This window comes from Pseudophryne corroboree, chromosome 1 (assembly GCF_028390025.1).
Source record: "Pseudophryne corroboree isolate aPseCor3 chromosome 1, aPseCor3.hap2, whole genome shotgun sequence".
NCBI classification, from domain to species: Eukaryota; Metazoa; Chordata; class Amphibia; order Anura; family Myobatrachidae; genus Pseudophryne; species Pseudophryne corroboree.
The window spans coordinates 1,117,596,710-1,117,885,067 of record NC_086444.1 but is presented as its reverse complement, the minus strand read 5'-3'; the positions used below and the strand labels follow the sequence as shown (position 1 = coordinate 1,117,885,067).

Genomic DNA, 288,358 nt, shown 5'->3' with positions numbered 1-288,358 from the left:
GAGAAGGAATTACACAGATAGTGTCGAGATTCATACCAGCCCATACAAACAAGCGTATCCGGCCAACATGCCGGAACAACTCAGCAACAGCTGAAACACAAATAATGCAGAACTTACCTAGGAACCAGGTAACACTGAACCATAAACCCAAGGCAGGAAAACGAAGCGCTGGGCGGGCGGGCGCCCAGCATCCTCTACGGACTACGAGAAAAGGATTTACCGGCAGGCAATTAAAATCCTATTTTCTCTTACATCCTAGAGGATGCTGGGGTCCATATTAGTACCATGGGGATGTACCAAAGCTCCCAGTACGGTAGGGAGAGCGCGGAGGCTCCTGCAATACTGCTTGACCAAACTTGAGGTCATCAGAGGCCAGAGTAGCAAACTTGTAAAACTTGGCAAACGTGTTCGAACCAGATCAAGCAGCAGCTCGACACAGCTGTAAGGCCGAGACACCGCGGGCAGCCACCCAGGAATAACCCACTTTACGAGTAGAGTGGGCCTTAACCGATTTCGGACATGGCAATCCTGCCGTAGAATACGCATGCTGGATAGTGAACCTGATCCAGCGCGAAATCGACTGCTTAGAAGCAGGACACACAATTTTCTTGGGATCATAGAGGACATATAGAGAGTCAGATTTCCTATGATGAGCGGTCCTCTTCACATAGATCTTCAAAGCCCGTACAACATCCAAGGCCTTTGAAGCAATTGAGGAGTCAGTAGCCACTGGCACCACAATAGGTTGGTTGATATGGAAAGCCAATACAACCTTAGGCAGGAACTGTGGACGATTCCTAAGCTCCGCCCTGTCTTCATGGAAGATCAGATAAGGACTTTTGCAAGATAAAGCCCCCAATTCAGACACGCGTCGAGCAGAAGCCAAGGCCAACAGAGTGACTGCCTTCCACGTGAGAAACTTGATGTCAGCCTCCAGGAGAGGCTCAAACCATGCTGATTGTAGGAACTGCAACACCACATCTAGGTCCCAGGGTGCCGTGGGCGCCACAAAGGGAGGCTGGATGTGCAGAACCCCTTTCAAAAAGGTCTGAACCTCAGGGAGGACAGCCAATTGTTTTGAAAGAAGATGGACAAAGCAGAGATCTGGACCTTGATGGATCCCAATCTCAGGCCCATATCCACACCTGCCCGCAGGAAAAGGAGAAAACGTCCAAGTTGAAACTCCACCACAGGAAACTTCCTGGCTTCACACCAAGAAACATATTACTTCCAAATACGGTGGTAATGTTTAGACGTCACCCCCTTCCTAGCCTGAATCAGGGTAGGAATGACCTCACTCGGAATACCTTTCCGAGCTAAGATCTGGCGTTCAACTGCCATGCCGTCAAACGTAGCCGTGGTAAGTCTTGATAGGCGAACGGCCCCTGCAGCAGCAGATCCTCCCGAAGAGGTAAGGGATTTGGATCTTCCAGCAGACGATCCAGCAAATCCGCATACCAAGCCCTCCGTGGCCAGTCCGGAGCAATGAGGATTGACAGAACCTTTGTTCTTCTTACCAGCTGAAGGACCTTTGGAATCAGAGGAAGTGGAGGGAACACATACACTGACGGGAACACCCACAGTTTTACCAGTGCGTTCACCGCCACTGCTTGCGGGTCCCTCGACCTGGAACAGTACCTCCCCAGCTTCTTGCTGAGGCGGGAAGCCATCATGTCTATGTGAGGAACCCCCCACCAACCGGTTACCTCCTCGAACACCTCCGGATGGAGGCCCCACTACCCTGGATGGAGATCGTGTCTGCTGAGGAAGTCTGCTTCCCAGTTGTCTACTCCCAGAATGAAGATCACCGTCATCGCTACAGCGTGCCTTTCTGCCCAGAGGAGGATTCTTGACACCTCTGACATGGCAGCCCTGCTCTTCGTTCCGCCTTGTCGGTTTATGTAGGCCACTGTGGTCATGTTGTCCGACTGCACCTGAACAGCCAGATCCTGTAGAAGGTGTGCTGCTTGCAGAAGGGCGTTGGGAGAAGCGATTCTTGATTGGATTTCAGTGTAGCATCCACCTTGCGATCTGCCGGGTCCTTTAACGCGGTAGATCCCAGGACCGGTAATACCACCTGTATGGACAACCTGGAGACAGAGGCGTCGACTATCGGCGGGGACTCCCATCTCTTCCTATCTTCCTGAGGGAAGGGAAAAGCCACCAAGACCCTCTTGGGAATCTGGAATTTCTTTTCCGGAGCTTCCCATGCCTTTTCAAAGATAGCATTCAATTCTTTGGATGACAGGAAGGTGAGGGGGGGCATCTTATGATCTGTAAAGAAGGCCTCCTCCACCTGTTCCGGAGCGGTGTCTGAAATGTGTAAAACATCCCTAACAGCCTCGATTATCAACTGCACCCCCTTGGCAAGTGATGCCGTCCCCCTCAACACATCCCCGTCACCGTCTGCAGCGTGAGAGTCGGTGTCCGTGTCGTCCTGCATAATTGCAAGTGCACGTTTTTGAGAATGTACCGCAGGGGACCCCGAGGAGGCAGGATCAGACCATACCACCATAGAGGACTGGAGGACCTGAGTGGCATACTCAGTCCTAGCAACTCTATCAGAAATCTGAGAAATAGTCCCTCAGAGAGACTAACCATTCTGGCTCTCTAGCTGGGATCTGCGCTAAAACAGTGCAATCCTGATTACATGGAATGGAGTCTTCCTGGGAAGATAAATCCTCTGCAGCATATGAAACAGTGTCCCTAGACATGTTGTCACACACTATCAAACACCCCACAAACACACAGGGTATTATGTAGACAGAGTTTCCCCCCCAAGACTGGCAGAGAGAGACAGAGATTGGAGCCAACCCACACAAAGCGCTATTAAAAGGTATAGGGAGTCCCCAACCAGAGCTGAGTGTGTCCCTTAATAGGTGACACAGCCTGTTTACAGCCTCCCCCCCCCCCCCCCCCCCCCCTTCTACAACTCCCTTGGTACCGTAGAGATAGCTTGAGATTGCTCTGGAGGGACCTGGATCCACTTGGTAGTGAGTGCAGGCAGGAAAAATGGCACTGAACGCTGCTGGGTCCGCTCTGAGGAGAAGCCCCGCCCCCTCAATGGCGCTGTCTTCCCACTCACTGAAAGATTATACTGGCCGGAGGAGTTGTGCTGGCCTGGATCCGCAGACCCCGACAGACTTGCAGTGGACAGTGTAGGGTCCGGCGCTGGCCCAGGGCACCACTCCCAGCGCCGCACCGCAGTACCGCTGAGCCATCCAGGAGCGCAGTTAAGACCGCGCTCCTTACCCTCTGGCCACCTTCTTCACACTGTCTCCCCGCTTGCAAGGGGGGACAGTGACTCACTCGCCACATCTTCAGCTCCCTGAGGGGGTGGCGGCCGGCTGCCGGGGCGAGCGTTCCCCTGCAGCGGGGTGCGATCAGACCCCTCTGGAGCTTAATGTCCAGTCAGCGGGAGCAGTGGCTCAAGACCCCGCAGGGCGGACACTGCCCCCCCCCCCCCTCAGTCCCTAACTGCATGCCTCCCTGTAAAATAAAACACTTTTTTCCTAAGAGAACTCTGTAGAGCTCCCCTAGCTGTGACCGCCTCCTCCAAGCACATTTTCTAAACAGAGTGTGGTAGGAGGGGCATAGAGGGAGGATCCAGCCCATACTCTTAAACTCTTAAAGTGCCAATGGCTCCTGGTGGACCCGTCTATACTCCATGGTACTAATATGGACCCCAGCATCCTCTATGACGTAAGAGAAAGAGGGATGAAAACATGTTAGTGACATGGTGTGTGAGTGAAAATAAAATAAAGAAGTGTGGTCTATTAGTGATAGTGTGACTATTATTAGTTAATGTAGATAATATTATTGTGTGCTTAATGTGAGGTTTGTAATGGAATTGGATTATTGGAAATGAGGAATTAATAAAGTATCGGGGAAAGATAAGTGTATGAATTAATGTAGAAATGTCTAAAATCTTGTGTATTGTTGTGCGTAAGAATAAATTGGTGAGGGTATCTAGGGGGAAAAGGAAGAGGAAATAAAGGGAAATTATTTTATTTATATATATATATATATATATATATATATATATATATATATAAAGTGAGTGCATTAACAAATAAAATAAATTAGAGGTGATAAGATCATGTACAAATTGGTACATGAAAAGTGATCTTCGTTGCAGGCGCAGCTGAGGGCAGAAAAGGTGACTTACCCACTGTAGCCATAGAGATCCATGCATCCAACGCTTCCCCAAAGAGAGCCTGACCTGTGTAGGGTAGGGTCTCCACACCTCTCCTGGATTCCGCGTCGGCAGACCACTGGCGCAGCCACAGTCCCCTACGAACTGAGACAGACATGGAAGATATCCCTGCAGCCATGGAACCCAGGTCTTTCATGGATTCCATGGATTCAGAATCCTGAATGTTACGTAAAAACAATTCAACATCACTTTTATCCATTGTATCCAAATCCACAAGTAACGTGCCTGACAACTTTACTATAGCTTTGGAAATCCATTCACAGGCAATAGTGAGACGTAGAATCGCCCCTGAAGCCGTATATATGGATTTGAGCGTAGTATCAATTTTGCGATCAGCCGACCCCTTTAAGGCGGTAGATCCTGGAACAGGTAAAACCACCTTTTTTGAGAGTCTGGATACAGACGCGTCCACTATGGGTGGATTTTTAAATTTTTCCTATCCTCCTCGGGGAAGGGGAAAGCAACCAGAACCCTTCTAGGGATCTGGAATTTTTTCTCCGGGTTTTCCCATGCTTTCTCAAAAATAGCATTTCATTCTTTGGACGCAGGGAAGGTTAGCGAGGCTTTCTTATTGTCAGTGAAGTAAGCCTCCTCAACCTGCTCAGGTGTTGTATCAGCAATATTCAAAACATCCATAATAGCTTCTATCATCAACTGCACCCCTTTAGCAAGAGATGCGGCCCCCCTGAGCACATCCACATCACCGTCTGCCGTGTCAGGATCAGTATCATCTTGCATAATCTGTGCAAGAGCACGTTTGTGGGAACCTACAGAGGGGGGCCCTGAGGTAAAGGAACCGGACCAAACTGCCATAGAGTTCTGTGAAACTTGAGTTGCAGATTCATTCTGTGCAACCCTAGTAGAAATCATTTGATAGAGGATAACCATTCAGGCTCCCTTGTTGGTATAAACAGAGTATGAAAAGATTGTCTGCTAAAGAAGCGCCTCTATAAATAAAATACCACAAGAGGTATGTGTATATAATTAATAATAAATAATAAATACATTTCTGAGTTACTGCGCTTGCCGACCAACTATGTGTAGTTGAGAAACAGAAAGAAAAAAATACATAAAAAACGGCTGCGATGTATGTCAGAAATGAAATATAAGAGAGAGAGCCAACATATAAAGATAAAATGTTTAATAACAATGATGAGGCCTTTCCACACACCTTGCACAGGTGTCTCTACTAGTGCATCTCCCACACACCCTGATGGTTACACCTCTGATACCTTTATGCCAGTAGCAGCCGCTACGGATCACAGCGCTTCAGCCAGCTATACAGTATACGGCGCGGCATCTCCTCTCCGCTGCACAGTTTACGTTGGCAACGCAGGACACCTGACCGGGGACGCCCGGTCTGCTAACCAGCCCATCGGAGAGGTATTAACTACTGCATTGTACGGGTGGTGCACAGACATTCAGCTTTGGAACTCCATCTGTTTTACTGATTTCCCAGTGTTTGATTAGCAGCCAGCATCGGCAGCTGTGGATAGAGACTGCAGTTTTCATCTCAGTCATTACCTATTGGAAGGTTTCAAGTTTTATCTGACACCCTGCGACAAGTGTTGTGTGGTATTTTATTGACGTTGTTTATTGGTATTACCTTATTGGAATAACCTCATTATCATTGTTATTAAACATTTTATCTTTATATGTTGGCTCTCTCTCTTATATTTCATTTCTGGCATACAGCGCAGCCGTTTTTTATGTATTTTTCCCTTGTTGGTATCTGCGCTTAAACAGTGCAATCCTGATTACATGGAATGAGATCATCCTGAGAGGACATATCCTCTGCAGCATATGACACAGAGTCCCTGGACATAGCTAAATGGAGACCACAGACACTCCACATACACACACAGGGGAGGACAGACAGTTTCACCATACCTCCCAACATGACCCTCTCCAGGAGGGACAGAATGCTCTGCTCCTGGACTTCTCTTAATTTATGATTGCCATCACCTGTGCTGAAACACCTTCCTTTCACATTAACCTGTTCAAAACAGGTGACAACAATCCTAAATTAAGATGAAAGTCGAGAAGCAGAGCATTTTGTCCCTCCTGGAGAGGGTCATGTTGGGAGGTATGGTTTCACCCCCAAGAATGGCAAGAGAGACACAGATATTGGAGCCAACCCACACACAGCGCTTTCCAGGTATAGGGAGACCCTAAACCAGCGCTGACTGTGCACCTTAATAGGTTACACAGCCTGTATACAGCCTCTTCCCCCTTCTACAACCCCCTGGTACCGTATAAGATAGCTGGAGTTGATATGGAGGGACTGCACATCACTGACAGCGTTTCTGCAGGCGGGAAAATGGCGCTGAATGCTGCTGGGTCCGCTCTTAATGGCGCTGTCTTCCCGCTCTTCAGATGATTATACTGGCCTGAGGATTCATGCTGGCAGCGATCCATATTGGCCTGCATGCACAGCCGACGGGGCACCAGCCATGAACGAGCGCGGGTCCGCGCATCGTTCATCGCTGGTGGGCACGATATGAAAATGATCTCGTTCATATCTTGCAGTCAAATCGCCCAGTGTGTAGGGCCTATTAGTTTACTGAGGATTGGAAACATATATTACATTAAACTTCAGAAATAAAAAAAATTAGTGCACCAACAAAAGATAACATAATGAGACTATGGGATAAATTTACTTAAGCTTCTAAAATTAAAAATGATGATGTTGCCCACCAATCAGATTCTGTCTATCATTTTCTAGGCTGGAATAGAGAAATTATAGATAGAATCTGATTGGTTGCTATGAGCAACATCACTACTTTTCATTTTAAGAGACTTTAGTAAATTTACACCTATGACTCTGCAACATTCACAACCTACAGAGGGACTGGAATTAGAAGGCAATCATATGGGGCATTTATCTTTAATTGATGGTTAACTGTTTAAGTGAGACGGGATTTGGACTATAAGTCGACAGTCATTAGGTCGACCCCATATGATCAACAGGCACAAGGTCAACATAAACAAAAGGTTGACATGGTCAAAAGGTCGACACATGAAAGGTCGATGCTGGAAAAGGTCATCAGGATCAAAAGGTCGACAGGTTCATATGGTCGACGTGACAATGGTCGATACACATATGGTCGACACGTCCCCCCCCCCACACACACACACACACACACATGTTTTTGGACTTTTTCCATCCTTGACTATCCATGTCATAAATCATAATCTTTAGTAACCTTGTTGCGAGCTGAGCGAGGTGACTGAAGCGAGCCCGTGGAGGGATGCGTTTCTACAAATGGTAGACCCAGGTGAAAAAACTATCCACACTAACCCCAATAATGCAAAAAAGTGTGTTGACCATTATTGTGTCGACCTTTGTCACGTCGACCTTTTGACCCTGTCAACCTTGTTTAGTGTCAACCTTTTATATGTTGACCATATGGGGTCGGCCTAATGAATGTAGAGCCTGTATACCACACCCAAGGGAGACATACAGCACAGAGCCTGGAAGATTACTGGAGAACGTAAAGAAGAACCATTAATCATACTCTCCAGGCCACATATCTGGTTTACAACCACACCAGCAATTTTATCTAACACACAAATCATTTATATATCCAATTATTTCAAATATGTATGAGATGAGGATCTGCTCACATCTCAGATATATGGAGAGTTTGCCTTTAACATATGTAAGCAAAACTTAAAATACAAGTTGGCCAATATAAAAGAGCGGGTGTAGTATGGCATGCTGCTGGCCAGGCTCCCGGCGGCCAGCATACCAGCAACGGGATCCCGACCGCCGGCATACCAACAGCTGGGCGAGCGCAAATGAGCCCCTTGCGTGCTTTCTGCGCTCGCCACGCTACGGGCACGGTGGCGCGCTACGTGCGCCATGCTGTTTATTCTCCCTCCAGGGGGGTCGTGGACCCTCAAGAAAGAGAAAAGTTGTTGGTATGCCAGGTGTAGGGATTCCGGCACTGGTATACTGTGCGCCGGGATCCCAACAGCCGGCAAACTGAAGACCACCCTAAAAGAGCTGCTACTAGTAACATTGGGAAATTAATGATACATTTATGAATGTTGTTGAGACAAGCCCAATACTTTTTAAATGCAAGTACCGCCACAATACTTTTTAAATAGTGGCCCCCATACGCAGGTACCGGAGAGTCGTACTGCGATCAGAGGTTACTACTGGCGCCCTCGATGTTTAGGGCGATATGAAAAGCAAAAACAGCTGTTTTACCGTTAAATATTTTAGAATTTCTATAGGAGGTGTGGTGTTTTTTATAATTTTTTATTGATAAAATAAAAACTGTGGACTAATCGATGCGACCATAATAACCCCATTGGCGGCGCTAGTGCACACGCGCAGGTCCGGTCCTGCGCATGAGCTAGCAGCCAATGTGATCTACAAATATGAATCAGGGCCTATGTACAATGACATGATATATGAGCAGGGGCTGGCTGGCAACTTTTAACCTGGGGGGCACTGGCCCATAAGTAATGGCGCCATCTTAAATGGAGGTTTTTTTTTTGTTAAAAAAACGAGTTTTATGGTAAGAACTTACCTTTGTTAAAACTCTTTCTGCGAGGTACACTGAGCTTCACAAGGAATGGACAATGGGGTATAGAGTAGGATCTTGATCCGAGGCACCAACAGGCTCAAAGCTTTGACTGTTCCCAGAATGCATAGCGCCGCCTCCTATATCACCCTGCCTCCCTGCACAGGATCTCAGTTTTTAGTTAACCAGTCCAATGCAGTAGCAGGAAAAGAGACGACAACGGTTAGTAGCCACAACACCGCATTCTCACGACAGGAGACGTGTCAGCGGTTAATGCCATACCAACCCAAAGGAGCTAAGTGCGTCAGGGTGGGCGCCTTATGGAGCCCAGTGTACCTCGCAGAAAGAGTTTTAACAAAGGTAAGTTCTTACCATAAAGCTCGTTTTCTGCTGCGGGGTACACTGGGCTCCACAAGGAATGGACAATGGGGATGTCCTAAAGCAGTTCCTTATGGGAGGGGACGCACTGTAGCGGGCACAAGAACCCGGCGTCCAAAGGAAGCATCCTGGGAAGCAGCAGTATCGAAGGCATAGAACCTTATGAACGTGTTCACAGAGGACCACGTAGCCGCCTTGCACAATTGTTCAAGGGTCGCACCACGTTGGGCCGCCCAAGAAGGTCCAACAGACCGAGTAGAATGGGCCTTAATGTGATCAGGAGCAGAAAGACCAGCCTTCACATAAGCATGTGCAATCACCATTCTAAACCATCTGGCCAGAGTTTGCTTGTGAGCAGGCCAGCCACGTTTGTGAAACCCAAAAACAACAAAAAGAGAATCAGATTTCCTAATAGGAGCAGTTCTCTTCACATAGATATGGAGAGCCCGTACCACATCCAAGGCAGATATTTGAACCTGGAGGGAGGCCAGACGCAGGCCTAAGTCCAGGCCCTGCTGAAGAAAAGCCAACAACTTGGCTATACTAAACTTGGAAGCGTCATAATCGTTAGATGCACACCAAACAAAGTAAGAATGCCAGACCCTATAGTAAATCCTAGCCGAAGCCGTTTTCCGGGCCCGCAACATAGTTTGAATGACCGCCTCAGAAAACCCTTTAGCCCTTAAGACGGAAGCTTCAAGAGCCACGCCGTCAAAGACAGCCGGGCTAAGTCCTGGTAGACACAGGGTCCCTGAACGAGGAGGTCTGGGCATTGTGGAAGTAGAATTGGACGCTCTGACGATAGGCCTTGCAGGTCTGAGAACCAGTGCCGTCTGGGCCACGCTGGAGCTATGAGAAGCTGAATTCCTTTTTCTTGCTTGAACTTCCGTATTACCCTGGGCAGGAGTGACATCGGAGGGAACACGTACGGCAGCCGAAACCTCCAAGGAACCGCCAGCGCATCCACGAATGCTGCTTGAGGATCCCTTGTCCTTGCTCCGAAGACCGGAACCTTGTGATTGTGTCGAGACGCCATCAGATCTACGTCTGGAAGGCCCCACCTTTCCACTAGGAGTTGAAACACTTCTGGATGGAGGCCCCACTCGCCGGCATGCACGTCCTGACGACTGAGAAAGTCCGCTTCCCAATTCAGGACTCCCAGAATGAATATTGACGATATGGCCGGTAGATGGCGTTCTGCCCACTGTAGAATCCGTGAGACTTCCTTCATTGCTAGGAGGCTTCGAATGCCGCCTTAATGATTTATGTAAGCCACTGTGGTGGCGTTGTCCGACTGTACTTGAACAGGACGGTTCTGAATTAAATGCTGGGCTAGGTTCAAGGCATTGAAGACCGCCCGCAACTCCAGAATATTGATCGAGAGGAGGGAGTCCTCCTTGGTCCACCGCCCCTGAAGGGAGTGTTGCTCCAGCACCGCACCCCAACCTCTTAGACTGGCATCTGTCGTCAACAGGACCCAGTCGGATATCCAGAACGGACGGCCCCTGCACAGTTTTTGGTCCCGGAGCCACCAGAGCAGCGACAGACGTACCTCCAGAGTCAATGAGATCATTTGAGACCTGATTCGGTGAGGCAGGCCGTCCTATTTGGCTAGAATCAGCCTCTGGAGAGGGCGAGAGTGAAATTGAGCGTACTCCACTATGTCGAATGCTGACACCATGAGGCCCAGCACCTGCATCGCCGAATGTATCGACACTTGCGGACGAGATAGGAAGCAACGAATCCTGTCCTGAAGTTTCAGGACTTTCTCCTTAGACAGGAACAACCGCTGGTTGTGAGTGTCCAATAGTGCTCCCAGATGCACCATGCTCTGAGCAGGGATCAGGGATGACTTCTTCCAGTTGATGAGCCACCCGTGGGCTTGCAGAAACCGGACTGTCACATCTAGATGACGCTGGAGAAGTTCTGGGGAATTTGCCAGGATTAACAAGTCATCCAAATACGGCAGTATCCTGACCCCTTGATGGCGGAGTACCACCGTCATCACCACCATCACTTTTGTAAAGACTTGCGGAGCCGTTGTTAAACCAAAAGGTAACGCCCAAAACTGGTAATGGCAGTTGCCAATCGCAAATCTCAGGTATTGCTGATGAGACACTGCTATAGGAATATGTAGGTAAGCATCCTGTATATCCAGGGAGACCATGAAGTCCCCAGGTTCCAAGGCCAGAACTATAGAGCAAAGGGTTTCCATCCGGAACTTGGAAACCTTCACAAACCTGTTCAATGCCTTGAGGTAGAGAATGGGCCGGGAGGACCCATTCGGTTTCGGGACTAGAAACAGCGGAGAATAGTACCCCCGGCCCCTCTGCGCAAGAGGCACCTGTACTACGACTCCTGTAACCAGGAGGGTCTGTACCACCGAATGTAGAGTGTTTGCCTTTGTCTTGTCCAACGGGACATCTGTCTGGCAAAATCGATGAGGGGGTCGGTTTTTGAAGGCTATGGCGTAACCTTGAGTGACGACTTCCCGTACCCAGGCATCTGAAGTGGTCTTCAACCATTCCTGGGTATACCCTAGAAGCCGGCCCCCCACCCTGGGATCCCCCAGAGGGGGGCCCGCCCCGTCATGCGGCAGGCTTATCTGTCTTGGAAGCTGGCTGACGGGCCGCCCAGGCTCTTTTGGGCTTATGCTTACCAGGTTTGGAAGTGCGGGCCTGCTTGTTGTACGCCTGACCTTTTGCTTTACCTGAAGGACGAAAGGGGCGAAAGGAAGTACTTTTAGCCTTCGACACAGAAGGAGCAGTACTTGGCAGACAGGCAGTTTTGGCAGTAGCCAAGTCAGCCACAATCTTATTTAAGTCCTCCCCAAACAGAATATCCCCTTAAAAGGGAGTACCTCCAGAGTTTTTCTAGAGTCCAGATCCACAGACCAGGATCTCAGCCACAATATCCGGCGAGCCAGGACTGATGTAGTAGAGGCCTTGGCTGCCAGGATACCGGCATCAGAAGCCGCCTCTTTAATATAACGAGAAGATGTGACAATATAAGACAAGCATTGTCTAGCATGGTCAGAGGAGATTTCAGCATCTAACTCCAAGGCTCATGCGTCAATGGCCTCTGCAGCCCAAGTAGCTGCAATAGTGGGTGTGACAGGACGATACCGTACGGAAGCACTCGCCGCTTGCCGCGTCCCGTCGACTGCGCACAGTATGGAAGGTCAAGCCGCACGAGGCCTGACCACATAGGGGATTCCCGCTTACCGTCAGTAACCGCCTGTTACTGACTCCACCCACTGCGTTGTGGGCGGGTTCTTGCTGCCACCACCAAACTCCTAACCTGCCGTGGCGTTTGGAACCACGGTTCTGTTCTGTATGTGCCGACGCACTGCTTTACCACACCTGTGTGGTGTCGACGAATCCCCACTAGCCACTTGCTAGGCCTCTACCGGTAGCTGGCGGAAGGCGGAGCTTGGAGACGTCAGGTGCTTCCCTGGACAGCCGGAGAACGGGGCTAGGTTTGGCCTAACCCTGTTGGTCACAAGATGAAGCAGTCTTCTTGAGGCAAAGGTGTTTATTGCTCAAATAACCTTTAAAAAGGCTCCTCCCTATTGCTAGGGGCAACAGCATACAATCAAGATCTTTTCAGCAGAAGAAGATGTTACAATACACACTCCTATGGGCCAACTGCCCTTCTTTTATCCCTCTCCAAGACCCCTTACCACAGGGGGTAAGCCCGCCCTGTGGTGTACAACCAATCAATGTTTACCCATGAGCTGTGCATGCTCTGGTCTCATGCACACCTTTACATTGTTCCCTATGGACAGTGGGGAGTGGTCGGTCTCCTTTGACCCTCCTATCTTGGAGATTCAGGATACTCCCACGGTGCCGTTCAGTCTGGCTGGGGGGAAGTTTTTCCCTCCTAAACTGACTTCCAGAAACCTGCCCGGGACCCCTCTCACTGCCTGCAGCCTGGATTTGGGCTCCAGAGCTGGGCAGCCTGGCTCCCCGGCCCAGGTTTCTTGGCACTACGGCTGATCTCCATGGAGCTCCAAGAAACCACTCAGCTTGTTTTATAGCTAAGCTGCTTCTCTTTCTCCCTGTACCCTTTGGAACTGTGAGGCTGGATGGGAAAACATTCCGTTTTTAGGGAAAAGGTCTGGGAGAATCCATCAGCCTGCACAGCTATGGATTCCCCCCTCCTGGGACACACAATCAAGTAAGTGCATTTTATCTTTAAATACATTACATTTTAAATCACACTGTACATTTCCCTGTAACTATACACTGAGCCTGTGCCCTGCACAGACTCTACATACTCAGGCACTGCAGTGCCTTCCCTAGCCCTGCAGCCTGGCTGCTAGGGCTCTCTGTGTGCTGGAGGTGTGGGGCTGGCTTCCCCCACCCTCCAGCCTGTCTGCCTGCCACTGGGGTCCAGGGAGCTGGCTCTCCCTGTCCCCCCAGTGTGGCACTACCTTTGTGGCCTCGCCGCACGCAGCGGCGCACCCCCCTGTACCTAAGCCCGGTGGCCAGGGACACTTGTCCCGGCCGCCGTGACTCTGGCTTTGTTGTAGCGCTGGGGCGCCGGGAGCGTAGCTCCCGGTCCCCAGCGCTCATCAGCCTGCTTGCCCGCCTAATTCACCCACGCCGCTAGGGAGCCGGCTAGCCCGGTCTCCCATGAGCGGCGCTGACTGTCTTGTGGCCTCGCTGCAGCGTCCGGCGGGGAGCCGGGCTGCAGCGCACCCCCCTCGCCGGCTAGCAGCCCGGGACGTCCGTCCCGGCTGCTGCGGCTGGCCACCTGTGCTGGGCTGAGGCGCTGGGAGCAGAGCTCCCGGCCCCCAGCGGCGGCTCTCACAGAGAGCACTGCAGCGGGAGCCGAGCTCCCAGCCGCAGCGCTCACCCTTCTCCCCGGCGCGCACACTCCAGTGCACCCGGGGCTACACTGACCGCTGCCGGGAGCGGAGCTCCCGGACTCCGGCGGTCAGCGGCTGCCTCCTCTCCCCCGGCGTGCACACTCTGCTGAGCGCGCCGGGGGGCTGTCCTCCCTGCCGTGGTCTCCGGAGAGGTCCGGGACCACGGCACAGTTTAAAATTACAATTTAAACATATTTTTACAAACACGGCGCCTAGCGCCCAACACAATTCAAATTTGGCGCCAAGCGCCCCTTTGTCTTTAAAAATGGCGCCGGGCACTAGGGGTTAACCCCTTCAGTGCCGCAGGCGGCCATTTGCCTCGTGGCTGGGGCTCTCCGGCCACAGTGGGCCTTTGTGCAGCACCCGTGAGGGTGTAAAACGCTTTCAGACAACCCTCCACGCGTTTATCCGTAGGCTCTTTTAGAGACGTGACGGTGGTGACCGGTAGAGCTGAGGAAACCACCATCCTAGCCACATGTGAGTCCACTGGAGGAGGCGTTTGCCAGTTCTTAGACAGCTCCGGCGCAAGGGGATAGCGAGCCAGCATCTTCTTTTGAGGCACAAACTTCTTACCCGGGTTTTCCCAGGGTTCCTGACGTATATCAATTAGGTGGTCAGCGTGAGGTAAAACTTGTTTAATCACCTTCTGACGCTTGAACCTATCTGGTTTCTTAGGCTGAACGGATGGCTCGGGATCATCCGTAATCTGTAAAAATAAGAATTTACTTACCGATAATTCTATTTCTCGTAGTCCGTAGTGGATGCTGGGGACTCCGTCAGGACCATGGGGTTTAGCGGCTCCGCAGGAGACAGGGCACAAAAGTAAAAGCTTTAGGATCAGGTGGTGTGCACTGGCTTCTCCCCCTATGACCCTCCTCCAAGCCTCAGTTAGGATACTGTGCCCGGACGAGCGTACACAATAAGGAAGGATTTTGAATCCCGGGTAAGACTCATACCAGCCACACCAATCACACTGTACAACCTGTGATCTGAACCCAGTTAACAGCATGATAACAGCGGAGCATCTGAAAAGATGGCTCATAACAATAATAACCCGATTTTTGTAACAATAACTATGTACAAGTATTGCAGACAATCCGCACTTGGGATGGGCGCCCAGCATCCACTACGGACTACGAGAAATAGAATTATCGGTAAGTAAATTCTTATTTTCTCTGACGTCCTAAGTGGATGCTGGGGACTCCGTCAGGACCATGGGGATTATACCAAAGCTCCCAAACGGGCGGGAGAGTGCGGATGACTCTGCAGCACCGAATGAGAGAACTCCAGGTCCTCCTCAGTCAGGGTGTGCCCCTGACCAAGTATCAGCTCGGCAAAGTTGTAAAGCCGAGACCCCTCGGGCAGCCGCCCAAGATGAGCCCACCTTCCTTGTGGAATGGGCATTTACATATTTTGGCTGTGGCAGGCCTGCCACAGAATGTGCAAGCTGAATTGTACTACACATCCAACTAGCAATCGTCTGCTTAGAAGCAAGAGCACCCAGTTTGTTGGGTGCATACAGGATAACAGCAAGTCAGTTTTCCTGACTCCAGCCGTCCTGGAAACTATATTTTCAGGGCCCTGACAACATCTAGCAACTTGGAGTCCTCCAAGTCCCTAGTAGCCGCAGGTACCACAATAAGCTGGTTCGGGTGAAACACTGACACCACCTTAGGGAGAAACTGGGGATGAGTCCGCAGCTCTGCCCTGTCCGAATGGACAATCAGATATGGGCTTTTTTGAGACAAACGCCGCCAATTCTGACACTCGCCTGGCCGAGGCCAGGGCCAACAGCATGGTCACTTTCCCTGTGAGATATTTCAAATCCACAGATTTGAGCGGTTTAAACCAATGTGATTTTAGGAATCCCAGAACTACGTTGAGATCCCACAGTGCCACTGGAGGCACAAAAGGGGGTTGTATATGCAGTACTCCCTTGACAAACTTCTGGACTTCAGGAACTGAAGCCAATTCTTTCTGGAAGAAAATCGACAGGGCCGAAATTTGAACCTTAATGGACCCCAATTTGAGGCCCATAGACACTCCTGTTTGCAGGAAATGCAGGAAACGACCGAGTTGAAATTTCTTCATGGGGCCTTCCTGGCCTCACACCACGCAACATATTTTCGCCACATGTGGTGATAATGTTGTGCGGTCACCTCCTTCCTGGCTTTGACCAGGGTAGGAATGACCTCTTCCGGAATGCCTTTTTCCCTTAGGATCCGGCGTTCAACCGCCATGCCGTCAAACGCAGCCGCGGTAAGTCTTGGAACAGACATGGTACTTGCTGAAGCAAGTCCCTTCTTAGCGGCAGAGGCCATGAGTCCTCTGTGAGCATCTCTTGAAGTTCCGGGTACCAAGTCCTTCTTGGCCAATCCGGAGCCACGAGTATAGTTCTTACTCCTCTACGTCTTATAATTCTCAATACCTTGGGTATGAGAAGCAGAGGAGGGAAGACATACACCGACTGGTACACCCACGGTGTTACCAGAACGTCCACAGCTATTGCCTGAGGGTCTTTTGACCTGGCGCAATACTTGTCCAGTTTTTTGTTCAGGCGGGACGCCATCATGTCCACCTTTGGTCTTTTCCAACGGTTCACAATCATGTGGAAGACTTCCCGATGAAGTCCCCACTCTCCCGGGTGGAGGTTGTGCCTGCTGAGGAAGTCTGCTTCCCAGTTGTCCACTCCCGGAATGAACACTGCTGACAGTGCTATCACATGATTTTCCGCCCAGCGAAAAATCCTTGCAGTTTCTGCCATTGCCCTCCTGCTTCTTGTGCCGCCCTGTCTGTTTACGTGGGCGACTGCCGTGATGTTGTCCCACTGGATCAATACCGGCTGACCTTGAAGCAGAGGTCTTGCTAAGCTTAGAGCATTGTAAATTGCCCTTAGCTCCAGTATATTTATGTGGAGAAAAATCTCCAGACTTGATCACACTCCCTGGAAATTTTTTCCCTGTGTGACTGCTCCCCAGCCTCTCAGGCTGGCCTCCGTGGTCACCAGCATCCAATCCTGAATGCCGAATCTGCGGCCCTCTAGAAGATGAGCACTCTGTAACCACCACAGGAGAAACACCCTTGTCCTTGGAGATAGGGTTATCCGCTGATGCATCTGAAAATGCGATCCGGACCATTTGTCCAGCAGATCCCACTGAAAAGTTCTTGCATGGAATCTGCCGAATGGAATCGCTTCGTAATAAGCCACCATTTTTCCCAGGACTCTTGTGCAATGATGCACTGACACTTTTCCTGGTTTTAGGAGGTTCCTGACAAGCTCGGATAACTCCCTGGCTTTCTCCTCCGGGAGAAACACCTTTTTCTGGACTGTGTCCAGAACCATCTCTAGGAACAGCAGACGTGTCGTCGGAAACGGCTGCGATTTTGGATATTTAGAATCCACCCGTGCTGTCGTAGAACTACTTGAGATAGTGCTACTCCGACTTCCAACTGTTCTCTGGACCTTGCCCTTATCAGGAGATCGTCCAAGTAAGGGATAATTAAGACGCCTTTTCTTTGAAGAAGAATCATCATTTCGGCCATTACTTTGGTAAAGACCCGGGGTGCCGTGGACAATCCAAACGGCAGCGTCTGAAACTGATAGTGACAGTTCCGTACCACGAACCTGAGGTACCCTTGGTGAGAAGGGCAATTTGGGACATGGAGGTAAGCATCCTTGATGTCCAGGGACACCATATAGTCCCCTTCTTCCTGGTTCGCTATCACTGCTCTGAGTGACTCCATCTTGATTTGAACCTTTGTATGTAAGTGTTCAAAGATTTCCCATTTAGAATAGGTCTCACCGAGCCGTCTGGCTTCAGTACCACAATATAGTGTGGAATAATACCCCTTTCCTTGTTGTAGGAGGGGTACTTTGATTATCACCTGCTGGGAATACAGCTTGTGAATTGTTTCCAATACTGCCTCCCTGTCGGAGGAAGACGTTGGTAAAGCAGACATCAGGAGCCTGCGAGGGGGAGACGTCTCGAATCTCCAGTCTGTACCCCTGGGATACTACTTGTAGGATCCAGGGGTCCACTTGCGAGTGAGCCCACTACGCGCTGAAACTCTTGAGACGACCCCCCACCGCACTTGAGTCCGCTTGTACGGCCCCAGCGTCATGCTGAGGACTTGGCAGAAGCTGTGGAGGGCTTCTGTTCCTGGGAATGGGCTGCCTGCTGCAGTCTTCTTCCCTTTCCTCTATCCCTGGGCAGATATGACTGGCCTTTTGCCCGCTTGCCCTTATGGGGACGAAAGGACTGAGGCTGAAAAGACGGTGTCTTTTTCTGCTGAGATGTGATTTGGGGTAAAAAAGGTGGATTTTCCAGCTGTTGCCGAGGCCACCAGGTCCGATGGACCGACCCCAAATAACTCCTCCCCTTTATACGGCAATACTTCCATGTGCCGTTTGGAATCTGCATCACCTGACCACTGTCATGTCCATAAACATCTTCTGGCAGATATGGACATCGCACTTACTCTTGATGCCAGAGTGCAAATATCCCTCTGTGCATCTCGCATATATAGAAATGCATCCTTTAAATGCTCTATAGTCAATAAAATACTGTCCCTGTCAAGGGTATCAATATTTTCAGTCAGGGAATCCGACCAAGCCACCCCAGCGCTGCACATCCAGGCTGAGGCGATCGCTGGTCGCAGTATAACACCAGTATGTGTGTATATACCTTTTTAGGATATTTTCCAGCCTCTCAGCTGGCTCCTTGAGGGCGGCCCTATCTGGGGACGGTACCGCCACTTGTTTTGATAAGCGTGTGAGCGCCTTATCCACCCTAAAGGGTGTTTCCCAACGCGCCCTAACTTCTGGCGGGAAAGGGTATACCGCCAATAATTTTCTATCGGGGGAAACCCACGCATCATCACACACTTCATTTAATTTATCTGATTCAGGAAAAACTACAGTTAGTTTTTTCACACCCCACATAATACCCTTCTTGTGGTACTTGTAGTATCAGAAATATGTAACACCTCCTTCATTGCCCTTAACATGTAACGTGTGGCCCTAAAGGAAAATACGTTTGTTTCTTCACCGTCGACACTGGAGTCAGTGTCCGTGTCTGTGTCGACCGACTGAGGTAAATGAGCGTTTTACAGCCCCTGACGGTGTTTGAGACGCCTGGACAGGTACTAATTTGTTTGCCGGCCGTCTCATGTCGTCAACCGACCTTGCAGCGTGTTGACATTATCACGTAATTCCTTAAATAAGCCATCCATTCCGGTGTCGACTCCCTAGAGAGTGACATCACCATTTCAGGCAATTGCTCCGCCTCCTCACCAACATCGTCCTCATACATGTCGACACACACGTACCGACACACAGCACACACACAGGGAATGCTCTGATATAGGACAGGACCCCACTAGCCCTTTGGGGAGACAGAGGGAGAGTTTGCCAGCACACACCAAAAACGCTATAATTATACAGGGACAACCTTTATATAAGTGTTTTTCCCTTATAGCATTTTAATATATATATACATATCGCCAAATAAGTGCCCCCCCTCTCTGTTTTAACCCTGTTTCTGTAGTGCAGTGCAGGGGAGAGCCTAGGAGCCTTCCCACCAGCATTTCTGTGAGGGAAAATGGCGCTGTGTGCTGAGGAGAATAGGCCCCGCCCCCTTTTCGGCGGGCTTCTTCTCCCGTTTTTCTGAGACCTGGCAGGGGTTAAATACATCCATATAGCCCCCAGGGGCTATATGTGATGTATTTTTAGCCAGAATAAGGTACTATCATTGCTGCCCAGGGCGCCCCCCCCCAGCGCCCTGCACCCTCAGTGACCGCTGCTATGAAGTGTGCTGACAACAATGGCGCATAGCTGCAGTGCTGTGCGCTACCTTATGAAGACTGAAGAGTCTTCTGCCGCCGTTTCTGGACCTTCACTTTTCGGCATCTGCAAGGGGGGTCGGCGGCACGGCTCCGGGACGAACCCCAGGGTGAGACCTGTGTTCCGACTCCCTCTGGAGCTAATGGTGTCCAGTAGCCTAAGAAGCCAATCCATCCTGCACGCAGGTGAGTTCACTTCTCTCCCCTAAGTCCCTCGTAGCAGTGAGCCTGTTGCCAGCAGGACTCACTGAAAATAAAAAACCTAACAAACTTTTACTCTAAGCAGCTCTTTAGGAGAGCCACCTAGATTGCACCCTTCTCGGCCGGGCACAAAAATCTAACTGAGGCTTGGAGGAGGGTCATAGGGGGAGGAGCCAGTGCACACCACCTGATCCTAAAGCTTTTACTTTTGTGCCCTGTCTCCTGCGGAGCCGCTAAACCCCATGGTCCTGACGGAGTCCCCAGCATCCACTTAGGACGTCAGAGAAATTAACTTAATAGCCTCCAAAAGATCAGGAACATCCACATGTGAACCACCCTCCCCATCAGCCGTATCTGAGTCAGAACCTGTGGTGACCCCACAGGTGTAAGTGCCGTCTTCATCCGACGAGGTGTCAGTGACAGCAGTGGATTGCGAGGAGACAAGCGCTCGCTTAGAGGACCCCTTGGACGTAGGCGAGCGACGGTCAGAATTTTTAATAGTCAGGGACTGGTTCAACTTCTTTATTTGAGCAGATAAATCATCCGCCCACGGCGGGTTAGCGGCAGGGACCACAAACTGTTGCACCGGCATTGGGGGTCGCATAGGGGGTGTTAGTTTATGAACCAGCGTATGCAGAAGCGTGGAAAAAGCGGCCCACGGCGGGTCATTATTTGCCCCCGTTGCCACCGTCCCACTGGGGGGCAAGGAGCCCCCAGAACCAGTGCCCAAAGCTGCTATATTCTCCTCATAGGTATCTGCGGCTTCAGCAACACCGGCAGTGTGTTCAGCCCCAGAACCGTTACCCTCAGAAGCAGACATGATATAACTTGCAGTATCAGGTAACACAGTACAATTTGTCAGCAGCACAATACCTCTAGCCCAAACCCCTGCGCAGTGTCATCAGCACCAGCAGAGATAAAGGAGAGATATGGTGACTAAATCACAGAGAAAAATACGTAATCTCCTATATAATAGCCCAGATCTGTGATTTTGTGATTCATTTGCTAACGCTGGGCGGAGTCACAACAGTGGGCGGAGTTAGTCAAATGAGTCACAGATCTGGCCAAATCTATAGGACACTAGGAGCAGCTGCAGAAGCAGATAGTATGGACATGGCACAGGCAGGGGGGTGCATACCTCCCAGCTTTCTGCAGGAGCTTTCTTCAGGCAGAAGGAGGGAAACACACACACACAAACACACACACACACTGCGAAAAGGGGTGTGGCTTCACGGAGGGTCCCCGTTTTCGTCAGTGAGGGGGCATGCCCAGCGCTCTGTGAGCTGCTGGCATGCCCCCAGGGGCTGATTATGAGTCCGGGGGGCACAGGGTACTTGAGACAGGGAAGCCCTATCTCATTGCTGTGCCTGCTGTGGGGTTGGGGGCGTGGCCTAATCGCGCCCCGCGGAGCCACGCCCCTTATGCAAATTCCGTTTTTTTTTTTTTTTTTTTTTTTTTGAATTTTGGCCCCTCAGCTAGGGCTAAATCCAGAGGAGGTGGTCGCTCCCCCTACACACCCGTACAGGCAGAAGAAAGCAGGGAGACTGCTGCCTCCTTCCAACACCACAGACCTGCCAACACGCAGCAGCGTGTGCTGACTGTAGCACAATGCTGCCGTTGTTGCTGGGGGAGCTTCTGAGCTGGGACAGAGCTACTCGAGCCGGGAGGACCCCTAAAACTGTGGGGCCAACGGTACGTACCGCCTGCCCCCCCCCCTTAATCCGGCTCTGCTGCTGGAACCCCCCCTTAATCCGTACCCCCTGATGCCCCCTCTCCCTCTGTCTCCACTATTCACCGCTGCTCTGCTAAGCAGAACAGCGAGTACAGGAGCTTTCCAACTGCCCTCCCCCCCACCGCAGGACACTGCGACCCGCGGGTAGGACAGCGGGACAGACCCCAAAAAATGGGACTGTCCCGCGAAAATTGGGACATTTGGGAGGTATGGGGGTGTGTGAGGGGGTATGCCATACTTGACCCCCACATCAGCATACTCAGCAGGGTCTCTCTGGTGGGGAGGAGCGTCACTTTCTGGCACACTCCACGCTTCTTAGCTGTAGTTTTGTGGGTCACCAGCCGCTGTGCACTTTCCGTACTGCCTCTGTTATCTCCAGCCCCGGCAACCCCACCGCTAGCTGCAGCGCTGCCACCCACAGTGAGGTGCGCCCAGGTCCTTCACACACTTTAGCCGGCGGGTAGCGCTGCAGAAGTCCGCGCTGCTTGCAGGCTCTGACCCCCTCCTCCCTCCAGCAGCAGCGTCTCCTGGGAGCTAACCAGTCACTCCCAGTCTCCCCTTACCACAGTGCCCAGCAGCCGTGAGGTCCGCGCCACGTGCATGCTATGACCCCCTCCTCCCTCCAGCCGCAGCATCTCCTGGGGGCTAACCAGTCACTCCCAGTCTCACCTTACCACAGTGCCCGGCAGCTGCGCGAGGTCTGCGGTGTGTGACTGAGGAGGGGGGGAGTGATGCGGACGGGCAGAGGAAGCAGGACTACAGCCTAAGAGAGTCAGCCATGCCAAGTCTCCACCAGCAGCAGATCCCAACAGGTTGGAGTGGAACAGCAGCAGCCAGCAGCAGTGACTCCGGTAAGACACATCTGTCTGTCACCACTGTTCTGTCCCTAATACCAATCTCTCCCGTGCCCTGTGTTCTGTCATGTCCCTGTCACCCCTGGCCTTGACCTGCCACCCTTATCCTGGCCCTTTCACCCTTATCCTGGCCCTTTCACCCTTATCCTGGCCCTGTCACCCTTATGCTGGCCCTGCTACCCCTATCCTGGCCCTGTCACCCCTGTGCTTGCCCTGTCAACCCTATACTGGCCCTGTCACCCCTGTCCTGGTCCTGCCGCCCCTACACTGACCCTGTCACCCCTATCCTGTCCCTGTCATTTCTGTCCTGGCCCCGTCGCCCGTGTCCTGGCCCCGTCACCCCTGTCCTGGCCCCGTCACCCCTGTTCTGACCCTGTCACCCCTGTCCTGGCCCAGTCAACCCTGTTCTGACCCTGTCACCCCTGTCCTGGCCCTGTTACTGCATACCCTCCAACTACCTTTTTGGCAGGTACAGTACCCGCAGCACCTCCAGACCTCTCCCCAATGCACCACACCTCCGCACCTTCCCCTCCACCACATGCGGCACTCCACCCCTCCCCCACATGCTGTGCCTCCAGACCCCCTACACCACCCGCGGCTCCCACTCCTCCGCCCCTTCACCACCCCCAGCAATCTCCAGGCCCCCTCCACCATTCACCCCCCTTATATGTCTCCCCCACACCTGCCCCCCTCCACCCGCAGCATCTGCAGACACCCTCCTCCATCCGCGGTCCCCCCCTCACCCACCCCTCCCCCACCAATGGCACCCCCGCACCTGCCCCTCCACCACCTGCAGCACCTCCGGACCTCCTTCCCCATCCGCCGCAACACCCGTACCTGCCCCTCCCCTACCCATGGCGCCTGCAGACCCCTAACCCACCAGCGGCACTCCCGCCCCTTCCCATCCCACAGCACCTCCGGAACCCTTCACCCATCTGCAACATCCCCACACCTGCCCCTCCCCCACCCATGGCACCCCTGCCCCTCCCCCACCTGCAGTGCCTCCGGACCCCTCCCCCATCTGCATCCCCCACTCCTCTGCCCCTCCCCCACCCGCAGCACCTCCCAACCCTTCCCCATCCGGGCCCCACCCCCACTTCCGCCCCCCCTCCATCCGCAGCATCTACAGACACCATCCGCAGTACCCCCCGCACCCGCTACATTCTGTACATTGTGGCCTGCAGGTGCTGTTCACGCCGTCGCAAGGGGCTGCGCCTCCTTCACCATCGCACACCCTTTCATTGTGCAATATTTAACCACTAACAAAGGAATGCAGGTGATACTCCATATAACACAAATATTGAACCCCAGAAAGGCATGCAAGGGTTAAGGGGGCGTAGCCCCTTGCGACGGTGTGAAGAGCGCCCGTAGGGCGCGATGAAGCTCCTAGTACAGTATATCTTTGTGAAAATCCTATATTAGATAAAACCTGACGCACCAAGCCCCCTCAGGTTATAGAATATAGGGATAGCAGGTTGAGTGAAAGACACGAAATGGACACCACTCAGTTATCAAATGCACACACAAATAGTCACAGTCTGTACAATACAGAGGTTATTACTAGCAATAATACTGCACTGGACTAGCTTACACAGCTATATAACAACAGATATAACAGTACACAGTAAGAACTGGATGTATATCACAGGGTAATTGTACTAGGAAACCCTGACTAAGTGCACTCTTTCTTAACTAACACTGACTAAAAAAGGCAGGTAGAATACTTAAGTGTCTTGTAAAGTCACAGCACTGACAACCAGGCGGCTTTACATAGGAGGATTTGCCCAAGCATTCCCAGGAACACTGAGCTGAGGGATAATGGCGCCGCAGACACTGCCAGGGAGTGAGGGAGAGACAGATATGCAGCTCCAGGGCGGGAACATTTGCAGAAAATGGCGCCCTGGGGCTGGGGGAGGGGCTTTAGGTCCAAGCTCTATCCTCCTGCTGGCAAAACCACCGGGTACTGCGGGCTCTAATAAAATGGTTTATAGAGGAAACCTGACCTGTCCCATGCCCTGGTGATCTAGTGGGATCGCCTATACTGCCACAGTGTCCACCGCCAGCGCGCGCGGCCCTCCTCCCACTGACTGCGCCGGATTGCAATAAAGACCGAGACCCACTTACCACCTCCTGAAGTGCAGCCACGCGATCCCGGAGAGCCCCCGTCGTGTGCCTGACAAGAAGAAAACTGGAGCCTCCTACTGTAGTTACCCGGCAACCAGGGCTCGGGAGTGTACAGCGCCGCTGGGGAGAGCCGGAGCTGCAGCCGTGAATGTCCACTGACATGTAACACTGCTGCTGCTGACTTCCGGTTCCGGCTCCCATGTGATCGGGAGCCTGGCGTGAGAGCTCTGTTGCTACCCCGGCCAGCACAGCAAGCAGCGCCGCGCTCGCGGATGCAAACCCGGCGGTTCCCGCAGCCTCGGTGAGGGGAAGGTCTCCTCCACCATATGGAGAAGTTTCTCACCTCTTCCATGCCAGCAAAGCAGCAAAGATCCCGCTCTGAGCGGCGCCGGGCAGAATCCAATATGGCCGCCACACCGGACACACGGGAGGGTTCGCAGCTGGATGATGGGTCTCGGCCTGCCTCTCCTGACCCTGCAGCCCCAGTCTCATATGAGGATGTCGTGAAAGCTATCAAGGTAACGATGGGGCCCCTCATGGACACACACGCTGCTAAGTTAACGCAGGTGGCACAGGACATTAAGTCTCAGATGAAACAGCTGTCCCAGAGGGTATTAGCCACGGAGCAGAGATTGGGGGAAGTGTTCCAAGATGTAGCAGAATTGAAAACAAACGCTGACACTATGCAGAAATCTTATTACCAAGTTATGAATAAATTAGACGACCCGGAGAACAGATCGAGGAGGAATAACCTCAGGGTCATGGGCCTAGCAGAATCTCTTAAAGGGCCAGACCTATACCGTTTTCTACAGGAGTCTCTTCCGGAGTTGCTGGAAATAAAGGATACATGTGCAGACATGGTAGTGGAGAGGGCCCATCGTCTCGGACCGCCCAGGACGGGTCAGAACGCGAGGCTACGTGTGGTGATTTTTCGCTGTTTAAACTTTCTGCATAAAGAGGCTATTTGGTCTGCTTCCAGGAGACACAGAGCTCTGGCATGGGATGGTAGGGACATTCGTCTCTTTCAGGATTACTCTGCAGAAGTCTCCCGAGCCCGCAAGGATTTTTCCCAGATTTGTTCCCGCTTGGTCCAGGAGGGCAAGAAATTTGCACTGTTGTACCCTGCACGATTACGGCTCTTTGAAGGTTGACTCATTTCGTGACTTTTCTAATGCGGCTGACGCAGATGGCAACCTGTCTGAAGGAAGAAAGTCGAGAAATTCATCCTCTCCTGCTTCTCCACGCTCCACATCATAGGCCCTGAGCTGAGAGATTCACGCGTTACTTGATGGGAGGCCTGGAGGTTCCGGATGGGACAGCTTGCATGCCTGCTATGTGTATGGTATCCATATGCGGGGAAAAAACTGCTTAAGTGATTCTCATCCAGTTTACAAGTTCTAAACACCCTCTTTTCCTTAATCTCAGTTTAGTTTGCTCAGTTGGGCTGGGGGGAAGCTGGGATCTTCTTTTTTTTCATTGAAAGTAGCTATTGACCGGGGTGTGCTAGGGGTAAGCACGCCATGTTCGAAGTTAACATTACGGATTTCTAAATGGCTGGAAGTCCTTATTTCTTGGATGATGGAGGCGAGTTGCAGCCTCCTGTCCTGTTCTGCTTTTTTGTTTCTATATGTTGTTACCCTCTCTGTGTCTTGTCTAGTTTCCCCTGTATGTTTGCTCAAGTAGGGTGGTGGGTAGAGCAGCGGTGGCTGGACCACCATTGCATTTATGTGCTCGTCATTACCTCTCTGGGTTTATTTAGATTGGCTGCATGTCGTCTTTAACGATTAGCACATGGAATGTGGGGGGTATTAACTCCCCGGCTAAGAGGAAACAAATTCTTATGTATCTGAACAAGCTCCGTATGGATATAGCTTTCTTGCAGGAAACGCATCTCCTTCCTCCAGAGATAGCCAAACTTAACACACTTCGGTGGTCAGTGTTGGCCTCGGCCCCATACTCCTCTAAGGCACGGGGGGTAGCCATATTGATTAGACAGTCTCTTTCTTATACTGTTCATTCTGTAAAGGTTGAGCCGCAGGGTCGGTATATTATTGCAGACGTCACAGTAGACTGCACACGCCTATTGCTATGTAACATATATGCTCCGAATAATCGCCCCAAAGTGTTTTTTTCTAGAAATGCTGAATAAACTGTATGGTCATATAAATTCCAACATTGTGTTAGGGGGGGGATTTCAATGTGGTTTCGTCTCATGTTATGGATAGGAATGTGGCTTCCAGTCGGGGGCATAGTGACCCTAAAGTGGGTGTTAAATATATAACCCGCCGGCTGCGGGTGGTGGATGTGTGGAGGGCATGCTATCCGCTAGAACGGGATTATACTTGCCTATCAGCTGCATATGATACGCTCTCCCGCATTGATTACTTGCTGTTGTCAGAACATATGTTCCCTAAGGTTATGGATGCTGGGATCGAAGCTATAAGTATTTCGGATCATGCCTTATGTTGGATTAAGCTGGCGGTGCAGGTGGATAAGGGTCCGGTGCGGCAGTGGCGGTTCCCGGCACATCTGGCTAATTCATTGAAATTTCGTAACATGTTGGAGGCGGCGTGGCTACATTATAAGAGTAATAACGCAAGTTATGAGACCGAGAAGCCTCTGACATTCTGGCAGGCATCTAAACCCGTCGTGAGAGGGGTAATTATGTCTTACTGTGCACACAGGGATAGGCAATTAGACGGCTCATACTTGGAAGCCCAGGCAAACTTAACGACTTCCTTTCAGAAGTTTATGCATTCACCTACTCCAACTAATAGGGCTGATTATAATAACAAAAAGGGCGTTTTTGATAATATTCTGAATCACTTTGAAGCCAAGCACACTTTCTATAGGAATGCTTCTTTTCACAGATATGGTAATAAACCGGGTAAATTAATGTCCTTCTTATTGAAAGGGCGCCATTCTTCCTCAGTAATTAAATCCCTCCGCACTAGTGACGGTACTAGGGTCAGGTCTAATGCCAAAATAACGGAGGTGCTGAGCTCTTTTTATGCCCAACTGTACTCTCAGCCTCCTAGCAATCTGCCCAATAAAGAGGCCTTTTGGGCTAATATGAGTTTACCTCAGATGTCTGACAGCCAGGCCTCATCCCTTATGACACCCATCTCGGGGGAGGAGGTGGAGAGGGTGATTAAGGCACTGAAAACGGGAAAGGCGCCGGGACCGGACGGTCTCTCCAATGATTATTATAAAATCCTAATGCCCCATATCCGGGACACATTACAGGTATCTTTTAATTAATTACTTTCCGGTCGGGCTCTGCCTGGCTTCTTTAACTCAGCGTTCCTCAGGGTGTTGCCGAAGCCTGGCAGGGATCCGGAACTCCCGGAATCTTATAGGCCTATTTCCCTGCTTAATACGGACTATAAGCTGTTTACCAAGATTTTGGCCGACAGGTTAAAACTTGTATTGCCCTCCATTGTCCACCCAGATCAGTCGGGATTCATTTGGGGCCGCCAGGCGGTTGTTAATATAAGAAAAGTCTTAACAGTAATGCAGAGGTTACAGTCTTCCTCAGATACGGGGCACCAATGTAATCTTATCACTTGACGCCGAAAAAGGCATTTGATATGGTGACTTGGGACCATTTATTTGATACCCTACATAGGTTCGGGGCCCCGTCAGCCTTTGTAGAAATGTTGGTCCGCCTATACACAGACCCGGCCACGCAGGTATTAGGCAATGGCTATATTTCTTCCCCCTTCTACATCCAGAGAGGAACCCGTCAGGGCTGCCCTCTATCCCCCCTGCTATTCGCACTGGAGCCACTGGCGATAGCCCTCCGTGGCGCGTCTTCCTTTAGAGGCATTTTGGTGGGCAGGCTGGAGGTTAAGATAGCGTTGTTTGCTGATGATATTTTGCTAATTATCGCTGACCCCAGCAGGTCGATAGGACCTATAGTCCCCATCATTGATGGCTTTGGATCCTTTGCGGGTTACAAGGTTAATCTTTCCAAATCGGAACTCATGCCTCTATCGGGAGATGCGTCCTTCTTTAATAGGCACCCGATATTGTCCCAGTTCCCTAGGACCCAGAGGGCCCTTAAGTATTTGGGGATAATGATACCCACGTCACTGGAACTGTTGTATACAGTTAACGTTGCCCTGGTCCTGACGGCTGTCCGGGCTCTCCTAGACGGGTGGGTTAATTTGCCCTTGTCCTTGCTGGGAAGGGCCACGGTCCTTAAAAGTGTAGTGTTCCCGAAACTCTCATATATTTTGCAGATGCTGCCATTACGCCTTACAAAAAAAGACTGTAGGTCTGTAAATTCCATGTTCTCTAAATTCTTATGGGGGGGGGGGGGGGAAACCATGGATTTCTTATGCTAAACTTCAGATGCCAAGGGCGGAGGGGGGGCTGGGAATTCCAGACTTGGAAGCGTTTAGTAGAGCGGTGATGTTCCGCTATGTCACAGACTGGTTATGGCAGCGTTCTTGTTTTACCAATTATACATTAGAGGAGGAACTGTTTGCCCCCTTCTCTCCCAGCGCCCTCCTTCACACCCCAAGGAACAAGCTGCCGGCATCACTTAAGACGAATGTTATCCTTTCAGATACTCATGGAGCCTGGCACTATTCCAATTCTAAATTACATAGAAACCCGGCCTCCTCCCGTTACACAACTTTCTGGGGGAATCCCTGCTTCAGTCCTGGGCTGGAAAATGCTAACTTTAAGCAGTGGCGGGAGCGGGGAATTTCGTCTATTAGAGACGTATTTGACCCTGGGGGAAGTATGCCTTCCCCCAGGGTCAAATACATCTCTAATAGACGAAATTCCCCGCTCTCCTTTGAGGAATTAAAGTCCAAGTATGGTATAGCAAACTCAAATTTTTATATGTACCTGCAAGCCCGACATTTTGTCATTACTAGGCTGTCCCTATGACCTCGCCAGACAAACAGGATCCGATAACCACTCTCCTCACTCTCACGAATGCCTCTGCTTATCGTTTATCTTATTATTATGATCATGTACGGGTGATACAGACGGAAAAGCTATGGAAACGTACGGTTTCTAATTGGGAGGGGGATGTACTGGACTTCCCGGCGCACCCAATTCTACTGAAATCCTGTCAGTATACATTTAAATATCTACACTCGGCTCAGCTTCAGGAAGTGTACTTTAAGTTATTACACAGGGCTTACATATCCCCGGCCCAAAGAGTGCATATGATCCCGGATGGGAATAGTGAATGTTTAAAGTGCCACATGTCAAGGGCCTCCTTTTTTCATTGTTTTTGGACATGTAGGAAGATTGCTACGTTTTGGAACAAAGTTATTGTATTTATTAATAGAACTTTCTCATTGGGGGTCACAGAGACCCCATAGCTTGTTTATGCAACTGTTTTGAGGGTTGGCCTCTTGGCCCGGATAGGAAGCGAGTTACGCCCATTCTCACGGTCATCCTCACGGTGGCTAACAAGGTTATTTTGAACCATTGGACGAAGAAGTCATCTCCCTCTTTGGGGGAATTAAAAAATGTTCTTTTACGGGTTCTCTACTTCGAGCGCCAAGCCACCTTGCCAGACATTGAGAGGGGTGTCGCTCGCTTTTACTCGAAATGGGAGCCTTACATCGACAGTCTAGACATAGATACACAGGGCCATATTGAAAGGCTCTTTGAAAATACCTCCTGGGTTCTTCACAAACATGTAGATGCTAATAGATATGAGTTAATACTCTGCTGTATTGAGGTTGATGGGCACATGGAATGAGGTAATGTATGTATGCCACGCGACTAAGGAGTGAATTGTCTTGTTTTGTCTCCCCGCTTCCCTTCTCCCTTCTTGTGTTCTCCCTTATTATTTTATGATGTTTATAAGTGGGTGGTGAAAGTTTACAGTGTATAAGTATAGGATATGCGAAATTAAGTGGTACGAGTTGCAAGGCACAGAGACACTCGCAGTTCTGTTAATGCTGAAATGTATGTATGTATCTTTGCCATTCCTATATTTTTCCATTTTTGACTCACCACTGTATGTAAAATTTTATATCATAAAAATGAGAAAATAAAAACAGTTTAAAAAAAAAAAAAAAAAAACAATGCTGCTGACCGCGAAGTCTTCACTTTTTTTCCTCAGAAAAAAAGCTCTTATTAGGGCTGCCTGGAGCAGCCCCTCTGTTATGTGCCTGCTACTGCAGAACCAACTACAAAACTGAGATCCTGTGCAGGGAGGCGGGGTGATATAGGAGGCGGCGCTATGCATTCTGGGAACAGCCTGTTGGTGCCTCGGATCAAGAGCCTACTCTACACCCCATTGTCCATTCCTTGTGGAGCCCAGTGTACCCCGCAGCAGAAATATTTATTAATTAAAAAAAATTAGGCCTGGTGTAAATTATCCCGAAGATACTTTATTATAAATTTGTCAGTGCGGCCGCGGCTTCAGCAGAGCTGTGTAGTGCAGGGGTGGCCAACCAGTCAGTGGCAAAGAGCCAGAAAAGATCTGTAGTCAAGAGTAAGAGCCATATCATGCAAAAATGGGGGCGTGGCATAGTTGTCGCAAAGCCACACCCCATTTTTATGTGCACACCTTTCGGTATGACGTTTGTAGGAGTATGACCTTGTGTCATAACCCCATTTTTAGTTAAGTTGTACAGTGCCACATACAAATAAAGCCCCTGTACATTGCTACATACATATAAAAACACCAAAAAATGGGTGCCTCCACAGTGCCAAATACATATATGCCCCCATAGTGCCAGATACATATATGTCCCCCATAGTGCCAGATACATATATGTACCCACAGTGCCAGATACACATATTCCTCCACAGTGCCAGATACATATACAAGTGGGGCAAAAAAGTATTTGGACAGCCACCGATTGTGCAAGTTGACCCGTTTAAAAAGATGAGCGAGGTCTGTAATTTCCATCATAGGTACACTTCAACTGTGAGAGAATCTGAAAAAAAATAAATAGGAAATCACATTGTATGATTTTTAAACACTTTACTTGTAACACTGCTCAAAAAAATAAAGGGAACACTTAAACAACACAATGTAACTCCAAGTCAATCACACTTCTGTGAAATCAAACTATCCACTTAGGAAGCAACACTGATTGACAATCAATTTCACATGCTGTTGTGCAAATGGAATAGACAACAGGTGGAAATTATAGGCAATTAGCAAGACACCCCCAATAAAGGAGTTGTTCTGCAGGTGGTGACCACAGACCACTTCTCAGCTCCTATGCTTTCTGGCTGATGTTTTGGTCACTTTTGAAAGCTGGCGGTGCTTTCGCTCTAGTGGTAGCATGACACGGAGTCTACAACCAACACAAGTGGCTCAGGTAGTGCAGCTCATCCAGGATGGCACATCAATGCGAGCTGTGGCAAGAAGATTTGCTGTGTCTGTCAGCGTAGTGTCCAGAGCATGGAGGCGCTACCAGGAGACAGGCCAGTACATCAGGAGATGTGGAGGAAGCCGTAGGAGGGCAACAACCCAGCAGCAGGACCGCTACCTCCGCCTTTGTGCATGGAGGAACAGGAGGAGCACTGCCAGAGCCCTGCAAAATGATCTCCAGCAAGCCACAAATGTGCATGTGTCTACTCAAACGATCAGAAACAGACTCCATGAGGGTGGTATGAGGGCCCAACGTCCACAGGTGGGGGTTGTGCTTACAGCCCAACACCGTGCAGGATGTTTGGCATTTGCCAGAGAACACCAAGATTGGCAAATTCGCCACTGGCTCCCTATGCTCTTCACAGATCAAAGCAGGTTTTCACTGAGCACATGTGACAGACGTGACAGAGTCTGGAGACTCCAAGAAGAACGTTCTGCTGCCTGCAACAACCTCCAGCATGACCGGTTTGGCAGTGGGTCAGTAATGGTGTGGGGTGGCATTTCTTTTGGGGGCCGCACAGCCCTCCATGTGCTCGCCAGAGGAAGCCTGACTGCCATTAGGTACCAAGATTAGATCCTCAGACCCCTTGTGAGACCATATGCTGGTGCGGTTGGCCCTGGGTTGCTCCTAATGCAAGACAATGCTAGACCTCATGTGGCTGGAGTGTGTCAGCAGTTCCTGCAAGACGAAGGCATTGATGCTATGGACTAGCTCGCCCGTTCCCCAGACCTGAATCCAATTAAGCACATCTGGGACATCATGTCTCGCTCCATCCACCAACGCCACGTTGCACCACAGACTGTCCAGGAGTTGGCGGATGCTTTAGTCCAGGTCTGGGAGGAGATCCCTCAGGAGACCATCCGCCCAGGCATTGTAGGGAGGTCATACAGGCACGTGGAGGCCACACACTCTACTGAGCCTCATTTTGACTTGTTTTAAGGACATTACATCAAAGTTGGATCAGCCTGTAGTGTGTTTTTCCACTTTAATTTTGAGTGTGACTCCAAATCCAGACCTCCATGGGTTAATACATTTGATTTCCATTGATAATTTTTGTGTGATTTTGTTGAAAGCACATTCAACTATGTAAAGAACAAAGTATTTAATAAGAATATTTCATTCATTCAGATCTAGGATGTGTTATTTTAGTGTTCCCTTTATTTTTTTGAGCAGTGTATAGTCTTGTGGAAAATAAATATTTGGACACCTACCAAGCAGCAAGATTTCTGGCTCTCACAGACCTGTTACTTCTTCTTTAAGAAGCTCTTCTATCCTCCACTTGTTACCTGTATTAATGGCACCTGTTTGAACTGGTTATCTGTATAAAAGACACCTGTCCACACCCTCAAACAGTCAAACTGCTACCTATCCACCATGGCCAAGACCAGAGAGCTGTCTAAGGACACCAGGGACAAAATAGTAGAGCTTCACAAGGTTGGGATGAGCTACTCGACAATAGGCAAGCAGCTTGGTGAGAAGAGATCAACTGTTAGTGCAATTATTAAAAAAATTGAAGAAATACAAGATCACTGACAATCTCCCTCGACCTGGGGCTCCATGCAAGATCTCACCTCGTGGGGTATCAATGATCTTGAGAATGGTTAGGAATCGGCCCAGAACTACATGGGGGTACCTGGTCAATGACCTCAAGAGAGCTGGGACCACCGTCACAAAGGTTACCATTAGTAACACACTACGTCGTCATGGATTGAAATCCTGCAGTGCCCGAAAGGTCCCCCTGCTTAAGCTAGCACATGTCCAGGCCCATCTAATGTTTTCCAGTGACCATCTGGATGATCCAGAGGATTGGAAAAATGTAATGTGGTCAGATAAGAGCAAAATCGAACGTTTTGGTATAAACTCCACTCGCCGTGTTTGGAGGGAGAAGAATAATGAATGGCATCCCAAGAACACCATACCCACTGTGAAGCATGGGGGTGGAAACATCATGGTTTGGGGCTGCTTTTCTGCAAAGGAGACAGGACAACTGATCCATATTAAGGAGAGGATGAATGGGGCCATGTATCGTGAGATTTTGGGCAAAAACCTCCTTCCCTCAGTAAGAGCATTGAAGATGGAACGTGGCTGGGTCTTCCAGCATGACAATGACCCCAAACACACCGCCTGGGCAACTAAGGAGTGGCTCCGTAAGAAGCATTTCAAGGTCCTGGAGTGGCCTAGCCAGTCTCCAGACCTCAACCCAATAGAAAATCTGTGGAGGGAGTTGAAAGTCCGTGTTGCCCGGCGACAACCCCAAAACATGACAGATCTAGAGAAGATCTGCATGGAAGAGTGGGCCAAAATACCTGCTACAGTGTGTGCAAACCTGGTCAACAACTACAGGAAACTTTGACCTCTGTAATTGCCAACCGAGGTTATTACAAAGTATTCAGTTAAACTTTTTGATTGTCCAAATATTTATTTTCCGCAAGAATATACAAGTAAATTGTTTAAAAATCATACAATGTGATTTCCTAGTTTTTTTCCCCTTCAGATTCTGTCTCTCACAGCTGCAGTGTACCTATGATGGAAATTACAGACCTCTCTCATCTTTTTAAGTGTGTCAACTTGCACAATATGTGGCTGTCCAAATACTTTTTTGCCCCACTGTATGCCCCCACAGATACATATATATTCCCAGAGTGCCAGATATGCCCCCACTGCCAGATACACATATCCCCAGTGCCAGATATGCCCTCACTGCCAGATATACATCTCCCCAGTACCTGATATTCCCCCAGTGTAAGATACACATGTCCCCCCAGTGCCATATATGCCCCCAGTGCTAGATACACGTCCCCCCAGTGCCAGATATGCCCACAGTGCCAGCTATGCCCACAGTGCCAGATACACATGTCCCCCCAGTGCCAGATATGCCCCTAGTGCCAAATATACCCCCACTGTCAGCTACATGTCTCCCCAGCGCCAGATATGCCCCCACTGCCAGCTACGCATCTCCCCAGTGCCAGATATAAACCCCAGTGCCAGATACACGTCCCTCCAGTGCCAGATATGCCCCCAGTGCCAGAAACACGTCCCCCCAGTGCCAGATATGTCCCCAGTGCCAGATACACGTCCCCCCAGTGCTAGATATGCCCCCAGTGCCAGATACACGTCCCCCCAATGCCAGATATGCCCCCAGTGTAAGATACACATGTCCCCACACTGCACCACCCCAAGTGCTGCTCACCGTCGCACTGCTGCTCTGTCCAGTCTGCTGCTTGTGAGGAGAGCGCAGCGTGCGCCTTTCCTGCCCCTCAGTCTCCACTCTCCGACGGTGTTGATTCTCTTTAATTAGGTGCCGGTCCATGAGCCAATCAGAGTTCGTGGACCGGCAGCTAAGACTCCTGATTGGCTGCCGGTCTATGAGCTCTGATTGGCTCACGGGCCGGCACAGACTAGGGCAGCAGTAGGTGCCACGGGAGCTTACGAGCCGCATGCGGCTCGAGAGCCGTGGGTTGGCCACCGCTGGTGTAGTGGAAGGTGGCGGCCGGCCCGTGACCCTTGGCAATAGCATGGCCCGGGGGGCACCCTGCATCCCGGGCCAGCCCGCCTCTGTATATGAGGTTGTGCAATAAGTTTCTGGATGCACAAAAAGTATTCTATTTACAAAGTGAACATTACATTTTTTCATAGTATTCGCCTGTGCATAAACCACATGGTGAAACAGCTGGACCAGTTCACAGCAGGTATGTCTGCTACATGCTGAATGTAGGTCTCCACTACAGCTTCCAGTGTCTCAAAATGAATGCCACGTATCTTGCGCTTTATTTGTAGGAACACAAAGAAGTTGTAGGGCGCCAGGTGTGGACTGTACGACGGATGACCAATATCCTGGATGCATTCATGGGCGAGAAAATCCACCACTTTCCTGGACTTGTGGGCAGGTGCATTGTTGTGATAGATAAGGGCACCACAAGTGTGAGTTCTTGGAAGGTGCCTGGAAATGGCTTCCAGCACTTGTGGCAGGTATTGGTTGGTGTACCAGTCCCCAGTGAATTTGGGCTGCTGCACGAGTGGTACGGTAGCTACATGACCAGTCTTGGCCACAAAAACAGCTACAACCTGCTTGGCCAAGCTATGCTCATATAGGAACTTCTAGGTGGTGCACCTCCAACTGGTGTCCACTGGGCCGACTGTTGTTTGGTCTCAGGGGTTGAAACTGTAGATCCAGGATTCATAGCCACTGACGATCTCCTATAAATAATATGAGCGACCAGCATGTTGCGGCACCAAATCACCCAAGCCTCCATTTGCTATCGAGTCAGCTGATGGGGCACTCAGCATGCAGAAACCTTGCTCAGGCCAAGCTTTTTGAGGAGTATCAAGCGGATGGAAACCAATGAGATGCCTATCTCATTCTCTAACTGGGCTATGGTGACCCTGGTTTCCACTTCAACTATGGCCCGCACAGCAGCAACGTTGTCCTCGGTGATTGCTGACACAATCACCGTTGTCCTCGGTGATTGTGAACACAGTGGTTTGGGACTGTGTAGAGACAAAGGACGTCTGTTTCTGACTGATCTCTTGCACCCAGAATGGGGCACTTGTAAGTACCAAGACTAATGGTGATAGTAGGCTGCTGATGGAAAAGCAATAGCTGATGCGGCTTTCTTGTTGAAGGCATACAGGTACTCCCAATGGCATAATAAAGTGAATCTGGCTGCTGCAGCTGTCTACACTTCCAGTTGGTTTGCGTGCGACTCAGAACTTATTGGGCAAGATTCTAATTTTTTTTTACTGCCGGCAGCCACTAGACGGCGTCGAACAGAGCTATTCTAATGTAGCTCCATTCGAGCGCGATTAGCTGCCAACGTCTACATTTCAGGTCGCACCTGCCGAGGGGTGGCGAGCTGAAATGTGTGAAACATGATCTGTTTGGGCGTCCAAATGGCACTTTTCCCGATCGCGCCCATTAGTTTAGTCAGGTGGCTAAACCCAACACTAATCAGCGCGATAGGAGACCTAATTTGTATATCACCCCCTGCGATCTGCCGTTACTTTAAACGGGAGATCTGGGCGATAATATTTGAATTCCCCCCTTTGAGTGTTATCTGCACTTTGACCAGTAATGAAGAACCTGTCTTCAGAATGAGATTCATATTGTAGAGTATAATAAGTGCAATGCAGAGGATGTGGTGATTGCCAGGTGTTCTCTGGGGGTTTGAGTGAAATGTTTACAACAGAAAACAACATACAATTCTTCCTATTTCCTTTTTCAGAAGTTGTTTTTTTTTTTTCTTATTGTTTGGTAATGTGAAAACATACAGTAGATACGAGAATAGATGGGGATACCATACATTACATAACCATGAGAAAGAAAACAAATGGTTCACATTACTTTTTTAGGCTTATGTAAAGATACATTATTATTTATTTATTACCAGTTATTTATATAGCGCACACATATTCCGCAGCGCTTTACAGAGAATATTTGGTCATTCACATCAGTCCCTACCCCAGTGGAGCTTACAAACTATATTCCCTACCACATGTACACGCATTCGCGCTAGGGATCATTTTTTTGTTGGGGCTAATTAACCTACCAGTATATTTTTGGATTGTGGTAGGAAACCAGAGAACCTGGAGGAAACCCACGCAAGTATGGGGAGAATATACAAACTCCACACAGTTAAGGCCATGGTAGCACTCGACCCCATGACCTCAGTGCTGTGAGGCAGTAATGGTAACCAGTACACCATCCGTACATGCTTGCTTGTACTCCATCAATGTATTTCCTATTCTAAATACATTTTCTTACTTTAAGTTTATAGTGTGTTGTATTCTTGGGATGGGATGCAGTCAATTTACCTACAATCAAAATCCTGACGGTCAAAATCCCGACAAGGGCAAAATCCCGACATGGTCAAAATACCGGCATATATAATACTGACAAGGTCAAAACACTGACATTTAAAATGTCGATAGGTCAAAAATTCGACATGACTTTTTCATATTTTTTTCATTGAAACCAACTTGTTCATACTTTACCATCCCAGAGGACCTTGATGGGGAATATAAGTGTGCCAAGCGCAGCGAAGCACCGTGCCCGAAGCATGGCGGGCGCAGCGAGCAATGTGAGGGGACGCGGTACACTTATACAGTGTCCATGTCGACCTCTGTCGACATACACACAAAAACAATAAAAAAACTTGTGTTGACTTTTTGACCTGTCGACATTTTAAATGTCAGTATTTTGACCTTGTCAGTATTTTAAATGTCTATATTATCACCTTGTCAGGACTTTGACCGTCGGTCAATGGTTGTCGGTATTTTGACCGTTGAGATTTTGATTGTAGGGATTTCATACTAAACCCCTTGGAACAATAAATGAGGAAATGTACCAGGAATGACAGGATTTTGATACCTACCGGTAAATCCTTTTCTCCTAGTGCGTAGATGATGCTGGGGACGACATCAAGACCATGGGGTATAGGCGGGATCTGCAGGAGACATGGGCACTCTAAAGACTTTTCATTGGGTGTGAACTGGCTCCTCCCTCTATGCTCCTCCTCCAGACCTCAGTTGTAGGAACTGTGCCCAGGGAGACTGGCATTTCGAGGAAAAGATTTACTTAAACTAGTGGTGAGATATCTACCAACTCACACCCTCAACCATGCCGCACACATGGCATTCAACAAAACACACGCCAACAGGCATGAACCATTTGCAGCAACATGCTGAAAACTAAGATAACACAACTTGTGTAACTCTAATAACTAAACTGCAGGTAAAGTACGCACTGGGACAGACGCCCAGCATCCTCTACGGACTAGGAGAAAAGGATTTACCGGTAGGTATCAAAATCCCGTTTTCTCATACGTCCTAGAGGATGCTGGGGACGACATCAAGACCATGGGGTCTATACCAAAGCTCCAGTACGGGCGGGAGAGAGCGGATGACCCTGCAGCACCGATTGACCGAACTTTAGGTCTTCATCGGCCAAGGTGTCAAATTTGTAGAACTTAGCAAATGTGTTTGACCCCGACCAAGTAGCTGCTCGACACAGTTGTAATGCCGAGACCCCCCGGGCAGCTGCCCATGATGAGCCCACCATCCTAGTGGAATGGTCCTTCATCGACGTCGGTAACGGCAAACCAGCCGTAGTATGAGCTTGCTGAATCGTATTTCTGATCCACCGTGCAATAGTCTGCTTGGAAGCAGGACACCCAATCTTGTTGTGAGCATACAGGACAAACAGGGCCTCTGTTTTCCGTATACGAGCCGTTCTAGCAACATAGGTTTTCAAAGCTCTAACCACATCTAGAGATTTTGATTCAGTGAATGTGTCAGTAACTACTGGCACTACAATACGTTGGTTTATGTGAAAAGATGAAACCACCTTAGGAAGAAAATGTTGTCGAGTTCTCAACTCTGCCCTATCTTCATGGAAGATCAGGTAAGGGCTCTTGTGAGACAAGGCCCCCAATTCAGACACCCGTCTTGCAGATGCCAAAGCCAAAAGCATCACCACTTTCCAAGTGAGAAACTTCAACTCTTTCTTTTGTAGAGGCTCAAACCAATCCGATTGAAGGAACTGCAATACCACGTTAAGGTCCCATGGTACCACTGGAGGCACGAATGGAGGCTGGATGTGCAGAACCCCTTTCACGAAGGTCTGAACTTCTGGAAGAGAGGCCAATTGTTTTTGGAAGAACACAGAAAAGGCCGAAATCTGGACCTTGATTGATCCCAATCGGAGGCCCGCCTCCACACCATCGTGCAAAAAATGGAGGAAACGCCCTAAGTGAAACTCTTCCGTAGGAGCTTTCTTGGATTCACACCAAGACACAAATTTTCTCCAAATACGGTGGTAATGTTTCGACATTACTCCTTTTCTGGCCTGAATAAGGGTGGGGATGACTTCCTTGGGAATACCCTTCCTGGCTAGGATACGGCGCTCAACAACCATGCCGTCAAACGTAGCCGCGGTAAGTCCTGGTACACGCACGGCCCCTGCTGCAGCAGGTCCTCTCGAGGAGGAAGAGGCCGAGGATCTTCTATTAGCAACTGCTGAAGATCTGGGTACCAAGCCCTCCTTGGCCAATCTGGGGCAATGAAGATTGCTCTAACCCTTGTTTTCCTTATCATCCTGAGTACTTTTGAGATCAGCGGAAGTGGAGGGAAGACATATACTGACGGGAAAACCCACTGGGTCACCAGTGCATCCACTGCTACTGCTTGAGGGTCTCTCGACCTGGAACAGTATCTCTGAAGCTTCTTGTTGAGACGAGACGCCATCATGTCTATTTGAGGAACTCCCCAAAGACTTGTCACCTCTGCGAAGACTTCTTGGTGGAGGCCCCACTCTCCTGGACGGAGATCGTGTCTGCTGAGGAAGTCTGCTTCCCAGTTGTCTACTCCCGGAATGAATATTGCCGACAGAGCTTGTAGATGTTTTTCTGCCCAGCGGAGGATTTTTGTCGCCTCTGCCATTGCCGCTCTGCTTTTCGTTCCACCCTGCCTGTTTATGTACGCGACTGCTGACACATTGTCCGCCTGGATCTGCACGGGACGGTCTTGAAGAAGATGTACCGCTTGTTGAAGGCCGTTGTAAATGGCTCTTAGCTCCAGCACGTTTATGTGAAGGCAGGCTTCCTGATGTGACCAACGTCCCTGGAAGTTTTCTCCCTGAGAGACTGCTCCCCAGCCTCGGAGACTTGCATCCGTGGTTACCAGGACCCAGTCCTGAATCCCGAACCTGCGTCCCTCTAGCAGGTGAGAGCTGTGCAACCACCACAGGAGCGAAATCCTGGTTTTTGACGATAGGATTATCTTCCTGTGCATGTTTAGGTGTGACCCCGACCACTTGTCCAACAGGTCCCACTGGAATATTCTGGCATGGAACCTGCCAAACTGTATGGCCTCGTAGGCCGCCACCATCTTCCCCAACAACCGAATGCACTGATGGATCGACACAGTTGATGGTTTCAATATCTGTTTTACCATTTTCTGGATTTCCAGAGCCATTTCCAGCGGAAGAAATACTCTCTGAATGTCTGTGTCCAGAATCATCCCGAGGAAAGACAACCTTGTCGTCGGTTCCAACTGTGACTTTGGGTAATTTATGATCCACCCGTGTTGTTGGAGTATTGACAGAGAGAGCGATATGTTTTGTAACAACTGCTCCCTGGACCTCGCCTTTATCAGGAGGTCGTCCAGATAAGGAATTATATTGACTCCTTTCTGACGAAGGAGAACCATCATCTCCGCCATCACCTTGGTGAATACCCTCAGCGCTGTGGAGAGACCGAAAGGTAACATCTGGAATTGGTAATGGCAATCCTGAACCGCGAATCTCAGATAAGCCTGGTGAGAAGGATAAATGGAAACATGCAGGTAAGCATCCTTTATGTCCACCGACACCAAGTAGTCCCCCTCCTCCAGACTGGCAATCACTGCCCGAAGTGATTCCATCTTGAACTTGAACCTTTTTAGGTAACAATTCAGATCCTTTAGATTTAGTATCGGTCTGACCGAGCCGTCCGGCTTCGGAACCACAACGAGGCTTGAATAAAAACCCCTCCCTTGTTGTGACAACGATACCAGGACTATGACTGGTCTTGACATAATTTTTAGATTGCCGCTGTTACTGCTTCTCTTTCTGACGGAGAAACTGGCATGGTCGATTTGAAAAATCGGCATGGCGGAACGTCTTGAAACTCCAGCTTATACCCCTGGGATACTATTTGCAACACCAAGGGATCCAGGCCAGACAGAATCCAATCCTGGCTGAAGAGTCTGAGACGTGCCCCCACCCGAGCGCCCTCCCGCAAGGGAGCTCCAGCATCATGCTGGGGACTTGGCAGAAGTAGGGGTAGACTTCTGCTCTTGGGAACCTGGAGCCGCTGTGGGCTTCTTTCCCCTACCTTGTATTTATTGGGCCGAAAGGACTGCATTTGCGGGTGATAGGTCTTTTTTGCCGGTGCAGGCTCAGAGGGCAAAAATGTCGACTTACCTGCGGTAGCCGCCGAGGCTAACGCATCTAGGCCATCGCCAAATAAGGCCTCACCTTTATATGGGAGAGCCTCCATGTTTCTTTAGGAATCTGCATCCGCGTTCCACTGGCGAATCCACAACGCCCGCCTAGCCGATACTGCCATGGTAGCGGCCTGTGAACTCAAGAGTCCAATATCCTTCGTTGCTTCCAGCATGTAGGCGGCAGCGTCCTTGATATTCCCTAACTTAAGGAGTACAGTATCTCATCTTTATCAATCGTGTCAATTTCTGATGACACGCTTTCTGACCATTTTTCAATAGCGCGACTCATCCCTGAACAAGCAATAGTGGGCCTAATCAGTGTACCATTGGTAACATAAATGGATTTAAATGTCGTTTCCATTTTTCGGTCTGCCGGCTCTTTAAGAGAAGCCGTGCCAGGAGCAGGGAGAATTACCTTCTTTGTCAAACTGGAAAGTGCACTGTCTAACACAGGGGGCGACTCTCACTTTTTCCTGTCCTCAGCCGGGAAAGGGTAAGCTATGTGAATCCTTTTGGGAATCCGAAATCTTTTATCAGGATTCACCCACATCCCTTCAAACAGAGCATTTAGTTTGTGTGAAGGAGGGAACGTGACTTTGGACTTCTTTTCCTTACATAAATATGCCTTCTCCTGAGGTACAGGAGTGGTTTCTGTAACCTCCAACACGTCCCTTATAGCCACAATCATATATTGTATATTTCTTGCCAATTTATGATCTATCTTTCTGGATTCACTATCGTCGACACAAGAGTCAGAATCCGTGTCGGTATCAGTGTTTACAACATTTGCAAATAGTCTCTTATGTTACCCAGAGGGGCCGCCCGCAGAAGGAATAACAGCATCCTGAAAAATCACATCTTCCACAGATTTTCTCCAGCATGCAGCCTTAGATTCAGACTTATCTAATCTACAGTTAATCAGATGCATACTGTCACGTAGCTCTTTCACCCATGCAGGCTCTTGGTGTGCCGGTAGCGCCACCACATTACAACTCTGTGTCCCTAAAATGGCTTCCTCCGGGGAGAAACTCCCTGCCTCAGACATGCCTCACACGTGTACAGCACACCAACAGACACACTGGGACTTATTTTGGGGACAGACCCACAGTAAAATCTGTCAGAGGGACACAGGATAGAAGCAGCCAGTTCACAACCCCAGCGCCAGTATTCCCTGTGAACACAGAATGTCCACAGCCAAATAGCGCCTTTAAACAGTAATTCACACTATTAAATGCACCACAATCGCTTTGTGCCCCCCCTTAATAGCACCCTGTACTTGTCAGAAGTGGAGGAGAGGACCAGCGTGTTCTCTGCAGTTTGAGAGAAAATGGCGCTGAGTAGTGTGCTGGCTGCCTGAGGAAGAAGCTCCGCCCCCGCAATGGCGCGTCCTTACACTCATATAAACACTGTAATATTTATACTGGCGGGGGTAGGGCCGTGCCAGCGGCAACTTATGCCCCCTTTTAGCCAGTTTTGAGGTATTTCTATTGCTGCCCAGGGCGCCACCCCCCCCGCGCCCTGCACCCTGCAGTGCCTGTGTGTGTGGGCAGCAATGGCGCGCTGCGCTCCCGCCAGCCGCGCCGCACCTCAGCCGTCACTTACTTGATAGATCATTCTTCTTATACTCACCTGTCTTCTGGCTCTGTGAGGGGGGTGACGGCATGCCGTGGGAGTGAGCATCTAGACACGGCTAGCGTTCAGTTCTCTTCAGGAGCTAATGGTGTCCTGTCAGCTAGAAGCACAGCCATGAAACTCTGAGGAAGTTGGTTCTGCTTCTGCCCCCTCAGTCCCACGAAGCAGGGAGTCTGATGCCAGCAGTTCTCCCTGAAAATAAAAAACCTAACATAAGCCTTTTCAGAGAAACTCAGTAGAGCTCCTCAGAGTGCATCCAGTCGACCTGGGCACATTTCTAAAACTGAGGTCTGGAGGAGGGGCATAGAGGGAGGAGCCAGTTCACACCCAATGAAAAGTCTTTAGAGTGCCCATGTCTCCTGCGGAACAGTCTATACCCTATGGTCTTGATGTCGTCCCCAGCATCCTCTAGGACGTATGAGAAATAGCTGTTATGTTATAGATTTAATGCGCAGTAATATTGAGCTGTCAAACTCATACTGCTTTTCCACCAAAATCCTGGGTCTGACCCGGATTTTTTACCAGCCATATTGCCGGGTCTCACTCGCCAGTAAAAATAAGAATTTACTCACCGGTAATTCTATTTCTCGTAGTCCGTAGTGGATGCTGGGGACTCCGTAAGGACCATGGGGAATTAGCGGCTCCGCAGGAGACTGGGCACAACTATAAAGAAAGCTTTAGACTACTGGTGTGCACTGGCTCCTCCCACTAAGACCCTCCTCCAGACTTCAGTTAGGATACTGTGCCCGGAAGAGCTGACACAATAAGGAAGGATTTTGAATCCCGGGTAAGACTCATACCAGCCACACCAATCACACCGTATAACTCGTGATACAATACCCAGTTAACAGCATGATAACAACTGAGCCTCTCAACAGATGGCTCAACAATAACCCTTTAGTTAAGCAATAACTATATACAAGTATTGCAGACAATCCGCACTTGGGATGGGCGCCCAGCATCCACTACGGACTACGAGAAATAGAATTACCGGTGAGTAAATTCTTATTTTCTCTAACGTCCTAGTGGATGCTGGGGACTCCGTAAGGACCATGGGGATTATGCCAAAGCTCCCAAACGGGCGGGAGAGTGCGGATGACTCTGCAGCACCGAATGGGCAAACTCTAGGTCCTCCTCAGCCAGGGTGTCAAACTTGTAGAATTTAGCAAACGTGTTTGACCCCGACCAAGTAGCTGCTCGGCAAAGTTGAAGAGCCGAGACCCCTCGGGCAGCCGCCCAAGAAGAGCCCACCTTCCTCGTGGAATGGGCTTTTACTGATTTAGGATGCGGCAGTCAAGCCGCAGAATGTGCAAGCTGAATCGTACTACAGATCCAGCGAGCAATAGTCTGCTTTGAAGCAGGTGCACCCAACTTGTTGGGCGCATACAGGATAAAGAGCGAGTCAGTCTTTCTGACTCCAGCTGTCCTGGAAACATAGATTTTCATGGCCCTGACTACGTCCAACAACTTGGAAGCCTCCAAGTCATTTGTAGCCGCAGGCACCACGATAGGTTGGTTCAGATGAAAAGCTGATACCACTTTGGGGAGAAACTGGGGACGAGTCCTCAATTCTGCCCTATCCATATGGAAAATCAGATAAGGGCTTTTACATGACAAAGCCGCCAATTCTGATACACGCCTGGCCGAAGCCAAGGCCAACAACATGACCACTTTCCACGTGAGATATTTCAAATCCACGGTTTTCAGTGGCTCAAACCAATGTGACTTTAGGAAATCCAACACCACGTTGAGATCCCAAGGTGTCACTGGAGGCACAAAAGGGGGCTGAATATGCAGCACTACCTTAACAAAAGTCTGAACTTCAGGTAGTGAAGCCAGTTCTCTCTGGAAGAAAATCGATAGAGCCGAAATCTGGACCTTAATCGAACCCAATTTAAGGCCCATAGTCACCCCTGACTGTAGGAAGTGCAGGAAACGGCCCAGCTGAAATTCCTCCGTTGGGGCCTTCCTGGCCTCACACCACGCAACATATTTTCGCCATATGCGGTGATAATGGTTTGCGGTAACTTCTTTCCTAGCTTTAATCAGCGTAGGAATGACTTCCTCCGGAATGCCCTTTTCCTTCAGGATCCAGTGTTCAACCGCCATGCCGTCAAACGCAGCTGCGGTAAGTCTTGGAACAGACAGGGCCCCTGCTGCAGCAGGTCTTGTCTGAGCGGTAGAGGCCATGGGTCCTCTGACATCATTTCTTGAAGTTCCGGGTACCAAGCTCTTCTTGGCCAATCCGGAACAATGAGTATAGTTCTTACTCCTCTTCTCCTTATTATCCTCAGTACCTTTGGTATGAGAGGAAGAGGAGGGAACACATAAACCGACCGGTACACCCACGGTGTCACTAGAGCGTCCACAGCTATCGCCTGCGGGTCTCTCGACCTGGCGCAATATTTTTCTAGCTTTTTGTTTAGGCGGGACGCCATCATGTCCACCTGTGGCCTTTTCCAACGGTTTACAATCATTTGAAAGACTTCTGGATGAAGTCCCCACTCTCCCAGGTGGAGGTCGTGCCTGCTGAGGAAGTCTGCTTCCCAGTTGTCCACTCCCGGAATGAACACTGCTGACAGTGCTAACACATGATTTTCCGCCCATCGGAGAATCCTTGTGGCTTCTGCCATTGCTGTCCTGCTTCTCGTGCCGCCCTGTCGATTTACATGGGCGACCGCCGTGATGTTGTCTGACTGGATCAGTACCGGCTGGTTTTGAAGCAGGGGTTTTGCCTGACTTAGGGCATTGTAAATGGCCCTCAGTTCCAGAATATTTATGTGCAGGGAAGTCTCCTGACTTGACCATAGTCCTTGGAAGTTTCTTCCCTGTGTGACTGCGCCCCAGCCTCGAAGGCTGGCATCCGTGGTCACCAGGACCCAGTCCTGTATGCCGAATCTGCGGCCCTCTTGAAGATGAGCACTCTGCAGCCACCACAGCAGAGACACCCTTGTCCTTGGAGACAGGGTTATCAGCCGATGCATCTGAAGATGCGATCCGGACCACTTGTCCAGCAGGTCCCACTGAAAGGTTCTTGCATGAAACCTGCCGAATGGAATCGCTTCGTAGGAAGCTACCATCTTTCGCAGGATCCGCGTGCAGTGATGCACCGACACCTGTTTTGGTTTTAGGAGGCCTCTGACTAGAGATGACAGCTCCTTGGCCTTCTCCTCCGGGAGAAACACTTTTTTCTGTTCTGTGTCCAGAACCATCCCCAGGAACAGTAGACGTGTCGTAGGGACCAGCTGTGACTTTGGAATGTTTAGAATCCAGCCGTGCTGTAGTAGCACCTCCCGAGATAGTGCTACCCCGACCAACAACTGCTCTCTGGACCTCGCCTTTATCAGGAGATCGTCCAAGTACGGGATAATTAAAACACCCTTCTTTCGAAGGAGTATCATCATTTCGGCCATTACCTTGGTAAAGACCCTCGGAGCCGTGGATAGACCGAACGGCAACGTCTGGAATTGGTAATGACAATCCTGTACCACAAATCTGAGGTACTCCTGGTGAGGATGGTAAATGGGGACATATGCAGGTAAGCATCCTTGATGTCCAGTGATACCATGTAATCCCCCTCGTCCAGGCTTGCAATAACCGCCCTGAGCGATTCCATCTTGAACTTGAATTTTTTTATATATGTGTTCAAGGATTTCAAATTTAAAATGGGTCTCACCGAACCGTCCGGTTTCGGTACCACAAACATTGTGGAATAGTAACCCCGTCCTTGTTGAAGTAGGGGTACCTTTACTATCACCTGTTGTGAATACAGCTTGTGAATTGCCTGTAACACTGCCTCCCTGCCTGAGGGAGTGGTTGGCAAGGTAGATTTGAGGAAACGGCGGGGGGGAGACGTCTCGAATTCCAGCTTGTACCCCTGAGATACTATCTGAAAAATCCAGGGATCCACCCGTGAGCGAGCCCACTGATTGCTGAAAAATTTGAGACGGGCCCCCACCGTACCTGGCTACGCCTGTGAAGCCCCAGCGTCATGCTGTGGACTTAGAGGAAGCGGGGGAGGACTTTTGCTCCTGGGAACTGGCTGTATGCTGCAGCTTCTTTCCCCTATCTCTGCCTCTGGGCAGAAAGGACGCGCCTTTAACCCGCTTGCCCCTATTGGGCCGAAAGGACTGTACCTGATAATACGGTGCTTTCTTTGGTTGTGAGGGAACATGGGGTAAAAATGTAGACTTCCCAGCTGTTGCTGTGGAAACGAGGTCCGAGAGACCATCCCCGAACAACTCCTCACCCTTATAAGGCAGAACTTCCATGTGTCGTTTGGAATCTGCATCTGCTGTCCACTGCCGAGTCCATAACCCTCTCCTGGCAGAAATGGACATTGCACTAATTTTGGATGCCAGCCGGCAAATATCCCTCTGTGCATCCCTCATGTATAAAAGTGCGTCTTTTATATGCTCTACGTTTAGCAATATAGTGTCCCTGTCTAGGGTATCTATATTTTCTGACAGGGAATCTGACCACGCAGCAGCAGCACTGCACATCCAGGCTGACGCAATAGCTGGTCTCAGTATAACACCTGTGTGTGTATATATAGATTTCAGGATAGCCTCCTGCTTTCTATCAGCAGATTCCTTCAGGGCGGCCGTATTCGGAGACGGTAGTGCCACCTTCTTTGACAAGCGTGTGAGCACTCTATCCACCCTAGGGGATGTTTCCCAGCGTGACCTATCCTCTGGCGGGAAAGGGTACGCCATTAGTAACCTCTTAGAAATTACCAGCTTTTTATCAGGGAAAGCCCACGCTTCTTCACACACTTCATTTAACTCTTCAGATGGAGGAAAAGCTACTGGTATTTTTTCTCTCCAAACATAATACCCTTTTTTGTGGTACCGGGGGTAACATCAGAAATGTGCAACACATTTTTCATTGCCTCAATCATGTAACGTGTGGCCCTACTGGAAGTTACATTAGTCTCATCGTCGTCGACACTGGAGTCAGTATCCGTGTCGACATCTGTATCTGTCATCTGAGGTAGCGGGCGTTTTAGAGCCCCTGATGACTTTTGAGACGCCTGGGCAGGCACAGGCTGAGAAGCCGGCTGTCCCACATTAGGTATGTCGTCAAACCTTTTATGCAAGGAGTCGACACTGTTGCGTAATTCCTTCCACAGCACCATCCACTCAGGTGTCGACCCCGCAGGGGGTGACATCACGTTTACAGGCATTTGCTCCGCCTCCACATAAGCCTCCTCATCAAACATGTCGACACAGCCGTACCGACACACCGCAAACACACAGGGAATGCTCTGACAGAGGACAGGACCCCACAAAGCCCTTTGGGGAGACAGAGAGAGAGTATGCCAGCACACACCAGAGCGCTATATAACACAGGGATCCCACTATAAATGAGTGTTTTCCCTTATAGCTGCTTTTTTATATATCAAACATATATATCTATACTGCGCCTAAATTTAGTGCCCCCCCCCCCCCCCCTCTCTTTTTTACCCTTCTGTAGTGTTCAGACTGCAGGGGAGAGCCAGGGAGCTTCCTTCCAGCGGAACTGTGAGGGAAAAATGGCGCCAGTGTGCTGAGGGAGATAGCCCCGCCCCTTTTCGGCGGACTTTCTCTTGCTTTTTCTGGAATACTGGCAGGGGTAATTTTACATCTATATAGCCTCTAGGACTATATATGATGTAGATTTGCCAGCCAAGGTGTCATATATTGCCCTCAGGGCGCCCCCCCCCCCAGCGCCCTGCACCCATCAGTGACCGGAGTGTGAGGTGTACATGAGGAGCAATGGCGCACAGCTGCAGTGCTGTGCGCTACCTTGGTGAAGACCGAAGTCTTCTGCCGCCGATTTTCCGGACCTCTTCATGCTTCTGGCTCTGTAAGGGGGACGGCGGCGCGGCTCCGGGAACGAACACCAAGGTCGGGTCCTGCGGTCGATTCCTCTGGAGCTAATGGTGTCCAGTAGCCTAAGAAGCCCAAACTACCACCTGTTAGGTAGGTTCGCTTCTTCTCCCCTTAGTCCCTCGCTGCAGTGAGTCTGTGTTGCCAGCAGATCTCACTGTAAAATAAAAAACCTAAATATACTTTCTTTCTAGGAGCTCAGGAGAGCCCCTAGTGTGCATCCAGCTCAGCCGGGCACAAGAATCTAACTGAAGTCTGGAGGAGGGTCTTAGTGGGAGGAGCCAGTGCACACCAGTAGTCTAAAGCTTTCTTTATAGTTGTGCCCAGTCTACTGTGGAGCCGCTAATTCCCCATGGTCCTTACGGAGTCCCCAGCATCCACTAGGACGTTAGAGAAAATCCCAGGTTTTTGTACTACTCCTTTTCCACTGCCGTACATCACCCCGGGATTTTTGACAGCGGAAAGGGGTTTGACCCTGCTCTTTACCCGGGTCAGGCTGGGGACCCGGAATTTCCCAGGTCGCAATGGCAAAGGGGTACACAGAGCCGGCCATAACCATTATGATGCCCTAGGCAAGATTTTGGCTGGTGCCCCCTAGCACCGCCGCTAGTTCTGCAAGAGATGCCTAGCATGATTCAGCTGGCAGCTCTGCTAACATCGGGCGCCTTTTGTTTATGAAAATGCATCTTATTTGCATTACTATGTGGCTAGGATGCACAAGCAGCTTCTGCTGATTAAAATAATATGCAGCATGCCTATATTCTTTGTGTGACAGCGGCTGTATCTGCATACGAAATGCTACATTACAGTGATTTCCAGGAATACACACAGAATATAGGCATGCCGCATATCATTTTAATCAGCAGAAGCTGCTGGTGCCCCTAAGCAAACCAAATGCCCTAGGCATTTGCCTAGTTTGCCTATGCCTAAGGCCGGCTCTGGGGGTACACTTGCATCACCGCTGACCATGCACTGGCTGCCCATCCCACTAGCTGCAGGTATCACATAATATCTAGTATAATATGTTAGGCACAATGTGACAGCCCACTGCCTGTCCTGGTGCTGTCACGGTGGCTGCTGACATACAGGAGGGTAGGTAACCCTACATGTCAGTGTGAAGCGGTGCGTGCACTGACACTGTGCAGAACAAGGGGTGATGATCACAAGTGACCCGCTCCCCATGCGCATGTCTTGTCACGCGTGGGGCGGAGAAGGTGGGAGGGCCCGGGTTGTCTGCCTGAGCTTACAGCATTGGCGCCAAGTGCGGGATGTTGCTGCTGCTGAAGGCGGTGGACGCGTGATTAGAAGCCCACCCGCCGCCGGCCATGGTAAGTACGTGCCCGGGCTCTGCGTGTGCCACACGGGAGTGCGGCGGATCGGGTCACGCACCCACGCTGCGTGAGTGGGCCTGATACACGCACGCCTTATATTACTCCCGTGTAATGCATGCATGGCCGGGGGGTGGGGGGGGGGCTACAGCTACCCGTATTGGCTCATGCGCTGCCATGATCCTCCTCCAGGAAAAGTGCTGAGACTTGTAGTACCACACCAGCATAGATATAGTGGTATGCAGCAGACATGGGCCTGCATGTTAGAGGACGGGGTAATAACGTGTGTGACGGGCTGGCGGAGCTGCATGGCGCCCCCATCACAAGGAGGGATGCTGCATTAATATGTGCATGGCCAAGGTGGGCTACATCCCGGGAGTGGGAACATTGCGCCGCTCTCATTGGCTGCCGCGCTGCCATCACGTGACGTCAGATGTAAACATGAGCTGCCTTTACGTTTGGAATATTTTTTTTTCCATTTGTTCCACAAAGCTTTATTAAACTGCCATCGTGACAGTTACTGTAGCCAGTACAAGGAATTGTGCACATAGTACATACAGTATTATTGTATAGCAGTATGGGCACATACTGCAGCCTGCCAAGCCAATTTTAGGCACCACTGGTGCTGTTACAAGTTATGGTAAATGGCTACTTGCTGTGGGTTACAGTACCTTGTTGCATATGCAAATAAACACAGATTTTTATACTGCTAATAGGATGTGTTGGCGCCATGGAACCGGATTCTAACCCGCCTACAAAGTGTCCGCAAGCCTGGATGGTCGCTGCAGCCAGATTTGGAACCATTCGTTGATGCGAGTATCCGCACTGCTTTTCCATCCGTAGCCACTATTATAAGTATTAGTGCTTACGCCTACCCCATACTGGGTGCAAGAGGGCGTCTCTTCGCCATTCGCATCTGCTCAAAATAGAGCAAAACTGGCTGCACGCCCATGACACGCACACAAAATGTTTCTGTAGTGTACGCCCGCAAAGTAGCCACCGTGTCAACACCCAGAAATTACCATTTTACTGACACAGATACGGCTGTGATCCGTCCTACGCAGAATCGCACAGAGATATGCAAAGCTGCGTATATTCGCTACTGCGCTGTTTGCATCCACAGACAGCAGCGCATGACTCAGGATCGGGTATCGTTCTCTAGAGAAACCACTGTGACACTGGCACACGTCTACTTTGGCATCTGTACAACTAGTAGAATCGGGCACGGTTATCCGAAACTTCCCACCAGTATCGTTTTCCCATAATAATAATTTTTAATTGTTGTTTTTCTTTCTGTTTCAGGATATTCGAAAATTTTTCAATGCCACCGCGGTTGGCAAGAAAGCCGTTAGTGAGAAAGATGTTAAAAAAGAGAAAATCAAAAGCCCTGACCGAGTCACTGGACATAAAAATTCAAAAGACAACAAGGTAATTTATTTCTTCAGTGTTAATAATAGAACCACGTAGAAACAAAGAATTTGAGGGCATATAAAAACCACTTGGCCCATCTAGAATGCCCACGTACACGCACGCACTTACACACTAGGGTCAATTTATATTGGGAGCCAATTGACCTACCAGTATATTTTTGGATTCTAGGATGAAATGCACCCAAGCGCGGGAAAATATACAAACTCTGCACAGTTAGGGCCATGATGAGAATCAACCCCACAAACTCAGTGCTATGAGGCAGTAATACTAACCATTACACCATCCAGTAATAATGAGGCACTTTACATGGTAATGTTACTGCTGGTTAAATTGATGGTTACATTTAATTTCTCCTTAAACCAAGGTTGAGAGACATTAGTCAGGCGTGATGTACCACCCTCAGATCTTTAGCAGCAGATTCAGTGAAGCTTGATAGCTACCATAACAGGTACTGGTGGCTACATGCATTAACTCCCAATAGCTGATTTCTCCTCATAGCCTATAGTAGTATAAGCAGAAATCCACTACTGCAATTGGCTGGAATATGCATGCCCACCCCTGGAACCTCGATTGGCAAAATCTCTCACCACCTTCATGGTTTAGATCTGAGATGTTTTATTTTTGCACTAATTAACTCCCAAGCTCACAACTTCTGTAACAACTGCACAATTTGACTCTGTGGGCTGTTTATTCCCCCTTTCTCTAGCATCCATAAGGGATATTGGGGGAATCTAGTACAATGGGGTATAGATGGGGTGTAAAGGAGCCGGTGCACTTTAAATTTCTTCACTGGGTGTTCTGGCTCCTCCCCTCTATGCCCCCTCCCACATACAGTTTAGAAAAAAGTGCCCTCGGCAGAGGATGCACACTCTGATGCACCAGAGAGTTTTCTTCAGTTTATTTTAAATCTTTATTATTTTCAGTATTCTCGTTGGGCAACAGCATACCTGCACCGTGGGAGTTAGGGGGGAAACTGTCACCAGCCTTGCAAGGTGTCAGAGCCGCTTCCGCGCTGCAGGACCACCATACTGAGAGGTTGTTGTACAGCGGGGCACTGCGCCTTTGTGGTCACAATCACCGCACACCCCTAACAATAGCTTGAAGGTGACATCAGTGGTGATTACAAACCGGGGGCCCCGCTAGGGGGATCCCCCGGTTCATGGTGCGGCAGAACGTGGGGGCGGCATATGGGACTCTCCTGGGGGGACCCGCTATAGCCCCCCTGTGTACACTGGCAGCGGTGGGTAAAACTAGCACTTGTGTGATGCTTTATACTCATGGGGAGACTTTTGCCAGTATAAATATAGCTGAAACTCTGGTGCCGTTACAGGGGGCGGAGCTTCCTCATAGCGGGACCAGCAACGTTTTGGCTCCTTCCTCTGCGTGCAGCTGCAGCAGCAGGCACACATAGCTCCTCCAGACACTCAGGATACGCAGGAAAACTGGTACAGGGGTGTAGCAAAGGGTGAGAGCTGCTATTGTACACTAATCTGTGTCCTGAAAAGGACAAAACACTGGTGTTTCACCGTGGTATATTAGCTTGCAGCCTCACTGGAGCTGTTTAGCTTGGGTGTGCTGGTCCCTTGCTCTGTCTCCCTCTCACATACAGTAAGGACAGGCATGCTATCATATTAATTGTCTGTGTGTATGTACGTGTTGTATACCGTAAACATGGTAAAACGCCAATTATGCAGTGTATGTCACATCAGATTCTCTCCTCCTAAGTCTGGTTCATTATCATGTGAACAATGTAGTCAGTCCTCACAGCTCAGTGAGGGGACTGTGGGTCAAGAGCCTTCCTGGCTAGGTGCCATAAAAAAAAACAGGATGTCAGATATGTCCTCTTCGCTCGCTGCTAATGCTCAAAAAATTCAACAATTGCAGTAGGCTGTTGCAGACCTGGCTGCAAGGGCAGAGCAGCCCCCCCTCTCTAATTCAGGACCACATAAACGTGGATTCCATGCTTTACTCTCAGATTCAGATGAGGAAATACTGGAGGAGGGGGAAGAATTGGAACCTATTACTGGGGATTTCCCTTCTGCACAGGTTATTGAACTCCTTATTTTAGCTATACGGGACGTGTTAAAACTCCCTCTAGAGGATGCTGCGACACACCAGTCGTTTTTCTTCACACAGAACAAGCCCAGTGTCACTTTCCCTGATTCTGCAGAGTTAGATGACCTATTTAAGTTCGCCTGGAAAAATCCAGATAAAAAATACCAAGTGTCAAAGCGGTTTTTGCACACTTTCCAATTTGCTTCTGAAGGCAGAAAATTCTGGGAAGAACCCCTGGCTGTGGACGTATCAGTCTCGCGCCTATCCAAGAAGACTGTACTGCTGGCCCCGGGCTCTTTCTCCATGAAGGGCCCTGGGGATAGGAAGATAATGATTACACTAAAGTCTATCTAAACAGCAGCGGGTATGTCTCAAAGACCGTCATAGCAGGTTGCTGGATGACTCATGCTATTCATACCTTGGCTACTCAGATTCAGGAGGGCCTCTCGGAAGATATGCCCCTGATCACTACAGTGACTCTCCTGAAACACATTCAGGACACTGCACATGTCTTGTGACTCTCTCAAGGAGATAGGCAATATTAATGCTAGGACCACTGCTATGGCAGTGTCATCGCGCAAGGCTTTGTGGTTGCGTCAGTGGATAGCGGACGCAGAATCTAAGCGCAGTGTTGAGTCTCTTCCCTTTTCGGGGGAATGGCTCTTTGGGGTAGAGCTGGATACGTAGATTTCTAAAGTTACTGCGGTGAAATACACGTTTCACCCATCTGGGGCCCCTCCGGCTAGGCGTTCCTACCCGGGGCCGTCTACCCAGTCCTTTTGGTCCAACAGGTTTAACTCTAGGGCCAGAGGTGCCTCCAACGCGGCTAGAGGCACCAGATGTAAGACAAGAAAACACATTGATTGCCAGTTCTCAGGAGAGTACCGGTACAGCTTCCACTAAGGCCTCAGCATGATGGTGCCCACCCACCCTGAGGGGATCTCGAGGTGGGAACTCTGCTGCGTCACTTCAGCCGCATCTGGGAAAGTTCCTGCCAGGATGCCTGGGTCAAGGACCTCATCTCTCAGGGCTACACGCTGGAATTCGACAGTGCTCCTCCCCAACGATTTTTCAAATCCAGTTTACCAGCTTTGGGGGATACGCGTGTTACGCTGCAACAGGCCATCCTAAATTTGTTGCAATCCCAAGTCATTATTCCAGTGCCGCTGCAACAACAGGGAAAGGGTTACTACTCCAACCTGTTTGTGGTACCGAAACCGGACGGTTCGGTTAGACCCATTTTGAATCTAAAATCCTTGAACCCTTACCTAAATGTTTTCAAGATCAAGATGGAATCCTTGCAAGCAGGGATTGCGGGCCTGGAAGAACCGGAGTTCATGGTCTCCCTGGATATCAAAGACGCCTATCGCCATATCCCAATTTGGCCACCTCATCAGGCTTACCTGAGGTTTGCCCTGCTGAACAATCACTAACAGTTCCAGGCGCTACTGTTCAGTCTGTCCACAACTCCAAGGGTGTTCACGAAGGTGATGGCGGAGATGATCCAATTCCGGGGGGAAAGGGGCAATGTTGTCCCTTACCTGGACGATCTCCTGATAAAAGCAAGATCCAGTGAGCTTTTATTGCTCCATATAGACCGCAATATCCAGCTTCTGTCACACCATGGGTGGAACCTCACTTTACTGAGAATGTTGCTGGATACTGTGTCCCAAAAAGTGTTCCTCCCAGAGGACAAGGCGAAAAACACTTCAGGAGATGGTCCGCATGGTTGTTCGGCCTACTCTGGTATCCATCCATCTTTGCATAAGATTGTTGTTAAAAATGGTTTGCCTCGTACAAGGCAATCCAGTATGGAAGGTTCCATGCCAGGACTTTTCAATTGGATCTCCTGAGCAAGTGGTCCAGATCACATCTTCAGATGCACCGGATAATTTGGCTGTCACTTCAGACCAGGATTTCTCTCCTGTGGTGGCTGCAGTCCTCCAACCTACTGGAAGGCTGACGTTTCGGGATTCAGGTTTGGATCCTCCTTACGACGGATGCGAGTCTGAGAGGATGGGGAGCTGTCACCCAGAGGGGGGCTCATTCCAGGTCAGGTGGAGCTCTCCTTTCGATCAACATTCTGGAACTACGGGCGATCTACAATGCTCTGCTTCAGGCCTCTCCCCTGCTCAGGGATCACGCGATCCAGGTACAGTCGGACAACGCCACAGCAGTGAAGTACATCAATCGACAAGGAGGGACATAAGCAGGGCCTGCGTGCAAGAGGAGTCAAGGATACTCCTCTGGGCAGAAAGAAATGCAAGTGCAATGTCCGCAATCTTCAATCCGGGAGTAGACAACTGGGAAGTGGACTTCCTGAATCGTCACAATCTCCACCCGGGAGAGTAGGGGCTTCACTATCTGGTATTTCAGCAGATCATCGACTGGTGGGGCTGCCCACAAATAGACATGATGGCTTCTCGACTCAACAAGAAGCTTCGTTGGTATTGCTCACGAACCAGGGATCCTCAGGCGAGGGCAGTATATGAACAGACGTCGCCTTGGCCTTACCGGCTGTTCTACCTGTTTCCTCCGATTCCATTGATCCTAAGGGTGCTCAAGCGCATCAGGAATCAAGGAGTCCAGGCAATTCTGATTGCCCCGGATTGGCCTGTGAGGACTTGGTACGTGGATCTTCTGGATCTTTTGGACATGTCCGTCGAAGACCCTTGTCCTCTGCCACTGAGAAGAGATCTTCAACAAGGACCATTCGTCGACCCGGACTTACGGCGGCTTCGTTTGACGGCATGGAGGTTGAGCGGAACATCCTAGCTCACAAGGGCCTTTCCAAAAAGGTTATTGCTACCATGGTGCAGGCCAGGAAACCTGTAACATCAAAACACTATCATATCTGGAGGAGATATCTCTCTTGGTGCGAGGACCGCACGTATCCGCCTGCAGAGTTTCACTTGGGACGGTTCCTCCGTTTCCTACAGGCTGGTGTGGATAAAGGCTTACGTCTGGGTTCCATTAAGGTCCAGATTTCCGCTCTCTCTATTTTCTTCCAGAAGAAATTAGCAGTATTCCCAGAAGTTCAGATCTTCTTGCAAGGGGTACTTCCCATTCAACCTCCTTTTGTGCCGCCCACGGCACCCTGGGACTTGAATGTAGTGTTGGAATATCTACAGTTCTCCTGGTTTGAACCTCTGACGACTGTAGAAGACAAGTACCTCACGTGGAAGACAGTGATGTTATTGGCCCTGGCTTCTGCTAAGCGTGTCTCAGAATTGGGCGCCTTATCGTGTAAAAGCCCCTACTTGGTCTTTTATGAGGACAGAGCGGAGCTCAAGACTAGGCAGCAGTTCCTGCTGAAGGTTGTCTCTGCGTTCCACTTGAATCAACCTATTGTGGTTCCATCAAGGCACTTCTGCTCCTCCGGAGGCATTGGATGCTGTGTGAGCCTTGAGAATCTGTGGCAAGAGAACGGCTGGGATCAGGAATACGGATTACTTGTTCGTGCTATATGATGCGCAGAAAAAGGGTTGCCCTGCTTCTAAGCAGTCCATTGCTCGTTGGCTTAGGTTTACTATCCAACAGGCCTATGTGTCGGCAGCCTTACCTGTTCCACAGTCTCTGAAGGACCACTCTACAAGATCAGTGGGCTCTTCCTGGGCGGCTGCCCGTGGAGTCTCGTCCTTGCAACTATGCCGAGATGCTAACTGGTCGGGGGAAGAACACCTTTGTGAAGTTCTACAGGTTTGATACCCTGGCCAAAGAGGATTCCCAATTTGGGCAGGCGGTGCTGCAGATGTCTCTGCACATTCCCGCACATTCTGGAAGCTTTGGGACGTCCTCATCATACTAGATTCCCCCAATATCCCTTATGGATGCTAGAGAAAATAGGATTTTAATTACCTAGAAATCCTTTTTTCGTAGTCCATAAGAGATATTGGGCGCCCGCCTCAGTGTGTTGACTTTTCTGCAGGTTCTCTTTTATGGTTACCTGTTCAGCTATTGCTGTTTTGTTACCAGCTGTTGCTGGTCGTTTTATGGTAGTGGTGTGTAAATCTCACCACTCGTTGTTTGTTCCTTCTCTCAAGTATGTCCTTTCTCCTTTGGGCACTATTTTACCTATAACTGCCTGTGGGAGGGAGCATAGAGGGGAGGAGCCAGCACACACAGTTGAAGAAATTTAAAGTGCACCGGCTCCTTTGGACCACGTCTATAACCCATCGTATTAGATTCCCTCAATATCCCTTATGGACTACGAGCAAAGGATTTACCGGTAGATAATTAAAGTCCTATTTTTTAGGTTTGGATTGAAGGGGAAAAATGAGATCCTCTTATTGGCTCTATCTGAGGTTCCAGGGGATCACTTCCTTACTGACCACTGCTCCTCCTTATAATCTCCCCGTTTCAGTGCTCGTCCTCTCTCTCTTTCCATTGTCATGGCCTCTACTGCATCACCAGAGAGTCATACTCATAAACTTCCATTCTGTAAGAGAAAACATGAATTTTTCACATGCGCTTCATTTTTTTTCTCTTATAGTCTGTTGGACTACACACTTTGCCAAGTTCAAAAAACAAAATAATATTGCGTTACAATATGAACACAGCCCCAGGGGGGCTATTCAAATGTTTGTTCTTTAGCGATAATTAAAAGGCACCCATTGTTGCTATTCAATTGTTCTGGGCACCCTTTTAATTATCCTTCCCGGTTAGACAAGGTTTAGCTGTGTAAAGTGGCAAACTAATGTGCGCGCTGGGGAAAAGTCCTGTTTGGTCACCCAAACAGCAGACTTTTCACACATTTCAGCTTGCAGCCTTCGGAGGTGCGAGCTGAAATGTGTCTGCTGCAGGTAATGGGAATCTGATCAGAGCAACATTTGAATAGCTCCGATAGGCACCCATTAGTTAAAGCAATCTCTCCAACAATTGAATATCTCCTCTATTGTCTTAGTGTGAGTTTGTTTCACAGTGTATTTTCCCTTGTCACAGGTAAAAAGTCCAGACAGTGATGTAAAGAAAAAGCAGCAAATTAGCAAGAAGAAGAGAACAATTTATGATTCAGGTGATAACTTAACTTAAATGTTTTTATTGTATTTATCGTAGAGATAGTATAAATCCTGGTTTCAGTTTGGTTATCTGACCAAATCCAGATGTTTGTCAAAGACTTTGGCTGAATCCTTTGCCGATAGCAAACGGGATCCATCAGCACTTCTTTTGCTGTCCCTGTTAATCCAAACATGGATCTAAGAGATCTGCACAGTTGGGCTGCCTTCTCATGGTTAGATGCCAGCTGTGTCTTCCAGTGTCACATCAGGTCTCATTTAAGACCGGAATAGTTAGGGAGAGAAAAAAAGTTTTGTTGAAAAGAAAAAATGTTTTGTTTTTTTTGTTGCTTTAAAACTATATATATATATATATATATATATATATATATATATATATATATATATATATATTTTTTTTTATCCTGATTATATTAATAATGTGTAACATTGCTATGTATTACAAACCTCAATCAACCATGTTTTAATTATTTCTAACATTACCAATCCAAAGTTATGAGGCTTTGATATGATTTATTTGACGTCTTTCAATAAAACCAATTTGTTAGTGCTTATCTCTATTAACCTAAATATATGTAGTCAAGCTAAAGATATTAATAAATAAAACGTACACTCAGATAGATGAGACCAAAAACAAGTTAATGTTAAGCATTACTCCTACTTATTACTTTCAATTAAATAAATCTGAATAGTAATACAAAATGGAAAATGCAAAAGCACTTTTAGAGAAAACCCCCAATAAAAAAATAGATATAAAAAATATGTAAAATTATTTATATATATATATATATATATATATATATATATATATATATATATATATATATATATATAAATAGAGTTGAGTATCAGCACTGGTCATGCCACTGACATTGAAAATACTTTGAATAAAACACTAGTTTTCTAGTATATAAGGCTTTTTTCAGACGTCACAACATCGTGCCTGTAGTCACAGCATAATAAAAAAAAAAAACGAGGCAACCCTGGGGACTAGTGAGTGTTCTTAGTTTTGAATGGCTCCTGATCAGTGAGAGGGCAACATAGAGGTGCCAGGAGACACAGAGAATTGCTGTTGGCAGAATTTGAGTTTTGTTACAGTATTGATCTTTTTGTTTGGAACATTTTGTTCTTCGGCTCTGATAGTAAATGGGACAGAGCAGTATTCCCTCAATTTTTATGCACATACACGATACCTGCATTTATTGAACATTGCTTTTCTGCAGATTCTGAAGAGGACACACCACCAGTAAAAAAATCTAAAAGGCCTCCAAAAGCTTCACCACCACTTACAAAGCCACTGAAAATCAAAAAGCCAGATCCTGTTGACTATGTCTCTGATACAGGTACATGGCAGCCATCGTTTGCAGTAATGTGTGTAATGGTCTGTTCTCTGCCCTTCAGTCTAAGTATTATAGTTGAGTATCATACAGTTTTGTTTTGTTTTTTCTAAAAGAAAGCTCTCCCCAATTGTTTAAAAAAAAAAAAATGTTCAAGCTGGGGATATGAGCCTACTCCGCCCCACGTGGTCATTTTTACTTGTACATAACGTATACCATTCTAACTCCTGGATCACTGCAAAGTCTCCTACTGCCCCTTAGCAAATTTGAACTGGGTATGTGCAAGTACGGATGCAACTGGGAGAGGGAATATAAAGAAACATGTCTGAATGGGGAAGTTTCAAGAGGAAAGGGAACAGTGTAAAAGAAGAGGGCAAAAAGGGGTAGAAGTAAGAGGCAGGGACGAGTAGGAACTAATGCAAGTCAGCAGAGGTCCAAGGGAAAACAGAATGGGAGGTGGGGAGAATAGGAGCAGATCAGCATCCTGCTCTGGCTGGTTGTGTACCCTGTGGGATGTATTCTGTAAGAGTCGGAAGCTGCTGTCTTGTCGGAAAGTCGGCAGCTTCCGACTAATTTAGGTCGGAAGGGGTTCCGACCTATTCAGTAGGGGCTGATTTTTCCCAACAAAACACGTAGATCGGCGGAATAGCCGCCGATCCGCATGCTTCTGTCGGAAACGGGGCCAAATCCAACAGGATTTGGCCCCATTTCCGACAACCTCAAATCCGACTTTTAAAAATATCGTATTGAGGTGAGGAGATGGGGGGGGGGGCAAGGGAGCATGTCCCTCCAGCGGCTCCCTGTTAAATCACACACGGGGAGCTGCTGGCAGCAGCAGGGACAGGGAACGGCCAAATCCGACAGTCTGATTTGGCGTCTCATTGAATAGGGCATGTCGGATCCACTTGGAATGGATCCAACTCTTATTGAATACACCCCTAAGCCTGAGTATCCTGCCCTGGGTTGACAGGAAAGGCTCTCTGCCTTTTCAGGCATGAGCTCAACTACACTGACAGCAGCAGATCAATTGTGGGGTTTCAGAATAGCTATTATCTACTGGAAGGTGCTAGATGAATGATAAGTACAACCTGATTGGTTGCTATCGGCAACATCTCCACTTCTGAAAACCTGCACTTTAATAAATATACCCCTAAATGTCTTGCTAATTGCTGGAGACAGGTTAGCCACCAAAAAAAACCCTAAAACTGGGTACAGACCCTGAAAAGTTGAGCATGACAGACCAGGGAACTTGGCTCTCACTTCCTTATACATGGTGTGTCCCGTCAGCTCTCTATATACCCGGGAACCGGTCAGGAGGTGTTACACAGCCAGCCAGTCAGGTATATATATTGAAATATATTTCATAACACGTGTGTCATATACTGTCTTTGTAATGAGTTTTTACGTATAAGGATAAATGAATAGATATGCACTATGGGTAGAGCATGACACCCTTCTGTCTTCCCACCTCGCGTGTTACTATTTGTGGTTATCCGGACTATAGATCAACGCTAAAAAGGTCTACAGTCAGTAGGTCTACCACTAATGGTAGACATGCATTAGGTCGACAGTGTCAAAAGGTAGACAGTTCAAAAGGTCGCCGTGACAATGGTCGACACACATGGTAGACGCAAATTTTTAAAAACATTTTTTCCAATTTTTTTTTATACTTTACTATCCACGTGGACTACGATTGGGAATAGTAATCTGTGCCGAGTGCAGCTGTAGTGGACAGAGGCACCTTCGCTTGCAATGCGAGGGAACGTGGCACACTAATGAGGCTTGTTTGTGGCAGAAAAGTGATGAAACACCTCCCCAACAAAAATAAAAAAATTGTCGACCATTTACATGTCTACCCTTTGACCCTGTCGACCTAATGCATGTCTACCATTAGTGGTCGACCTATTGACTGTAGACCTTGTTTAGTGTAGATCTAATAATCCAATACTCTAACAAACCCCTTGAAATTTGTTTTCGAAAGCAGGCAACTAAGGAGTGTGGTGGATGTGTGTTTTTTTTTTTTTTACCATTTGTTTTATTATTTATTGTCAATTTTCCAGTGAAGTTGGAATAGATGCTTTTACATTTTTCTAATATTGGGTAGGTGTACCTTTCTGTGAGGCTTCTGTCCTATAGACTTGTTTACTGAATAATAATAATAATAGTCTGAATCTTTCAATCCTCCATTATTAACAGCTGTTGCAGTATGTGGCCTCATACACCAAGCCTCAATACGCCTTGCAGAACGGTGCAGCATAGCAACTTTTTCATTACATTTGTGTCTTATTGGCACCACAGATGCAGTGAAACACCACTCGGTCTGTACCAGAGACACAGGGCTGCCACTGCAGCTTAGGAACAATGGACCTTGGCTTGAACAAAAGCAGCAACTGCTGCATTGTAGCACTTTCTATACAGATTCAAACTCATGCAGCCGCAGAATGTACAAGTGTCGCATATGAAATGAATCACTGCAGTCTAGTTAAGCAGTTTTGTTGCATGTGTTTGTTTAATTTGTGCGACCAAGATGCAGACTGACGTTCAGCACAAGCGGAGTCGCGCGGAGTAGGGCTGTTTGGCACAACTGCGGCAATAGTGAATGAAGGCACATCTGTACTACTGTGTTTTTATTTGTTACAATATCTAATTTCTAATCTCTTAAGCAATCTTGTTGTGCTCTGTGACATAGATAACCCATTAGTGCTGCGGAGATGTTGGTAATAGCAAATGTTGCATTTTCAACCGTAAAGTATTGGGGGAGGGGCCTGGACTGCACACCCTAGCTACTTGTAATGGGATGTGCTACCTTGCTAGGACAATGTTTTTCTATGTTATAATAGAGTAAAATAAAAAAATGTTGCCATTTGAATTTTGGTGAAAGTATTGAACATTAAAATATTGATCTTGTTCCACATTAAAACATTAAAATATTGATAATGTCCATGAACAAAAAATGTATATTGTATGTAGCTCAGGGATACCAAATATGTGCACTTTACTGTAAGTTTGGTGTATGTTTTGTGCAATACCATAGTCTGGATATCCTCAATATCAAAGCCTATGTAAATACATGCTGTACCACTAGGGGTACTGTAACAGAGATGTGCGTTTTCCTAGCCCCACACAATTTCCTTCATGCAGGAAGCTGATGTTTCCTACCTGTCACTGAGATGCGTTGTGACGCATGGGATTAGTAATCCTTAGGAAATATCTTTTCCCCCTAATTAGCTAATAAGGGGTCTGTCCGCTGCAGCATTGAATGGTATATGATGAATGCTTATTGACTTTCTGACAATGGTACCCAGTGTGGGTGAATTTTTGACCATGAAAGCACTGGTGTCAATCCTGTAAATTACAGCACAATATTAACACATACACCGATCAGCCAGAACGTTAAAACCAGCTGCCTAATATTGTGTAGATACCCCTCATGCCACAAAAACAGCTCTGACCCATCGAGGCATGGACTCGCAAGACCTTTGAAGGTTTCCTGTGGTATCTGGCACCAAGATATTAGCAGCAGGTCCTGTAAGTTGCAAGGTAGGGCCTCCATCTGTAGGATGTGCTAGAAAAACAGGTTGGAGCGACTTGTTTTTCTAGCACATCCCAGAGATGCTTGATCGGATTGAGATTTGGGGAATTTGGAGGCCAAGTTAATACCTTGAATTCCTGTTCATCAAACCATTTCTGCTTCAATTTTGGCAGTATGGCAGGTCACATTATCCTACTGCAAGAAGCTACTGTCATCAGGGAATATTGTTGACATGAAGGGGTGTGCAACAATGTTTAGGTAGGAGGTACATGTCAAAGTAAAGGCAGGGGAAGTGAATAACACTGATCATCTCATTACGATGGCACACAACAACGGTGATTGACTGCTGAACTGTGCGGGCGTGTGTACACGCCTGCCCAGTTCATGACGTGAGACCCCGATGGATCGGGCAGTGTGTATGCACAGCACACTGCCCGATCCGTCCATAGATATATCTGCCGATCAATTGATCGGCAGATATATCTTCCAGTGTGTACCCACCTTGAGATCCACATGAATGCCAGGACCCAAGGTTTCCCAGCAGAACATTGCCTAGAGCATCACACTGCCTACACCGGCTGGGATATGGCCGTTAGGTCGGAACAACATAGGTCGACATGCACTAGGTCGACAGGTCAAAAGGTCGACATGAGTTTTTTTTTTTTTTAAAAATTTAAATTTTTTTTGGATTTTTTCATACTTTACGATCCACGTGGACTACAATTAGGAACGGTAACCTGTGCCGAGCGCAGCGGTAGCGGAGGGAGGCACCTTGCCCGAAGCATGCGAGGGGACATGGTGCACTAATTGGGGTTCCCCATCACTTTACGAAGAAAACAACACCCCAAAAAATCCAAAAACATGTCGACCATTTCACCTGTCGACCTAGTGCATGTCGACCTTCAGTGGTCGACCTAATGACTGTCGACCTAAGTTGTGTCGGCCCATACCCCGCCGACTTGCCGTCTTCCTATAGTACATCCTGGTGCTATCTCTTCCCCAGTAAACAATGCACAGCACGCGGCTGTCCGTAGGAGGTAAAAGAAAACTTTCAGACCAGGTCACTACTTTCCATGGTCCATTTCTGATGATCATGTGCCCAATGTAGGGGCTTTCAAGGGTGGTCAGGGGTCAACATGTGCACTGTGACCGGTCTGCTGCTACACAGTCCCATACGCAGCAAGCTGTGATGCACTGTGGGTTCTGACACCTTTCTATCATAACCAGCATTAACTTTTTTGATGCCCTTCTATGGGATCAAGCCAGACGGGATAGCCTTCACTTCCCACAAGCATCAGTGAGCCTTGGGCATCCATGATCCTGTCACCGATTCATGGGTTGTCCTTCCTTGTACCACTTTTGGTATATATAGGGTGATTCAAAAGTCGCAGTACACCCTTTCGTTTCAAATCTGTACCGGAAATGGGAAAACTGAATACTCCAGTAAGGTATGGGTGAGGTGGGCTATCCTTTTAGGGTATGTACCGAACATGGGCGCAATCTTGAAATCGGCCATCTTGAAGCTGTCAGTTTTCCCATTTCCTGCACAGTTTTTGAAACAAAAGGGTGTACTGCAACTTTTGAATCACCCTGTACTACTATCTGCTGTATACTGGGAACACTCCATGAGACCTGCTGCTTTGGAGATGCTCTGACCTACCCATCACAATTTGGCCCTTGTCAAAGTCAATCCGATCCTTACGCTTGTCCAGTTTTCTTGCTTCCCACACTTAAAGAACTGAGTGTTCACTTCCTGCCTAATATATCCCACCCCCTTGTTGTGTGCCATCGTAATGAGATGATCAGTGTTATTCACTTCCCCTCTGTGTCTTTAATGTTATGGCTGATCGGTGTATGTACATATGGTGGAATGAATCCTCCGTTCTACATGCCTTCCATTTTTATTTAACATTTTCTTAGATTGTGCCTCAGAGAACCGCACATCTGTTACTTCATTATTGACTTTGTCACCAAAATACCTTTAATGCCAAGCAACCAGTCCCTTCAGCTTTGTGCCTATACTCCCCTGGTAGCTGTGGTGACGGTGGTGGGGTTGAGCCACGTCTATTTGTTACTGTTATCTAGATTGCATGGTCTTAATTACTCTTGTGTCACTTTGCCGTGTATCGCTTGAAGCCAGAAGCATTAAGCAGATTGTATATGTTCTCTCACTGTTTTTCAGATGATAGAGAAGCCTGTAACATGGTGAATATATTGAATTTTGTGTGTGTGTGTTTTGTGAAGATTATAACCCTATAAAATCGTCTGGATGTGCATGGAGAAAACACGCCAGCCATGTGCTGAGTGCTCTGTGTTATAAGCAGCTAGCAGTAACTGTTTGAGCTATTGCAAATTAAAAGTGCAGCATATGTCCTCCTAATGGGTGATTTTAATGATCATAATATATTGAGACAATTAAGCTTCACATTCTGGGAAATTAATGTTCTTGAAATGAATGTACTATTTGTCCAGCAGTGTGTGGACACCTCTATGTGCTTGTTGAACATCACTTTCTAAGACCATGGACATTAATGTGGTGATGTCCCGTTTTCTGCTAGTGCCACCTCTACTCCTCTGGGAGGGCTGTCCTCTAGATCTTGGAACATGGCTGTAGGGATTCTCAACCCTTCAGCCACGAGCAGTAAAGAGGTCAGACACGGTTGTTGGGCGATGAGGCCTGACTCGGAATCAGTGTGCCAATTCCTCCCTAATGTGTGTGATGAGGTCAGAGCTCTGCAAAGGCTTCTGCTCCGGAGTCCAGTGGCGGTGAAGTTATCCCACTACAGCCAACATTGTGATTGGAGACTTGTGTGCGGCTGCTCTGCCATTTAAATCTAATCCATGAAACTCCCAATGAACAGTTGTTATGCTAACATTGCTTCTGGTGTCAGAATGGAGCTATATAGTGAGTGTTGCTACCAGTGACGAGTTCTTTGTGTACGCGCTTCATCACTCAGAGTTCCCATTCTGTGAGCTTGTGTGGCCTGCCGCTTCGTGGCTGAGCTGGTGACCCTTGGCGCTTCCATGTCACAATATCAGCACTTGCAGTTGATCAGGGCTGCTCTGCCGTGGCATAAATTTGATGACCTGACTTATTGGAAACAGAATGTCGACACTCAGACCACGTCAGTATGGTCATTAGTCCCTAACATTAACGTGAACTGTTGGCATTGTGCCTGATGACATCCACATTGTCGTTGTTTCTTCCACTAACGTTATACTTGTGTAAAGACCTACAGCAAAAAGGGAGAGAGACACCCTCTGCACCAGAGAGTAGTCCTGCTGCAGACACAGGGCAGCAGATGTCCGATCAGCAGGGTCAGATATGTCCGGAGGTGGAGCACTTGCTGAAAGCAGACCTTGGAGCTCTCTGCAAAGTCTCCTGTGTTGTGGGGTACTTACTAGTGTGGTGCAGTGGGCCTGGTGGAGTATGAGGGTATCGGCTGTTGTCTGGGGGAGTGTCCAGATCGGTGCTGATCATTATGGAGCCCCCCTAAAAGGACAGTGTGCAATCATTAAATCTAACCTTTTTCCAAGATTATGGGGTTTATTTACTAAGCTAACCTGGGGCTTCTGATTGTGTTTATGCACAAAGTTTAAATGGGTGATGCTTTTACTAGCCATGTTTTGCTAGCAAAATTATTGCCTTTTTAAATTCTGGGCATAAACCTGATCCAAAGCCCTGGGTTTTACGACCCGACCCTTGCTAAATAAACCCCTAAGACTTATTAACCATTGGTCATAGATAGCATAAACAAACGAATGCCGAAATTTGATCGACCGCTATTTCATATACTCATGGGTCAGTGCCACGGGATTGGCAGAAATCGGGACTGGGAAATTACAAATCTGAGAGGCTGACCTCTGTTTGTGCAAATGATTTGAAGTCTTTCTGAAATATAATGTAGAAAATAATTTGATAAAGCCGTGTTCGCACAGGTTCCTGAAGGATGCTGGTCATCCCAAACACACAACAGAGTCTATTGGGAGATAAGTTATGGATCTTGGTAGTGGATGTCATGTATATGAAATCTGCAGTAGGGGTTGTATGATACTGTTTCCACCTTACAGCCCAGTACAAAATGTGACCATACTAGGGGGGTCGTTCAGACCTGATCGCACGTTAGGTTTCGTTGCGCTGCGATCCGGTCAGAACTGCGCATGCACCTTAAAGCACAGATGAGTTGTACGGGTACAAAGCGGATCGTTGCTGTGCAATGGATTTTTTTTTTTAAATCAAGTACTTTTTTTATTTGGTTTTTTGACATTTATACATAACTCAAAACAAACATCAGCATTCTATTGACTGTAACAATTGCCATCAATAAAATTATATATGTTAAAGTTCAACATGTAGTGTGCGTCAATTATATTCACTTAGGGTTTCTTATCAAACGATATCTGTGTAAAGAAGGACTAGGTGTCCAGTGTCGGTCTGGCCAGCCTTGTGCTGCACCAGCGGTCCCACTTCTCTGTAAATTGAGAGGAGGAACCCCTTATCTTATACATATATCTCTCGTGTCGTATTACTGAATTTACTAACGCCCTCCACTGCTCCACCCTAGGCATGTCAGCTGAGAACCAAACCCTGGCAATGACAACCCTCGCCAGCGTAGCAAGACACAGGACATACCTGTACATTACCACAGAGTGTGTTTCCTCAAGATCTAATCCAAACAGGCATAGGCCGGGGTCTAACACGGGGAGGGATGGGGCAGTCATGGTTATATCACCCCATACCTTACACCAGAAAAGGGAAATTGCAGGGCAGTCCCATAACAAATGCCAGAATCCGGCATCGGTCTCCCGGCATCTGGGGCAGCAAGCGTTATCTCTAAGACCAGCCTTCTGCATAGTGACAGGAGTTCGATACACCCTGTGCAGAATGTAAAAAAAGACTTGTTTATATCGTATACATGGCGTAGTATATTTAATGGAGCCCAGGATCTGGATCCACTGCTCCTGGGATAGAGGTCCCAAATCAGTCTCCCATTTGATGCGAAGTGTATTCAAATGATCATGACCATATTTGTTATTCAAAGCAGTATATATGACAGATATTTTTCCCCTTCGACTAAGAGAAGTGAGCAACGACTTAACGGGTGAATCTGCAATTGGAGGTGGGCCGTGAGGAAACTGGGTCTGCACAGCATGTCTAAGTTGAAAGTACCGAAACAAGGCAGTATTAGGTATATCAAATTCGAGTTTCAATTGCTGAAAAGACTTGAGCACTCCATCTTGGTAGAGTTGTTTTAGAGATATTACACCCTTAGTTATCCAAATATTATCTGGAGATATCTTGTACAGCTCTGAATAGGTACTATTAAACCATAGCGGAGTATTGGCATCTTGCCCCTCCCAATCATATAGAGTATGTGCATAGCGCCAGATTAGCAAGGCTTGGCGTAACAAGGGAGGCAAATCAGAAGCCGCACGGCCAGAAAGAAGGAGTTGAAGAGGAGAAAAGGAGAAAGCAGGAGAGCACCTCGCCCGCTCAGCCAGAAGACCCCCCATTGTTGGATCCAAGGAATCTCCAGTCCATTCACCAAGCTGGGACATTTGTGCTGCTACGTAATATAGTCTCAAATTGGGAAGACTCGCACCCCCCGAGAGTTGTGGTCTACTCAGCGTTTTAATAGAGACTCTTGCTGGTTTATTACCCCATATAAATGAGGACATAACGCCCTCAATTACAGTGAAGACTTTTTTCGGGAGGTAGACCGGAGAGTTATGTAGGGCATATAGGAACTTTGGCTGCATTATCATTTTGAATAAATTAACCCGACCCAGGATAGACAGTGGTAGCTTTTTCCAGCTATGAGCCCTTTCTTTAAATAACATCGTAATGGGGTCGATATTTTGGGCCACATAGCTACGTGCCATAGGGGTGATCCAGATACCCAAGTATTTAAACCGCAGCGTCCACTGCAAGGGGTACGCCCCCCGGGTATTTTCAGGGAGAAAACCAGACAAGGGAAAAATATGCGATTTATCCCAGTTGATCAGTAAACCAGAAAATACTCCAAATTCCTCCACTACCCGCAGCAAAGCCTGCAAGGAGTCCTCAGAGTCCTGCAAGAAAAGGAGCATATCGTCTGCATACAGGGCCACAACATCCACATGATCCCCAACCTTAATACCCCTAATCTCGTCATTAGATCGCAGCAAGGCGGCCAACGGTTCCACGGCAATAGCGAACAGCGCAGGGGATAGGGGGCAACCCTGTCGAGTGCCCCTCTCCAACGCAAACATCTCCGACGTGAAACCATTGGCCGTCACACGGGCCACAGGCAAAAAATACAATAACTGGAGAAATTTAATAAAACGAGGGCCAAAAGCAAACTTCTCCAGTACCCCCCACAAATATGTCCACTCCACTGAGTCGAATGCTTTGGCTGCATCTAGAGACACCACCACCGCATCCAACTCCCCCAGATCACGCCTCTGCAGATGACAAAACAGTCTACGTAAATTTTGGGCAGTTGATTTACCTGGCATAAATCCCGTCTGGTCCGGGTGAATGATTGTTGTAATAACTAAGTTCAATCTAGATGCCAAGATCTTTGCTAGTATCTTGACATCCGTATTGAGGAGGGAAATAGGTCTGTAAGATTCGGGGCGTAGGGGGTCTTTCCCCGGTTTCAGCAAGACAATTATATTTGCCTCAGCCATAGAGCGAGGGAGAGTCCCGCCCTCCAACAATAGGTCAAATAATTGTAAAAGATAGGGGGCAAAAAAGCTGCTAAATTTCTTATAGACTTCACCCGGAAGTCCATCACAACCCGGTGCCTTAGACGCTGGGAGGGACAGGATCGCAGCGTTCACCTCCTCCAGAGTAATTGGTGCATCTAGAGCCCCAGAGTCTTCCCGGGACAGACAGGGCAAATCCAACCGAGCCAAATAGTCCCTCAATTGATCATTGGAGTAAGTGGCTCGGGATGTATATAGCGAGGAATAGTAACTACGAAATGTCTCAGACACCGCCGAGCCAGAGTAACACATTTGGTTGTCAGAGTTCCTCACGCATTGAATCATTGTTCTAGTAGATTCTGACCGAGCCAGAAAAGCTAAATAACTGCCATTCATCTCCGCCTGAAAATAGTGTGCATGTCCCGCAAAAAGGAGTCTACGCCTGGACTTCTCAAATAAGCAATCGGACCACTCTCCTTGCGCGTCTCGCCACAACCGTTCATCAGAACGTAAATGGGTAGCTATATATTGGGATTCCAATTGCTGACATAGGGCCTCCAGTCTTATTTCCTCCTTTTTACTAGATAATTTAACCTCAGATATTCGTTTTATAAAGGAGCCCCGCTGGAACGCTTTGAAAGCGTCATGTTTGACCGCCAGTTCGGTGCAAGACAGATTACAAACCTGGAACCCCTCCCAGGCATCCACCAAATCCGCACCCTCCCCTATTAAGGTTAACCAGAAGGGATTAAGTTTCCACATTTTTGCACCGCGCTCCCAACCAACACTAACTGTAAGTGATACAGGAGAGTGATCCGATATACCCCTAGGAAGATAGTCCACCGCCAACACATCAGGGGACAAGTCAGGAGAAATCAAGATCAAATCAATGCGAGAGAAGGCACGGTAGGTAGCGGAGTGGCAGGAGAACTGAGTAGCCGTGGGATTGCGACTCCTCCATACATCCACCAACCCCAGTTCCCCCACCAGTCGTGCAAATGGAGTAGGGGATACAGAAGGGGAGGGAGAAGCAACCGACTCTCTCCATCTGTCCAGGGCATGATCCATCACATTGTTAAAATCCCCCAAGCATATCACTGGGGTAGCAGGGGATTGGGCTAGAAATCGGGCAGCATGACGCAGAACCTCATTGTTATATGGCGGGGGAACATAGACAGCCAAAATGTGGAATAGTCTACGATTAATATGTGCGCGCAAGAAGACGTATCTGCCATATTGATCTGTTTCACAGACGTCTAGGTGAAATTGTATAGATTTTCTAATTAGTACAGAGACACCCCTAGCGCTACCTGAGAAAGTGGAGTGGTAAACATGACTAATCCAGGGTTTCTTAAGTGCCAACACCCTACTTCCAAACAAATGGGTTTCAGAAAGACAAATTATGTCTGCCTGGTATTTTTTAACCTGAGTCAAGATCAACGATCTCTTAATCTTTTCGTTCAAACCCCTGATGTTCCAGCTGAGCAGACGAAGCCCCTTAGAAACAGCAGACATAGAAAGTAGGTGAGAAAAGGGTGGCAGGATATAAAAGAGAGACAAATATCAGAGCCCGGGTCGCAGAGCAGTGCAGGCCGTGAATAGGGACACCCAGTCCCCCCATGTCCCTGGAAACAGAGGAAATCAAAGCAATATCGTTCGCAAACATCGCAGCATAACAGAGCGCACACATAAGCAAAAATTGATGGCATGAAAAAAAACAAACTAACCCCCCCCACACCCACCCTGTATCACCTTGGAAACTTAAGGTATACCTGGATCCCATAACTCCCACCAAATTAACTAAACTAAGGGATAGGGGCCTAACCAAGAACCCAAAGTAAAGCCCCTACACTATCTTCGGCATAGGCTCTCCACAGAATACCGATAGAAGTAGTGCCCTAACCCTGAAAAAACATATCTAGCAGCGTACCCCAACATAAAAAAATAAAAAAAATAAATAAAAAAAGGGGGAAAACACGAGAACCAACATCGATATTAGGCTGCCCGACATTGCCCCATCAAAGCATTGCATATGAACCACAGTGTGACTATCATAATAAGAAAAATATGAGACAATTAGGCTTAGCATTAAGAGAGCAATAAATCAACAATTGTGCAGTAACACGTCATCAAGGAGGGTGAGGCTGTCGTTCCAGCCATGCAGCAGCATCTTGAGGAGTTGAAAAAAAGTGAGTGGTGTTAGCGGACACCACTCGCAGCCTGGCCGGAAACAGCATAGAGTACTGTATATTACGATCACGGAGCTGACGTTTGATATGCAGAAACTGTGATCTACTCTTTTGCACCTCCAGAGCAAAATCGGGGAAAACGGATATATTATGTCCATCCAGTTGGAGAGGGCCCTGCGTCCGGGCCAGACGGAGTATAGCGTCACGGTCCTTAAAATGTAGGAAACGGGCAATAAATGTTCTAGACGGAGCCCCGGGTAGCGGCATCCTAGGCGGGAGTCTGTGTGCTCTTTCCACTGCAAATTGAGAGGTAAATGCTTCCCTGCCCAATACACCAATAAGCCAAGTTTCCAGAAATAATTCCGGGGAGGTGCCTTCCGCTCTTTCAGGGAGCCCAACAAAACGAATGTTGTTGCGCCGCAGTCTCCCCTCTATATCGGAAATTTTAGCCTGCATAGATACCATCTGGGTAGACAGGTCGGCCACTTTCGTCTGTAGGGGTGACGTATTATCTTCCAGAGTCGATATCCGATGTTCAGTTTCACCCACTCTTTCCCGGATTTTCTGTAGATCTTGTCTAAGCAGAGAGACGTCCGCCTGCACCTGCCCAATTCTGTCTGTGACCCTCTGTTCAGACGCAGAGATGGCCTGTAGTATTTGCTGGGTAGAGTGAACTTGCTCAGCGGGATCGGAGGCGGCAACCTCTGTCGCAGGCGAGGATGGGTCAGTGTCACCCTGCTTTGTCGAATGAGAGGGCTGCGACCTAGCATATTTCTCTAGTTTCGCAGCGGCGTTAGCCGCGTTATGACCTCCTTTCACCATTGCAGCACTGGGCGCGGAGTCAGGATATTACAGCAAAAAAGTTTCCAATCAGTATGGGGTCAGCACAGGGGGCCGCCTGGGTCAGGCAGATATGATAAACAATAATATAGCAGAGCAGAGTATGCTTATGGGCACACTGCAGAGTATTCTGTGTACAAGGAGTATTCCTGCATGGAAGCTGATTTATGGGCACAAGTGTGGCTATTGCAGAGATGCAGGAAGCGTTCACAGAGAGTATTCTCCCTTTCTCCTTTTTTCACCTCTCCCTTCTCTGCAGCTATATGTATTTCTTAGTATATGTGGGGAGGAACCACACACAGGGAATCTCTCTGTATATATCTATTAAGCCCAGGAGGGAGAGAGAGGGGCAGCCCCAGCCGCAGCTCACTCCGCCGCACGGCACCTCAGGACGGAGAGGATATCAGGTGCAGGGAGAAGAATGTGAGCCTGCAAGATGGCGGTTTTCGCGGGCTTTCCTGCCCGCACTCACCCGTCCGCAGCACCTCCGCGGGATTCCAGGCAAGTGCTGCCGCGATATGCCCGCCAGTCAGAGCCTCCCCTGTCTCGGTCCCCCGGCCGGAGGATCAAAGCAAGTCCGCCGCTACAAGCGCCGTCACGCGCCGTCTCGCAGAGAAGCAGGGAGCCAGGGCGGCACGCCGGAGGTGTTAGATGCAGGGAGCCGCGCTGCACACCGGACCAGTGCGGGTATGTAGAGGGGCAGTACAACTTCTTGTGCCAGCTGGCAGGTCACAGGAGCCACGGGTTAGGGGATAAACGGATTGTTAGACAGGATTTTTATGGAGAGCTAAATCTTCCCACTGCTACTCCATGCCTGTCCAAGCCACGCCCATCCTGTGCAATGGATTTAACGAAGAATCCATTAGCACAGCTGATTGCAAGGAGATTAACAGGAAGAGGGCGTTTATGGGTGTCAACTGACCGTTTTCTGGGAGTGGCTGGAAAAACGCAGGCGTGTCCAAGCGTTTGCAGGGCGGGTGTCTGACGTCAATTCTGGGACCTGACAGGCTGAAGTGATTGCAGCAGCTGAGTAAGTTCTGGGCTACTCAGAAACTGCACAAATCTTTTTTGTACCGCTCGGCTGCAAATGCGATCACACACTTGCAAAGCAAAAATACACTCCCCTATAGGCGGCGACTATCTGCTCGCAGCGCTGCAAAAAATAACTAGCGAGCGATCAGGTCTGAATTAGGCCGAAGGTCTAGGGGAAAAAAGGCAATTACGTGGGTAGAACTGGTTGTAGATGGAAGAAAAATAGTACATCTAAATCATACTTGCCTACTTTTGAAAAGTAGTTTCAGGGAGATTGAAGGAGTGCCAATGAGGGGGCGTGTCATGTTCTGATTAAAGGGGCGTGTCTAGCTTCACCCATGGGCGTATCCAATTCCACTCATGGGTGTATCCTGCAGTGGCAGGTGAAAAGTATAGTATGAAGAGCAGCACACCACAGAGGGTAATATAATATGCACACAGTGACACAGTGAGTAGGGTACAGAGGTGATATAGGACCTTATTCAGCATGAGTTGCAGTTTTCCTAAAAAAAACAAAACTGCAAATGCTGACGATCGCATGCTGGGGGCCACCAGCACAGGACAAGGCTGCCGAGCATGCAAATGTCTGCCAGCGATACGATCACAATTAACTGCGACCACATCGCTGTTCACGCAATTTTAAGGGTTGCCCCCTGCCTGCGCAGCATAGCTGCAAAGACAGGTCCACCGACGCCATTTTTCTTTGTAGTAGCGGCTGCGTGTGACGTCACACAATCGCCCTGAAAACGCTCCTGCCCTGCCCGCATTTGCACCATCATGCCCCTGCAGTACTCCCAAAAGTAATAACAGTGAGAGAAAAGAGATCTATTGGCAGAGCACTCAAGATGTTTTTAAAACTTAATTTTATTATTAGCTTGACTCACAAATCCAATAGACAACATGTATATATTATGTCTCACTGCAGAGCTTCTTATTATACTATTAGCACCAAGACTGAATGAAATTTCTTCTTAATATTATTATAGTTAGGAAAAAGAACTACAGATTCTCTGGCAACAGTTTCTAACAAATAAAGAACACTTAATCTGGCAACAGTTTCTAAATAAATTGAAACAATTTGTGAAACTACAGTATAGCATCTAGATCTCAGTAAAATGTTTGCCATACAAATTTATATTATATTACTTTAGTCATATTGGGCGCAATTCAATTGTTATATTGCGCCTGTTTTCCCATCCAAAGTGACAAGAGATCTGCGTAAAGCAGCTAAACCCAACTAAACTGGGCACCCAAACGGGGATGATTGTAATCCGCAGAGTCTGCTTGTGCCACTTGTACGCAGAGCGATGTGAATTAGACACATTTCTTTGGGAAAAAGATGCTTGACATTAGCACAGGAACTGCTGGCTCACTCACGCCAGGCATCTCACACAAGACACATGGGATGTACTCATTATTCTGGCGGCCAGTCAGGATGCCGACGCTGGAATCATGACAGCCGCTGAAATGCCGGCAGTCAGAATCCCGACCGCTGCCTCAAATTCCCACCCAGGTGGTGGTCCACGCCACCACCTGATGGGGAATAAAATATTGTGGTGTGTGAAGCTTGACACCAGGCCTGAAGCATGGCGAGCACAGCGAACATGCGAGGAGACACGCTGCGCTCGCCGCCGGCATTCTGGCTGTCAGGATTCCGGCATCAGTCTCCTGACTGCTGGGATATCAGACCTAACCCGGATACATCTGTAAATGAAATATGGACAGCCTAGCAATGTGTTTACCCTCTAAGCCTCCATTCCACCAGCCAGTCCTAACGTTACATTCGTAATGCCCCATTTAATAATTAGGAATCCCTACCTGAAACCAATCCCAACATTAAATGGATAGCACTCGCATTTAATAGAACTATTTCCCTATCCCCCCCAGCCAAACCAGATTGTTATTTGGGAATCATGCAGTCCTGTGCAGTTCCTGCTACTTGCAAGGATAGACAATTTAAAAGTTGTTGTTGTTGTTATTAATAATAAATTATTATTATTATTATTTATTATTATTTATTATTACATTTTATTTATAGGGCGCCACAATTGGTTCGCAGCGCTGTACAAAGGACAGTACAGGGAGACAAAACATAGCATTACAGTAAATAAATAACAGAAATAGAGTGCAGGTAACAAGGAGCACCACACATTCTCAAGACATAATACATCTAAGATGTAAGTATTGGGGGAGTGATCATCGTACTACTAGGGGCTGGTGGCCACAGATGGAGATGAGCCTTTACCAGCAGGAGAGAAAGCGGTAAAGATGGTCGCTGAGTAGGAGAGAGCTGCGAGTGAAATGTGTAGAGAAGAGGGCTTAGATAATACCCCTTTTACACTCGCACTCCCGGGTCACTCCCGGGTTGCTTCCCGGGATGCGTCCCAGGATGCCTTCCCGGGACTGACCCCTTTCACACTGCACTAAGACCTGGGATCGACCCGGGACAGCCCCATTTACACTGATCCCGGGATATCCCAGCAAATGCACATGTATGTCATTAGAAATGGCCTTTTCTGGCTCACATTGATGAGGTCACACTAGTCAACAAAGGGAGGGGTGGTGCCTGCTCACACCATTGCTGCAGTCATGGCCGACGGAGTACCAGTGTGTATGCCTGAGCTTATGATTCTTTCTGCTTTGCAGATGTTTCATACAGCCACTGACAGCATGATGCAGCTTGTCACACTGTGCAGTATACTGCACATATATTTTATGAGGAGGGCGCAATTTATGCTGGATAGGGCTGCTAGTCGCCGCCAATATTTGCGCAGGAGGAGAGCCCTCATATCATCCAGGATGAGTACCATACTGAGCGTGAGTATGGGCCCTAACCGCTCATTTTGGTCCAGAGATCGCCGGCACGGAGAAGCCTTTATGAGGACCGTGGAAGCTTACCAGGATGAGGAGTGGATGGCTAACTTCCGTGTGTCTCGTGCAACCTTTAACTACATCCTGGAATTACTTACCCCAGCACTTGACATGCAGACCACCAGGCTTAGGAGACCCATCGAGGCACGCAGGAGATTAGCTATTGCATTGTGGTGGTATGCTACCCCAGGAGAGTACCGCTCAGTCTCATGCTTGTTCGGTGTTGCGATCTCCACCTGCTGTGTGATAGTCCACCAGGTGACTAAAGCAATTGTATCTACCTTATACAAGCGCTTCATATCTCTACCACAAGGACAGCGCTTACAGGATACCATCATTGGATTTGTGAAGCGAGGCTATCCGCAGTGTGGAGGAGCGATTGATGGGACACACATCCCCATTATTGCCCCATGTGACAACCATGCTGACTATTTTAATAGGAAGGGCTGGCACTCCATCATATTACAGGCTGTTGTGGACCACAAATATTGGTAAGTGTTTATTTTTGGGGTGGTGGGATGAGTTGCATGTGTGAGTTTTACATTCTAACTTTTTTCAATTTTACTGTTCTTTAGTTTCCTAGATGTGTTTATTGGCTGGCCAGGCCGATCTCATGACTCCTGAGTTCTTGCCAATTCTAACCTGTACAACATCGTAGAGGAGAAGCAGGGAGGCTGGCTGTACCCCAAAGAGTGTGCAAAGATTGTGCATGGGGTGGAGATCCCTGTCCACATCATCGGGGATGCTGCATACCCTTTACGCCCCTGGATTATGAAAGGCTACACCCAACAGGTCCAGTTAACCCCAGAGCAACAAACCTATACTCACACCCTGAGTTCAGCAAGGATGGTGGTTGAGAACGCCTTTGGCAGGTTAAAAGGAAGATGGCGTTGTTTGATGAAGCGCAATGATGTGGACCTAAAGAATATGCCTAATGTAGTAGCTGCGTGCTGTATACTGCACAACATCTGTGAACTGAAAAATGAGCTATTCCTTCCTGAGTGGACTGTGCAGGACCCTGAGGTTATAAACCCACATGTGGAAGGTGCTTTGTTTGGGACTGCCTCAAACTCCGCTGCAGAACAAATACGCCACACTATTACGTCCAACCTTGCAGCACTGGTACAATAGTGTTTAAGAATCAGCACAACATGTTTGGTGAATTACATTTTTTTTATTTTGTATTCCACCTTTGATCTTTGGTTTCAATATTTATGTTTTTCCAAAAAAACCACATTGCCACAAACTTTGTATATATGCAGAAACAATGTAGAAAACACTGCAAACATGGTCTACTGTTACGCACAAATGGGAATATTATGCATAGATTTGCAAACAAGTTTTGTTTGGCATAAAAAAAAAAAAAACAACACTGGTAGGCTTGTAGATACAACACCATAAACCACAGTGTCCCTGCAGTATATTATTACTGTGTAAAAAATAAATAAAAAGTGCTTTAATGTAGACACTATACAAAACAGAACATAAAAAAAAATGAAAGAAGGCACAAACAGTTGTGCATAAACAGTGACCACACTATGGTTATTTAACAACAAATAACAACAAAAAAAAGAAATTCACTGTGTTTCACGGCAAATTGCGCAATACAGTAAACTCTGGGCTTTGCGCACTAGATGGTGCAGTATTTGGGGCATAGTATGGACCAGGAGTAAATGATGAAAAACCCTGCTCAGGGGGGTATTGTGAGTTGTGGTGTTGGATTGGTGCTCTTGAGGTATTGGTCATACGCTCATAGAACGCCATGTTCATTTGGTGCAATTCCCTGTGGCGGTCATACTGCTCTCTACTCATGCGTTCCTGCATTGTCATGACTTGGGAAAGGAATGCATCATGCATTTGGCCTTCTGCCTCTAGAAACCTGTCGAGCCTTGCATCCTCCTGTGCGGACATTGTAGCGTCCATCTCTCGGAGTTGGTCGACAAGGACATTTGACATGGCTTTAGCCACTTGCTCCGCTCTGTTCAATTTCTTCCTTCTAGGCGGTACGGTGTAAACTGTGAAGAGAAGAAATACAAAATGAGTGTATATAAAAATAGCAGCGTTAGCAAACATGTGTTTGTGGCATTACAATCCACCTACACACTAGCTACTCTGCAACATTGAACTATTTATAAAAATGCAAAGCCCCCCTGGGTGGGGGCAGAAATTGCAAAGCGTGCCACCGTGCCAGCAGCGTGCTGAGCGCAGTGATCCTGCAATGGGCTCATTTGCGCTCGCCACACTGGCCACTCATACTACACACATAACCGGATGATTAACAATTGTGGATTTGTGCTATGAGTAAACCTGTACTTACTGTTTTTCTGTAAAGTTGGGGTGACGGTGACGGCACTTTATACAGTCCCACTGTCACTGGTCTGAGCTTCCACGACGTCTTCAATGGTTGCAGTTATGCTGTCGTCGTTTCTGGATGTGTTTATGGATGGCTGGGAGGATGTGTCGCTGTCCTCAGGTGTGTCGTCAATTAACAACGGGGATGACGGACAGACGTCACTGCTTGTCTGTGTCTCTTCTGGAGTGCCTTCTGTAGCAGTGTACTGTGAACTGGAAGACAGACTCACCGGACTGCATATAGCTGTGTTTCCAAAAATATTGGCGCACATGTCATAGTACTGCCAGTCGATACGGCCAACACCGCTCTTTTTCCTGTTGTTGTCATGCACCTTAAGGAACTGCTTTTTAAGAGTTTTCATTTTGTTTAACACTTGCTGCTGTGTGCGGATGATTCCCCTGGCTTCCAGCATCTTGGAGATGTTTTTATAAATCACTGCATCTTTAACTGTGCCAGTGATCTGCCTCATTATTTCCTCCTCTCCCCTAATGCTCAGCAACTCTCTAACCTCCTGGTCTGTCCAGGTCGCCATGCTGCCTTCCTCACACGCATCAAGGACGCTCCCCAGGGCTCTGAAAGATGACATCATCTTTTCTGAGCCCATGAAAGCTCCAATCGGAGGCCTTTTAACAGTCCCGGGTAGTGAATCCCGGGACGGGCCCTTTCACACTACCCAGCTTTCCGGGACGGTCCCGGGTTCAACCCTGCTTTAGACCTGGGATGAAATCCCGGGATGCTCGACCCGGGAAATTGTCCCTGTACCCTTTCACACTGACAGAAATCCCGGGATGATGCGCGTTCACGTGCAATATCCCGGGATTTTCATGCGAGTGTAAAAGGGGTATAACAAGAGGAGAGAGGGCCCTGCTCTGAAGAGCTAACAATCTAGTGGGGAGGGGCGACAGACATATGACATGAGGTGCAAGTAGGTAGACTGATGGCAGTATGTAAGCAAAGTAAATCTTTTAACTTTATACAGTTTTATAGTTTTCACATTTTTCTTAAACTTTTGCTGAATTTTATTTACAGGAATATGATACAGTATAAAATATATAATGGAGAACCTATAAATTGTTGTGCGGAGAACAGGTTTAACATGCAATAAAGTATATGGGAAGTAGTATACAGTACAGGAGACAGAGGATGGAGTAATGGGATGCGGTCGGGATGCCAGCAGTCGGAATCCCAACACGTGGCTACAATGTTGACGCCAGAACTCCGTCATCAGCCAAAATGCCCCCTACTGTAGCGTTTCTTGCAGGGGTGGGGGGGGGGGGGGCTAGGTTTAGGCTCCCCCTGGAAGGATTAGGGCTAGGTTGTGGGGGAGGGAGGTTTAGGCTGTAGGATGGAGGGGTTAGGTTAAGGCACCCCTGGGGAGAGTTAGGGTTAGGCTGTGGGGAGAGAGAGGTTTAGTTTGATGGAAGGGGGGTTTAGCTTTAAGCACCCCTGGGGAGAGTTAAGCTGCGGGGAGGGGGCTTAGGTTTAGGTTGTGGAGGGTCAGGTTTAGGCACGCCTGGGAAAGGAAAGGCTGTGTGGGTGGGGGAGGAGGGTTAGGATTAGGCTGAAGGGAAGGGGTGGTTAGGTTTATGCTGTGGGAAGGGAGGATTGGGGGAAGGTATGCATACACACTGAGCCCCTGTCAGGATTCTCTCCATCGGGATGCTACGGTCGGTTTTCTGACTGACAGCATCCGACCGCTGGAAAATCATACCCAACCCAGATCAATGGTTATGTCTAAATCCAAGTTGGAAATAGGTGTTTAATAGGGTACAGGGAAACACAGTGTGACTTTGCATGTGCCCTGAATGGTATAGGATGATTCATTATGGGTTCTATATAATACAGAACAGTGCAGCACCAGATGGGCTCTATACAATCTAGAAATACATAACATGATATATGGGCCCTATAGAGTATGGGGATAAACACATAGCCTCATGGAAGGTGGGTGTGCAGTCTGCCATACTGCAGAAGTGAGAGCTCCTGGGCATTTCCTTCACCTACTCACCAGCTCAGTGCTCCTCATCCCTTGGCTCCTCGGGTTGCTGTCTGTATCTGCCCCATTGTCTCTCTCTGCTGGGTGCTCTGGAGAGATGTACTCAGCAGCAGCATGCCCCGCAGCAGCAGGCACACACTTGTGGAGACTGGGAAGTGGAGCTGCTGTCATGTGACGTCAAGCACAAGCAGGGGTCAGAGGAGCATCTCCAGTCAGCTCAGCACGGGCTCCTCTGACCTCTATTGCTCAGCCATTAACCCCTAATGTGCTGGACAATGTCAGGAAGGGAAAGGTTATCCACAGCCAGCTCCAATCAGGTGGGTGAGTAGTGCGGAAGCATGCAGGCACTGCCTGAGTCCCAGGGGCTGTCTCTAACCGCTGTCACCCGTCCCTCTCTAGCAGCCGGGAGCCGCTCTGTCATTCCACACTCTGCTTTCCCGCCCCGCGGTCTCCTTCTCCCGCCTCTCTCTGTCACTCCGGCACCCACACACAGTGACAGCTACAGCAAGCCACGCCCCCTCACGTACTAAACAGTGCCCCTCCATCCCACTATCACCTGTGCAGGCTCTGGCACCCGGCGCTTTTGAAGTTGGACTGGCGCATGCGCAGTCCACGTTTAACATACCGCTCGTGAAAAACCGGGAGGACCACCAATATTTGCGGGGCAGCGGGAGGCTCAATTAAAAAACGGGAGCCTCCCGCTGAATGCGGGAGGGTAGGCATGTATGATCTAAATGGGACATGATCAGCCTGGGTTATGGCCAGTACTGGGTCCTGTTCATTCTTTTCATCTTTGTTGATGACCTCCTAGATTGCCTACAATGTAAGGTGTCCATATGTTTTGATAATTGTACTGAAGAAAGTTCTGTGACAAAAGGAAGGTGTTTGTGTCCATACAAAGGGGTCAACCAATGTGACCCTCTATATAGATGACTGTTCCATAAAGCATTGTATTTGGGCTGTTTATCATGCATATAACATGTAATGCTTTCTCCGCATGCTATGTGCCAAATGACACGTTGCCGTGCTGGAATTGAGGGAGACTTAGCTGCTACCATAAGGTGCTGTGTAACATGAAAAGCTCCTGTGTATTGCTGTGTAACGCCCCAAGCTCCTGTGTATTGCTGTGTAACGCCCCAAGCTCCTGTGTATTGCTGTGTAACATGCCAAGCTCCTGTGTATTGCTGTGTAACGCCCCAAGCTCCTGTGTATTGAACGCACTGGGCTCCTGTGTGTGGCTGTGTAACGCACCGGGCTCCTGTGTGTGTGTGGCTGTGTAACGCGCCGGGCTCCTGTGTGTGTGTGGCTGTGTAACGCTCCTGGCTCCTATATGTGTGTGTGTGGCTATATAACGCACCGGGCTCCTGTGTATTGCTGTGTAACGCGCCGGGCTCCTGTGTGTGGCTGTGTAACGCGCCAGGCTCCTGTGTATTGCTGTGTAACGCCCCAAGCTCCTGTGTATTGAACGCACTGGGCTCCTGTGTGTGGCTGTGTAACGCGCCGGGCTCCTGTGTGTGTGTGGCTGTGTAACGCTCCTGGCTCCTATATGTGTGTGTGTGGCTATATAACGCACCGGGCTCCTGTGTATTGCTGTATAACGCGCCGGGCACCTGTGTGTGGCTGTGTAACGCGCCAGGCTCCTGTGTATTGCTGTATAACGCGCCAGGCTCCTGTGTATTGCTGTGTAACGCGCCAGACTCCTGTGTAACGCGCCAGGCTCCTGTGTATTGCTGTGTAACGCGCCAGGCTCCTGTGTATTGCTGTGTAACGCGCCAGGCTCCTGTGTAACGCGCCAGGCTCCTGTGTATTGCTGTGTAACGCGCCAGGCTCCTGTGTATTGCTGTGTAACGCGCCAGGCTCCTGTGTATTGCTGTGTAACGCGCCAGGCTCCTGTGTATTGCTGTGTAACGCGCCAGGCTCCTGTGTATTGCTGTGTAACGCGCCAGGCTCCTGTGTATTGCTGTGTAACGCGCCAGGCTCCTGTGTATTGCTGTGTAACGCGCCAGGCTCCTGTGTATTACTAAAGTGTTGCTCAGAATATCGGATTGTTATTTTGTCTCCTTAGGGATGTGCTAAAAGCAATCAATAGAACCAGCACAATATTCCTAACCTGCAAAATCCATTTCTCTCTGCTGCTTAGTGATCTGTAAATCTTTTACTAGAAAACAGACACTCCAGGAAAACACCTAGTGATTGGACAGGTTGAGGTGATGTGTCAATGCTGTTACAATGGCAACTCACCCCCCTCGCAGCAAATTGAATTGACCCCTAATTGTTCTTGATTCCCATTCCCTACACTAAAAATACATGAGTAGGTTATTTTGTGTAACACGGCCCGTGTTCCTATGGTGACTAGACACTACTAAATGGGTTAGTAAAAGGATTAGACTGGTTTATTACCACTTTCCGCTTTGCCTCTCTGCTCCCCTGTTATCAGCCTCCTCATTTGTCTGCTGCCACTGCTAATCCTCCATCACCATTTACCTCTGAGGCCGTTACCCCAGCCAGCTGATAGTTCAGGCATCAATAGCTCATCTATGATGGTCTGTAATCCACCATTTGTGTGTTCTGTGGGGAGTTGCTTTAAGATTTGTTTGCTCCAATTGTTCATTCTAGACATGTTAAGATCCCACTTCCATCTTTCCATTGTAATCGCTGGCTTATATGTATTTATCTTGCCCAGTATAAATGTGAGATTTATTTGGCCACTAACTAGCTGGCGTAGTTTAAAGGTCTACAATATTTTTATTACTAGGTGTTCTGTTTGTCCTTCGAGCGTTTGTATAAGTCCATTCATGATTAATTGATCTGAATCTTTGAACCCGAGCTACAGCTAAGCACAGAACACACACATGTGTGTCTGCCGTCAGTTGTCATTTTCATGGAGACATTTAATTTCAATTATATCATTAAATGTTAATAGCATTTTACTGCTTTGGTCTGAGACAGTTTCCGAACTTACAGTTGGGGATGGTGGGTCTTTCTTCCATCAATGGTCAAGCTTCCCTAATGATCAGTGAAGTGATGGATGCAGGAATCAGGGATTATGATATCGAGACTCGCAGCTCGTATAGATATCATTGTAGATGTATATACATACAGCAACGTCGTGTATGTTTTATATATAATACGTAAACTCATTGGCATGGGAATATTCAGTGTTTGTACAACAGTGGCAGGTGATGTGTACTATCCACCCTTTCATTGTAGTTGGTTATGAATGATGCTAGTGTCCTACCACACTCAGTATATTGCGAGTGGGGCAGGACTCTCCTAGTAATATATCCTATAGTCTGGTACTGGCACAGGGACTCGCTGCTGATATTCCAGCAGACGGGATGCCGCTGTTGGGATGCTGACAGCTGGTTTATGATACAGGATGATTGCACAGTTCCCCTTATCATATTGCATTGCTCTGTGGTACAGTCCAAGTGTGAACGTAGCCAGTGTTGGACTCGTGCATAGAGTTTATCTAGATACAGATATTGCTGACAGCCAGGCACTGGTCAAGGTTGTTTGGCAGTGGAGGGAGGCGTCTGTTTTGCTGGTTTAGTAACTCAAGGTCACTGTTTTCTAACCACAGATTTAATGGATTACATTATATTTTCTGGTCATGTTCTGTTTCTATCAAGTGAGTTTTTCCAGGTTATGTTTCTCTAACGTCCTAAGTGGATGCTGGGGACTCAGTCAGGACCATGGGGAATAGCGGCTCCGCAGGAGACAGGGCACAAAAAGTAAAAGCTTTTGGACCTAGGTGGTGTGCACTGGCTCCTCCCCCTATGACCCTCCTCCAAGCCTCAGTTAGATCTTTGTGCCCGGCCGAGAAGGGTGCAATCTAGGTGGCTCTCCTGAGCTGCTTAGAAGTAAAAGTATACTTAGGTTTTTTTATTTTCAGTGAGTCCTGCTGGCAACAGGCTCACTGCAGCGTGGGACTAAGGGGAGAAGAAGCGAACTCACCTGCGTACAGAGTGGATTGGGCTTCTTGGCTACTGGACATTCGCTCCAGAGGGACGATCACAGGCCCAGCCATGGATGGGTCCCGGAGCCGCGCCGCCGGCCCCCTTACAGATGCTGAAGCAAGAAGAGGTCCATAAATCGGCGGCAGAAGACTTTCCTGTCTTCATAAGGTAGCGCACAGCACTGCAGCTGTGCGCCATTGCTCTCAGCACACTTCACACTTCGGTCACTGAGGGTGCAGGGCGCTGGGGGGGGCGCACTGGGAAGCAATGAATTTACCTTTTTTGGCAAAAAATACATCACATATAGCTCCTGGGCTATATGGATGTATTTAACCCCTGCCAGTTTTCCAGAAAAAAGCGGGAGAAGAGCCCGCCGTGAAGGGGGCGGGGCCTATCTACTCAGCACACAGCGCCATTTTTCCCACACAGCTCCGCTGGTAGGAAGGCTCCCAGAATCTCCCCTGCATCCTGCACTACAGAAACAGGGTAAAAAAGAGAGGGGGGCACTTATTTGGCAAAATAACAGATATAAGCAGCTATAAGGGATAGACACTTATTGTAAGGTTGTCCCTATACATATATAGCGCTCTGGTGTGTGCTGGCAAACTCTCCCTCTGTCTCCCCAAGGGGCTAAGTGGGGTCCTGTCCTCTATTAGAGCATTCTCTGTGTGTGTGCTGGGTGTCGGTACCTGTGTGTCGACATGTATGAGGAGGAAAATGATGTGGAGGCGGAGCAATTGCCTATAATGGTGATGTCACCCCCTAGGGAGTCGACACCTGAATGGATGGCCGTAATTAAGGAATTACGTGACAGTGTCGGCACGTTACAGAAAACTGTTGACGACATGAGACAGCCGGCAGCTCAGTTAGTGCCTGTCCAGGCGTCTCAAACACCGTCAGGGGCTATAAAACGCCCGTTACCTCAGTGGGTCGACACGGACCCAGACACAGACACTGACTCCAGTGTCGACGGTGAAGAAACAAACGTATTTTCCAGTAGGGCCACACGTTACATGATCACGGCAATGAAGGAGGTTTTGCACATCTCTGATACTGCAAGTACCACGAAAAGGGGTATTATGTGGGGTGTGAAAAAACTACCCGTAGTTTTTCCTGAATCAGATGAATTGAATGAAGTGTGTGATGAAGCGTGGGTTACCCCCGACAAAAAACACCCCCTAGGGTAGATAAGGCGCTCACACGCTTATCAAAACAAGTGGCGTTACCGTCTCCAGAAACGGCCGCCCTTAAGGAGCCAGCAGATAGGAGGCTGGAAAATATCCTTAAAAGTATATACACACATACTGGTGTTATACTGCGACCAGCAATCGCCTCAGCCTGGATGTGCAGTGCTCGGGTGGCGTGGTCGGACTCCCTGACTGAGAATATTGATACCCTGGATAGGGACAGTATTTTATTGACTATTGAGCAATTAAAAGATGCATTTTTATATATGCGAGATGCACAGAGAGATATTTGCACTCTGGCATCAAGAGTAAGTGCGCTGTCCATTTCTGCCAGAAGAGGGTTATGGACGCGACAGTGGTCAGGTGATGCGGATTCAAAACGGCACATGGAGGTATTGCCGTATAAAGGGGAGGAGTTATTTGGGGTCGGTCTATCAGACCTGGTAACCACGGCAACGGCTGGGAAATCCACATTTTTACCTCAAGTCACCTCTCAACAGAAAAAGACACCGTCTTTTCAGCATCAGTCCTTTCGTTCCCATAAAGGGAAGCGGACAAAAGGACAGTTATATCTGCCCCGGGGTAGAGGAAGGGGAAAAAGACTGCAGCAGACAGCTTCTTCCCAAGAACAGAAGCCCTCTTCCGCTTCTGCTAAGTCCTCAGCATGACGCTGGGTCCTTACAAGCAGACTCAGGTACGGTGGGAGGTCGTCTCAGAAATTTCAGCGCGCAGTGGGCTCACTCGCAAGTGAACCCCTGGATCCTGCAAGTAGTATCTCAGGGGTACAAATTGGAATTCGAGACGTCTCCCCCTCGCCGGTTCCTGAAGTCTGCTTTACCAATAGCTCCCTCCGACAGGGAGGCGGTATTGGGAGCCATTCACAAGCTGTACTCCCAACAGGTGATAATAAAAGTACCCCTCCTACAACAAGGGAAGGGATATTACTCCACACTGTTTGTGGTACCGAAACCAGACGGTTCGGTGAGACCGATTTTAAATCTAAAATCTTTGAACACTTATATCAAAAGGTTCAAATTCAAGATGGAATCACTCAGAGCAGTGATAGCGAACCTGGAAGAAGGGGACTATATGGTGTCTCTGGACATCAAGGATGCCTATCTCCATGTCCCGATTTGCCCTTCTCACCAAGGGTATCTCAGGTTGGTAATACAGAACTGTCATTATCAGTTTCAGACGCTGCCGTTTGGATTGTCCACGGCACCCCGGGTCTTTACCAAGGTAATGGCCGAAATGATGATTCTTCTTCGAAGAAAAGGCGTATTAATTATCCCTTACTTGGACGATCTCCTAATAAGGGCAAGGTCCAGAGAACAGGTAGAAGTCGGAGTAGCACTATCTCAAGAAGTACTACAACAGCACAGGTGGATTTTAAATGTTCCAAAATCGCAGCTGATTCCGACGACACGTCTGCTGTTCCTAGGGATGATTCTGGACACAGTCCAGAAAAAGGTGTTTCTCCCGGAGGAGAAAGCCAGGGAGTTATCCGAGCTAGTCAGGAACCTCCTAAAACCAGGAAAGGTGTCAGTGCATCAATGCACAAGGGTCCTGGGAAAAATGGTGGCTTCTTACGAAGCGATTCCATTCTGCAGATTCCACGCAAGAATTTTTCAGTGGGATCTGCTGGACAAATGGTCCGGATCGCATCTTCAGATGCATCAGAAAATAACCCTGTCTCCAAGGACAAGGGTATCTCTTCTGTGGTGGCTGCAAAGTGCTCATCTCCTAGAGGGCCGCAGATTCGGCATTCAGGACTGGATCCTGGTGACCACGGATGCCAGCCTGAGAGGCTGGGGAGCAGTCACACAAGGAAGAAACTTCCAGGGAGTGTGGTCAAGCCTGGAGACTTCACTTCACATAAATATACTGGAACTAAGGGCAATTTACAATGCTCTAAGCCTAGCAAAGCCTCTGCTTCAGGGTCAGCCGGTGTTGATCCAGTCGGACAACATCACAGCAGTCGCCCACATAAACAGGCAGGGCGGCACAAGAAGCAGGAGGGCAATGACAGAAGCTGCAAGGATTCTGCAATGGGCGGAAAATCATGTGATAGCACTGTCAGCAGTGTTCATTCCGGGAGTGGACAACTGGGAAGCAGACTTCCTCAGCAGACACGACCTACACCCGGGAGAGTGGGGACTTCATCCGGAAGTCTTCCTCATGATTGTGAACCGTTGGGAAAAACCAAAGGTGGACATGATGGCGTCACGCCTCAACAAAAAACTAGACAGGTATTGCGCCAGGTCAAGAGACCCGCAGGCAATAGCTGTGGACGCTCTGGTAACACCTTGGGTGTTCCAGTCGGTGTATGTGTTCCCTCCTCTGCCTCTCTTACCCAAGGTACTGAGAATTATAAGACGGAGAGGAGTAAGAACTATACTAGTGGTTCCGGATTGGCCAAGAAGGACTTGGTACCCGGAACTTCAAGAGATGCTCACAGAGGACCCGTGGCCTCTGCCGCTAAGAAGGGACCTGCTTCAGCAGGGACCCTGTCTGTTCCAAGACTTACCGCGGCTGCGTTTGACGGCATGGCGGTTGAACGCCGGATTCTGAAGGAAAAAGGCATTCCAGATGAAGTTATTCCTACCCTGATTAAAGCTAGGAAGGATGTAACCGCACAGCATTATCACCGTATTTGGCGAAAATATGTTGCGTGGTGCGAGACCAAGAAGGCCCCGACAGAGGAATTTCAACTAGGTCGTTTCCTACATTTCCTGCAAACAGGACTGTCCATGGGCCTAAAGTTAGGGTCCATTAAGGTTCAAATTTCGGCCTTGTCGATTTTCTTTCAGAGAGAATTGGCTTCATTTCCTGAAGTTCAGACTTTTGTAAAAGGGGTACTGCATATACAGCCTCCCTTTGTGCCCCCAGTGGCACCTTGGGATCTCAATGTAGTTTTGGGATTCCTAAAATCACATTGGTTTGAGCCACTTGCCACGGTGGAATTAAAATATCTCACATGGAAAGTGGTAATGTTGGCCCTGGCTTCTGCCAGGCGAGTATCTGAATTGGCGGCTTTATCCTATAAAAGCCCTTACCTGATATTTCATTCGGATAGGGCGGAATTGAGGACTCGTCCTCAATTTCTTCCTAAGGTGGTTTCAGCGTTTCACCTAAACCAACCTATTGTGGTGCCTGCGGCTACTAGGGACTTGGAGGACTCCAAGTTGCTGGACGTAGTCAGGGCCCTGAAAATATATGTTTCCAGGACGGCTGGAGTCAGGAAATCTGACTCGCTGTTTATCCTGTATGCACCCAACAAGCTGGGTGCTCCTGCTTCTAAGCAGACTATTGCGCGTTGGATTTGTAGTACAATTCAGCTTGCACATTCTGTGGCAGGCCTGCCACAGCCAAAATCTGTAAAAGCCCATTCCACAAGGAAAGTGGGCTCATCTTGGGCGGCTGCCCGAGGGGTCTCGGCTTTACAACTTTGCCGAGCAGCTACTTGGTCAGGGGCAAACACGTTTGCTAAATTCTACAAATTTGATACCCTGGCTGAGGAGGACCTGGAGTTCTCTCATTCGTGCTGCAGAGTCATCCGCACTCTCCCGCCCGTTTGGGAGCTTTGGTATAATCCCCATGGTCCTGACGGAGTCCCCAGCTTCCACTTAGGACGTTAGAGAAAATAAGATTTTACTCACCGATAAATCTATTTCTCGTAGTCCGTAGTGGATGCTGGGCGCCCATCCCAAGTGCGGATTGTCTGCAATACTTGTACATAGTTATTGTTAACAAAATGGGGTTTTTGTTGTAGTGAGCCATCTTTTCAGAGGCTCCTCTGTTATCATACTGTTAACTGGGTTCAGATCACAAGTTGTACGGTGTGATTGGTGTGGCTGGTATGAGTCTTACCCGGGATTCAAAATCCTTCCTTATTGTGTACGCTCGTCCGGGCACAGTATCCTAACTGAGGCTTGGAGGAGGGTCATAGGGGGAGGAGCCAGTGCACACCACCTAGGTCCAAAAGCTTTTTCTTTTTGTGCCCTGTCTCCTGCGGAGCCGCTATTCCCCATGGTCCTGACGGAGTCCCCAGCATCCACTACGGACTACGAGAAATAGATTTATCGGTGAGTAAAATCTTATTTTTCTGTATTTATTTTAGATTGTTCACAAGTTTGAGTCCTGGATGGTAGGTTCACACTATGGAATCTGAATAATAGGCCCTACACACTGGCCGACAATCTTCAAAGATATGAACGATCTCGTTCATTATTGAACGAGATACCATTCATATCTTTGAGTGTGGAGTCACCAGCGATGAACGATGCGCGGCCCCGCGCTCGTTCATGGCTGGTGCTCCGTCGGCTGTGCATGCAGACCAATATGGACGATCTCTTCCATATTTGCCTGCACTGCTACGGAGCCGGGTGACAGGGGGAGTGAAGAAACTTCACTGCCCCCCCGCCGCCGGGTCGCCCGTCTGCCGTATCGGCGGTCGGGCAGCTCGGCGGCAGATCGCCGTGTCTGTAGGGCTCATAAGTGAGGCTATATGCCTCTCGTAGGACTGCGTACAAAACTCAGCGAGCCTATGGTGACATTAGCTTCTGTAGCTGGCATTTCTACACCAAATAAATTTAATTCTATTTTATTTCACAATTGTGCCAGTATGTATTAATTCTTTTGGCACTTTTATTGTAATGGGTGGGGGTCTTTGTCCGTTCTACTGGGACATCTGGGGGTCATAATGCTATTAAAAACATATATTTATTATGGCAAACTCTCAAAACTTTTATTATCTTTATAATCCCTTGTATTTTAAGTCTGGCAGTCATCCAGATTAAAGTAGATTGTCCCCTACATGCAAGTACATAGTAAGCAGGTATTTGAACAGACAACATAAATACATATGTGCTCTAGCTACAAGGGTGGTTCAAGAAGTAAGGTAACAAGACCTCTTATGTGTAATGTTCTCTAATTCTTTCTGATTTCCTGCCAGGCCAGAGCAGGTAGACCACTGCTTAAGGGGGGTACACACGGAGCGATAATCTAAGCAATCTGACTAGATTGCTTAGATTTTCAGCAAGATCGCTCCGTGTGTAGCTCTAACAGCGATAGCGATGCGCAGCCCCGCGCATCGCTATCGCTGCTGCTAGATTGGCCTGCATGCAGGCCAATCTAGCGGGTCGCTCACTTCACCCGCTGGGTGAAGTGAGCGGCCCCCCCGTCTCCCCCCGCACGCTCAGCACAGATCGCGCTGTGCTGAGCGCCGGGAGAGATGTGTGCTGAGCGGTTCGCTCAGCACACATCTCTCCAGCATCGGGCCGTGAGTACTGGCCTTTAGACTGCGCCTCATATCAGTCAAAGGGGGAGATTCAAATGTTTGAAAAGTCAGTTGGGAGTCTGTTTTTTCCTATCTAATAGACAGGGAAAAACAGACACCCAACCGACTTTTCAAACATTTGAATCTCCCCCATACTGTCCCAACCTCAGCTGTAAGATGGCGGGTAGTGTGCTCAGATTTCTGCGTCTAAAGGACAACAGGAACCATGTCACTGAAACAGGTTTGGGTTTGGTGCACTGCCTTTGGTAACAGCAGGACAGACATTCAAGATGAGCAGTGGTTCGGATGGCCAAGCATGTCCACCACAGGCAGTACACCAAACCTGTTTCCGTGACATGACGCTATCACCGTACACCTAGACAAGTTGGCGTTCAAGTTTAGCTGCTGATGTGCCCTTTAGTGACAGAAATCTGATCACACTACGCACCTCAATGTGTGACCATGTTTCCACCAGCCCCGCCATCTTACACCTGATGGGACAGTATGACTGATATGAGGCACAGTCTAATGGCCGTGAGAGAAAGCAGTGGTCTACCTGCTCTTGTGTGATATTAGAATGAATTGGAGAACATTAAACACTAACGGTCTTATTACCTTACTTACTGAACCACCCTCGTACATACAAGCAGACACTTCTAAACAGCCACAAAGTGCTTATAAGGGCCCAGTGGCAACTTACAGTCTAAAATATTTGGAAGACTTTTAAAGATCCCAGAATATAGGCTTCATCTCTGTGTTGGTTCCACGTCACCTTAGATAAGTCATACACCGTGTATCTATGTAGGTGTGTGTCTCCCTTTTACAGATGTTTGTTATAATTATGGATGGCCTGGCGGAGATATGTGGGAGTGAAGGAAGGCACAAGGCTGGGACCCAGGCATGGATTTGGGAAGGGGCCGGGGATGTGTGGATGCCGCGCCACCTGGTGTGTCTGCACACAGTGCTAAAACAAGAGGATGTCCGTTTGGTGCCCATTTGGAGCACAACAAATGCGTGGATATGGTCTTACAGAATATATACGTATACTTGTAATCATGTAGCCATCTGTGTGTTATCCCTGTATTTTGCAACAACGAGCTGTACGTGTGAAGTCACTGTTTTAATTACGAGTGAAGACCTTTGTGTGTCTGTGACTTACAGGGCAGCTTTTAATGGAAATATACGTTTATGCTGTGGCTAAAAAGGTTATTTTCTGATTCAGAAGTGCATTTAAAACTTATGTTTTCAGTATAGCATATTGCTGAACAAGCCTTTTTCCATCTTTGCATTAATTCTAGTTGTTTCCATTTTTTAAGGCTATCTGATACCAAGATAAATACTTGTGTAAACATTTGTGTGTTGCTTCTATAGTAGCACATGGAGCACTGCTTAATAAGCCTCCCATCCTGCATGAGTATTACTGGGAGGTGCGCACTTACATCTCATCAGCCTTATTACACCCGATGCTTTAGGGAAGAAAATGTTTTTGTTGTATACGAATTTGCCATGATAATCCACACAGTGTTACTGGCGGCTGGGTTCCTATCTGACCAGGATGCTTAATACTGCAAACATTTAGTTCTCCTCATCTATTCTTCATTTCCTCGGGATCCGCTGCAGTGTGCCAAAGCCATACTGGCAGCTTCATTGGTGTTTTTGTAAATGGGAAATCCACCTGATCTTACTTGCAGAGCGTCCCCTGATTGTACAGCTTCGGGGAATATGTTGCTGATATGTAAACAGAAGACTTGCAGATGGAGCCACGATCATCTTGGCTTCTCTGCTGCGCCTAGGTGCACCATGGTTTATTAGCATAAGCCTTTCATCTATTGTTCTCAGCTGCAATACGGGCCCTCATTCCGAGTTGATCGCACCAAACAACTTTTTCCTGCTGGTGCGATCAACTAATCCCCGCCTATGGGGGAGTGTATTTTAGCATAGCAGGGCTGCGATCGCTTGTGCAGCCCTGCTATGCTAAAAAAGTTTCACACAAAACAGGACCAGCCCTGGACATACCTACCCTGTGCGACGGGTCCAGCGATGATGGTCACGGCTTTGACGTCAGACATCCGCCCTCCATTCGCCTGGACACGCCTGCGTTTTGCTTACCACTCCCCGAAAATGGATTCAAATGGTCAGTTGATGCCCCGGAACGCCTTCCTGCTGTCCGTCTTCTTGCGGTCGCCGCTGTGACCGCTTTCTTCGCTGTCAGCATCGCGCCGGGCAACGATGCGCATTCCAGACCCGATCGCACCGCTGCGAAGAAGTGCAGCGTACAATCAGGGCGGAATGAGGGCCACAGTACAGAGAGAAAAATACAGCAGGGGATTAAGGGGTACATTCAGTTAGGCCTATTCAGTCCCCGCTATTTTAATTCGACAAGTCGGGGAATTGTACGTGAATCGGCGTAATAGCTGCCGATTCATGTACTTTTGAAGGAAACGGGGCCAAATTCTACAGGATTTAGCCCTGTTTCCGACCATCTCAGTCCGACATAAAAAAATGTCGGACTGAGGTGAGGGACCTTAGAGGAGGAGACGGGGGAGAGCCGCGGGCAGACAGGGGACCACAGCGCTGCAGGGGAATGTGTCACAGCCGCGCCGCTCATGGCAGCGTCCATCCAGCTCCAGCAAGTGAGGTCACGCTTGCTGGAGCCGGGTGGACACTGCCGTGAGGTCTGGCGGCTGTGAGAAATCTTTCTGCAGCGCTGCTCTCCTCCGTCTGCCCGCGGCTCCCCCCCCTCTCCTCCGCTCACAGGTCTCATCTCAATTCAACTTTTTTTAAAGTGTAATTGAGATGGGATTGAATAGGGGTTGTCGGATCCATTCCAACAAATGCATGTCGGAATGGATCCGACCCTAAGTGAATATACCCCTAAGTCCGACTGCCCTGGCTCAGTTAATCCTATTAAAGGCAAAGATGAAGAGGGCTCCATCTGTATATAAGTGGAGGGGCACAAATCACTATAGCCATCCAGGTTATTTTACTGCTGATCAGAAGTTAGTTGTGTGTCGTCATAGTCAACCATTAACTGTGTGAGTGTGAGCTAGTCTTGCAGATTGCAATATGTTGCCATACAAAACAAATACAAACGCTAAGCTACTTAATATTTAACAAATTACTGACGTGGGATATTACTATACACACACACATATTGTGTGACCGGACTATACATGGTCATATCTCCTGAAGAAGAACACGCAAAATTGTGTACCTAATTAATTTGTTATGCAGAAATAATACATCTAAGGTATAATCATTGGGGATATGCCGTGCTACGGGGTGTGTTTAGGTTCAAAGATTAGCCACAATCACCTGCTTACCTGTGATGTTTATAGTACATTAGTCTATCATACTACTGGAATGATCACAGCAGCACAGAGTATTTTAGTTAATAATTGTAGTGTTCTTGTGCTAGGCAGTATTTTGTCTGTGTGTGTGTGCATTACTAGTGATGGGGTTGTATATGACGGTGTCGTGTCATAAAGTGAGAAAGCGAGAAGACACAGACTAAAACAGAGGTGGAATAAATATAAGAGTAAGGGTTTATACTTTATAGCTTGGTTTCTTTGGCTTACTCTCACTACTTTTGATACTTTACAGCATATGCTAAAGATTTGTATTTGGCTGTTAATCTATTGCTTTGCGAGTCTCCTGTGAGTACTTACATTTGTCTGGCCTTGGTATTGGATTATAGTTTGTACACTTTCTAAGTATGGTCAGTACTGTACACTTCTAATAATTATCTTTCTTTAGTCTTTTCTAATTTAAGAATAGTCACTGTGTTTTTGATTAGAAATGAATTTGAAGCGCAATGCGCTTAGGTTGCACGCTGTTCTATGTATAGTCTTACCATACTATTTTTTTTAAACTGGGACACTCATGAATTACACAGATTCTCTATCTGATTAAACCTAGGTGAAATGCAGGCTTGAAGTCAGCCAGCCACGGAACCTGTGTAATTTACGAGTGTCCTGGTTTACAGAGATAATATAGTAAGAACCCTACAGTATATGGGATGCCGGCAGTCAAAATACTGACAGCGGCATCCCCATCAGGATCTCGACACCGAGGTAGAAAGGAGACTAGGGGCTTAAATCCGACCTGATCGCAGCAGCAAAACCATGTGCACTTCAGGTGGGCAGTGATCGCGCTGAGCCGAAAAAAAAGGGGGTCCCAGGGACCCCTCACTTTTAAAAATTGGGGTCCTACCTGTCCTTTTCTGGATTCCATCGGAATGAAGGTTCTTATTAATCTTATTGATTCAAATATAAAATCACAAGAGTTGATTTGGACACTACAAAAGTGCTGCAAGGGCTGTGTAGCATACAGGACACTGTGCACCAGAGCTGTAAGTAGACATTTTGGTGCCCTTTGGCTGAAAGTGAATTGGTGCTCCCCCTCCTACACCTGCGCAGCAAAAAATTAGGGGCGTGGCTTCGTGGGGAAGGGGCATGGCCACATAATAGTGCCAATTCACATTACACCACACAGTAGTGCCGCTTATACACATCGCACCAGGTAGAACCTCCTATACACACTGCGCCAGGCAGAGCAAGTTATACACACTGCGCCAGGCAGAGCAAGTTATACACACTGCGCCAGGCAGAGCAAGTTATACACTTTACGCCAGGCAGAGCAAGTTATACACTTTACGCCAGGCAGAGCACGTTATACACATTGCGCCAGGCAGAGCACGTTATACACATTGCGCCAGGCAGAGCACGTTATACACATTGCGCCAGGCAGAGCACGTTATACACATTGCGCCAGGCAGAGCACATAGACATACATTAAACAAACCCCCCCCCCCCCCCCCCAAAAAAAAAAAAATGTAGTCAGCGTGATTACACACACAAACACCTGCTATATGCAGTACCAAGTTCAATCTGATCTGGTCTATAGCAGAACAAAGACAGACTAGAACCATCCACCTGGGGCAGAGAGGGAATGGGTGTCAACCAACCAGGGCCAGGAGGAGGGATGAGGGGGCATACTGATGCCAGGGGGAGGGATGAGGTGGTGCTGCTGGAGGCATGAGGGGGCACACTGCTGCTGCTGGAGGCATGAGGGGGCACACTGCTGCTGCTGGAGGAATGAGGGGGCACACTGCTGCTGCTGGAGAAGAGATGAGGGGCACACTGCTGCCAGGGGGAGGGATGAGGGGGCACACTGCTGCCAGGGGGAGGGATGAGGGGGCACACTGCTGCTGACAGGAAGGGAGATGGGGACACGCTGGCGCTGGCAGGGGGAGATAGGAGGGCAAGCTGGCGCTGGCAGGGGGAGATAGGGGGTCACACTGGCGCTGGCAGGGGGGATAGGGAGCACACTGGTGCTGGCAAGGGGGGCAGGAGGCCTTTCACAGTCACGCACCCACATGACTGGATTTACCGCCGGAGCAGCGCGGACACAGCAGCCAGGAAGCCTCCCCCAGGTGATCCAGGCGCAGTGAGAGGTGCTCGGTGCACAGCAGTAGGCCACCGCCGCTTCTCTACCCCGCAGTACAGCTCCGGTGACGGGGAGTCTTGGAGGAGCGTCTGTGCCTGCAACACGGCGGGCCCGACGGTAATTGGCTGAGGCACGGGCGGGAGACGCTGCCAGCGGCGATTGGCTCAGGTGGGGGACGCTGGCCCGGCAATGATAGGTTAGGGAGTCGGTGCGTACTGCAGGACCCGCTCATATTTCAAAATTGAGTCACTCACTGCCTATAGCTCGTAACATACGCGCTATAACGCATATTTGCGAACACTGGGTGGGGCAGATATAACATGTGCAGAGAGAGTTAGATTTGGGGTGTGTGTGTTCGAACTGAAATCTTAAGTGCAGTGTAAAAATAAAGCAGACAGTATTTACCCTGCACAGAAACAATATAACCCATCCAAATCTAACTCTCTGCAAATGTTATATCTGCCCCACCTGCAGTGCACATGGTTTTGCCCATCTGCTAACAAATTTGCTGCTGCGATCAGGTCTGAATTAGGCCCCAGGCCTAATCCCCAGTCCCCCTAACCTCCCAATGCCTCCCCCCGCAGCCTAATCCGAACCCTAGCTCTTTGAGTCGCTTCTAGTTGCAAACATACAGAGGAATTAATGAGGTTCACTCGCATTATTACAACCAGCATTGGGCTCTTGGACCGGTCCTTCTTCCAAAAACACGTAGGGGTCCCCCGTATTTTTTAAACCTGCACCGGGCTCCTCTATCCAGGGAGATAATGCCACAGCTGGAGGACACATTTGTACTGGTAAAACAAAAAGGTGGAGAAAAAAGTGTCAGAGTGCGCTCAGGAACAGCAGCAGATGTGAAAAATTCTGTCTAGGAGGGTGCTCTCAACCTCCCCACATATAGACTAAAACAACAAGAGTGACAGAAAGTGGATCACAATGCGCTAAAAACAGTGTAATAAATATAAAACTGGATACATTCACCAATAATTTTTTCCTCCTCCACGTTAACGTAGGTGGATCTATTCCTCATGTGCATGTAAGGAAATTGAGAAAAATATATACCATATGGTGAAGTACAGTTTAATAAATTAAAAACATAATTTCCAATATCAATCAAAGAAAGTGCAAGTGCAATAGCATATTAACAGCAATAGTGGGGAATCCTCTGGAGGCTGCAAAAATGAACAATTACCGGCTGGATGCAAGGTTATTCGCATAGAACAATCTCGACGGCATAAAAGTCTATTGGATAGCCCGGGTTCCTTAGACCATGTATGCAGATGGTTTTCACTGTCGGGTCTTAGTCCAGTCAGCTGCCTCTGTCACCCCACGTCCACCAACGCGTTTCTACCCGCTCAATCGGGTCTTTTTCAAGGTGTGTGTCCAGAAAGGAATATGTCCATCTGTCCCGGAATCTAGTTTTAAACTAACCCTATCCAATCCCCGGCCGGCGGGCGCAGCTGATTCCTATACATAAATCAGACTACAAGTCCCATGAATCATCGCGGCGCTCGTCCGGCCGGTTTCCTGTTTCTTCCATAGGCCGATACGTCATTTCCGGTTGGTAACCATGGTTACATCCGTACGGCTTCTTCAGTTTATTATATATAGAAGATACTCCTTATAACGTACATCAATTCAAGAAAGTTCCAAACTCCACAATTTAATACCTCCGGAAGGAAGAGGATATAATGTTAGTGTGTATTCAACATTAATCTAAATGTACCATTAAACGGACATTTAAAACAGTTCTATAATCCATCTTAAACACCTTGGCCTATATATTGCAGTTTGTGGAAGCCTGTGTTATATTTCCTGTGTTTGAGTGTCCGTGTGACTTTTAATGTGACTTTTGGTATGGAGCAAGTGACTGGATAATGTTTTAACAAATGTAAAATGCATCCTGCTGCTTACCATGTAACTCTGGCAAAACTGATGCTAATATGATTAAACATACAAAGGAACCTGTTCTGTGTTTAATGCATTTGTATTCAATAAATAAAGCGCTAACTCCATATAAACACTTCAACAGATGATGATCTGCAAAAAATAAATGCTGAACGTCTATTGAAATTATATCATCTTGCCACCAATTGTATTTATTTTATCAACAACAATGTGTCTTCTATTAAACCCCTGATCGCTGTGAGTTGCGTTGCCTGTAGCACTGTTGGTGTCTGATAATATTGCAGTGCACGGTGTTTCGCCCCTGGTGGTGTTCTGCATCAGTCAGCCATGAGTCATGCACAGTATTAATGATCAGATTGATAGGGATAATATTTTGCCTTGTTTGCTTTTGATCTGTTCTCCGCAATATCGCTTAATGGGTTATCGTAATTCTGTTTGGCTAGAAGTAATGTTTACCTCCACGGCTGAAATCTAATTTTGTAGGCACACAGCACTTGAAGTGATTGCTTGAAAACACGTGATCCGCTCAGAAGAACAAAGAAACAAACAAGGTGTTTGCACTGAAGCTGCTCAGTGCCACGTGTTCCCAGCAGCACACTGTCATACTGGTTTCCTGGGAATAAATACCTTTATCTGATTCCATTAACAGTGATAATTCATTGTAAATAAGTACAAGATTTGCCCGTTCTATAACCCCCGTCAGCTTAAAGGAATAGTGCCGAGTAGTGTACATCTGACACCTATATTTTGTCAGTTTTCACCCGTATCCATCTCCTTAGCTCAATAAAAGATGCTATAGGCTTCCTTGCTTGGGATGCAGTCAGAATGCCGGTTGTCGGGATCCCGGCAGTTAAAATACAGATGCCGGGATCCCGGCAGTTAAAATACAGATGCCGGAATCCCGACACTCTTTAGAATCCCAATGCCGGGGCTACGGAAGGGACAGGAGATCGGGGAGAGGGGGTTAGGTTTAGGTGCCAACTGTGAGATTAGGCTGTGTGTGTGTTGGGTTATGGTTAGGCTGCGGGGAGGGAGGGTTATGGCACCCCCGGGTGAGGTTAGGCTGTGGGGGAGGGAGGGAGGGTTAGGCTTAGGCAGCGGGGATGGGGATTAGGTTTAGGCACCTCGCAGGGGGTGGTTAGGTCAGGCACTAAGGGGGGAGGTTAGGGTTAGGCTGTGGGGGAAGGGAGGGTTAGGTTTAGGCTGCGGTGGGAGGGAGGGTTAGGTTTAGGCAGCCGGGAGGGGGACTTAGGTTTAGGCTAGGGGTGGAACAGAGGGTTAGGGGAGGGGGGAGTACACCCCCTTTTTATTACATACTGGGCCCCCTTGGTTTCTTTGGCTTGCCTGATTTGCTGCAGCATCCTACATTGTTTTGTCCATTCTTGGCCTTTGCCGCTTACATGGGTCTTCTAGTTCTCTGTTAATGGTTTAGGCTGCTCTTTGGGAGGGGGGCGGGGGGAATAAATTATTTTGAAAAACTATATTTGAAGAAATTTATTCTAAACTGCTGTTAATAATTGGCATTGGGCTGAGATTCAAAAGGGGTGTTTGGTTTTAATGTTTTCCTGCAATGATTTGTATTCTAAACCTAAAATCTTGACTTTGTAGTTTGCAATCTTACAGCTATTCCACTTTCTGCTAAAACTGTTTTATTGCCTGTGGACATTTTCACCCTCTTGCTGTAAGTGATGTGCCACAATATTGTATTTTTTCTTGACAGACACATATATTTTGTGCTTGATGACCTCTGGTCTGTTCTCACGTTACCTTCTACATCAGATCTGTGTCAATTATGCACTCTTATTATTATCCTTCTTTAAGATGAAGAAGACTTTGCTTACTTGAAAAAGCCCAAGAAACCCAAAGAAAATGGAACTTCAGCTGTTTCGCCCCCTGCAAAATCTCTGGTCACAGCCAAAACCCTTGTGCCAGCTAAAGCCAAGACCCCCGAACGGCGAATCTGTACCTCGGTGGTAGATTACTTTGGGCTTGACAGTGTTAAACGTTCTAATAAGAAGCTGGTGGAAAGCAAAAAGGAAGACGTAAGTCGATCTCTTTAGTTACTGTGTTTTATAATCATTATCCATGTATGTATGATATATAATTATCTGTAAAATATTTGTTATATGTTCCAGGAGGTGTATTATTCCTCCTAATACCATGTTTTTATTCATGAACACTGAATGGGCTAATCATAAATGTATACATAGATTATTTAGACATGAGATGGATGTGTGTGTGTGTGTGTGTGTGTGTGTGTGTATGTATGTATGTATATATGTATGTATATGTGTATGTATATATATATATATATATATATATGTATATATATATAATTCATGTGAAACCAGTATCCAGTCTCACATGGTCAACAGTAACTATGCTGACACCGCAATGTCGACATCTTTCAGACTGTCGACATGTTCACAGTGTTGACCTCTGAAGTGTCGCCATGTGAAATGTACATACTGTGATGATGCTGATGGTTTTGGGAGGTGGGGGTGTTAGGGATAGGGGGAGAAACACTCAACGGAACGCTGCAGCACCACAGATCCACACCGGAAGTCACTGTCGCAGCACCACCGGGACCGGGTTGAAGACGATTGAGCTGCCGCCGGGAGAATGTAAGAGACCACTAGCTTAACGGGGATGCTTTGCCGACAGACATGCTGCATGTCTACAGTTGGACCAATGTTGACATTCTCATGTTGACTTGATGAATAGAGCAATGTCATACCATACCTTGTTTCCTCCCAAATCTGTGCTTTTACAGAGCTGGAAATAATTTACAATCATCTAGTCCTCACCAAGTCCTAGAAGTTTGTAAATGCCATACGGAATGCTGGCGTCATAAAATGAGGTTTATCAAATATTAGAACTAGAGGATGATATTGTGATCAGTTAGAAACATGTGTTTAAATGAAGGTGCGCTTTCTGAATAGTTTTCACTGAGTTTTGATGTCATCAGGAACATGTATTATAATGAGTCCGGTACTGCAAAATATTATACCTTGATTTCTCTGACGTCCTAGTGGATGCTGGGACTCCGTAAGGACCATGGGGAATAGCGGCTCCGCAGGAGACAGGGCACAAAATAAAAGCTTAAGGATCAGGTGGTGTGCACTGGCTCCTCCCCCTATGACCCTCCTCCAAGCCTCAGTTAGATTTTTGTGCCCGGCCGAGAAGGGTGCAATCTAGGTGGCTCTCCTGAGCTGCTTAGAATAAAAGTTTAGTTTAGGTTTTTTTATTTTCAGTGAGTCCTGCTGGCAACAGGCTCACTGCATCGTGGGACTAAGGGGAGAAGAAACGGACTCACCTGAGTGCAGAGTGGATCGGGTTTCTTAGGCTACTGGACATTAGCTCCAGAGGGACGATCACAGGTTCAGCCTGGATGGGTCACCGGAGCCGCGCCGCCGTCCCCCTTACAGAGCCAGAAGAGACGAAGAGGTCCGGTGAAATCGGCGGCAGAAGACGATCCTGTCTTCAGACTAAGGTAGCGCACAGCACCGCAGCTGTGCGCCATTGCTCTCAGCACACTTCACACTCCGGTCACTGAGGGTGCAGGGCGCTGGGGGGGGAGCGCCCTGAGACGCAATATTACAGTATATACCTTAGGTGGCTAAAAAGAATACATCACATATAGCTCCTGGGCTATATGGATGTATTTTACCCCTGCCATTTTACACAGAAAAAGCGGGAGATAAGGACGTCGTGAAGGGGCGGAGCCTATCTCCTCAGCACACAAGCGCCATTTTCCCTCACAGCTCCGCTGGAAGGACGGCTCCCTGACTCTCCCCTGCAGTCCTGCTTCAGAATCAGGGTAAAAAAGAGAAGGGGGGGCACGTTTGGCAGCAAATAAATATATTAACAGCAGCTATAAGGGAGTAACACTTATATAAGGTTATCCCTGTATATATATATATATATATAGCGCTGGGTGTGTGCTGGCAGACTCTCCCTCTGTCTCTCCAAAGGGCTAAGTGGGGTCCTGTCCTCTATCAGAGCATTCCCGGTGTGTGTGCTGTGTGTCGGTACGCGTGTGTCGACATGTATGAGGAGGAAAATGATGTGGAGGCGGAGCAGTTGCCTGTGTTGGTGATGTCACCCCCTAGGGAGTCGACACCTGACTGGATGATTGTATTTAAACAATTAAGTGATAATGTCAGCAATTTGCAAAAAACTGTTGACGACATGAGACAGCCGGCAAATCAATTAGTGCCTGTCCAGGCGTCTCAGACACCGTCAGGGGCGCTAAAACGCCCGTTACCTCAGTGGGTCGACACAGACCCTGACACAGATACTGAGTCTAGTGTCGACGGTGACGAGACAAACGTAATGTCCAGTAGGGCCACACGTTACATGATCACGGCAATGAAAGAGGCATTGAACCTTTCTGACACTACAAGTACCACAAAGAAGGGTATTATGTGGGGTGAGAAAAAACTACCAATAGTTTTTCCTGAGTCAGAGGAAATAAATGAGGTGTGTGAAAAAGCGTGGGTTTCCCCCGATAAAAAAACAGCTAATTTCTAAAAAATTATTAGCATTATATCCTTTCCCGCCAGAGGTTAGGGCGCGTTGGGAAACACCCCCTAGGGTAGATAAGGCGCTCACACGTTTATCTAAACAAGTAGCGTTACCGTCTCCTGATACGGCCACCCTCAAAGAACCAGCTGATAGAAGGCTGGAAAATATCCTAAAAAGTATATACACACATACTGGTGTTATACTGCGACCAGCAATCGCCTCAGCCTGGATGTGCAGTGCTGGAGTCGCATGGTCGGATTCCCTGACTGAGAATATTGATACCCTGGATAGGGACAATATTTTGTTAACTATAGAACATTTAAAGGATGCATTACTATATATGCGTGATGCACAGAGGGATATTTGCACCCTGGCATCAAGAGTAAGTGCTATGTCCATCTCTGCCAGAAGAGCGTTATGGACGCGACAGTGGTCAGGGGATGCGGATTCCAAACGGCACATGGAAGTATTGCCGTATAAAGGGGAGGAGTTATTTGGGGCTGGTCTATCGGACCTGGTGGCCACGGCAACGGCTGGAAAATCCACCTTTTTACCCCAGGTCACTCCACATCAGCAGAAAAAGACACCGTCTTTTCAAACTCAGTCCTTTCGTTCCCATAAGTACAAGCGAGCAAAAGGCCACTCTTTTCTGCCCCGGGGCAGAGGAAGAGGAAAAAGACTGCACCATGCAGCCGCTTCCCAGGAGCAGAAGCCCTCCCCTGCTTCTGCCAAGTCTTCAGCATGACGCTGGGGCTTTACAAGCAGACTCAGATATGGTGGGGGCCCGTCTCAAGAATTTCAACGCGCAGTGGGCTCACTCGCAAGTGGATCCCTGGATTCTACAGGTAGTATCACAGGGGTACAAACTGGAATTCGAGGCGTTTCCCCCTCGTCGGTTCCTGAAGTCTGCTTTACCAAAGTCTCCCTCCGACAGGGAGGCAGTTTTGGAAGCCATTCACAAGCTGTATTCCCAGCAGGTGATAATCAAGGTACCCCTCCTGCAACAAGGAAAGGGGTATTATTCCACGCTGTTTGTGGTACCGAAGCCGGACGGCTCGGTGAGACCAATTTTAAATCTGAAATCCTTGAACACTTACATAAAAAGGTTCAAATTCAAGATGGAGTCACTCAGAGCAGTGATAGCGAACCTGGAAGAAGGGGACTATATGGTGTCTCTGGACATCAAAGATGCTTATCTCCACGTCCCACTATACCCTTCTCACCAAGGGTACCTCAGGTTTGTAGTACAAAACTGTCATTATCAGTTTCAGACGCTGCCGTTTGGATTGTCCACGGCACCTCGGGTCTTTACCAAGGTAATGGCCGAAATGATGATTCTTCTACGAAGAAAAGGCATTTTAATTATCCCTTACTTGGACGATCTCCTGATAAGGGCAAGATCCAGGGAACAGTTAGAAGTCGGAGTAGCACTATCTCAGGTAGTGTTACGTCAGCACGGGTGGATTCTAAATATTCCAAAATCGCAGCTGATTCCAACGACACGTCTACTGTTCCTAGGAATGATTCTGGACACAGTCCAGAAGAAGGTGTTTCTCCCGGAGGAGAAGGCCAGGGAGTTATCCGAGCTAGTCAGGAACCTCCTAAAACCGGGCCAGGTCTCAGTGCATCAGTGCACGAGGGTCCTGGGAAAAATGGTGGCTTCTTACGAAGCGATTCCATTCGGAAGATTCCATGCAAGAACATTTCAGTGGGATCTACTGGACAAATGGTCCGGATCGCATCTGCAGATGCATCAGCGGATAACCCTGTCGCCAAGGACAAGGGTGTCTCTCCTGTGGTGGCTGCAGAGTGCTCATCTACTAGAGGGCCGCAGATTTGGCATTCAGGATTGGATCCTGGTAACCACGGATGCCAGCCTGAGAGGCTGGGGAGCAGTCACACAGGGAAGGAATTTCCAGGGCCTGTGGTCAAGCATGGAAACATCTCTTCATATAAACATTCTGGAACTAAGGGCCATTTACAATGCCCTAAGTCAAGCAAAACCTCTGCTTCAGGGTCAGGCGGTGTTGATCCAATCGGACAACATCACGTCAGTCGCCCACGTAAACAGACAGGGCGGCACGAGAAGCAGGAGGGCAATGGCAGAAGCTGCAAGGATTCTTCGCTGGGCGGAAAATCATGTGATAGCACTGTCAGCAGTTTTCATTCCGGGAGTGGACAACTGGGAAGCAGACTTCCTCAGCAGACACGACCTTCACCCGGGAGAGTGGGGACTTCACCCAGAAGTCTTCCACCTGATTGTAAACCGTTGGGAAAAACCAAAGGTGGACATGATGGCGTCACGTCTAAACAAAAAACTGGACAGATATTGCGCCAGGTCAAGGGACCCTCAGGCAATAGCAGTGGACGCTCTGGTAACGCCGTGGGTGTACCAGTCAGTGTATGTGTTCCCTCCTCTGCCTCTCATACCAAAAGTACTGAGAATCATAAGAAGGAGAGGAGTAAGAACTATACTCGTGGTCCCGGATTGGCCAAGAAGGACTTGGTACCCGGAACTTCAAGAGATGCTCACGGACGAACCGTGGCCTCTACCTCTAAGAAAGGACCTGCTACTGCAGGGGCCTTGTCTGTTCCAAGACTTACCGCGGCTGCGTTTGACGGCATGGCGGTTGAACGCCGGATCCTGAGGGAAAAAGGCATTCCAGAAGAAGTCATTCCTACTCTGGTCAAAGCCAGGAAGGACGTAACCGCAAAACATTATCACCGCATTTGGCGTAAATATGTTGCGTGGTGTGAGGCCAAGAGGGCCCCTACAGAGGAATTTCAACTGGATCGTTTCCTTCATTTCCTGCAAACAGGACTGTCTATGGGCCTAAAATTAGGGTCCATTAAGGTTAAAATTTCGGCCCTGTCGATTTTCTTCCAGAAAGAACTGGCTTCAGTACCTGAAGTTCAGACATTTGTAAAAGGGGTGCTGCACATACAGCCTCCTTTTGTGCCTCCAGTGGCACCTTGGGATCTCAACGTGGTGTTGAGTTTTCTAAAGTCACATTGGTTTGAACCACTTTCCACTGTGGACTTAAAATATCTCACATGGAAGGTGTCGATGCTGTTAGCCTTGGCTTCAGCCAGGCGTGTGTCAGAATTGGCGGCTTTATCATATAAAAGCCCTTACTTAATTTTTCATTCTGACAGGGCGGAATTGAGGACTCGTCCTCAATTTCTACCTAAGGTGGTTTCTGCATTTCACATGAACCAACCTATTGTGGTACCTGCGGCTACCAGGGACTTAGAGGACTCTAAGTTGCTTGACGTTGTCAGGGCCTTAAAAATATATGTTTCCAGGACGGCTGGAGTCAGAAAATCTGACTCGCTGTTTATCCTGTATGCACCCAACAAGCTGGGTGCCCCTGCTTCTAAGCAGACGATTGCTCGTTGGATTTGTAGTACAATTCAGCTTGCACATTCTGTGGCAGGCCTGCCACAGCCAAAATCAATAAAAGCCCATTCCACAAGGAAAGTGGGCTCATCTTGGGCGGCTGCCCGAGGGGTCTCGGCTTTACAACTTTGCCGAGCAGCTACTTGGTCAGGGGCAAACACGTTTGCTAAATTCTACAAATTTGATACCCTGGCTGAGGAGGACCTGGAGTTCTCTCATTCGGTGCTGCAGAGTCATCCGCACTCTCCCGCCCGTTTGGGAGCTTTGGTATAATCCCCATGGTCCTTACGGAGTCCCAGCATCCACTAGGACGTCAGAGAAAATAAGATTTTACTTACCGATAAATCTATTTCTCGTAGTCCGTAGTGGATGCTGGGCGCCCATCCCTAGTGCGGATTGTCTGCAATACTTGTATATAGTTATTGTTACAAAAATTCGGGTTATTATTGTTGTGAGCCATCTTTTCAGAGGCTCCCTTGCGTTTATCATACTGTTAACTGGGTTCAGATCACAAGTTGTACGGTGTGATTGGTGTGGCTGGTATGAGTCTTACCCGGGATTCAATATCCTTCCTTATTATGTACGCTCGTCCGGGCACAGTATCCTAACTGAGGCTTGGAGGAGGGTCATAGGGGGAGGAGCCAGTGCACACCACCTGATCCTTAAGCTTTTATTTTGTGCCCTGTCTCCTGCGGAGCCGCTATTCCCCATGGTCCTTACGGAGTCCCAGCATCCACTACGGACTACGAGAAATAGATTTATCGGTAAGTAAAATCTTATTTTTCTGTGATCAGAGTATCAAAGCGCAACCTCCCTTTTTTTTTTTTTTACATACATTTTATATTGTTAGCAGAATATACACTTTAAGCAGCAGAGTCATTTAGCCATGAGGTTCTGTGAGAAGACTCCGCCGGCTGCTGGGCAGTAAAACATTGGTTTATTTTTGCTCGTAGCGATGCAAGAAAAGATGAGCAATATTTTACCTACTGTAATACCTGGGAGTGCGCAAGGCTCCAATAAGAGCTTATGGCTAATAGAATCCCCCGCCCCTTATGTCTTATCCCTGACATTTTCTTATTTCTTAGAACATTTAGTGAAGATGTTGTTACAGTGGTGCTTGAAAGTTTTTGTGAACCCTACTGAATTTTCTATATTTCTGCTGAAATTTGGCCTAAAACTACCTCAGATTTTCAAACCAGTCCTAAAAATAGATGGAGAACCAAATCAAACAAACGAGACAAGAAAAATAGACACGCTTGTGTTTTTATTGAGCAAAATTATCCAATATCATACATCTGTGAGAGTCAATAGTATGTGATCCTGGGGCGTGGCCTGGAGGCCGATCAGAGTGGCTGCACAAACAGGGAGCTCTCTACTCCCTGAGGAAATTATCCCTCTGTTTCCCTCCCCAGACCACTTTTTCAACCCACCAAACCATCTACTACCCCTCCGGGACCCCCTCACACCGGTGGACCTGTGCTGCGGAGTCGGGAAGCCGGTATACTGGCTTCTGCGGACTGCGGCCTACGCACCCACCTGAAGCCGGGGCCTCGATTTCCGGCGATACCCGTCGCGGAGGGCGTCCGCCCTTGGAGCCCCCGGAGTGCCCTCACGGGACCCCCATCCCTGCTTTAAACACCCGGACCTCCCTTACCTGGCACCGGAGATCGGCGGTGCTGCGGGAGGGGGAAGAATCCGGGCGGACGCGGCTGCGGGAGGCACGGAGCCCTGACGGCGGCGGCCATCTTGGACCTCGGGACCCGGGCGGAGAAGCGGAGGACCTGCGGCCTGGAGAGCCCGTCTGCGCAGAGGTGAGCCGCTTTCACCGACCCTTGCTCCCCGCTGCAGTCCCTCATCCTGCACCATACCCCACAGCACCCGCAGACGGCCGACGGCCCAGCCACGCTCGAGGGGTTGGACGCAGCTCCATCCCCCCCCTCCTGCGACCTTAATCAAACTGAGGCTGAGGGGATCTCCCCCACTCCTGCTACTCACCTGGAAGCCCATACACGCTCTTTCGAGAGGTGCCGGCTCGGACCACCCTCAACCTCCGGCTCACTGCAACCCGCTCCAGCGGCGGCCGTCTGGTGAGTCTCCGGGACCGCGGTCCCTTCTGCCTCCATCCACCTAAACCCCACTGAGGCCTCCGCGGGAACCCGCCTGGGAGTCGCTTACACATCAGCCCGCGGTCCTCTCCCCCACCGGGTCCCCGCCGCGGGGCTGCCCCGATCGCCGGCTGGTCCGTGCCCGGGACACGTCCCTGTGGTCCCCGAGCGGTGGAGATAGTCTCCGGGACCCCCTCTCCTGCGACTTCGGATTCTCACCCTCCAGTCCGGGCCGGGGTGCCCTCCCTCTCCTCCCGCGGGCCTCCCTGGGCGGGCTCCATCTGCCGGGCTCGGCTGATGTCCACACCGTAATGTCCCCTTAAAGCCCCCGAGTCACCTTCCCTGGCCCTGAGCCTCACAGCTGGAACGCCACCCCCATTCCTCACCCTGCTTTCCACCTACCCCCCTACGCCCCCAAAATGACCAGGGGTAACAAAAAATCCCAGGGGTCCGATCTCACACCATTTCTGACCAAAAAAAGCACCCCAGCCACGAACAGGCCCGACAATCCCGGCCCCTCTCGGGGCCCCTCCGAATCGGAGGCCGAAGATGACGATCTCACACCCCTCACCCGCAAGGACTTCCTCTCCCTCCTTAAGGAGATGCGGACATTAAGTCCTCAGTCCAAGCTCTACACTCCCTGAAATCCGATATAGCCGATATCGGCTCCAGAACGGACCAACTCGAAAGAAGAGTCGAAGAGGTGGTAACGTTCCAACAAACAGCAGAGACCGAGCTGCATCAACTCCGTCAGGATGTTGCCCACCTCCGGGAGGAGAACGAAGACCAAGACAATAGAGCAAGGAGAAATAATATGAGGATTCGGGGTATCCCTGAGGAGGTCGAGGCGTCTCATCTTGAACTCTACCTTAAACGTCTTTTCGCACACCTGTCGCCCGACACCCCTGAGGAACATCTCCTCCTGGACCGAGCACACCGGGCCTTGCGACCGCGCTCCCAGGACTCTTCTCAGCCCAGAGATGTCATTCTCCGAATGCACTATTTCACTGCGAAGGAGGCCGTTATGAGGGAGGCCCGACGGCTGGGATCTGTGACTTTCCAAAACACCCCACTCCAGATTGTTCAGGACTTATCCCCGCTAACCTTAGCTAAACGCAGGGACTTCAAACCCATCACTTCCCTGCTCTCCCGTCACAACGTGAAGTACCGCTGGGGTTTCCCTTTCCGGATCCTAGTGTGGCACCAAGGGAAGCTCCTCACAGCTAGAGACCAATCTGAGGCCCAAACGCTCCTCTCTAAACTGGGCATCCCCGCTCCTGACCAAGATGTCCATTCTCCATCCCTCCCACCACGGACACGGCGGGATTCGCTTCGGTCTCCTCGTTCTGAGTGGTTCACGGTGCCGTCCTCCGGGGCCCCCCAGGCTCCACCCCCAGTGCCCTGAGAACTCTCACCTCTCTACGCTACAGCACCCCACATTGAATTGGGACGATCACTTCTGGTCGTACCCCCCCCCACCTGAAGTGCTACATTACCTTAGGCTCTTCGTGACGCTACTTCCTGATCCCTTGGTTGCTTCACAATAGCATTGTTGTTATCCTCTATTGAAATGTTACGTTGTTTGGAAGTTTAAATGTCTAACTGCTTACATACTCAAAAGTTACTCTCCTGATATGTTTCCATGCAGATACTTGACCCACTCTCCCCCCTCCTCCCCCCCCTCCTATTCTCCGCCCCTTGGGGCGGGCGCTCCAGCTATCTTCTCTACCTGTCTTCTCTCCAGCTTTCTCCCTCAGGTACCCCCAGGGGAGGCTTGCCTCCTATCTTTTCCCCAGCGGCTCGTGATTCGCGATCAGGGCCCCATGCCGCGCCCCCACAGGGCCCCGGGCCCTACCGCTGACCTAGGTGCTCCCCCAACGCCTAGTATTCCCTCCCCTTGTCAGCTTTACCGGTCCTGGCCTCCTCCGCCAGACGACCAACCACCCCCCCACCCCCTCCGGTCCTCTTTCCCTTCCACCCCTCCTCTGACCACACTCTCTCTCATTTCATATATCTTCGATCTGTCTCCCCCTCCCCCTTCTCCACCTCCAATCACTCCCGCCCTTTCAAATCTGCCTACCTCACTGCTGCCTGCCCATGGGTCTCCGGGTACTCTCTCATAATGTGAAGGGCTTGAACAGCCCTCAAAAGAGAGGCAAGCTCTTTGCTTCCCTTAAACACCATAGAGGCGATCTGATTTTCCTACAGGAAACTCACTTCGTGCACGAATCTCACCCTACCCTGCAATGTAAACCATTCCCCGTTTCCTTTCATGCCTGCGATCACCTAGCCAAAAAACGTGGAGTAGCAATCTTAATTGCCCGCCACCTGTCTTTTGAACTCCTAGACTCTCATGCTGACAAAGACGGCCGATTCCTTGTCCTAGTGGGTAAACTCAACAATAATACATGCACCCTGGTTAACGTTTACGCCCCTAACCAGCGACAGGAACGGTTCTTTACAAGGCTAGATAATCTCCTCACTCGAGTCCGACAGGGCGACCTTATACTTGCAGGTGACTTCAACTCCGTTCTCAATCCACAGCTAGACCGCTCTACATCTTCCCCTACTCCTTCCCCGTCGGACTCCCTTCGCTCTAGATCCCTCCTCCGACTCATGCGATCCCAACTCCTCTACGACTCTTGGAGGATAAAAGACCCCTCTGCCCGCGACTATACCTTCTACTCTGCCCCTCATAACTCCTACTCCCGCATTGATATGGTCCTGCTCAGTCATGATCTTGCTATCAACCTCCGTGATGCCCATATCCACCCACTAATCTGGTCCGACCACGCCCCCATCTCCTGCGACCTGGCAGGCTTGGCTTCCCGTCCTCGCCCCATGACATGGCGCCTCAACGACTCCCTCCTACACAACCCTGAGACAAAGTCCCATCTTCAAGACAAAATCTCTGATTATTTCACCTTAAATGACTCCCCCGATATTTCTAGACCCACCCTCTGGTTGGCGCACAAGGCTGTCCTTCGAGGACACCTTATTAGCCTAGCCTCAAAAGCTAAAAAGCAATCCCTTTCCCAATACAACAGGCTCTCCATTAAACTCCATGCACTTGAGACCCAACACAAGGCGTCTCCCGACCAGGCGGTCTTGTCCGAACTTCGCACCATTAAAGCGGAACTCGATCTTCTTCTTACTACACGGGTGGCCAAGCGTCTTAAGTGGCTTCGCCAATCTTTTTATGAGAAGGGTGACAAGGCGGACAAGATCCTGGCGGCCCGACTCCGCTCCACAAGAGCCAAAACCAACATTGTCACTATCAGAAACTCTCTCTACCAAATCATTCAGGATCCCACAGCCATTAGAGCCGCCTTCCAATCCTACTACACCGACCTATACAACCTTCCGCCCCCTCCACCGGGCTCTTCCCCCCCAACCTCGATCCGACCTTATCTCCCACTTTCTCTCTGCTTCTAAACTACCCAGACTACCCCCGGACGCCTTGGACCTTCTCAACGGTGAGATTACGGTGGAAGAAATCACCCAGACTATACTCATGCAAAAAATAGGCAAATCTCCGGGCCCAGATGGGTTCACCGCTCTCTACTACAAGAAATTCTCTGCCCTTCTCTCCCCCCACCTACACTCTCTCTTCAATGGGATTGTCCAAGGCGAACCTTTTCCCCCTGAGATGCTAGAGGTTAGAATTGTGGTGATCCCCAAAGAAGGCAAGGACCCCCTTAATTGCGCAAGCTATCGCCCCATATCTCTCCTGAACCTAGACTTGAAAATCTTTGCTAAGATCCTGGCCAACCGTCTTAACCCATACCTCCCTTCCCTTGTCCACTACGACCAAGTAGGCTTTATCCCGGGCCGCCAGGCAAGAGACAACACCAGACGTGCCATTGACCTTATACATATCTCTAACTCCAGGAGATGCCCCACTATCATGCTTTCCTTAGATGCCGAAAAAGCATTTGACCGGATCTCCTGGGACTTCTTGAAACCCACCTTGGAGGCCTATGGCCTGTCCGGTGGCTTCCTCACTAGCATCCTAGCATTATATTCCACCCCCTCTGCCACTGTCCTTATCAATGGTACCCCATCCGCCCCACTTAGCATTTCCAATGGCACACGTCAGGGCTGCCCCCTCTCCCCCCTAATATTTGCCCTTATTATAGAACATACTCTAATACCGGAAACCCAGAGACGATTTCCCACAGAAAAAAAGTTCCTTTGTGGAGCACTCTTTTATGTAAATAATTGGAAAATGATTATTAATAAAACATAACTTTTAATTGCTCATATTCATAAAAACCTTTCTGGACAAGATCATACAATATAATTATAATGAAAAAATATTGAAAATATATATACGCTCACCAAAATAATATTGGTAGTGGTGGTATTTTAAAACATCAAAAAGGTAAAGTACCTATGACACATCTACACACCGGTAATTCCACTAGGATTTTGAAGCTTTAAATGCTATTACATAATCATCTCCAGCTAATGATACCCTTGAAAGTAATCCTCATAATTAGTCATATAATTCTTTCATATGATACCTATTAGTAATTTGGCATAAAATTCTGAATATTGGATAGCATGACAGATTATCCTCTCTCTATGTCCTCTCCCTTATCGACTGTCAGATACAAATTGTGATGGACACACTGGGGATAGAAAGGAACAGCGTAGAGGTATGCCACCCCTTCTACTGCCGCCGTCTTCCGTGAGCGGACGGGGGTGAGAGCGGGACCGGCAAACGCTGTTCACGAAATAGAGATACAGTGATGAGCCCTAGATCCTCCGTTTGCGGTGTTAGATGGTCCTGGTTACACTAGGCATAGCAGGAGCCAAATTCGCCACCGGGAGGAGGGCAGACACCGAAAATGGATAGGATAGATACATAAATCACATGTTTGTAACTAGGCTCCTGGATGGATATATATGGGTTAAGTCAAATAGTTACATTCCTAATCAGCCAAACTATGAGTTTCTGAAATGTATCCCAGAAGTGATGATAAATTACTAGATATCAATATGAGTCGATGGTATATTGTGCCTTTGGATACTTTAGAAAAGTGTGTGACACTGTATCCCTAACGTGTTTATATTCGGTTGTTTAACACATGTTTGAAAATTAGGGACAGCGTGAGAGTCTGCAGCCCTTTCTACTGCCTCCGTCTTCAATGAGCGGACGGAGGTGAGAGCGGAGCTTGCAGGCACGCTGACCGGAGACAGAGATACAGTGTACAGCCCTACTCCCGTATGCGGTGTTAGGTGGCCCTGGTTACTAGGAGCATTGCAGGGACCAAAATGCGCCGCCGGGAGAGGAGAAGACACCTGAAAGGACAGGGTACCTGACTCTTTTGGCTGGAGGGTGTGGATGTGTGCAGGCTGTTCCCCCTGCAGCGGGGAATCAGCAGACGGCCAGAACGCGTTTCACCACGAAGGGCTTAATCACCTGTGAGCCTGACCGGAGTCAGGAGGTGTGTCAGTATTTAAAGAGGGTAGAACCAATCCTGAAACGGGGACTAATTGCCCCATCATTGATTGCCTAACTGGCTAGTAGTTTAAACCTGATGATACGAGCAGAGATATTCTTGTTAAGACAATGCCCAATTAGGCATAATCAGAAAAGGGGGCAATGAGTATTTTAATAAGACACATAGACAAAGATCAGTGGGTGTTGTGACAGATAATTTTTCATCAAATTAACACTTATTACAATATATATTCTCCATTAAGTACACATTATTTATACATTTACAGAGGATTTCTCGTTTACAAATTCATGATATCAGAATACTTGATTAAATTGTCCTTCCCGTGGTGATAATCTATTAACCACTGGGGTGGATGTATGAATTTATACACTTTATATTTGAATGCTGTGAGGAAAGTAAAGGGGCGGGGAGGGAAGGGAAAAGAGGGAAGGTTGATCACTATATTGGTGTGGGTGGGTTTGAAGTGATTGCCAAAAAAGAAATACATAAGTGTTTGTAAAGTGAATATGAATAAATTAAAAGTGAATTAAATGAAGGGAAACCGGAAGGTGAGGGAGGAGGAAATTGACAAACGGAAATTGCCCATTGTAGTGAGCAAAATACTATAGTGATTCTAACTGGTGTGTTTAATTGTAAGGCTTAATAGGAAGTAAAAGATGAGGGGAGAGTGACAGAAGAAAAAAAGAAAAAAGAAAAAAAAAAGGGGGGACAGGTAGGGAATTAATAAGTTGGGGAAAATTGTGTTGTTTTAACAATGTATCCATATATTAGTGTATGTGATGATAAGTGATGAATACATAGACATACGTACATCTACATCCATATGTATATACATACATGTACACATGTAGACATACATGTACATATACACATGCAATGCGCACGTTTTTGAAAGTAAGTATTGAGAATGGTGAGAGGTGCATAATTACAAAAAAGAGAGTGCACGTGTACAAATATAAGAAAATGAATACCATACCACACTATCCTCTCAGGTGGTATGCTGGTATCCATGTATATTATGTATTAAATGAAAAAAGTTTTTCAAATATATGTTGTATGATATATTACTACCCTACTGTAAGTTAGGGAAGCACATATAAGACATAGCCAGATTCTAGAGCTAACAGGCTGGATGAAAGGGATATGGTCCAGAAATATAGTGTGTCTATTTTTTTATATAATTCTACATAGAAGATTAAGCCTTAATTCTACCCTTCAGGTCCCTAGTTGGTTAGAGGGACCCCTGGGCTTCCTAATCTATTATCCTGTGTATCTGTTATAAAATTACACTTTAAAAGAGAGATATTGTAATTGATGGATTTTTTTGATCAAAAGATTACGCTTTCAAAGAAAAATGTTATAATTGATAGACTCATTGAGACCATCCGGTCCCAGGGTACCCAACATGAATGTCCACTTGCTCTCTTTTTGGAGAAGCGCTTTGGTCGTGTCTCCGCCCCTGATATTTGGTTTAATCTTGTCCACACAGAATACTTTCATTCTGTGTGAGGGATTATAGTGGAAATGTTTAGCAACGGATGTGATCTGTTTCATGTTCGCCAAATCTCTGGCCGCGTTCCTGATGGATCCGCAGTGTTCCAAAATTCTTTGTTTTAACATCCTTGTCGTCATACCTATGTATCTTTTGCCACAATTGCACAAAATACAATAGATCACATTGGTCGTGGTACAATTGCAGAAAAATCTAATTTTGTGTTTTGTACCATATTCGATATACAACATATATTTGAAAAACTTTTTTCATTTAATACATAATATACATGGATACCAGCATACCACCTGAGAGGATAGTGTGGTATGGTATTCATTTTCTTATATTTGTACACGTGCACTCTCTTTTTTGTAATTATGCACCTCTCACCATTCTCAATACTTACTTTCAAAAACGTGCGCATTGCATGTGTATATGTACATGTATGTCTACATGTGTACATGTATGTATATACATATGGATGTAGATGTACGTATGTCTATGTATTCATCACTTATCATCACATACACTAATATATGGATACATTGTTAAAACAACACAATTTTCCCCAACTTATTAATTCCCTACCTGTCCCCCCTTTTTTTTTTTTTTTTTCTTTTTTTCTTCTGTCACTCTCCCCTCATCTTTTACTTCCTATTAAGCCTTACAATTAAACACACCAGTTAGAATCACTATAGTATTTTGCTCACTACAATGGGCAATTTCCGTTTGTCAATTTCCTCCTCCCTCACCTTCCGGTTTCCCTTCATTTAATTCACTTTTAATTTATTCATATTCACTTTACAAACACTTATGTATTTCTTTTTTGCCAATCACTTCAAACCCACCCACACCAATATAGTGATCAACCTTCCCTCTTTTCCCTTCCCTCCCCGCCCCTTTACTTTCCTCACAGCATTCAAATATAAAGTGTATAAATTCATACATCCACCCCAGTGGTTAATAGATTATCACCACGGGAAGGACAATTTAATCAAGTATTCTGATATCATGAATTTGTAAACGAGAAATCCTCTGTAAATGTATAAATAATGTGTACTTAATGGAGAATATATATTGTAATAAGTGTTAATTTGATGAAAAATTATCTGTCACAACACCCACTGATCTTTGTCTATGTGTCTTATTAAAATACTCATTGCCCCCTTTTCTGATTATGCCTAATTGGGCATTGTCTTAACAAGAATATCTCTGCTCGTATCATCAGGTTTAAACTACTAGCCAGTTAGGCAATCAATGATGGGGCAATTAGTCCCCGTTTCAGGATTGGTTCTACCCTCTTTAAATACTGACACACCTCCTGACTCCGGTCAGGCTCACAGGTGATTAAGCCCTTCGTGGTGAAACGCGTTCTGGCCGTCTGCTGATTCCCCGCTGCAGGGGGAACAGCCTGCACACATCCACACCCTCCAGCCAAAAGAGTCAGGTACCCTGTCCTTTCAGGTGTCTTCTCCTCTCCCGGCGGCGCATTTTGGTCCCTGCAATGCTCCTAGTAACCAGGGCCACCTAACACCGCATACGGGAGTAGGGCTGTACACTGTGTATCTCTGTCTCCGGTCAGCGTGCCTGCAAGCTCCGCTCTCACCTCCGTCCGCTCATTGAAGACGGAGGCAGTAGAAAGGGCTGCAGACTCTCACGCTGTCCCTAATTTTCAAACATGTGTTAAACAACCGAATATAAACACGTTAGGGATACAGTGTCACACACTTTTCTAAAGTATCCAAAGGCACAATATACCATCGACTCATATTGATATCTAGTAATTTATCATCACTTCTGGGATACATTTCAGAAACTCATAGTTTGGCTGATTAGGAATGTAACTATTTGACTTAACCCATATATATCCATCCAGGAGCCTAGTTACAAACATGTGATTTATGTATCTATCCTATCCATTTTCGGTGTCTGCCCTCCTCCCGGTGGCGAATTTGGCTCCTGCTATGCCTAGTGTAACCAGGACCATCTAACACCGCAAACGGAGGATCTAGGGCTCATCACTGTATCTCTATTTCGTGAACAGCGTTTGCCGGTCCCGCTCTCACCCCCGTCCGCTCACGGAAGACGGCGGCAGTAGAAGGGGTGGCATACCTCTACGCTGTTCCTTTCTATCCCCAGTGTGTCCATCACAATTTGTATCTGACAGTCGATAAGGGAGAGGACATAGAGAGAGGATAATCTGTCATGCTATCCAATATTCAGAATTTTATGCCAAATTACTAATAGGTATCATATGAAAGAATTATATGACTAATTATGAGGATTACTTTCAAGGGTATCATTAGCTGGAGATGATTATGTAATAGCATTTAAAGCTTCAAAATCCTAGTGGAATTACCGGTGTGTAGATGTGTCATAGGTACTTTACCTTTTTGATGTTTTAAAATACCACCACTACCAATATTATTTTGGTGAGCGTATATATATTTTCAATATTTTTTCATTATAATTATATTGTATGATCTTGTCCAGAAAGGTTTTTATGAATATGAGCAATTAAAAGTTATGTTTTATTAATAATCATTTTCCAATTATTTACATAAAAGAGTGCTCCACAAAGGAACTTTTTTTCTGTGGGAAATCGTCTCTGGGTTTCCGGTATTAGAGTATGTGATATTCAGTTCCGTGGAGCACCTCCAGCTGTGACACTAAATGAATGTAAGAATATTATTGCAATTGCTGGTTTAAATACATTGTATCCATTTATTACCATTTATTATTGTTTATGTTTTGTGCGGGATATACAGTTTTCTTCTGATATCCTTATTATAGAACCCCTTGCCTCCCAAATTAGAGCACATCCGGATATACACGGAATAAAGGTAGGCCCCACAGATCCCAAAATCTCCCTCTTCGCAGATGACATCCTACTCTCCCTCACTCAGCCCCTTATTTCACTCCCAAACCTATTTTCGGTTCTACAAGCCTATAGCCTTATTTCAGGCTACAAGATCAACTACTCCAAATCTGAGGCCATGATGCTACATATCCCCCAACACCAGGCTGAGTCCCTTCGCACCAATTTTAAACTCAAATGGCACCCCACAAAGATAAAATACCTAGGGATATACCTAACCCCGCGCTACGACTCCCTCTTCCGGGAAAACTTCCCACCCCTTCTTACCAACACACTAGCCGACCTGACCTCTTGGAACAGTCTCTTCATCTCGTGGCTGGGCAGGATCATAGCAGTTAAAATGACCATAATCCCCAAATGGCTCTACCTTTTCCAGACTCTCCCTGTGGCGGTCCCGGCTCCCTTCCTCCGCAATATCCAACGAGCCCTTATACGCTTTATTTGGAACCACAGACCTCCCCGCATTGCTGCCAACACTCTGAAAAGAGCAACCTCCATGGGAGGCAGAGGACTTCCCGATGTCAAATTATACTACCTCGCCTCCCACTTATCCCACATTGTCACTTCCTACGCTCCTCCAGGATCGGTTTCCTGGCTGGACATCGAAGCAGCCTTCATTGGCATCCCAGATCTGACCCCCCTATGGGGACTCCCCTCCGCCTCTCGACCCCCAACCTCTAAACTTCTTCCCACCATCAAATTCAACCTCAAAATCTGGGACACCCTCTCTCTGAAGTGGGGTCTCACCACCACACCCTCACCCTTAACCCCCATCTGGCAGAACCCCATGTTTCCCTCCGGACTCTCAGCTACGAGATCCCGGACGTGGATAACCCTAGGCCTTAAATTCCCAATTGACTTTGCCGACCGAGGCCAATGGCTGTCCCTCCCGGACCTCCAGCAGAAAATCCCCTCACAACCACTCAATCCCTTTCAATTCTTACAAATACGCCACTTTTTAACTTCCCTCCCTTCCACCGCCTTACTCCGTGCCCTTACTCCCTTTGAATCCCTATGTGTCAACTCTCATTCCTCCAAAGGCATAATCTCCCAACTTTACTCTCTCCTACTGGATTTTTCCCTGCCCCTATCCCGGCCCCATGAAGTTGCATGGGAACGGGACCTCGGGCCCCCACCTGAAACTCAGGATTGGGAGGACATGAGACTAGGCATTGCTAAAAGCTCTATTGCCACCGCCTTTAAGGAAACGGCCTACAAAGTTTATTACCGCTGGTACTATACCCCCGACCGTCTTAACAAATTTTTCCCGTCCTCCTCTTCAGCCTGCTGGAGGAACTGTGGGGATAGAGGTACTATGCTCCACATATGGTGGACCTGCCCGGTTATCGTCCCCTTCTGGGATCTGGTCCACTCCCTCCTCAACTCACTTCTAGAACCCCCTGTAATGAAGGACCCTTGGGTCTCCTTACTGTGTCTTCCCCCCCCACACCTCAATAAATTCTCCCAAAAGCTAACCTCACACATTCTGGCCGCAGCTAAATCACTGATCGCCCTCAACTGGAAGAACCCCTTACCACCCTCCCTACTATCCCTCAAAGCTAAAATCTGGCACATCGCCTCAATGGAAAAGATAACCTATTACCTCCACGACCGGGGCCACGTCTTCGAGCAGGTCTGGGCTCCCTGGCTCACCGCTGAACGTGGTTAGCTGGCTCCCTCCACCCGCCCCCGCCCCTCCCGTAGACCCATGGGCACCCACTCCCTTCTCCCCCTGATATCCCTCCTCATCTCATCTCTTAACCTTCTCAATTATCTCTTCCCCCTATTACCCTCTCTGTCTTCGTCTCTCCTCCGTTCCCCCCCCCCCCCCCTGTTATGATCTTGCTGCTCTTAAGACTTATATTATGTACGGTTACAAATGTGGTTATTCCCCCCCCCCCCCCCTGTTTCTCTTCTCCTCCTCCTCCCCCCCCCCCCCCCCTGATCCCCATGTTTGAACTTGACTGTTTTTCCCACACCAACTAACCCTGTTACTCATTTGAAAAATTGTGGTCCATTTTGGACACTGGCTATGTTGGCCATCTGTCCCTTGTATTCCTAGAATGCCCTCTTTATGTATCTGACCACGTATAAATAAAGAATTTCAAAAAAAAAAAAGTATGTGATCCTTTGCTTTCAGTATCTGGTATGATCCCCTTGTGCAGCAATAACGGCATGTAAACGTTTCTGGTAATTGTTGATTAGTCCTGAGCATCAGCTTGGAGGAATTGTACCCCATTCCTCTGTACAAAACAGCTTCAGCTCTGTTATGTTGGTGGTTTCCTCCCATGTACTGGTCTCTTCAGGTCATTCCACAACATTTCAATTGGATTAAGGTCAAGACTTTGACTTGGCCGTTCAAAAATTTTACATTTTATCCTTCTTTAACCATTCTTTGGTTGAATGACTTGTGTGCTTTGAGTCATTGTCTTGCTGCATGACCCACTTTCTCTTGAGCTCACTGACAGATTTCCTGCCATTTTCCTTTAGAATATTCTGGTATAATTCAGAATTCATTGTCCCATCGATGATAGGAAGTCATCCTGGGCCACATGCAGCAAAACAGGACCAAACAATGATACCACCACCACCACCACCACCACCACTGTGTTTTACAGATAGTATAAGGTTTTTATGCAGGAATGGGGTGTTCTACTTTCTCCAAACATAATGCTTCTCATTGAAACCAAAAAGCTCTATTTTGGACTAATCTGTCCACAAAACATTGTTCCAATAGCCTTCTGGCTTGTCCAGGTGATCTTTAGCAAGGTGCAGATGGGCAGCAATGTTTTTTGGAGCGCAGCGGCTTTCTCCTTGCAATCCTGCCATGCACACCATTGTTGTTCAGTGCCCTCCTGATGGTGGACTCATGAATATTAACATTTGCTAATGTGAGAAAGGCTGTCAGTTGCTTAGAGTTACCTTGAGTACCTTTTGTAACCTTGCAAACTAGACTCCTTGCTCTTTGTGTGATCTTTGTTGATCAACCACTCCTGGGGAGGGTAATAATGGTCTGGAATTTCCTCCATTTCTACACAATCTGTCTGACTGTTGGTGGAGTCCAGACTCTTTAGAGATGGTTTTGTAACCTCTCCTGCCTGGTGAGCATCAACAACTCTTCTTCTGAGGTCCTCCGAAACTACCTTTGTTCGTGGCATGATACACTTCCACAAACGTGTTGTGAACATCAGGTTTTGATAGATCCGTTCTTTTAAAAAGACAGGTTGTCCATTCACACCTGATAGTCATCCCATAGATTAAAAATAATTTCACTTTCAAAAGCCTAAAGGTTCACATACTTTTGACACTCACATATGTGATATTGGATCATTTTCCTCAATAAAAATATAAGCATGTCTATTTTTTTGTCTCATTTGTTTAAATTGGCTCTCTTTTTCTACTTTTAGGAGTTGTGAAAATCTGAGGTAGTTTAGGCCAAAATTTCAGCAGAAATATAGAAAATTTTGCAGGGTTCACAAACTTTCAAGCATCACTGTAGGTCTAAACAAGATTCTTTTTGCCTCATGTAATAGCCACGTAGAAGCACAGAGGAGTCTACGGTGGATGATGCAGCCATTGCTAAACAGCTGCAGCTTGCAGAGGATGAAGAGGTGAGTCCTATTCACTACCATGTTTCTTTACTGAGCCACATGTTTTTAACAGTAGTTTCTCTAACGTCCTAAGTGGATGCTGGGGACTCCGTAAGGACCATGGGGAATAGCGGCTCCGCAGGAGACTGGGCACATCTAAAGAAAGCTTTAGGACTAACTGGTGTGCACTGGCTCCTCCCCCTATGACCCTCCTCCAAGCCTCAGTTAGATTTCTGTGCCCGACGAGAAGGGTGCACACTAGGGGCTCTCCTGAGCTTCTTAGTGAAAGTTTTAGTTTAGGTTTGTTATTTTCAGTGAGACCTGCTGGCAACAGGCTCACTGCATCGAGGGACTAAGGGGAGAAGAAGCGAACTCACCTGCGTGCAGAGTGGATTGGGCTTCTTGGCTACTGGACATTAGCTCCAGAGGGACGATCACAGGTTCAGCCTGGATGGGTCCCGGAGCCACGCCGCCGGCCCCCTTACAGAGCCAGAAGAGCGAAGAGGTCCGGAGAAAGCGGCGGCAGAAGACGTTCCTGTCTTCAAATAAGGTAGCGCACAGCACTGCAGCTGTGCGCCATTGCTCTCAGCACACTTCACACTCCGGTCACTGAGGGTGCAGGGCGCTGGGGGGGGCGCCCTGAGACGCAATGAAACATGACAGAAATACCTTACATGGCAAAAATGCATCACATATAGCTCCTGGGCTATATGGATGCATTTAACCCCTGCCAGAATATACAAAAAACCGGGAGATAAGGCAGCCGAAAAGGGGGCGGAGCCTATCTCCTCAGCACACTGGCGCCATTTTCCCTCACAGCTCAGTTGGAGGGAAGCTCCCTGACTCTTCCCTGCACTACAGAAAGGGTTAAAAAAAGAGAGGGGGGCACTATTTAGGCGCAGTATTAAAACATACAGCAGCTATAAGGGGAAAAACACTTATATAAGGTTATCCCTGTATATATATATAGCGCTCTGGTGTGTGCTGGCATACTCTCCCTCTGTCTCCCCAAAGGGCTAGTGGGGTCCTGTCCTCTATCAGAGCATTCCCTGTGTGTGTGCTGTGTGTCGGTACGTTTGTGTCGACATGTATGAGGAGAAAAATGATGTGGAGACGGAGCAGAGTGTCTGTAACAGTGATGTCACCCCCTAGGGGGTCGACACCTGAGTGGATGTACTGTTGAAAATTACGTGACAGTGTCAGCTCTATATAAAAAAACAGTGGTTGACATGAGACAGCCGGCTACTCAGCTTGTGCCTGTCCAGACGTCTCATAGGCCGTCAGGGGCTCTAAAGCGGCCGTTACCTCAGATGGCAGATACAGACGCCGACACGGATACTGACTCCTGTGTCGACGGTGAAGAGACAACCGTGATTTCCAGTAGGGCCACACGTTACATGATTGAGACAATGGCAAATGTTTTTATACATTTCTGATAATACGAGTACCACCAAAAAGGGGTATTATGTTCGGTGAGGGAAAAACTACCTGTAGTTTTCCTGAATCTGAGAAATAAAATGAGGTGTGTGATGATGCGTGGGTTTCCCCCCGATAACAATTGATAATTTCTTAAAAGTATTGGCTGCATACCCTTTCCCGCCAGAGGTTAGGGTGCGTTGGGAAACACCCCCTAGGGGGGATAAGGCGCTCACACGCTTGTAAGAACAAGGGCTCTACCCTCTCATGAGATGGCCGTCCTTAAGGATCCTGCTGATAGAAAGCAGGAGGGTATCCAAAAAGGTATTTACACACATACTGGTGTTATACTGCGACCAGCAATCGCCTCAGCCTGGAGGTGCAGTGCTGGGTTGGCATGGTCGGATTCCCTGACTAGAAATATTGATATCCTAGATAAGGATAGTATATTATTGCCTATAGAGCATTTAAAAGATGCATTTCTATATATGCATGATGCACAGCGGAATATTTGCCGACTGGCATCAAGTATAAGTGCGTTGTCCAATTCTACCAGTAAAATGGTCAGGTGATGCGGATTCCAAACAGCATTTGGAAGTATTGCCTTTGAAAAGGGACATTTGGGGTCGGTCTTTTAGACCTGGTGGCCACGGCAACAACTGGGAAATCCACGTTTGTACCCCAGGTCGCCTCTCAAAATAAGACGCCGTATTATCAGGCGCAGTCCTTTGTTGGCAAGCGGACAAAAGGTTCCTCTTTTCTGCTCGTGACAGAGGGAGAGGAAAAAGGCTGAAGAGATTAGCCAGTTCCCAGGAACAGAAACCCTTTCCCGCCTCTGCCAAGCCCTCAGTATGACGCTAGGGCCTTACAAGCTCAGGCACGGTGGGGGCCCGTTCTCAATGAATTTCAGTGCGCAGTGGGCTCACTCGCAAGTAGACCCCTGGATCCTTCAGGTAATATCTCAAGGGTACATATTGGAATTCGAGACGTCTCCCCCTCGCCGTTTCCAAAAGTCGGCTTCACCGACGTCTCCCTCTGACAGGGAGGCAGTTTTGGAAGCCATTCACAAGCTGTATTCCCAGCAGGTGATAATCAAGGTACCCCTCCTGCAACAGGGAACGGGGTATTATTCCACACTATTGTGGTACCGAAGCCAGACGGCTCGGTGAGACCGATTCTAAATCTAAAATCTTTGAACACTTACATACAGAGGTTCAAATTCAAGATTGAGTCACTCAGAGCAGTGATTGCGAACCTGGAAGAAGGGGACTACATGATGTCTCGGGACATCAAGGATGCTTACCTTCATGTCAAAATTTACCCTTCTCACCAAGGGTACCTCAGGTTATGGTACAGAACTGTCACTATCAGTTCAGACGCTGCCGTAGGGATGGTCCACGGCACCCCGGGTCTTTACCAAGGTAATGGCCGAAATGATATCCCTTCGAAGGAAGGAAATTTTAGTTATCCCTTACTTGGACGATTCCCTGATAAGGGTAAGATCCAGGGAACAGTTGGAAGTCGGTGTAGCACTATCTCAGGTAGTGTTGCGGCAGCACGATTGGATTCTCAATATTCCAAAATCGCAGCTGGTTCCGACGACTTGTCTTCTGTTTCCTAGGGATGTTCCTGGACACAGTCCAGAAAAAAGGTGTTTCTCCCGGAAGAGAAAGCCAGGGAGTTATCCGAGCTAGTCAGGAACCTCCTAAAACCGAACCAAGGCTCAGTGCATCAATGCACAAGGGTTCGGGGTAAAAATGGTGGCTTCCTACGAAGCAATCCCATTCGCTAGATTCCACGCAAGAACTTTCCAGTGGAACCTACTGGACAAATGGTCCGGGTCGCATTTTCAGATGCATCAGCGGATAACCCTGTCACCAAGGACAAGGGTATCCATCCTGTGGTGGTTGCAGAGTGCTCATCTTCTAGAGGGCCGCAGATTCGGCATTCAGGACTGGGTCCTGGTGACCACGGATGCCAGCCTGCGAGGCTGGGGAGCAGTCACACAGGGAAGGAATATCCAGGGCTTAGGGTCAAGCCTGGATACATCACTTCACATAAATATCCTGAAGATAAGGGCCATTTACAATGCTCTAAGCTTAGCAAGACCTCAGCTTCAAGGTCAGCCGGTGTTGATCCAGTCGGACAACATCATGGCAGTCACCCACGTAAACAGACAGGGTGGCACAAGAAGCAGGAGGGCAATGGCAGAAGCTGCAGGGATTCTTCGCTGGGCGGAAAATCATGTGATAGCACTGTCAACAGTATTCATTCCGGGAGTGGACAACTGGGAAGCAGACTTCCTCAGCACGACCTCCACCCGGGAGAGTGGGGACTTCACCCAGAAGTCGTCCACATGATTAAAAAACTCGACAGGTATTGCGCCAGGTCAAGAGACCCTCAGGCAATAGTTGTAGACGCTCTGGTAACACCGTGGGTGTACCAGTCAGTGTATGTGTTCCCTCCTCTGCCTCTCATACCCAAGGTACTGAGATTGATAAGATGGAGAGGAGAAAGCACTATATTCGTGGCTCCGGATTGGCCAAGAAGGACTTGGTAACCGGAACTTCAAGAGATGCTCACGGAGGATCCGTGGCCTCTACCTCTAAGAAGGGACCTGCTCCAGCAAGGACCCTGTCTGTTCCAAGACTTACCGCGGCTGCGTTTGACGGCATGCCGGTTGAACACCGGATCCTGAAGGAAAAAAGGCATTCCGGATGAAGTCATCCATATCCTGATCTAAAGCCAGGAAGGATGTAACCGCAAAAACATGATCACCGCAATTGGCGAAAATATGTTGCGTAGTGCGAGGCCAGTAAGGCCCGACGGAGGAAATTCAACTGGGTCGATTCCTACATTTCCTGCAAACAGGAGTGTCTATGGGCCTGAAATTGGGGTCCATTAAGGTTCAGATTTCGGCCCTGTCAATTTTCTTCCAAAAAAGAACTAGCTTCAGTCCCTGAAGTTTAGACGTTTGTAAAAGGGGTACTGCATATACAGCCTCCTTTTGTGCCTCCAGTGGCAATTTGGGATCTCAATGTAGTTTGGGTTCCAAAAGTCACATTGGTTTGAACCACTTAAATCTGTGGAGTTAAAATATCTCACATGGAAAGTGGTCATGCTGTTGGCCCTGGCCTGGGCCAGGCGCGTGTCAGAATTGGCGGCTTTATCCTGTAAAAGCCCTTATCTGATTTTCCATTCGGACAGGGCGGAATTGAGGACTCGTCCTCAGTTTCTCCCTAAGGTGGTTCCAGCGTTTTCACCTGAACCAACCTATTGTGGTGCCTGCGGCTACTAGGGACTTGGAGGAATCCAAGTTGCTGGATGTTGTCAGGGCCCTGAAAATATTCCAGGACGGCTGGAGTCAGGAAATCTGACTCGCTGTTTATCCTGTATGCACCCAACAAGCTGGGTGCTCCTGCTTCTAAGCAGACTATTGCTCGTTGGATTTGTAGTACAATTCAGCTTGCACATTCTGTGGCAGGCCTGCCACAGCTAAAATCTGTAAAAGCCCGTTCCACAAGGAAAGTGGGCTCATCTTGGGCGGCTGCCCGAGGGGTCTCGGCTTTACAACTTTGCCGAGCAGTTACTTGGTCAGGGGCAAACACGTTTGCTAAATTCTACAAATTTGATACCCTGGCTGAGGAGGACCTGGAGTTCTCTCATTCGGTGCTGCAGAGTCATCCGCACTCTCCCGCCCGTTTGGGAGCTTTGGTATAATCCCCATGGTCCTTACGGAGTCCCCAGCATCCACTTAGGACGTTAGAGAAAATAAGAATTTACTTACCGATAATTCTATTTCTCATAGTCCGTAGTGGATGCTGGGCGCCCATCCCAAGTGCGGATTGTCTGCAATACTTGTACATAGTTACAAAAATCGGGTTATTATTGTTGGGAGCCATCTTTTCAGAGGCTCCTCTGTTATCATACTGTTAACTGGGTTCAGATCACAAGTTATACGGTGTGATTGGTGTGGCTGGTATGAGTCTTACCCGGGATTCAAAATCCTTCCTTATTGTGTACGCTCGTCCGGGCACAGTATCCTAACTGAGGCTTGGAGGAGGGTCATAGGGGGAGGAGCCAGTGCACACCAGTTAGTCCTAAAGCTTTCTTTAGATGTGCCCAGTCTCCTGCAGAGCCGCTATTCCCCATGGTCCTTACGGAGTCCCCAGCATCCACTACGGACTATGAGAAATAGAATTATCGGTAAGTAAATTCTTATTTTTCCTTTAAAACAACAGTATTTGAGAGAGAGATTATTAGTGTGAATTTTTTCCTTTAACTAAACAAAGGACATTTTTTCAAAAGACAAGGGTACCCGTAGATCTTTATTGGAGAACCGGACAATACAAAATCTATACTTCATACAGAATATCTTTAGAAGAAGCTACATACTTTCATATTGATTTCACTATTTATTCAAGCTCCCTGGGTGTATATTTACTAAAGTACAGGTTTATAGGGTGTAGAGGTTGCTCATAGCAACCAATCAGATTCTAGTGATACTATGTAGACAAGTGATTGGATTCCTCCGCAGAAGCAAAATGATGTGCTCCTGCTGTGTTCATGAAGGTATAAAACGGGTAGAGGATCATTTCCTAACGAAATGGCTTGCTGGAAGGAGCTTACCGAGTTTTTTTTTAAAAGGGATTATTGTAGGCTCGATCAGAGGTATGAGTGTGAGAGCATTGCGGTTGTTAGGTAGGTTCCTAAATCCACTGTCTTCTGTTATTAATACATGGAAGACGACTGGTCATTGCAGGAATGCACCTCGCCCTGGAAGACCTCTGAAACTGCAAACTATGGACCGGAAAGTGCTAACCAGGTAGCTGCGAAAGAACATGGGTCGTCCCATGCTTACCATTGCACACGAGTTCCAAATGGCCACTAATGGGCCGGTTTCAACAAGAACACTTTGTAGGGAGGCCCATGCACTTGGATATTATGGGCGAGCAGCTGCTCATAAACATCTAATCACTAAGAAGAATGCAGCCCAACTCTTATGATGGTGTAAAGAGCGCAAAAGCGGGACAGTGGAACAATGGTGGCTAGTGTTATGGAGTGACGAATCATGGTTTACACTCTTCCGATCAGATTGGCGTGTTTGTATTTGGCGATTTGCCAGGAGAACATCTGATGCCAGAGTGTGCTGTACCTACAGTAAAACATGGAGGTGATATGCTGTGGGGCTGTTTCTGGTTTGGCATGGGTCCACTGGTTGCGATGAGAGATGTTCATGGTAACTCTGTGCTTCATACATTGTGGCAGTTTTACGGAAACGACAAATGTTTTTATCAGGCGACAATGCCACCTGTCATGTTTCCAGGGCGAAGCAGGGGGGTGGTATACAGAAAATTCAGTAACCCGAATGGACTGGCCAGCTCAGGGTCCAGATCTTAACCCCATTGAGAACCTCTATGACAAATTGGAGAGACTTGTGCGTGTTCTAGGCCCACTTGACCTTCTACAGTGTCGCAGTTGGTCACTGTACTTAAGATGGAATGGCAAAACATACCACCTGCTGTTGTCCAGGAACATGTGGACAGTTTGATAAGAAGGGTGTCTGCAGTAATCACTGCACGTGGTGGACCTAAGTACAGACGTCAATAAAATCTCAATGTATTTGCTGTCAATGTCCAATCACTTTTGTAATATAATGTATTCTCTTCTAGAAGGTGCTAGATAAATAAGTAGAATCTGATTGGTTTCTGTGGGCAACATCTCCACTGCTATAAACCCGCAGTTTAGTAAATATACCCCCTAGTGGCTGTCAGATATTGCAAGGTTGTGACTGCTCCCAACTCGGCGTAAAACCTCTATCCTGCATAGTTTGACTTTATTTAGTTTATGCTTTAAATGATAAGTTCCTTTTTAAACATGCAGTTGACATATTTTGATTTATTTATGTAAGGTACATACACACTGGCCGGTATATCGTCCTTTCATTTCAGCGGCCTATATATATTGCTGGTCCGTCGGTCAGTGTGTAGCAACCATGTGTCTGAACGCCGTCATTCAGACATATCGCGTCGGCCCTGTAGCACAGCCAATGGCCGATATATTGAAAGATATATCAGTGCATCGTCGCTGCGTGTACCGCCCATACACTAGCTGGACAAGCCGGTGGTGATTGACAGCGCAACTGAGCGGTCAAATGTAAATGCCTGCCAAGTTTGTGACGTCGTTCATGACAGATCGGCAGTGTATATGCACGACACAGTGCCCGATCGGGCTGTAGAGTGTGTGTACCCAGCATTACTTTATCTTGTTTTCAAAAAATATATGTCAGGCTCACAGCTGTTGGCATGTCATGTGGTTTCAGAGGATGGATAGGGAGGGGAAGGATTTTACAGTACACAGCAGACTGCTCTAAGGGGCGTATGAAAGCACCTCTGCTCACTACATCATGTGTGGATGCCATTTATACCCTTACACGGCTGTTGCAGAGGTCTGTATGGTTCATGGCTTTATATTTTTTGTGGTATACAGGTGCTTGGATTGCTTTTCCAATATTAGATCTGTTTTGTTACTGGCATCTGTGGTTTTGTGAAAGTAACTTTTGATTTGTTGACCGCATAAGAAACACTTTTCCCAGAACAAGAATATGTTTTTGTTCTTTCCACTGCTGTTTTTGGCTGGTGGCAGTCATGACACCTGCTGCTAATGTCCGCTGATAAGGTGTGATTGGAACACTGAATACCGCCTGGTGGCAGGAAACAGGTTAGAAACGGACTGTTACGTTTCATTTCCGGCTGATAAATAAATAGGACAGATCTGAGTCCAGCGTTTACATCCTGATGGGACTTTGTGTTCTCAGTAATGGGGTTGGAAGAAGATGGCAAAGTGCCTTTGGCAAAGATGCTGTTCTTGTCACTGCGGGGGTGGATGGGTTAGGCCTGAGATATGAATGGATATACAGTATGAAGCAGAGAGTGGTCTGATGTAAATAGCACTAATTGCCCAAGCCTGTTATAAACCACGCATCATAGCAATGTAGTGATTATCCCTTGTAGATGCAGTTACTGCTCATCCCATGTTCTTTGTGTAACCTGTCTTTCTATGGTCTGTAATCGTCAGGTGTGGTTCATAGGGTCGAACACTCTTATGTCGACGGTAACTAAGTTGACACCTAAAATATGTCGACATGAGCAAGGTCGACATGGCAAAAGGTCGACATGAGGTTTTTTAAAAAAAAAATTGGGTGTCGTTTTCTTCATAGAGTGACCGGGAACCCCAATTAGTGCACCGTGTCCCCTCACAGGGTTCGCTTCGCTCGCCATGCTTCGGGCAAGGTGCCTCGCTGCGCTCGGCACAAGTTACCGTTACCAATTGTAGTCCACGTGGATGGTAAAGTATGAAAGTAATAAAAAAAAATGGGAAAAATTGTGAAAAACTCATGTCGACCTAATGCATGTCAACCAAGAGTGGTCGACCTAGAGACCGGATACCATAATCGTCTACCCATAGTCTATGCTTACCTGTCTATCTGGGCAAAAATGGCGCAGGCATGTACCAGTCTACCCTCCGCATGTGAGATAGGACGGGGCCTGACGGAGGCTGCAAATAGGCCCCCTTCTCTCATAACCAGCCCGTCTAGTACACTATTATACTGTGACTATAGGCTTTATATATAGAAGTGTTCCAGCATCAAGTGACTTTAGTGTATAAGCATGCTGGTGTGATCCGGAACATTCTTCCAGATTCCTTGCTTTACATCTTCATGTATTGTGAAATAGTGAATGTCCTATAGAAGCATGCATTAAGATAAACAAGGCAGCCCAGTTAATTTAACATTTCCCATATATTATATTATTGTATGTTCTTGCCGATCTATTAGCGGGTCATAAAATAATAGAGCACTGATTCTGTGTGTGTCAGATTTCTGCAGTAAATGAAAGCATGGCAACTAATACAGATTTCTCTGACGTCCTAGTGGATGCTGGGACTCCGTCAGGACCATGGGGAATAGCGGCTCCGCAGGAGACAGGGCACAAAATTTAAAAGTTTGACCACTAGGTGGTGTGTACTGGCTCCTCCCCCTATGACCCTCCTCCAAGCCTCAGTTAGGTTTTTGTGCCCGTCCGAGCAGGGTGCAATCTAGGTGGCTCTCCTAAAGAGCTGCTTAGAAAAAGTTTGTTAGGTTTTTTATTTTCAGTGAGTCCTGCTGGCAACAGGCTCACTGCAACGAGGGACTTAGGGGAGAAGAAGTGAACTCACCTGCGTGCAGGATGGATTTGCTTCTTAGGCTACTGGACACTAGCTCCAGAGGGACGATCACAGGTACAGCCTGGATGGGTCACCGGAGCCGCGCCGCCGACCCCCTTGCAGATGCCGAATAGAGAAGAGGTCCAGAAACCGGCGGCAGAAGACGTCTCAGTCTTCATGAGGTAGCGCACAGCACTGCAGCTGTGCGCCATTGCTCTCCGCACACTTCACACCAGCGGTCACTGAGGGTGCAGGGCGCTGGGGGGGGCGCCCTGGGCAGCAATGTAATATACCTATTCTGGCTAAAATATATCACATATAGCCCCTGGGGCTATATGGATGTATTTAACCCCTGCCAGGTTCCAAAAAAACCGGGAGAAGAAGCCCGCCGAAAAGGGGGCGGGGCCTATTCTCCTCAGCACACAGCGCCATTTTCCTGCCCAGCTCCGCTGCGAGGAAGGCTCCCAGGACTCTCCCCTGCACTGCACTACAGAAACAGGGTAAAAACAGAGAGGGGGGGCACTTATTGGCGATATTTATAATATTTGAGCTGCTATAAAGGGAACACACTTATTAAGGTTGTCCCTATATATATTTATAGCGCTTGGGGGTGTGCTGGCAAACTCTCCCTCTGTCTCCCCAAAGGGCTAGTGGGGTCCTGTCTTCTATCAGAGCATTCCCTGTGTGTCTGCTGTGTGTCGGTACGTGTGTGTCGACATGTATGAGGACGATGTTGGCGTGGAGGCGGAGCAATTGCCTGTAATGGTGATGTCACCCCCTAGGGAGTCGACACCAGAATGGATGGCTTTGTTTATGGAATTACGTGATAGTGTCAGCACGCTACAAAAGTCGGTTGATGACATGAGACAGCCGGCAAACCAGTTAGTACCTGTCCAGGCGTCTCAGACACCGTCAGGGGCTGTAAAACGCCCTTTACCTCAGTCGGTCGACACAGACCCAGACACTGACACTGAATCCAGTGTCGACGGTGAAGAAACAAACGTATTTTCCAGTAGGGCCACACGTTATATGATCACGGCAATGAAGGAGGCTTTGCATATCTCTGATACTGCAAGTACCACAAAAAGGGGTATTATGTGGGGTGTGAAAAAACTACCGATAGTTTTTCCTGAATCAGAGGAACTGAATAAAGTGTGTGATGAAGCGTGGGTTACCCCAGATAGAAAACTGCTAATTTCAAAGAAGTTATTGGCATTATACCCTTTCCCGCCAGAGGTTAGGGCGCGCTGGGAAACACCTCCTAGGGTGGATCAGGCGCTCACACGCTTATCAAAGCAAGTGGCGTTACCGTCTCCTGATACGGCCGCCCTCAAGGATCCAGCTGATAGGAGGCTGGAGAATACATTAAAAAGTATATACACACATACGGGTGTTATACTGAGACCAGCAATCGCCTCAGCCTGGATGTGCAGTGCTGGCGTGGCTTGGTCGGAGTCACTGTCTGAAAATATTGATACCCTGGATAGGGACAGTATTTTACTGACTATAGAGCAGTTAAAGGATGCATTTCTTTATATGCGAGATGCACAGAGAGATATTTGCACTCTGGCATCAAGAGTAAGTGCGATGTCCATATCTGCCAGAAGAAGTTTATGGACGCGCCAGTGGTCAGGTGATGCGGATTCCAAACGACATATGGAAGTATTGCCGTATAAGGGGGAGGAATTATTTGGGGTCGGTCTATCGGATCTGGTGGCCACGGCAACGGCCGGAAAATCCACCTTTTTACCCCAGGTCACCTCCCAGCAGAAAAAGCCGCAGGCTTTTCAGCCGCAGTCCTTTCGTTCCTATAAGAACAAACGAGCAAAAGGACATTCCTATTTGCCCCGAGGCAAAGGAAAGGGTAAGAGACTGCAACAAGCAGCTCCTTCCCAGGAGCAGAAGCCCTCCCCGGCTTCTACAAAGGCGTCAGCATGACGCTGGGACCTTACAAGCAGACTCAGGGGCGGTGGGGGGCCGCCTCAAACATTTCAGCGCACAGTGGGCTCACTCGCAGGTGGACCCCTGGATCCTGCAGGTAGTATCTCGGGGTTACAGGTTGGAATTCGAGAAGTCCCCTCCTCGCCGTTTCCTAAAGTCTGCTTTGCCAACGTCTCCCTCCGACAGGGCGACGGTATTGGAGGCCATTCACAAGCTGTATTCTCAGCAGGTGATAGTCAAGGTACCCCTCCTACAACAGGGACAGGGGTATTACTCCACGCTATTTGTGGTACCGAAGCCGGACGGCTCGGTAAGACCGATTCTAAATCTAAAATCTCTGAACCTGTACATACAAAAATTCAAGTTCAAGATGGAGTCACTCAGAGCAGTGATAGCGAATCTGGAAGAAGGGGATTTTATGGTGTCCTTGGACATCAAGGATGCTTACCTTCATGTTCCAATTTGTCCTTCACACCAAGGGTACCTCAGGTTCGTGGTCCAAAACTGTCATTATCAGTTTCAGACGCTGCCGTTTGGATTGTCCATGGCACCCCGGGTCTTTACCAAGGTAATGGCCGAAATGATGATCCTTCTTCGAAGAGAAGGCGTCTTAATTATCCCTTACTTGGACGATCTCCTGATAAGGGCAAGATCCAGAGAACAGCTGGAGGTCGGAGTAGCACTAACCCAAGTAGTGCTCCAACAACACGGGTGGATTCTGAATTTTCCAAAATCCCAACTGATCCCGACGACACGTCTGTTGTTCCTAGGGATGATTCTGGACACTGTTCAGAAAAAGGTATTTCTTCCGGAGGAGAAAGCCAGGGAGTTATCCGATCTAGTCAGGAACCTCCTAAAACCAGGAAAAGTATCTGTGCATCAATGCACAAGAGTCCTGGGAAAAATGGTAGCTTCTTACGAAGCGATTCCATTCGGCAGATTCCATGCACGAGTCAAGCCTGGAGACGTCTCTTCACATAAATATACTGGAGCTAAGAGCAATCTACAATGCTCTAAGCCTGGCAAAACCTCTGCTTCAGGGTCAGCCGGTGTTGATTCAGTCGGACAACATCACGGCAGTCGCCCACGTAAACAGACAGGGCGGCACAAGAAGCAGGAGGGCAATGGCAGAAGCTGCAAGGATTCTCCGCTGGGCAGAAAATCATGTGTTAGCACTGTCAGCTGTGTTCATCCCGGGAGTGGACAACTGGGAAGCAGACTTCCTCAGCAGACACGATCTGCACCCGGGAGAGTGGGGACTTCATCCAGAAGTCTTCCACATGATTGTGGTCCATTGGGAAAGACCAATGGTGGACATGATGGCGTCCCGCCTCAACAAAAAACTGGACAGGTATTGCGCCAGGTCAAGAGACCCTCAGGCAATAGCTGTAGACGCTCTGGTAACACCATGGGTGTACCAGTCAGTGTATGTGTTTCCTCCTCTGCCTCTCATACCAAAAGTACTGAGAATTATACGGCAAAGGGGAGTAAGAACGATACTCGTGGCTCCGGATTGGCCAAGAAGAACTTGGTACCCGGAACTTCAGGAGATGCTCACGGAAGATCCGTGGCCTCTACCTCTAAGACGGGACCTGCTTCAGCAGGGACCGTGTCTATTCCAAGACTTACCGCGGCTGCGTTTGACGGCATGGCGGTTGAACGCCGAATCCTAAGGGAAAAAGGCATTCCGGAAGAGGTCATCCCTACCCTGGTAAAAGCCAGGAAGGAGGTGACTGCACAACATTATCACCGCATTTGGAGAAAATATGTTGCGTGGTGTGAGGCCAGGAAGGCCCCGACGGAGGAATTTCAACTGGGTCGATTCCTACATTTCCTGCAAACAGGATTGTCTATGGGCCTCAAATTAGGGTCCATTAAGGTTCAAATTTCGGCCCTGTCGATTTTCTTCCAGAAAGAATTGGCTTCAGTTCCTGAAGTCCAGACTTTTGTAAAAGGAGTACTACATATACAGCCCCCGGTTGTGCCCCCAGTGGCACCGTGGGATCTTAATGTAGTTTTGGATTTTCTCAAATCCCATTGGTTTGAGCCACTCAAATCGGTGGATTTGAATTATCTTACATGGAAAGTAACCATGCTACTGGCCCTGGCTTCAGCCAGGAGAGTGTCAGAATTGGCGGCTTTATCGTATAAAAGCCCATATCTGATTTTCCATTCGGACAGGGCAGAACTGCGGACGCGTCCTCACTTTCTGCCTAAGGTGGTTTCAGCGTTTCACCTGAACCAGCCTATTGTGGTGCCTGCGGCTACTAGCGATTTGGAGGATTCCAAGTTGCTGGACGTTGTCAGAGCATTGAAAATATATATTTCAAGGACGGCTGGAGTCAGAAAATCTGACTCGCTGTTTATACTGTATGCACCCAACAAGCTGGGTGCTCCTGCTTCTAAGCAGACGATTGCTCGTTGGATTTGTAGCACAATTCAACTTGCACATTCTGTGCCAGGCCTGCCACAGCCTAAATCTGTCAAGGCCCATTCCACAAGGAAGGTGGGCTCATCTTGGGCGGCTGCCCGAGGGGTCTCGGCATTACAACTCTGCCGAGCAGCTACGTGGTCAGGGGAGAACACGTTTGTAAAATTCTACAAATTTGATACCCTGGCTAAGGAGGACCTGGAGTTCTCTCATTCGGTGCTGCAGAGTCATCCGCACTCTCCCGCCCGTTTGGGAGCTTTGGTATAATCCCCATGGTCCTGACGGAGTCCCAGCATCCACTAGGACGTCAGAGAAAATAAGATTTTACTTACCGATAAATCTATTTCTCGTAGTCCGTAGTGGATGCTGGGCGCCCATCCCAAGTGCGGATTGTCTGCAATACTTGTACATACTTATTGTTACAAAAAAATCGGGTTGTTATTGTTGTGAGCCGTCTGTTCAGAGGCTCCTACGTTTGTCATACTGTTAACTGGGTTCAGATCACAAGTTGTACGGTGTGATTGGTGTGGCTGGTATGAGTCTTACCCGGGATTCAAAATCCTTCCTTATTGTGTACGCTCGTCCGGGCACAGTATCCTAACTGAGGCTTGGAGGAGGGTCATAGGGGGAGGAGCCAGTACACACCACCTAGTGGTCAAACTTTTAAATTTTGTGCCCTGTCTCCTGCGGAGCCGCTATTCCCCATGGTCCTGACGGAGTCCCAGCATCCACTACGGACTACGAGAAATAGATTTATCGGTAAGTAAAATCTTATTTTTTCTTTCTCTTTCTTGGCAGATGGAAAGACAACTCCATGAAGACGAGAAATTTGCCCGAACGTTGGCAATGATAGATGATGTGCCAAGACCTAAGGTGAGAGGCCTTGTTTCAGCGATCTCGTTACAGTGGCGTACTCACCGGCGTGACCATCACCGGCGTACTCTGCTTTCCGTTACATTACAGGAGACTTCCTGCAACACACGTCACATAGATCTCTGCTCCAGGGCTAAGAAACAATAAGGCTAAGGACGGAGATTTAATAACTCCTAAAGAACAATGTCACAGCACAGTTTTTTTTTTTTTTTTAGTTGTGTTTTTTTTTACCCTTAATACCCCAGGATGCTGAATTTGTGTCCCCTCGTGTATATCGTAACCCTCCCATTTTTGTGTTCTCATAACTTACTGTAGATTACTTTCTGATACTGCATCTTTCCCTGTGCGCTTTAAAATACCAGATATTGCCTCAAATTCTGTGTGTCCGCTTGTGGCTTTGTTCCTTTATGTGACGGAAGAACTCCTTGTTGACTTCTAATATCCATATAAGTTACACTGTGTAATAAAAAATTCCATTATATTATATTTACAGTACAATGATGAAGATTGGTAAAGGGGTGCTTGTAAATGGCAAGATTCAAGTTAGGATTTTGTGTATGTGCCAGACATGCTGTTCCCCACACGACTTCATAGTAAGTCTTCTGCTTTATTTACTGACTGGTGTTTTTGTCCAACTTATTTAGGCACAGAAAGACACTGAAAAAAAACAGACAACCTCCGCCGCTGCGAAAATAAGTCCAGCAAAGGCTGAGAAACCTCTATCTTCAGGTAACAGGCCTCAAAGACATGCAGCAGTAGTGGCAGAGGCCTGCCATGAACAGCTCGCAAAGCTGGTTTCATCATTGTATGCGTTGTGTGCTGCACTACAAGTATTTATCTGCTCTTGTATTTTGTTCTTCCATGATTCTGGGCTTATCTGGGAGCAGTCAGGTATACAAATTAGGGACCCCACTGTGCTTGTTGACTTGTTGGGAAGGTGACATCCTTTGACAGTGCCACGTTGATGTCTGAGATCTTCAGTAGGACCCATTCTACTGCTAATGTCTGATTATGGCGATTGCATGGCTGCATGAATGATTTTATGCCCTTACTAGCGGTGTGCATGTCCGTATGCCCTTACTAGTGGTGTGCATGTCTGTATGCCCTTACTAGCGATGAGCATGTCTGAAATGATCAAGCCCATTAATCAGACATACTTTTGGCTGTAGCTCCGCAGCAGATCTAGATTAAAATAGTCTCTCTTTTTGTGTTCATAAACACGATTTGTGACCATATTCTTATAAAATCGTAATGCTATCCATCTAAATCGCAGCATTTGTGAGCACAGGATGTAGTCAGGTGACCGGCGGTCGGGATCCCGGCGATCACCATACCGACGCCAGGATGCCGGCAGGGGGCCCAGAGTTATTCCCTCTCGTCTGTGTCCACGACACCCATAGAGTGTGAATAGAACCTGTGGCGAGCCCGCAGCGTGGCAAGTGCAGCGAGCCCGCAAGGGGCTTCGCTGCGCTCGCCTCCTGCTAGCAACCTGGCGGCGAGGATCCGCGTTGGTATGCTGACTGCCGGGATCCCGACTTTTGGTCACCCAACCTGTGAGCTACCTATGCTTAAAGAACCTTTAACATACACATTTATATGAGCAATGCCTCAGATTGCTTCAGCCCTTTTATGTTGGTGTTATGTGGGACATCCCGTGGCTCTACAGGTATTGTAACTGAGCATCCAGCATGCACTGTGTTACAGGAGTCCCATGAACCATGCTGCAAGAACCTGACCCACATGCATTAGTAGCGGCATGCTAGACTGATACCATAGGCAGCTATGTTTCTCATGTCTAGTAGAGAGAATATACTGATGACCCAGTTAAAGTGGAGATTGACCGTAGCATATAAGCACCGCCCTAACACTATATGCTGTGGCGCAGTGGTTGTGGTGATACTTTGCCAGTCTGGAAACATCCAAAGGAGTGAATAAATTGTGCCCATTTGCAGACCAGCTCTGTACACACATTTTTGCTTGGTTTCTACAACAAATGTTCTGATGGTTTACAAATTGCTATGTGTCAGAATTTACATGCTACAGTATGAAGTGTAACTCCTATAAGCCATCCTACACACTGTCTTCAGCCAGAACGACAAGCCTATCAGAGGAATCCACAATCAAGAAGGAAAAAGATTTCAAATCGGAGACCAAAAAGACTTCACGTGCACAGTCTGACTCGTCATCTTCACACAAAGACAAGAGCTCGCCAGTAAAGACCAGCTCCAAGCTGGCTCTGATGAAACAGAGGGAGGAAACGCAGGAGAAAGAGAAGGCCGTGTCCAGCCCTGCTGCTAAAGCCAAGGTTATTTCCCCAAAGAAGGAACTGAGCACACCAGTGAAATCCCCTCAGAAGTCAGAGGTAAGAATATTATCATCTCGCCTCATGGAGAGCTGCTGTCTGTAAAAGTGCAAAGCAGGTTTAATATCCATATATAGGACATTGTATTGACCCTAGTATATACGTTTATGAGTAAAATGAGGACACTCCCATGAGAGTTACTGGCCATGATACTGTTGTCATTGTGGCACTGATCTGTTGACCGTTGTTTTATTTGACCTTCACAGAGGAGGCACCGTGAGGTCTGTTACTCGTATAAATACAAATCTGTAGAATACCGTATGTTCCCTCAGCAGAATTGTGTTTTATTAAAAGTCCTAGAAAACAAAATATGGAAAAAAGTTACTTATACAAGTGGTACAATTTATCTTTTGTGTTGGTTTCGGGTCTTTAAATCAAGCTTTTGTTCCAGTACCAACCAAAAATGTATCTATAATAACCAGCCTGTTGACTCCTGCTTTCATGTGTACACTGGATTATAGGTTTGTGGTCAGGAACAAACACTTGCTCTATTGACAGAGGGTGATAGGGCTTTGGTAGATGACTGCTACAGTGTAACATTTTGATGAAGGGGGAGAGGGTTTTTGTAGATGACTGCTACAGTGTAACTTTTTGATGGAGGGGAGATAGGGCTTTGGTAGGTGACTGCTACACTGTAACATTTTGATGGAGGGGAGATAGGGCTTTGGTAGATGACTGCTACACTGTAACATTTTGATGGAGGGGAGATGGGGCTTTGGTAGGTGACTGCTACACTGTAACATTTTGATGGAGGGGAGATAGGGCTTTGGTAGATGACTGCTACAGTGTAACATTTTGAGGGAGGGGAGATAGGGCTTTGGTAGATGACTGCTACAGTGTAACATTTTGAGGGAGGGGAGATAGAGCTTTGGTAGATGACTACTACACTGTAACATTTTGATGGAGGGGAGATAGGGCTTTGGTAGATGACTGCTACAGTGTAACATTTTGAGGGAGGGGAGATAGGGCTTTGGTAGATGACTGCTACACTATAGCCTGAAATTGCCACTAGTATATAAAATCCTGTATTTAAACACATGCTTCTGTATGGGAGCAGAAATAATGCGGTGCTTATTTCACAGTCCAGTCCTGAAGACTCTGAGAAGAAAAAGGCTAATTATAAAGCATATAGGAATTTTCTTAATCGAGAAGGTCCTAAAGCTCTGGGTTCCAAGCAGATACCCCAGGTAAGCATGTTCGTTGAAGGATTTAATGGGTATGCTGTAATCCGCTTTCTTCTGAGCCCTAATTCCTACATCACTTTCTCTTGCACCCAAGTAATTCATATCCAACACATGCACTTTAGGCTAACACTAGTAAGTCGTAGAAGTATTGCATTTTATTGCTAAAGCAGCAAATAGTGTCTGCATCACTGTACAGGATATGTATCACAATAGTACATTACACTCATTATATATTTCACCATAGGAAACACCAGGTAACTTTTACTGATGTGATTGCTTATAGTTGACCTACGCAGTGCGGTATATGTTTGTGGTTCTTGATTGCAGCAGATAGTCATAACGTTAGCCCAGAAGTGTGGTTGTTGGTTCCTATCCATTTAGCTTCATTTTCACTGCACCTACTAAATTGATGTGTAAATGGCAGGTTCTTTTAAACATCCCCCAGATACACTGAGTATATGTTCTTTCCATGGTGTTACTGGATGAGAATAACGCAATGGCATATTTTGTTTTCTTAATATAATATGACCCATCTACAAAACAAGAGCAGATCTACAGTACAGAGGCTGGAGAAAGATGTCCCCTGCTAAGGGGGAATTTGATGGAGCGATGCCCACTATATATGACTTGCCAATAATAACTGGTATCAATACTAATAGGTTACTGTTTGTTTCGTATGGATTATTCAGGATCTATTATAGTTGTCACTTATAAACGCATTCCTAAGAGATGATGTGACCGAGTCTTGTATGTTTGGTTTCCTGATAGGGAGCAGATAACTGCATGGAAGGGATGACATTTGTCATTACTGGAGTCCTGGAGTCCATTGAAAGAGATGAGGCCAAATCATTAGTGGAACGCTATGGGGGCAAAGTTACTGGAAATGTCAGCAAGAAGACCAGCTACCTCATTATGGGCCGTGATGGTGGAGTATCCAAACAGGAGAAGGTAGCGTTTACCAGGTGGAAGAGAGGATTGTAAAGCTTGCCAGAACATGGGGCTAGATTCAGCAATGCTTGGAGAGAGATAAAGTACCAGTCAATCAGATCCTGCCATTTTCAAGCACAGTACTAAAGTGGAGCGAGATAAACTACTAACCAATCAACTCCTAACTGTGGCAGTATGGAACTGATTGGCTTGTACTTTATCTCTCCCCACTTATCACTTTACAAGGCTTAGTACATCTCCCCCACAGTCTGTAAAATGACAATTAAGAGCTGGTTGGTTACTACTTTATCTCAGTCCAAGCTTTGGTACATCTGGCCCAGGATCTCAAAACCTCTGATATGTGTAATACAACCTACTTATTTATTAGGCAGCGCTGTATCTTTCTGTAACGCATTGGAGGATAATAAGAGACTTGAATGGTACATACGGTCATCTTGGGGTTGTTCATCAGTAGCTTACCCATTAGGTGTTTTTGTATGGATCCTGACTGCAGAAAGCCAACATCTATCTATACTATGGTCTTAGGTGACATTTAAATGTTTGCATAATTCTGTAGATGTGCTTATTGCATTATGAAGATGGCGGTGCAGTGGCGGGTAGTGTATCCAGCTATAGGGGAGCTACATATGGTATAAGCAGAAGGCACAACCCCAGAATTATTTTTTAAGACCTAACAGGGACATATAAGGTAGACCAGATATAGTGTTAAGGGAACCTTGTCCTATGAGATTACATCCCAGATAGTAGGTGGAGAGTGGAAGCTGGTGGGGAGCAAGTGACCATGTGGGGTGAAAGAAGAGGAGAGCGTGAGGGGATAAGGGGGTCTAGCAGGAGAAAGGTTAGGCAGACACAAAGAGGTGGGATTTGAGATAGTGTAGGAAAGTCTGAAAAGGTGAGGTAACCAATGGTGCTGAGCTTTTCCTTGGAGATAGTAGTGAGAAGAAGTGAAAAGCATGTTTGAAGGCGGTGGGGAAGACACCAGGGGAGAAGGAAAGGTTTAGGAGGTGAACAAGATGTTGGAAGGTGCACCGTTGAGAGTGCAGGTTAGAGAAGAGTATCCAAGATTCTATTCCTGTAAGGAAGGAAGTGAGGGTAGCAGGAGGTAGATTTGGTAAGCACTAATGACACGGTGGATAAGAGTATTTGGTCTTGGAAGTAAGATGTGTTGTAGGGGGAGGCAGAGAACCGTGACTGGGGTGGAGATGAGAGATTAGACTTATGTTTGGTGAGGGAGATGCTAGAGTAGTAGGAGGAGAGGGTGAATGTAGTTTGCATCGTGTCAGCATTTCCTATATTGGGGATCAGCAGAACACGAGCACTTCAGAAGATAGCGAGTGTGTATTGAAAACTGGAATTTAGTGCACCGCATATGAAGGGAGGTTGCTGCAGCTGTTGCCTCAATGGCATCACAGTGCACAGTGTTTTATAGAGATGACGGGAGGGGGTTATACACGTTGAGAAAGACCCCTTTCTACCCTAGTTCTCACCAAGACATGCAGATGTTAAAATGTAGATAATACATGTTCTTATGAACAGAGCGTGTCCCTGAGTAGCATCCTGCTCTGTGTTATCTCGGTTACGTCATTACCACACTCTTTGTTCTACGTAATCTCTAGGATTTGGAGCACCAGTGTTTTTTTTTGGTAATATAATTGGAGACCGATACCACTGGAAGATGACAATTATGTAAATGGTCATTTTTTTGTTTGTTTTGTCCACTTCATTTGCCTAGCAAAGGGGAACATATAGGCTAAACACTTATGTATTTCTGCTATGAGAATACTAGCAGTTCGGTCTGCCGCATATGTTTGTTGGTTCTTTCTATACCTGGTCACACCCAGTCATGTCATGTCCATCCCCTAATGATGTCACACGCCAAACTAGATTGTGCTCTGGAAAGATAATCGCACCTCTAGCTCCGAGAGGTGTTTGCATTAGAGTGCAGGGAATCGCATTGGCCATTGCTGTGCGAGGTGCAAGCAGACTTTCCTTTCCGTTGTGGCCCTGCAGTGTGCACTTCTCTGTCTTCATGTAACATACACTGCACTTCTGCTAAGTCTCCATGTTAATAGACATGTCTTTATGCAGGCAGAGAGCATAGGGACAAGGATTATTGATGAGGACGGTTTGTTTGATTTAATCAGCACTTTGCCTGGCAAGAAGTCAAAGTACGTTATAGCTGCAGAGATGGAGGTAAGTGCTGAACGCATGGTAAAGCTTCTGTGATTTTTATTCTTTGTAAAACTGGACCCAATGTCTGTGTTCATTAGAGTAATTTCCCGTTTCTCATCAGTTGATCATGAGTTCCAGTTCTTGGTTATAAAGCTAAATAAAATGTTACTAGTAAAAATCATGGGCTGATTCAGAGTTGAGAGCCAAGGAAGCACAGTGGAGTAAAGTTGCACCTGGGCAAAATCATGCTGCACTGTAGATGGGATTGGGGGGGGGGGGGGGGGGGAGATTTAAACTGTGCAGAGAGATTTAGAGTTGGAGAGCAGTCCTAGCTCAAATTTTAAATTGCAGCCTTTGTGGGCTACATGCAAAAGCAGACTGTATTTTCCCTGCATGCTAAATACAAAAAATAAAAATATATTTTGGCGGATTGGTTATGGTTTGGATGGCCGGCAGCTGTGCCTTCCAGGCTTTTTTTTTTTTTTTTAATTGTGTTCTTTCCATCTTTCTGATTAACGGGCAGATACAATTAGCAGTGTAGTTCTGTCAGAACAGAAAAAAGGGTTTTAGGCGCTGAACAGGGTCGTGCAAATATAGCACTGGTAATGGCAGCCACTTGGTAAGGAGGTAGCCGGCCTCCTGAAAGTGAAACAACTAAAACAAAATCACCAAGTAGGCGCACGGTACCAGTGATGTTGATAAAAACACAATTTATTAACATAAAACCAATAACAAACTGATTAAAAGACACAACACTACACAGAGCATATAACTGAGGTATTATACCTTATAGTTCACACATAAAGTGTATAAATAAGTGAAAGGGACACTAATATGCAGGAGAACCCGTCTCTGTAAGATAGGGTTAATCTCTCACATTAATTCCATATCAGACAGTTTAAATGAAAAGGAAGTCCTGTAAACTGATGTAATTAGCGTTTGTGACCATAAAGGTGTCCAGATTTAAATAGTGTTTCCTTGGAGCAAAATAAACCAGCCGATTAATGTTACTCACTGAGACGTAATGATCTCTTGCTGTACGGGATAAATGGTTAAGAAACCGCTTGTTATCACCCTGTGCATGGGTGAGACATCCGTCAGCGGTATATTCAGATGAAAGCCACTTCTTTCTGTGCAGCACCAGTTGCCTGTATTAGATCACCATACAGATCCTCCAGCTTGCTGAGCGACGCCCGGCCGGGCAGGAGGTAACAATGTTCCAAATGCAAGGAGAGTTAGAGTGGAGTGATTGAATCACAGGCTGGATCATTCACCGGTAACTTGTAACAAACGGCTGAAAGTGATGGATGTCGTGCTCCGTGGGACACTTAATGGTCAAGTGTGGCCCTTACTTCTGTACCCTCAACGCGTTTCTCCGCACCTCAGGCGGCTTCTTCAAGAGGCAGAGTGTTCTTCTCTGAGCACAATTGTGGTTGTTTTATACCTTATCCCATTAAAATCATTAGAAACAGGTGAGTGTGAAGGCTCAACAGGTGCTCTGAAATCAGAGTCTTCATACACAGATAACGTGTCACAGGGTTTTTAATTAGACATTTAATTCAAAAAATATATATTTTAAAATCAATCCTATGGCTATCAGTTTGTCATAAATAAAAACAACATAAATAAAAATATAAATATATTTCTGTTATGCGGATAGAATCATTTTAATCCCATGAGGCTGCAGCTATATTAAAAGATCTTTCAGCAGCTGCAGCATTTATCCATTAATAGTCTCCCACTTATGAGTGGGGAAAAGGAATATACAAGCATATATACACATATGGTAAATTAAGTGCTATATGTTGTTAATAGCATATTATAGTAGACAATACGTTTATTAGGTCTCAATTTTATTATTTATTTATAAATGTTTATACTAAAAAAGCCTATCATAAATCATGTGAAATACCAAGTGTAAAGAAATATCTACACAACACATCTCTTCATATTGCTATCTTTATAAGATCAAGTCTTAGTATTATAGCATGGGAAAATGTGAATTAAAGACACTTCACACATATAAACATGTAGAAAAAGAAATATATATAATGTTATTTTTATAGTTTTATAGCTATATAGTTTTATAGTTTTAGAGGATAGTATCTTCATCATATCAACATCTAAGCTATTGTAATTACACCTGTAATCTATTAACTAAAGTAGGACTGGCTGCATGGGTCAGTGGCCAGACTAGCGTGCAGAAAAAAATCTGGCGCGTCACTAGCAGTATAGCGGCAGCGCCAGGTCTGCTCGCAGTCATGGTCTCAGACCCCGCAGATCCTCTCCATCAGTATGGTAGATAGCAATAAATGGGTAACCAATATAATAAATACGAACAACAAAAAAAAATATATATATAAAAAATAATAAATAATAGTAAAAAAAAAAAAAAAAAAAATTTAATAAAATAATGAGAGAAAGGAATATGGACCAATCTTCATGTATGATTCTTTACTTCAACAGAAAAAGATGAAATAAACTGAACCAGCTAAATATAGCTAAATGAATTCAAGATCTATGGTTTCATTCAACCCTTGGGGTTTCAGAGTCTGTAATTTCCAGATCCATGCAGCTTCCTGACGACATAGAGTTCTAAATCTATCTCCACCTCTAGGGGTGATTTTAATCTGTTCAAGGCCAATGAGTTGGAGGCAAGCTGGATTACTGGAATGAATTTCTGCATAGTGACGTGAAACACTATGATTCATATATCCCTTAAGGATATTCCTTCTATGTTCCATAAAGCGCAGCTTCAGTGCCCTAGTGGTTCGCCCTACATAGTGCATCTGACATGAGCAGCGTAACAAATAAACTACAAAATGTGTATTGCAATTTATGAAGGATTGTATCTTAAAGTCTGTACTTGATCCAAACGGAGAAATGTGTTTAATTTTATTGACCACATGAGTACATGTGGTACATCTATTATGATTACATCTAAAGAAGCCCACAACTTTTGGGCCCACTAGTGTGAGTTGTTCACTCCTTTCAATATTAACAGAAGATCTCTTAAAGAAACTCGGAGCTAATATGTTCCTAAGATTTTTAGCTTTTTTAAAAATAATCGTAGGGTTTGCAGGGAGAGTTGTATTTAATATTGGATCGGTCAACAATAGTTTGTAATTACGTTTAATTATGCAAGAAATTTTGTTTGCTTTTACATTAAATTTTGATTTGAAAGCCAGATTATAGTGATTAATTTTTTGAGTTTTATTCTCACTATTATCTTTTTTATTATTATTTTTGTTTTTGTTATTATTGTTGCTAATAGATCTAGATTCCTCAGGAGCTGTTTCAATGAATGAAGGAGGATCACATACTATAGTAATACGTGAACCTTCTTTCTCATTTGGGTTCATATGAGATAATTGTGTATTAGTAGTTTTAAAGATATTTCTCCTATCTAATGTTTGTGAATAGGCTATGGCCTCTTCTAATATATCCTCAGGATAATCACGTTCTCTCAAGGAGGTAATCAAGTTCTCCGCATGCTCAGCAAAGGTACAATCTAATGTACAGTTACGTCTAATCCTGAACAGTTGACTTTTAGGTACGTTGTTAAGCCAACCTTTCTTAATGGCTGCTCGTATATGGAATATAGCTACAGATGTCAACTGATTTTTTTATAGGATGATACTATGAGTTTCTCCTCTACCGCCTCCACTGTTACGTCCAAAAAATTGATTCGTGAGGAGTGATGTGTACAAGTGAATGACAAACCATATTCATTAGTGTTTAAAAAATCAACAAAATTCATAACTGTGTTATCATCACCTTTCCAAATAAAAAACAGGTCGTCGATATAGCGACAAGAAAGGACCAGGTTCGCAGAGTATGGGCCCTCCCAGATCAGAGCCTGTTCGAGGTCACCCATGTAGATGTTAGCGAAACTCGGTGCGAACCTGGTCCCCATCGCTGTACCGAGGACCTGTAGATAGTGACAGTGATCAAATAAAAAGTGATTGTGTGTCAAAATAAAATAAATAGCCGAAGTGATAAAGTTGCGCTTCATCTCTGAGTCCATTCCGGATTTCCTAAGGGCCCTATCAACGGCTTGTACACCTTTATCATGTGGGATATTGGTGTACAATGCTTTTACATCACAGGTAATCAATTTATAATCATGGGCCCATTTATGCCCTTCTACCCGTTTGATAAATTCCGTCGTATCACGAATATGGGACCTCAGAGATGTCGCGCAAGGTTGTAAAAAGTGATCAACATAGTAGGATAAATTAGACGTAAGGCCTCCTATCCCTGAAATTATAGGGCGCCCCGGGGGTTCGTGAAGTGTCTTGTGAATTTTAGGGAGGTGATAATAAGTAGGGACGATAGGGTGGAGGGGGTAGAGGAAATTGAACTCCTCCTGAGCAATCACACCTTCACTTTTGGCAGTTTCCAATAGAGTTTTTAATTCCAGCTGATATTTAGGGGAGGGGTCATGAGCCAACACTTTATAGAATGTTATATCAAGTAGTTGGCGCTTTGCTTCTTTTATGTAATCACAAGTATCTTGAATCACCAACCCCCCCCCCCCCCCCTTATCAGCAGGTTTAATTGTAATGGTCGTATCAGAGGCCAGCTGTTTTGAGGGTCTTCCTTTCTTCACTGGTAAGGTTGTATAAACAAGAGGGTATTTTGCTGTCACATAATACCCGAAAATCATGTAAGGATTTATTATAGAATGTTTCAATAGCACTAGTCTTATGTTGAAGCGGATAAAGTTGAGATTTGTTTTTAAATAGTGATTGAGGAGTATCATTGACATTAAACGTGAGGATCTCTGATGTTAATTGGGATTCACTCACTGCACTCTCTATGAGTAACTCATTTAGTATGTTAAGACCTGATTGATCATCTCTATCTAGAATAACTTGTGTTTCAACTCCAGAATTCTTTTTGGTACAAGCAAAAAATCTCTCTCTACATAGACTCCTAACATACCTATTGAGTTCAATAAAAAGTGTCGGTATGCCGGCGGTCGGGCTCCCGGCGCCGGTATACTGAGCGCCGGGAGCCCGACCGCCGGCATACAGAATGCCACCCGCTCTGATCTGGGAGGGCCCATACTCTGCGAACCTGGTCCTTTATTGTCGCTATATCGACGACCTGTTTTTTATTTGGAAAGGTGATGATAACACAGTTATGAATTTTGTTGATTTTTTAAACACTAATGAATATGGTTTGTCATTCACTTGTACACATCACTCCTCACGAATCAATTTTTTGGACGTAACAGTGGAGGCGGTAGAGGAGAAACTCATAGTATCATCCTATAAAAAATCGGTTGACATCTGTAGCTATATTCCGTATACGAGCAACCATAAGAAAGGTTGGCTTAACAACGTACCTAAAAGTCAACTGTTCAGGATTAGACGTAACTGTACATTAGATTGTACCTTTGCTGAGCATGCGGAGAACTTGATTACCTCCTTGAGAGAACGTGATTATCCTGAGGATATATTAGAAGAGGCCATAGCCTATTCACAAACATTAGATAGGAGAAATATCTTTAAAACTACTAATACACAATTATCTCATATGAACCCAAATGAGAAAGAAGGTTCACGTATTACTATAGTATGTGATCCTCCTTCATTCATTGAAACAGCTCCTGAGGAATCTAGATCTATTAGCAACAATAATAACAAAAACAAAAATAATAATCTCCTATATAATAGCCCTATTCTGTGACCTTGTGATTCATTTGCTAACGCTGGGCGGAGTCACCACAGTGGGCGGAGTTATTCAAATGAGTCACAGAGATCTGGCCAAATCTACAGGAGACTAGGAGCAGAAGCAGATAGCATGGACATTGGGCATGTCACAGACAGGGCTGCATACCTCCCAGCTTTCTGCAGGAGCTTTCTCCAGGCAGAAGGAGGGAAACACTTGGCGAAAAGGGGGCGTGGCTTCACAGGAGGGTCCCCGTTTTCGTCAGTGAGGGGGCATGCCCAGCGCTCTGTGAGCTGCTGGCATGCCCCCAGGGGCTGATTATGAGTCCGGGGGGCCCAGGGCACTTGAGACAGGGGAGCCCTATCTCATTGCTGTGCCTGCTGGGGGCGTGGCCTAATCGCGGACCGCGCGGCCACGCCCCCTTATGCAAATTCCGATTTTTGTTTTTTATTTTTTTTATGGGATTTTGGCCCCTCAGCTAGGGCTAAATCCAGAGGAGGTGGTCGCTCCCCCCTACACACCCGCACAGGGAGAAGAAAGCAGGGAGACTGCTGCCTCCCTGCAACACCACAGACCTGCCAATATGCAGCAGCGTGTGCTGACTGTAGCACAATGCTGCCACTGTTGCTGGCAGGACGGGGGGGGGGGAGCTTCTGAGCTGGGACAGAGCTACTCCAGCCGGGGGGGCCTCTAAAACTGTGGGGCCAACGGTACGTATCCCCTGCCCCCCCCCCCCCCCCCTTAATCTGGCTCTGCTGCTGGAACCCCCCCCATTAATCCGTACCCCCTGATGCCCCCTCTCCCTCTGTCTCCACTATTTACCGCTGAGCAGCCCCCCCCACCGCAGGACACTGCGACCCGCGGGTGGGACAGCGGGACAGACCCCAAAAAATGGGACTGTCCCGCGAAAATCGGGACATTTGGGAGGTATGGGGGTGTGTGAGGGGTATGTCATACAGACAGACGGGCACCGGCTCACTGTGTGCTTGACCCCCCACATCGGCATACTCAGCAGGGTCTCTCTGGTGCGGAGGAGCGTCACTTTCTGACACACTCCACGCTTCTTAGCTGCAGTTTTGTGGGTCACCTGCCGCTGTGCAGGTTCCATACTGCCTCTGTTATCTCCAGCCCCGGCAACCCCACCGCTAGCTGCAGCGCTGCCACCCGCAGTGGAGTGCGCCCAGCTCATTCACACACTTTAGCTGGCGGGTAGCGCTGCAGCTAACCAGTCACTCCCAGTCTCCCCTTACCACAGTGCCCGGAAGCCGTGAGGTCCGCGCCACGTGCATGCTATGACCCCCTCCTCCCTCCAGCCGCAGCATCTCCTGGGGGCTAACCAGTCATTTCCAGTCTCACCTTACCACAGTGCCCGGCAGCTGCGCGAGGTCTGCGGTGTGTGACTGAGGAGGGGGGGGAGGGATGCGGACTGGCAGAGAAAGCAGGACTCCAGCCTGAGAGAGTCAGCCATGCCAAGTTTCCAGCAGCAGCAGATCCCAACAGGTTGGAATGGAACAGCAGCAGCAGTGACTCCGGTAAGACACATCTGTCTGTCACCACTGTTTTGTCCCTAATACCAATCTCTCCCGTGCCCTGTGTTCTGTCATGTCCCTGGCCTTGCCCTGCCACCCTTATTCTGGCCCTTTCACCCTTATCCTGGCCCTGTCACCCTTATGCTGGCCCTGTTACCCCTATCCTGGCCCTGTCACCCCTGTGCTTGCCCTGTGAACCCTATACTGGCCCCGTCACCCCTGTCCTGGTCCTGCCGCCCCTACCCTGGCCCTGTCACCCCTATCCTGTCCCTATCATTTCTGTCCTGGCCCCGTCACCCCTGTCCTGGCCCCGTCACCCCTGTCCTGGCCCCGTCACCCCTGTCCTGGCCCCGTCAACCCTGTACTGACCCTGTCACCCCTGTCCTTGCCCTGTTACTGCATACCCTCCAACTACCTTATATGGCATGTACAGTACCCGCAGCGCCTCCAGACCTCTCCCCAATGCACCACACCTCCGCACCTTCCCCTCCACCACATGCGGCACTCCACCCCTCCCCCACATGCTGTGCCTCCAGACCCCCTACACCACCCGTGGCTCCCACTCCTCCACCCCTTCACCACCCACAGCACCTCCAGGCCCCTTCCACCATTCACCCCCCTTATACGTCTCCCCCCACACTTGCCCCCCTCCACCCGCAGCATCTGCAGACACCCTCCTCCATCAGCGGTCCCCCCCCTCACCCACCCCTCCCCCACCAATGGCACCCCTGCACCTGCCCCTCCACCACCTCCGGACCTCCTTTCCCATCCGCCGCAACACCCGTACCTGCCCCTACCCTACCCATGGTGCCTGCGGTCCCCTACCCAACCCCCGGCACACCCGTCCCTTCCCATCCCACAGCACCTCCGGAACCCTTCACCCATCCACAACATCCCCACACCTGCCCCTCTCCCACCCGTGGCACCCCTGCCCCTCCCCCACCTGCGGTGCCTCCGGACCCCTCCCCCATCTGCATCCCCCACTCCTCTGCCCCTCCCCCACGCGCAGCACCTCCCGAACCTTCCCCATCCGGGCCCCACCCCCACTTCTGCCTCCCCTCCACCCGCAGCATCTACAGACACCATCCGCAGTCCCCCCCGCACCCGCTACATTCTGTACATCGTGCCCTGCAGGTGCTGTTCACGCCGTCGCAAGGGGCTGCGCCTCCTTCACCATCGCATGCCCTTTCATTGTGCAATATTTAACCACTAACAAAGGAATGCAGGTAATACTCCATATAATACAAATATTAAACCCCAGAAAGGCATGCAAGGGTTAAGGGGGCGTAGCCCCTTGCGATGGTGTGAAGAGCGCCCGTAGGGCGCGATGAAGCACCTAGTAAAAAAGATAATAGTGAGAATAAAACTCAAAAAATTAATCACTATAATCTGGCTTTCAAATCAAAATTTAATGTAAAAGCAAACAAAATTTCTTGCATAATTAAACGTAATTACAAACTATTGTTGACCGATCCAATATTAAATACAACTCTCCCTGCAAACCCTACGATTATTTTTAAAAAAGCTAAAAATCTTAGGAACATATTAGCTCCGAGTTTCTTTAAGAGATCTTCTGTTAATATTGAAAGGAGTGAACAACTCACACTAGTGGGCCCAAAAGTTGTGGGCTTCTTTAGATGTAATCATAATAGATGTACCACATGTACTCATGTGGTCAATAAAATTAAACACATTTCTCCGTTTGGATCAAGTACAGACTTTAAGATACAATCCTTCATAAATTGCAATACACATTTTGTAGTTTATTTGTTACGCTGCTCATGTCAGATGCACTATGTAGGGCGAACCACTAGGGCACTGAAGCTGCGCTTTATGGAACATAGAAGGAATATCCTTAAGGGATATATGAATCATAGTGTTTCACGTCACTATGCAGAAATTCATTCCAGTAATCCAGCTTGCCTCCAACTCATTGGCCTTGAACAGATTAAAATCACCCCTAGAGGTGGAGATAGATTTAGAACTCTATGTCGTCAGGAAGCTGCATGGATCTGGAAATTACAGACTCTGAAACCCCAAGGGTTGAATGAAACCATAGATCTTGAATTCATTTAGCTATATTTAGCTGGTTCAGTTTATTTCATCTTTTTCTGTTGAAGTAAAGAATCATACATGAAGATTGGTCCATATTCCTTTCTCTCTTATTATTTTATTAAATTTTTTTTTTTTTTTTTTACTATTATTTATTATTTTTTATTTTTTATATATATATTTTTTGTTGTTGTTCGTATTTATTATATTGGTTACCCATTTATTGCTATCTACCATACTGATGGAGAGGATCTGCGGGGTCTGAGACCATGACTGCGAGCAGACCTGGCGCTGCCGCTATACTGCTAGTGACGCGCCAGATTTTTTCTGCACGCTAGTCTGGCCACTGACCCATGCAGCCAGTCCTACTTTAGTTAATAGATTACAGGTGTAATTACAATAGCTTAGATGTTGATATGATGAAGATACTATCCTCTAAAACTATAAAACTATATAGCTATAAAACTATAAAAATAACATTATATATATTTCTTTTTCTACATGTTTATATGTGTGAAGTGTCTTTAATTCACATTTTCCCATGCTATAATACTAAGACTTGAGCTTATAAAGATAGCAATATGAAGAGATGTGTTGTGTAGATATTTCTTTACACTTGGTATTTCACATGATTTATGATAGGCTTTTTTAGTATAAACATTTATAAATAAATAATAAAATTGAGACCTAATAAACGTATTGTCTACTATAATATGCTATTAACAACATATAGCACTTAATTTACCATATGTGTATATATGCTTGTATATTCCTTTTCCCCACTCATAAGTGGGAGACTATTAATGGATAAATGCTGCAGCTGCTGAAAGATCTTTTAATATAGCTGCAGCCTCATGGGATTAAAATGATTCTATCCGCATAACAGAAATATATTTATATTTTTATTTATGTTGTTTTTATTTATGACAAACTGATAGCCATAGGATTGATTTTAAAATATATATTTTTTGAATTAAATGTCTAATTAAAAACCCTGTGACACGTTATCTGTGTATGAAGACTCTGATTTCAGAGCACCTGTTGAGCCTTCACACTCACCTGTTTCTAATGATTTTAATGGGACAAGATATAAAACAACCACAATTGTGCTCAGAGAAGAACACTCTGCCTCTTGAAGAAGCCGCCTGAGGTGCGGAAGAAACGCGTTGAGGGTACAGAAGTAAGGGCCACACTTGACCATTAAGTGTCCCACACGGAGCACGACATCCATCACTTTCAGCCGTTTGTTACAAGTTACCGGTGAATGATCCAGCCTGTGATTCAATCACTCCACTCTAACTCTCCTTGCATTTGGAACATTGTTACCTCCTGCCCGGCCGGGCGTCGCTCAGCAAGCTGGAGGATCTGTATGGTGATCTAATACAGGCAACTGGTGCTGCACAGAAAGAAGTGGCTTTCATCTGAATATACCGCTACAGGGTGATAACAAGCGGTTTCTTAACCATTTATCCCGTACAGCAAGAGATCATTACGTCTCAGTGAGTAACATTAATCGGCTGGTTTATTTTGCTCCAAGGAAACACTATTTAAATCTGGACACCTTTATGGTCACAAACGCTAATTACATCAGTTTACAGGACTTCCTTTTCATTTAAACTGTCTGATATGGAATTAATGTGAGAGATTAACCCTATCTTACAGAGACGGGTTCTCCTGCATATTAGTGTCCCTTTCACTTATTTATACACTTTATGTGTGAACTATAAGGTATAATACCTCAGTTATATGCTCTGTGTAGTGTTGTGTCTTTTAATCAGTTTGTTATTGGTTTTATGTTAATAAATTGTGTTTTTATCAACATCACTGGTACCGTGCGCCTACTTGGTGATTTTGTTTTAGTTCTGTCAGAACCATGGTGGTCATTCAGAGTTGTTCGCTCGCAAGCTGCTTTTAGCAGCTTTGCACACGCTAAGCCGCCGCCTACTGGGAGTGAATCTTAGCTTCTTAAAATTGCGAACGAAAGATTCGCAATATTGCGATAAGACTTCTCTGTGCAGTTTCTGAGTAGCTCCAGACTTACTCGGCATCTGCGATCAGTTCAGTGCTTGTCGTTCCTGGTTTGACGTCACAAACAAACCCAGCGTTCGGCCAGAGACACTTCCGTTTCTCCAGCCACTCCCGCGTTTTTCCCAGAAACGGTAGCGTTTTTTCGCACACACCCTTAAAACGGACAGTTTCCGCCCAGAAACACCCACTTCCTGTCAATCACATTACGATCACCAGAACGAAGAAAAAACCGTGAGTAAAATTCCTAACTGCATAGCAAATTTACTTGGCGCAGTCGCAGTGCGGACATTGCGCATGCGCACTAAGCGGAAAATCGCTGCGATGCGAAGAAATTTACAGAGCGAACAACTCGGAATTACCCCCCCATGTGCAGTATTATAACGTCATCTATGTGGTAGGATAGCCTTGCTGATTATTTGCTTACACCCCATAAAATTGTGTAATGGGAGCTCTAGAACATCTGTACACGCATCACAAGATCATTTTTAATTTGCTTCTAATTCAGAATAAAGCTAAAGGGAAAACTGAGAAGACCCCAGAGAAAGTTGTAAAGAGGCCAAGTCCGGATAAGAGGAAACTGACTCCAGAAAAGAGAGAATCCCCACCGGCCAAGAAATCGGGCACTGGTATGAAAGTGTTGTGTGATGATGAAAAAGAAAAGCGCGTGAAACCGGCGGAAAGGGCAACTTCTGCTAAAGCATTGGATTTACCCCCAGTCAGCGGCAAGATGGAGAGTTTACTCTGGGTGGATAAATACAAACCTACATCTGTCAAAACAATTATAGGACAGCAAGGAGACCAGAGCTGTGCCAACAAACTGGTGAGATGGCTGAAAGCCTGGTACCAGAACCACTCTACCGATGACAAGAAACCTGCTGGTAACTACATTGCTGTCTGTTTAGATGGGAAAGGGGGGGGGGGGGGGGGGGGGGGGGGGGGGGGGGGGGGGGGGGGGGATTGTAATGGATTTTACTGGCATATGTATGGCAGCTTTCACTGCAGCAAAAACTGGTGCGGAATGACTGTTCTAGAATTGTCACAGATTGTCTATAAAACTCACATTGATGTATTTACAGCCGTTCAGCACTGGTCTTGTACCTGATTGTGACCGGAACGCTGAGCTCACTAGGGGCCAGAAAGTTTCTGTAAAGATCAATATTGCACCAAAGCATATAGCAGACTTTGCCCAGGTTTACCAGTTCCGTTACCCTGCTTTGAGTTTTGTAATTGTGCCCCTATACCTGTTGTACTTAATATAGACTACATAGTTCAGTTGTGTGTCCTGATGTTCAGATGTGTTTATTATGTGTTTGTGCATTTCTGTAATCTTCATAATGCTACTATTCCAGGGAAATTCAACAAATTTGGCGGCAAGGATGATGGATCCTCTTTTAAAGCAGCCCTGCTGTCTGGTCCCCCGGGCATTGGGAAAACCACAACAGCTGTGCTGGTCTGCAAGGTAAACTGTTATAGAGGGAGAGATTAGAGACAGTGGGCACTACTTCCACAAAAATGCTGTAGAACATCTATATAAAAAATCTGTAGGAATATCTCGGCGATCCACTTTTTGGTAAGATCCATCGGTGAGGAATCTCAGCATCCCTCCCCCAGGTGTATTTTTGTTAAAAATGAATGAAGAGGGCGCGACCAATAGCGCATAGAAGTTCTGTTTCTAAAAGATGAACTACCACTATAGGTATGACGACGTTCGTACCAATTACTAACTGTGGACTGAGTACCACATGGTGTATATATAATATACTCCACTGGTCAGACTCTCCGGCTCCACTGCACGCTGCCCATGGATGTAGGTGTAATCAGTACCCATTACCTGTGTGTCCTATCACAGAGCAGTATGATACGCAGTCCTTGCTGACAAGCACCAGTGAGAGCTGTGGGTGTGTGCTTTGTTTCTCTGTCCTCCATCTGGGGGACGCTGCGACGTTACTTGTGGGTTAGAGGTGTGTGGTAGTGGAGTTTGGCACAGAACTATCAAAAGCTGACTCCTTCCCCATCTAACCCCTCCCATCTCCTTCCTGCTCAGCCCTGTTCAGTTTTAGTTTTGTGCCTGTGGGGTACAGACACAGTTTTTATTTCTCTTTAGATTTTCGGTTTATTTTTTTTCATTTTTTTTTTCCTTCACAAATACCTAGTCCCTGTTTACAGGTGACAGGTATAACAGTGGAAGGGGTTAGTATCCCATTCCAGACTGCTGCATGGAGGCCACTATACCTTGGTCACTGGGGCCTTCAGAGAGAGAGAGAGAAGAAAGCAGCATCAGGTACTGGACAGCCACAATCTGTCATTGACAGTATTGGGCTGTCCCTATTTCCTATTGCTAATGGGGAATTTATTCTTATCTATACATCGTCCCCCCCCCCCCCCCCCCCCCCCCCCCCCGGAGCGCGCGACCATCCACAGACAGCCGGATGGCTGAACTGGGGTGGAATGTGATGTGGACGGACTGTGTTTAGGTCCGGGAGGGTGTTATTCACTCCCTGGACCGTTGCTGTGCTGCCGTGACAACCGCTGTGTAGCGGCGCACGGGAGCTGAACTTCCGGTTTTGACGGAGAGTGAGAGGAGTGACGTCAGGCGGGCAGAGCCGTCTCCCCGCTCAGCTCTGCCCGCGCGCGCGCTGCTGGTCACGGCGCCATCTTCTCTGCCTGCAGACAGGGGGACGCTGTGCTACGGAGGGGGATTACACTACACAAAAACCGCAAGTATAAAAGGGGGGGGGGATCACACAAACTTGGGGGACAGGACATAGTACACCAGAGTACAGGATGACCAGTAAGCCAGAGAAACCTACAAAGGGAAAAACAACCTCAGTGGTTTATTTCTCATGTTCACAATGTGGCACAAAGCTGGCTAAGGGGAGTGCTGATGCAGGGACCCTCTGTACATCATGCTCGGGTGCACCAGCGGCAGATCAGCAGGCCAGAGCCACAGATCAGTCAATGCCCCCTTGGGTCAAGGCCATGGTGGATGCAATTTCAGATTTGCGTCAGTCAAGGTCGGAAGCAGCTTTGGCCCAGACTCAGGTGGAACCGCTGTGGGCCCAGAATATGGGAAAGTGTCTCACTGATTTGACTCAGTCTGTAAATAAATTTGTAAATTCGGCCAGTAGTTCGGCGGCTTCTAAGCGAACGCAGCCGTTGCCCGCTATTGCGTTTCCGGGAGAGGAGTTGGATACTCTGACATCTCCATTGGAAGAAGGGGAGGTAGATCCTGAATGGGACGAAAATTCGGCTTGGGAAGATGAGGATTTATCTACTAGTTCAGGTGTTAGGCTACTAATCGAAGCCATTCGTCAGACCCTTAATATTCAGGATGAGGCAGTAGCCGAGACTTCTTCCCCTTTCTTCAAACGACAGAAGAGACAGGTTACTGCCTTCCCTTCTTACTCGCACTTTGTGGATATTTTAAAAGAACCCTGGCTAAAACCGGATTCGCGTTTCCAAGCTCCTAAAAAGTTAAAATTTCTATATCCTTTTACAGAGGAGGATACAAAATTTTGGGAAACTGCCCCAAAGGTAGACGCTCCTATTTCGCATTTAGCAAAAGCTACGGTTATTCCGTCAGTACAGTCTGTGACTTTAAAAGACTCTACCGATAGGAAGATAGAAGCATTACTAAAATCTATGTTTTCCTTATCAGGTGTCTCTCTCCGTCCAGTTCTGGCGAGTGCCTGGGTGCTTAAAGCCGTTGATGAGTGGCTTGCACAGGTTGTATCTGGGATGCAGTCAGACGATCCGTCGGAGGCCATTCAATTAGCAGAACAGATTTCTGAGGCCCTTACTTACGTGGGTGAAGCCTTATTGGATTCGGTGGCGCTACAGTCCCGTGTTTCTGCCTTAACAGTATCCGCAAGACGATCTCTTTGGCTTAGGGTTTGGAATGCTGATTCGGACTCAAAGCAGACCTTGACGGCAGTTCCTTTTGAAGGCGAGTTTCTCTTTGGATCAGAGTTAAAGAAGATCATTTCAGATACTACGGGAGGAAAGAGCCCTTTCCTTCCATCTGCTCCTAACAAACCAAAACCTACAAGATTTCGGTCCTTTCGTACGCAGGGCAGAGGTAACTTCCAGTCCTTTCGACCCTTCTCCAGATTTCCACGGAGGGGATCATTCAGAGGTAGAGGAGCTCAGGCTACTCGCAGACCGGCCAGTAAGCCTGCCGACAAGCCTGAGGCATGACTCTTCGGGCCCTCTGGAGGGATCAATACAGGTTGGGGCTCGTTTACTTCACTTCAGGGAAGTGTGGCTCCTATCGAAACCAGATCGGTGGGTAATAGGGGTCACTTCCAGAGGATATATGTTGAATTTCGAAGAGACAGTCCCAACCCGACTATTTGTCACAACCTCTCCCAGACGACCCCTCCAGACGTCAAGCTCTCCTTCAGGCAACAGCAACATTATTACAAAATGGAGTAATCCTTCCGGTCCCAGCTCCTCAGAGAGGTCGGGGCTTTTACTCTGGTCTTTTTCTCGTAGACAAGCCGGACGGTTCGTTTCGACCCATTCTAAATCTAAAAGCTCTCAATCCGTACCTTTCATCCCAAAAATTCAGGATGGAATCCATTCGCTTCATTATCGCAGCCATGGAGCCAGGGGAATATTTGGCTTCAATAGACATAATGGACGCATACCTACATATTCCAATTTGGATAGGACATCAATCCCTTCTGAGACTTGCAGTAGGTCCGTGGCATTTTCAGTTTCGGGCCCTTCCCTTTGGTCTCTCTACGGCTCCCCGGGTTTTTACGAAGGTCCTGGGTCATGTCGTCGCAGTTCTCCGTTGCAAAGGGGTCAACATCACCCCATACTTGGACGACCTGTTGATCAAGGCCCCGTCACCGGAGATTCTCACTCAGAACCTGCGTCTAACGATAGAGACTCTACAGTCGTTCGGGTGGATAATCAATTTTCCAAAGTCGTCTTTACTCCCGTCACAGAAAATGGTTTTTCTGGGTCTTCTATTCGACACCAACAGCCAGAAGGTGTTTCTTCCTACAGACAAGATTCAGGACTTACAAGCCAGAATCAGAACCCTGTTAAAATTGCCGGCAGTGTCAGTCCTCAGATGCATGCAGGTACTGGGCAAGATGGTGTCCTCATTCGAGGCAGTTCCATACGCCAGATTCCACGCCCGACCTCTTCAAGCTCAGATTCTCCACTGTTGGACTCGGACGGATTCACGTCTCGAACTGCAGTTGATACGCTTGTCGATAAGAACTCGTCAGTCGCTCTACTGGTGGCTTCACAGTCACAATCTGAGGAAGGGTGCGCCGTTCACGGTCTGGTCTTGGATGATGGTAACCACGGACGCAAGCCTCAGCGGTTGGGGAGCAGTGTTCCAGACTCATCATTTACAGGGGCGCTGGAGCAATCAAGAGTCAAAACTACAGATCAACATTCTGGAATTGAGAGCGATCAGGTATGCTCTCATTCGGATTCAGACCATGGTGCAGGGCCATCCAGTTCGGGTGCAATCCGACAATGCCACGGCAGTGGCTTACATCAACAAACAGGGAGGAACTCGCAGCTGGTCCGCAATGAGAGAGGTTGCTCAGATTCTCACGTGGGCGGAGCATTGGACTCCCGTGATTTCAGCAATTCACATTCCGGGAGTCGAAAACTGGGAAGCAGATTTTTTGAGTCGTCACACGATTCATCCGGGAGAATGGGAACTTCACCAGGAAGTGTTTCTTTCTCTAGTGGATCGCTGGGGAATGCCAGACATAGACCTGATGGCGTCACGCCTCAACAAAAAACTTCCTGTTTACGGATCAAGAACTCAGGATCCTCAAGCATTTCTGATCGATGCACTAACAGCTCCGTGGCAATTTCAGCTGGGTTACGTGTTCCCACCAATTCCATTGCTCCCACGTCTACTCCAACGCATTCGGCGAGAAGGCCTTGCAGTAATTCTGGTGGCTCCGGATTGGCCGCGCCGACAGTGGTACACTCTTCTAAGCAGCATGGTCGTAGGAGATCCCTTTCGCCTCCCTCTGCGACCAGATCTTCTTCTTCAAGGACCTTGTCGCCACCCAGATTTAAATCGGCTGGCTTTGACGGCTTGGTTCTTGAATCCAACATTTTTGAAGGCAAAGGGTCTTTCTCGTGCGGTTGTTCAGACAATGATTCGGGCTAGAAAGCCGGTGACTTCTGGCATTTACCATAGAGTATGGCGTATTTACATTGCTTGGTGCGAGAAAAGGAACTTGACTCCGCATTTGTTTAGACTTCCTCGCCTGCTCTCCTTTCTCCAGGAGGGTCTTGACAAAGGTTTTAAAACTTTCTTCCCTGAAGGGTCAGGTTTCGGCCTTGTCGGTTCTTTTTCAAAAGAAATTAGCAATCATCCCAGAGGTTCAAACATTCCTGCAGGGAGTACTTCGAATTCAACCACCTTTTGTTCCTCCGATTCCTCCCTGGGATTTAAACTTGGTACTTAAGGCTCTTCAAAATTCTCCATTTGAACCTCTAGAATCTGTGGAACTACGTTATCTAACACAAAAAGTTGTTTTTCTTTTGGCGATTGCCTCAGCTAGACGAGTGTCTGTCTGAGTTGGCGGCTCTTTCTTGCAGGCCGCCCTTGTTAGTGTTTCATGAAAATCGGGTAGTGCTGCGGACAAAGCCTTCATTTCTTCCAAAGGTTGTTTCAGCATTCCATTTAAATCAGGACATCGTTCTTCCAGCTTTTAATCCGTCATCTTCTCAGGGGGAGGATTCCCATTTGGCTCTCTTGGATGTTGTTCGGGCCTTACTTATTTATTTGTCTCGCACGGAGTCTTTCCGTCGTACGGATTCCTTGTTGGTATTGATTGATGCTCCCAAACGAGGTTGGCCTGCCTCTAAGAACACTGTGGCCCGTTGGGTAACTTCGGCCATCAGACAGGCTTACGTGTCCTCAAACGTTTCGGTTCCTGACTCAATTAGGGCTCATTCGACTAGAGCAGTTGGAGCGTCTTGGGCTGTTCGCGGTGGTGCATCTGTTGAGCAACTATGCAGGGCGGCGACCTGGTCGTCAGTCCATACGTTCACAAAGTTTTACCGGTTTCATACTTTTGGTTTGGAGACTGCCTCTGTTGGGCGTCGTATTTTACAGACGGCTATGCCGTCAACGTCTCCCTCCTCTCATTAGCTTGCTTTGGGAAGTCCCACAAGTAACGGCGCAGCGTCCCCCAGATGGAGGACAGAGAAATTGGGATTTTTGTTTACTCACCGTAAAATCTCTTTCTCTGAGTCCATCTGGGGGACGCTGCGATCCCTCCCATAGGTTGTCTGGTTTAATTGGTTAATTTTTTATTCTGGTCTATCTCCTTTGGCTTGGCTAAACGTTAACTGAACAGGGCTGAGCAGGAAGGAGATGGGAGGGGTTAGAGGGGGGAGGAGTCAGCTTTTGATAGTTCTGTGCCAAACTCCACTACCACACACCTCTAACCCACAAGTAACGTCGCAGCGTCCCCCAGATGGACTCAGAGAAAGAGATTTTACGGTAAGTAAACAAAAATCCCAATTTCTCCTCTGTATCTAAGAAGGTGTTCTGTGTGTGTATTAGGAACTTGACTACAGCTACGTGGAGTTAAACGCCAGTGACACCCGCAGCAAGAACAGTATGAAGGGAGTGGTAGCAGAGTCCCTGAACAATACCAGTATTCAAGGCTTTTATGCTGGTAGGTGGCTTCCCGTGTACCTGTGTTCTAGGTGTTGTACACTATGTGGCAGTGCTGTGCTTATTGGCTCTTTCCTGTCTTCCTTATTAGGGACCAGCAAGTCTGTAAGTGCCAAACATGTCCTGATCATGGATGAAGTGGACGGTATGGCAGGAAATGAAGACAGAGGGGGAGTACAGGTGAGCCCCGTTGTAGTGACGTGCATTGGAAATACCTTTCCTTCTTACCACTCTAACCCCTGAAGGCATCTGCAATGGTCCTTCTACAGATCGTTTTAAGCTGGGCACACACTTTGCAGGTTTGATAACTCCCCAATCCTTGAAGACATTTCCCAATCAGTGTGCAATCCCGTACACACTGAGATATATTTTGCAGGAGTATTTGAAGCTGTTTATCAGCTGATGCTCCTGCATACACACTTACTTATCAGGCCAATGTTCCAACAGAGGCAGATAAGCCCGGTTATTGCATAGGTGTGTACCCAGCTTTACTCCATAGACAAACATCACCGCTCAACCTCATGCCCCACAATTGTATCATTACAGTGACGTGCGGTGGGGTGAGGTAGGTGAGGCAGAGCCTTTCCTGTCATAGTAATGTTTGTGCCAGAGTTTTGACTGAGTAAAGTATATGGAAAATACAAAAAATGTTTGAAATATCTTCTTTGCATTATTCTAATAAATTTATAGCCAAAACTCTGGAGTAAAAAGTCTATGGCAGGTGAGGCAGTGCCTCCCATACCTACCTTATCCGCACACCTCTGATCAAAACTCACCAAATTTCCAGGAGTTTATACATACTGCTGCACCTGTGTGTAATGCCCAGATGTACGCTTTGGCTCATATATTGCATGTAAATCTGGCTCTGGTGCTAGCCAGTGCCTCCTGAGCTATTTACCTCACCACACGTCCCTGTATCATTGAGGGGAGAATTTCTGTTATATGAGTTCCTGGAGCGATAGATTGAAAGTCAATAGGTTGACACCATATGGACGGCAGGTACAAAAGGTCGACACGAGTATTTATTTTTTCTTCAACTATTCCATAATTTGTCATCCATATGGACTACAATTGGGAATAGTAACCTTGCCGGAAGCGTGGCATGTGAAATGAGCCCATGAGGGTACATGTTTCCATTAATTTGTCTTAGATGTGGTTAAACGTAGAAAATTATCTTTTGACCCTGTCGACGTAATGCACATCGGCCATATGGTGTCTACCTGTTTATTGTCGATCCTTTGATCCACACCCCTGTGATGCAACCTATGAAGCCAAAGCCTGGCTTTATACAAGGTATAAATCGCCTTGATGACCTCAGATACCCCTATGATGTACCCCCTAGCACTTACTGTGTTTGCGGTCAGGAGGCATTTGATATGCCGGCTGCCGGGATCCCAGCGCTCAGCATACCGGCACCGGGATCCCAACAGCGGGCATACCAACAACTATTCTCCCTCTTGAGGTGTCCACGGCACCCCTGGAGGGAGAATAAATAGCGTACCCGCGCCACCGTGCCCACAGTGTGGCGAGTGCAGCGAGCCCGCAAGGGGCTTTTCTCTTTCATCCACTAGGGGACACTGGAGTCCTATACAGTAGGTGTGTGAAGCCTTGAACCGGAGGTGTGGCACAATCTTAAATTAGCATTGTCTGCACAGCCGGCTCCTCCCCCTTCACATCCCTCCTCCCTCAGTTTGAAAAATTGTGCTGGAGGCACAACAAGTGGAGCAACTGAGCTCCTGACTAAAGATCTGTAAAAGGGCTGCGTCAACCTAACAAAGGGGAGACAAGGCTACTTATTATTGGAGAGACAAAGATTCCTATTGAAGGGACCTGCATCTCTCCACAGGAGATCCTCAAACAGCAGAATAGTGAGTAATGGTTGAAACTTAGAAGAAATAGCTTAGGCTAGGTTTTTTCATATAGTAAGGGTATTTATTTATATTATTTACTTTTTCTCCCCTCTTGACACTTGCTTTAGTTTTACTAGTTTTACTAAAGACCCCCTCAGTAGCCGATGCAGCGCTGGGCTCTGTTTGTCCGTCCTGTGTGCAGGGGGAGACGGAGCGGCGTGCGGCGCGGGAGTTTGTGCAGCGCTTGGCTCTGTTTGTCCATCCTGTGTGCAGGGGGAGACGGAGCGGCGTGCGGCAGCGGAGAGAGGGAAGATGGTGGCGTCATTCGAAGCTCTCCAGTACGGCAGACTTCATTCCCGACCATTCCAAATAAACCTCATTGCTCAGGGAGCAGGCTCGCACTGGCTTCTCCATCGGAGAATCCGACTTCAACCACAAGTACGGGTCTCCTTGATATGGTGGTCGTTACACAAAAACCTTGCAGCCGGCAAGAAATGCGGCATTTGGGATTGGAGGATCCTGACGACGGACGCCAGTCTCAGAGGTTGGGGAGCCGTCCTAGAGGACCATCAGTTTCAAGGACGGTGGACGCTACAGGAGAGCAAACTGCCAATAAATATCCTCGAACTAAGAGCAGTTTACAATGCACTTCTCTTAGCAGAAAACCTAGTCATAAAACAACACATCAGGATTCAGTCAGACAATGTCACGACGACGGCTTACATAAACCGTCAAGGAGGAACAAAGAGCAGAATGGCGTTAAAGGAAGCCACAAAGATCTTGTTGTGGGCAGAAAGACGAGACATCATTCTCTCGGCAGTGTTCATTCCAGGTGTGGAGAACTGGGAAGCAGATTACCTCAGTCGCCAGGACATGCATCCGGGAGAGTGGTGCCTTCATCCACGGATTTTCAACATGATTGTGAGAAGATGGGGTCTGCCTCAGGAGGACCTAATGGCGTCTCGACAAAACCATCAGCTGCCCAGATATGTGTCAAGGACTCGAGATCCAGCAGCAGAAGGAGTAGACGCATTAACACTTCCTTGGTGTTACAGGAGAGTTTACATATTTCCCCCATTCCCACTCATACCCAGGGTTCTAAAAAGGGTAAAACGGGAAAGAGTGTGGGCCATTCTGATCGCACCGGATTGGCCCCGCAGGAGTTGGTACACCGACCTGCGAGGGTTACTTGCGGAAGATCCTTGGAGGTTACCTCAGAGAGAGGACCTGTTATCTCAGGGTCCGTTCCTACACCCCGATCTGAACAGGCTGCGTTTGACGGCGTGGCTATTGAAACCCGGATCTTAAGAAACAGAGGGATCCCACGAACGGCCATTCCTACAATGATTGCCGCAAGGAAACCGGTCACAGCCAGGCACTACTACAGGATTTGGAGACGGTACATGGCTTGGTGTCAGGAACGGGGATGGAATTCATCTAACTTCCATTTATCGCGTCTTCTACTTTTCCTTCAGGCCGGTCTCGAGGGAGGACTCAGATTGGGCTCTTTGAAGGTTCAGATTTCGTCTCTCTCCATCCTTTTTCAACAGCGGCTAGCATCCTTGCCAGAGATTCAAACCTTTTTACAGGGGGTTCTGAGGATTCAACCCCCTTTTCGTCCTCCCACGGCACCATGGGACTTAGGTTTGGTGTTAGAATATTTGAAGTCACCGACTTTTGAGCCGTTGACAAGAACAGACCTGAAATATCTCTCTTGGAAGGTCACGTTATTACTGGCCTTGGCTTCGGCTAGGCGGGTTTCTGAGTTGGGAGCCTTATCCTGTAAGAGTCCTTTTTTAGTTTTTCATGAGGATAGGGCGGAACTCCGTACAAGAGCAGACTTCCTTCCGAAGGTGGTGTCGGGGTTTCATGTAAACCAGCCAATAGTGGGTCCATCTTTCCAGGGTCTCACAGATGAGGACGTGTCCTTGGATGTTGTCCGAGCTTTACGGATATACGTACAGGTTACGTCGTCTTTCAGAAAGTCGGACCATTTGTTTGTTCTTTATGATGGGCCAAAGAAGGGTTGGCCGGCCTCTAAGCAGACTTTGTCCAGATGGATTAGACTTGCCATTCGGCAGGCTTATATTTCCTGTGGCAAACAGGTTCCGGTTCAGACGGGTGCTCATACTACCCGATCAGTGGGTGCCTTGTGGGCGGCTGCCAGGGGTGCTTCCACTACTCAACTTTGCAGAGCGGCGACGTGGTCTTCAGCCCACACGTTCGCGAGATTTTACAAGTTTGATACTTTTGCGTCCGGAGAATCTAAGTTCGGACGTTTAGTTTTGCAGGCCACCGACAGCACTCCCTCCCTGGGAGAAAACTTTGGGACGTCCCCTACTGTATAGGACTCCAGTGTCCCCTAGTGGATGAAAGAGAAAAGAGGATTTTGGTACTTACCGATAAATCCATTTCTCTGAATCCTCTAGGGGACACTGGACGCCGCCTCGGTGCTGTCAACCTGCTGTGTTACAAGTTCTTGTTTTAATCAGTTCGTGCAAACAGCGTTAGTTATTCGGTTAAGAGTTCTTGGCCGCTGTTTGATATGTTGTACGGTTCGGTTCCTCGCCATGGGCTTTAGTGTCATGTCCTATTCTCTCAGTCACATTTTTCAAACTGAGGGAGGAGGGATGTGAAGGGGGAGGAGCCGGCTGTGCAGACAATGCTCATTTAAGATTGTGCCACACCTCCGGTTCAAGGCTTCACACCCCTACTGTATAGGACTCCAGTGTCCCCTAGAGGATTCAGAGAAATGGATTTATCGGTAAGTACCAAAATCCTCTTTTTTGCGCTCACCCTGCTGCCTGCATGCCGGCTGTCGGGATCCCGGCGCTATTTTGCTGCGAGCAAGGATCCCAAGCGCCGGCATAATGTAGTAGACCCTTTGCCGTCCTTCCGTAGTACAGTTGGTGATTATGTTTTCTTGCCGCCTTTCAGGAGTTAATCACTTTGATCAAACAATCTAAGATCCCCATCATCTGCATGTGTAACGACCGGAATCACCCTAAAATCCGGTCACTGGCCAACTACTGCTTTGACCTCCGCTTCCAGAGGCCGAGAGTGGAACAGATTAAGGTGAGATGAGTGATTACTGGGAGCAGATACCTTTTCGTTTTACCCTTGTTCAAGGATTATGTTACACTTGTAGTTCATATTCTCTATTCGGTGGTAATTTAGCCACTCTCTCTTGTATGTTTTAGGGGGCCATGATGTCTGTGGCTTATAAGGAGGGATTAAAGATTCCGCCACCAGCAATGAATGAAATTATTCTTGGGGCAAACCAAGACATTCGGCAGGTGAGATGCTCTGCACGTGATGAGCAGCAGTGCTTCTGGAAGCTTCTTTGTTACACACAGCGTTTTCTCCCCCTCAGGTACTACATAATCTCAGTATGTGGTGTGCCAGCAATAAAGCCCTGACCTACGATGAGGCAAAGAGCAGCGCCAACAACGCCAAAAAGGACATTAAAATTGTGAGTGACGTGGTGGTGGAGGGTGTTGGTGTGTACTGACGTGTATCTGCCACACAGTGCTGTGCTGGTGATTCTAGTAGCTGTCAGAGACCCATATAAGGGTGGTGCACTGTCATTTAGGGACAACCACAGTGATCTGGACTCCTGGGATTGGTTAGGTTCAGCAGAGCTGGCAAATCTCGCCCACTCTCTTCCTCGCTTGGTAAGAACCTTTTGCTGCCTGGCATTAACATTGGTCATGTTTGGTGTTACCAGGGTCCTTTCGATGTTGTGCGGAAGGTGTTTAGCAGCGGTGAGGAAACTGCTCACATGACCCTCATAGACAAGTCCGACCTCTTCTTCCATGACTACTCCTTGGCACCTCTCTTTGTTCAGGAAAACTATGTCCATGTGAAGCCAGCTGCTGCGGGGTGAGACTCTCTAGATGTGCTTTCTTTACTGCATTGTGTCCTGCGCCAGCCTAACCCTCTAACCAGGCCTTGTATCCTTCCAGCGGGAACATGAAGAAGCACTTACTTCTCCTGAGCAAGACGGCTGACAGTATAGCTGATGGGGACCTGGTGGACAGGGCTATCCGCAGTAAGCAGACCTGGAGTCTCCTGCCTACACAGGTATAATGATCTGACAATGTCAACGCATCATCTCGGACACGATGTAACAAGTGTAGGTCAATGTCTGTACAATTAGGATAAAGCAATGGTTGAGGGATGTGTTTAATTTGCCGGATGTTGGGATCCCGGCGATCAGGATACCAACACCGGAATCCCGACGGCAGACAATGCCGACAGCTGGAATCCCGGCGCACAAGGGCTATTCCCACTCGTGGGTGTACACCACACCTAGGGTGGGCAGTCCCGGGATTGGCAGGATCCCAGGATTTAGGCGAAAAATCGGCCGGGATTGGAAGCTTCAATCCTGGGATTACGGAATCAGGCGGTCCTTTGTTTTTTGGATGCCGGGCAGCTTTGAGAGTCCTCAGGAGGCTCAGACACTGCCCAGCTCCCTCCCTCCGGCTCCCCCTGCACTGCATCATGTGAAGTCAGAAGTCACGCTGCGCAGCCGCCCGCCACATAGACCTCACCGAACCGGTGGAAGTTACCCATCCGCCCTCCCAGGTATGGTGGTGCTGAGTTATGTGTGTGTGGGGGGCAGGGGAGCATAGGACAAACTAATCCTGGGTATTTTGGGAATCCCGAGATTGACCATTTTTCAAACCCGATACCCGAGATTGAATAAAACCGGCCTGGTATTGCCACCCTAACGTCACCCATAGAGTGAGAATAGAACCATTGGTGAGCGTAGCGAGCCCGTAAGGGGACATGTATCGCTCCCCCTGCTGCTGGTATTCTAGAGGACTGGATGCGGCTGTCTGGATCATGACAGCCACCATCCCTTCCGCCGGTAAATAGTATGTAATACATACACGCAGCTTGCTACAGGTGCTGGAAGAATGATTCACACCCTTTGGCCGTATTCGTATTCTTTTCTCTAACGTCCTAGAGGATGCTGGGGACTCCGTAAGGACCATGGGGATAGACGGGCTCCGCAGGAGACATGGGCACTTTAAGAAAGACTTTAGGTCTGGGTGTGCACTGGCTCCTCCCTCTATGCCCCTCCTCTAGACCTCAGTTTGATACTGTGCCCAAAGGAGATGGGTGCACTACAGGGAGCTCTCCTGAGCTTCCTGACAAAGTATATTTGTTAGGTTTTTTATTTTCAGGGAGCCTGCTGGCAACAGACTCCCTGCATCGAGGGACTGAGGGGAGAGAAGCAGACCTACTTCTGTGAGTTTCAAGGCTCTGCTTCTTAGGCTACTGGACACCATTAGCTCCAGAGGGATCGGTACGCAGGTCTCACCCTCGCCGTCCGTCCCAGAGCCGCGCCGCCGTCGTCCTCGCAGAGCCGGAAGATAGAAGCCGGGTGAGTATGAGAAGAAAAGAAGACTTCAGAGGAGGCAGAAGACTTCATGATCTTCACTGAGGTAACGCACAGCAGTGCAGCTGTGCGCCATTGCTCCCATACACCTCACACACAGCAGTCACTGTAAGGGTGCAGGGCGCAGGGGGGGGCGCCCTGGGCAGCATATAGACCTCTTTTTGTCAAAAATAAGTATATGTACAGCTGGGCACTGTGTGTGTGTGTGTGTATATATATGTATATATATATATATATATATATATAATATGAGCCCCCGCCAAATTTTGAGATTTTAAGCGGGACAGCACTCGCCAGCGCCATTTTTTCTCCACAGCACCGCTGAAAGGAAGCTCCCCGGACTCTCCCCTGCTTATACCACGGTAGACAGAGGGTTTTAAAGAAGAGGGGAGGCACAAAATTGGCGCATATTGTATATGTAAACAGCGCTATCTGGGTAAACATAAAATTATTGTGTTTTTCTCCTGGGTCATACAGCGCTGGGGTGTGTGCTGGCATACTCTCTCTCTCTCTGTCTCTCCAAAGGGCCTGGTGGGGAAACTGTCTTCAGATAAGAGGTTCCCTGTGTGTGTGGTGTGTCGGTACGCGTGTGTCGACATGTCTGAGGTAGAAGGCTCACCTAGAGAGGAGGGGGGAGCGTATGAATGTGAGGTCTCCGTCGGCGGTGCCGACACCTGACTGGGTGGATATGTGGAATGTTTTAAGTGCTAGTGTGAACTTATTGCACAAGAGATTAGACAAAGCTGAAGCTAAGGAGCAGTCAGGGAGTGAACCCGTGTCTCTATGTCGCCGGGACCTTCAGGGTCTCAGAAGCGCCCATTATCCCAAATAGCAGACACTGATACCGACACGGATTCGGACTCCAGTGTCGACTACGATGATGTAAAGTTACAGCCAAAAGTGGCTAAATGTATTCGATATATGATTATTGCAATAAAAGAAGTGTTGCATATCACAGAGGAACCCCCTGTCCCTAACACGAGGGTACACATGTATAAGGGAAAAAAGCCAGAGGTAACTTTTCCGTCCTCACATGAGTTGAACGAATTATGTGAAAAAGCTTGGAAATCTCCAGACAAAAAACTGCAGATTCCCAAAAGGATTCTTATGGCGTATCCTTTCCCGCCAATGGACAGGGTACGGTGGGAATCCTCCCCTTAGGTGGACAAAGCGTTGACACGCTTGTCAAAAAAGATAGCGCTGCCATCACAAGATACGGCTACCCTCAAGAATCCTGCAGACCGCAAGCAGGAGATTACCTTGAAATCCATTTACACACATTCTGGTACATTACTCAGACCGGCAATTGCGTCGGCCTGGGTGTGTAGCGCGGTAGCAGCATGGACAGATTCCTTATCGGTGGAGATTGAGACCCTAGATAAGGATACCATTTTATTGACCCTAGGCCATATAAAGGATGCTGTCTTATATATGAGAGATGCTCAAAGAGACATTAGTTTACTGGGTTCCAGAATAAACGCTATGTCAATCTCTGCTAGACGAGTCCTCTGGACCCGGCAGTGGACAGGTGATGCCGACTCAAAAAGACATATGGAGGTCTTACCTTACAAGGGTGAGGAATTGTTTGGGGAAGGTCTCTCGGACCTGGTCTCCACAGCTACGGCAGGTAAATCGAATTTTTTGACTTATGTTCCCTCACAACCTAAGAAAGCGCCACATTATCAAATGCAGTCCTTTCGTTCAAATAAAAGCAAAAGAGTGCGTGGATCGTCCTTTCTTGCCAGAGGTAAGGGCAGAGGTAAAAAGCTGCACAGCACAGCTAGTTCCCAGGAACAGAAATCCTCCCCGGCCTCTGCAAAATCCACCGCATGACGCTGGGGCTCCGCTGGGGGAGTCCGCCCCAGTGGGGGCACGTCTTCGACTTTTCAGCCACATCTGGGTTCACTCACAGGTGGATCCCTGGGCAATAGAAATTGTTTCTCAGGTATACAAGCTGGAATTCGAAGAGGTGCCTCCTCGCCGGTTTTTCAAATCGGCTCTACCGACTTCTCCCCTAGAAAGGAAGATAGTGTTAAATGCTATTCACAAATTGTGTCTTCAACAAGTGGTGGTCGAAGTTCCCCTACTTCAGAGAGGGAAGGGATACTACTCCACCCTGTTTGTAGTTCCGAAACCGGACGGTTTGGTCAGATCCATATTGAATTTAAAATCCCTGAACCTATACTTAAAACGATTCAAGTTCAAAATGGAATCGCTCAGAGCGGTCATCGCCAGCCTGGAAGGGGGGGATTTTATGGTATCCCTGGACATATAGGATTGCATACCTTCATGTTCCCATATATCCACGTCATCAGGCGTACCTGAGATTTGCGGTACAGGATTGTCATTACCCATTTCAGACGTTGCCGTTTGGGCTTTCCACGGCCCCGAGGATTTTCACCAAGGTAATGACGGAAATGATGGTGCTCCTGCGCAAGCAGGGTGTCACAATTATCCCGTACTTGGATGATCTCCTCATAAAAGCGAGATCAAGAGAGAAGTTACTGAACAGTGTGTCACTTTCAGTGAAGGTGTAAGTCGCAGCTGGTTCCTACGACTCGTCTGAGCTTCTTGGGCATGGTTCTGGACACAGACCAGAAAGGTTTTTCTCCCGATAGAAAAAGCTCAGGAACTCATGACTCTAGTCAAGAACCTATTGAAGCCAAAACAAGTGTCTGTGCATCATTGCACTCAAGTCCTGGGAAACATGGTGGCAACATACGAGGCCATTCCCTTCGGCAGGTTCCATGCAAGGACTTTCCAATGGGACCTATTGGACAAGTGGTCCGTGTCACATCTACAAATTCATCAGCGGATCACCCTGTCCCCCAGGGCCAGGGTATCTCTCCTGTGGTGGCTGCAGAGTGCTCACCTTTTGGAAGGACGCAGGTTTGGCATTCAGGATTGGATCCTGGTGACCACGGACGCGAGCCTCAGAGGGTGGGGAGCAGTCACACTGGGAAGAAACTTCCAAGGACTCTGGACAAGTCAAGAGACTTGTCTTCACATCAACATCCTGGAACTGAGGGCCATATACAACGCCCTACGTCAGGCGGAGAACTTACTTCCCGACCAACCAGTTCTGATCCAGTCAGACAACATCACCGCAGTGGCTCATGTAAACCGCCAAGGCGGCACAAGGAGCAGGGTGGCAATGGCGGAAGCCACCAAGATTCTTCGCTGGGCGGAAAATCATGTAAGCGCACTGTCAGCTGTGTTCATTCTGGGAGTGGACAACTGGGAACTAGACTTCCTCAGCAGACACGACCTGCATCCAGGGGAGTGGGGACTTCATCGGGAAGTCTTCGCACAGATTGCAAGTCAGTGGGGACTGCCCCAGATAGACATGATGGCATCCCGCCTCAACAAAAAGCTACAGAGCTATTGCGCCAGATCAAAAGATCCTCAGGCGGTAGCAGTAGACGCCCTTGTGTCACTGTGGGTGTTCCAGTCGGTTTATGTGTTTCCTCCTCTTCCTCTCATACCCAAGGTATTGAGAATAATAAGAAAAAGAGGAGTGAGAACAATTCTCATTGTTCCAGATTGGCCAAGAAGGACCTGGTATCCGGATCTGCTGGAAATTCTCACAGAAGATCCTTGGCCTCTTCCTCTACGACAGGACCTGTTACAACAGGGGCCCTGTCTGTTCCAAGACTTACCGCGGCTGCGTTTGATGGCATGGCGGTTGATCGCCGGATCCTAGCGGAAAAAGGAATTCCGGATGAGGTAATTCCTACGCTGATAAAGGCTAGGAAGGACGTGACCGCTAAACATTATCACCGTATATGGCGAAAATATGTTTCTTGGTGTGAGGCCAGGAATGCTCCTACGGAAGAATTCCATCTGGGCCGTTTCCTGCACTTCCTACAGACTGGAGTGAATTTGGGCCTAAAGTTAGGATCCATTAAGGTTCAGATTTCGGCCTTATCCATTTTCTTTCAAAAAGAATTGGCTTCTCTCCCAGAAGTACAGACTTTTGTAAAGGGAGTGCTGCATATTCAGCCTCCTTTTATACCTCCGGTGGCGCCTTGGGACCTTAACGTGGTGTTGAGTTTCCTTAAGTCGCACTGGTTTGAACCACTTCAAACGGTGGAGTTAAAATATCTCACTTGGAAGGTGGTCATGTTATTGGCCTTGGCTTCAGCTAGGCGAGTGTCGGAATTGGCGGCTTTGTCTCATAAAAGCCCCTATCTGGTTTTCCATATGGGTAGGGTGGAATTGCGGACTCGCCCTCAATTCTTGCCTAAGGTGGTGTCATCTTTTCATATGAACCAACCTATTGTGGTGCCTGTGGCTACACGAGATTTGGAGGATTCTGAGTCCCTTGATGTAGTCAGGGCTTTGAAAATTTATGTGGCCAGAACGGCTAGAGTCAGGAAAACGGAAGCACTGTTTGTCCTATATGCAGCCAACAAGGTTGGCACCCCTGCTTCGAAGCAGACTATTGCTCGCTGGATCTGTAATACCATCCAGCAGGCGCATTCTACGGCTGGATTGCCGTTACCAAAATCAGTCAAGGCCCATTCCACTAGGAAGGTGGGCTCGTCTTGGGTAGCTGCCCGAGGGGTCTCGGCACTACAACTGTGCCGAGCTGCTACTTGGTCGGGTTCAAACACCTTTGCAAAATTCTATAAGTTTGATACCCTGGCTGAGGAGGACCTCCTGTTTGCTCAATCGGTGCTGCAGAGACATCCGCACTCTCCCGCCAGTTTGGGAGCTTTGGTATAATCCCCATGGTCCTTACGGAGTCCCCAGCATCCTCTAGGACGTTGGAGAAAATAAGATTTTAAACCTACCGGTAAATCTTTTTCTCGTAGTCCGTAGAGGATGCTGGGCGCCCGTCCCAAGTGCGGACTACTTCTGCGAGACTTGTATATAGTTTTGCTTACATAAGGGTTATGTTATAGTTCCATCAGGTTGGACTGATGCTACGTTATTTTTTCATACTGTTAACTGTTTAATTGATACACAAGTTATACGGTGTGATTGGTGTGGCTGGTATGAATCTTGCCCTTGGATTAACAAAAATCCTTTACTCGTACTGTCCATCTCCTCTGGGCACAGTTTCTCTAACTGAGGTCTAAAGGAGGGGCATAGAGGGAGGAGCCAGTGCACACCCAGACCTAAAGTCTTTCTTAAAGTGCCCATGTCTCCTGCGGAGCCAGTCTATCCCCATGGTCCTTACGGAGTCCCCAGCATCCTCTACGGACTACGAGAAAAAGATTTACCGGTAGGTTTAAAATCTTATTTTTTCAGAATTGAAATAGATTTGTTGGGGGATTGTTACCATTAGTCAGAAGCAAATACTTGGGAAAATTAAGAAGTACCAAGGGGTAAATTTACTAAGGTGGGAGATTTTTAGAACTGGTGATGTTGCCCATAGCAACCAATCAGATTATATCTATTATCTGCTAGAAGCAGCTAGATAAATGGTAAGTAGAATCTGATTGGTTGCCATGGGCAACATCACCAGTTTAAAAAAATCTCCCACCTTAGTAAATTTACCCCCAAGTTTCCAACCAGTTACTGAAGGAACGTATCATTTACCTTTCCCATCACCTTCCTTCACGCTAGCGCTGACACTTAAATTCACTTTTCTTCCCAATGTTGGTTTATTTTTGTTTTTTTCAAACAACAACACAAAGGGCAGCTACGTGCAGTCGTATTACGGTAAACCTAATGGATTATCTGAGGCATGTCCATAGATTGCACAAGGGCACAGTACTACAGGTACACAAGTAAGATGTGACACTAATGGACCAGGCAGGCATATGTCCAGGCCAGGAGTATGTGGGAGAACTGGGTAGTAATCTAGGACAAATTCCTATAGCCCTGCTACTTAAGAGAACCACAAATAATAATCTTCCCAGAAGTGAAAGGCAACGTTGCGATCACTCCGCTTACTGACCAGTAACTTGTGGTGTCGGACACATTGGGTGCGGTCATGCTTTGGATATATATATAATTTCTTGTTAAATGTAAATAAATTGTATAGAGTGCATTGGTGACTAATACACTGGTATGCTGTTCTGTTTAGGCAATATATGCCAGTGTCCTTCCCGGGGAGCTGATGAGGGGCTACATGTCCCAGTTTCCCAACTTTCCAAGCTGGCTAGGAAAATATTCATCCACCGGGAAGCACGACCGCATCACCCAGGAGCTGGCCATGCACACGTCTCTGAGGTAGGAGCTGTAGCTGGAGGGTCTCGTGTGATCTCTCTTTGGTGTTAAATCTTTTTCCTAAGCCACGTAAAAGTGTAAGATCATGATAGAAAACAGCCATTCAGTGTATTCTTGCTGAGTTATTTGTTTAAATCATGTTCTTTTCTGTTAAAAACAATAAGGGTAAGTGAGCTCGTGCCCCAGTAAGTGAGCACACCTGACCTATGGGACTGATCTAGAGAAGGATGCACACACTATGGGGCAGATGTATTAACCTGGAGACGGCATAAGGAAGTGATAAACCAGTGATATGTGCAAGGTGATAAAGGCACCAGCCAATCCGTTCTAATATGTAAATGAACAGTTAGGATCTGATTGGCTGGTGTGTGTATCACCTTGCACATATCACTGGCTTATCACTTCCTTATGCCTTATCCAGGTTAATACGTATGCCCCAATGTTAGTTGCAGTAGAGAGAGTGTCTGTGCATGCATCTAGGTTGAAGGGCACAGGTGTCACAATGCCCTAGTGATGGCGCTCGCACAATGTGAGTGACAGTCAGGGAGTGTTTGGGGGAGGTAACCGGAGAGTGGCGGCAAAATTACAGACATACCACCACTGCTGTAGGGGCGTGTCTCACCATGTGACTGATCCCGTACACTGCTGTAAAGGCTCTGGGGTCTTCCTCCGGCAGTGCTGCGCAGCCATAGGGATACTCGGGTCTATCTGCAACTGTTGTGCGCCCAATGGTTGCGCCTTTGTACATAAGTGACGGAGCAGATGTTGATTATGTGAGTATCAATGTAGCTCCTGGTGGCTGCAACATCTGCATATTCTTGCACAGTGGCTGCGTATACATGCACAGCTGCTGGCGCCCATCTCTGAATGGTATCCGGTCTTTAGGTCGACCACTATTGATAGACATGCAATTAGGTCCACATGGAAAAAGGTTGACATGAGTTTTTCATATTTTTATTTGAACTTTTTCATACTTTACGATCCACGTGGACTACAATTGGGAACGGTAACATGTGCCGAGCGCAGCGGAACCGGAGCGAGGCACCCTGCCCGAAGCATGGTGAGCGAAGCGGTGCACTAATTGGGGTTCCCAGACACTTTACACAGAAAACAACAACAAATGTTTAAAAAAAAAAAAAACTCATGTCGACCTTTTCTATTTAGACCTAGTTCATGTCGACCTAATGACCATGTCGACCGATTTCAGGTGTCAACCTAGTCACTGTCCACCTAATGATGTCAACCTAAGTATGGTCGACCCTATGATCCACACCCCTCAGAATCAGGTCCCCTGCCCAAAATGCATGGGTGGAATCTGGAGCAACTGATTTATCTTTGTTCAGAACTTTTCTAACCCTCTTCCTATTCTATTGTTTAGCAAATCATATCCATGAGATAGAAATATATAGTAATAAGGGATCACAGATATGATTCCCCCAGAAAGCGGGGAGGGAGTGATTGCATGGACAGCTACAACTACTGACAACCTTAGGACAGACCCCACAGAGAACAGGAAGAGAAGGATACAGTACTTCCACTTGGTATTTTATAAGCTTGAACCATGTTGGACTTGGTAAGAATCTGCTCCTTGGCAGTGTGCGGTGAGGAACACTCGGAGTGATAAAGCAGAGTAAGCTGTAAAATGACTGTCATGTGATACATGAGCCTGGGAAGGCCAGAAATAGAGGAAGCCCAGGTGGAAGAAGGAAGACCCCACTAATGGAGCAGCTATGGAGGACAGACTGTATGGGTGCAGTAGGGTCTTCAGTGCAAGAACCAGAGCTGAACCTAACATGGTGCGGGGGTGTCTGGAGATGCAGAATCTCTAGGACCCATTGTTGCAGACATATTGGAATTTTCATGGCCATAAGGCACTTGGCTAACCACCCTGTATTGACCTCAGACCTGTATAAAGTAGTAGCTGAGAAGTCGTACTGGCCAATACTTTTTCTAAGTAAGCCTCCATCAGCTATGACGGAGCTGGTAGCCCACAGTCCGTGTGTCTGTAATAAAAGCACCTAACTAAACACTAATGGGAAACAAAGTGAAGGCTGGTAGAGTCATGGGATGGGTTTGTACAGTGTGTTCTATTCCACTGGTGACCTTTGTAGCACATCCATGTGTAGCGCTGTGAGACTGTTATAGCGATCGGTGGTCCTACAATGTGAGTAGTGTCTGGTAATAGGTCGTCACACTTACAAAGTATTGTACATGTCCTTTATCTCAGGACCAGGTCCAGTAAGCAAGCCCTGAACCTGGACTACCTGTCATACATGCGGGACAAGCTGGTGTGGCCGCTGGCTGAGCGCGGTGCAGAGGGTGTACAGCAAGTAGTGGATCTAATGGACACTTACTACTTAATGAAAGAAGACTTTGATAACATCATGGAGATCACTAGCTGGGGAGGGAAACCCAGCCCCTTTTCCAAACTTGACCCCAAGGTACAGTGATGCTCTAAGCTGATGACCAATATCCATACTGTTTATATACATTAGATATGTATAGCAGTGCAGCACTTCCCTTATATGGTAAATAAAGCAGGGAATGGGAATATGAAGTGGGCCACACAAGATAAGATCGCCATTATCACCCTGGGGGATTTTAAAGGATTTAAATAAATAAAAATGATTCCCATACACTAGAACCATATATGTGTATAAAGCAGCCCACGCCTGTACAGAGCTTGAACAGTAATAATTCTGTATAAAGCCACTGCGGTCTGCTTCTCTGTGTGTGGGGGATTGTCCATTTCCAGTAGCTTCTGATAACACTAGTAGTACAGCGCTACATTGAGTGTCAGCGATTTGATAATACTGCATCGCTTCTTCCAGGTAAAGGCGGCCTTCACGCGTGGCTACAACAAGGAAGCACATCTCACCCCTTACTCCTTACAAATGGTGAAGGCCTCTAAAAGAGACCCCACCCCAGCACTGGAGTCTGAGTATGGCGAGGAGACGAACAACGAGGAAACGCAGACTAAAGAAGAGGAAGATGATGTCGGCGTAGATGCAATGATCAAGGTAACTGGTCTGGGACAAATAGCAGCAGCATAAGGGTTTGGGAGCCTCTGCACGAGTGTAAGTTGACGCTGGTTTCCTGTGGTATCTCAGTAACTACTGATCCATGTCACTAGGATTAATCACGCTGCATATTAGAGCCATACATTGATTGTGGCTCTGAGCGCTCTCATTTTGAGCGTGATCTGCCCTCCGCTGGGCACAGTATATGTAGCTGAACATTAATAATGCTTATTAGAGGTTTCATACCTGCGTAAGAAAGTAATTACATTCCATGGCCTTCAGCCATATCTGGGCTTTGTAATTTCCAGGATTAAAATAGCAAATTCATAACCCAGTGGGAAATCAAAAGCTTCTTAGCCAGCAGGGCTGGAAATAGCTGTGTATGTGTTACAGGGAGTTCTAGCCTTTTATTACTGAGTTCTAGGTCTGAGATCTGTTATGTTGGGCCTCGGTGCTGTATGTCTAGTGGTCCCTGGGATCATACAGTATTATCCGCTTGATGAGCATGCGATCATTAAATGAGGTTAGTATTCCATAATGTTCTTCCCCATTGCTGTTCGGTAAACCCCACCTATGTTACCAGGACTAGAGCGGTCTGCTTGGGACACTGGTGTAATGCTCTCTGGTATATCAAACTATTGCAGATTACAATGCGGAGGATCATACAAAAATGTCACATGGGTAACATGCCACCACCTCTTCGTATTCTCACCACCCGCTGTATAAATGTCACATGGGTAACATGCCACCACCTCTTCGTATTCTCACCACCCGCTGTATGAATATGTTTGCACATAGCTATGGAGCCGCCACAGCATAACATACTGTAGAAAAGAAGTAAAATCAATTACAGATGAAACCTCAAATTGTGCCAGGTAGCTCCATGCCATACGGGTGACCCATGCCACGCATCGTTCTGCTTAATCTATGTGGTTACACCAGTGTCTTTGTGACAAAATACGAAGTACATAGGACATTATGGGATAGATGTAGCAAACCTTGGAGGGAGATAGTGTAGAGATAAAGTACCGGCCAATTAGTGTCCAGCTGCCACTTTTAATGCTCCACTTTATCTGCTTCCAAGGTTTGGTACATCTCCCTACAGGAGTCACTATCGCCGTGGTCCCAGGCGTCTCGCAACATTGGCGCAAAAAGGATAGGTGTGTGAGGACTCCTCTGTATGTTTCTGGCCCAATCGGGTCTTCTGTACAGCACACACATCTGCTGTACCGAGATTTCATGGAAATCTTAGGACAACTTATCTGTCCCAAAATGTACTTTCCCACAGTCATGCAAAGTGTTTTTTATTTACCCTTGCTTTTACATAGATTTCTCCAGATTGTAGTAATAAAAATCTAATTTACATAAGTACACTACCCAAAAAAGAAACTAGAGGTAGCAATGCTAACCACCGTGCCACTGTGTCTTCCTGGTGCAGATGGAACATTTATTCATTTCTAGGTAATTAGGAATTAATGCCATGACTTTTACAGGACTGACAACTAATGTCTTTGTTTTGTCCCTCCCATCTGTGTTTTGTAGGTCAAAAAGGCAAAAACATCTAAACCTTCCAAAGTAGAAAAGAAGAGTGGAGACAAAAAGCCGGGGAAAGCAAAGAGCAAGAAGGTGAAGTGAGGCCGGAATGTGATCCCTGGGTGACAAATGCCCATGTACTGATAGTATGCCTCACCTGGATAAAGCAGCGTCTCTGGGATGGGTGTAAGACACAGGACGGAGCAGAGGACGTTGCAGTGACTGCTCCGCGCTCACACTAGGATGATGTTGCACTGTGAGACACGTACAGTAGTCTGGAACGGCTAAGCATACAGCCACATACAGTCATATTATACCCCGAGGGCTTCCGTATCTATCCGGAGAATCTCCAGCACTTTCTGCAGATGTACCTATCTTACAGAGACTTTGCATACTGGCTTCTGTATATAGACAATACATAGTACTTTGTTTTGTATAATACTTTATTGTAACTATAAAGAGCTTCATTAAAACTAGTTTCACAGACATGTTTCACAGTGCGAGCATTGTGTCTGCAGTCACTGACCATGCTTTGTGTAATCAGTGGCTCTGGACCTGATTCAGAGAAGGACGCACCGCTGATGTCTGACGTGGTGAAGAATTTTCCTTGGTTCTGCGCATTCATCAGTCGCATGTGTCCCGGTGGTGGAGTCGCAGTTGTAATGTCAGGTGCACGCAGGGAGAGGTGTATTGGGAATGCAGTGGGCAGTGACAGGGAGATGTCTAAGGGCACAGAGATGGTCCGTGTTATGGGAGTGCTGCCAGCGTATGTAGACAGGAGGCCGTATTTAGATGCTGGGCTGGTGCAGGTTTCAATGGTGGCGTCTAAGGACGCACCAATCGGTATTACTGCATGTACAGACGCTCGCACAGTTAGACACATGGCTGTACACAAGGGAAGGACTTTAGCTGCATTTGCATAAAGTCACGCCAATAGACGAAGCTGCGGGCACGTCTGTGGCCACCTCTGAATCAGGCCCCCTCTACCTTTACACAAAGAAAAGAAATCTCTGTAGGACTCATGGATTCCAGGACTATTTGTATATACTGTTTGCACATTTGAAAACAGACTGCGACTTTCCCGCCTTATTTATGATCTAGCTCATCCTGTCTGTCCTCTTCCTGGCTGATGTGACTTGGGTAGACTCAGTCATTGGATGGATTGCCTGTCCTTTTAGTTGAGTCCGCCTTCTGTAGATTTTCTATGTCATTGGGCTGATCTTGGCTGAAACCTCATTCTGCAAATCATGTGAGAACTACATTAAATAAAATCCCTTTCCTTATGTGGTTGATTGGAGCTTAATTATTACCTCTGTCACTTTGATTTCTCCTTCATCCACTAGGGGACACTGGAGCGCAGTTACAATGGGGAAATAGTAGGCAGTAACTGGGAGCTGGCACTTTAAAACTCAAACACTGTGGCTAGCTCCTCCCCTACTATGTCCCCCCTCCAAGCCAGTCTTTGTTTTGTGCCCAAGGGAGCTGGTCACTCTTGGGTTTTCTCTTAAGAACTTTTTTTTTCTCTCTCTTTTCTTCACAGACTGGCAGTTCTGCCACTGCCAGTCTGCACCGTGGGAAGCTGCCGGCGGGGTCCCATCGCAGCTGCGTGCGGCTCGGGATGGGCCCCTGGCTGAAGGAGACACTGAGCTCTCTGGAGCTGGCCGGACACCGCTGCGTGCGGCGTGTGTCGGGGCCGCTCCACCAAGAAGTAGCGGTGAGTAACAAAGCTGTACTTTATTTGTGGTGGCTATTATATATAACTATATAAAGCAGGGACATGTAAATGCACTATTTGCTGCAAAGCTGTAACAATCAGTGTGCTTCATTGTACGTTATTGTCTATGTATTACTGGTCTCTGCTCCCTCCCCTCCGCTCTCCCCGCTTTTCAGCTCTCCGGCGGCCGCGGCTCACTCCCCTGCCCCTCCCTCTAGCCCCCCCCGCTCAGCGCGGCTCACAGAGCTGGCACAGGGATCCCGCTGGAGGTGCGCTGCAGGTTTGAACTTGGCGCCTTTACGGGGGAGAGGGGGGGAGCTTAGTCCCGCTCTGCTCCGCCGGGCTCAGCGCGCGCTGGCGGCCATTTCCGAGGCTGCAGCGCGGGAACAAGAAGTACCTCCGGTCGCAGTGAGCTAGTTATAGTGGGGACTGGGGGCACATACACTTTATTATAGCTGCCTGACTTTGCACAGTAGCGTGCAGGATAGATAGGGCTACTGTGGCTGCGCTTCTCCCTCCCTCCCCTTCTGCCTATTGCTGTGTTTGTGTGGGGAAGGGTGACAGGTGCTTGGTGGGGACAACACAGCTCACAGAGGTTATATGCCTGTTAACTAGGGAACTGAAAGCCTCTCGGGAAGATAGAGAGGCGGCCCGGTTCCGACAGCTTATCCCGGTACCGGAGCCAGAACCAGCATGGGCTATTTCCCTGGCAAAATCAGTTGAAGGCCTCTCTAGGGCGGTAATCCCTTCTCAAGCCCCGTTCTTTAGTCCTGTCCCCCGCCCCCCCCCCCCTCCCCCTCCCCCTCCCCACAGGTTTCTAAAAAGAGATTGCTAGCCTCTGTGTTGCAGGAATCGGACGATGATATGCCTCAGTTAGATGAGGCGGTGGTAGATATACAGGATACTGATGATAATCAGGTGTATGAGGACTCTGAACCAGTAGCTCAGGGTATAGAGGCTCTTATTACTGCTATTCGCTCAGTATTACAGGTGGAAGAGACTGAGCAGGACGCCTTACGCCCTTCACGGTTTAGCACCAACCAATGCTTGCCGGTGACTTTTCCAATTTCGGAGGAGCTAGATGCACTCATAACGGCAGCCTGGAAACATCCAGACCCGAAATTTCAGGTATCAAGAAAAATGTTGTCTTCCTATCCTTTTCCCGCAGATAGCAGGACGCGTTATGAGACCTCTCCGATTGTGGATCCTTCGGTGTCTCATCTTTCCAAAAATAGGATTTTAATACCTACCGGTAAATCCTTTTCTCTTAGTCCGTAGAGGATGCTAGGGACTCCAAAAGGACCATGGGGTATAGACGGGATCCGCAGGAGACATAGGCACTTTAAGACTTTAAATGGGTGTGAAGTGGCTCCTCCCTCTATGCCCCTCCTCCAGACCTCAGTTATAGGAACTGTGCCCAGAGGAGACGGACATTTCAAGGAAAAGGATTTTGTTAAACTAAGGGTGCGATACATACCAGCTCACACCACAACACACCGTACAACATGGCATTTAACTAAAACCAGTTAACAGCGTGAACCAAAGAGATCAGCAACAGACTGACCTTTATCAAAACACAACCTTTGTGTAACATAAGCAATAACTATTTCTCTATCGTCCTTGTGGATGCTGGGGTTCCTGAAAGGACCATGGGGAATAGCGGCTCCGCAGGAGACAGGGCACAAAAAGTAAAGCTTTCCGATCAGGTGGTGTGCACTGGCTCCTCCCCCTATGACCCTCCTCCAGACTCCAGTTAGATTTTTGTGCCCGGCCGAGAAGGGTGCAATCTAGGTGGCTCTCCTAAAGAGCTGCTTAGAGAAAGTTTAGCTTAGGTTTTTTATTTTACAGTGAGTCCTGCTGGCAACAGGATCACTGCAACGAGGGACTTAGGGGAGAAGGAGTGAACTCACCTGCGTGCAGGATGGATTGGCTTCTTGGCTACTGGACATCAGCTCCAGAGGGACGATCACAGGTACAGCCTGGATGGTCACCGGAGCCGCGCCGCCGGCCCCCTTGCAGATGCTGAAGTAAGAAGAGGTCCAGAATCGGCGGCTGAAGACTCCTGCAGTCTTCTAAAGGTAGCGCACAGCACTGCAGCTGTGCGCCATTTTCCTCTCAGCACACTTCACACGGCAGTCACTGAGGGTGCAGGGCGCTGGGAGGGGGGCGCCCTGGGAGGCAAATGAAAACCTTTTTTGGCGAAAAATACCTCACATATAGCCCCCAGAGGCTATATGGAGATATTTAACCCCTGCCAAGATTCACTAAATAGCGGGAGACGAGCCCGCCGAAAAAGGGGCGGGGCCTATCTCCTCAGCACACAGCGCCATTTTCTCTCACAGAAAGCCTGGAGAGAAGGCTCCCAGGCTCTCCCCTGCACTGCACTACAGAAACAGGGTTAAAACAGAGAGGGGGGGCACTGATTTTGGCGATATTGAGATATATATAAAGATGCTATAAGGGAAAACACTTATATAAGGTTGTCCCTATATAATTATAGCGTTTTGGTGTGTGCTGGCAAACTCTCCCTCTGTCTCCCCAAAGGGCTAGTGTGGGTCCTGTCCTCTGTCAGAGCATTCCCGGTGTGTGTGCTGTGTGTCGGTACGTGTGTGTCGACATGTATGAGGACGATGTTGGTGAGGAGGCGGAGAAATTGCCTGTAATGGTGATGTCACTCTCTAGGGAGTCGACACCGGAATGGATGGCTTATTTAGGGAATTACGTGAGAATGTCAACACGCTGCAAGGTCGGTTGACGACGTGAGACGGCCGACAAACTATTAGTACCGGTCCAGGCGTCTCAGAAACACCGTCAGGGGCGTTAAAAACGCCCATTTACCTCAGTCGGTCGACACAGACACAGACACGGACACTGAATCCAGTGTCGACGGTGAATAAACAAACGTATTTCTCATTAGGGCCACACGTTAAGGGCAATGAAGGAGGTGTTGCATATTTCTGATACTACAAGTACCACAAAAAAGGGTATTATGTGGGAGTGAAAAAACTACCTGTAGTTTTTCCTGAATCAGATAAAATAAAATGAAGTGTGTGATGATGCGTGGGGTTACCCCGATAGCAAATATTGGCGTTATACCCTTTCCCGCCAGAAATTAGGGCGCGTTGGGAAACACCCCTTAGGGTGATAAGGCGCTCACACGCTTATCAAGTGGCGTTACCGTCTCCAGATACGGCCGCCCTCAAGGAGCCAGCTGATAGGAAGCTGGAAAGATATCCTAAAAAGTATATACACACATACGGTGGTTATACTGCGACCAGCGATCGCCATCAGCCTGGAGATGCAGTGCTGGGTTGGCTTGGTCGGATTCCCTGACTGAAAATATTTTATTCATATAGAGCATTTAATAGGATGCATTCTATATATATGTACGTGAGATGCACAGAGGGATATTTGCTCTCTGGCATCAAGATAAGTACGTTGTCCATATCACCCAGAAGATGTCATGGACACGACAGTGGTCAGGTGATACAGATCCCATACGGCACATGGAAGTATTGCCGTATAAAGGGAAGGAGTTAGTTGGGGTCGGTCCATCGGACCTGGGGACCACGGCAACAGCTGGGAAATCCAACCTTTTTACCCCAAGTTACATCTCAGCTGAAAAAGACACCGTCTTTTCAGCCTCAATCCTTCCTTTCCCATGAGGGCATGCAGGCAAAAGGCCAGTCATATCTGCCCAGACATAGAGGTAAGGGAAGTAGACTGCAGCAGGCAGCCCCTTCCCAGGAAAAGAAGCCCTCCACCGCGTCTGCCAAGTCCTCAGCATGACGCTGGGGCCATGCAAGCGGACTCAAGGTGGGGGAGTAGTCTCAAGAGTCTCAGCGCGCAGTGGGATCACTCGCAGGTTGACCCCTAGATAGTACAAGTATTATCCCAGGGGTACAGATTGGAGAGTCGAGACATCTTCTCCTCGCAGGTTTCTGAAGTCTGCTTTACCAACGGCTCCCTCCGACAGGGAGGCAGCATTGGAAACAATTCACAAGCTGTATATCCAGCAGGTGATAATCAAAGTACCCCTCCTACAACAAGGAAAAGGGTATTATTTTTCCACACTATATTGTGGTACTGACGCCAGACGGCTTGGTGAGACATAGTCTAAACTGAAATCTTTGAACACTTACATAAAAGGTTCAAATCGAGATGGAGTCACTCAGAGCAGTGATAGCGAACCGGAAAAAAGGGGACTATATGGTGTCCCTGGACATCAAGGATTACCTCCATGTCCAAATTTGCCCTTCTCAACAAGGGTACCTCTGGTTCGTGGTACAGAACTGTCAATATCAGTTTCAGACGATGCCGTTTGAATTATCCACGGCACCCCGGGCCTTTTACCAAGGTAATGGCCGAAAAGATGTTTCTTCAAAGAAAAAAGGCATCTAAATTATCCCTTACTTGGACGATATCCTGAAAAGGGCAAGTTCCAGAGAACAGTTGGAGGTCGGAAGAGCACTATCTAAAGTAGTTCTACGACAGCACGACTGGATTCTAAATATTCCAAGAATCGCAGCTGTTTTCCGACGATACGTCTGCTGTTCCTAGGAATGATTCTGGGCATAGTCCAGAAAAAGGTGTTCCTCCGGGAGGAAAAAGCCAAGGAGTTATTCGACCTAGTCAGAAACCTCCTAAAACCAGGCCAAGTATCAGTGCATCAATGCACAGGAGTCCTGGGAAAAATGGTGGCTTCTTACGAAGCGATTCCATTCGGCAGATCTCAGGGGATTTGCTGGACGAATGGTCCGGATCGCATTTTCAGATGCATCAGCGGATAATCCTGTCTCCAAGGACAAGGGTGTCTCTTCTGTGGGGGCTGCAGAGTGCTCATCTTTTAGAGGGCAGCACACTCAGCATTCAGGATTGTGTTCTGGGGACCACGGATACCAGCCTGAGAGGCTGGGGAGTAGTCACACAGGGAAAAAATTTCCAAGGAAGTGTGGTCAAGTCTGGAGACTTCTCTCCACATGAATATACTGGAGCTAAGGGCAATTTACAATGCTCTGAGCCTAGGAAGACTCCTGCTTCAAAGTCAACCGGTGCTGATCCAGTAGGACATCATCATGGCGGTCGCTCACGTTATCAGACGGGGCGACACAAGAAGCAGGAGGGCAATGACAGCAAGGATTCTTCGCTGGGCGGAAAATCATGTGATAACACTGTCAGCAGTGTTCATTCCGGGAGTGGGCAACTGGGAAGATTTTCTCAGCATAAATGAATTCCACCCGGAAAAGTGGAAACTTAATCTGGAAGTTTCCACATGATTGTAAACCGTTGGGAAAGACCAAAGGTGGTTATGATGGCGTCCCACCTGAAGCGCCAGGTCAAGAGACACTCAGGCAATAGCTGGGACGCTCTGGTAACACCGTCGGTGTACCAGTCGGTGTATGTGTTCCATCCTCTGCTTTTCATACCCAATGTATTGAAAATGATAGGAAGGAGAGGAGTAAGAACTATACTCGTGGCTCCGGTTTGGCCAAGAAGGACTTGGTTCCCGGAACTTCAAGAGATACTAAGAAGGGTCTTGATTCGGCAAGAACCGTGTCTGTTCCGGGACTTACCGCAGCTGCGTTGACGCCAAGGCGGGTGAACGCCGGATCCTAAGGGAAAGAGGCATTCCGGAAGAGGTCATCCCTACCCTGGTCAGAGCCAGGAAGGAGGTGACCGCACAACATTATCACCACTTAGGTGAAAATATGTGCCAGGGTGTGAGTCCAGGAAGGCTCCACGGAAGAATTTCAACTAGGTTAATTTCTACATTTCCTGCAAACAGGAGTGTCTATGGGTCTCAAATTGGGTCCATTAAGGTTCAAATTTCGGCCTGTTGATTTTCTTCCAGGAAGAAATTGGCTTCAGTTCCTGAAGTCCAGAAGTTGTTAAGGGAGTACTGCATATACAGCCCCTTTGATGTCTCCAGTGGCACTGGGCGATCTCAACGTAGTTTTGGGATTCCTAAAAAATCACATTGGTTTAAACAACTCAAATCTGTGGATTTGATATATCTCACATGGAAAATGACCATGCTGTTGGTCCTGGCCTCGGCCAGGCGAGTGTCAGAATTGGCGGCTTTATCTCACAAAGCCATATCTGATTGTCCATTCGGACAGAGCAAAGCTGCGGACTCGTCCCCAGTTTCTCCTTAAGGTGGTGTCAGCGTTTCACCTGAACCAGCTTATTGTGGTACCTGCGGCTACTAGGGACTTGGAGGACTCCAAGTTGCTGGATGTTATCAGGGCCCTGAAAATATAGTTTCCAGGTTGGCTGGAGTCAGGAAATCTGACTTGCTGTTTATCCTGTATGCACCCAACAATGCTGGGTGCTTCTGCTTCTAAGCAGTCGATTGCTCGTGGGATTGGTAGCACAATTCAACTTGCACATTCTGTGGCAGGCCTGCCACAGTCTAAATCTGTTAAGGCCCATTCCACAAGGAAGGTGGGCTCATCTTGGGCGGCTGCCCGAGAGGTCTCGGCATTACAACTCTGCCGAGCAGCTACGTGGTCAGGGGAGAACACGTTTGTAAAATTCTACAAATTTGATATCCTGGCAAAAGAGGACCTGGAGTTCTCTCATTCGGTGCTGCAGAGTCATCCGCACTCTCCCGCCCGTTTGGGAGCTTTGGTATAATCCCCATGGTCCTTTCAGGAACCCCAGCATCCACAAGGACGATAGAGAAAATAAGAATTTACTTACCGATAATTCTATTTCTCGGAGTCCGTAGTGGATGCTGGGCGCCCATCCCAAGTGCGGATTATCTGCAATACTTGTACATAGTTATTGCTAACTAAATCGGGTTATTGTTGTTGTGAGCCATCTTTTCAGAGGCTCCGCTGTTATCATACTGTTAACTGGGTTCAGATCACAGGTTGTACAGTGTGATTGGTGTGGCTGGTATGAGTCTTACCCGGGATTCAAAATTCCTCCCTTATTGTGTACGCTCGTCCGGGCACAGTACCTAACTGGAGTCTGGAGGAGGGTCATAGGGGGAGGAGCCAGTGCACACCACCTGATCGGAAAGCTTTACTTTTTGTGCCCTGTCTCCTGCGGAGCCGCTATTCCCCATGGTCCTTTCAGGAACCCCAGCATCCACTACGGACTCCGAGAAATAGAATTATCGGTAAGTAAATTCTTATTTTACAATTACTGCAGATAGAGTCCGCACTGGGACGGGCGCCCAGTATCCACTACGGACTAAGAGAAAAGGATTTACCAGTAGGTATTAAAATCCTATTTTCTCCTTCGTCCTAGAGGATGCTGGGGACTCCAAAAGGACCATGGGGTTTATACCAAAGCTCCAGACCGGGCGGGAGAGTGCGGATGACTCTGCAGCACCGATTGAGCAAACATGAGGTCCTCATCAGCCAGGGTATTAAACTTGTAGAATTTCTCCTTCATCCACTAGGGGCCACTGGAGCGTAGTTACAATGGGGAAATAGTAGGCAGTAATTGGGAGCTGGCACTTTAAAATCTCAACACTGAGGCTAGCTCCTCCCCTACTATCTCCCCTCCAAGCCAGTCTTAGTTAGTGCCCGAGGTGAGCTGGTTCACTTGGGTTTTATCTGAAGAATTTTCTTTTTTCTTTATTATTTTTATTTTTCTTACTTACACTCACAGACTGGCAGCTCTGCCACTGCCAGTCTGCACCGCGGGAAGCTGCCGGCGGGGTCCCATCGCAGCTGCGTGCGGCTCTGGATGGGCCCCGGCTGAAGGAGACACTGAGCTCTCCTGAGCTGGCCGGACACCGCTGCGTGCGGCGCGTGTCGGGGCCGCTCTACCAGCAAGAAGATTCCGGCAGCATGGCAGCGGTGAGTATCAGTGGCCGGACACCGCTGCGGGCCGCCATTTTGAGAAACCAGCGGAGCCTTGCACCAGTTCTTCTTAATTTAGCGGTACAAATAATGCTATTTGTAATTTGGGGGACTGTGTGTGGCATCAGAAGAATAGCCGCTGTGGCTCAGTACGCTAGTAGCAGGGACATTTATAAAAAAAAAAAAAAAAAACTTAAGAGGAGCTCTCATAGCCTAGTGGCTAAGACTCCTAACCCGCAGCACAGCGTTACCAGTTCAGGTCTCTGCTGCTCCAGACATAAGTTTATTTGAAACATATCTGTCACTGCACGTTATAGTGCAGACATTACATAGGGCTACGCTTCTTTAACCCACCTTTTCTCTTTTCGTTCGTATCACCTGGGACAGTCAGAGAAATCCCTGTTGGGTGTGGATTGTGCGGTGAAGCCATCTATTCAGCCCTCAACGCAGCTACAGCACGCTACTTTTTGAACAGCTCAGATTATGCAGGTAATGTCACTATTAACCAGAGACCCTGTACGTCATTTCTCCTCTCCAGGTTTCTAAAAGAACCTTGCTAACCTTCCATGTTACACTGCAGATGAGAGGCCTCTCTTTAAGGAGGCGATAGATGTCCAGGATACTGATTATGTTTCGTGGAGTCTGAACCAGTATCTCAGGATATTGAGGCATATTGAACAGCAGTTCGTCTGGTGCTGCAGGTAAAGGAGTCGGACTCTTCAGGTCCCCCGGGGTTTGACGCCAAGGAGGAAATGACAGCGACTTGTTCAGTTTCGGATCCGGTAGGCGGCCGGGAGACATCCGAATGCACAATTTCAGGTATCAAACAATGTTTGTTGGCCTATCCTTTTCCCGCAGATAGCAGGAAACGATATCAGACCTCTCCAGGGTATACCCCTCACTGTATCGCCGGTCCAGCAAGCTGCCGTTTTCCTGGGGCAACCTTGCTGAAGGATCCATCTGAGAGACATATGCCGCAGCAGGGGTTCGACCTTGTCCGGAGCAGGTAGGTTGTGGAACAGTTGTACTCTAGGTTACAGGATGATTTGCATCAGGATCAACTGATGCTTTGGGACAGATCAGAGTCACGATTCTGCTTTATATTCTTTTGAGGTCTCCACGTCTGTATACTCGGAACCTGCATTTTCGCTTAGGCTGTCTTAACCCGACGACCTCTGGGGCTGCGACAGTGGCAGGCGAACAGGGAATCCTAATGGGCAGATGGTTCACGGGAAGGAACTTCCTGCATGATTTCTCGAACCATTGGGGTAAGTCTACTTTTCTTTCCCCTACGGCTGCCCCAGCTCCAAGACGGACATTTACAGGTCCTTCCTTTAGATCTTTCCGTGCCCTTTCAGGGTTTCGACTCCATGTCAGGGGCGGTATCTCCGTCACCAAGGGATCTCATGGTAACGGGCTGAAGCAGAGGTTCAGCATCCTCTGTCCAGTCTGATTTTAGGTCCTCCAACACACCCACAGGTCAGACCTTCCTACCACCTGGGAGGTCCCAGGGTAGGCGCAGGTCTGTGGTCTTTCTGGGAGGACTGGGAAGGCTTGGGCGGTTACAGACTCGATTTTGGAGTCCAACCGTCTCAGGGGTCCCTCGGCAAGGGTCGGCCGGTTTACGATGACAAGAGAGTCATACTGCAGGCGGCGCTCCATATGCTTCTAACCGCATAGGGTGTTGATCCCTGTTGTCACATATCATTTGAATCAGAACGGTTCTCAGACCTTTTGTTTTCTTTTCACGTGCCGAAGCCAGATGGCTCGGCCAGCCCTATTCTAGCCTTAGAATCCTTTCAGTCTGTGATTGCTAGTTTTGAACAAGAAAGTAGGTTTTACGCGTCCCTTGTCTTCAGGGATGCCGGTTTACTGAACTCCGTTGGGTTTCCTAATCGGGCTTTTCTCATATTCGCATTACAGGATACTCATTTTCACGGTCAGTCCTTTCCATTCGATCTCTCTTCCGCTCCCACGGGTTCAGGAAGATCACAGAATAACTCTTTTTCAAGGGCAGGAAGTGATGTTTGTTCCCTAATTGGACAATCTACTGCTAGTATCCCACTATGCAGATTAGGTGGCTTCTGAATATCCGAAGGATCCAGGAGTTTCGGGTTCGACACGGATCCAATTTATGCTCCTAGTAGACGTTTCTCAGCCCGGTCCGTCAGAGGATTTTTTTCCTTCCTTGGCACCAGGTACTCTCTCTCTCTTCAGTCAAGTTGCGACGCAATGAGTGGTCGCCTACATTCCCCTCTGAGCGGAGGACAACAATCTTTTTTCCAGGTCAAGCCGCCAGGTCAGACTCCCGGGTGAGAAGACATTCCCCGGAGTTTTGTCCGCTGTTGGCGGAGATTTCGGATCGACCTCAGGGCGTTCTGACTGACTCTTTAACCCTTTACTACTCTCGGACGTGAGCTCTGGCGGCAGTAGCCGAGGATGCCCTTAGGGCTCCTTGGAGTTTCTGGTTAGTCTATCCTGCCTCCTTGTCTATTTCTACCTCACTTTCGGTAACACAGGAGGGAAGAATGCGCGCTAGTCCTCTCGGTGGCTCCGGTTGGGCCACGCATGACTTAAAGATCCAGCCTGCACCTGTTGTCAGTAGAGGAGCCTTGGCTCCTACCTCGACTGGACTGTCTACTTCAACAGGGTCCTTTTCTTTGTTCAATCTTACACTGAGTTCGTTTAACCGCGTGACTGTTCACGAGACCTCAGAAGGGAGGAGTTCCCTAGTTCGGTTATGCCTACTGGGCCCGATTTCAGAAGTCCGTTACCTCTTCTCGCTTTTGCCACTTTTGGAAAACTTTATAGGGCATAGTGAGGATAATAGGGGTTTTTCCCCTTCTTTCAGTTACCATTCAGCCGTCATCTTGGGTTTCTCTGGGAGGTTTTTGCTCGGCTGCGCTTCAAACTATATTGACCTGAATTTTAAGTCTCTGTCCTTTCGGTTTTCTTCCAAAAGAGATGAGCCTGGCGGCTGTAAGTGCGGGCTCTCTTTCAGGGAGTACTCTATTGGCAACTCCCCCGGCTGAGTTTCAGACTCAGCGGTCGTTTCTTCCAGAGGGGATGTCCGTTTTTCATATAAATCTGACACTAGTGTTTTCGGCCCTTTTTGAATGTTGTCAGGGCTCACCGACTTTCTCGACAGAGAAATTAGGCTATTCGACGAAGTGTTTTCTTCTTTGTTCTGTACGATGCTCACGTACTAAATAGCCGTGGTTCCAGCATACGCTGGGCTGTTGGATACATCTGACCATCAGACAGTCTTCTTGGCGGTTGCTCGGGAGCCTCCGCTTTCCTTTTCATCGCACTCTACGCGTGTTGTGGGACCTTCGTGGGCGGCTGCCCGTGGGGTCTCCATGAATACTTTGTCGAGCGGCTACTTGGTCGGACCGACATTCGTTTTGTCAAATTCTACAAGTTTGACACTTTTGCGGCCTCTGCATCACAGTTTGGCCGAGCGGTTTTACAGGACTCTCAGCGCTCTCCCACCCGTTTTGGGAGCTCTGGGACGTCCCCATTGTAACTACGCTCCAGTGGCCCCTAGTGGATGAAGGAGAAATCAGGATTTTGGTACTTACCGATAAATCCCTTTCTCCGATTCCACACGGGCCACTGGACGCCCGCCCAGCGCTGTTCCTCCTTGTTTTTTGCTTAACGGTTTGCAATTCACTATATGACTGCTGGTTGAGTTCAGGCTAACCTGTTTTTTGTTAAGTTCTGTTCCAGGTTTGGTTTGTGTTCTCCTGGTTTACAGGGCGTCATTAACCTCCTCTACCTTAAGGTTTGTTTATTACAGCTCTCCTCGGGCACAGTTTTACATAGACTGGCTTGGAGGGGAGATAGTAGGGGAGGAGCTAGCCTCAGTGTTGAGATTTTAAAGTGCCAGCTCCCAATTACTGCCTACTATTTCCCCATTGTAACTACGCTCCAGTGGCCCCTGTGGAATCGGAGAAAGGGATTTATCGGTAAGTACCAAAATCCTGATTTTGCAAAAGTGTTTGAACCCGACCAAGTCGCTGCTCGTCAAAGCTGTAATGCCGAGACGCCTCGGGCAGCCGCCCAAGATGAGCCCACCTTCCTAGTGGAATGGGCTTTCACCGATTTCGGTAACGGCAATCCAGCCGTAGAATGAGCCTGCTGAATCGTATTACAGATCCAGCGTGCAATAGTCTGCTTAGAAGCAGGAGCGCCAACCTTGTTGGCCGCATACAGGACAAACAGCGCCTCTGTTTTCCTAACTCGAGCCGTTCTGGCTACATAAATTTCTCTAACGTCCTAGTGGATGCTGGGGACTCCGTAAGGACCATGGGGAATAGACGGGCTCCGCAGGAGACTGGGCACTCTAAGAAAGAATTAGTACTAATGGTGTGCACTGGCTCCTCCCTCTATACCCCTCCTCCAGACCTCAGTTGGAATATGTGTCCGGACAGAGCTGGGTGCTTTTAGTGAGCTCTCCTGAGCTTGCTGATAAAGTATTTTAGTTAGGTTTTTTTATTTTCAGAGAGCTTCTGCTGGCAACAGACTCTCTGCTACGTGGGACTGAGGGGAGAGAAGCAAACCTACTAACTGCGGCTAGGTTGCGCTTCTTAGGCTACTGGACACCATTAGCTCCAGATGGTTCGAACACAGGATCTTAACCTTGGTCGTCCGTTCCCGGAGCCGCGCCGCCGTCCCCCTTTGCAGAGCCAGAAGACATCAAAATCGGTGGCAGAAGACGACTGTCTTCACATGAGGTAGCGCACAGCACTGCAGCTGTGCGCCATTGCTCCCACACTACCCACACACTCCGGTCACTGTAGGGCGCAGGGGGAGGCGCCCTGGGCAGCAATTATGATACCTCTTGGCAAAAGTCACATATATACACAGCTGGGCACTGTATATATGTATGAGCCCCCGCCACAGAAAGCGGGACAGAAGCCCGCCGCTGAGGGGGCGGGGCTTCTTTCTTAGCACTCACCAGCGCCATTTTCTCTCCACAGCTCCGCTGAGAGGAAGCTCCCCAGGCTCTCCCCTGCAGTCTCCAGGTAGAAAGAGGGTAAAAAGAGAGGGGGGGGGGGGGGGCACATAAATTTAGGCGCATAAATCAGTTATACAGCAGCTACTGGGTAAACACTAAGTTACTGTGTAATCCCTGGGTTATATAGCGCTGGGGTGTGTGTTGGCATACTCGCTCTCTGTCTCCCCAAAAGGCCTTGTGGGGGTCCTGTCCTCAATTAGAGCAATCCCCTGTGTGTGCGGTGTGTCGGTACGATTGTGTCGACATGTTTGACGAGGAAGGCTACGTGGAGGCAGAACAGGTGCAGATGAATGTGGTGTCTCCGCCGACGGCGCTGACACCTGATTGGATGGATATGTGGAAGGTGTTAAATGATAATGTAAACTCCTTGCATAAAAGGTTGGATAAAGCTGAAGCCTTGGGACAGTCAGGGTCTCAACCCATGCCTGATCCTACAGCTCAGAGGCCGGCAGGGTCTCAAAAGCGCCCACTATCCCAAATTGTTGACACAGATATCGACACGGATTCTGACTCCAGTTTCGATGGCGATGAGGCAAAATTGCAGTCTAAAATGGCTAAAGCCATCCGCTACATGATTATAGCAATGAAGGATGTGTTGCATATATCAGAGGAAAACCCTGTCCCTGACAAGAGGGTTTATATGTTTGGGGAGAAAAAGCAAGAGGTGACTTTTCCCCCTTCACAGGAATTAAATTAATTATGTGAAAAAGCGTGGGATTCTCCTGATAGGAAAGTGCTGATTTCCAAAAGATTACTTATGGCGTATCCTTTCCTGCCAACGGACAGGTTACGCTGGGAATCCTCCCCTAGGGTAGACAAAGCGTTGACGCGCTTATCTAAGAAGGTGGCCCTGCCGTCACAGGATACGGCCGCCCTAAAGGATCCTGCGGATAGGAAGCAGGAAGGTATCCTGAAGTCTGTTTATGCACATTCCGGTACTCTACTGAGGCCAGCAATTGCTTCGGCCTGGATGTGTAGTGCTGTAGCAGCATGGACAGATACTCTATCTGAGGAAATAGATACCCTGGACAGGGAGACTATTTTACTGACCCTGGGGCATATCAAAGACGCTGTCCTATATATGAGGGATGCCCAGAGGGACATTTGCGTACTGGGCTCTAGAATAAACGCAATGTCGATTTCTGCCAGAAGGGTCCTGTGGACTCGGCAATGGACAGGTGATGCCGACTCTAAAAAACACATGGAGGTTTTACCTTATAAGGGTGAGGAATTGTTTGAGGACTGTCTCTCGGACCTAGTTGCCACAGCTACGGCTGGGAAGTCAAATTTTTTGCCATATATTCCCTCACAGCCTAAGAAAGCACCGTATTACCAAATGCAGTCCTTTCGTTCACAAAGAAGCAAGAAAGTCAGAGGTGCATCCTTTCTAGCCAGAGGCAGGGGTAGAGGAAAGAAGCTGCACCATACAGCTAGTTCCCAGGAACAGAAGTCACCTGTGGTCTTTCCCACCGGTTTACCAGCATTTGGAAACTTCTGGATGAAGTCCCCATTCTCCCGGGTGGAGGTCGTGCCTGCTGAGGAAGTCTGCTTCCCAGTTGTCCACTCCCGGAATGAACACTGCTGTCAGTGCTAACACATGATTTTCCGCCCATCGGAGAATCCTTGTGGCTTCTGCCATTGCCCTCCTGCTTCTTGTGCCGCCCTGTCTGTTTACATGGGCGACCGCCGTGATGTTGTCTGATTGGATCAGTACCGGCTGGTTCTGAAGCAGGGGCCTTGCTTGGCTTAGGGCATTGTAAATGGCCCTTAGCTCTAGAATATTTATGTGAAGCGAAATCTCCTGATTTGACCACAGTCCTTGGAAATTTCTTCCCTGTGTGACTGCGCCCCAGCCCCGAAGGCTGGCATCCGTGGTCACCAGGACCCAGTCCTGTATTCCGAATCTGCGGCCCTCTAGTAGATGAGCCCTCTGCAGCCACCACAGCAGCGACACCCTGGTCCTTGCCGACAGGGTTATCCGCTGTTGCATCTGGAGATGGGACCCGGACCATTTGTCCAACAGGTCCCACTGGAAAGTCCTTGCGTGGAACCTTCCGAATGGAATCGCTTCGTACGAAGCTACCATTTTTCTCAGGACTCGTGTGCATTGATGTACCGACACCTGTCCCGGTTTTAGGAGGTCTCTGACTAGAGATGACAACTCCTCGGCTTTTTCCACTGGAAGAAACACTTTTTTCTGGTCTGTGTCCAGAATCATTCCCAGGAACAGAAGACGTGTCGTCGGGACCAGCTGTGACTTTGGAATATTGAGAATCCAGCCGTGCTGTTGTAGCACTTCCCGAGAAAGTGCTACCCCCACTACCAACTGTTCCTTGGACCTCGCCTTTATCAGGAGATCGTCCAAGTACGGGATAATTAAAACTCCCTTCTTGCGAAGGAGTATCATCATTTCGGCCATTACCTTGGTAAAGACCCTCGGTGCCGTGGATAACCCAAACGGCAGCGTCTGGAACGGATAGTGACAGTCCTGTACCACAAATCTGAGGTACTCCTGGTGAGGAAGGTAAATGGGGATATGCAGGTACGCATCCTTGATGTCCAGGGAGACCATGTAATCCCCCTCGTCCAGGCTCGCAATAACCGCCCTGAGCGATTCCATCTTGAACTTGAACCTTTTTTATTTATTTTTTATTTAATATTTTTATTAGAGAGAAGTCGAGTATGCTGATACAAAACAAACAGGGGATGACAACTCCAAATAAATGCTTAATCACATACAAGTTATCCCATAGGGAAAAACCAAATATAACAAAAACAAGGGAGTACTACATCAATACCAAATATATATATCGACAACAATTTTTCTGTGTTTAAACACAAAACAAAAAGAAGAATAGTAAGAAAGATTCTGAGAAGAAGAGAGAAAGAAAGAGTGGGGGAAAGAAAGAAAGGGAAGGGGGAGGGGGGGGGGATGGGAGAGTGGTGGTACGTCAAAGGAGCTAACTAGGTAGAGACGTGCCATGGGAGGCAGTACTTCCCAGCTACAAACCATACCATCTGTACAACCGGGGACTGCATAACACCTCTTTTGTTTATTGGGACCTGTTTGGCGTAGAGTATTGCATCACAATGCGGCACATCACATCACACCCCGGTAGTGGGGGGCGTAGTATAGGTGAACCATGGTTCCCATATCCTCCTATATTTGTCCGATCTGTCATGTAAGGAAGCTGTAATTTCTCCATCATGGAGATATGCCAAATTTTAGCTATTAGCATGCTCCTAGGGGGGGGGGGTATTGGTTTTTTCCCAATTTTTAGCTATCACACATCGAGCCGCATGTAAGATTTGGAGTACTAGGCTATTCGCATGGCTATCTAGGTTGGGTAAGGGCAGGCCCAGCAAGGCTGACCAGGGGCCCAGAGTTATCCGTGAACAAAAAATAGAACCTAAAAGAGCTTCCACCTGAGACTAGAGATGAGCGCCTGAAATTTTTCGGGTTTTGTGTTTTGGTTTTGGGTTCGGTTCCGCGGCCGTGTTTTGGGTTCGAACGCGTTTTGGCAAAACCTCACCGAATTTTTTTTGTCGGATTCGGGTGTGTTTTGGATTCGGGTGTTTTTTTCCAAAAACACTAAAAAACAGCTTAAATCATAGAATTTGGGGGTCATTTTGATCCCAAAGTATTATTAACCTCAAAAACCATAATTTACACTCATTTTCAGTCTATTCTGAATACCTCACACCTCACAATATTATTTTTAGTCCTAAAATTTGCACCGAGGTCGCTGTGTGAGTAAGATAAGCGACCCTAGTGGCCGACACAAACACCGGGCCCATCTAGGAGTGGCACTGCAGTGTCACGCAGGATGTCCCTTCCAAAAAACCCTCCCCAAACAGCACATGACGCAAAGAAAAAAAGAGGCGCAATGAGGTAGCTGACTGTGTGAGTAAGATTAGCGACCCTAGTGGCCAACACAAACACCGGGCCCATCTAGGAGTGGCACTGCAGTGTCACGCAGGATGGCCCTTCCAAAAAACCCTCCCCAAACAGCACATGACGCAAAGAAAAAAAGAGGCGCAATGAGGTAGCTGTGTGAGTAAGATTAGCGACCCTAGTGGCCGACACAAACACCGGGCCCATCTAGGAGTGGCACTGCAGTGTCACGCAGGATGGCCCTTCCAAAAAACCCTCCCCAAACAGCACATGACGCAAAGAAAAAAAGAGGCGCAATGAGGTAGCTGACTGTGTGAGTAAGATTAGCGACCCTAGTGGCCGACACAAACACCGGGCCCATTTAGGAGTGGCACTGCAGTGTCACGCAGGATGTCCCTTCCAAAAAACCCTCCCCAATCAGCACATGATGCAAAGAAAAAGAAAAGAAAAAAGAGGTGCAAGATGGAATTATCCTTGGGCCCTCCCACCCACCCTTATGTTGTATAAACAAAACAGGACATGCACACTTTAACCAACCCATCATTTCAGTGACAGGGTCTGCCACACGACTGTGACTGATATGACGGGTTGGTTTGGACCCCCCCCAAAAAAGAAGCAATTAATCTCTCCTTGCACAAACTGGCTCTACAGAGGCAAGATGTCCACCTCATCTTCACCCTCCGATATATCACCGTGTACATCCCCCTCCTCACAGATTATCAATTCGTCCCCACTGGAATCCACCATCTCAGCTCCCTGTGTACTTTGTGGAGGCAATTGCTGCTGGTCAATGTCTCCGCGGAGGAATTGATTATAATTCATTTTAATGAACATCATCTTCTCCACATTTTCTGGATGTAACCTCGTACGCCGATTGCTGACAAGGTGAGCGGCGGCACTAAACACTCTTTCGGAGTACACACTTGTGGGAGGGCAACTTAGGTAGAATAAAGCCAGTTTGTGCAAGGGCCTCCAAATTGCCTCTTTTTCCTGCCAGTATAAGTACGGACTGTGTGACGTGCCTACTTGGATGCGGTCACTCATATAATCCTCCACCATTCTATCAATGTTGAGAGAATCATATGCAGTGACAGTAGACGACATGTCCGTAATCGTTGTCAGGTCCTTCAGTCCGGACCAGATGTCAGCATCAGCAGTCGCTCCAGACTGCCCTGCATCACCGCCAGCGGGTGGGCTCGGAATTCTGAGCCTTTTCCTCGCACCCCCAGTTGCGGGAGAATGTGAAGGAGGAGATGTTGACAGGTCGCGTTCCGCTTGACTTGACAATTTTGTCACCAGCAGGTCTTTCAACCCCAGCAGACCTGTGTCTGCCGGAAAGAGAGATCCAAGGTAGGCTTTAAATCTAGGATCGAGCACGGTGGCCAAAATGTAGTGCTCTGATTTCAACAGATTGACCACCCGTGAATCCTTGTTAAGCGAATTAAGGGCTGCATCCACAAGTCCCACATGCCTAGCGGAATCGCTCCCTTTTAGCTCCTTCTTCAATGCCTCCAGCTTCTTCTGCAAAAGCCTGATGAGGGGAATGACCTGACTCAGGCTGGCAGTGTCTGAACTGACTTCACGTGTGGCAAGTTCAAAGGGCATCAGAACCTTGCACAACGTTGAAATCATTCTCCACTGCACTTGAGACAGGTGCATTCCATCTCCTATATCGTGCTCAATTGTATAGGCTTGAATGGCCTTTTGCTGCTCCTCCAACCTCTGAAGCATATAGAGGGTTGAATTCCACCTCGTTACCACTTCTTGCTTCAGATGATGGCAGGGCAGGTTCAGTAGTTTTTGGTGGTGCTCCAGTCTTCTGTACGTGGTGCCTGTACGCCGAAAGTGTCCCGCAATTTTTCTGGCCACCGACAGCATCTCTTGCACGCCCCTGTCGTTTTTTAAAAAATTCTGCACCACCAAATTCAAGGTATGTGCAAAACATGGGACGTGCTGGAATTTGCCCATATTTAATGCACACACAATATTGCTGGCGTTGTCCGATGCCACAAATCCACAGGAGAGTCCAATTGGGGTAAGCCATTCCGCGATGATCTTCCTCAGTTGCCGTAAGAGGTTTTCAGCTGTGTGCGTATTCTGGAAAGCGGTGATACAAAGCGTAGCCTGCCTAGGAAAGAGTTGGCGTTTGCGAGATGCTGCTACTGGTGCCGCCGCTGCTGTTCTTGCGGCGGGAGTCCATACATCTACCCAGTGGGCTGTCACAGTCATATAGTCCTGACCCTGCCCTGCTCCACTTGTCCACATGTCCGTGGTTAAGTGGACATTGGGTACAACTGCATTTTTTAGGAGACTGGTGAGTCTTTTTCTGACGTCCGTGTACATTCTCGGTATCGCCTGCCTAGAGAAGTGGAACCTAGATGGTATTTGGTAACGGGGGCACACTGCCTCAATAAATTGTCTAGTTCCCTGTGAACTAACGGCGGATACCGGACGCACGTCTAACACCAACATAGTTGTCAAGGACTCAGTTATCCGCTTTGCAGTAGGATGACTGCTGTGATATTTCATCTTCCTCGCAAAGGACTGTTGAACAGTCAATTGCTTACTGGAAGTAGTACAAGTGGGCTTACGACTTCCCCTCTGGGATGACCATCGACTCCCAGCGGCAACAACAGCAGCGCCAGCAGCAGTAGGCGTTACACGCAAGGATGCATCGGAGGAATCCCAGGCAGGAGAGGACTCGTCAGACTTGCCAGTGACATGGCCTGCAGGACTATTGGCATTCCTGGGGAAGGAGGAAATTGACACTGAGGGAGTTGGTGGGGTGGTTTGCGTGAGCTTGGTTACAAGAGGAAGGGATTTACTGGTCAGTGGACTGCTTCCGCTGTCACCCAAAGTTTTTGAACTTGTCACTGACTTATTATGAATGCGCTGCAGGTGACGTATAAGGGAGGATGTTCCGAGGTGGTTAACGTCCTTACCCCTACTTATTACAGCTTGACAAAGGGAACACACGGCTTGACACCTGTTGTCCGCATTTCTGGTGAAATACCTCCACACCGAAGAGCTGATTTTTTTGGTATTTTCACCTGGCATGTCAACGGCCATATTCCTCCCACGGACAACAGGTGTCTCCCCGGGTGCCTGACTTAAACAAACCACCTCACCATCAGAATCCTCCTGGTCAATTTCCTCCCCAGCGCCAGCAACACCCATATCCTCCTCATCCTGGTGTACTTCAACACTGACATCTTCAATCTGACTATCAGGAACTGGACTGCGGGTGCTCCTTCCAGCACTTGCAGGGGGCGTGCAAATGGTGGAAGGCGCATGCTCTTCACGTCCAGTGTTGGGAAGGTCAGGCATCGCAACCGACACAATTGGACTCTCCTTGTGGATTTGGGATTTCAAAGAACGCACAGTTCTTTGCGGTGCTTTTGCCAGCTTGAGTCTTTTCAGTTTTCTAGCGAGAGGCTGAGTGCTTCCATCCTCATGTGAAGCTGAACCACTAGCCATGAACATAGGCCAGGGCCTCAGCCGTTCCTTGCCACTCCGTGTGGTAAATGGCATATTGGCAAGTTTACGCTTCTCCTCCGACAATTTTATTTTAGGTTTTGGAGTCCTTTTTTTACTGATATTTGGTGTTTTGGTTTTGACATGCTCTGTACTATGCCATTGGGCATCGGCCTTGGCAGACGACGTTGCTGGCATTTCATCGTCTCGGCCATGACTAGTGGCAGCAGCTTCAGCACGAGGTGGAAGTGGATCTTGATCTTTCCCTAATTTTGGAACCTCAACATTTTTGTTCTCCATATTTTAATAGGCACAACTAAAAGGCACCTCAGGTAAACAATGCAGATGGATGGATTGGATACTAGTATACAATTATGGACGGGCTGCCGAGTGCCGACACAGAGGTAGCCACAGCCGTGAACTACCGCACTGTACTGTGTCTGCTGCTAATATATAGACTGGTTCATAAAGAGATAGTATACTCGTAACTAGTATGTATGTATAAAGAAAAAAAAACCACGGTTAGGTCACTGGTATATACAATTATGGACGGGCTGCCGAGTGCCGACACAGAGGTAGCCACAGCCGTGAACTACCGCACTGTACACTGGTTGATAAAGAGATAGTAGTATACTCGTAACAACTAGTATGACGACGGTATAAAGAATGAAAAAAAAACCACGGTTAGGTGGTATATAATACAATTATGGTTGGACGGACTGCCTGCCGAGTGCCGACACAGAGGTAGCCACAGCCGTGAACTACCGCACTGTACACTGGTTGATAAAGAGATAGTAGTATACTCGTAACAACTAGTATGACGACGGTATAAAGAATGAAAAAAAAAACCACGGTTAGGTGGTATATAATACAATTATGGTTGGACGGACTGCCTGCCGAGTGCCGACACAGAGGTAGCCACAGCCGTGAACTACCGCACTGTACACTGGTTGATAAAGAGATAGTAGTATACTCGTAACAACTAGTATGACGACGGTATAAAGAACGAAAAAAAAACCACGGTTAGGTGGTATATATTATAATACAATTATGGATGGACGGACTGCCTGCCGAGTTCCGACACAGAGGTAGCCACAGCCGTGAACTACCGCACTGTACACTGGTTGATAAAGAGATAGTAGTATACTCGTAACAACTAGTATGACGACGGTATAAAGAACGAAAAAAAAACCACGGTTAGGTGGTATATATTATAATACAATTATGGATGGACGGACTGCCTGCCGAGTTCCGACACAGAGGTAGCCACAGCCGTGAACTACCGCACTGTACACTGGTTGATAAAGAGATAGTAGTATACTCGTAACAACTAGTATGACTATGACGACGGTATAAAGAAAGAAAAAAAAAACCACGGTTAGGTGGTATATAATACAATTATGGATGGACGGACTGCCTGCCGAGTGCCGACACAGAGGTAGCCACAGCCGTGAACTACCGCACTGTACTTTGTCTGCTGCTAATATAGACTGGTTGATAAAGAGATAGTATACAATACTACTAATATACTGGTGGTCAGGCACTGGTCACCACTAGTCACACTGGCAGTGGCACTCCTGCAGCAAAAGTGTGCACTGTTTAATTTTAATATAATATTATTTATCATGTACTCCTGGCTCCTGCTATAACAACCTGCAGTGCTCCCCAGTCTCCCCCACAATTATAAGCTTTATATACAATACATTGATGTGCAGCACACTGGGCTGAGCAGTGCACACAGACTGAGTCACTGTGTGACTGTGTATCGTTTTTTTCAGGCAGAGAACGGATATATTAAATAAAACAAACAACTGCACTGTCTCTGGTGGTCACTGGTCACTGTGGTCGTCAGTCACTAAACTCTGTCTGCACTCTGCACTCTCTTCTAATCTACAGTATCACAGCAATCTCTCTCTCTCTCTTCTAAATCTAATCTAAATGGAGAGGACGCCAGCCACGTCCTCTCCCTATCAATCTCAATGCACGTGTGAAAATGGCGGCGACTTATATAGAATCCGAGTCTCGCGAGAATCCGACAGCGTCATGATGACGTTCGGGCGCGCTCGGGTTAACCGAGCAAGGCGGGAAGATCCGAGTCGCTCGGACCCGTGAAAAAAAAAGTGAAGTTCGTGCGGGTTCGGATTCAAAGAAACCGAACCCGCTCATCTCTACCTGAGACCAGAACGTGCACATTTTGGGGCATGACCACCATATGTGTTTAAAATCTCCGATCTGGCCACACCCACGCCAACACAATGGGGAGGACCCGGGAAAGATCTTATGCAATGTTGCAGGGACCCGATACCATCTAGTGTAGACTTTATAGGAATTTTCCTTCACTAAAGAGGAAATTGAGGATTGGGCTACTTTTTGTCTAATGATTTCCCACGAATCTTCATCAGGGGGAGGGCCTAGGTCCTGCTCCCACTTGCGTTCATGGGGAAGTATGTTCGCTGCCTTCAGAGAACATAATAAGCCGTAGAGTATAGAAATAATACCCTGCCGCATAGGAGAGTAAATACAGAGACGCTCCAAGGGGGTGAGCTGGCGAATAACCTGGGGTTTGGGAAGGGAGCTTAAAAAGGAGCGGAGCTGTAAATATTCATAAAATACGGGTTGGGAGATATCATATCTGTCACATAGAGATTGTAGGGAACGCCATGAGGACCCTTCTATAAAATCAAATACCAGTCCCAGACGTTGGTTCAGATGAAGCCACGAATGAGATCGCAAGGTGGAGCCTGGAGGGAAATCCCGGTTATCCCAGATGGACGTGATAGGTGATGGAAAAGTGGACAGGCCATAATGCCGAATGCAGAAAAACCACAAGGCGCAAGTGAATTTTGTCGAAGGGACACAGGTTTGCAATGACCGTAGTGGCTTAGTCGGCGAAAGGAGGGAAACCAAAGTGGAGACCCCGGCCGCTAAAAGTTCGATTCGAATCCATGGTAGGTGGGGGGCTGGGGAGAACCATGCAAGAGCCTGACTCAAGTGAGTTGCATGATAGTATTTACGGATATCCGGCAATCCTCTGCCTCCCGCCAACGGGTCACGTACCAGAGTGGAGGTCCTGATTCTAGGGGGCTTACCAGACCATATAAATTTTACGAAGAGTTTCTGCATTCGACATAAGGCCTCAGCGGGGATGCTTACGGGGATTGTTTGGATCAGATATAAGATCCTGGGAAGGATGTTCATCTTAACTGATACTATCCGTCCAAACCAGGCTATAATCTGTTTGTCCCAAGCTCTAAGGTCAGACTCTATACATTTAAAAAGGGCAGGAAAGTTTTCAGAGTACAGAGAGTCGTAGGAGTTTGTGATATACACGCCTAGGTACTTGATTTTTTTGGAGCGCCAAGAAAAGTTAAAGTTAGCAGCTAGGAGAGATCTGGTATTCTCATCAAGATGCAGTGGGAGGGCTTCCGATTTGGAGTAATTAATACGATATCCCGAGTAGTGAGAGTATAATGATAGGGTTTTAAATAGATTAGGGATAGATATATTGGGAGAGGAGAGAGTTAAGAGAACGTCATCTGCGAATAATGACAATTTGAATTCCTCCTCACCAACATAGATGCCTTTAATATCGGGGTTGGCCCTAACCATACATGCCAGAGGTTCGATTGTCATAGCAAAAATTTGTGGTGACGGGGCACCCCTGGCGTGTACCGTTGCTGATGTGAAAGAGGTGAGAGTCCTTGCCGTTGACCCGAACTCTAGCAGAGGGGTTGGAGTAAAGTGCCTGAATACCCTGAAGTAGGCTTCCCCCCAGACCGAACCTGCGTAGGGTGGCGAACATGAAGGACCAAAGTATTTTATCAAAAGCCTTCTCTGCGTCGAGCGAGAGAAGGATGGAGGGCAATTTAGTTTTGTTAATAAGATGGACCAAATTAATAGTTCTGCGTGTATTGTCTCTAGCTTGTCGGCCTGGGATGAAGCCCACCTGGTCGGCGTGTATTAAGCGCGGGAGAACTGGGTTTAATCTTAAGGCTAGGATTTTGGCGAATAGTTTAATATCGTTATTTAATAAGGAAATGGGGCGGTAGCTAGCACAGGAGTTGGGATCTTTCCCAGGTTTATGGATTAAAACTATTCGTGCCTCCAATGCACGGGGTGATGGAGGATTACCACTTAGGAAACCATTGAAGAGCCGACAAAGGTGGGGCAGTAGTGTCCCCTTAAATTTCTTATAGTACGTAATTGACATCCCATCAGGTCCAGGGGCCTTACCTGGTTTCTGAGTTTTAAGTGCATTCTCTATTTCCTCGATAGTGATCTCTGAGCCTAACTGGGACACTGTCGAGCTACTCAGTGACGGTAGGTTACATTTATCTAGGAGGGAGTCAATCCCCCCATCAAATCTCGGTGATGAGGGGGGAGTCACTTCCGCGTTATACAGTAATTTATAAAATTCCTCGAATTCACCCAGAATGCGGTCAGGATCATGGGTTAGAGCTCCTTGTTTGGTGCGAATGGATAGGATATTTTTGGAAGAAATCCGAGCCCTCAACTTTCTGGCTAGGAGTTTATCCGCTTTATCTCCTTTTTCGTAATAAATCTGGTTAAGACGTCTAAGGCACAGTTCAGTCTTGTGAGATAACAGCATATTAAGTTCGCCTCTGATTTTAAGTACCTTTTCTAAATCAGCAGGGTTTAGAGAGAACTTATGAACTTCCTCCATTTGATGGAGCTGATTGGTTAACTCTAGAATCTTTTGGGAACGCTGTTTAGTGATCCTGGCAGCAGTCTGGATGAAGTGGCCCCGAAGGACCGCTTTGTGTGCCTCCCACAGGGTCATATCGGATATACCGGGAGTTTGGTTCTCATTGAAGTAATCAGTTAACGCCTGAGTAGTTTGCTGTAACACTTCAGGTTGTTGGAGAAGGGCGTCGTTAAGGGACCAGGAGGGGGGGGAAGGAGTGCGAGCCAGCCCAGTCAGAGTCAGAGATATCGGGGCGTGATCGGACCACGTAATTGGATAAATACAGCAGTTCTGGATTCTAGATGTTAGATCCCTTCCAACCATAATCATATCAATTCTAGTATATAGATTATGGACTGGGGAGAAAAACGTGTAATCTTTAATTAAGGGGTCGACAACCCTCCAGGAGTCAAATAGTAGGTGATTTTTGAGCAGCGACTGCAAGGCTCTGGAGTTGCGGGCGCTTATATGGGACTGGGATAGTGGGAGGGGGTGGGAGCGATCAAGACTATGGTGTAGTATGGTGTTAAAGTCACCTGCAATTAAGATGTCACCTTTCCTACATTGGGCGATTTTGGAGTCTAAGGAAGCAAAGAACGAGGCCTGATTAACATTGGGAGCGTAAATATTGACCATGGTGATGGGAACATTATTAAGTTTGCCTACTATAATAAGAAACCTACCGCGCTTGTCCTTAATGATTCGGTCTGATTCCAAATGTAAATGAGCGGGGATCAGTATGGCGACCCCTCTTTTCTTTTGGGTGCGATCGCAGTCGTGTATAGCGACAGGGTGGCGTCTAGAGCGTAGTTCAGGGTGGGAAGTACCTCTGAAATGCGTCTCCTGGAGGAATACCAGATCTCCCCTCACCTGTTTCAGAAAAAGAAATAACTTGGTCCTCTTTTGGGGACTATTGAGGCCCTTCACATTATAGGATATTACATTGACAGACATAATGTTACAAGTATAAGCATAGCATGAGTGGTCCTAACGACCCATAGGTGGTCTCCCTGGGGAACAAGGGAGAGCGGGAAGTGGAGGAAGAAGAAAAAGAATCAAAAGAGGCGCAAAAAGACATCTAGAACACTGTAAAATGAACATGTAGAATTGACCGAGCCAACGACCCATTGTACGCTGCGTACGGGTCCGTATGTTTGAGCACCCGTATGGGGAATTTAAGGGAGAAAAGAACTCCCCTATGCTCAAAACTGACTATAATGGCTCGGTGGAGGGCGCGGCTCCGGCCACCACGGCGCCCACCAACTAAACATAGGGGGGGCGACCGAGGGGGTCGTTGCAACAACCTGCCATAATGGGCCACTGTTGGGAACTAAAAAATAGAAAGAGCATATGCTTAATTATATAATTATATAAGCTCAGCTCGGAGAGGAACTCTTAAACCTCTAAACTAGTTTGCATAACAGTAACAATTGACATATAGTAACCCATCAGCGCATCTGTGAAGGAACTTTCACGGAGGGTCATGACTTGTAGAGGTTTTCTCCGGGACTGTCGACCAAAGACGTTGAGGTGCTCGCTGGGGGAGGGGTGGGTTTGGTGAGTGTCGGAGATCTGGTGCATCCCGCGGGGAGGAAGATTTATTGGACTCCGGGGGGGCAAGTTCAGTCTCAAAAGAAGCCTGTGAGCCTCCTCCTTGGATCGCGCCAACAGTCTCTTACCATCAAGCTGTACAATTAGGGCAAAGGGAAAGCCCCATCTGTAACGGATTTGATTATCCCTGAGGATTTGGGTGTATTCCCTCAGATCGAAGCGCCTCTTAAGAGTAGTAGGGGATAAGTCCTGAAACACCATGAGCTTATGTGATTCGAATAGACACACGTCTTTGTTCCGGGCAGCCGATAAAATTCTCTCTTTAGTTTTGAAATAATGACAGCGTAAAACTACGTCTCGTGGGGGAGACGAAGTTGAGGGCTTTTGACGTAGAGAGCGATGGGCCCTGTCCAGGAGGAACTGTTCGCAAGGAATATCCGGCAGGAGGTGCTGGAAAAACCGGAGGAGGAAATCCTCCAGTTGTGCTGATTCCACTGACTCTGGAATATATTTAATACGCAAGTTATTACGTCGCGCGCGGTTATCAGCGTCCTCCTGTTGGTCCTGGAGTAGGTATATATCCTCCTGCATGACGTGAACCGAGTGCTCCAGCTCCTGCTGGAAAGTGATAACTTCATCGATTTTCTGTTCAGCATCATTAGTGCGGGCCCCAAGATCAGATATCTCCGCCTTGAGGCCGGAGATGGCTTTGTGGATCTCCGAGTGGAAAGCCTGCTTCAGCGATTTCATTTCCGTTAAAATTGAGGAGAAGCAATCTTTCATGGAGGGTTCAGGAGCAGATGAGTCTTCCTCAGATTCCGAAACCAGGTCAGAGGGGGGGACAACTGGTAATTTGGCTGCACTAGATTTTATCTTAGAAATAAAGGACGAAATTTCCGCCGAAGCTGTGGTTTTCTTAGACTTGGATTTAGATTTAGGCATGGTGTGAGACAGTCCCGAAGCTAGTGAGGGTCATAGGTCAGAGCTGAGCTATAACGTGAGTAGTTAGTGATCCATCACGAAGTGTGCATAGAGATAAAACATAGGAAGACCCCCAGGGTCGCGCCCGCAGGTACTCAGCAGGACATACCCCTGCTCAGTGATATCATAGAGGACTGAGGTATAGTGTAGGCGTAGTCGCAGGCATTGGCCAGGGGGTGGCGCCCCCGGGCTGTAGATTGGGATATAGGAAAAGTCCAGTGCCGTGGAGAAAAATCAAATAGCCCCAGCTATATGCTGTTATAGACAATACTTGGGGGGAGAGTGAGGGGGGACCAAGCAAATAGAGACCCCACAGAAAGGGACGGGGGGCACCTCCCTAAGTCAGGCTCAGTACAAATGCAGGGGAGAGAGATGATGTGCCAGCATGAGTGGGGGTCAAGATGACCACAGCCCAGGTCCCCAAAGTGTAGTCCGCGGTCCCAGTGCTGCGGGTCGGGAAGGGAGGGGGAGCCTGTCTCAGCAACCAGATGGGGCTCGTAGGACGAGGGTCATAAAGCCGGTCACGCTGGGCCGCAAATCGTGCCGGGCTGTCCTATTTACATCGCGCTGGGTGCAGGGCTCATGAGCGATGACCCTGGTAAGAGTCAGGTGATAGCCGAGCCGGGACCGGGAGACAGCCCCAAGGTGAGATCCCCGACAGAGCTACTGTGGAGCCGTGTACCTCCTGACGGTCAGCCGGGGGGAAGCAAGCCGCGGTCGTCCTCTGGGTGTGATGGGAGCGGGTGTTGGTGAGCGTTGGTGGGGGAGAGCAAGGGGGGGGGGAGCGGCTCACCTCTGTGTGTGGCGTGTGTCGCCGGGTCCCGCAGCCGTTACTCCATCACGGGCCCAGATGCACAAGATGGCCGCCGTCCCTGAGGCTCCGGAATGGCGGTGTCCGCGTCTCGGCCGTATCTCCTCACCCGCGCGGTGTACAGCGTCACAGCAGTGAAGACAGGCGGGGGGGACCGATCCCCGGGGGGGGGAGGGGACCAGGAAGAGACACGTCAGGAGAGGACCTGAGACCGGAGCTCCGGACGGCCCACCGCAAGAGAGAGTCCGAAATTTAGGCCCCGGCTTCGTAGTGGAGGGTAGGCCGCAACCCGCGGGAGCCAGTATACCGGCTCCCCGATTCCGCAGCGCTACCTCTCCGCACAGGGATGTACCCTCAGTCAGGGAGACAAGTTTTGAGGGGTCTCTTGAGGCAAGGGATGTGTTTTTAGGGCGATATTTCCCCCGTTTTCGAGGAGCTCTCAGCACTTGCTGCCTCTCAGTTCAGCCTCCAGGCCACGCCCCGAACTTGAACCTTTTGATATAAGTGTTCAAGGATTTTAAATTTAAGATGGGTCTCACCGAACCGTCCGGTTTCGGTACCACAAACATTGTGGAATAGTAACCCTTCCCTTGCTGAAGGAGGGGTACCTTGACAATCACTTGCTGTGAATACAGTTTTTGGATAGCCACCAACACTGCCTCCCTGGCAGAGGGAGTTGCTGGTAAGGCAGATTTTAGAAAACGGGGGGGGGGGGGGGGGGGGGGGGACGTCTCGAATTCCAGCCTGTACCCCTGAGATACTACTTGAAGGGCCCAGGGATCCACCTGTGAGAGAGCCCACTGTGTGCTGAAATTTCTGAGACGGGCCCCCACCGTACCCGGATCCACCTGTGAAGCCCCAGCGTCATGCTGTGGACTTACCGGACGCGGGGGAGGACTTTTGCTCTTGGGAACTGGCTGTATGCTGCAGCTTTTTCCCTCTACCTTTGCCTCTCGGCAGAAAGGATGCGCCTCGAGCCCTCTTGTGTTTATGGGGCCGAAAGGACTGTACTTGATAATACGGTGCCTTCTTTTGCTGTGGGGTAGCCTGTGGCAAAAATGTCGATTTCCCAGCCGTAGCTGTGGAAACGAGGTCTGAAAGACCATCCCCAAACAGTTCCACCCCCTTATAAGGCAAAACTTCCATGTGCCTTTTTGAATCGGCATCACCTGACCACTGCCGAGTCCATAACCCCCTTCTGGCGGCAATGGACATTGCGCTTATTTTTGATGCCAGCCGGCAAATATCCCTCTGTGCATCACGCATGTATAAGACAGCGTCCTTTATATGCTCTACTGTCAGCAAAATAGTGTCCCTATCCAGGGTATCAATATTATCCGACAGGGAATCTGACCACGCAGCAGCAGCACTGCACATCCATGCTGATGCAATCGCTGGTCGCAATATAATGCCCGTGTGTGTATATATAGCTTTTAGGGTAGCCTCCTGCTTTCTATCAGCAGGATCCTTTAGGGCGGCCGTATCCGGAGACGGTAGTGCCACCACCTGTTTTGATAAACGTGTAAGCGCTTTATCTACCCTAGGGGACGTTTCCCAACGTGACCTATCCTCTGGCGGGAAAGGGTACGCTGCCAATAACCGTTTAGAAATTATCAATTTCTTATCGGGGGAAGTCCAGGCTTCCTCACACACCTCATTTAATTCCTCAGATGCAGGAAAAACTACTGGTAGTTTCTCTAACGTCCTAAGTGGATGCTGGGGACTCCGTAAGGACCATGGGGATTAGCGGCTCCGCAGGAGACTGGGCACAACTACAAAGAAAGCTTTTAGACTACTGGTGTGCACTGGCTCCTCCCACTAAGACCCTCCTCCAGACCTCAGTTAGATTCTTGTGCCCGGCCGAGCTGGATGCACACTAGGGGCTCTCCTGAGCACCTAGAAAGAAAGTTTATTTAGGTTTTTTATTTTCAGTGAGATCTGCTGGCAACAGACTCACTGCAGCGAGGGACCTAAGGGGAGAAGAAGCGAACCTACCTAACAGGTGGTAGTTTGGGCTTCTTAGGCTACTGGACACCATTAGCTCCAGAGGGATCGACCGCAGGACCCGACCTTGGTGTTCGTTCCCGGAGCCGCGCCGCCGTCCCCCTTACAGAGCCAGAAGCACGAAGAAGGTCCGGAAAATCGGCGGCAGAAGACTTCAGTCTTCACCAAGGTAGCGCACAGCACTGCAGCTGTGCGCCATTGCTCCTCATGTACACCTCATACTTCGGTCACTGATGGGTGCAGGGGGGGGGGGGGGGCGCCCTGAGGGCAATAAGATAACACCTTGGCTGGCAAAATATACATCATATATAGTCCCAGAGGCTATATAGATGTAAAATTACCCCTGCCAGTATCACAGAAAAAGCGGGAGAAAGTCAGCCGAAAAGGGGGCGGGGCTTCTCCCTCAGCACACTGGCGCCATTTTTCCCTCACAGTTCAGCTGGAAGGAAGCTCCCTGGCTCTCCCCTGCCGTCTGAGAAACTACAGAAGGGTAAAAAAAAGAGAGGGGGGGCACTAAATTTAGGCGCAGTATAGATATATATATATATGTAATATATATAAAAAAAAGCAGCTATAGGGAAAACACTCATTGATAGTGGGATCCCAGTGTTATATAGCGCTCTGGTGTGTGCTGGCATACTCTCTCTCTGTCTCCCCAAAGGGCTTTGTGGGGTCCTGTCCTCTGTCAGAGCATTCCCTGTGTGTTTGTGGTGTGTCGGTACGGCTGTGTCGACATGTTTGATGAGGAGGCTTATGTGGAGGCGGAGCAGATGCCTGTAAATGTGATGTCACCCCCTGCGGGGTCGACACCTGAGTGGATGGTGCTGTGGAAGGAATTACGTGATAGTGTCGACTCCTTACATAAAAGGTTTGACGACATACCTAATGTGGGACAGTCGGCTTCTCAGCCTGTGCCTGCCCAGGCGTCTCAAAAACCATCAGGGGCTCTAAAACGCCCGCTACCTCAGATGGTTGACACAGATGTCGACACGGATACTGACTCCAGTGTCGACGACGAAGAGACTAATGTAACTTCCAGTAGGGCCACACGTTACATGATTGAGGCAATGAAAAATGTGTTGCACATTTCTGATGTTACCCCCGGGACCACAAAAAAGGGTATAATGTTTGGAGAGAAAAAACTACCAGTAGCTTTTCCTCCATCTGAAGAGTTAAATGAAGTGTGTGAAGAAGCGTGGGCTTCCCCTGATAAAAAGATGGTAATTTCTAAGAGGTTACTAATGGCGTACCCTTTCCCGCCAGAGGATAGGTCACGCTGGGAAACATCCCCTAGGGTGGATAAAGCGCTCACACGCTTGTCGAAGAAGGTGTCACTACCGTCTCCGGATACGGCCGCCCTGAAGGAATCTGCTGATAGAAAGCAGGAGGCTATCCTGAAATCTATATATACACACACAGGTGTGATACTGAGACCGGCTATAGCTTCAGCCTGGATGTGCAGTGCTGCTGCTGCTGCGTGGTCAGATTCCCTGTCAGAAAATATAGATACCCTAGACAGGGACACTATTTTGCTGAACGTAGAGCATATAAAAGACGCACTTTTATACATGAGGGATGCACAGAGGGATATTTGCCGGCTGGCATCCAAAATTAGTGCAATGTCCATTTCTGCCAGGAGAGGGTTATGGACTCGGCAGTGGACAGGTGATGCAGATTCCAAACGACACATGGAAGTTCTGCCTTAAAAGGGTGAGGAATTGTTCGGGGATGGTCTCTCGGACCTCGTTTCCACAGCAACAGCTGGGAAGTCTACATTTTTGCCCCATGTTCCCTCACAACCTAAGAAAGCACCGTATTATCAGGTACAGTCCTTTCGGCCCAATAGGGGCAAGTGGGTTAAAGGCGCGTCCTTTCTGCCCAGAGGCAGAGGTAGAGGGAAAAAGCTGCAGCATACAGCCAGTTCCCAGGAGCAAAAGTCCTCCCCCGCTTCCTCTAAGTACACAGCATGACGCTGGGGCTCCACAGGCAGAGCCAGGTACGGTGGGGGCCCGTCTCAAGCATTTCAGCAAGCAGTGGGCTCGCTCACGGGTGGATCCCTGGATCCTTCAAATAGTATCTCAGGGGTACAAACTGGAATTCGAGACGTCTCCCCCCCGCCGTTTCCTCAAATCTGCCTTGCCAACCACTCCCTCAGGCAGGAAGGCAGTGTTACAGGCAATTCAAAAGCTGTATTCACAACAAGTGATAGTAAAGGTGCCCCTACTTCAACAAGGAAGGGGTTACTATTCCACAATGTTTGTGGTACCGAAACCGGACGGTTCGGTGAGACCCATTTTAAATTTGAAATCCTTGAACACATATATCAAAAAATTCAAGTTCAAGATGGAATCGCTCAGGGCGGTTATTGCGAGCCTGGACGAGGGAGATTACATGGTATCGCTGGACATCAAGGATGCTTACCTACATGTCCCCATTTACCATTCTCACCAGGAGTACCTCAGGTTTGTGGTACAAGATTGTCATTACCAATTCCAGACGTTGCCGTTCGGTCTCTCCACGGCTCCGAGGGTCTTTACCAAGGTAATGGCGTAAATGATGATACTCCTGCGAAGGAAGGGAGTTTTAATTATCCCGTACTTGGACGATCTCCTGATAAAGGCGAGGTCCAGAGAGCAGTTGTTGGTAGGGGTAGCACTATCTCGGGAAGTGCTACAACAGCACGGCTGGATTCTAAACATTCCAAAGTCACAGCTGGTCCCTACGACACGCCTGCTGTTCCTAGGGATGGTTCTGGACACAGAACAGAGAAAAGTGTTTCTCCCGGAGGAGAAGGCCAAGGAGCTGTCATCTCTAGTCAGAGGCCTCCTAAAACCAAAACAGGTGTCGGTGCATCACTGCACGCGGATCCTGGGAAAAATGGTAGCTTCCTACGAAGCGATTCCATTCGGCAGGTTTCATGCAAGAACCTTTCAGTGGGACCTGTTGGACAAGTGGTCCGGATCGCATCTTCAGATGCATCGTCTGATAACCCTGTCTCCGAGGACAAGGGTGTCTCTGCTGTGGTGGCTGCAGAGTGCTCATCTTCAAGAGGGCCGCAGATTCGGCATACAGGACTGGGTCCTGGTGACCACGGATGCCAGCCTTCGAGGCTGGGGAGCAGTCACACAGGGAAGAAACTTCCAAGGACTATGGTCAAGTCAGGAGACTTCCCTGCACCTAAATATTCTGGAACTAAGGGCCATTTACAATGCCCTAAGTCAGGCAAAACCCCTGCTTCAAAACCAGCCGGTACTGATTCAGTCAGACAACATCACGGCGGTCGCCCATGTAAATCGACAGGGCGGCACGAGAAGCAGGACGGCAATGGCAGAAGCCACAAGGATTCTCCGATGGGCGGAAAATCACGTGTTAGCACTGTCAGCAGTGTTCATTCCGGGAGGGGACAACTGGGAAGCAGACTTCCTCAGCAGTCACGACCTCCACCCGGGAGAGTGGGGACTTCATCCAGAAGTCTTTCAAATGATTGTAAACCAGTGGGAAAAACCACAGGTGGACATGATGGCGTCCCGCCTAAACAAAAAGCTAGAAAAATATTGCGCCAGGTCAAGAGACCCGCAGGCGATAGCTGTGGACGCTCTGGTAACACCGTGGGTGTACCGATCGGTTTATGTGTTCCCTCCTCTTCCTCTCATACCAAAGGTACTGAGGATAATAAGGAGAAGAGGAGTAAGAACTATACTCATTGTTCCGGATTGGCCAAGAAGAGCGTGGTATCCGGAACTTCAAGAAATGATGTCAGAGGACCCATGGCCTCTACCGCTCAGACAGGACCTGCTGCAGCAGGGGCCCTGTCTGTTCCAAGACTTACCGCGGCTGTGTTTGACGGCATGGCGGTTGAACACCGGATCCTGAAGGAAAAGGGCATTCCGGAGGAAGTCATTCCTACGCTGATAAAAGCTAGGAAAGAAGTAACCGCGAACCATTATCACCGCATATGGCGAAAATATGTTGCGTGGTGTGAGGCCAGGAAGGCCCCAACGGAAGAATTTCAGCTGGGCCGGTTCCTGCACTTCCTACAGTCAGGGGTGACTATGGGCCTTAAATTGGGTTCCATTAAGGTCCAGATTTCGGCTCTATCGATCTTCTTCCAGAGAGAATTGGCTTCACTACCTGAAGTTCAGACTTTTGTTAAGGGAGTGCTGCATATTCAGCCCCCTTTTGTGCCTCCAGTGGCACCTTGGGATCTCAACGTGGTGTTGGATTTCCTAAAGTCACATTGGTTTGAGCCACTGAAAACCGTGGATTTAAAATATCTCACGTGGAAAGTGGTCATGTTGTTGGCCTTGGCTTCGGCCAGGCGGGTTTCAGAATTGGCGGCTTTGTCATGTAAAAGCCCTTATCTGATTTTCCATATGGATAGGGCAGAATTGAGGACTCGTCCCCAGTTTCTTCCCAAAGTGGTATCAGCTTTTCATCTGAACCAACCTATCGTGGTGCCTGCGGCTACGAATGACTTGGAGGCTTCCAAGTTGTTGGATGTAGTCAGGACCCTAAAAAATAAGATTTTACTTAACGATAAATCTATTTCTCGTAGTCCGTAGTGGATGCTGGGGACTCCGTCAGGACCATGGGGATTAGCGGCTCCGCAGGAGACAGGGCACAAAAATAAAGCTTTAGGATCAGGTGGTGTGCACTGGCTCCTCCCCCTATGACCCTCCTCCAAGCCTCAGTTAGGATACTGTGCCCGGACGAGCGTACACAATAAGGAAGGATTTTGAATCCCGGGTAAGACTCATACCAGCCACACCAATCACACCGTACAACTTGTGATCTGAACCCAGTTAACAGTATGACAACGTAGGAGCCTCTGAACAGATGGCTCACAACAATAACAACCCGATTTTTTTGTAACAATAACTATGTACAAGTATTGCAGACAATCCGCACTTGGGATGGGCGCCCAGCATCCACTACGGACTACGAGAAATAGATTTATCGGTAAGTAAAATCTTATTTTCTCTAACGTCCTAGTGGATGCTGGGGACTCCGTCAGGACCATGGGGATTATACCAAAGCTCCCAAATGGGCGGGAGAGTGCGGATGACTCTGCAGCACCGAATGAGAGAACTCCAGGTCCTCTTTAGCCAGGGTATCAAATTTGTAGAATTTTACAAACGTGTTCTCCCCCCGACCACGTAGTTGCTCGGCAGAGTTGTAATGCCGAGACCCCTCGGGCAGCCGCCCAGGATGAGCCCACCTTCCTTGTGGAATGGGCATTTACATATTTTGGCTGTGGCAGGCCTGCCACATAATGTGCAAGCTGAATTGTACTACACATCCAACTAGCAATCGTCTGCTTAGAAGCAAGAGCACCCAGTTTGTTGGGTGCATACAGGATAACAGCAAGTCAGTTTTCCTGACTCCAGCCGTCCTGGAAACCGATATTTTCAGGGCCCTGACAACATCTAGCAACTTGGAGTCCTCCAAGTCCCTAGTAGCCGCAGGTACCACAATAAGCTGGTTCAGGTGAAACGCTGACACCACCTTAGGGAGAAACTGGGGATGAGTCCGCAGCTCTGCCCTGTCCGAATGGACAATCAGATATGGGCTTTTGTGAGACAAAGCCGCCAATTCTGACACTCGCCTGGCCGAGGACAGGGCCAACATCATGGTCACTTTCCATGTGAGATATTTCAAATCCACAGATTTGAGCGGTTTAAACCAATGTGATTTGAGGAATCCCAGCACTACGTTGAGATCCCACAGTGCCACTGGAGGCACAAAAGGGGGTTGTATATGCAGTACTCCCTTGACAAACTTCTGGACTTCAGGAACTGAAGCCAATTTTTTCTGGAAGAAAATCGACAGGGCCGAAATTTGAACCTTAATGGACCCCAATCTGAGGCCCATAGACACTCCTGTTTTCAGGAAATGCAGGAATCGACCGAGTTGAAATTTCTTCGTGGAGCCTTCCTGGCCTCACACCACGCAACATATTTTCGCCACATGTGGTGATAATGTTGTGCGGTCACGTCCTTCCTGGCTTTGACCATGGTAGGAAAGACCTCTTCCGGAATGCCTTTTTCCCTTAGGATCCGGCGTTCAACCGCCATGCCGTCAAACGCAGCCGCGGTAAGTCTTGGAACAGACATGGTACGTGCTGAAGCAAGTCCCTTCTTAGCGGCAGAGGTCATGAGTCCTCTGTGAGTATCTCTTGAAGTTCCGGGTACCAAGTCCTTCTTGGCCAATCCGGAGCCACGAGTACAGTTCTTACTCCTCTACGTCTTATAATTCTCAATACCTTGGGTATGAGAAGCAGAGGAGGAAACACATACACCGACTGGTACGCCCACGGTGTTACCAGAACGTCCACAGTTATTGCCTGAAAGTCTCTTGACCTGGCGCAATACCTGTCCAGTTTTTTGTTCAGGCTGGACGCCATCATGTACACCTTTGGTCTTTCCCAACGGTTCACAATCATGTGGAAGACTTCCCGATGAAGTCCCCACTCTCCCGGGTGGAGGTCGTGCCTGCTGAGGAAGTCTACTTCCCAGTTGTCCACTCCCGGAATGAACACTGCTGACAGTGCTATCACATGATTTTCCGCCCAGCGAAAAATCCTTGCAGTTTTTGCCATTGCCCTCCTGCTTCTTGTGCCGCCCTGTCTGTTTACGTGGGCGACTGCCGTGATGTTGTCCCACTGGATCAATACCGGCTGACCTTGAAGCAGAGCTCTTGCTAAGCTTGGAGCATCCTAAATTGCCCTTAGCTCCAGTATATTTATGTGGAGAAAAGTCTCCAGACTTGATCACACTCCCTGGAATTTTTTTTTTTTTTTTTTTCCCTGTGTGACTGCTCCCCAGCCTCTCAGGCTGGCCTCCGTGGTCACCAGCATCCAATCCTGAATGCCGAATCTGCGGCCCTCTAGAAGATGAGCACTCTGTAACCACCACAGGAGAAACACCCTTGTCCTTGGAGATAGGGTTATCCGCCGATGCATCTGAAGATGCGATCCGGACCATTTGTCCAGCAGATACCACTGAAAAGTTCTTGCGTGGAATCTGCCGAATGGAATCGCTTCGTAATAAGCCACCATTTTTCCCAGGACTCTTGTGCAATGATGCACTGACACTTTTCCTGGTTTTAGGAGGTTCCTGACTAGCTCGGATAACTCCCTGGCTTTCTCCTCCGGGAGAAACACCTTTTTCTGGACTGTGTCCAGAATCATCCCTAGGAACAGCAGACGTGTCGTCGGAAACAACTGCGGTTTTGGAATATTTAGAATCCACCCGTGCTGTCGTAGAACTACTTGAGATAGTGCTACTCCGACCTCCAACTGTTCTCTGGACCTTGCTCTTATCAGGAGGTCGTCCATTTTCTTCGAAGAAGAATCATCATTTCGGGCATTACCTTGGTAAAGACCCGGAGTGCCGTGGACAATCCAAACGGCAGCGTCTGAAACTGATAGTGACAGTTCTGTACCACGAACCTAAGATACCCTTGGTGAGAAGGGCAAATTTGGACATGGAGGTAAGCATCCCTGATGTCCTGGGACACCATATAGTCCCCTTCTTCCTGGTTCGCTATCACTGCTCTGAGTGACTCCATCTTGATTTGAACCTTTGTAAGTGTTCAAATATTTCAGATTTAGAATAGGTCTCACCGAGCCTTCTGGTTTCAGTACCACAATATAGTGTGGAATAATACCCCTTTCCTTGTTGTAGGAGGGGTACTTTGATTATCACCTGCTGGGAATACAGCTTGTGAATTGTTTCCAATACTGGCTCCCTGTCGGATGGAGACGTTGGTAAAGCAGACTTCAGGAACCTGCGAGGGGAAACGTCTCGACTTTCCAATCTGTACCCCTGGGATACTACTTGTAGGATCCAGGGGTCCTGTACGGCTCCAGCGTCATGCTGAGAACTTGGCAGAAGCGGTGGAAGGCTTCTGTTCCTGGGAATGGGCTGCCTGCTGCAGTCTTCTTCCCTTTCCTCTATCCCTGGGCAGATATGCTTATGGGGACGAAAGGACTGAGGCTGAAAAGACGGTGTCTTTTTCTGCATAGATGTGACTTAGGGTAAAAACGGTGGATTTCCCAGCAGTTGCCGTGGCCACCAGGTCCGATGGACCGACCCCAAATAACTCCTCCCCTTTATACGGCAATACATCTTTGTGCCGTTTGGAATCTGCATCACCTGACCACTGTCGTGTCCATAAACATCTTTTCTCTGACGTCCTAAGTGGATGCTGGGGACTCCGTCAGGACCATGGGGAATAGCGGCTCCGCAGGAGACAGGGCACAAAAATAAAGCTTTAGGATCAGGTGGTGTGCACTGGCTCCTCCCCCTATGACCCTCCTCCAAGCCTCAGTTAGGTTTTTGTGCCCGTCCGAGCAGGGTGCAATCTAGGTGGCTCTCTTAAGGAGCTGCTTAGAAAAAGTTTTTAGGTTTTTTATGTTCAGTGAGTCCTGCTGGCAACAGGCTCACTGCATCGAGGGACTTAGGGGAGAGAAGTTCAACTCACCTGCGTGCAGGATGGATTGGCTTCTTAGGCTACTGGACACCATTAGCTCCAGAGGGAGTCGGAACACAGGTCTCACCCTGGGGTTCGTCCCGGAGCCGCGCCGCCGACCCCCCTTGCAGATGCTGAAGATTGAAGGTCCAGAAACCGGCGGCAGAAGGCTTTTCAGTCTTCATGAAGGTAGCGCACAGCACTGCAGCTGTGCGCCATTGTTGTCACACACTTCACACCATAGGTCACGGAGGGTGCAGGGCGCTGCTGGGGGCGCCCTGGGCAGCAATGTATAATACCTTTTATGGCTAAAAAATACATCACATATAGCCCTTGAGGCTATATGGATGTATTAAACCCATGCCAGATATCTCAAACTCCGGGAGAAAAGCCCGCCGGAATAGGGGGCGGGGCTTATTCTCCTCAGCACACAGCGCCATTTTCCTGCTCAGCTCCGCTGTGAGGAAGGCTCCCAGGACTCTCCCCTGCACTGCACTACAGAAACAGGGTAAAATAGAGAGGGGGGGCACTTTTTTTGGCGATATTTTATATATTTAAGCTGCTATAAGGATACAACACTTATATAAGGTTGTTCCCATATATATTATAGCGCTTGGGTGTGTGCTGGCAAACTCTCCCTCTGTCTCCCCAAAGGGCTAGTGGGGTCCTGTCTTCGATAAGAGCATTCCCTGTGTGTCTGCTGTGTGTCGGTACGTGTGTCGACATGTATGAGGACGATGTTGGTGTGGAGGCAGAGCAATTGCCGATAATGGTGATGTCACCCCCCAGGGAGTCGACACCGGAATGGATGGCTTTGTTTATGAAATTACGTGATAATGTCAGCACATTACAAAAATCAGTTGACGACATGAGACGGCCGGAAAACCAGTTGGTACCTGCCCAGGCGTCTCAGACACCGTCAGGGGCTGTAAAACGGCCTTTACCTCAGTCGGTCGACACAGACCCAGACACGGACACTGAATCTAGTGTCGACGGTGAAGAAACAAACGTATTTTCAAGTAGGGCCACACGTTATATGATCACGGCAATGAAGGAGGCTTTGCATATCTCTGATACTGCAAGTACCACAAAAAGGGGTATTATGTGGGGGGTGAAAAAACTACCTGTAGTTTTTCCTGAATCAGAGGAATTGAATGATGTATGTGATGAAGCGTGGGTTAACCCAGATAGAAAAGTGCTAATTTCAAAAAAGTTATTGGCATTATACCCTTTCCCGCCAGAGGTTAGGGCGCGCTGGGAAACACCCCCTAGGGTGGATAAGGCGCTCACACGCTTATCAAAACAAGTGGCGTTACCGTCTCCTGATACGGCCGCCCTCAAGGATCCAGCTGATAGGAGGCTGGAAACTACCCTAAAAAGTATATACACACATACTGGGGTTATACTGCGACCAGCCATCGCCTCAGCCTGGATGTGCAGTGCTGGGGTGGTCTGGTCGGATTCCCTGACTGAAAATATTGATACCCTGGATAGGGACAGTATTTTATTGACTATAGAGCAATTAAAGGATGCTTTTCTTTATATGCGAGATGCTCAGAGGGATATTTGCACTCTGGCATCGAGAGTAAATGCGATGTCCATATCTGCCAGAAGAAGTTTATGGACGCGACAGTGGTCAGGTGATGCGGATTCTAAACGACATATGGAAGTATTGCCGTATAAAGGGGAGGAATTATTTGGCGTCGGTCTATCGGATCTGGTGGCCACGGCAACTGCCGGAAAATCCACCTTTTTACCTCAGACCCCCTCCCAACAGAAAAAGACACCGTCTTTTCAGCCGCAGTCCTTTCGGTCCTATAAGAACAAGCGGGCAAAAGGACAGTCATATCTGCCCCGGGGCAGAGGAAGGCGTAAGAGAGGACAGCAAGCAGCCCCTGCCCAGGAACAGAAGCCCTCCCAGGGTTCTGCAAAGCCCTCAGCATGACGCTGGGGCTTTACAAGCGGACTCAGGAGCGGTGGGGGGTCGACTCAAGAATTTCAGCGCACAGTGGGCTTGCTCACAGGTGGACCCCTGGATCCTGCAGGTAGTATCTCAGGGTTACAGGTTGGAATTCGAGAAGTCTCCCCCTCGCCGGTTCCTAAAGTCTGCTTTGCCAACGTCTCCCTCAGACAGGGCGACGGTATTGGAAGCCATTCACAAGCTGTTTTCTCAGCAGGTGATAGTCAAGGTACCCCTCCTACAACAAGGAAAAGGGTATTACTCCACGCTATTTGTGGTACCGAAGCCGGACGGCTCGGTAAGACCTATTCTAAATCTGAAATCTTTGAACCTGTACATACAGAAATTCAAATTCAAGATGGAGTCACTCAGAGCAGTGATAGCGAATCTGGAAGAAGGGGACTTTATGGTGTCCCTGGACATAAAGGATGCTTACCTGCATGTCCCAATTTGCCCTTCACATCAAGGGTACCTCAGGTTCGTGGTGCAAAACTGTCATTATCAGTTTCAGACGCTGCCGTTTGGATTGTCCACGGCACCTCGGGTCTTTACCAAGGTAATGGCCGAAATGATGATTCTTCTTCGAAGAAGAGGCGTATTAATTATCCCTTACTTGGACGATCTCCTGATAAGGGCAAGGTCCAGAGAACAGCTGGAGGACGGAGTAGCACTAACCCAATTAGTGCTGCAACAACACGGGTGGATTCTGAATTTTCCAAAATCTCAGTTGACACCGACAACACGTCTGCTGTTCCTGGGAATGATTCTGGACACGGTTCAGAAAAAGGTGTTTCTTCCGGAGGAAAAAGCCAAGGAGTTATCCAAACTTGTCAGGAACCTCCTAAAACCAGGAAAAGTGTCTGTGCATCAATGCACAAGAGTCCTGGGAAAGATGGTGGCTTCTTACGAAGCGATTCCATTCGGCAGATTCCACGCACAAACTTTTCAGTGGGATCTGTTGGACAAATGGTCCGGATCGCATCTGCAGATGCACCAGCGGATAACCTTATCACCACGGACAAGGGTGTCTCTTCTGTGGTGGTTGCAGAGTGCTCATCTGTTAGAGGGCCGCAGATTCGGCATACAGGACTGGGTCCTGGTGACCACGGATGCCAGTCTGAGAGGCTGGGGAGCGGTCACACAGGGAAGAAACTTCCAGGGAGTATGGTCAAGCCTGGAGATGTCTTTTCACATAAATATACTGGAGCTAAGAGCGATTTACAATGCTCTAAGTCTGGCAAAACCCCTGCTTCAGGGTCAGCCGGTGTTGATCCAGTCGGACAACATCACGGCAGTCGCCCACGTAAACAGACAGGGCGGCACAAGAATCAGGACAGCAATGGCAGAAGCTGCAAGGATTCTTCGCTGGGCGGAAGATCATGTGATAGCACTGTCAGCAGTATTCATTCCGGGAGTGGACAACTGGGAAGCAGACTTCCTCAGCAGACACGATCTACACCCGGGAGAGTGGGGACTTCATCCAGAAGTCTTCCACATGATTGTGAACCGTTGGGAAAAACCAAAGGTGGATATGATGGCGTCCCGCCTCAACAAAAAACTGGACAGGTATTGCGCCAGGTCAAGAGACCCTCAGGCAATAGCTGTGGACGCTCTGGTAACACCGTGGGTGTTCCAGTCAGTGTATGTGTTCCCTCCTCTGCCTCTCATACCAAAAGTACTGAGAATTATACGGCAAAGGGGAGTAAGAACGATACTCGTGGCTCCGGATTGGCCAAGAAGAACTTGGTACCCGGAACTTCAAGAGATGCTCACGGAGGATCCGTGGCCTCTACCTCTAAGACGGGACCTGCTTCAGCAGGGACCGTGTCTATTCCAAGACTTACCGCGGCTGCGTTTGACGGCATGGCGGATGAACGCCGAATTTTAAGGGAAAAAGGCATTCCGGAAGAGGTCATTCCTACACTGGTAAAAGCCAGGAAGGAGGTGACTGCACAACATTATCACCGCATTTGGAGAAAATATGTTGCGTGGTGTGAGGCCAGGAAGGCCCCCACGGAGGAATTTCAACTGGGTCGATTCCTACATTTCCTGCAAACAGGATTGTCTATGGGCCTCAAATTGGGGTCCATTAAGGTTCAAATTTCGGCCCTGTCGATTTTCTTCCAGAAAGAATTGGCTTCAGTTCCTGAAGTCCAGACTTTTGTAAAAGGAGTACTACATATACAGCCCCCGTTTGTGCCCCCAGTGGCACCGTGGGATCTTAATGTAGTTTTGGATTTTCTCAAATCCCATTGGTTTGAGCCACTCAAATCGGTGGAGTTGAAATATCTTACATGGAAAGTAACCATGCTACTGGCCCTGGCTTCAGCCAGGAGAGTATCAGAATTAGCGGCTTTATCATATAAGAGCCCATATCTGATTTTCCATTCGGACAGGGCAGAACTGCGGACGCGTCCTCATTTTCTGCCTAAGGTGGTGTCAGCGTTTCACCTGAACCAGCCTATTGTGGTGCCTGCGGCTACTAACGATTTGGAGGATTCCAAGTTGTTGGACGTGGTCCGGGCATTGAAAATATATATTTCAAGAACGGCTGGAGTCAGAAAGTCTGACTCGCTGTTTATATTGTATGCACCCAACAAGCTGGGTGCTCCTGCTTCTAAGCAGACGATTGCTCGTTGGATTTGTAGCACAATTCAACTTGCACATTCTGTGGCAGGCTTGCCACAACCAAAATCTGTCAAGGCCCATTCCACAAGGAAAGTGGGCTCATCCTGGGCGGCTGCCCGGGGGGTCTCGGCATTACAACTCTGCCGAGCAGCTACGTGGTCGGGGGAGAACACGTTTGTAAAATTCTACAAATTTGATACCCTGGCTAAAGAGGACCTGGAGTTCTCTCATTCGGTGCTGCAGAGTCATCCGCACTCTCCCGCCCGTTTGGGAGCTTTGGTATAATCCCCATGGTCCTGACTGAGTCCCCAGCATCCACTTAGGACGTCAGAGAAAATAAGATTTTACTTACCGATAAATCTATTTCTCGTAGTCCGTAGTGGATGCTGGGCGCCCATCCCAAGTGCGGATTGTCTGCAATACTTGTACATAGTTATTGTTACAAAAAAATCGGGTTGTTATTGTTGTGAGCCGTCTGTTCAGAGGCTCCTACGTTTGTCATACTGTTAACTGGGTTCAGATCACAAGTTGTACGGTGTGATTGGTGTGGCTGGTATGAGTCTTACCCGGGATTCAATATCCTTCCTTATTGTGTACGCTCGTCCGGGCACAGTACCTAACTGAGGCTTGGAGGAGGGTCATAGGGGGAGGAGCCAGTGCACACCACCTGATCCTAAAGCTTTATTTTTGTGCCCTGTCTCCTGCGGAGCCGCTATTCCCCATGGCCCTGACGGAGTCCCCAGCATCCACTACGGACTACGAGAAATAGATTTATCGGTAAGTAAAATCTTATTATTGGCAGATATGGACATCGCACTTACTCTTGATGCCAGAGTGCAAATATCCCTCTGTGCATCTCGCATATATAGAAATGCATTTTTTAAATGCTCTATAGTAAATAAATACTGTCCCTGTCAAGGGTATCAATATTTTCAGTCAGGGAATCCGACCAAGCCACCTCCGCGCTGCACATCCAGGCTGAGGCGATCGCTGGTCGCAGTATAACACCAGTATGTGTGTATATACTTTTTAGGATATTTTCCAGCCTCCTATCAGCTGGCTCCTTGAGGGCGGCCGTATCTGGAGACGGTACCGCCACTTGTTTTGATAAGCGTGTGAGCGCCTTATCCACCCTAAGGGGTGTTTCCCAACGCGCCCTAACTTCTGGCGGGAAAGGGTATACCGCCAATAATTTTCTATCGGGGGAACCCCGCGCCTCATCACACACTTCATTTAATTTATCTGATTCAGGAAAAACTATAGGTAGTTTTTCCACACCCCACATAATACCCTTTTTTGTGGTACTTGTAGTAACAGAAATATGTAACACCTCCTTCATTGCCCTTAACAAGTAACGTGTGGCCCTAAAGGAAAATACGTTTGTTTCTTCACCGTCGACACTGGAGTCAGTGTCCGTGTCTGTGTCGACCGACTGAGGTAAAATGGGCATTATAACGTCCCTGACGGTGTTCTAGACGCCTGGACAGATACTAATATGTTTGCCGGCCGTCTCATGTCGTCAATCGACTTGCAGCGTGTTGACATTATCACGTAATTCCTTAAATAAGCCATCTATTCCGGTGTCGACTCCCTAGAGAGTGACATCACCATTACAGGCAATTTGCTCCGCCTCCCAACATCGTCCTCATACATGTCGACACACACGTACCGACACACAGCACACACACAGGGAATGCTCTGATAGAGGACAGGACCCACTAGCCCTTTGGGGAGACAGAGGGAGAGTTTGCCAGCACACACCAAAAACGCTATAATTATACAGGGACAACCTTTATATAAGTGCTTTTCCCTTATAGCATTTTAATATATGTAGTCATATCGCCAAATCAGTGCCCCCCCCTCTCTGTTTTAACCCTGTTTCTGTAGTGCAGTGCAGGGGAGAGCCTGGGAGCCTTCCCACCAGCATTTCTGTGAGGGAAAATGGCACTGTGTGCTGAGGAGAATAGGCCCCCGCCCCCTTTTCGACGGGCTTCTTCTCCCGTTTTTTCTGAGACCTGGCAGGGGTTAAATACATCCATATAGCCCCCAGGGGCTATATGTGATGTATTTTTAGCCATAAAAAAGGTATTATACATTGCTGCCCAGGGCGCCCCCCCAGCGCCCTGCACCCTCCGTGACCGCTGTGTGAAGTGTGCTGACAACAATGGCGCACAGCTGCAGTGCTGTGCGCTACCTCAGGAAGACTGAAAAGTCTTCTGCCGCCTGCTTCTGGACCTCTTCCATCTTCGGCATCTGCAAGGGGGGTCGGCGGCGCGGCTCCGGGACGAACCCCAGGGTGAGACCTGTGTTCCGACTCCCTCTGGAGCTAATGGTGTCCAGTAGCCTAAGAAGCCAATCCATCCTGCACGCAGGTGAGTTCACTTCTCTCCCCTAAGTCCCTCGATGCAGTGAGCCTGTTGCCAGCAGGACTCACTGAAAATAAAAAACCTAAAAACTTTTTCTAAGCAGCTCTTTAGGAGAGCCACCTAGATTGCACCCTGCTCGGACGGGCACAAAAACCTAACTGAGGCTTGGAGGAGGGTCATAGGGGGAGGAGCCAGTGCACACCACCTGATCCTAAAGCTTTATTTTTGTGCCCTGTCTCCTGCGGAGCCGCTAATCCCCATGGTCCTGACGGAGTCCCCAGCATCCACTAGGACGTTAGAGAAATGTATGTTTCCAGGACAGCTGGAGTCAGGAAAACTGACTCGCTTTTTATCCTGTATGCGCCCAACAAGTTGGGTGCACCTGCTTCTAAGCAGACTATTGCTCGCTGGATCTGTAGTACAATTCAGCTTGCACATTCTGCGGCTGGACTGCTGCATCCTAAATCAGTAAAAGCCCATTCCACAAGGAAAGTGGGCTCTTCTAGGGCGGCTGCCCGAGGGGTCTCGGCTCTTCAACTTTGCCGAGCTGCTACTTGGTCAGGGGCAAACACGTTTGCTAAATTCTACAAATTTGATACCCTGGCTGAGGAGGACCTTGAGTTCTCTCATTCGGTGCTGCAGAGTCATCCGCACTCTCCTGCCCGTTTGGGAGCTTTGGTATAATCCCCATGGTCCTTACGGAGTCCCCAGCATCCACTTAGGACGTTAGAGAAAATGAGAATTTACTCACCGGTAATTCTATTTCTCATAGTCCGTAGTGGATGCTGGGCGCCCATCCCAAGTGCGGATTGTCTGCAATACTTGTATATAGTTATTGCTTAACTAAAGGGTTATTGTTGAGCTATCTGTTGAGAGGCTCAGTTGTTATCATGCTGTTAACTGGGTATTGTAACACGAGTTATACGGTGTGATTGGTGTGGCTGGTATGAGTCTTACCCGGGATTCAAAATCTTTCCTAATTGTGTCAGCTCTTCCGGGCACAGTATCCTAACTGAGGTCTGGAGGAGGGTCTTAGTGGGAGGAGCCAGTGTACACCAGTAGTCTAAAAGCTTTCTTTGTAGTTGTGCCCAGTCTCCTGCGGAGCCGCTAATCCCTATGGTCCTTACGGAGTCCCCAGCATCCACTACGGACTATGAGAAATAGAATTACCGGTGAGTAAATTCTTATTTTTTTCTCACCGAACATAATACCCTTTTTTGTGGTACCTGGGGTACTATCAGAAATGTGTAATACAGTTTTCATTGCCTCAATCATGTAACGGGTGGACCTATTGGAGGGTACACTAGTCTCATCGTCGTCGACACTGGAGTCGGTATCCGTGTCGACATCTGTGTCTGCCATCTGAGGTAGCGGGCGTTTTAAAGCCCCTGATGACATTTGAGACGCTGGAACAGTCACAAGCTGAGTAGCCGGCTGTCCTATGTCGTCAAACCTTTTATGTAAGGAGCTGACACGGTCACGTAATTCCTTCCATAAGTCCATCCACACAGGTGTCGACCCCTCAGGGGGTGACAACACATTTACAGGCATTTGCTCTGCCTCCACATCATTTTCCTCATCATACATGTCGACACAGCGGTACCGACACACAGCACACACACAGGGAATGCTCTGACAGAGGACAGGACCCCACAAAGCCCTTTGGGGAGACAGAGGGAGAGTATGCCAGCACACACCAGAGCGCTATATACCACAGGGATATCACCTATAAAGAGTGTTTTCCCTTATAGCTGCATATATATATTATACTGCGCCTAAATTTGTGCCCCCCCCTCTCTTTTTTACCCTTTCTGTAGTGCAGGACTGCAGGGGAGAGCCAGGGAGCGATCCTTCCAGCGGAGCTGTGAGGGAAAATGGCGCCAGTGTGCTGAGGGAGATGGCTCCGCCCCTTTTTCGGCTGGCTTTCTCCCGCTTTTTGTGTTATTCTGGCCGGGGTAATTTACACCTATATAGCCTCTGGGGCTATATATGGTGTCAGTTTTGCCAGCCAAGGTGTTAATATTGCTGCTCAGGGCGCCCCCCCCCCCCCAGCGCCCTGCACCCATCAGTGACCGAAGTGTGTGGTGTGCATGAGGAGCAATGGCGCACTGCTGCAGTGCTGTGCGCTACCTTGGAGAAGACAGAAGTCTTCAGCCGCCGATTTTCCGGACCTTCTTGCTTCTGGCTCTGTAAGGGGGACGACGAGGTCGGGTCCTGTGTGCGATCCCTCTGGAGCTAATGGTGTCCAGTAGCCTAAGAAGCCCAAGCTACCACCACTTAGGTAGGTTCGCTTCTTCTCCCCTTAGTCCCTCGCTGCAGTGAGCCTGTTGCCAGCAGGTCTCACTGTAAAATAAAAAACCTAAACTATACTTTCTTTCTAGGAGCTCAGGAGAGCCCCTAGTGTGCATCCAGCTCGGCCGGGCACAGAAATCTAACTGAGGCTTGGAGGAGGGTCATTGGGGGAGGAGCCAGTGCACACCAGATAGACCTAAATCTTTCTTTAGATGTGCCCAGTCTCCTGCGGAGCCGTCTATTCCCCATGGTCCTTACGGAGTCCCCAGCATCCACTAGGACGTCAGAGAAAGAGGAGTGAGAACAATGCTCATTATTCCGGATTGGCCAAGAAGGATTTGGTACCCGGAACTGCAAGAAATGCTAACAGAGGACCCATGGCCTCTGCCTCTCAGACAGGACCTGTTGCAACAGGGACCCTGTCTGTTCCAAGACTTACCGCGGCTGCGTTTGACGGCATGGCGGTTGAACGCCGGATCCTAGCGGAAAAAGGCATTCTGGATGAAGTTATTCCTACGCTAATAAAGGCTAGGAAGGACGTGACAGCAAAGCACTATCACCGTATATGGCGAAAATATGTTGCTTGGTGTGAGGCCAGGAAGGCCCCTACAGAGGAATTCCAGCTGGGCCGGTTCCTGCACTTCCTACAGTCAGGAGTGACTATGGGCTTAAAATTGGGGTCCATAAAGGTCCAGATTTCAGCCCTATCCATTTTCTTTCAAAAAGAACTGGTTTCTCTTCCTGAGGTTCAGACGTTTTGTTAAGGGAGTGCTACATATTCAGCCCCCCTTTTGTGCCACCAGTGGCACCTTGGGATCTCAACGTGGTGTTGGGTTTCCTGAAATCCCACTGGTTTGAGCCACTTAAGACCGTGGAGCTAAAGTATCTCACGTGGAAAGTGGTCATGCTATTGGCCTTACCTTCGGCTAGGCGTGTGTCAGAATTGGCGGCTTTGTCATGTAAAAGCCCCTATCTGGTTTTCCATATGGACAGGGCAGAATTACGGACTCGTCCGCAGTTTCTGCCGAAGGTGGTGTCATCCTTTAATTTGAACCAACCTATTGTGGTGCCTGCAGCTACTCGTGACTTGGAGGATTCCAAGTTGCTTGATGTAGTCAGGGCTTTGAAGATTTATGTAGCCAGAACGGCTGGAGTCAGAAAAACTGACTCGCTGTTTATCCTGTATGCATCCAACAAGCTGGGTGCTCCTACTTCAAAGCAGACTATTGCTCGCTGGATTTGTAACACGATCCAGCAGGCTCATTCTGCGGCTGGCTTGCCGCATCCAAAATCAGTAAAAGCCCATTCCACAAGGAAAGTGGGCTCTTCTTGGGCGGCTGCCCGAGGGGTCTCTGCATTACAGCTTTGCCGAGCTGCTACTTGGTCGGGTTCAAACACCTTTGCAAAATTCTACAAGTTTGATACCCTGGCTGAGGAGGACCTTGTGTTTGCCCATTCGGTGCTGCAGAGTCATCCGCACTCTACCGCCTGTTTGGGAGCTTTGGTATAATCCTCATGGTCCTTACGGAGTCCCCAGCATCCACTAGGACGTTAGAGAAAATAAGATTTTACTCACCGGTAAATCTATTTCTCGTAGTCCGTAGTGGATGCTGGGCGCCCGTCCCAAGTGCGGACTTTCTGCAATACGTGTATATAGTTATTGCTTAATAAAGGGTTATGTTATGTGGCATCCGTTGAGTGATGCTCGTTTGTTGTTCATACTGTTAACTGGATGTGTTATCACGAGTTATACGGTGTGATTGGTGTGGCTGGTATGAGTCTTACCCTGGATTCCAAAATCCTTTCCTTGTAATGTCAGCTCTTCCGGGCACAGTTTCCTTAACTGAGGTCTGGAGGAGGGGCATAGAGGGAGGAGCCAGTGCACACCATTAGTACTAATTCTTTCTTAGAGTGCCCAGTCTCCTGCGGAGCCCGTCTATTCCCCATGGTCCTTACGGAGTCCCCAGCATCCACTACGGACTACGAGAAATAGATTTACCGGTGAGTAAAATCTTATTTTTCAAAGCTCTGACCACATCAAGAGACTTGGAATCCGCCAAGGCTTCAGTAGCCACAGGCACCACAATAGGTTGGTTCATGTGAAAAGACGAAACCACCTTAGGCAGAAATTGTTGACGAGTTCTCAATTCCGCTCTATCCACATGGAAAATCAGGGGCTTTTTTGAGACAAAGCCGCCAATTCGGACACCCGCCTTGCGGACGCCAAGACCAATAGCAATTCCAAGCGAGAAATTTCAACTCAACCTTTTGTAAAGGTTCAAACCAATGTGACGTAAGGAACTGTAACACCACGTTAAGGTGCCACTGGGGGCACAAAGGGAGGTTGGATGTGCAGCACACCCTTCACAAAAGTCTGTACTTCTGGAAGTGAGGCCAATACCTTTAAAAAGAAAATTGATAAGGCCGAAACCTGCACTTTAATGGAGCCTAACTTCAGGCCCGCATCCACACCTGCTTGCAAAAAATGGAGAAAACGACCCAGCTGAAATTCTTCCGTAGGAGCCTTCTTGGATTCACACCAAGACACATATTTTCCCCAAATACGGTGATCCTGCTTCGCCGTTACCTCCTTTCTAGCTTTAAGTAGAGTGGGGATGACTTCCCCGGGAATACCTTTTCTAGCTAGGATTTTGCGTTCAACCGCCATGCCGTCAAACGCAACCGCGGTAAGTCCTGGAACACGCACGGCCCCTGCTGTAACAGGTCCTCTCTTAGAGGAAGAGGCCAGGGATCTCCTGTGAGTAATTCCTGAAGATCCGGATACCAGGCCCTCCGTGGCCAATCTAGAACAACGAGTATCGCCTGAACCCTTGTTCTTCTTATGATCCTTATCACCTTTGGGATGAGTGGAAGTGGAGGGAACACAAATCGACTGAAACACCCACGGTGTCACCAGCGCGTCCACTGCTATTGCTTGAGGGTTCCTCGACCTGGAACAATATGTCTGAAGCTTCTTGTTGAGGCGAGACGCCATCATGTCTATTTGAGGAAGTCCCCAACGACTTGTCACTTCTGCAAACACCTCTTGATGAAGACCCCACTCTCCTGGATGGAGATAGTGTCTGCTGAGGAAGTCTGCTTCCCAGTTGTCCACTCCTGGAATGAAGACCGCTGACAGAGCGCTTGCATGTTTTTCCGCCCAGTGAAGAATCTTGAGGGCCTCCGCCATCGCCGCTCTGCTCTTTGTTCCGCCCTGGCTGTTTGTGCGCCACGGCTGTAATGTTGTCCGATTGAATCAGGACGGGCCGGTCGCGAAGGGGCCGGTCGCGAAGGTTTTCCGCTTGCCGAAGGCCGTTGTAGATGGCCCTTAACTGCAGCACGTTTATGTGCATACAAGCTTCCTGGCTTGACCATTTTCCCTGGAAATTTTGTCTTTGTGTGACTGCTCTCCAGCCTCGGAGACTCGCGTCCATGGTCACCAGAGCCCAATCCTGGATCCCGAACCTGCGACCCTCTAGAAGGTGAGAACTTTGGAGCCACCACAGGAGAGAAACCCTGGCCCTGGGGGATAGGCTTATCTTCCGGTGCATGTTCAGATGGGACCCGGACCATTTGTCCAGCAGGTCCCACTGAAAAGTTCTTGCATGGAATCTGCCAAACTGAATGGCCTCGTAGGCCGCCACCATTTTCCCCAGCACTCGAGTGCAGTGATGAATCGACACTCTTGGCGGTTTCAGAAGGTCCTTGACCATGTTCTGGAGTTCCTGAGCCTTTTTCAACGGGAGAAAGATCCTCTGCAGTTCCGTGTCCAGAATCATGCCCAAAAACGACAGCCGAGTTGTCGGAATCAACTGCGACTTTGGTAAATTTAGGAGCCAGCCATATTGTTGCAGCACCTTCAAGGAGAGCGCAACACTTTTTAGTAACTGCTCCCTTGATCTCGCCTTTATCAGGAGATCGTCCAAGTATGGGATAATTGTGACCCCTTGCTTGCGCAGGAGCACCATCATTTCCGCCATTACATTGGTGAAAATCCTCGGGGCCGTGGAAAGACCAAACGGCAACGTCTGAAATTGGTAGTGTCAATCCTGAACAGCGAACCTCAGGTACGCCTGATGAGGAGGATAAATGGGGACATGTAGGTAAGCATCCTTTATGTCGACTGACACCATAAAATCCCCTCCCCTCCAGACTGGAGATCATTGCTCGGAGAGATTCCATCTTGAATTTGAAACTTTTCAAATACAGATTGAGGGATTTTAAGTTCAGAATCGGTCTGACCGAGCAATCTGGCTTCGAGACCACAAACAGGCTTGAATAAAACCCTTCTCCCCGTTGTGACGGGGGCACCTCGATAATGACTCGCTGCTTACACAGCTTTTGTATTGCTGCACACACTACCTCTCTTTCCGGAAGAGAAGCTGTCAAGGCCGATTTGAAAAATCGGTGTGGAGGCACGTCTTGAAACTCCAGTTTGTATCCTTGGGTCACAATTTCCAGCACCCAAGGATCCAGGCCCGAGAGAACCCAGACCTGACTGAAGAGCTGAAGACGCGCCCCCACCGGTGTCATGCGGTGGACTTGGCAGAAGCTGTGGAGGACTTCTGCTCCTGGGAGCCTGCCACAGTCGGCAATCTTTTTCCTTTACCCTTAACTCTTGCCGCAAGGAAGGATGACCCAAGTCCTTTCCGGAATTTCTGTGACCGAAAGGACTGCATCTGGTATTGAGGCGTTTTCTTTTGCTGTGGAGGAACAAAAGGTAGAAAAGAGGACTTACCCGTGGTAGCTGTAGAAACCAGGTCCGCAAGGCCTTCATTAAACAAAACTCCACCCTTATAGGGCAGAGCCTCCATAGCCTTCTTAGACTCAGCATCACCATTCCATTGATGAGTCCACAACGCCCTCCTAGCCGAGATTGCCATGGCATTGGCCCTTGATCCCAATATCTCTCGCAGTCTCCTATAGATAGACTGCAGCATACCTGATATGACCTAGTGTCAAAACACTTTTCAATCGCGTTACTCACCCAAGCCGATGCCACGGCCGGCCTGAGCAGCATCCCCGTGGTGACATAAATAGATTTCAAGGTAGCTTCCTGCCTACGATCAGCAGGATCCTTAAGGGCCGCCATTTCAGGGGACGGTAGCGCCACCTTCTTAGACAATCGCGCTAGAGCTTTGTCTACCGTGGGTGTTGACTCCCACCTACCCCTATCCTGAGAAGGAAACGGATAAGCCAAAGCAATTCTCCTGGGAATCTGCCACCTCTTGTCTGGAGTTTCCCAGGCCCTTTCAAAAAGAGCGTTCAGCTCATGAGAGGGAGAAAACGTTACCTCCGGTTTCTTCCCCTTAAACATACAGACCCTTGTCTCAGGGACAGCAGGGTCTTCCGTAATATGTAACACGTCTTTTATCGCCACAATCATGTATTGAATACTCTTAGCCACCCTAGGGTGCAACTTTGCATCATTATAGTCGACACTGGAGTCGGAATCCGTGTCGGTATCCGTGTCTGCTATCTGGGTAAATGAACGTTTTTGGGACCCCGAGGGGGTCTGAGTGTGTGGCACCACCTCTCCCATGGATTGTCTCCATGCTTGGTTCTGAGACTCCGATTTGTCCAACCTCTTATGCAACAATGCCACACTTTTATTTAAAACACTCCACATCTAAACCCATTCAGCAGTCGGCAGTGCCGACGGAGTCTCTCCCTCATTCTGTTCAGCCCCCATGCGAGCCTCCTCCTGGGAAGAGCATTCAGCTTCTGACATGCTGACACACGCGTACCGGCACCCCCCAAACACACTAGGCTAAAGGGGACAGACCCACAGTAAGGCCTTTCAGAGAGACAGAGGGAGTTTGCCAGCTCACACCCAGCGCCCCACCGGTCTGAAGAATTAAACAATGCCTCAGACCTGCAAGCTTCCGCCTCCCGTGGCCATAGGGGTAGAGGCAGAGGTTCCACAGCCTCAAACCAGTCAGAGGTTAAGTCCTCCACCACTACCACCGCATGACGGGCTTCCCTCCCACCTGGGAGCTCGTCTGTGGGACTTCAGGGAAGTCTGGGTACAGTCCTGTACAGATGCTTGGGTCGGGGATCTCATCACTTGCGATTAAAAACCCGCTTTTCATACCCGACCCAGTGGTTTTTTTACCACGGGTTTACCAGTTTCCGACAACAGAGGAGTTGCCTTACAGGCAGCGGTCCAGAAGCTTCTGTCCGCAAAGGTACTGATCCCTGTTCCCCCTCATCATCGGAAACAGGGCTATTACTCAAGCCTGTTTCTCGTACCGAAGCCGAACGGCTCGGTCAGGCCAATCCTGAACTTGAAGGATCTCAATCCGTATTTGAGGGTATTCAAGTTCAAGATGGAGTCCCTCCAATCTGTTATTGCGGGGTTGGAGCAAAACGAGTTTCTGGCCTCCTTAGACATCAAGGATGCATACTTACATGTTCCCATTTGGCCTCCTTATCAGGCTTTTCTCCGGTTCGCAATACAGGACGCTCCTTTCCAGTTCCGGGCCCTTCCGTTCGGTCTCTCTTCTGCTCCCAGAGCGTTCACAAAGGTCATGGCGGTCATGATGGCCCTACTTCGGAAGCAGGGTGTGACGATTGTTCCTTATCTGGGCGATCTGCTAATAAAGGCAAGCTCGGCAGACCTGTTACTTCAGAATATCCGGATAACGCAGGACCTTCTGATTCGGCACGGGTGGATCCTGAACTTCCCGAAGTCTCACTTATGCCCCTCACAACGGTTGCTGTTTTTGGGGATGATTCTTGACACGGTCCTTCAGAAGGTTTTCCTTCCTCAGAACAAGATCCTGTCTCTGCAGATGCTGGTAAGGTTGGCACTTCGACACCGTCGGGTATCAGTGTATCTGTGCATTCGCCTTCTGGGAAAGATGGTAGCGGCGTTCGAAGCTCTTCCGTACGGTCGCTTCCACTCTCGACCGTTTCAGCTGTGTGTCTTCTACATCAGTGGTCAGGATTTCATCTGTTCCTTCATCAGCGGGTGATGCTATCTCCAAAGGCACGGTCGTCGCTTCTCTGGTGGCTCCAGTCGGCACATCTGTTGGAAGGAAGGCGGTTCGGAGTGTGGGATTGGACTCTCCTCACCACGGACGCAAGTCTGCGAGGCTGGGGGGCAGTGACCCTCGAACATCGGTTCCAGGGGCGCTGGTCGATCCACGAATCCGCTCTCCCCATAAACATTCTCGAACTACGGGCGGTATACAACGCCCTACTTCAGGCGCATCACCTGCTGCGCGGTTGAGCGGTCAGAGTTCAGTCTGACAACGCCACGACGGTAGCGTACATCAACCATCAGGGCGGCACTCGCAGCCGTGCGGCGATGAGGGAGGTCACCAACATACTTCTCTGGGCGGAGAAGTATGCTCTGTCCTTCTCGGCAATATTCATTCCAGGAGTGGACAATTGGGAAGCCGATTCTCAGTCGACAGGACATGCACCCGGGAGAGTGGTCACTCCATCCCCAGGTGTTCTGTCAGCTGGTCCGCCGGTGGGGAAAACCACAGATCGATCTCATGGCATCCCGCCTGAACCATCGGCTGCCTCTTTATTACTCTCGAACGACGGACCAGGCGGCGGCGGGCGTGGATGCCCTCACGGCTCCTTGGAATTTCCGGTTCGTTTACCACTTTCCTCCTTCCCACTGTTGCCTCGGGTTCTGCAACGCATCAAGAGAAAAAACGCTCTGGTCCTCCTGGTGGCTCCAGATTGGCCACGCAGGGCTTGGTACTCTACTCCTGTTGTCAGTAGCCGAGCCTTGGCCCCTGCCACTACGGGACGATCTACTACAACAGGGTCCTTTTCTTTATCCAGACTTACGCAGGCTATGTTTGACGGCATGGCTGTTGAGAAGGCCATCTTGAAAAGGAAGGGCATTCCTCGTACAGTTATACCTACTATGCTTCGGGCTAGAAAGTCAGTCACATCGTCTCACTACTACCGCATTTGGAAGGCCTATGTGGCCTGGTGTGAACGTCGAGAGTTTTCTCCTTCGGTTTTTCGCTCAGCCCGCCTTCTCAGTTTTTTGCAGGCGGATTTCTCGGCAGGCTTAAGACTGGGTTCACTAAAGGTGCAGGTCTCTGCTCTTTTGGTTTTCTTTCAGAAAAAGTTAGCATTGCTGCCGGAAGTTCAGACTTTCTTTCAGGGGGTTCTATGGATACAGCCTCCCTTTCGCCCTCCGACAGCACCATGGGACCTCAATCTGGTCCTCTCTTTTCTGCAGTCCTCATTGTTTGAGCCTCTGGAGTCAGTGGAGATGAAATATCTCACCTGGAAGGTGGTTCTTCTCCTGGCTCTCGCTTCGGCCAGACGGGTGTCGGAACTTGGGGCTCTCTCTTGTCGACCTCCTTACCTGGTGTTTCATGCTGATAGGGCCGAGCTCCATACTCGCATGTCTTTTCTACCTAAAGTGGTGTCCGATTTTCACATCTATCAACCACTTGTGGTTCCGGCCCTCTCGGTGGACTCTCCGGATTCGAGATCATTGGACGTTGTCAGGGCGCTCAAGATCTATGTGGATAGGACTTCGGCTATTCGGAAGTTCGACTCTTTATTTGTTCTATACGATGCTGCCCGCCGTGGTTGGTCAGCTTCTAAGCAGACTTTGTCACGATGGATTAGGCTGACCATCAGACAAGCGTATTTGGCAGCTTCTCGGGAACCTCAGTCTTCAATTTCAGCGCACTCTACGCGCTCTGTGGGGCCTTCGTGGGCGGCTGCCCATGGGATCTCCATGACTACTTTGTCAGGCGGCTACTTGGTCGGGCCGACATACGTTTGTCAAATTCTGCAGGTTTGACACTTTTGCGGCCTCTGTATCGCAGTTTGGCCGAGCGGTTTTACAGGACTCTCTGCGCTCTCCCGCCCGTCTTGGGAGCTCTGGGATGTCCCCATTGTAACTGCGCTCCAGTGTCCCCTAGTGGATGAAGGAGAAATCAGGATTTTGGTACTTACCGATAAATCCCTTTTTTCGATTCCACAGGGGACACTGGATGCTCACCCAGCGCTGTTTCCTCCTTTTTTTCGCTTTATCGGTTTGCAGATCACTGTGTCTGCTTGTTTGGTTCAGGTTAACCTTTTGTTAGGTTAGGTTCCAGGTTTGTTTCGTGTTATCCTGGTTTACATGGCGGCGTTAACCTCCTCTGCTTTAACGTTAGTTTATTCCAGCTCTCCTCGGGCACAGTTTTACGTAGACTGGCTTGGAGGGGGGACATAGTAGGGGAGGAGCTAGCCACAGCTTTTGAGTTTTAAAGTGCCAGCTCCCAGTTACTGCCTACTATTTCCCCATTGTAACTGGGCTCCAGTGTCGCCTGTGGAATCGGAGAAAGGGATTTATCAGTAAGTACCAAAATCCTGATTTAACCATCTGGCCTAAAGCAGGTATATCCCCAATGTCTGGGCTGTGATTGGGCCAATGGCTCCCCCGCCCCCTGGTTTGGGAGCCATTGATTTAGACTTCAGTTAATACAGTAGTTCCCAAACTTAGTTGACTTATGGCGCCTTTGAGTATCAGAATTATTTTCACAACCCCTAGGATAAATGTTTGTGTAATTCAGAAAACATTTTATTTTTTTAACTTAATTGAATGTTTATAGGTCATCCTTAGGTTGTCATGTGGTGAGGGACAGGATTCACTTCTGTCCACATATTTATGATTAGCAGCCACCAGCACTGGTTTTGTTTATAAATTGAATTGGTTGTGGACCACCAACCTTGTTTGGAAACTACTGAGTTAATAATATCTTAAGTCTCCTCTGCAGGCAGTACTCTTAGAAATGACAGTAGGTTCATCTGTTTAGTTCAGAATAGAGGTGAACAAGAAAAAAAAAAGTTGCAAATAATTTGAACCCAGGAGAAAAAAAAAAACTGATTTATTTGTACTTCGGTGGAAGCTCCTGTGACAAAAACAAAGGAGTCTGCAGGAAATGTCAGAGCACGCATCTTTTCTATGCATGTCAGTGGCATTTCCTTGCAGCTGACTGGGCGGTGATGGGGCATTTACACAGAGGCTAAAGGGGGGTACACACGGAGAGATCCGTGCTTAAAATCTAAGCAATCTTGCTAGATTGCTTAGATTTTAAGCACGGATCTGCCGTGTGTATGCCCTCCAGCGATAGCGATGCGCGGCCCCGCGCATCGCTATCTCCGATGCTAGATTGAGCTGCATGCAGGCTCAATCTAGCGGGTCGCTCACTTCACCGTTGTGTGAAGTGAGCGGCCCCCCGTCGGCTTTCCCCCTCGCTCAGCACATCGCGCTGTGCTGAGCGGGGTGAGAGATGTGTGCTGAGCGGTCTGTGTTAAGATCGTTCAGCACACATCTCTCCCGTGAGTACCCCCCTTTAATGTTCTGAGGTCGTGTTGCATCTGATATCGGAGAGATCTCGGGTACAGGACTGATGCAAATCCGCACTGACAATGACTGCTACTCTTACAAGCAGATAGATGTGGTGCAGCCTATAAGGTCCCCCCCATACATCAGCAATCAATTGGAGCAATTTGGAGTTTTACAAATGATTGTGTATATAAATCTGCAATGAATGGGGTTCGGGATTGCAGATTCCAACCAAAAAGTGATTGGGATTGGTAACTGTTTCTAGTAAACAATTAGCATTTCAGATCTGTATTTGCTGAAAATTATCTGCAAATCACTGAAAAATATCTAATGTACTGTATTGGTGCAGATTGGGGAATCTTTAAATCTGGGGCAAAAAAAAATATCAGAATCTGCTAATAGTTTTTTTTGCGATTGCTGATGTGTGAGGGCCTATACATAGGCTTGCCATACTATCCATTTAAACTGGGGCACTCATAAATTACACAGGTTCTGTGGCTGATTAAAACCAGGTGAAATGTAGGCTTGAATTAAGCCAGCCACAGAACCTGTGTAATTCATGAGTGTCCCAGTTTAAATGGATAGTATGGTAAGCCTATACAGTATATGTATGTGCAACTTTGCATATGGGTGAATAGCCACATTTATTTCTGAGCACACAATGAGGTCAACACACCTGTTGCACTGAATCAGCCCCAGATTCTTTCCAGGCCCCATTATGGAGCGATCATCTGCCAAAGCCCAGTCTATTGGTAGTACTGATGGTGCAGGGGTACTCAACTGCGGTCCTCAAGGCGGGAAGCGGTCCAGCTTTTAAGTTTATCCATGCTTGGCCACAGGTGACTTTATTAGTACCTCAGTCGATTTGATTTAACCATCTGTGCTGAGCAATGGATATACCTAAATCCTGGACCATTGGGGTGCCCTGAGGACTGCGTTAGAGAACCTCTGTGATGGTGATGATCTGTGCACCTTTCTCCTGGCTAATCGCTGTTCCCCAGATGCCTGATGCCAGGAGATGGCTCAGAAGTAATGACAGGCTGGTTAGTAATACAGCCACGGGTCTACTTCTAATGCTTTGTCTAAGCATTCAGCAATTCAGTTTTATGGACATGTAGATTATCTGCCGTTGTGCCTTTTCTTCTGTGCAAACTGCTTTTAATGCAGATACATATACGTTACGGTAAGAACTTACCGTTGATAACGATATTTCTCCTAAGTCCACAGGATAACAATGGGATATGATGGAGCGACAGCGGATTTGCACCAATCAGTCAAAGCTTTCCGGCCTCCCAGCATGCAACGGGCCCGTCCATGTATCCCCCCGCCCCCTGGCTCAGGCAAATCAGTTGTATTCCAAAGCTCAAGGCAGGAGCATCATGTAGAACCCTAATCAGGCGAGAAGAACACACATGCACACCCTTCCGTACAAGAAGGAAGAGGTTAGCGAGTAACAAGGATCCTCAAATCAGGTGCGTCAGGGTGGGATCCCTGTGGACTTAACGGTATTTCTCTTATCAACGGTAAGTTCTTACCATAACGTATATTTCTCTGGCAGGGTCCACAGGATAACAATGGGATTTCCCAAAGCAGTTCAGTGGTGGGGCGCTCCTAATGCCCAGGAGAATCCTTCGCCCGAATTTAGCATCGTGAGAGGCAATGGTATCCAAGGCATAATGTCTTAATGAATGTGTAAATGGAAGCCCATATGGCTGGCTTACATACCTGTTCTGTTTAAGCACCATGTTGTGCTGCCCATGAAGGACCTACCTTACGAGTAGAGTGAGCAGAGACATTAGCCAGAACAGGGAGATCAGCTTGAGAATATGCTTCGTCATCTGAAGTCATCTTGCCAGTGTTTACTTACCAGCAGGCCATCCTCCCTTGTGAAATTCATAGAGAATGAAGAGAGAATATGCTTTTCTGATGACACTGGTATAATCCACGTAGATCCTCAATGCACGGATCACGTCCAGCGATGCATCTCCCGTAGAATAGGCCCAGAACCTAAAGGCTGGGACAACATTTTCTTTGTTAAGGTGGGTCTTAGTCATCACCTTAAGAAGATACCCAGATCTAGTTCTGAGAACTACTTTATCTAGATAAAAAATAAGAAATGGGGAACAATATGACAATATCCCTAAATCTGATATTCTTCTAGCTGACGCCCTAGTCCGTAGAAAAGACACTTTAGCTGTTAACCATGTATGATCCATATTATTAAGTGGTTAAAATGGGGCAACTTGAAGGGCTTTCAGGACTAAACAAGTCCCACGACACTTGTAGGAGAAACAACCAAAGGTTAAATGCGCAGCATATCCTGGAAAAAAAGTATGCACATCCTGTAAATTGGTCATTTACTTTTGTAACTCTACAGTCAATGCCAACCCTTGTTCTCTCCAGGGAGCCATCCATTCCTTCCTGAAGGAATGCTAAGACCCTGGAAACTCTGAAAACATTTTTTGGGGTCCCCTTCACCTACAGCATCTGGTATTCGTAGACTCACCAGGCCCAACACTCCATAGCTTCCAAAATCTGGTGAGATTGGGCATATCCAGTGTGGTGTGGCTGTAGATTTTCACTGCACCAATGAATATAGGCTTGCCATATTTGGTGATAAATGCGAGCTAAGGAAGGTTTCCTTGCTCTGAACACTGTTTGAAAGTATCCTCTTGACCTCAGGATAGAGGTTTCAATGGCCACGCTGTTAAAAACAGTCGATCCACATGTCTGATAACCAGGACCCTGCGTTAGTAGGTCTGAACGTTGAGGGAGCAGAAGTAGAGCATCCATTGCCATTCTCTGCTGGTCCTGTTTAAACTTTTCTCACCACCCTGGGTAATTAGAGGAAAACCCATCCGCCAGATGAAGGTCCTGTCTCACCGATAAGGCATCCACAACGATCGCCCTGGGATCCTTTGTTCTTGACCCGTATGTGAGCACTTTGTTGTTCAATTAAGACGCTATGAGATATATCTCTAGCAAGCACCTCTTGTTTACTAGAGTCCGGAAGATCTCTTTGTGTAGAGCTCAGTCACTTTCCTGAATGGTGTGTTGACTTGAGAAAGTCCGTTTCCCCGTTTAGGCTTCCCGGAATGAGAACAGCGGACAAGGTTGGATAATGAAGTCCTGCCCACTTAGGTATGTGACTTAACTTCTTCATCACTTTTCGGCTGAGAGTTGCTCCCTGATGTTGAGGTACACTACTGCCGTTGCATTGTCCGAGCGGAACTGGACTGGTTTTCACTGAAGACTGTCCCGTGCCTACACCGGTGCCCTGTATATGGCCCGAGATTTCAACCTTTATCGGTAGACAGCTCTTTGGGAACACAAACTTCCTGACACTGATCCTAGTGTCAGAATCTACCCAATCTGATATCAAAAGGATTTCCCTTTATCCAGCTGGGATGTTTGTAGCCACCAGGATATTGATCTTCTTACTTTAATCGTAAGTGCCATAGTCCGACTTTATTATCTGATGCAATCCATTAATACTTACAACACCTTGTATTCCCAGCTGGTCCAACCAGGTACCAACCAGGCCCACACTGCTGCTCTTCCATGATCTGAAGAAGTCTGGGCATATCCAGTGTGGTGTGACTGTAGATTCTACTTGGTAAGAATCAGATGCTGCAGAGACCTAGAGTGGAATTGTGCATACTCCCTCCTGTCTGTAGATACCATCAAACCCATCCCCGCATTGCTGCGTGAATAGATACCATTTGACTGTGTGTCAAGTACTGAATCCTATAGTGAACTATAGTGAATATCCTATAGTATAATATCCTATAGTGAATATCTTGTTGCGAGGTAAAAAATTATTCTCTGCAGCCTAATCCAGTACAGCCCCCAAGTGAGTCCTCCGATGTTTTGAAACTGGAGACTATTTTCCCCAAGTTATGAGTCACTTGCCTCTGCAAACACATTATTGCTGTTACCGATGACAAAGAGCAATCTCTGTGACTGTGCCAGGATTAAAAAGATCGTCTAGGTATGGGAAAAAACCTTAACCCCTGCTGGCAGGGATAAGGTGTTATTACCCCCATGTTCCTGGTCAATACTCTGGGGACTGTGGCTAACCCAAAGGGTAAGGCCTAGAACTGAAAATGCTGTTTGGAGGATAGCAAATCTTGGATAACACTGATGGACAGTGGTATAGGAACATGTAGGTAAGCATCCTGGATATCCAGGGATACCATAAAACCCCTGGCTCCATGCCACACATAAGGAACGTAATTTCCAAATGTATTTGTTTAGCATTTTAGGATTGAGCATGGGCCGAATTGACCCATTTGGCTTCCGACTAAAACCAGGTTGAAGTAAAACCTTGTCCTTGTTTGCCAGAGGAAATGGAATGACTATTACTGACCAAAGCAATTTATGACCAGCTTCTTGCAAAGCCATGACCTTCGTCTCTAATCGGGACAGGATGTTTTGAAGACGAAAGCATAACTTGAGATACTGTGCCAGATCTGTGTGACCTGAGGAAGTCGACCCCCCAACCTGGGCTCTCCCAGACAGAGCCCACACCATCAAACTGATGGTTTAATTTTTCTACAGCACCTGGTATTCGATGGTCTCCCATCCGAGTACTATCCAGGCCCAACACTGTAGATCTTCTGGCAGCCGACTTGTTTGATACCAAAAAGGGCTGAAATGCAGAACTTTTAGGTTTGAACTGTATGTGGAAGGAACCTGACCTTCTTGGAGTCTGCTTCTAACTCCAGAATATCTGTCAATTCTTACCAAAAAAGAATATTTTCAGAAAGACTGATTCCACCTACAGCACCTGGTATTTGTAGATGTTTCCCATCCAAATACCAGGCCCAACACTGCATAGCTTCCAAGATCTGGTGAGATTGGGCATATCTAGTGTGGTGTGGCTGTAGATCTTCCATGTACCCAGCTAAACTGCTCTACGAGCAGGTATAGTTAGGGCTGATGCCCTGGAGTAAATATTTTGCCCATATGTAATGTTTCCAGGAACATTGCAGTTCTATATATGAGCCATATGAGATTCTTGCTCTACAGAAAAATCTCCTTCCATTGCATCAGCCCAGGCAACCACTGCCTTTGCCATTCAAGCCGAAGCCAAGGCTTGGCCTCATGACTGCCTAGACAGGAATTTTTTTTTTTTTTTTTAAACTCATCCACTCTCCTATCCGTGATGTTGAAAGCAAAGCTAATGTAGATTTTTCATATCTACTTTAGGAGCCACTTCCCCTTTTTTAAACAATCCCCAGCTGGAAGTGGATCATAGGAATTCCATTTCTTAGGAATTTTAAATTCTTATTGGGCGTAGCCCAAGCCTCTTCCATGATTTCCGTCAGGTGATCTGACCCTGGAAACTCAGGTTTTAGGATGTTTAAACTCAGGTGCCTTGGTTTTTAACACAGGCTCTGCTGTAAGATGGCTTCATTGCTTTAATTAACTCTGCTATGTTCCAGAGCTGAGATCTACCTCTTTCTCATATGATGAAGTAGAATAAATTGGGCTTTCATCTTCTGATGAATTTAAACAATGTGTAGCCTGTGAGGGTGAAGGTTTACTTACCACTGGTTCTGAAAAGCTGCTGCTGTATGTATGTAAGGGCTTAATAGTGTAACCCAATCCCTGGTACAGGATTTGGGGGGATTATCCATTTATTGGATAAAGCTTGTGCAAAGATAGCCCAAGTTGGATACACTTGTACATGTATCCGCCTTGTATCCTTGCTGAGTTAAAACATCATGCATACAAGCCATCCTGAAGCAGATCATAAGAGGATAATACAGCTTTGCAAAAATAAGAATTTACTCACCGGTAATTCTATTTCTCGTAGTCCGTAGTGGATGCTGGGGACTCCGTCAGGACCATGGGGAATAGTGGCTCCGCAGGAGACAGGGCACAAAATTTAAAAGTTTGACCACTAGGTGGTGTGCACTGGCTCCTCCCCCTATGACCCTCCTCCAAGCCTCAGTTAGGATACTGTGCCCGGACGAGCGTACACAATAAGGAAGGATTTTGAATCCCGGGTAAGACTCATACCAGCCACACCAATCACACTGTACAACTTGTGATCTGAACCCAGTTAACAGTATGATAACCGAAAAGAGCCTCTTAAACGAAGGCTCCCAACAATAATAACCCGATTTTTGTAACAATAACTATGTACAAGTATTGCAGACAATCCGCACTTGGGATGGGCGCCCAGCATCCACTACGGACTACGAGAAATAGAATTACCGGTGAGTAAATTCTTATTTTCTCTGACGTCCTAAGTGGATGCTGGGGACTCCGTCAGGACCATGGGGATTATACCAAAGCTCCCAAACGGGCGGGAGAGTGCGGATGACTCTGCAGCACCGAATGAGAGAACTCCAGGTCCTCCTTAGCCAGGGTATCAAATTTGTAGAATTTTACAAACGTGTTCTCCCCTGACCACGTAGCTGCTCGGCAGAGTTGTAATGCCGAGACCCCTCGGGCAGCCGCCCAAGATGAGCCCACCTTCCTTGTGGAGTGGGCATTGACAGATTTAGGCTGTGGCAGGCCTGCCACAGAATGTGCAAGTTGAATTGTGCTACAAATCCAACGAGCAATCGTCTGCTTAGACGCAGGAGCACCCAGCTTGTTGGGTGCATACAGTATAAACAGCGAGTCAGACTTCCTGACTCCAGCCGTCCTTGAAATATATATTTTTAATGCTCTGACAACGTCCAGCAACTTGGAGTCCTCCAAATCGCTAGTAGCCGCAGGCACCACAAAAGGCTGGTTCAGGTGAAACGCTGATACCACCTTAGGGAGAAACTGAGGACGCGTCCGCAGTTCTGCCCTGTCCGAATGGAAAATCAGATATGGGTTTTTGTACGATAAAGCCGCCAATTCTGACACTCTCCTGGCCGAAGCCAGGGCCAGTAGCATGGTTACTTTCCATGCAAGATATTTCAAATCCACCGATTTGAGTGGCTCAAACCAATGGGATTTGAGAAAATCCAAAACTACATTGAGATCCCACGGTGCCACTGGAGGCACAATCGGGGGCTGTATATGTAGTACTCCTTTTACAAAAGTCTGGACTTCAGGAACTGAAGCCAATTCTTTCTGGAAGAAAATCGACAGGGCCGAAATTTGAACCTTAATGGACCCCAATTTGAGGCCCATAGACAATCCTGTTTGCAGGAAATGTAGGAATCGACCCAGTTGAAATTCCTCCGTCGGGGCCCTCCTGGCCTCACACCACGCAACATATTTTCTCCAAATGCGGTGATAATGTTGTGCAGTCACCTCCTTCCTGGCTTTGACCAGGGTAGGGATGACCTCTTCCGGAATGCCTTTTTCCCTTAGGATCCGGCGTTCAACCGCCATGCCGTCAAACGCAGCCGCGGTAAGTCTTGGAATAGACACGGTCCCTGCTGAAGCAGGTCCCTTCTTAGAGGTAGAGGCCACGGATCTTCCGTGAGCATCTCCTGAAGTTCCGGGTACCAAGTCCTTCTTGGCCAGTCCGGAGCCACGAGTATCGTTCTTACTCCCCTTTGCCGTATAATTCTCAGTACCTTGGGTATGAGAGGCAGAGGAGGGAACACATACACTGACTGGTACACCCATGGTGTTACCAGAGCGTCCACAGCTATTGCCTGAGGGTCTCTTGACCTGGCGCAATACCTGTCCAGTTTTTTGTTGAGGCGGGACGCCATCATGTCCACCATTGGTCTTTCCCAATGGACCACAATCATGTGGAAGACTTCTGGATGAAGTCCCCACTCTCCCGGGTGAAGATCGTGTCTGCTGAGGAAGTCTGCTTCCCAGTTGTCCACTCCCGGGATGAACACTGCTGACAGTGCTATCACATGATTTTCTGCCCAGCGAAGAATCCTTGCAGCTTCTGCCATTGCCCTCCTGCTTCTTGTGCCGCCCTGTTTGTTTACGTGGGCGACTGCCGTGATGTTGTCCGACTGGATCAACACCGGCTGACCCTGAAGCAGAGGTTTTGCCAGGCTTAGAGCATTGTAAATTGCTCTTAGTTCCAGTATATTTATGTGAAGAGACGTTTCCAGGCTTGACCACAAGCCCTGGAAGTTTCTTCCCTGTGTGACCGCTCCCCAGCCTCTCAGGCTGGCATCCGTGGTCACTAGGACCCAGTTCTGTATGCCGAATCTGCGGCCCTCTAACAGATGAGCACTCTGCAACCACCATAGCAGAGACACCCTTGTCCTTGTCGACAATTTTATCTGCTGATGCATCTGCAGATGCGATCCGGACCATTTGTCCAGTAGATCCCACTGAAAAATTCGTGCATGGAATCTGCCGAATGGAATCGCTTCGTAAGAAGCCACCATTTTTCCCAGGACTCTTGTGCATTGATGCACAGACACTTTCCCTGGTTTTAGGAGGTTCCTGACGAGTTTGGATAACTCCCTGGCTTTCTCCTCCGGAAGAAATACCTTTTTCTGAACAGTGTCCAGAATCATCCCTAGGAACAGCAGACGTGTCGTCAGGATCAGTTGGGATTTTGGAAAATTCAGAATCCACCCGTGCTGTTGGAGCACTACTTGGGTTAGTGCTACTCCGACCTCCAGCTGTTCTCTGGCCCTTGCCCTTATCAGGAGATCGTCCAAGTAAGGGATAATTAATACGCCTTTTCTTCGAAGAAGGATCATCATTTCGGCCATTACCTTGGTAAAGACCCGGGGTGCCGTGGACAATCCAAACGGCAGCGTCTGAAACTGATAATGACAGTTTTGTACCACGAACCTGAGGTACCCTTGGTGTGAAGGGCAAATTGGGACATGAAGGTAAGCATCCTTGATGTCCAAGGACACCATAAAATCCCCTTCTTCCAGATTCGCTATCACTGCTCTGAGTGACTCCATCTTGAACTTGAATTTTTGTATGTACAGGTTCAGAGATTTCAGATTTAGAATAGGTCTTACCGAGCCGTCCGGCTTCGGTACCACAAATAGCGTGGAGTAATACCCCTTTCCCTGTTGTAAAAGGGGTACCTTGACTATCACCTGCTGAGAATACAGCTTGTGAATGGCTTCCAATACCGTCGCCCTGTCGGAGGGAGACGTTGGCAAAGCAGACTTTAGGAACCGGCGAGGGGGAGACTTCTCGAATTCCAACCTGTAACCCTGAGATACTACCTGCAGGATCCAGGGGTCCACCTTCGAGTGAGCCCACTGTGCGCTGAAATTCTTGAGGCGACCCCCCACCGCCCCTGAGTCCGATTGTAAGGTCCCAGCGTCATGCTGAGGCCTTTGCAGAAGCCGGGGAGGGCTTCTGCTCCTGGGAAGGAGCTGCTTGCTGCAGTCTCTTACCCTTTCCTTTGCCTCGGGGCAAATATGAATGTCCTTTTGCCCGCTTGTTCTTATAGGAACGAAAGGACTGCGGCTGAAAAGACTGTGTCTTTTTCTGCTGGGAGGTGACCTGAGGTAAAAAGGTGGACTTCCCGGCTGTTGCCGTGGCCACCAAATCCGATAGACCGACCCCAAATAATTCCTCCCCCTTATACGGCAATACTTCCATATGCCGTTTGGAATCCGCATCACCTGACCACTGTCGCGTCCATAAACTTCTTCTGGCAGATATGGACATCGCACTTACTCTTGATGCCAGAGTGCAAATATCTCTCTGTGCATCTCGCATATAAAGAAATGCATCCTTTAAATGCTCTATAGTCAATAAAATACTGTCCCTATCCAGGGTATCAATATTTTTAGTCAGTGACTCCGACCAAGCCACCCCAGCACTGCACATCCAGGCTGAGGCGATTGCTGGTCGCAGTATAACACCCGTATGTGTGTATATACTTTTTAGTGTATTCTCCAGCCTCCTATCAGCTGGATCCTTGAGGGCGGCCGTCTCTGGAGACGGTAACGCCACTTGTTTTGATAAGCGTGTGAGCGCCTTATCTACCCTAGGGGGTGTTTCCCAGCGCGCCCTAACCTCTGGCGGGAAAGGGTATAATGCCAATAACTTCTTTGAAATTAGCAGTTTTCTATCGGGGGTAACCCACGCTTCATCACACACTTCATTCAACTCCTCTGATTCAGGAAAAACTACAGGTAGTTTTTTCACACCCCACATAATACCCCTTTTTGTGGTACTTGCAGTATCAGAGATATGCAAAGCCTCCTTCATTGCCGTGATCATATAACGTGTGGCCCTACTGGAAAATACGTTTGTTTTTTCACCGTCGACACTGGATTCGGTGTCCGTGTCCGTGTCGACCGACTGAGGTAAAGGGCGTTTTACAGCCCCTGACGGTGTTTGAGACGCCTGGACAGGTACTAACTGGTTTGCCGGCCGTCTCATGTCGTCAACCGACTTTTGCAGCGTGCTGACACTATCACGTAATTCCATAAACAAAGCCATCCATTCCGGTGTCGACTCCCTAGGGGGTGACATCACCATTACAGGCAATTGCTCCGCCTCCACGCCAACATCGTCCTCATACATGTCGACACACGCGTACCGACACACAGCAGACACACAGGGAATGCTCTGATAGAAGACAGGATCCCACTAGCCCTTTGGGGAGACAGAGGGAGAGTTTGCCAGCACACACCCAAGCGCTATAAATATATAGGGACAACCTTAAATAAGTGTGTTCCCCTTATAGCAGCTTAAATATTATTAATATCGCCAAATAAGTGCCCCCCCTCTCTGTTTTTACCCTGTTTCTGTAGTGCAGTGCAGGGGAGAGCCTGGGAGCCTTCCTAGCAGCGGAGCTGTGTAGGAAAATGGCGCTGTGTGCTGAGGAGAATAGGCCCCGCCCCCTTTTCGGCGGGCTTCTTCTCCCGGTTTTTCTGAAAACCAGGCAGGGGTTAAATACATCCATATAGCCCCAGGGGCTATATGTGATGTATTTTAGCCAGAATAGGTACTTTTCATTGCTGCCCGGGGCGCCCCCCCCCAGCGCCCTGCACCCTCAGTGACCGTTGGTGTGAAGTGTGCCGAGAGCAATGGCGCACAGCTGCAGTGCTGTGCGCTACCTCATGAAGACTGAGAAGTCTTCAGCCGCCGGTTTCTGGACCTCTTCTCTTTTCGGCATCTGCAAGGGGGTCGGCGGCGCGGCTCCGGTGACCCATCCAGGCTGTACCTGTGATCGTCCCTCTGGAGCTAGTGTCCAGTAGCCTAAGAAGCCAATCCATCCTGCACGCAGGTGAGTTCACTTCTTCTCCCCTAAGTCCCTTGTTGCAGTGAGCCTGTTGCCAGCAGGACTCACTGAAAATAAAAAACCTAACAAAACTTTTTCTAAGCAGCTCTTTAGGAGAGCCACCTAGATTGCACCCTGCTCGGACGGGCACAAAAACCTAACTGAGGCTTGGAGGAGGGTCATAGGGGGAGGAGCCAGTGCACACCACCTAGTGGTCAAACTTTTAAATTTTGTGCCCTGTCTCCTGCGGAGCCGCTATTCCCCATGGTCCTGACGGAGTCCCCAGCATCCACTTAGGACGTCAGAGAAATAAACATGGTATGAGTGTCCTCACCATTGCTGCTTTATTACATGATAAACAATCAGCACTTCCACAGTGTACTACACAATATTGTGACTGTAATCACTTTAACCTTTAAAATTATATTTATCCGACCCTATTCATGCACCAGCATTGAGGATCTGCAAAACAAACATATAGTAAAGTCAGCATCATACTAGCAGTCAGTCACATGTATAATAAGCAATATGAGTACATCATCAACTACAATCACATTTTAAGTATGTAGGAGAACACATTTACTGAATCATGTTTAACAGATCTAACGTATTCAGACGCAATGCGAAAGAAACAACAGTAATGGTATACAGACTCATATGCATATCTAACTATTCGTACTCAAAAGGTAGATAGAGATTTAGTGCTGTATTACCCGTACTCAGTAGAGTGGGATACGGGGAGACTCCCCCTGCATCAAAGATCGATCATACGTTAGTGAACGTTGAGTGGATCCAGGCGTTACTAGTGTACACTGCCGCTCCCTGAACCTAGTGAACACAGACGCTCCGGTCACACAGCCGCCTATGCTGCGACCGGGTTCACTCGTGGTAGCGTCTGAGACGGAAGCGAGGAAACAGTTCATGGCGGGAGACTCGACGGAAACTGGTCATGAACCGGGGGGAGGGGCGACCAGGAGAGCGTCTGACTCCCCCTGCTGACATCAACCCTAGGCATCGTGGCCTCATGCTATTCCTGGAGCCTATGATCCCTAAGGCCTAGTGCTGGAGCACCCATGGAGGCGGCACGTCAGCTACTGTTTGGTAGTCTCCTCCTAAAACAGTGCGGCTGTGTACGTATTCCCCTTCTAAGCGGAACCGATGCCTTACCTTCTCCCCGTGCTCCAGCCACAGCCTGGTGACGTCTGATGGACCTGCTAGTATATCCGACACAGACGCCCGCCGAAACAGCACTGTACTCGTAGGTAAGAGTTGTCGTGACCCGGCGGAGAGTTGTTGGAGCGACTCCTTCTAATATGCGTATAAGATGCTGTTTAGAAAGGTCACTCAAAAAACTAGTAAGACTATAACAATAAAATAAGAAAACTTAGGGCTGCTAAAAAAACAGCAGCCCTCTGACCATCGTCCAGCTCCTGCCGCACCAAACAAAAAACTGATTTGCCTGAGCCAGTGGGCGGGAATATATGGACAGGCACGTTGCATGCTGGGATGTCGGAAAGCTTTGACTGATTGGTGCAAATCTGCTGTCGCTCCATCATATCCCATTGTTATCCTGTGGACCCTGCCGGAGGAAATAGCAGCTGAGCATGTGTTCTAGCAGTGCTTCTCACATCCAGTACTCGGGACACACTTGTACCACTTTCAGACAGAAAACCCGGTAATTACCCAGCATTTCAGTGCCAGGTCGTGTTGCCGGGCTCTGTCTGACCCCCCTTACACACAGACAAGCAAATTACCGGGTCGAGAATTTCGACCCGGTAATTTGCGGATCAACACGGGTATTTTGTCTGTGTGAAAGGGTTAACCTAGGTCTCCAACTCTGGTAAATTTCAGGGTCAAAGTCCCAGGAATTTCAACCCGGGTTGTCCCTTTGCTTTCACACACAAAAAGGACCCGCGTTTTTCATGAAATTACCGGGTAGAACGTAAGATGCATTTAGTTAAGTCCCAAAGTAAAGTCACATTATTCAGTTTGTATGAAAAAACATAAGAATGGAGCCACAACAGTACAGGCAACTTGTTTATTATAAAAACATTATCAAAATATTTCCATTAAACACATTTCAAACTATTCACTTCACAAGATACACAGAATTAATTACAGAGTAACAGGTATTTATAAAAATCAGATGGTAATTTGGATCGGAGCTGGTGCCCTAAAACAATAATAAAACAACTGATTAAAAGAAAAAATTATAAATATTTGTATTACAAATTCAGCAGTTTCTAGTATAGTACATATGGGGATGCTCTAACGCAGTGGTCCTCAAGACACCCCAACAGTCCAGGTGTTAGGCATATCCCTGTTGTGCACAGATCAAACTGATCTGTTAATTAAGTCACCTCTGCCTAAGCATGGATATCCTTAAAACCTGGACTGTTGGGGTGTCTTGAGAATCGCGTTTTGGAGCCACTGCCCTATTTTATAAGACGCAGGTATTAGAAATTGCAGAATTCACTAAAGTAGAAACAAATTCAGAACTTTTATTACAATGTGCTTTAGAAGTATATAATTAGCACCAAGTATACTGCAGGCTGGTGCAAGTGCACACTGATTGTAATGACAAGTAGAAGAGCAAGAGTACGGAGAGGGGCAGGAGGAGGGACCATAAAGGACCATATAGGAGAGTAGGTAATTACTTCCATGCACATGAAGCATCTACCTCTGACTGCATAAGGCTAATGATATTTATCATGGGAACAAGAGAGGGAATAGCTGCTTACACCATCCATGTGTTACTGATCATCCTGCTCCTGTCTGAGATACACCGAGCAATCCTGCACCTTCTTCAGCTGGCTGGCCGTCACCTTCTCGGAACACATGGGGCAGGTGCTTTCTGACTCCAGCAGTCTGGGGAGGGGGAGAACTTTATTGTTTCATGTATCAATGTCACCTCACTGAGAAACTTACTCCACAAAAGTGGAAATAAACTTTATTACAGGGATTATGGTCCTCATTCAGCTTGGATCGCTATGTAGACTGAAATTGCAATCATCTCAAAACTGCTACTGCTAAAAATTGCATGCGATAGAAAGGTAATTGACACCCATCGATACGATCGCCACTCTGCGGATGCTGTAGCAGAATTGCAATCCATATGCAGAAATCGAGAACCATCTAAAGTTTTGGCTAAGCCAGCGCTACTCAGAATAATGAGAATGCAGTCGGCACCATGTTTTTATTTGCAATCGACTGCAACGGACGTCTGATACACGCCTTGAAAACATCAATGATCCGCCTGCATTTTTCCAACCACTCCCCACAAATGCCACGTGTACACCCATGAACAGTCACTTCCTGTCAATCAATATGCAATCGCATTTCAATGAAGCTGCAATCACATTTTACAGTGCATCCGCAGTCTGCTGATAATCGCCCGATTTGCAATTTAGTGATCCAACCTGAACCTAAAGTTTATATAACGTTAGCCTATGCTGCAGCTTCACAATACTCCGTTACGCCTGGGCCATAGAAAGTAGACAGCAGCATTGCGGAGAATGGCAGGAACTGCATGCAGGAGACAGACTATGTACTATAGAGCGTATACACATCTAACTACTGCAGTGGAGATCGGGTGGTTTATGGAATAGGGACCCTTTTGAGTTTGTTTTCCACGTCTAACCCCTACAAAGTAAAGAAAATCCACAGATGGTGTAAATATATACAGTGGAGCCAGCACCAGGCAGAGCAATAGGCAACATGAAGCATAATGTTTTGAGCGCATTAGGTTACATCCTCACTGTATAGGTGATAGGTAAAATCTACATATCCATTTACTTCTACCAGATACTTGGCTACTACAATACTAGAGCAGTCACAAAAACACTGAGGTTTATGGAGTACAAGTGCTCTATATGTACACAAGTTCTCTATGTAACCCATAGCAAGAGTCTCCATTTGAACCTCTTGAGTCGGTGGACCTTAAATGGCTCACGGTCAAGGTTCTGTTCTTGCTGGCTATTACCTCTGCAAGACGGGTGTCGGACTTAGGTGCTTTGTCCCGTCGTCCACCCTTTCTGATATTTCACCGTGACCGGGCGGTTCTACAAACTCGACCAGGTTATTTACCTAAGGTGGTGTCATCTTTTCACCTTAACCAAGAGATTGTGGGTCCGGCCTTTATCTCTTCGGAATTGTCTCCCAAAGAACGTTCCTTGGATGTGGTTGGGGCTCTCCGTATCTATGTGGAGAGGATTGCCTCTATTAGGAGGTCAGATACCCTTTTTGCCCAGTTTGGTTTCCGCAAACGTGGCTGGCCTGCGAATAAGCAAACATTGGCCAGATGGATTAGAATGGTGATTGCACAAGCTTATGCGCAGGCTGGACTCCCAACCCCCGGTGCTATTAAAGCCCATTCTACTCGGTCTGTTGGACCCTCTTGGTCGGCCCGCCGTGGCGCATCCGCAGAACAATTGTGCAAGGCGGCTATGTGGTCCTCAGTGAACATGTTTCTTAGGTTCTATGCCTTTGATACCTTCACCTCCCAGGATGCTTTCTTTGGACGCCGGATTCTCTCATCTGCTAAGGCACATCCCCTCCCTCGAGGAACTGCTTTAGGAAATCCCTGATGTTTCCCTGTGGAAACCAATGTAACCTGCTGCAGAAAAGGAGAGTTATGGTAGACTTACCATTGTCAACTCTCTTTCTGCGAGGTACATTGGGTTCCACAGGGCGCCCACCCTGACACACCTAGCTTCTTTGGGTTGTATGGCATTAGCCGCTGGTACCTTCTCCTGTCGTGAGAATGTGGTTCTATGTGACTAACATCTGCCTTCTCTCTTGCCTGCTCCTGCATTGGACTGGTTAACGAAACTGAGCTCACAGTGCCTGGAGGCGGGGTTACAGAGGAGACCCCAATGCTTCCTGGGACAGGTAAAGCTTTAGCCTGTTGGTGCCTCTGGATCAAGATCCACTCTACACCCTATTGTTTTCTCTGTGGAACCCAATGTACCTCGCAGAAAGAGAGTTAACAATGGTAAGTCTACTATAACTCTCCTTATTGCATGGCTTTTGCTGTTACAATAAAGGGCATTATTGCAAACCTAGTTATCTGCCTGTGAAAATGACGGACCAAAATAACAGTAATGTCAGCGGCCACTAGATGGCTCAGTTGGGCTCCAGCTAGTGGCTGCTGGTGCCCAAAACACTTGAATTTCCCCCATAGAGGAGAGGAGCAGCGGTAGCCTTTTATTGTATAGGATGTTTTACTTATTTAAGGGGGACATTTTTTTTTTTTTTTAAAGTAACATTACTACTCACTGGTAAAAAGCATGGAACATGGAAAAAAGCATATCAGTGTGTTTAAGGAACCAGGATCTTATTTTAATAAACAGATTGAAGCTTTAAGTAGTGACAAAAGTGATTGCTGTATCCACAACTTACATTCTGAACTCTGGGTACAGGGCTGGGAACTCACAGTGGGGGCAGACGCACCAGTCCTCTTTGATCATGTGCCGACCCTGTAATACAGAACAGCACATTTCATGAATGAACAGGGGGGGGGGGGAGGGGGGGGTTTGAGGTTAACGTCTCAGGACTTCATATATTTTCTCTGGCATAACATTTATATAGTGGAGCTTGTTCAATGCTGGTTTCTCCTACTGGACTTGTGAGACGCATGCAGTATACCATAGGGTAAAATGTTTAATCCAAAACGGGTGAAGGTCACTTAGCAGATTTTCCTGTATTACCACCCCACCCTCCACATCTAATTGGTCCCCGCACCAAACTACCCTCTGCATCCAATTGGTCCCTGCACCAAACCACTCTCCGCATCCAATTGGTCCCTGCACCAAACCACTCTCCGCATCCAATTGGTCCCCGCACCAAACCACTCTCCACATCACATTTGGTCCCTGCACCAAACCACTCTCCGCATCCATTTGGTCCCGCACTTTATTTCTATCATTACCACTGCAAGAGCTTCCAAAAAGCCTTTAACTTCAACTATGGTTGAAAAGTGGATTTTTATATTCATAAACAAGTCCATGAGGGCAATGGCCCAATCAGGTGCCTGAATGAGTTGAAGTTTAACAGTTCGTCACTGGAAGCACATGTTCTGTCATGGCCGGGATACATGGCTAAAGGGCCCTACACATTGAGCGATCCTCTGCCGAGCTGCCTGACGGCGGATACGGCCGACCCGGCGGTGGGGGGGCAGTGAAGTTTCTTCACTCCCCCGTCACCTGGCTCCATAGAAGTGCAGGCAAATATGGACGAGATCGTCCATATTGGCCTGCATGCACAGGCGACAGGGCACCAGCAATGAACGAGCGCGGGGCCGCGCATCGTTCATCACTGGTGTCTCCAGACTCAAAGATATGAACGGTATCTCGTTCATTAATGAACGAGATCGTTCATATCTTTGAGTATTATCGCCCAGTGTGTAGGGCCTATAAGGCTCAGAGGCTGTAATCTTCTTCTGATACACTATGTAAAAGACAAAAGTGATTGGACACTGACAGCAAATAGATCAATGACATTTTATTGACGTCCGTACTTTGTAGGTCCACCACATGCAGTCATTACTGCAGACACCCTTCTTGGCAAACTGTCCATAAGTGGCGGTATGTTTTGCCATTCTTCCTGAAGTACAGTGACCAACCGCTACACTGAAGAAAGTCGAGTCGGTCTAGAACGCACCCATCACTTCAATTCGTCCCAGAGGCTCTCAGTGGGGTTAAGATCTGGACTCTGAGCTGGTAAGTCCATCCGGGTTACTGAATAAGCACTCACTTAGCGGGATAATTGGATAGCCCCTGGTGAGACAATTACCTGTGGTAATTTACTGCGGGTAATTGGATTACCCCACTTATAAAGAACACAGCTGACAGATTACAGGGACAGTTCCTCAAACAGTGTAAACAATAAAAAATAAAATAAAAACAGTAATGCGAGTAAAGGTGTTCCCACCTCCCATCACTGGTAAAGAACAGAGGATGAGCAGGGGGAATTAGAGGATGGAGGAGAGTGTGTGCTACAAGACCATGCCCCCTTCATCACAAGGTCATGTCCCTTTTCAGGCGCTTGGCATGAGCAGAGTCTGTAACTTGGGGTTCGGTGTGTAGGGGGACCCCAAAGCATATTGTTGCACCTGGCCCACCTCTCACTAGTTCCACTACTGTATAGGGTACATAACCCAGACGATTCTGGGTTTGCATTTGTATTTCTGCGTATATACCCAACCCACTACAGCACAGGCGTCAGCGTATACACAAGCCAGAGCCACTGGGGGCACTCCCTTCCAGGCGTCTGGTATGAACTTACGCCCCCTGGTCCTGCAGACGGGATAATAAGTGGGTCTCTTGACTGTATCATTCCCGCATTTATAGACCCTCCTACAAAATCAGAATTTGACCTCAATATGTCATTCGCAGGACTCTGAGGAAGAAAATAACCATGAAGTCCGCACCCGATGTGTATATAGGGTGGCTGCTAAATATAAGTGCTTACATTTGTCACATGGAACTGTATTAGATGTATAATAAATGTAATGGAGCTCTGCTTACAGTAGCTATACAGTATGGCAGGTTATTCTTGCACCCAGGGCAGAGAAGTTCACACTCAGGGAGCTTGAAGTCACAGAATGGACAAGGAGCAGTTTCTTCCTCCAGCTCAGACGTGTCTGGTCGTCTGCCCGAAAACATAAGATACAATTACTGTGAGGGCAGAAATGTTGTCACCAGGGCAGAGCCGACGTTGTGGCACTCAGCTACTACTTACCTGACCATTGCCTCTATCTTCTTCTTATACTTCGCATCTATTTTGTTGCGATACTCAGGCCTCATCAGCATGGCTGCAAAACTAAAGGCAGAATTCTTCAGCCCGGCTCTGTGACACTCAATTACGGTGGAGGTCAGGATTGGGACTATGTCTGTAAAAGCAAGGGTTAACTAAGGAACCGTATATCAAATAAATATCTGGATTACTATAGGAGAGAGCAGTAGTATATGTGCCTGGGTTACGCCGGGAGAGAACAGTAGTATATGTGCCTGGGTTACACCGGGAGAGAACAGTAGTATATGTGCCTGGGTTACACCAGGAGAGAACAGTAGTATATGTGCCTGGGTTACACCGGTAGAGAACAGTAGTATATGTGCCTGGATTACACCGGGAGAGAGCAGTAGTATATGTGCCTGGGTTACGCCGGGAGAGAACAGTAGTATATGTGCCTGGGTTACACCAGGAGAGAACAGTAGTATATGTGCCTGGGTTACACTAGGAGAGAACAGTAGTATATGTGCCTGGATTACTCTAGGAGAGAACAGTAGTATATGTGCCTGGGTTACACCGGTAGAGAACAGTAGTATATGCGCCTGGGTTACATCAGGAGAGAACAGTAGTATATGTGCCTGGGTTACACCAGGAAAGAACAGTAGTATATGTGCCTGGGTTACACCAGGAGAGAACAGACGAATATACGTCTGGTTACACCTGGACATATAATCCCTGGCATTTTATTATAGTTTATGAGTTTTTCTTTTAACTTCTAATAGCTGTTTTATTGATCCAGTGTACCTACAGGCAGGCAGAATGGTCTGAGGCAGAGGTCACAATACAGTGTAGTCAGGGGCCAGGGCAGAGGAAATTGTGCAAATCCCCCTTACAATCACCCATGACAGATGGAAATAACTTCCATACATGTTCTACTAAACGTCCTCTACCTCTGCCTCCTGATACAGCAATAGCATCATTCCCACATAACAACGCAGCTCTACCAATACTTACGGGAAGGGAATTTACTGATATTATTAGCAACACGTATCAGCATGCGAGCTCCTTTCAAATGGTCCCCGCGCTTAACATGGATCTAAAAGAAATTAAGAAAGAGTACATGATTAAGTAAAACGTGAATATTAATGAAGCTGCAGTAGACGGTATCAGTTACACATTTGTGTATATGATAATGCTATTATAGTACATGTCACCAAGGCATTCCAATGCCAAACAGAGTGAACAGTACAGGAGCCATGAAGAGCTATGGGGTCGGCAACCTACTGTGGTGATCTGGCTTCTGGATTCCATAGGACAATCATGTTTATCCATAAGAATTATTGGACTGATCATTTAATCATTTTATTCCCATGAGAATGAATGTAGCCATGATATATTTTACGGCATTACTTCAAATATAAAAATAATAATCAGATAACCGTAATAGTTAAACAATTTCAGAGAAAAGGTGGCACAGGGTCATTATGTATAGACACTACACGACGGAACATAGCGTGAGATAGCAGAAATGTACTGTATCATCCAACAGGATGTTAGTTACTAATTTAGTTTTTTTTTTCTTAATAAATGTTTTTATGGTTTAAAGCACCACATGTATCAACAATATTGTACACAATTTAATATGTAAGAAAGAGGTTACATTTGCATAGCGAACAAACAATTTGGTGTATCATAACAGAGGTAGAGTGACCACACATGAAAGTAGATGAGCAGTTATCGTCACTCCACCTAAAGTTAAAGTAGACATTTATACAAATCAACGTAAATAAGGAAGTAGTCCAATGTCATGTAAAGACATTTGTTATAACGGTAACAATATTCTTATCTGTTTAAATGCAAATGAGTCAATACAAGAGAATGAAGAGGGTGGGAGCCGACGGCGCGCGCACAAAAATAGGGGTGTGGCTTCATAGGGAAGGGGCATGGCCACAGTTATGCCCCCAGTAGTTGTGCCCCCTGCAACTGTGCCCCCAGTAGATTTGACCCCTGTAGTCAGTGGTGCAAGTAGAAAAAATGTCTTACGGGTACTGTGTGCGCGCGCCAAAAAATGGGTGTGGCCAAATGCCACATGGGACGTGGCCAATGAAAATGGGGGCATGGTACACATATGGGGGGAGGGGCAGATACACATATGACCCCAATAGTGCCAGATATATATTGCCCCACAGTGCCAGATAGACATTGCCCCACAGTGCCAGATACACATTGCCCCACAGTGCCAGATACACATTGCCCCACAGTGCCAGATACACAAATGCCCCCACAGTGCCAGATATACATTGCCCCACAGTGCCAGATACACAAATGCCCCCACTGTGTCAGATATACATTGCCCCCCAGTGCCAGATACACAAATGCCCCCAGTGCCAGATACACATGTCCCTCAGTGCCAGATATCCTCCAGTGCCAGATACACATGTCCCCCCAGTGCCAGATATGCCCCCAGTGCTGATACACATGTCCCCTCAGTGCCAGATATGCCCTCAGTGCCAGGTATCCCCCAGTGCCAGATACACATGTCCCCCCAGTGCCAGATACACATGTCCCCTCAGTGCCAGATATGCCCTCAGTGCCAGATATGCCCTCAGTGCCAGATATCCCCCAGTGCCAGATACACATGTCCCCCCATTGCCAGATATGCCCCCGGTGCCAGATATGCCCCCAGTGCCAGATATGCCCCCAGTGCCAGGTATACACAAAGCTCCCCCCCCCCTGCTGCTCACCGCTGCTGCTGCTGTGCGCTGTCCTGTGTGTGTGAGGGGAGGAGAGCGCAGCCTGCGCCTCTCCTTCCCCTCAGTGTCTGGCGGGTGCGGGTGTCTTCGTTCAATTCAGCACCGATCCGTGAGCCAATCAAAGCTCGCGTCCGCGAGCTCTGATTGGCTCACGGGCGGCGCTGAATTAAATGAAGACACTGAGGGGCAGGGGAGGCGCAGGCTGCGCTCTCCTCCTCACATATCAGCGGCGGTGAGCGGCGGTGCGGTGGTGAGCGGCGGGGAGCAGCAGAGGGAGGGAGGGACGAGGAGCGGCGGCCCGTCGGTGTGGGTATGGCGTACCCACGGCTAAATTCTTAAGGGTACGCCGTACCCGCACACTTGCACCGCTGCCTGTAGTTCCGCTCACAAACACAATAATAAACAAAACACACAATACTTACCAGCCCCGTTCCTGCTTCTCGACCGCTGCTGCGCAGCCCTCCGTCTTTGGCCGCCCGCTCCTCTCTACGGGAGAGACGTCATGACGTCTCTCCCATAGCAGCGCAACACAGACACTAGAGGTCAATTATGACCTCTAGTGTCTGACAGTGGCACCAGCTGCAGCGGGCACCCACACAGCCCACGGCACCTGCTGCAGCTGGGGTGCGGCGGGCGCCCGCCCTGCTTGCCCGTGCCTAGAACCGCTCCTGATTCAAGGTCAAAAAGGGAGATTGAAGTCAGAGCTCCTACTATATGCTGAAGGAAAGATCTCCAGAAACTCTCTGTTGTTCATACCCCATGGTGTTTTTTTAGAGCATCTTCAATTCTACCTTGAAGTTCCCTAGATAAAGTGAAAACATAGTTTTCCCACATTTCGAAAAATTTCTGGGTTAAGAGCTCTTATTTAAGGAATAATTGAGTTATTTTAAATGAAGGCTACGGACTGGTTACAGCATAAACTAGCTATTAGCACTATGTGATTACATCAGATTCTTTGTAATTTAGCTAATCTGACAAATAAGAGAAGTGAGCCGATGCACTTTAAATTTCTTCACTGGGTGTGCTGGCTCCTCCCCACTATGCCCCCTCCCACAGGCAGTTATAGGTAAAAACATGCCCGCAGGAGAAAGGACATATATGAGTGAAGGAAATATGACAACAAAGGGTGGTGAGATTTATAAACCAGCACACCACTAACATACAACGACCAGCAACGGCTGGAAGAACAACAGCAACAGCTGAACAGGTAACCACATAAGAGACAACCTGCAGAAAACTCAATTCACTGAGGCGGGCGCCCAATATCCCTTATGGACTTTAAGAAAAGGAATTACCGGTAGGTAATTAAAATCCTATTTTCTCTAGCACCCATAAGGGATATCGGGGAAATCTAGTACGATGGGACGTCTCAAAGCTTCCAGAACGGACGGGAACGTGCAGAGACTGCTGCAGCACCGCCTGCCCAAACTGGGTATCCTCTTTGGCCAGGGTATCAAATTTGTAGAACTTCACAAAAGTGTTCTTCCCCGACCAGGTAGCAGCTCGGCATAGTTGCAAGGCCAAGACTCCACGGGCAGCCACCCAGGAAGAGCCAATTAATCTTGTGGAGTGGGCCTTCAGAGACTTAGGAACAGGTAAGGCTGCCGACACATAGGCCTGGTGGATAGTAAGCCTAATCCAACAAGCAATGAACTGCTTCAAAGCATGGTAACCTTTTTTCTGCGCATCATAGAGCACGAACAAAGAATCCGTCTTTCTGATCCGAGCTGTTCGCTTGACATAGATTTTCAAGGCACGCACAGCATCCAATGCCTCCGGAGGAGCAGAAGCGTCAGAACTGGACGGAACCACAATAGGTTAATTCAGATGAAACGCGGAGACAACCTTCGGCAGGAAATGCTGTCAAGTCCGGAGCTCCGCTCTGTCCTCGTAAAAGACCAAGTATGGACTTTTACCCGATAAGGCCCCCAATTCTGAGACACGTCGAGCAGAAGCCAGGGCCAGTAACATCACCGTCTTCCACGTGAGGTACTTGTTTTCTACCGTCATCAGAGGCCCAAACCAGGAGGGCTGTTAAAATTCCAACACCACATTTAAATCCCAGGGTGCCGTAGGCGACACAAAAGGAGGTTGTATGTGGAGTACCCCCTGCAAGAAGGTCTGAACTTCTGGCAACACTGCCAATTTCTGCTGGAAGAAAATGGAGAGAGCTGAAATCTGGTCCTTAATGGAGCCCAGACGTAAGCCTTTATCCACACCAGCCTGCAGGAAACATAAGAAACGTCCCAAGTGGAACTCCGCAGGCAGATACGTGCACTCCTCGCACCAAGAGACATATCTTCTCCAGATATGATGATAGTGCTTTGACGTCACAGGCTTCCTGGCCTGAACCATGGTAGCAATAACCTTTTTGGAAAAGCCCTTGTGAACTAGGATGTTCCGCTCAACCTCTATGCCGTCAAACGAAGTCGCCGTAAGTCCTGGTAGACGAACGGTCCTTATTGAAGAAGATCTCTTCTGAGAGGTAGAGCCCAAGGGTCTTCGACAGACATGTCCAGAAGATCCGTACCACGCCCTCTGAGTCCAATCCGGGGCAATCAGAATTGCCTGGACTCCCTGATTTTGCATGCACTTGAGCACCCTTGGGAACAACGGAATCGGAGTAAACAGATAGACCAGCCGGTAAGGCCAAGGCGATGTCAATGCATCTACTGCCCGAGGGTCCCTGGTTCGTGAGCAATACCAAGGAAGCTTCTTGTTGAGACGAGAAGCCATCATGTCTATCTGCGGGCAGCCCCACCGGTGGATGATCTGTTAGAACACCTGATGGTGGAGCCCCCACTCCCCCGGGTGGAGATCATGACAACTCAGGAAGTCCGCTTCCCAGTTGTCCACACCCGGAATGAAGATTGCCGACATTGCTCTTGCATTTCTTTCCGCCCAGAGGAGTATTCTTGACACTTCTCGCATGCAGGCTCTGCTTTATGTTCCTCGTCGACTGATGTACGCCACTGCTCTGGCGTCCGACTGTACTTGGATCGCGTGATCCTTGAGCAGAGGAGAGGCCTGAAGCAGAGCATTGTAGATGGCCCAAGTTCCAGAATGTTGATCGGAAGGAGGGCTTCGTGGGCTGACCACCTGCCCTGGAACTGCGCCCCTTGGGTGACAACTCCCCATCCTCTCAGACTCACATCCGTTGTGAGGAGGATCCAATCCTGAATACCGAAACTCCAGCCTTCCAATAGATTGGAGGATTGCAGCCACCACAGGAGGGAAATCCTGGTCTGAGGCGACAGCTGTATCATCCGGTGCATCTGAAGATATTATCCGGACCATTTGCTCAGGAGATCCAGCTGAAAAGTCCTGGCATGGAACCTCCCATATTAATTTGCCTCGTATGAGGCGACCATCATTCCCAACAATCTTATGCAAAGATGGATTGACACTCGAGAAGGACGGAGCACCAAGCGAACTATCTCCTGAAGTGTTCTCACCTTGTCCTCTGGTAGGAACACCTTCTGGGCCACAGTATCGAGCAACATGCCCAGGAACAGGAGCCAATGAGTCGGCTCCAGGTGGGACTTCTGTAAGTTGAGGATCCACCGATGACGTGACAGAAGTTGGATAGTGCGGTCGATATGGAGCAACAAAAGCTCCCTGGATCTTGCTTTGTTCAGAAGATCGTCCAGGTAAGGGACAATGTTGACTCCCTGGACCCGGAGCTGGAACATCATCTCCGCCATCACCTTCGTAAACACCCTCGGAGCTGTGGACAGGCCGAAGGGCAGTGCCTGGAAATGGTAGTGATCATCCAGCAGGGCAAACCTCAGGTACGCCTGATGAGGTGGCCAAATCGGAATATGGAGGTAGGCGTCCTTGATGTCCAAGGAAACCATGAATTCCTGTTCTTCCAGGCCCGCGATCACTGATCACAAGGATTCCATTTTGAGCTTGTACACCTTCAGGTAAGGATTCAAGGACTTTAGATTCAAAATGGGTCTTTCCGAACCGTCCGGTTTCGGAACCACAAACAGGTTGGAGTAACAACCCTTGCCTCATTGTGGTATTGGTACTGGAACAATGACGTGGGACTGGACCAACTTTAGGATGGCTGTTGCAACGTAACCTGCATATCCTCCAAAGCTGGTAAGCTTGATTTGAAAAATCATTGGGAAGAAGCCCTGTCGAACTCCAGCTTGTAGCCTTGAGAAACGAGATCCCTGACCCAGGTATCCTGGCAGGTAGTCTCCCAGACGCGGCTGAAGTGACGCAGTCAACCTCCCACCTCGAGATTCCCTCGGGGTGGGTGGGCGGACATCGTCATGCTGAGGACTTACTGGAAGCAGAACTGGTGGTCTGTTCCCGAGAGCTGGTGCTTACAGGCTTTCTTGACTTATCTCTGGTGCCTCTAGTCGCATTGGAGGCACCTCTGGCCTTAGAGACCGAAAGGACGGTAGACGGCCCCGGGTAGGAGTGTCTTGCCGGCGGGGCCCCAGAGGGGAGAAACGTGGATTTCCCAGCCGTAACTTTGTAAATCCACGTATCCAATTCAACCCCAAAGAGCCATTCCTCCGAAAAGGGGAGGGATTCCACACTGCGTTTGGATTCCGCGTCCGCTATCCACTGGCGCAACCACAAGGCCCGGCGCACCGAAACTGCCATAGCAGAGGTCCTAGCATTAATGTTCCCCTTGAGGGAATCACAGAGGACGCGTGTAGTGTCCTGAATGTGCTTTAGGAGGGTCACCATAGTGACCATGGGCATAGCCCCAGAGAGGCCCTCCTGAATTTGAATGGCCCATGAATGAATGGCATGGGTCATCCAGCAACCCGCAATGACCGGCCGTTGCGATACACCTGCTGCCATGTAAATAGATTTGAGTGTAGCTTCTATTTTCCTATCCCCAGGATCCTTTATAGTAAAGGAACCCGGGGCAGGCATCACCACCTTTTTGGACAGTCGAGAGACTGATACATCAACCTCCCGGGGTTCCTCCCAAAATTTCCTACCTTCAGGAGCAAATGGGAACGTGCGCAAAAACCTTTTGGACACTTGGAATTTTTTGTCTGGATATTTCCAGTCCAACTTGAATAGGTCATCTAACTCTGTAGAGTCAGGGAAAGTGACATTAGGCTTGTTTTGTGTAAAGAAAAACGACTGCTGTGACGCAGCGTCCTCTAGAGGGAGCTTTAACACGTCCTGTATAGCCAGAATTAGGGGTTCAGAATCGGTATCCCCACTAACGGGGTCCAAGTCCTCCCCATTCTTTTATATATCCTCATCTGTGTCAGATAGTAGAGCAGGCAAATCACGCTTTTGTTGTCCTGCACGAGAGAAGGGGGGCTGTGTAACATCTGCCCTAGCAGCTAAATCTGCAACAGCCTGTTTTTTGAACATTAGCAGTGAGCTGTGATGACATATCAGACATCATATTTTTCAGAGACCCTAGCCATGCGGGCTCTGGACCCTCTCCTCCAGCCCTTTCACTGATCTGTGAAGATTGGCTGCACTGTATGTGAGAGGAGACACACAGAGAGAAGGACACCAGCACACCCCCAGCTGCACAGCCCAATTGAGGCTGATAGCTAACTAAAACACAGTAAACACTAATAATGTCTGTCCTGTAGAGGACCCAGACAGTATACAATAGCGGCTCTCCCACTTTGCTACACCCTGTACCAGTGTTTCAGCGTGGCTTGTAAGGCAGGAAGCGCTGTGTGTGCTGTCTGTGGCTGCATTAAGCAGAGGAAGGCGCCAAAACGCTGCTTGTCCGGCTCTGAGGTAGCTCCGCCCCATCCAATGGCGCCGGAGCTATAATGATTATTTATACTGGCAAAGTCTCCCGTTTGCTCAAAAACATAACAGAAGTGCTAGTTCAAGCGATTGGCAGCCAGTCTACACGGGGGACACTAGCGGGACCCCCCCCCCAGGAGGGTCCCATACGCCGCGCCTGCGTTCAGCCGCACTTTGAACCGGGAGACCCCTCTAGCGGGGCCCCCGGTTTATACTCACCACAGACGTCACCTTCAGGCAGTGTTAGTGGTGTGCGGCGTGCTGCGATTGTGACAGCCAAGGCGCAGTGCCCCGCTGAACAACAACCCCTCAGGACGGTGGTCCTGCAGCGGGGAACTGAATCTGCACCTCGCAAGGCTTGTGACCGTCCATCCTCTCCTGAGGGCACTTTTTTCTAAACTGCCTGTGGGAGGGGGCATAGAGGGGAGGAGCTAGCACACCCAGTGAAGAAATTTAAAGTGCACCGGCTCCTTTGGACCCCGTCTATACCCCATCGTACTAGATTCCCCAAAATCCGTTATGGATGCTAGAGAAAAGAAAGAAGTTTAGTGTATAAAGATGCTCTGCCTATTTGTGTATGTTATATATGGTATAATACAGCCCCTACGATGTATTATATCGCCTGGTAGCTCTGTGGTTATATGAAAGTAGAGGCTGGAGGCCAAGTGCCTTTATACAGGTCAAAGAAACCTGAGAGGACCTCTAATATGTGTAATCATTTACAGTAGATCCCTGATAATGTACATATTGTCCTGATGAACAATGATTGATGACATCAGGCCAGTTATTATGTATAGGAGATTATACATCTATAGCATCACTGTAGTAATATAACAGCATGTAACTGCTCCCAATACCTTGACCAGGATGTAGCTGTGCAGTATCATCAGGTTTGTCACCATTTCTGCAGGGATCTTAATTTTCTGTGTTTTCAGTTCCATGTACATACTGAAGAGCACGTCATGCGCATTTCGGTAATTACCTTTCGATTAAAAAAAAAAGTGATTTTTTTTATTTTAAATAGAAAACAAGATAAAATATCCCCAACAGAGCGACTCTATTCACTCTTTGATAAGTTGCAATGAGAAAGAATGTACTTAAGTCCTAGAGGGGTGAATAAGCGACCGGCCGCTGATGCAAGCCGTTATAATTGGCGCAGCAGAGACTGGCCACATCACTCGTTCTCATTGCAAGTATCATTGCTGTATTATGGTTTGTTTTTTTCATTGCACATCAATAAAGACTACTCCAGGAGAGAAGGAAGAAGACGCATGATGAATTTAGGTATATTACATAAAAAATAAAAGGTACACAAGGAATTTGGGGAGTTTACATTTTAATTAAAATACTTTTCTGAGATGTCTAGTTTTCTTTTTCTATTAGATACTGCTGTGCACCAATATATACCTGTAAGTCCCTTTTTTTCGAATGTATTCAGTTTAGTTACACAATAAAGGCACATGCTGACTCGCTCTCAGTGTACCGGTATTTGTATGTTCCTGGTAAAGGATCAGAAGAATACGCAGAAGGTGTGCCACACGTCAGTATTCCTGTGCCCCCACTACATGCACAGCCCTGATGCTCCACTTACATAAACCCAGACATAGGTCCACATTTTACTAAGTAAGTGCAGTGTAGCAACGTGGATCTTTATTGGGCCATAACAGGACTAATGCTCAACTCTAAATCAGGGACAATGTCTGCCCATAGTGTGTATGTGAGTGACACGGGACACAGAGTGAACTGGTATAAAGCAAACCCTCTGTATACAGCAATAATCAGCCGGAGCTTCTGGCTGTATACAAATATCCTCTGGATGGTAGAGACTACTTCTAGTGACCTGCAGACTGCTCCTCCCGGGCTATGATGATGGCTGTGCGGGCCGCCTCTCTGTATTGCTTCAGAGCCATGTACAGGCGGAAGAGATACTTTGCATCCTGAGAAAGAGAAACAGTTTGCTGTCTGCGACGTATATTACATTATATACAACAATAACAGGACAGGGATTATACCTTCGGCATGCCGTCATTCTCCCCCATTAGATAGTCTATCAACTGATTGGTCAGCGGCTCCTCTTTGGCCTGTCCAACCTATTCAGAGAGCAGGGTTATAGGGATAGAAATCACACACGGAGAAGATACCCATTAGATCAATGTGTGACAGTATATTATATACATGTTATAGTCATTATTATAATTACTAACTATTCTGCATTGTCTCACCGTTTCAATTGCCATTTCTATTGCTGTGTTTTCATCGCTAGCTGAGCACTTTAAGAAGTGTTTTAATGCCTAAAACATAAAGCGTAAAAGGGATTATAAGTAGCAATACATGTGAGCAATCAGACAATACAAGTCACAGAGGTGATACAGACGATATAAAGTGATGCAGATGTGGAGTTATGTCTCTGCATTTCTGGTCGTGGTGACCGCTATGTAGAGACTGGGTTATTGCTGATAACATGAGATTAAACTGTATCCCAACTACAGCTGTGCTACCTAGAGTACATCATTATGATTGCAAATGCTAACAATAGTTGAATATAGAGACGTTTTACAGAAATACATACAGCAGTTATTGGGTAATAGGTTTGTTACAGCAATTCATTCACCCACCCTCGCATGCTGTCCACAGAGCAGAAAAAACTTCCCAGCTTGAAAATGCTTCTTCTCCCCCTCGAAGTACAGGGCAATACTCTGGTAATCCTCATTACTGGTGTTCTCGGATCCTACAACACACAGACACTCGCACTTATTTCACACCCTCTGCCAACTCTCAAGACATCTGCCGACTAGTGCAGAGATTCATATACAGCCTTATATCTGACTATTGTTTGCAAACAAAAAGGTTTTCACAAATAATAAAAATAAGAATTTACTTACCGATAATTCTATTTCTCGGAGTCCGTAGTGGATGCTGGGGTTCCTGAAAGGACCATGGGGAATAGCGGCTCCGCAGGAGACAGGGCACAAAAAAGTAAAGCTTTACTAGGTCAGGTGGTGTGCACTGGCTCCTCCCCCTATGACCCTCCTCCAGACTCCAGTTAGGTACTGTGCCCGGACGAGCATACACAATAAGGGAGGCATTTTGAATCCCGGGTAAGACTCATACCAGCCACACCAATCACACCGTACAACTTGTGATCTAAACCCAGTTAACAGTATGATAACAGAAAGGGCCTCTTAAAGATGGCTCCTTAACAATAACCCGAATTAGTTAACAATAACTATGTACAAGTATTGCAGATAATCCGCACTTGGGATGGGCGCCCAGCATCCACTACGGACTCCGAGAAATAGAATTATCGGTAAGTAAATTCTTATTTTCTCTATCGTCCTAAGTGGATGCTGGGGTTCCTGAAAGGACCATGGGGATTATACCAAAGCTCCCAAACGGGCGGGAGAGTGCGGATGACTCTGCAGCACCGAATGAGAGAACTCCAGGTCCTCCTTTGCCAGGGTATCAAATTTGTAAAATTTTACAAACGTGTTCTCCCCCGACCACGTAGCTGCTCGGCAGAGTTGTAATGCCGAGACCCCTCGGGCAGCCGCCCAAGATGAGCCCACCTTCCTTGTGGAGTGGGCTTTTACAGTTTTAGGCTGTGGCAGGCCTGCCACAGAATGTGCAAGTTGAATTGTGTTACAAATCCAACGAGCAATCGACTGCTTAGAAGCAGGTGCGCCCAACTTGTTGGGTGCATACAGTATAAACAGCGAGTCAGATTTTCTGACTCCAGCCGTCCTTGAAATGTATATTTTTAAAGCTCTGACAACGTCCAACAACTTGGAGTCCTCCAAGTCGCTAGTGGCCGCAGGCACCACAATAGGTTGGTTCAGATGAAATGCTGATACCACTTTAGGGAGAAAATGCGGACGAGTCCGCAGTTCTGCCCTATCCGAATGGAAGATTAGATAAGGGCTTTTATAAGATAAAGCCGCCAATTCAGATACTCTCCTGGCAGAAGCCAGGGCCAGTAACATAGTCACTTTCCATGTGAGATATTTCAAATCCACCTTTTTCAATGGTTCAAACCAATGGGATTTGAGGAAATCTAAAACTACATTTAGATCCCACGGTGCCACCGGAGGCACCACAGGAGGCTGTATATGCAGTACTCCTTTGACAAAAGTCTGGACCTCAGGGACAGAGGCCAATTCTTTTTGGAAGAATATTGACAGGGCCGAAATTTGAACCTTAATGGATCTCAATTTGAGACCCATAGACAATCCTGATTGTAGGAAATGTAGGAAACGACCCAGTTGAAATTCCTCCGTCGGAACACTCCGATCCTCGCACCACGCAACATATTTTCGCCAAATGCGGTGATAATGTTTCACGGTGACTTCCTTCCGTGCCTTAATCAAGGTAGGAATGACTTCTTCTGGAATGCCTTTCCCTTTTAGGATCTGGCGTTCAACCGCCATGCCGTCAAACGCAGCCGCGGTAAGTCTTGAAAGAGACAGGGACCCTGCTGTAGCAGGTCCCTTCTCAGAGGTAGAGGCCACGGTTCGTCCGTGAGCATCTCTTGAAGTTCCGGGTACCAAGTTCTTCTCGGCCAATCCGGAACCACTAGTATTGTTCTTACTCTTCTTTGCCGTATGATCTTCAATACCTTTGGTATGAGCGGCAGAGGAGGAAACACATACACTGACTGGTACACCCAAGGAGTTACCAGTGCGTCCACAGCTATTGCCTGTGGATCTCTTGACCTGGCGCAATATTTGTCCAGTTTCTTGTTGAGGCGAGACGCCATCATGTCTACAATTGGTCTTTCCCAACGGTCTATTAACATGTTGAAGACCTCTGGATGTAGACCCCACTCTCCCGGATGAAGATCGTGTCTGCTGAGGAAGTCTGCTTCCCAGTTGTCCACGCCCGGGATGAACACTGCTGACAGTGCTATCACGTGATTCTCCGCCCAGCGAAGAATCTTGGCAGCTTCTGCCATTGCACTCCTGCTTCTTGTGCCGCCCTGCCTGTTTACATGGGCGACCGCCGTGATGTTGTCCGACTGAATCAACACCGGCTTCCCTTGCAGGAGAAGTTCCGCCTGGCTTAGAGCATTGTAGATTGCTCTTAGTTCCAGAATGTTTATGTGAAGAGACTTTTCCAGGCTCGTCCATACTCCCTGGAAGTTTCTTCCTTGTGTGACTGCTCCCCAGCCTCTCAGGCTGGCGTCCGTGGTCACCAGGATCCAATCCTGAATGCCGAATCTGCGGCCTTCTAATAGGTGAGCCTTCTGCAACCACCACAGAAGTGACACCCTTGTCTTTGGTGACAGGGTTATTCGCAGGTGCATCTGCAGATGCGACCCTGACCATTTGTCCAACAGATCCCTTTGGAATATTCTTGCATGGAATCTGCCGAATGGAATTGCTTCGTAAGAAGCCACCATTTTTCCCAGGACTCTTGTGCATTGATGTACTGACACCTTTCCTGGTTTTAGGAGGTTCCTGACCAGGTCGGATAACTCCTTGGCTTTTTCCTCGGGAAGGAAAACCTTTTTCTGGACCGTGTCCAGAATCATTCCTAGGAACAGCAGACGAGTTGTCGGGATTAATTGGGATTTTGGAATATTCAGAATCCACCCGTGTTGTCTTAGCACCTCTTGAGATAGTGCTAATCCTGTCTCCAGCTGTTCTCTGGACCTTGCCCTTATCAGGAGATCGTCCAAGTATGGGATAACTAATACGCCTTTTCTTCGAAGAAGAATCATCATCTCGGCCATTACCTTGGTAAAGACCCGAGGCGCCGTGGACAATCCGAACGGCAGCGTCTGAAACTGATAGTGACAGTTTTGAACAACGAACCTGAGGTACCCCTGGTGTGCGGGGTAAATCGGAACGTGGAGATACGCATCCTTGATGTCCAAGGATACCATAAAGTCCCCTTCTTCCAGGTTCGCTATCACTGCTCTGAGTGACTCCATCTTGAACTTGAACTTTTTTATGTAGATGTTCAAGGACTTTAGATTTAGAATAGGCCTTACCGAGCCATCCGGCTTCGGTACCACAAATAGAGTGGAATAATACCCCTTTCCTTGTTGTAAGAGGGGTACTTTGACTATCACCTGCTGAGAGTACAGCTTGTGAATGGCGTCCAAAACCATCTCCCTTTCGGACGAGACGGTTGGTAACGCAGACTTCAGGAAACGATGAGGAGGATCCGTCTCTAATTCCAACCTGTACCCCTGAGATATTATCTGCAGGATCCAGGGGTCTACCTGCGAGTGAGCCCACTGCGCGCTGTAATTTTTGAGACGGCCGCCCACTGTCCCCGAGTCCGCTTGAGAGGCCCCAGCGTCATGCTGAGGTTTTTGCAGGAGCCGGGGAGGGCTTCTGTTCCTGGGAAGGAGCTGCCTGTTGGTGTCTCTTCCCTCTGCCTCTGCCTCGTGGCAGGTACGACAAGCCCTTTGCTCTCTTATTTTTGTAGGAGCGAAAGGGCTGCGGTTGAAAGGTCGGTGCCTTTTTCTGTTGGGGAGTGACTTGAGGTAAAAAGGTGGATTTCCCGGCAGTAGCCGTGGCCACCAAGTCTGATAGACCGACTCCAAATAACTCCTCCCCTTTATACGGCAAAACTTCCATATGACGTTTTGAATCCGCATCACCTGTCCACTGTCGTGTCCATAAGGCTCTTCTGGCTGAAATGGACATAGCACTCACCCGAGATGCCAGTGTGCAGATATCTCTCTGTGCATCACGCATATAGATAAATGCATCCTTTATTTGTTCTAACGACAGCAAAACCTTGTCCCTATCTAGGGTATCAATATTTTCAATCAGGGATTCTGACCAAACTACTCCAGCACTGCACATCCAGGCAGTTGCTATAGCTGGTCGTAGTATAACACCTGCATGTGTGTATATACTCTTTTGAATAACTTCCATCCTCCTATCTGATGGATCCTTAAGTGCGGCCGTCTCAGGAGAGGGTAACGCCACTTGTTTAGATAAGCGTGTGAGCGCCTTGTCCACCTTAGGGGGTGTTTCCCAGCGCGCCCTAACCTCTGGCGGGAAAGGGTATAATGCCAATAATTTTTTTGAAATTATCAACTTTCTATCAGGAGCAACCCACGCTTCATCACACACGTCATTTAACTCTTCTGATTCAGGAAAAACTGTTGGTAGTTTTTTCACACCATACATAATACCCTGTTTTACGGTATCTGTAGTATCAGCTAAATGTAACGTCTCCTTCATTGCCAAAATCATATAACGTGTGGCCCTACTGGAAAATACGTTTGAATTTCCACCGTCGTCACAAGAATCAGTGCCTGTGTCTGGGTCTGTGTCGACCGACTGAGGCAAAGGGCGTTTTACAGCCCCTGACGGTGTTTGAGGCGCCTGGACAGGCATTAATTGATTGTCCGGCCGCCTCATGTCCTCAACCGACTGTTTAAGTGAAGATAAACTATCACGTAATTCCACAAATAAAGGCATCCATTCTGGTGTCGACCCCCTGGGGGGTGACATCTGCATATTTGGCAATTGCTCCGCCTCCACACCAATATCGTCCTCATACATGTCGACACCACGTACCGACACACACAGCAAACACACAGGGAATGCTCTAATGAAGACAGGACCCACTAGCCCTTTTGGGGAGACAGAGGGAGAGTCTGCCAGCACACACCAAAAAGCGCTATATATAACAGGGATAGCCTTATAATTAAGTGCTCCCTTATAGCTGCTTTAATATATACAATATATAGCCATTAATGTGCCCCCCCTCTCTGTTTTACCCTGTTTCTGTAGTGCAGTGCAGGGGAGAGACCTGGGAGCCGTCCTGACCAGCGGAGCTGTGACAGAAAATGGCGCCGTGTGCTGAGGAGATAGGCCCCGCCCCTTTCTCGGCGGGTTCTTCTCCCGCTATTATTTTAGTCAGGCAGGGGTTAAATATCTCCATATAGCCCCTGTGGGCTATATGTGAGGTATTTTTAGCCTTTTATAAGGTTTTTATTTGCCTCTCAGAGCGCCCCCCCCCAGCGCTCTGCACCCTCAGTGACTGCCGTGTGAAGTGTGCTGAGAGGAAAATGGCGCACAGCTGCAGTGCTGTGCGCTACCTTATGAAGACTGAGGAGTCTTCAGCCGCCGGTTTCTGGACCTCTTCACGCTTCAGCATCTGCAAGGGGGTCGGCGGCGCGGCTCCGGGACCGGACTCCATGGCTGGGCCTGTGTTCGATCCCTCTGGAGCTAATGGTGTCCAGTAGCCAAGCAGCAAATCCACTCTGCACGCAGGTGAGTTTACTACTTCTCCCCTAAGTCCCTCGTTGCAGTGATCCTGTTGCCAGCAGGACTCACTGTAAAGTAAAAAAACCTAAACTAAACTTTCTCTAAGCAGCTCTTTAGGAGAGCCACCTAGATTGCACCCTTCTCGTTCGGGCACAAAATCTAACTGGAGTCTGGAGGAGGGTCATAGGGGGAGGAGCCAGTGCACACCACCTGACCTAGTAAAGCTTTACTTTTTTGTGCCCTGTCTCCTGCGGAGCCGCTATTCCCCATGGTCCTTTCAGGAACCCCAGCATCCACTTAGGACGATAGAGAAAAAGACGTATAAAAAAAGGATGATATTGTGAATATTACTAAGGGCCTGAGTCACATTTGAATCCAAACCCGATGGTTTGAGTGCAAATATGATGTTTGGGGATCTGCGCAGGCATGATGATTTACAAGCTGTGGCATTTTGAGGGCGGAGCACTGGCAGCACCCGGCACTGTTCTTCAAAACATGAGAGTGTCGCCCCCGTTTTAAAGACATGATGAGTCCAGGGTCTGTATCGTCGGAGGCAGACTTTCTGGACCCTGGTGTCCAGATCCTACAGCCAGCCTGATTAAGCTTAAGCTTACGCAGGCTGCCGGTTTCTGAAACCATTGCGAATCATGGGTGATGATTAATTAGATAGAACTGCACAGCTGCTACCTTGCATCAGACACAGTGACTAAAAGCATCCAGCTATAATATAAGCGTAGATCTGTATGCGGCATCAGACCTAGTGACTGTCAGTGTGATTAGAAGATGGACAAGCGAACACCTATAATATCAGCGTAGATCTGTATGAGGCATTAGACACAGTGACTGTCAGTGTAATTAGTAGATTCACAAGCATCTAGCTATAATATCGGCATAGATCTGTATGCAGCATCAGACACAGTGACTGTCAGTGTGATTAGAGGATGCACAAGCATACAGCTATAATATCAGTGTAGATCTGTATGCAGCATCAGACACAGTGACTGTCAGTGTGATTAGAGGATGCACAAGCATCCAGCTATAATATCAGCGTAGATCTGTATGCAGCATCAGACACAGTGACTGTCAGTGTGATTAGAGGATGCACAAGCATACAGCTATAATATCAGTGTAGATCTGTATGCAGCATCAGACACAGTGACTGTCAGTGTGATTAGAGGATGCACAAGCATCCAGCTATAATATCAGCGTAGATCTGTATGCAGCATCAGACACAGTGACTGTCAGTGTGATTAGAGGATGCATAAGCATCCAGCTATAATATCAGCGTAGATCTGTATGCAGCATCAGACACAGTGACTGTCAGTGTGATTAGAGGATGCACAACCATCCAGCTATAATATCAGCGTAGATCTGTATGTGGCATCAGACACAGTGACTGTCAGTGTGATTAGAGGATGCACAAGCATCCAGCTATAATATCAGCGTAGATCTGTATGTGGCATCAGACACAGTGACTGTCAGTGTGATTAGAGGATGCACAAGCATCCAGCTATAATATCAGCGTAGATCTGTATGCAGCATCAGACACAGTGACTGTCAGTGTGATTAGAGGATGCACAAGCATCCAGCTATAATATCAGCGTAGATCTGTATGCAGCATCAGACACAGTGACTGTCAGTGTGATTAGAGGATGCACAAGCATCCAGCTATAATATCAGCGTAGATCTGTATGCAGCATCAGACACAGTGACTGTCAGTGTGATTAGAGGATGCACAAGCATCCAGCTATAATATCAGCGTAGATCTGTATGCAGCATCAGACACAGTGACTGTCAGTGTGATTAGAGGATGCACAACCATCCAGCTATAATATCAGCGTAGATCTGTATGTGGCATCAGACACAGTGACTGTCAGTGTGATTAGAGGATGCACAAGCATCCAGCTATAATATCAGCGTAGATCTGTATGAGGCATCAGACACAGTGACTGTCAGTGTGATTAGAGGATGCACAAGCATCCAGCTATAACATCAGCGTAGATCTGTATGCGGCATCAGACACAGTGACTGTCAGTGTGATTAGAGGATGCACAAGCATCCAGCTATAACATCAGCGTAGATCTGTATGCGGCATCAGACACAGTGACTGTCAGTGTGATTAGAGGATGCACAAGCATCCAGCTATAATATCAGCGTAGATCTGTATGTGGCATCAGACACAGTCACTGTCAGTGTGATTAGAAGATACACAAGCATCCAGCTATAATATCAGCGTAGATCTGTATGCAGCATCAGACACAGTGACTGTCAGTGTGATTAGAGGATGCACAAGCATCCAGCTATAATATCAGCGTAGATCTGTATGCAGCATCAGACACAGTGACTGTCAGTGTGATTAGAGGATACACAAGCATCCAGCTATAACATCAGCGTAGATCTGTATGAGGCATCAGACACAGTGACTGTCAGTGTGATTAGAAGATACACAAGCATCCAGCTATAATATCAGCGTAGATCTGTATGCAGCATCAGACACAGTGACTGTCAGTGTGATTAGAGGATGCACAAGCATCCAGCTATAATACAGCATAGATCTGTATGTAGCATCAGACACAGTGACTGTCAGTGTGATTAGAAGATACACAAGCATCCAGCTATAATATCAGCGTAGATCTGTATGCAGCATCAGACACAGTGACTGTCAGTGTGATTAGAGGATGCACAAGCATCCAGCTATAATATCAGCGTAGATCTGTATGTGGCATCAGACACAGTGACTGTCAGTGTGATTAGAAGAGGCACAAGCATCCAGCTATAATATCAGCGTAGATCTGTATGTGGCATCAGACACAGTGACTGTCAGTGTGAATAGAAGATACACAAGCATCCAGCTATAATATCGGCATAGATCTGTATGCAGCATCAGACACAGTGACTGTCAGTGTGATTAGAGGATGCACAAGCATCCAGCTATAATATCAGCGTAGATCTGTATGTGGCATCAGACACAGTGACTGTCAGTGTGATTAGAGGATGCACAAGCATCCAGCTATAATATCAGCGTAGATCTGTATGCAGCATCAGACACAGTGACTGTCAGTGTGATTAGAGGATACATAAGCATCCAGCTATAATATCAGCGTAGATCTGTATGCGGCATCAGACACAGTGACTGTCAGTGTGATTAGAGGATGCACAAGCATCCAGCTATAATATCAGCGTAGATCTGTATGTAGCATCAGACACAGTGACTGTCAGTGTGATTAGAAGATACACAAGCATCCAGCTATAATATCAGCGTAGATCTGTATGCAGCATCAGACACAGTGACTGTCAGTGTGATTAGAGGATGCACAAGCATCCAGCTATAATATCAGCGTAGATCTGTATGCAGCATCAGACACAGTGACTGTCAGTGTGATTAGAGGATGCACAAGCATCCAGCTATAATATCAGCGTAGATCTGTATGCAGCATCAGACACAGTGACTGTCAGTGTGATTAGAAGATACATAAGCATCCAGCTATAATATCAGCGTAGATCTGTATGTGGCATCAGACACAGTGACTGTCAGTGTGATTAGAGGATGCACAAGCATCCAGCTATAATATCAGCGTAGATCTGTATGCAGCATCAGACACAGTGACTGTCAGTGTGATTAGAGGATACATAAGCATCCAGCTATAATATCAGCGTAGATCTGTATGCAGCATCAGACATAGTGACTGTCAGTGTGATTAGAGGATGCACAAGCATCCAGCTATAATATCAGCGTAGATCTGTATGCAGCATCAGACACAGTGACTGTCAGTGTGATTAGAGGATGCACAAGCATCCAGCTATAATATCAGCGTAGATCTGTATGCAGCATCAGACACAGTGACTGTCAGTGTGATTAGAGGATGCACAAGCATCCAGCTATAATATCAGCGTAGATCTGTATGTGGCATCAGACACAGTCACTGTCAGTGTGATTAGAAGATACACAAGCATCCAGCTATAATATCAGCGTAGATCTGTATGCAGCATCAGACACAGTGACTGTCAGTGTGATTAGAGGATGCACAAGCATCCAGCTATAATATCAGCGTAGATCTGTATGCAGCATCAGACACAGTGACTGTCAGTGTGATTAGAGGATGCACAAGCATACAGCTATAATATCAGCGTAGATCTGTATGCAGCATCAGACACAGTGACTGTCAGTGTGATTAGAGGATACACAAGCATCCAGCTATAATATCAGCGTAGATCTGTATGCGGCATCAGACACAGTGACTGTCAGTGTGATTAGAGGATGCACAAGCATCCAGCTATAATATCAGCGTAGATCTGTATGCAGCATCAGACACAGTGACTGTCAGTGTGATTAGAGGATGCACAAGCATCCAGCTATAATATCAGTGTAGATCTGTATGTGGCATCAGACACAGTGACTGTCAGTGTGATTAGAGGATGCACAAGCATCCAGCTATAATATCAGCGTAGATCTGTATGCAGCATCAGACACAGTGACTGTCAGTGTGATTAGAGGATGCACAAGCATCCAGCTATAATATCAGCGTAGATCTGTATGCAGCATCAGACACAGTGACTGTCAGTGTGATTAGAAGATACATAAGCATCCAGCTATAATATCAGCGTAGATCTGTATGCAGCATCAGACACAGTGACTGTCAGTGTGATTAGAGGATGCACAAGCATCCAGCTATAATATCAGCGTAGATCTGTATGCAGCATCAGACACAGTGACTGTCAGTGTGATTAGAGGATGCACAAGCATCCAGCTATAATATCAGCGTAGATCTGTATGCAGCATCAGACACAGTGACTGTCAGTGTGATTAGAGGATGCACACGCGTCCAGCTATAATATCAGCGTAGATCTGTATGCAGCATCAGACACAGTGACTGTCAGTGTGATTAGAGGATGCACAAGCATCCAGCTATAATATCAGCGTAGATCTGTATGCAGCATCAGACACAGTCACTGTCAGTGTGATTAGAGGATGCACACGCGTCCAGCTATAATATCAGCGTAGATCTGTATGCAGCATCAGACATAGTGACTGTCAGTGTGATTAGAGGATGCACAAGCATCCAGCTATAATATCAGCGTAGATCTGTATGCAGCATCAGACATAGTGACTGTCAGTGTGATTAGAGGATGCAAAAGCGTACAGCTATAATAGAGTAGATCTGTATGTGGCATCAGACACAGTGACTGTCAGTGTCATTAGAAGATGCAAAGGCATCCAGGTATAACAGTGTAGATCTGTATGTGACATCGGGCACAGACTATCAGTATACTCTGGTATGAATACAACTAGAATGTACCTATATAGTGTATAATAATAGGATTTAGGTTACCTACCGGTAAAATCTTTTCTCGTAGTCCGTAAAGGATGCTGGGGTCCACATTAGTACCATGGGGTATAGACGGGATCACCAGGAGCCATTGGCACTTTGGAGTTTGAGAGTGTGGGCTGGCTCCTCCCTCTATGCCCATCCTACCAGTCTAGAAACTGTGCCCGAGGAGACGGACATCTTCGAGAGAAGGATTTAACACAGATAGTGATGAGATTCATACCAGCTCACACATACAAGGCACATCAAGCTAGCTTAGCTTGAAAACTCGGCAACCGCTGAAACATTACTTACCAAGTAACAATGCAGTACGTAACTAAAACAAAGTTATACTGAACCAGATAACAACTGCAGGAAAACGAAGCGCTGGGCGGGCGCCCAGCATCCTCTACGGACTACGAGAAAAGGATTTACCGGTAGATAACCAAAATCTTATTTTCTCTTACGTCCTAGAGGATGCTGGGGTCCACATTAGTACCATTGGGATGTACCAAAGCTCCCAGAACGGGAGGGATAGCGCGGAGGCTCATGCAGAACTGATTTACTGAACTTCAGATCATCAGAGGCCAAAGTATCGAACTTGTAGAACTTTGCAAACGTGTTCAACCCAGACCAAGTTACAGCTCGGCAAAGTTGTAACGCCGAGACACCCCGGGCAGCCGCCCAGGAAGACCCCACCTTACGAGTAGAGTGGGCCTTGACAGACGTAGGACACGGCAAGCCTGCCATAGAATATGCATGCTGGATAGTGAACCTGATCCAGCGAGAGATCGTCTGCTTAGAAGCAGGACACCCAATTTTCTTGGGATCATACAGGACAAACAGAGAGTCCGATTTCCTGTGACGAGCAGTCCTCTTCACATATATTTTCAGAGCCCTTATCACATACAAGGACTTTGATGAAATTGAGGAGGCAGTAGCCACTGGCACCACAATAGGTTGGTTGATATGAAATGCCGACACAACCTTTGGAAGAAACTGCTGACGTGTCCAGAGCTCAGCTCTATCTTCGTGGAAGATCAAGTAAGGGCTTTATCAGTACAAAGCCCCCAACTCTGACACACGTCTAGCAAAATCTAAAGCCAACAACGTGACAGCTTTCCACGTAAGAAATTTGACCTCAACCTCCTGTAGAGGCTCGAATCAGTCCAATTGGAGGAACTGCAACACCACATTAAGGTCCCAAGGCGCCGTAGGCGGTACAAAGGGAGTTTGGATGTGCAGAACTCCCTTCAAAAAGGTCTGAACCTCAGGGAGGGCAGCCAATTGTTTCTGGAAGAAATGGAGAGGGCCGAAATCTGGACATTCACAGATCCCAACTTCAGGCCCATATCCACACCAGCTTGTAGGAAGAGGAGAAACCGTCCCAGTTTAAACTCCACCACAGGAAATTTATTGGACTCACACCAACATACATATTTTTTCCAAATTCGATGGTAATGTTTAGACGTTCCTCGTTTCCTAGCCTTTATCAGGGTAGGAATAACTTTGTTCGGAATGCCCTTCCGAGCTAGTATCAGGCGTTCAACCTCCATGCTGTCAAACGTAGCCGCGGTAAGTCTGGATAGGCGAACGGCCCCTGCTGCAGCAGGTCCTCCCGAAGAGGAAGAGGCCTCGGCTCTTCTTGCAGTAGATCCAAAAGAGCCGCGTACCAAGCCCTTCTTGGCCAGCGGGAGCAATGAGGATCACTTGAACCCTTGTTCTCCTTATGAGCTTTAGAACTCTTGGGATGAGTGGAAGTGGAGGAAACACGTACACCGACTGGAAAACCCACGGAGTCACCAGGGCGTCCACCGCCACTGCTTGCGGGTCCCTCGACCTGGAACAATACCGCCGAAGCGTCTTGTTGAGACGAGAGGCCATCATGTCGATCTGGGGTACGCCCCAAAGATCTGTTACCTCCTTGAACACCTCCGGATGGAGACCCCACTTCCCTGGATGGAGATCGTGTCTGCTGAGGAACTCCACTTCCCAGTTGTCTACTCCCGGAATGAAGATTGCTGACAGCACGAACGCATGCTTTTCTGCCCAGAGGATGATTCTTGTTACCTCTTCCATTGCAGCTCTGCTCTTCGTTCCGCCCTGTCAGTTTATGTAAGCCATTGTTGTCACATTGTCCGACTGCACTTGTATGGCCCAATTTCTCAGAAGATGGGCCGCATGGAGAATACTGTTGTAGACGGCACTTAGTTCCAGAATGTTTATCGGCAGGCCGGCTTCCAGACTTGACCACCTTCCTTGGAAGGTTTCCCCTTGAGTGACTGCGCCCCACCTCCGGAGACTTACATCCGTGGTTAGAAGTATCCAGTCCTGAATCCCGAACCTGCGGCCCACCAGAAGGTGAGGTAATTGCAGCCACTAGAGGAGTGAAATCCTGGCCTTTGGCGACAGACGTATTCTCTGGTGCATGTGTAGATGGGATCCTGACCACTTGTCCAGGAGGTCCAGTTGGAAGGACCGAGCGTGAAACCTCCCGTACTGCAGAGCCTCGTAAGAGGGCACCATCTTCCTCAGAAGGTGAATGCACTGATGAACTAACACCCGAGCTCGCTTCAGGACATCCCGGACCATCGGTTGAATCACCAACGCCTTCTCCTCTGGGAGAAACACCCTCTGCACCTCCGTGTCGAGGATCATTCCCAGAAAGGACAACTTCCTGGTTGGTTCCAAATGTGATTTTGGAAGATTCAGGATCCAACCATGTTCCCTGAGAGGCTGGGTCGTAAGTGCTATGGACCGTAACAGCTTCTCCTTGGACGATGCCTTTATCAGCAGATCGTCCAGATATGGAATTATGTTCACCCTCCGTCTGCGGAGAAGAATCATCATCTCCGCCATCACCTTGGTGAATACCCTCGGTGCTGTGGAGAGGCCGAATGTGAGGGCCTGGAACTGAAAGTGACAGTCCAACAGTGCGAATCGAAGATAAGCTTGATGCGGCAGCCAAATCGGAATGTGGAGGTACGCATCCTTGATATCCAGGGATACTAAGAATTTCCCCTCCTCCAGACCTGATATCACTGCCCTTAGAGACTCCATTTTGAACTTGAACTCCCTGAAAAAGGGGTTTAGTGATTTTAAGATCAGAATGGGCCTGACTGAACCATCCGGTTTCGGTACCACGAAAAGGTCTGAATAGTAACCTTTGTTTTGCATATGAGGTGGTTCTGGCACAATAACCTGTGCCTCCACCAACTTCTGGACGGCTTCTTTCAGGACATTCCTGTCCGCCAGTAGAGCTGGCAAGCCTGATCTGAATAATCGGTGAGGAGGGAGATTTTGAAATTCCAGCCTGTACCCCTGGGACACAATATCTTGCACCCAGGGGTCCAGGCCGGAGGACACCCAGACATGACTGAAATGTCTGAGTCTCACTCCCACCGGCCCCACCTCTGGAGCGTGCAGTCCACCGTCATGCGGAGGACTTTGGTGTACCTGAAGCAGGTTTCTATTCCTGGGAACCTGCAGCCGCAGGTTTCTTGGACTTGGGCCGACCTCCCCGAAAGAAGGTGTTGGACTGTTTGGCCTTTCTGGGCTTGGTAGACCGAAAGGGCTGTGATGTAACTGAAGAAAAGGGTTTAGCTGAGGGAAGAAAGGGTGACTTAACAGCCGTAGCCGTGGAGATCCACGCATCTTATGCCTCCCCAAAGAGAGCCTGACCTGTGTAGGGTAGGGTCTCCACACTTCTCCTGGATTCCGCGTTGGTAGACCACTGGCGCAACCACAGTCCTCGACAAGCTGATACTGACATGGAGGAAATTCCTGCAGCCATGGAACCCAGGTCCTTCATGGATTCTACCAGAAATCCTGCCGAATCCTGAATGTTACGTAAAAACAATTCAACATTACATTTTTCCATAGTATCCAAGTCCTCAAGTAATGTGCCTGACCACTTTACTATAGCCTTGGCAATTCAAGCACTAGCAATAGTGGGGCATAGTATTGCCCCAGAAGCCGTGTACATGGATTTGAGCGTATTATCAATTTTACGATCAGCCGGCTCTTTTAAGGCGGTAGATCCTGGAGCAGGTAAAACCACCCTTTTTGAGAATCTGGATACGGACACATCAACAATAGGCGGGGTTTCCTTTTTTTTTTTTTTTCCTCTACCGGGAAAGGAAACGCTACCAGAACCCTTTTGGGTATCTGGAATTTTTTATCCGGGTTTTCCCAAGCCTTTTCAAATATAGCATTTAATTCCTTTCACGCAGGGAAGGTTAGCGAGGCTTGCTTATTGTCAGTGAAGTAAGCCTCCTCAACCTACTCGGGTGTTGTATCAGCAAGATTCAACACATCCCTAATAGCCTCTATCATTAACTGCACCCCTTTAGCAAGAGATGCCGTTCCCCGCAACATATCCCCGTTACCATCTGCAGTATCAGAATCGGTATCATCCTGCATGATCTGTGCAAGAGCACGTTTATGTGAACACACAGCGGGGAGCCCTGATGTACCAGAACTGGGCCAGACTGCCATAGAGTTCTGTAAAGCCTGAGTTGCAGATTCATTTTGTGCAACCCTATTTGAAATCTGAGAAATCATAGATTTCATAGAGGATAACCACTCAGGCTCCCTGGCTGGAATCTGTGCTAAACCAGTGCAATCCTGATTACATGGAATGAGATCATCCTGAGAGGACATATCCTCTGCAGCATATGACACAGAGTCCCTGGACATTGCTTAATGGAGACCACAGACACGCCATACACACACAGGGGAGTACAGACAGAGTTTCAACCTCCAAGAATGGCAAGAGAGACACAGAGATTGGAGCCAACCAACACACAGCGCTTTTTAGGTAAAGGGAGACCCCCCCCATCAGCGCTGACTGTGAACCTTAATAGGTTACACAGTCATTTTGCAGCCTCCCCCTCCTTCTACAACCCCCTGGTACCATGAGAGATAGCTGGCGTTGCTGTGGAGAGACGTGCTCTTCACTGACAGCGCTGTGCAGGCAGGAAAATGGCGCTGAACGCTTCTGGGTCCGCTCTGAGGAGAAGCTCCGCCCCCAAAATGGCGCTGTCTTCCCGCTCTTCATAGAATTATACTGGCCTGAGGATTTATGCTGGCTGAGATCCAGGGACCCCGACAGGCTGTGTGACCAGTGTAGGGTGTAGGCGCTGGCTCAGGGCGCCCCTCACAGCGCTGCACTATGTACAGCTGAGCCTCCGGAGCGCAGTTAATACTGCACTCCTACCCTGATGCCTCCATCATTACACCGGCCCCCCGCTTGCTAGGGGGGTCGGTGACTCACTCGCCACTGATCTTCGGCTCTGTAAGGGGGTGGCGGCATGCTGCTGGGGTGAGCGATCCCCTGTGACGGGGAACGTTCTATCCCCACAGTAGCTCAGTGTCCTGTCAGCGGAGATAGTGGCTCAGATCCCTCAGGGCGGACACTACTCCCCCCCTTAGTCCCGCG

The 288,358-nt window shown here is 48.1% G+C and overlaps 2 protein-coding genes across 5 annotated transcripts in view; one reads left to right on the top strand and one right to left on the bottom strand.

Moving 5' to 3' along the window:
* Positions 1 to 50,793: 50,793 nt before the first annotated feature.
* On the top strand, positions 50,794 to 182,481 carry RFC1 (replication factor C subunit 1). Of its 4 annotated transcripts, none has more exons than XM_063922722.1 (25): positions 50,794 to 50,929; positions 52,232 to 52,357; positions 59,357 to 59,429; positions 60,654 to 60,773; positions 101,869 to 102,089; positions 123,454 to 123,531; positions 138,302 to 138,376; positions 139,021 to 139,105; positions 140,464 to 140,738; positions 141,821 to 141,925; positions 142,691 to 142,870; positions 144,959 to 145,063; positions 156,836 to 157,208; positions 157,680 to 157,789; positions 163,892 to 164,006; positions 164,097 to 164,185; positions 168,793 to 168,930; positions 169,056 to 169,151; positions 169,229 to 169,327; positions 169,583 to 169,737; positions 169,821 to 169,938; positions 177,300 to 177,445; positions 179,670 to 179,883; positions 180,274 to 180,462; positions 182,005 to 182,481. In XM_063922722.1, the coding sequence occupies exons 1-25, from the start codon at positions 50,927 to 50,929 to the stop codon at positions 182,095 to 182,097; spliced, it is 3,381 nt and encodes a 1,126-aa protein (XP_063778792.1). In that variant the 5' UTR covers positions 50,794 to 50,926; the 3' UTR covers positions 182,098 to 182,481. The 4 variants fall into 4 exon arrangements, with proteins under 4 accessions (XP_063778792.1, XP_063778782.1, XP_063778812.1 ...); XM_063922712.1 differs by lacking the exon at positions 50,794 to 50,929 and adding an exon at positions 51,266 to 51,289; XM_063922732.1 differs by lacking the exon at positions 50,794 to 50,929 and adding an exon at positions 51,549 to 51,569.
* A 72,686-nt stretch (positions 182,482 to 255,167) lies between these two features.
* Positions 255,168 to 288,358, bottom strand: part of WDR19 (WD repeat domain 19) — a 237,992-nt gene continuing 204,801 nt past the window's right edge. The window contains exons 25-35 of the mRNA XM_063957071.1: positions 271,997 to 272,109; positions 271,604 to 271,672; positions 271,394 to 271,471; positions 271,222 to 271,318; positions 270,239 to 270,363; positions 261,889 to 261,970; positions 260,884 to 261,034; positions 260,670 to 260,793; positions 258,544 to 258,620; positions 255,885 to 256,011; positions 255,168 to 255,316 (exon numbers count right to left, since the gene is read on the bottom strand). Of these exons, the coding sequence (XP_063813141.1) occupies positions 255,897 to 256,011; positions 258,544 to 258,620; positions 260,670 to 260,793; positions 260,884 to 261,034; positions 261,889 to 261,970; positions 270,239 to 270,363; positions 271,222 to 271,318; positions 271,394 to 271,471; positions 271,604 to 271,672; positions 271,997 to 272,109 (1,031 nt within the window). The 3' untranslated portion in view covers positions 255,168 to 255,316; positions 255,885 to 255,896. The remainder of the gene's footprint in view (positions 255,317 to 255,884; positions 256,012 to 258,543; positions 258,621 to 260,669; positions 260,794 to 260,883; positions 261,035 to 261,888; positions 261,971 to 270,238; positions 270,364 to 271,221; positions 271,319 to 271,393; positions 271,472 to 271,603; positions 271,673 to 271,996; positions 272,110 to 288,358) is intronic.

Excerpts from the sequence above, each read along its gene's own strand:
- RFC1 (XM_063922712.1), top strand. Across the intron at positions 123,532-138,301 it reads AGCTTGCAGAGGATGAAGAG|ATGGAAAGACAACTCCATGA; the intron begins GTGAGTCCTATT and ends CTTTCTTGGCAG. Across the intron at positions 157,209-157,679 it reads CGATGACAAGAAACCTGCTG|GGAAATTCAACAAATTTGGC; the intron begins GTAACTACATTG and ends CTACTATTCCAG.